Source organism: Xiphophorus maculatus, chromosome 1 (assembly GCF_002775205.1).
Source record: "Xiphophorus maculatus strain JP 163 A chromosome 1, X_maculatus-5.0-male, whole genome shotgun sequence".
NCBI lineage: Eukaryota > Metazoa > Chordata > Actinopteri > Cyprinodontiformes > Poeciliidae > Xiphophorus > Xiphophorus maculatus.
The window spans coordinates 13193621-13474301 of NC_036443.1; the positions used below are offsets into that span (position 1 = coordinate 13193621).

The 280681-nt window shown below is 40.8% G+C and overlaps 6 protein-coding genes and 1 long non-coding RNA gene across 11 annotated transcripts; 2 read left to right on the forward strand and 5 right to left on the reverse strand.

Moving 5' to 3' along the window:
• Positions 1 to 408: 408 nt before the first annotated feature.
• rere (arginine-glutamic acid dipeptide repeats) lies at positions 409 to 177666 on the reverse strand. 4 transcript variants are annotated; one of them, XM_023331958.1, is made up of 22 exons: positions 177360 to 177666; positions 97583 to 98087; positions 85735 to 85805; positions 53379 to 53484; positions 52052 to 52148; positions 50522 to 50626; positions 41440 to 41488; positions 39064 to 39188; positions 38260 to 38359; positions 36755 to 36853; positions 26744 to 26824; positions 14445 to 14607; positions 12957 to 13049; positions 12259 to 12458; positions 11076 to 11237; positions 10892 to 10999; positions 9128 to 10491; positions 7165 to 7381; positions 5353 to 6073; positions 2875 to 3048; positions 2592 to 2784; positions 409 to 2518 (listed from the first exon to the last, which is right to left on the reverse strand). In XM_023331958.1, the coding sequence occupies exons 2-22, from the start codon at positions 97941 to 97943 to the stop codon at positions 2485 to 2487; spliced, it is 4623 nt and encodes a 1540-aa protein (XP_023187726.1). In that variant the 5' UTR covers positions 97944 to 98087; positions 177360 to 177666; the 3' UTR covers positions 409 to 2484. The 4 variants fall into 4 exon arrangements, with proteins under 4 accessions (XP_023187726.1, XP_023187786.1, XP_023187679.1 ...); XM_023332018.1 differs by lacking the exon at positions 177360 to 177666 and adding an exon at positions 124556 to 125114 and having other exon boundaries at positions 2875 to 3018; XM_023331911.1 differs by lacking the exon at positions 177360 to 177666 and adding an exon at positions 124556 to 125113.
• A 3574-nt stretch (positions 177667 to 181240) lies between these two features.
• Positions 181241 to 191154, reverse strand: eno1 (enolase 1). 2 transcript variants are annotated; one of them, XM_005811253.2, is made up of 12 exons: positions 191052 to 191154; positions 188416 to 188510; positions 185371 to 185466; positions 184830 to 184888; positions 184456 to 184525; positions 184219 to 184352; positions 183905 to 184127; positions 183054 to 183251; positions 182754 to 182955; positions 182555 to 182663; positions 181825 to 181883; positions 181241 to 181742 (listed from the first exon to the last, which is right to left on the reverse strand). In XM_005811253.2, exons 2-12 carry the CDS (start codon positions 188498 to 188500, stop codon positions 181679 to 181681), a joined length of 1299 nt encoding a protein of 432 aa, XP_005811310.1. In that variant the 5' UTR covers positions 188501 to 188510; positions 191052 to 191154; the 3' UTR covers positions 181241 to 181678. The 2 variants fall into 2 exon arrangements, with proteins under 2 accessions (XP_005811310.1, XP_023192229.1); XM_023336461.1 differs by lacking the exon at positions 184830 to 184888 and adding an exon at positions 185165 to 185223.
• Positions 191155 to 203138: 11984 nt separating this feature from the next.
• ca6 (carbonic anhydrase 6) lies at positions 203139 to 208820 on the forward strand. Its single transcript, XM_023338604.1, has 10 exons — positions 203139 to 203275; positions 203902 to 204081; positions 204416 to 204564; positions 204662 to 204757; positions 205933 to 205999; positions 206085 to 206242; positions 206337 to 206463; positions 206596 to 206679; positions 206762 to 206794; positions 207804 to 208820. The coding sequence occupies exons 1-10, from the start codon at positions 203188 to 203190 to the stop codon at positions 208427 to 208429; spliced, it is 1608 nt and encodes a 535-aa protein (XP_023194372.1). The 5' UTR covers positions 203139 to 203187; the 3' UTR covers positions 208430 to 208820.
• Positions 208821 to 209113: 293 nt separating this feature from the next.
• Positions 209114 to 219701, reverse strand: slc2a5 (solute carrier family 2 member 5). Its single transcript, XM_023338614.1, has 14 exons — positions 219659 to 219701; positions 216993 to 217091; positions 216786 to 216884; positions 216544 to 216704; positions 216337 to 216461; positions 214572 to 214724; positions 214360 to 214485; positions 214083 to 214270; positions 213842 to 213952; positions 213636 to 213737; positions 211475 to 211550; positions 211117 to 211244; positions 209372 to 209536; positions 209114 to 209195 (listed from the first exon to the last, which is right to left on the reverse strand). Exons 2-14 carry the CDS (start codon positions 217047 to 217049, stop codon positions 209130 to 209132), a joined length of 1557 nt encoding a protein of 518 aa, XP_023194382.1. The 5' UTR covers positions 217050 to 217091; positions 219659 to 219701; the 3' UTR covers positions 209114 to 209129.
• Positions 219702 to 228722: 9021 nt separating this feature from the next.
• Positions 228723 to 234189, reverse strand: gpr157 (G protein-coupled receptor 157). Its single transcript, XM_005801383.2, has 4 exons — positions 233621 to 234189; positions 232322 to 232535; positions 231491 to 231685; positions 228723 to 229909 (listed from the first exon to the last, which is right to left on the reverse strand). Exons 1-4 carry the CDS (start codon positions 233995 to 233997, stop codon positions 229688 to 229690), a joined length of 1008 nt encoding a protein of 335 aa, XP_005801440.1. The 5' UTR covers positions 233998 to 234189; the 3' UTR covers positions 228723 to 229687.
• A 3843-nt stretch (positions 234190 to 238032) lies between these two features.
• LOC111606365 lies at positions 238033 to 248789 on the reverse strand. The gene is made up of 4 exons (XR_002752027.1): positions 248594 to 248789; positions 246291 to 246500; positions 244091 to 244304; positions 238033 to 238772 (listed from the first exon to the last, which is right to left on the reverse strand). It is a non-coding gene; the product is annotated as an uncharacterized LOC111606365 (long non-coding RNA).
• Positions 248790 to 265460: 16671 nt separating this feature from the next.
• LOC102233844 (SPRY domain-containing SOCS box protein 1) lies at positions 265461 to 276116 on the forward strand. Its single transcript, XM_005801323.2, has 3 exons — positions 265461 to 265672; positions 271418 to 272276; positions 274692 to 276116. Exons 2-3 carry the CDS (start codon positions 271583 to 271585, stop codon positions 274817 to 274819), a joined length of 822 nt encoding a protein of 273 aa, XP_005801380.1. The 5' UTR covers positions 265461 to 265672; positions 271418 to 271582; the 3' UTR covers positions 274820 to 276116.
• The last annotated feature ends 4565 nt before the right edge of the window (positions 276117 to 280681 follow it).

Genomic DNA, 280681 nt, shown 5'->3' on the forward strand with positions numbered 1-280681 from the left:
ATTTTATGGGACGAACCGACACACAGTTGAAAGCGGAGTAACAAGACACGGACACCTCTTTTCCCGCCAGACTCACTCACCGTCAGAGTTTAAATCAGAGGAAAGAATCAATGCTCACAGATGCTTCTCCATCAAATCCCACCCAGATTGAGATGTTTTGCAAAGACAAATTAGTAAAAAACAAAATTTTTAGATGGGAGACTGATTGAAGCATGCCAGAAATCACCTAGTTGTAACTGTAGAGGTGGTTGTAGAGAGGCTGAATCCGAACCCATGCCACACTTTTCAGATTTTCACCTATGGAAAATGTTGGAAGCAGCCCCTTTGTTCCGATTCGCCTCATAAAATCCCGACAAATCAGCACAAACAAATCCACGCCGGCGACTGAAGCAGGATGACGACGTGATCTGTGGTGTAACTCATTCGTTTATTTCATTCCACAAATTTTTCAAAAAAATTACAAAATACTCAAATGGAGAGAGAGAACACAGGACTCACAATTTTTCTTATTATTTCTACTTTTTGTTTTACATTGTGTCATCCCATGGCGACTACTCGTATATACAATAAGCTTCAAGATACCAGTATATATATAAATCTTAGCAGTCAGAATTTACATTCTGCTATTGCCGCTTTGAAACAAGAAGCTAAACCATTGACAACACTTAACATCAAAGGCTTCGGAGACACAAAAAAGAGGGAATCAAAAGGCGAGGCGAGAGGATGACGATGATGATGATGAGGAGAGAGAGAGAGAGAGAGAGAGAGACGAGGAGTGATGGGAAACGGTGAGATGAAGCGACAGGCAGTCTTCAGCGTCAAAGTCCTTTTTTGATAAGTTTGAATTTTGCCGCTGTTAAGATAAAAATATAGTGCTCCATGGGAAAATGGGGTGCAGTCTCTTCAACTGGCTAGACTAAAAAAAAAAAAAAAAAAAAAAAACATAAGAAAAAGCCACAGATGTTTTTTCGTTAACATGTCCATGACAAACAGTCTTAGTGCACGGGAAAATAGCAGAACGAACAAAAACATGGGCTTGTGCACCGATACGACAGGTAACAGTCAGTGGCACACAAACACACGACTCCCGAGCTGCAGGAAGCTGGGCGCGTCTTTAAAAAACATAAAAACAAGGCATACAATGAGAACGTGAACAGAACGGTCCCTTCGCCTCCTGCTGGTCAGCAGAAACCCAGGAGGCGGCACAAAGGGACTCCAGGCAGGTCCTGAACTTCTTCAGCTCATGTGTTGCTTTTTGACGTCTTTTGGCCTACTTCATGCTGTCAGACAGATCCTATGCAAGTGGTTTCCTCATATTCCGTGTGCAGCGGGTCTTGCGCTACTGTTTGAAGGTTAAAAAAGTCCTCCTAGGCTCTGAGATTGAGCAAAATTCAAATCCTGCTCGATTTGAAACAAAAAACTCAAACAAACAGAGAAGGCGCCTCTTTATTTGGCCTGAAATTGGTCCATGTGGTTGAAATTAAAACCGCTCCACTACACACGGCGATGGTGTACCGCTCCCTCCTGCTGATGACACAAATTAAAAAGGATGAGACCATCTTAGCCGAGCTCCAGGATGCTCACTCAGTGCAAAGTTCTCCTTTTCCCGTCCGTCGCCTCTTCAAGTGTTTCAGATCAGTAACTCAACACGCCAACTCTGACAACCCCGCTGCGCGTTACAGCCGATGGATGGATAGATGGATGGATGGATGGATGTGTGGGCGGGTGGATGCGGAGGCGTGCGTAACGGGGGTGGGGGGATTATGGTTTACATACAACAAGCGTATGTGGGACTAAATCTAACACAGTGAGGTCACAACCGAACCGCAACTCTCAGAAACTGCTCGTATAATGCCATGGTGCTCCCCTCTGAAACAAGGGATAATGCTTCAAAACAAGTTATATTGGAGGCTGAAACGACTTGGAGTCCACACCTAGTAATAATAATAATTATAATTATATGTTTATATATACTATTTACAGACTGAAAAACGCCATGCTGTAGCTTTTCTTAAAATTATGAAAAACCTCCAACAATGTATTAAAATAAAGGTTGAATTTAAGATAGCACTTGTTATTTTTTCATAAATGGTCTGACAGGTCTTTATTTTTTTTTCTCCGTTCTTTTTTCTTGATAAGCACAGTGTCTTGTTCTAGCACCTACAAAACATCAGGGAAGCTTGTCATGCAGGAGTCTTGAGGATGTTGTCACTACTGGTTATATACCAAAGAAAGTCAATGTCTTGAAAAATAAAATAATAATAATAATAATAATAATAATAATAATAATAATAATAAAAAAAAAAGAAAATCAAAGGTCCTCAACGGGAACAGAAACTGAAGAAACTCAAAAGATCAGCTCGGCCTGTTCCTGTTCTTCAAGACTGAAGGTGTTCCGAGGTTCGTAAGGAGCCTCCAAGACCGCTGCTTTTGTGACAACTTCCTGTGTCCTGCACTCGTCAGTCGCCGCCTCCCTCCGGTTGGTTACAGCTGCTTGTCGCTCTCCTTCTTCAGTCGGCTGAAACAGAGAGAGGAGTTTTAAAAACGTGGAACGCCTGGTTTACGTTCCAGGCGTTTGGCGCTCATCTGACCTGTAGTAGTCCTCCTGACCAGGAAGTGGCCCGCCGTGCATGTGATGGTGGCCGTGGAGCCACTGCTGCTCCATCGCCAGCCGCTGCAGCTCTGCATGGCCGCTACTCTGCATGGCGTGCATGGCCTGCAGCTGGTGGGCTGCGGACATCTGCGGCGGAAGACCCCCTGGTAGGTCCCGTGGGTACGGAGCACCTGGAGGGACAGCATGCGGTCAGGAGGAGCGCCGGAACACAGGGGTGATGGATTATGGGTAGCCGGCGTCGACAGGGAGGGAGCGCTTACCGAAGACCGGGTGGCGCAGCATCTCGTGTTCGTGCGGCGGCTGGCCCAGGAGAGGGTTGGGGATGGCGCCGGGCGGGTAGGGGAAGCGCGCCAGGTGAGGTCCGGCTGCCAGCGGGTCGACGGCCAGAGGGTGGGCCCCCGAGCCTGGAGGACAGACAAGACATTCACCACCACCTTCTGGGTGTCAGAGTCTTAGGGTCAAGGTACACTCATCACATCATAGTGCATCAGCAGCAGGTCATGCTCTGCTGGTGATGCACGGTTTCATACAGTGGCTCTCCTCTCATGGAGCAAAGCAGCAGCTGCTCTCGCTTGCAATCGTTTAGGTTAATGCGAATATTTGAACATTTTGGCGGTACGGACTTTTATCGCGGTATTTTCTGGTACTATTGTGATCATGATAGAAGTGACAATAACTATTCGTCACTTCTTTTTAGGTAACCGTAGCTGTGAGTGCATGACAGCAAACAGATCTCCACAAACACAAATACTGCTCTCAAGGAAAGTACTATCTGTAACACTTCTTTAGGAAACCAGTCACACAAAGAAGTGTGATTTTTGTCACCAACTGCATATAATTACATTTTCAAACTTATTTATATTTATTGATACTCTCATTGAACAAACTGGAGAAAATAGTAAACCTAACAATCAAAACAATACTGACAGTTTTAGGGGTTTGAAGATTAATTGGACTTTACTGCGACAATAAATCAAAATTCTAATCGCGATATGAAATTTATTATGGTAGATGGTAAATGATATGATAAACGCCCGCCCAGTTTGGGGTAAATTGTTAAAGGTTGAACAGTAAAATTTCCCGGTTAGTCACTGCTTACTGCGATGAGAGGAGTAAAACAAGAATTCACAAAACATCACAACTTCAATACAGAAAATATGACAAATTAATTATCTACTAATAAGGCCTGTAACTCCAGGCCTCCACTGTCCTGCATCTTTTACATGCATCCCTGCTCCAACATGGCTGAATCAAAAGGCTGAATTTGCAGCCGTCCGTTTGGTTCAGGTGTTGGAGCAGAGGTGGATAGTGGCAGTGGAGGCCTGGAGTTGCAGATTCACGTCTTCAGAGCCTTGCAGAAGTATTGCCTCCCCTTAATCTTCTTCACATTTTGTCACATTAGACAACCACAAGCTCCAATAGATTTCATTTGGGGTTTTAGAGGATTGATTTTCAAACCTTTTCATGAATAAATAATAAACCCATAAAATCACATTTTACTGCAAATACAGCAGCATGGCTGCATCTCTATCAGTTTTGCACAATCTACTCAAGTTCAGCTGAGCTGGATGTCTGATAACGACACTTTGCTGGTCTTTCCACAGACTCTCAGTAAGATTTAGGCTTGGACTTTGACTAGGCTAACTCTTCTAATGCATAAAAAAAGCAAAATTAACTATTCAGTTGCGGCTTTGGCTATGTAATAGTTTATCTTCCTTGAATGTAAACCTCAGCCAGAATAGCTGGCAAACTATAATTACCAATTAGGGCAAAGAATGAACAATATGCTTCTCAGATTTTTAATTGTGAGATATTCTGTAAACTACATTTATGTTTCTTCTGCTTCACAGTAAAAAAGCCTAAAATAAATTAAAGCTTGTGGTCATGATGTTACAAAAGGTTTAAGGAGTTTGCAAGGCACTGTAAACTTATCACTGAATATAAATTGACCAAATAACACTGACAAGTTCAATAACTACAAGTACAAGGCATCTTATAAAACATTGCATATTTTATCTAATTATTTTAATAAATCTTATAGATCAAACAGTTTTAACTTCATGGCAAATCATAAAAATCTTTGAGCTAAAACTACAGTATGCAACTTTAAAAAAAAAAAAATACATATTTGTTAAAACCGTCACTGCATCGTAAGAGTACGATATGAGAAACAATCTGTGGAAAAATTGAGTTCTTCTGCCTTTTCCATATAATTCTACTGTCATCTACAAAAATACACTGCTGTCAGAAACAACCAATCAGAGCCAAGGGGAGGGTCTTAGTGCTGTCAATCATCCTTGTGTATGCGCTGCTGCTTGCTCTCTGCTATGCTACAGCTGGTCCACCACAACAGAGGCGAACTACTCAAGCTAGTTAGCATGACCATGACCATGATGGCACATAAAAAGTTTTCCTGCAATGGTAAGTTGTTTCTTCACCATTAACACACTGAGCAGCGCGTACATGGTGTTGATTGACAGCGCTAAGATCCTCCTCCTGGCTCTGATTGGTAGTTTTTGACAGGGAGAAGATCGATCTTTCCACAGATTATCTGTCTCATAGTAAACTGTCACGACATGCTGACAGTTTTAACAAATAACATATTTTTTTACTAAAGCTACATGCTGTAGCTTTAAGCTACCACAGCATGTTAAAATATCAAGTTACCTAAACTTTCCTGATAACATGCTGTAACTATTACAGTAACATTGTTAAATATAAGCAGGGCTTTCGTTCACCTTGGTGGAGAGGGTCCTGCTGATGGAGGTGGAGGTGGGAGTGGATGTGCGAGTGCTGGTGGTGGTGCGGCGTGACGTTGAACATCTGCAGGCGGGCGATGGGGTCGTTGGCCACCGTGGCCATCCGCTCCGCATGAAGCCTCTCTGCTGCCAGCCTCTCTGGGTAAGTCATGTCCGGCCGCAGCTGGGGCCCCGGGAGGCCGAGCCGCTCACGCTCCAACGGGTTCAGGCCCGGATGGAAGGAGGCGAACGGGTGAGGGCCGGCCATGGGGGGCAGGGTGAGGGCCCCGTGCCGGGCGAAGTGCTCCATGGGGTTTGTGGAAGGGTGCAGCGAGTCCATTTCCGGGGGTTTGACTTCGAAGCCCGGTTTCATCCTTTCCCTCAGCTCGCGCTCGCGGATCTCCCTCTCCCGCATTTCCCGCTCCCGCAGCTCCCGCTCCCGCATGGCGGGGTCGGCGTTGTACAGGCCGGGCATGTGGTAGGCCAGCAGCGGGTCGGCGGGGTTGAGCGAGACGAAGAATGGGTGGTTTCTGTTGGTGGGCGACATGACGTGGGGTCTGGCGTACTCGCTGAGGGTGCGCAGCGCAGGAGTGTCGGGGCCGATGTATGGAGGCACCGCTGCGATCGTAGTCGGGGGGCCGTCGAACGGTGGCCGCATGTGGGTGGGGCCGGCCATCTGGGGCTCCCCCATTCTGCTCTCATGAGCAGAACTGGAAGCTTTCTGTGGGGAGAAACAAAACATCTAGGCTAAATGTTTTGTCTAACCTGACGAATAGGATATTTTTCTGTTCATTTAGGAGAAGGGCTCTTCTTCTACGGCTCCTTTGACTTGCAGCGTCCCTCAGGGCTCTAGTCTAGGTACGCTACTTTTTAACCTTTACATTTTGCCTCTGGGGTCCTTTTTTGTAGAAAACATAATATTCCCTTCCTTTGTTTTTGGAGCTTATATTCAAATTTATCAGCCAATTAAACAAGATAGTGTGAGTTATCTTAAACCACTCTTCAAACTGCCTGACTGCCATTAAACTCTGGTTGAAAGTCAGTTTCTTGAATTTAAATGAAAATAAGATTGATGTTTTCAGCTTTGGAAAATGTATAATCCTCCTTTGCTTCTTTCCTGCAGTCAGAAATTTGTGTCTTATCTTTGATAGTGTTTTTAAACTAGACTAAGAGATAAATGTTGTTGTAAAGTCCAGTTTTTTTCCAACTAGACGAATTGCCAAGGTGAAGTCATACGTCCCAGCCAAAGACCTTGAAAAATGGTGATTATTGTAACACTTTCTATGTTGGGCTATATAAATCATGTCTGCATCGCCTACAAACGTCCACAGTGCAGCAGGTCATCATTTAACAACTCTAAAAAACGACAACACATATTTTCGGTTCTGGCTTCTCTTCATTCACTTCCCATTTATTTTAGGATTGATTTTAAGACTATCTTGATATTTTTAAAAGGTAAAAAGCCCCTCATATCTTTGGTCGACCAACCAGTTTCTCGTACATGTTCATAGATCCTGGTTAAAATTCAGAGGTGATTTTGCAATTTGTACTCCTAAACTTCAAAAGGGTCAAAACTATTGAGACTTTTAAACTCTGCTCACTATCTATTTTTATTATTTGGCATTTGATTCAAACAGAGTTTGAGTTTCTTTTATAATAACATTTATGAATTATTTTTGGGTTTAGTTTTAACCTGACTTTTTTCTATTTCTTGCTTCGTTTTATTGGGTTCTGCAGCACTTTGGTCAACATCTGTTGTCTTTACATACTTTTTCAATAAATTGACATTGACAAATAAGATTAAGTACTCACCGCTGCACGCTCCACCTCCTTCTCCCGCTCACGCTCTCTCTCTCGTTCTTTTTCCTTTTCCCTTTCCTTCTCTTCCCTCGCTTTCTGCTCCGCTTCTCGCTTCGCTTTCTCCAGAGCTTCCTCTCTCTTCTTGGCCAGCTTAGACGAGGCCAGCGGAGTGAAGTAGAAATCTGTCCGAGCGCACGAGTTATAACCTCGGTCCAGGTACTTGTAGAACCTGTCGGAAACACAGAACATTTCCGGCTCGTCAATTCGGACCAATCAGAGGCGAGCTACATCTCAATTTTACACTCTGAATGTGACTCTAATGCCCTGTCGTGCATTACAACAGTCCATTATTCAATGAGGAAATAAACTCCCACTGCGGCCACTTTTGCTGCTACGCTGACTCTGAATTAAAATCCTCATTGCTATTCATTGGCAGCCTGAGAGTCACTTAAGCACAAGACAACCACAGATAGTCATATTCAGAAGCCCGAGGTTTGCTCACGTCTCTCTGTAATTAATCTGCCCCAGCTCCATCCTCTGTAATTCTAAACTATCTGCCACCTCCAGGCTAATTGCGGCCTTGGACCGACGTTCTGCTGACCACATCCAATCTGCTGCCTCAAAACGCGGAGCAAGCATTTTTGATTTTGGAGCAAAGCAAACCTGTAACCACATAGGTAAATATTAGCTTATGTACTGGCTGCACCATATTGACTAAACACACATGTGCTGTATTTCAACTGTAAAGATTAACCCACATTTCCTCACGCTGCTCTCTCATCATCGTGATGTCTCCAAAGCTCTGCATCGGTTTTAGGATTTGGGTCACTATAATCTGTCAGCTTTAGGAATCAAGGGCAGTTAAACTTTGTCTGACAAGTCAAATATATGGTGGACAAGCAAAGCATAAATGGGATTGAAAGTGACTGGCCTCTCCCAGCAGCCTCTGCAGTTCTGATATTGTACATTTTGATTGTGATTCTATTGTGGAGCTCAGGATTGTAGGTTGTTTTCTTCCTCTGCAGCTCCGAGTCAACTAACCAGTTCATTTCATAGAGTCATGAATTCCCTAAACAATTTAAAATTTCTTTCCACTAAAGTATTTTCAAGAATAATGAGAGGAAAATAGTCATAAAAATCCCCAGTATAATTTCATATAAATGTGCAATTTTTCCTGATGATTATATTAGATCTTAATTTATATCGATTCTGATCTCCATTTGAGCCGGTTGAGTTTCATTAGATCACTCTTGAGAAACCTCCAGTTATACTAGTTAGCATACATGGGATGGCTACTGGTGTCAAGGCACGCGAGTGTTCATTAGTTTAGGTTTTTAAAACAGCTAACGTATTCCAGCAGAGACAATAGACACATCTCTGCTCTCACACATATATTTTCTAGGCACATAGTGCCATTTTATAGCTCAATAAAGTAATTACAATACCTTCGGTTGTTTTTCAGGAGTTTGCTAATGCTTTATATACCTAACATAACAAAAGAAATTCTGACTTTGTAATTTGAAGCCTTGAAATTGAGCGCCTGTCTCTTTAAGACGCTCCGGCTCTTTCAGATCCTCTGCCTTCAGCATTTAATTACAACAATGATCCTGCAGGAGTTTGCTAATTGCTGCTGCCACTAGTCTGCAGGAGCTCGGCTGGTGAAGGAGCTTTAGCTTTAGATAAATAGGCGGCGCTTTGTGAGGCACCCCAATGGTTGCTATGGAGATTCAAGGATTTCTCAAACATGCATGAATGAATCAAATAAACACTCCATATAAGTTTTTGGTGTTAGAATAATGTTATAACAGGTGATAAAGCAGAAAAAAGTTGATTTTACGTAATACCTCCCTTTATCATACCGGCCTGAAGCTAATTTTTGGTTGTCGAAGTGGTATCAAACGAATCACTGCCAATATGAAACAACAATAACTGCAGAGGTATGAAATGAACACCATTCTCATTCCTCCAAACGTACCGTGCTGACTGGCTGGCGTGGCTGGGCGTATTGACAACAGTGGGCTCTGGGGAGGGGCTTCTCTGCGGGGGAGGCGGGCTCTCTGGCTCCTCAGACTCATCCGGCGGCTCCTCTTTGATGTGTACAGGCGGGACCGCCTGGGAGGGCGGAGCGCAGCTGACCGAGGCAGGGAGTGGCATGGAGATGGAAGAGGTCGGGGCGGAAGAAGAAGAGGGCGGCTGTAAGCCAGGCATAGAGTTCGATGAGGAAGGTGGTGGGCCGCTTGGAGGTAGAGCTGTGCTGAAAGGATGTGAGGAGAACGGGGGCTGTTGTGGCGCCCCGCCGGGATGTGAAGCCACTGACGGAGGGGGCAGAGGCGGCGGCGGGGGAGGCTGGTGGCTGGCTGACGGCGGTAGACTCTGGGACTGGGTGAGAACCGGAGGCTGGGCTGGTGGAGGCTGGAGCTGCTGCCCCCCAGACATCAGCTGGAGGGGCGGGGGGTGTGCTGATGGAGGGTGGTGGTTGGATAAAGAGCTGAGGGGCTTCAGGGCAGGAGGAGGGGGCAGGTTTGAAGGCATCTGAGGGAACGGAGGGACAGAGCCGTGAGGGGGGTGTTTGTGAGACTGTGGGGTGGGCATCTGGGGGATGGGGGTAGTGGGAGGGGGCTTGATGTGAGGCATGGGCATGGATGCAGGGGGCAGAGGTTGCTCTCTGGGAGGCTGGCCTCCGCTCTGAGAGGAAGGCTGAGGACTGTGAGACCTCTGCTGTGATTGGCCAGAAATGGGCGGGGGCGGGACCTGAGAGGCAGCCACAGGGAATCCCTGAGGGGTCATGGCGTGAGGATGTGGCAGAAGAGGAGGTCCTGGCTGTAGTGGATGTGGCATGGGGGGCATGGGGCCATGATGGGGGCTGGGTAATGAAGGAGGCGGGCCAGGGGGCGGAGCCTGAGTCAGAGGCGAATGAGGAGAAGGTAGCCTCTGAGGGTGAAGCGACGCCCCGGCCTGGATGAGAGACATCGGGTTGGTCTGGGGCAGCGGCTGAGGAGGTAGAGAGGTGGAGGCGGCAGTAGGCGCCACCTGCGGAGGCAGAGAGGGGGCTGAGGCGGTGGGAGGAACAGGTGCTGAGGAGGCAACTGAGGAGCCCGGTTGACACTGGATGACCGGCGGATGCTGGCTCTGCAGGAGCTGCTGCTGCTGGGCCGAGGAGTCCGAGTCGCTCTCATTGTCACGGGGACTGGGGATGCTGGGGGAGGAGCTCCGGTTGTCCTGGTCAATGTCTTTCGGATCGCTGCTGAGCTCCTCGTTGATGCTCCGCCCATCGGAGCTCTCGCCCTCCCCTTCTCCCTCCCCGTCACATTCAGAGGGCGAATCCGGCCGGGTGAGCTCCTGTGAGACACAGAGGAGCATCGGATGAAGCTCATCGTAAGAAACCTCAAGAAGCTTCAAAAAGAAACAAATATGGAAGATCGAACAACAGAATTTATGGCGGCAAAGCTCTGATGTGAAACTCAGATCCCATTTTATTTTTAGAGAACAGGCTTGATAAATCCACTCCTGTAATAGATACACGTTATTATTTTAGATCAAGTTTTAATTTTGTGTATTTTTATATATTTCTTTGTATTTCTTACTATTTAATTCTTGTTTATCATGATGCACATGTGTATGGTTTATGATGTTGTGACTAAAAGTTTTGTAAAATAGGAATCAATTAAGACAAAATTTAAAAAAAAAACAAGCTAACCGCTACAGCACCAGACTTAGAACAACACAAACCCAGACTCACCTGTGTCTTGGACTTTTTGGCCCTTTCAGGTTCCTCTGTGTCCGAAGCTCCCTTCTCTCGTTGCCGTTTGGCGCTCTTAATAGGTGACGGCGCTTCCTCTTTAATCTTCTGCAAAGCAGCGGCGCCATTAGCGGACACAGTTGCAGAGCAAAAATGCTTTTTGATGCATTTATGTGATGTTTACCTTGCTCGTCTTTTTCATGGAGTCTGTCTTGCTGTCGGTGCTGTCAGTACTTGCTGCGCTAGGCGAAGTGCGGCCGCTGGAGCGCAGATCCTCGTTGGTAGGCGAGGCTCGGCCATCAGGACTGACTGTCTGCTTCTTACGACCACTGCGTAGCGTTGACATCTGTGATCAGAGTCGAGACAAAGGGTGTTAGGCCTCCACGTAAAACGACATTAAAAGTTGACTTCTTACAGATTTTTATGTCCCAAACTCAAAATCACTCCAGACTCACTAGCAAAGATAAACACTATAGTTCACTAGCAACATACAGATTTGTGTAAATTTCTACATAGAATGGACCTGTAAAACCCCAAGACTGTAAGGCTGAATGAATAAAAGAATGACGGATGCATGAATGGGTAGAAAATTACAACTCTCAAACAGTGGAAAATGGAATGAAGTCTGAAAATACAAAAAATTGCCCAAGCTTGCATTATTTTTTCATATTTACCTAATATAATTCCTTGAACAGGTTAGGCTATGTGCTATACAAAACATGTTCATTACATTTTTCACTTCAAATTAAAATGCTGTTAGCCGTTTACACTTGAAAATGGCTGCAAACAGATGCACAGTTATACAACTGTACATCTTTGAAAAGCAGAAGTGGAGCCTCCTGTGCAACCAACAAGAATGCAGCAAGTGGTTTCTGGATGGTAAGTCATCATCAAAACTGTTCTTTTCTAGCAGCCATTGTACAGAGAAAACAATGGTAAAAGTGGTTGCTAGGTGATGGGCAGGGCTCGGCAGGTGTTGCTAGGTAACAGCACAGTGCCTGTCGTTTGTGATTCAACAACAGAGGTTTCTATAACACCTAATTTTCCAGACACCAAAAAAGCATAAACTTATTGTCAAAATCAGCTGGATTGTTTTTTAAGCACTTGGGCTGCTTTTACAATCAGCTAAAGTACATAAATGGGCAAAAAGTGAATTTTGCATAATAAGTCCCCTCCAAATTAATGTCCATACATTTCCAGAATGCACAGAACTCTGAATATAATAAAAAGCTATTTTCCTGTACTATTTATTTATTGTCAACAGGTCCTGTAGTCTAGCTGCTCATTTCTCCAGGGAAACAGTCAGAAGATTTGTTTTGTGAAGGTGAGAATAGGTGGATGGGTGTGGGGAGCGAGTGTTGGCGCACCGAGCCTCGGTTCCGTCGAGTCCTCATGCTATGCTTCCCGCCGAGGCCATCCTCTTCCTCTTTGACGGGTTTGAACATAAATGGTGGCGGGTCCACGGGCTTCTCGATGGGGGGCAGCTCCCCGTACTTCTTGAAGTGGATGCGGCAGTCGGTGCACAGCAAGATGTTCTCCCGGCCCCCGTGGTGCCAGTCCTTGGAGGCTGAGGAAACCCATTTACAGTTGTGAAATAAGACACTCTCATGGGGAGGGGGGGACGCGAAAGGAATAAACAACACACCGCAATAAACAGACAACTACAGAACACAAGGAAGCGCCTTGAGCAACGTCTGACTTTACATTTCCAGTGCTATAGCCTGCACCTAAATTGTCAGTGATTTATTATTCTGTGTTAACAAGGTGAGGCGAGACGTATTAGCCACCCGTGTGATGGCAACCTTAGACTGTTCAGCTGGCAGCCCGGTTCTGGGAGCCAGCTGTGTGGAAAAAAAGAGAGGGAAGGATAATGAGGTGGAGAGAGTGAACGAGCTGTGGGCTCATGTCTGATTTGATCAAATTAGTCCTGACATCCTCTGATGCCCATCTGTCACACGGCTCTGTGTTGGGGTGGGATCACACGGATCCCGGGACAGAGCAGGAATAGCAAACCGAGTCCAAATGATGAGCAGTGTGCTGAAGTGGTTTCATGTGGTTTGCTTACTGGTGGTGAAGCAGTGGCGGCAGGCGTAGCCCTTCAGCTCCTGTTCGCTGTCTTCACTGTCAAAGTCATCTTCGCTGGCGGAGCTCAGGTCCACTGGAAGAGAGACAAATGCATCACATTTTCACACTGGAAGATCCAGGATACGCGTTCGTCTCAATGTAATCTGCCACATTCAAAAGTATTCACACGCCTCGACAACCACAATACTTCAGCGTACACAACTGTTGGTTTATGCAACACAGAAACAACAAGTAGGGCATAATCGTGAAGTGAAAGGAAGAGGATGCTGTGGTGTACGTTTGCATTTACCATGTAGATCCACCTCTAGTTGCCATTTCAGCTGCAAGTCGTTTGGGGTTTGTCTCTACAAGCTTTGCATGTTTACAGACTGGAATATTTTGCCGTTCTTCCTTGTAAGAGTTCCAGATTGCTTGGCGGCATCAGTGAATAGTAATTTTCATAGATTCTTTACAAAGATTCTCAGGTGAATTTAGTGATTAGTTTAAGTCTAAACTAATCACAACACAGGAATATAGTTAGATATAAAAACCACAACACGCCTGTTACTGCTAAACCAACAGCTTCCCCACAGCTGGACTGTGCCACCATCAGAGTTGGGCATTAACTTGTTACATTTACTCAGTAACATGTATAAATATATATTATATAATACATAATATATAAATATATTCCTAAAAATACTTTTAGGAATATATTTACTCTGCTAAACTTTACTAATAGTTTCAACATATTCTTCCACCCAAGCTGTGAATCTCTGCACTTCCTCTAGAGTTTTAAAGTTGTAATTGCTTCGATTTAGTAGTTTTAAATACATTGTTCTATATCTCTTTTTGATCATTTTATTGTATTTACTGTTGACCTCAACCTTTCATTTAAATCACCTGTTAACTATTCTTCTATGGAGGTTGTTGTTTATTAGCCTTGGCTATAAAAACTATGATGAAGGTATAAGATCGTGTTGATATACATTTCTTGTCTGTACCAAATAAGCAATCTTTTTTTTTTTTTTTTATAAAGTGCGTCCTGACTGCTGCTCTGATTATTTCTCCACCTCCTGACTTGTCACTTTAGGTGGGCAGCCATGTCTTGACAGGTTTGCAGTCGTTTCATACCATTTTCATTTTTTTTATTATGATAGGGCAGAGTTCTGATTTGTACCGATAATAAATTACACGGGTTATCTCTGTTTACTAATTGGTGACTCATGAAGGCAATGGGCTTAAAATTTTATTTATGCGTTAGTAAAGGGTTAAGAGTAAAATAAGAATCTGAACATAAACTCAGATTCTTAGTTGTGGAAAATAATTTTCTTCCTTCCACTTTGGTCCACCCTTTTGCACTTTGCCTGTCACATAAAATCCTATTGAAATATCTTGAAGACTGTGGCTGTGACCTGACAAACGAACAAGATTTCAAGGGGGTGTGAATACTTTTGAGAGGGAGAGTAACTGGGGTGTGTATACGCACAGAACTCGCTTGAGGGTGGGCGTGAGGGGGTGTTGACAGGAGTTGAAGCAGTTCGTGTTTTGATGCGGCGGAAGACAGGCTGGCGGCGGTGTCTCCTGTGGGCTCGGCAGCTGGCTGCCTCCGGTGTCTTCTTCCAATAATAGTAGAAAGTAATCAAGTCCCCCTGAAAGAGAGCAGTTAACACCATCAAAAGAGTCGCTCAGGCATTCTGTGTTTTGGCTGCATAAAGGTGTCTGGATCAAAAACGTTTTGAGTCGACTTGCTAAAGAATCTGCGTTAACTAAAACTGGAGTAAATACAGCGTTTGGGAGCGAAGGGCTGCGGCGCAGGTCAGTCCATGTCGGGATTTGTAGGTGCCTGAGGCATGTTTGTGCTGCAGCCCTGTCTGTCCCTGGATTAAGCAAGGAGGCTCGCTGAATGCGGGGATATTAGGATCAGTGCTTTGGTGGCTGCCTGGGTGGCAGGAGGTTGAATGGGAACAAAAGAACATGTCAGGCAGCGCTTTGGCGCTACAAATAGGGAGTGAAATGGCTCCTCGCCCCTTCGCTGGAAGAGTCAATTGAACTTTAATCAAACATTCGGTGGGGTGCACTTGCCAGCGAGCCGGGCGGATAAATCCCACGCACAAAAGGCCGCCAGGAAATCAATACCCGACTGAAACATTTACACATGCAATCATGGATCAGAAAGCACTTTGCTGCATATTAACATCTGTTTTGCAATATCGCAATAACGCATAACAAAGCTTTGGAAAGTGCTGAGTGAAGTAGTTAAAACAACCTTTCTTACCAACCATAAACTAACTAGTGGAATATCAGGATGGCAAATTCATGAAGTCATGGTATGTGATTGTTTAGTGAGCAGTAAGTCACCTGTAATCTTTAAAGCCCAGAGGGCAGCCATCTACAGGCGGCGGTCTGTTAAACTGCTGTTCGACAAAGCTCCCCGGGTTTAATGGCTATTGACTGTTTTCCTTCCCGCTTCAGCTGCAAAACTTGACATAAATTAGTCAGCCCGTTGCTCTCTGAAATGCATTAACGGCTTTTCAGCAGTAGCGCCACGTCGTCTGTAAAAATTTGCCAAAAACAAAGAGGTGGGAAAACCAATTTGGTAAAAATTTATGTTTATAAAAGTATTTAACTGACACAAAGCCAGCTGTTCAAAAGCATCGCATGTTGGACTAAAAGGAAACAAAAGGTCTGCAGTTGCTTTAATTTCTTATCGTCAAAGAAGTCTGCTTGAGGCTTGTAGCTGTTGGCTGTTAAAATACAAGAAAGAAGCTTTTTTATTTCAACAAGTCATTTAGGTTCAACATTAAGGAGCAAGCTTGGTTTTACTGAATTGCTGCTTTGATTGGTAGTTGTGGGAAACTCAGTGGGATTTAGGCCAGTTAATGAGATCTCTCTTCATGTGGTTCTTAGGGGAAATTCATATCTACCAGAAACAGTAGGGACTCCCATTTTATCAGGCAAAGCAGCACTGGAAAGTATTTACTGAAGAGTGTTGGGCTCTAGCGGAACCTGCTAGAATTTCAGAGGAAATCAAGGTGCTGCAAAACACATGCAAGAGTTTCCTTCACATCTTCACTAAACTCCAGTCTGGTTCTCTATGCTGATGACAAATAAAGATGCTCTAGCAGATATTTTAACAGTGGCAGGACTAAGGCTGGTGCAATAAACAATAAATTAATCAATCAATTAATAGCATGATAAATTAAAACGAGGTTGATAATTTCCATTTCCATGGAAGATTGTTATTTTCATGTCTCTCTTTTTCTACCAAAGACTTGATGAAAAAGGCTTCAGTGTAGTGCATTGGTCTCTACTAGCCCCTTTTGTGAAAAGCAATTTTGTTTCCAGAGTCTTTAGTATACATTTTATTTGTCTTTTTTTTATTTTGTTTATTTATTTTGGATATTTAAAATGTCTTCCAGTTCCAATGTGAAATTACTGATCTTTGAGAGTGTGTGTTTGCATTATTAGGCCTCTACCACTACATCACTTGAAAATGGTGTCAAAACACCAATATCATCCTTTATCAAAATAACTTCTGGGGCAATTTATTGTTCAGCAAAATTTGATATCTTGACAGGCCTAAGAAGGACTATAAATTTGAAATCTACAAAGATGACACTGGATGGTTGGACGGACGGATGCTTATGATGGATGGACAACCATATGTTTTAATAAATAACTGGTTGAATGCCTGGACACATGATGAACAAAATGATGTATGTATTGCTGAATAATGGACAGATGGAGGGACGGTTGTGGACAAACGCAAGGATAACAAATAAATCGATAGACAGATGGATGGACAGACTGACAATGACAGATGGATGGACAAGTGGCTGAAGAAACGGATTAAACTTTCAGAAAATTGGATAAGGAATAAGGCCTGGAAACACAAATATTTGTCCATCTTCGAGGTTCTGTCTCAATAGTTGGATCAAATTCCACATTAGCTTGTGTACGAAACCAGCTGAAGGGGAGGCCATCTTGAAAAGTTGGGCCAATTCCACTCGCAAAATTTGCATGAATAAAAAGAAGCTGTCTTGGATAAATAAAATGAACGGCCAACTCAAAACAACATGGATTTCCTTCTCTCACTCCATAAAAGCAGGAAGCTAACGATAATTCCTGTCCGCTCCCTGAAAGCCGTGCTGTTTGTGCAACCATTTCAGGCGGTTACGGGGCGCGCCGGTCGTTTCCTGTGCGCCTCCCTCCTCAACCTGGCCGGGGCCAGCTGGAAAGGCAGGCCGCAGGTGCGAACTGAGGGAAAGCAGGCGTCCTGATGTGAAATCTAATTGAAATGTGCAGATCAAAAGTGTGGAGCGGTGCCGTGCGCTGGCTTTGCTCTGTGCTTAATGACTGTTCTCAGCGGTGCGCCGCTGCCTCCTCGCTGCGGGCTGACAACCACACGGCCTCAGCACCGGCTTGGCAGACACAGAGAAAGGTCACCCTGCCTCTCCATCACTTGCACTGTGTCAAGTACCATTACATTAGGGCGAGCCTAATGAAAACATTAACTCAGGCTTTTGAACGAGAATTAACAGGTGCACTGATGAGCCGCTGCAGCCGGATGGAAATGAAAACAGAGCTACAAAGGAGGCGGATTAATAACGTCTTGATGAATTTAAGCAACCGAGAGCCGGTTTTGATGAGGTAGGACGGCTAAAGTGGAGTAAAAGCCAGAGAGATAATCCTCTCTGTGCGGTTCTAAAACAACCACTTTCAATGAGTCATTGTAAACAAAGGATATTGATCGTGAGACATAACAGGTTCAACATGCAGCCAAGTTCTACAATATGCGAGATAAAAGCAGCTGAAGATGAACACAACATTACTGCAGCTGAGGGAAGCTTTGCGCTGTAAATTAGTGTCAAAGGGAGACAGACAGATTACCTCTCAGGCTGCCTGCATGTCAAATTTAGGCCCTCTGAAGCTTCAGTCGCGTCTCTCACGCCGACTGTGTGCTTTTCTCCATCAAAGACACTTTGTCATGCTGCCGTAGGCAGCACTTTAACTTTCATTACCTTCTGTTTCTACCCCCATGATCGGACGTCTGGGCTGCCAGTTAGGCGCTTAAAAGTGAAATTAATACCAAAAAAGCTGAAAACTCCATAAATTACATTCACGTGAATCTACTAACCAAAATTATGAAGGTATTTGAGCAAAACCTCGACAGGTCGTGGCTTTCGCTTAATAATTTTCTCAGACTCTGCCGAGTCGCTGTACAACGGCACAGACCTTGCTGTTGCTGCTCTGCAGAACATGAGATAGTGACAACATAAGCTCAGCATTATAAGGCCTTTTAGACCGCTTCCATCGGCAGGAGCTTTCTGGCTGCTGGATTATCCGACAAGCAAAGGGCTTACCCCTCTTATCACGACACTCAGAGCTTCCAGGGCAGTTATTGCCACTTAAAATAGGAAGCTGCACACAAATACAAGAGTGTGAAATAGATTTAAAGTTGGAGACCATGTGCTAAAACATTTTATCAAAGTTCTGGGATGGCCAGGAAGCAGGTCTGGGCTTTCAAATTATACATTACATTAGCGAGGAAAATGTTTTCTTGAATTCAGGAATGGCCATCTATGACTTTTTCTAAAACATTTTGAACATGAACTACTTTCATTTCAAACTTGGAAACAATTATTCATTCTTCCTAATGGACCTGCTGGCTTAAAAGTGAATCTCTGCAGCTCACACGCCTCTCTTGTTGCACTCGGTCAGCTGCTATCTTTCAACTTGCCGACCCGGACATTTCCGGTCCCTCTCAGTGGCAACAGCACAGATTTCCAAAAGAGCTTTAGCATGTTCCATGAGAGGTAGAGGCTGAAAATGTAATAGTATGTAACAGAACAGATACACAAAACATCTGATATTTCAGTATTTGTATTATAATACATCAGACATTTTCTTTCAGGTACTCCACAACTCTACCAGGAATCAATTTCTGACTTCTCCTAATATATTTCTCAACACATTCTTCAAATTAAGGATTTTCACATGTAGATTTTTCTTTGTTGTCTATGCAAAATTCAAGTCATTGGTCAGAGTAACAGGCAAAACAGAGCGCCAAACAGCTCTAATTATTTATTCAAACAGTAACTCTGAATAATTGTTGTGTACAGGCATTAAATGGTGCCGTTTAGTTCCATAAAACACAGATTTCAACCCTGGGATTTGCAGTAAAACAAAAACCTGCCATTGTGTCTCAGTCTCCACCAGTTGGACCATATTTCACTGGTTTTATATTCCTGACGAGTTAACACATGTTGAATTCATGTGCTGCCATCTATGACAGCTGACATAATTAATCTAGACGCAGCAGCTCTGAAATGGCTTCAGTAATGCACAGATGTACTGATATGCTAATTAGCCATGTGCTGCGGCTATAACCGATATAAAACAGATCAGGAGCCGTCGTCAATAAACCACATGAACCAAAACTACCTTCCTTGATTAAACATTAGGATTTTTTATTTTTATGTCAAATATCTGTCCTTGTAAGGGTGCAAACATGTTTTATAGATAAAAAACATGTTTTATAGATGAAACATACAGACTAAGTTTATTATAAATGCACAAAACAGCTTTTAACAACTAGCATTACGATATGTGTCGTGATGCAGAAACTGAGGTCAACAAGTTATAATGGATGATTTAGAAACAAAATATAATTAACTATTGCAGTAATTTCGGCTGCAGCCTAATTGCTGGTAGGACTTGTGGAGGAGCTGGAGTCCGTGATCCTGCGCTGCTGGTCTAGGTGGTCCAGTATGAGCTGGCAGGGCAGAGGGCGAGGGCTAAACTCGTGTGTTTACACCCTCATCCGCGCTCAGGCCCAGGCCCGGACAGATGGTTTCTGTTTTTCCTGGCAGATTTGTGACAGAGCCACAAAAGGCCCCTGCTTTGACATGAAGCCAAACGGTTAAGGCTGTTGCTGGCAGGGAAAGGAGAAGTGTTTGGGGGAAGAGGCGACGAGGGGGAGTTGCCGAGTCCGAAGCCGGGAAGAGACAAGAAGGAGGAACGAGCCAGCAGTGGATTACAATAGACGATCAAGGCCGAAACCGAGCGGTTTTACTTACTGAAGCTAATTCAGCAAGTAAAAATGCGTGATAAATATTTCAGGCGGTATGAGGGAACGGAGAGCACTGGGATGTTGTTTCTGGGCTCTGCTGGATGACGGTGAGTTGTGTAAACATCCATTAGAGCAGCGTGAAGCTGAGCTCCTCCCGTTTCCTCCTCAGCCTTCACATGGAGGAGGGCAGATTGCTTCCTGATTCATTTCAGGCAGGTTAGGGGGAAGTATTTCTAAACTAAATCAAACCGCGGTTTATTATATATGCGCTTGACCCATGGACCTTGAATTCCTCAACAGCCGTACAGCGTTTCGTTTGGCGGGCGCGCTGACTTCCATCACCTTTGAGCTGACTGCTAATGTAGGAGGAACCGTGCTGCGTGCTTACAGAGTTGAGGAGGCAAGAATTTAACTCCGAGGCCATTACAGAAACATTTTAGTGGAGAGAAACCGATCAGCCTTTTCATGGCTTACACCAATGTCTGGTTCTCTAAACGTCTAACCTGCTGATTCTAGTTTTTGTTTATCCTTAGGACAATGCACAAAAAAGAAAAAGAAGATGAACAGGTTTTCTCAGTTTTGACTACAACAAAGAGTTCAGTTATTCCCTTTTTATGCCCAAACCTTCATTTCTGTTAATCTTAAGAAAATAAAGTCAAATAAGTAAAAAAACATTAGGTTACCTGTATTTAATTAAAGCCCAAAAAAAACAAAAACAATCAGACGTGAAATTTTACCTGGCAATCAAACAGATTCCATTAAGGGAAGCTGAAAATGTGTATGTATCTCCTATGTGAAAAATGTTTCAATATGTCGCAGATGGAAACCAAAAAAAATAGGTTAACACTAAAGACTTTACTACCACTGTTGGTCTATGAAAGCACCAACCGGCAGCATGTACTTTGAGGCACTTTTCTTCATTAGATAAATGAAAAAATAATGGAGGATAATCTTGTGATTATTTAGTTTTCTATACAATTCAAAGCTTATTCAAAGCCAATTCTGGCTTGAGGCACTTAATATCAGGATAAACTAGTAGCCATTTGGGGCTCTAGATTTTAAATAAAGCAGAAAAACATTAACATCATAGACTTACTGGAATATGTTCACTTATATTTATTTAGATGAAATATGTATACAGACTCAACTCACTATTCGGCAGGAACCTGGTCAGTTTTCTCTTTCTCAAAGTATCCAAGCTATTTTTCAGTCATTTACAAGAGGAACCTTACTGTACAGATGTCCCAGACATGTTAACAATTTAACTCTTACAAATTGGATTAGAATTTTCAATTTTAATAATTTAACTTAGCACACAAACTTGTTGAATCAACAAAAAATGATAAACACATTATAAAATGTGGCAGCTTTGGGTTAACTTTTGCAAAATTGTTTAACTGTTCTTTAAATTGTCTTTAATTCTTGGCAATAAAGAATTATTTTTAAAGAAATTCTTAATATTTAGAGGCTAATTATCTATAGAATCAGACACAAACAGCGTTTAGTCATTAAAATGTCTAAATAAAGCAAAGCGATGAGGTCGAGCATGGAGGAGGATCTCTGGAAACTGGTTAACCAGTTTCCACATGCAGCCCTGCGACGGCCGTGCTGCGCAGCGCCTTTCTGTAACGGGGCGACTGGATGAGCTCGGCTTTCACAGGTCAGGGATGCACAGGATGAAGAATCAGCACTCGTGTTTTTCCTGCTGTAAGCTCTTTTCCCAGTGAAAGCAGAGTGGAAGGCAACAGCGCCTTTGCACTGGCAGCTCAGTCCGGTGTGTTCTGCTGATAAGCCAGTCTGCAGAACCCACACAACACGTAGCCTACCAAAGACTCAATTACACACCGAGCGTCATCTATTAATCTGCCTACATTCAGCTGTGCCGAGCTGCCTGCCGCCTTTTAAAAGAACATCAATATGTGCTGGTTGGGTTTATCTCAGCTGACAGCAATATTACTACCTAAACACGCTAACCCATTTACCAAACACCGATCCTGTTCTCTCATCTGCTGTCAAACCCACCAGGCCACCGTAATTTTGCAGCAGCTTTAATTAATGTTTTAACCTAAATATTTATAATCACACCTATTCCCCCGAGGTTGGGACTGCTGGGCTAAGGACAATGCAATTTAATCAATTTGACGTTTGTACAGATTGTACCAGGGCAAACATCTGCTGTGAGGTTGTGTTGAGAGCAGTGCTCTCCTGTTGGCCGTCTAGAAGATGACAGCAGCTGGAGGGGACAGAGCGCCGCTTTTACACACAGACACAGGAGGAAACGAGAGAGGCTCGGCACGTCACCTTCTGGTTGATCCGAGCGCTAAAAATCAGGATGAGGTAAAAAATAAATAAATAAAGATCACAAGCACAGACGAGGTCGTTCATGGCCCTGAAAACCATAACGCCAACGCTTCTGAATGCTAATAATCCACGCTGAAAGATGTAAAGACAAACTAGCGGATGCTAATTCAATCCCCTTCCTGTGCTGTAGGAACCAAAAGGGCTTTTTAGTTGCTTTTAATCTGATTGTGGCTTTACTAGTTACCGGTTTGCACAGCTTTATGGGTTTTTTTTTAACCTGGTAGGTGATAAAGCAAGAAACACAATCCTTCATTGTGAAATTAACAGATTTATTATAGTTTTACTCCCTTTAAAATAAAAATAATTATGTTAGGTTAATAATTTTGCATTTTTGTAAAACTAGAGAGAAAAAAACAATGGTAAGAGTAAGAAAATGCGTTGGTTTATATAACTTTCAGATTTAATATTTATTATCACGTTACTTAAAATATGTGTGGGTTTGTGGTTTATATCAAATAAACACTAACAACATATATAAAACAAAAACTTTTAAGTTGGACATTTAATTTGTTTCTGCTGTGGAAGCATTTTATTTAAGTAGCAAGCTAGCGCTAACTTGCGTCTCTCGGTTTTGATAGGTCTTGTTGATTCAATTTGTGGGGGAGCTAATGTTCACCTCCTGCTGCCACTGGGTGACAAACCGAACAAATGGACTAATCCAAATGTTTGTGTTTGACTCCTGATTCTAGTTTCTTGTAAAGCTTTGACCTCCTTCTCTTGGCTCTGATTTACCTTTGAGAACCCAAATATAGAAAATATAGAATATATAAACAGGATTGAAAATATTTTCCAACCGTCCTGCTTTGAGCAGACATTGGTCATCTTCAACGTTGAGTCCTCCTTCCTCAGCAGCACCAAGCACACACAGCAGAAATAATAATATAAAAGAACTAGTTGATAAAAATACAAACATACAGCTTTTGCTCTAAGCTTGTAAACATTTTATGCTACTTCACTGGGTTTATTAGATTATAGTTGCTCTCTGTTCTCTTGCTCATCAGGTTTACGGTCTATAAATAAACATTATAATACACTTCTGCGTATATCAAGTTAATAAATTACTTGGGCTTTCATGCCGTTTAAAATCTCTCGGGACACAAAGAAAAACTGAGCACAGAGTCAAGCATGAGATGTTATTGCAATAGTATTTTTGTTCACTGAAGCGTATTTAATTTTCCAATTTCTGTGAGATGAAAAGAAACCAGTGACTGAGCACTGAAAATTGTTTTATCTGTCATAAAGTAGTAAGGTTAGAGATGCGTTTTTGTGTCCTAAAAGTCTAAATAACAATTAATTTATATGTTTTTGTGCGTATGATTTATAGGATGTTGGTTTTTTTTCCTCTTTAATCTCTGGAAGCTTTGGCCTGTCCATTTCTGTGTTGAGCTGCACTGCAAACAAAGCTGAAGCTGATACAGCTCTGTTTAGCAAATACAGTCTGTTGACCCCCCTCCCTCCCTCCATCCCCAAACAACATTTTTCCTGAAAACCTCTCCAGTAAAAAAATAACAGCCGCAGAGTTTATCTCTAATCTGCCATTTTAGCATATTTGAGCTGTTCAAACAGTGGACTCAGCGAGCGCGTGCTCCATGACGTCCTCTCAGGAGTGAAGGAAATGGTGGCAGCACAGCTAGCTGCAGACGGTCAGACGGCACACCCACTTCCCCCCGCTGGGCCTTGCTGTGACTTTATATAAGGCATTCCTCACTGCTAGTCAGGCCTGGTGTGTTTACACAGAGCTGGGCGCTTACCCCTGGCACTGGCTGTTCGAGCTGTGCTGCTTCAGGGGCAGATCGTCTAATACGAGCGAGGAGGAGCAGCGAGGGGCAGACACTCTGTACCGGACCTCTGTAGTCCTGGATATCCGCCCGAGGGCTTTAAGCTCCGCGCTACGCGCCAGGATTTAGAGCAGGAGTAAGCAGGCATGTGAGACATACTGCTCTATTTATGAAACAAAATATGAGTAAAAACACGAGATCAGCCCAACAGAAATCCATATCATCCTTCTGCAGTGACAGGCAGATATTAAACGCAGCGTTCCTTGAGGAATTGGCGCACAATAACTGGAATCATGTAATGTTTTAAATCCTCCATGTAGCAAGCCAGGCATTTTTAGCATCTAAAACAAGCTATATCCATTCTTCACATGTCACGACAGCCGTCCCTTCAAGTGTTTACAGGCCAGTTTATTTTTCATATGCAGGAGGAAAATTTTCTCTCTCTCTCTCTCTGCTTTGTGGTGGCAGGCAAGAGGTACGGTCTATTACCTGCCAAGTAAACTCCCCCTCCAGGTTCGACTGCGTTAATACCGCCTTTATAGCCAATCAACCAGCCACATATTAAAAAATAAAACTAAGAATAACTGGAATGACTATTAAAGAATAAAAGGATTCAGCTTAAGACTTTTATGCCAGAATAACCAAGTGAAAATATCACCAATATATTTTATGTTAACACAAGTAATCAAACTACTTATAGAGTAATGTTACATAAATTACTAGAGATTTTAAAAAGCTAAATAGATTTTGACCAGAAATTTAGTAATATTTAAGTGTGTATTGTGCAGAATATTTTTCCTTTTTGCCGTTCTGGTTTTATAAACCAAAACCAGAACGGCAAGTACAACAAGCTGATATAAGCTGGTCAGCTAGGCAGGCTATCTGCTCAGGTAGCAAGCCTGCAATCGGCTGCGTAACTGTAATTTTCTCTTGAAAGAAGCTCCATCTGTTGGAGTTTCTCTCCTAGATGTATTTTTAAACAACACAATCTTCCTTGTAAGCTCCTGAAAAGATCTAGGATGCCTCCTTTAGCCAGCCAGAGCAAACTCGTCGCGCCAGAATTTCTCATTCATGGGATTCAGGCTTGAGGACACAGAGCTGCTAATATTCTTCAACGCAAAATTGTTGTTAAAACGAAAACGCCATCATGACTGGAGCTTTCTTTGCAACACAGTGCTGCCCCTTCCCCACCTGTTGCTGCTCACTGCCAGTCAGCTGGCTGAAAGGAGGCTTATACACTTGCTACCAAAAAAAAATACAAATCTGATTGGAAATATTTTCGATATAAAGAAAAGTTCTCATGAATGCAAAGCACAACTTCTTACTAGAAACTGGTCCATGAATAAATCAGATGTCATTTTTTCAAAAGGTCTGAATCGGTTTTCAGAAATAAAAAGAAACTGTGACACAGAAGCACCGAGGAGTTCCTGAGTGTGTGAAAGTCTGCGTGTTTGACAGAGAGGTCTGCTGTACCCCCGCCCTGCAGCAGACGAGGAAATGAAGCAGATGAGAAGCATGACAAACAATTTAGGTTTTTTCGCTTTGATGTCTGTGTCAGCATTGTGCCGACACACTTCCAGCGGGAGCAGCCGCACAAAACAACAAGGTCTGCAAGGTTCTCTGAATCGAGGCTTCTCAGAGAGAGTAATCCAGCAGCCAACTCAAAGGTGTGAAGCTTTCTGTTGTAGGAAAATGCAGAATGCTGCTCTAAATTTCTCCTGTAGTAGAGCGGAAACTTTGCATTTTGTTGGCGGTGGGTTGCTTTGTAGTCGATATTAAATTTCAGCAAACAGGAGCAAAGTCAGAACCGTGTTTTGCTTTTGTTACAATTTCCAGTCAATAAAAGTTAGCAGTCGTTAATCATTACCTGGGCCGGGATTTGAGCTTTTTTTTGCACTTTGACAGAGGTCATACACAGTTGTTCAGCGACAATTACCGCAGCGACGTTTGCATTCACTCAAACGCAGCGGAGGGAAATATTGCAACAGCAACACCCCACGTTGCTAGGGCATGCAAATAACACAATTACAGAGTGTGAGAAGGATTAAATAACTGCCTCCACAAATCAAAAGCGCTGGCAGTGACAGGATAAAACGGCCGCCTCCACTGAGCCTCAAGTGTTTGGAAAGTTAAAAAAAAATCTCATTTATTCATGTTTCAGGATCTTGTAGCCCTTTTTTTGCAACTTTGACACACAAGCATTCCATAAAACAATGGAAGCATTAGACAACTGATAACTGCTGTAAAGGTCGACACTAAACTGTTACAGTTTACAGCACACATGCAGGACAATCGGGCGATGGTGTGCTGCAACTTTACAAGCAGCAATCATGTCTAGTCTTTGAAGCAGATTTAAAATTTTATGTTTCCTGTTCCACGGAGTCTGTTAATGCAGGTCTTAGTAATTACAAAACAAGGCCTGTAGTTGGAAAGCGGCAGCGCTCAAAACATCCCCCTCAAGAGGTTCCCAAGAACGGCACCTTGTTTTTCTGTGCATCTGTATTTAAAACGAGCAAACTCTGGAAAAGTTCAAGCTGCACAAAAAACAAAACAAACAAAAGAAAAACATCTTACCGTTTCTTTGTTGGGCAGCAGCTCTTTTCGGATCCTGAAGAAGTTTTTGCCAAACTGTCTCAGCCCTTTAATGAAGCGCTTCTGCAATTTTTCACAGAGGAAGAAAGAAAGAGAGAGAGAGAGAAAAAAGACAAGTTAGTATATGTGAAGTCAGCTAAACTGCGGCTGCAAGAAGTTACTGCTGAGTACCACAACAACAAGGAAGAAAAAAAAGAGAAGGTTTTTCGTTTCTCTAGTCTGTGGTCGCAGAGGTTTGATGTGTGTTTGAGAAACCTCCGTCGCTCCGTTTAAACTCCGGAGCAAACACAGCCATGTCAGGGCAAAAAACGAGAGAGGAAATGACTGGCAAGGCAGGGAGAGACTCTGAGATTAACCAAGTCGTTTCATGTGCTGTGAAAACACAGTTATCCAAACACTGCTGGATATAGAAACATTCACAACGTGCGTGGCTGTTAATCTCAAAAGGGAAAGTTCAATGTCAAAACCTGAACTTGGGAGTTGACAAATCAAGAAAACGTCACTAATTTTAGAATCAACACAAACAATCCGGTCGGAGTCAGAAGAAATCAAGTTACCAACACAGCGGTTGCCACTTCATGACATCGGCTCTAATCTGAAATAATGAAGAAGGAAAAAAAAAAAAAAAAAAAAAAAGCAAACGTGAACATGCCGCCTCACTTCACCGAGAGCAGAAGCACAACCAGAAATCCAAACTACCTAAAACGCATTCGTTCTCCTTTAAGAGCCACAGACTGCGAGCCATAAAAAAAACGGTGGCCGAAAAACATTCACAACCAGCGAAGCAGACGACCGACAGATTTACTTTCTTGCTCCAGAGGCAAGCCCCGTTCTTCAGTGATCTCAGCCAACCGTTTCCAACCAAGTAACTCCGGCAAAAAGCGGGGAAAAGTCCACAGGGAGCGCCACACGAACCTCCGCGTCCAGCCGCAGGTAAAAGAAGGGGAAAACAAATAAATCAGGGGACAAATCCACAAGGTCTCCGACAGCACGGCGATTCTTTTTCTTAACAAGAAAGAAATAGCTTGTCACTCTGTGCTCCTCCACTACAAAGGGGAAGGCTTTACATGTGATCTTTCTGCAAGAGAGCCGCTGGTTTGCGGCAGGCTGGAAAACCTGAAGTGGACTCTGGGTGGGCGCAGCGCTCATTTCAGCTCGTTTCTGCCCCATCTAAATCAGCAGGCGCATGATCTTTACCCACCAGAGAAAACACAGACAACTGTCTGCTAACAACAAATCAATAAAACTGCCTCTTTAACAGGAACCTACGCCGCTCCTTTAAATGGATTTACAGCTTAGGGTGAGCATACACGGAGGTAAAACTAGCTGCGAGCCTGAGTGGGGAGGAAAAGCAGGCAAGGCTGACACAATTTGGGAGGAAAAAGCTTCTGGACATGATGGAGGGGAAAATGAGTGGGAAGTAAAACCAGACACGGAGCCTCTAATGAAGTTCACTTTCCAGCACAGTGAGTTATGTAACCGCAGATTGTTTACATATCCAGCTTTGGTGTGGAACAAAGGCCAAATTTACTGAAGTAAAAACAGCCAGCTGCAAAACACAACCGTTTCCCAGGGGGGTGAAAATACAGACATGCACAGGAGAAGAGCTCAGTGTAACCAGGAGGTGCAAAACTCTTGCATTTGAAGTCAGATATTAGCCCAAACGCGCTCTCAGTGTTAGGGTGCAACTAAATTACTACTCAACAAAAACTGCGCCAGTCTAAACAATCAAAAGCTAAAAGGACTGATTAGAAGCAACACGTGTTCTGCTGACATCTAAAACAAAAAAGGCCTGTCGCATCAGCCTCTTGGGACATCAGGTAATTTCCATTCATCACCCTGATGACAGAGGAGTTGATCAGCCAGTAGATGGAGCAATCCATAACAAAGCGTCTCCAGCCATTTAAGAGGTCAAAGTGCATATTACCATTTGGATCGTCACTAACTCCACCCAGTCACAACAAAGAGAGATCAAGAGGATCAATATTAAAGAATTTGTGATAATAAAGCCTAAAATATTTAAACATTTGCTTTATAATTAAGATTAAAATGCCACAGCATTTTCTGAACACACCACCTTGCAAAGTTTTATCTATATTTAAGATAGAAAGTAGTTCTTACATTTCCCCTATCTGCTAATAGCCAGACCTATTGAATTCAATAACAACAACAACAAAAAACAATCAGGTTGACTGAAAACACTAAACACAAGTTAAAAAGAAACGGGATGAACCAATCGACTGCAAGTACGTCAGGAAAACCTCAACAAGCTAACCGTTAGCCACTAGCGACACCAAAGTTAGCATCTGTTTTTAGCTTCCCAAAGCTAACAAACTATTTCTGTTTCCTAATAGGCCTTGACTGCACTTAATCATTTCTACATGAAAATTAACAAACACTGGAAAACTGTGACTGGTTAGGTGTTAGCCGCCAATGATGAATATGTTAGCATTTGATTCATTGCTTATTATTCATAGTAAACTAAAGGGTTAAATTCATAGTTTTTTAATGAGCATAGGAAACCTTTGATCCTATTAGGGCGTTTTAAAGTCAATTATGTCACAACTATGCAGCGGTTTTAAGATTGATGCTGATCAGCTGCCGAGTTCCTCAAATGGTGAAGGCTCTGAATTTGGACACACCTGATGTCAACACAAACACATAAACTACAACTTGCTAAGAGCTAGGAGCTAGCCACTACCGACGCTAACGTTAGCATCTGCTTAGTAGCTTTCTACTGGTGATAAAATATGATGCCATTTCACATACCTTAAAAATCCATCTAGATAGTAACTATCTGTATATCAAAATGTAGAATACTTACAGTGATCAAACAGTGTGAGGCTATTGCTTATAGGCCTTCTGTTGCTGCTAAATTACATACTAAGAACACTACACATTACTAAATGTTAGTCACTAACCACCCTATTGGTATCTATTTTGTCATTTCCTTTCAGTACTTAAATTAAAGGCTTCTACTTTTATTTAGTCTAGGTTGCAATTCATCATCTCTTCTTCACAATGTAAAATACGTCAGACTGTTCAAGCCCTGAGGATACACTGACTGGTTTTAGTTAGAAATATTAAATTTCACATCTAATTTATAGCCTTCCATCAATGATAAAATAAGGGGTCACTTTATTTCTTTAATGAGCCTAGATTGCAAATTATCATCTGTAGCTAAAAATCTAAACCAGTGATAGTACCTTGACTACTAAACCACCAGTTACAAACCAGGTGACTTTAACAAGCTCCTGACAAGCCCAAATGGAAAGAGCTGTTTGAGATATATTTTTAATAAGCCAAGACTGCATTTGATCATTTTTATGCCAACATTTAGTTTGCTTTGAAAAAATATGAACTGCATTTGTCGACACTAAAAACACTTAAAAAACCCAACAAAAAACAAGTGGTTCTAATGCGTTTCTGACATTTGGGCCTTAAAATCAGACAAGAATGAAAAATGCAATATTTGGACTAATTAAACTGTAACTACAGTGGCAGTTTTACACCAAATTTCCCAAATGAAACAAAACCAGGGTAATAGTTCATTGTTTAATATATTAAGTCTAAGAGCTACTTCTGTCTCCAGAACTGCAGGTTATAAATACCTGATCTAGCCAACAAAAACGGTGACTTTATCTTAAAATGGCAGAAGCAAAAAGTGCATCACAGTAAAACTGTGGCTGTAAAAAATTAACTGTTCCAAGGGACCAAATAGTTACAATTTATGTCCCATAAGAGACCATAAGAACTTGATTTAGCTTTATTTCTTCAGTACAGGTAACGGGACCAATTCTACAGGGGTCCTGGCCCCTGTTTTGCCTGTCTAGAACCGCCCACGCTGCACCGGACTATTCTACAAATATTACAAAGCCTTGGAAAAACAGTTGTGGTATGTGAAACCTTAACTTGATTTGCAAAAATAAAAAGTGTGTATTGTAAAATTGTTAAAAGATATTGCTAAAAACACATCGTTTCATTCTAGGTAATCCGATTTGGTGTTAAGCAAAACATTCAGGTCATGAGTGGAGACGACACACAAAACCTTAAAATATTATTAGATTTTTTTTTTTTTGTGCAAGGATTAGACATTTCCATGTCTCTTTCAATACATCTTTACACGAGCCAGTGAAGCTTTTATACTGAAAATCAATTAGACCTGCTCATGTAGTCTGACCTAATCAGGTCATCTTAATTATGTCCCATAACTGTACTTTTTACCCAGTTGAACCAATCATATCTTAATAGCTGGGCTTCATGCGTGCTCCCCCCTCCCGCCTCCCTTCAGTTTTCTTTTTCTTGCTGGCTCCCTCCCTCCTCTCTACATGTCAGCTCCAGTTTAAGGCTCCATTTCAGCTGCCTAGGCTCACTGCTCTCCAGCCCAGCTAATAAATCATCCGCCAATCTGCTCCCTGAATCGTTCTGCCCCTGCTCCGACTGCTCCAGCCCTTGGTTGCTAGGGAACAAAGGCAGAGGAGGGGCTCCGAGAGACGGAGAAACGAGGGTGGGAGGCGAGGGGGTTTTAGCTGGGTGGAAGTGCTACCAAATGGCCATCCGCTGTGCAGAAACAACAGGCTTCTCTCTCTGAGCGTGTTCCAGAGAGCTGGCGCTTTTTACCCTCCCCGAGTTTCCCCTCAGAGCCGAACAGTGCACCATTGTGAGGCCTGAGAGGAGACGTATGAAAGGAGGACGAAAAGCAGAAAAAAAAGGGGGAATATTTCAATGGCCCATTGTGTAAGCGTATGTCCTGCTCGAAGGCCGATTGTTTGGAGTTGTAAAACTGGTTAAGATAATGTAGACACAGGCACACAGATGGTATCGTGATGACGACAAACAGAGGGCAGGCTCACACATGGAACATAATTCCCACTAAATGTCATTCCCCGAAAACAGTGACGCAGGGCCGTCGGACGAAAAACAAAGCTACATTCACTCAATATGGAGTCATTATACTTGACTTGTTGTTAAAAGATGACCTTTACCGAGCCTGCTGTGTGCAAACCCAAAAGGCTGACACTCAGTAAAAGAGCCAAAAATAAAGAGAAAAAAAAAACACTTTCTTCCATCAAGAGTCAAGCTTGTAGTAAGATTAGCCACGTTGTAAAAGGGAGGAAATCACAACACACTTGAACAGGAATAACCACACTGACAGACACTTTACTAGCCACATCCTCTTTGCAGAGACACACAAAAAGATCTATGTTTAGATCTTTAAAAAGCTGTGCAGATGTTTAGGGAGGAATGGCCTTTTAGTACGAGTCTAAAAGAAAGATGGCTCTCTGTAGACCCAAGGTTCGTCCAGCAGACCAAGTGTAAACGGTTTATATTTACCCCATTACAAATGTGGCAGCCCTCACAACACGACCTTTGGAAAGTGAAGTAACAACCTCTGCTTTTCTCTAGCATGTACTGACACAAAAGGTGACAGGAAATTCCAGTACACACCCATCCTGCCCGCTACTTAGTTACAAAACACCCAAAAAAACTTTGCTGGCACTGTACTGTGAATGCAATAGAATACACTGATCTGAACAGAGATGCCAGACAGGTTTTTTGCTGTGTGTTTTTGCTGCTGTGTGAATGCTCGTTTTCTACCACTGGGGGGCTGCTGGTCCATCCTCTCTGTTTTTTTTTTTCCTTTTTAATACCCACCCTCCTCCCTCCACCTCTGCACCTCAGTGCAGTCATCCATCAACCACGGACACAGCCGGAGATAAGCCGCGGCACAGTGCAGCTGGCTGAGAAATAGACCTCCTGCCCTGCAGCAGTCATAGATCAGCTTGTGTCTCCGACGCGGTGGCACACAGCGAGACTGCGGCTGCTGCCGCTTGCTTCTGATTGTTTGTATGGCACCTCCTGTTGGCCGATGCAAGGTTAGCACCACTTGGTAACAAGTGCTAGAGACGGCTGCCACAGGTGATGAGCCTTGTGTTGGTTTCCAGGAGCAAAAAGACTAGGTTTGAAAATACTTTGTGTCTTGCAGACAGTGTTAGTGTCAAGTTTTGATCACAACTTTCAACGTGCTTTAGTGGGATTTAAGGACAAAGGAGAGAGAGTGGGATTAATGTTTTGAAAAAATAATATAAAGACAAATCATTTGTATTCAGCTTCCCTGAATCGACTTGCAGAACTCTGTTCAGCTAGAATTACAGCTGCAAGTGTTTTGGGATGCGTTTTTAACCAGTTTAGTACAAAACAGTTCTTTAACATAGTTTCTACACAAACCTTTCCAGAGCACGATGCAGTTACCACCATCATTAAATATGAGGAAGCTGTGTTCAGGCATGAATGCATTGTTAGTTTTTTGTAACACATTCCCTGCTTTGCATATAGGTCAAAAAGTTTCATTTGGTCTCATCTGGACCAGAGCAGCTGGTTCTAGGAAACCTTAAATGATACTTTCATGGTTCTTCTTTCAACAGTTGTTCTTATTCTCACTAAAAGACGAGACATATGGAGGGCATGGCTATTATTGATTCTGTAAATGTAAAAAAAAAAAAAGGTGTGAAAACCTTTTATGTTTTATACCAATTAAAAAAGTAGGGTGTCTATGGCAAAACAAAGAACTCTCACACTGGTCACATCTCTATGCATAATTTTAGAGAAAAATCTGTTATATATATCCCTTTCAAAGTGATATTTGTTAAGGATTAAAGTTTTCATTAATCAAAATAAATGTCAGCAGAACTGGATTTTCCACTTTATGTGATGCTTACACTCTAATATGGGTTGAGGCTAGCTATAAACTGGAACTGAAATGGATTTCATTACAGTTCTTTTCCTTTTAAAGACTAAAAACAAAATCAGAAGTTGTGCAGAGTGACATGGTAACCAGCTGTGGTTTCATGCATACTGAGCACAGATGAGCAGATAGAACTTTGTTTGGAGGTAAAACATCATTTCCTTTTTGCAACATTGCTGCAAGGATGTAATAGCAACATATAACCAGAGACAACCTGTTTGTCTTTTATTTAATGTGCTCTCTGCTCCTGGGTTGGACTTGTTGGGTTCTGCAGATGAACCCAGGCTATAATAAATAGGATGAGGTCTGAGGTAACGTCTTAAAAACAGACGACTGGCTTCATGTCTGACCATCAGAAGCAGCTTCCATCCAACCACAACAACAGATTACATTGTCTGCTCTTTCACTGTGGCTAAATAAAACGACACTCTGACTTTAACAGCCCACTGCGGAAACGCAACAAGGAGGGTTAGGCTACACACTTGATGTTTCTGATGAATTATTCATAGTTTTATATGTTACCTATTTTATAATGCATGAGAGTTTTGTCTGGTGTAATCTACAAGTCGTCGCTGAACCCGTGAGAAGGCAACGTGACGAGTTTCCGGCTCATCAAAAGGTGCTCCAATAACATCAGAGTAACAAACTGCTGAGGGGATGACTGTCTAAAATGTTTCCTTCCCAACCAGGATACCAATAAAGTGCCTCCTAGTGGTGTTTGTCTCTGCGGAGCAGTCTGAAAAGGACTTTTAAATGAGCTATTTTTATTTGTGCGGTGAGATTAAATACATTAACGGTGAATTCAGAGTTTAGATCAGGTTGAAACGCTACACTGCAGGAAAGGGAAGCTCGCAGACGTAGGTTAGGAGAAGGAAAAGACGTAAGAAGGGAGGGTGACAAGTGGCCCTGCAGACAGGCTGATTCTGTCATTTCAGTGGCCCCGCTGTCACTTTTATTCACATCTGAAACCATCTGATGGGGTGAAAAAGCACAGGCAGAAATAATTACGCCAGTCCTGGAGGACAGAGAGGAGGGGGGAAAGGAGCAGAGGAGAGGCAGAGCGAGGCTTGATAAATAAATGAAGAGCAGCAGGACTTGGCTTCTGTCGGTGCGTCAAGGTTGGGGCTACATTTACACCTGTCCTTCAAGGCTGCGGTGCTGAAAAGGGTCAAGTGGTGATCAGATCGCTGCGAGCCTCGTCCTCGACGGGTCGGTGTCGAGATACTGCGTCCGCAGGCAGGTGGAGCGCCAACAGCAGGCTGAGTGCCTCCAGAAACAGACGCAAACACACTCGGGCTCTGAACGGGAACCAAAATACTCTGGACACACTGACGACTCCTCGGCTACCCTTACGTAACAGAGCAGACACACGAATACGTAAACAGGAATTAATAGACGAGTCTCAACATGCGTGATTCAGCGTGTATCCACACAGAAATGGAGCGTTATTATTCCAATGCGTCTCTGTTTGATCTTTTAGTAGGGGGGGGGAAATGTTTCCTGGCTTACTTCCACTGAATAATTAACAGAAAGTGGAAAAAAAAAGTTCACTGCATTTTAAATCGGATCAGGAATTTTTTTTTTCTTACAGGCAACTTTGTAAAGATTATTACAGCACCATGATTATTATAAGAATCTCCAGTTAAGATGTGCAAAAGGAGGTAATGATGCCAAGCAGTACTCCAAGGAGCTACAGGTTTTCACCGCACTTTAAATGTGACATACTGACCCTTTTTTATAAATGCTAAACTCAGAAAGTGCAATCTTAGTCGTACCTGACTAAAGCCTAAGATTTTGGTAAACATCTTAGGGGTAAATTGAAAACTCCATCCTAGGGATGCACTGATTGCAGTTTTCTGGTGGATCACTGATCTTTAAAAAGACCGACCCGCGATTCTTTTTCTTTTCTTTTATTTTTTTTTTTACAGCTGATCCCTTCAGGTGTCATGAGGTCACGATACACCTTCAATGTTCCAATCTTAATTTATTTAAAAAGAAACATTGAATAAAACCATAATAATGCAAACATATTTTACCTGCGCAATCTAGTGCTCTCAAATATAAATGAGAAACTTAAACTTGATCTGTCAGTCAGCCCTATGTCACGGAAGAGCAAAACAGGACAGTGGCTGATCTTCAGACCTTTGCAGTAGGTAGATAAGATCTGTGGATAAGACTGCATCGACCGATCACACAAAATTAAAGAAATCAGGGCCAACCAATCAGTCGACTGATTGGTCTGCGCAACGCTGTTACACCAGTCTATACATGTGACGGCAGGACGGATAAGACTTTTTAAACTGCTGTTTTTTCTCTTCTCATGTGATAAATATAGACATATCTGCCATAAGTGAACGGCTTGTCCCCCTGTCTTTCCCATGTTGACTAGAGGCCAAGACATCTTGCTCAGATCACCTTCATCAGCTTTTAAAGCCAGGTGTCAGGTGTTACTCATAAGTAACACACAAGAACAGCAGAGGTGATTTAATGTTGTTGGACCATAATCTGATTATGGTCCAACAAAGAGCTCCTGCTTTACCAAAATGTTCCAGTCATGTGTGATTGAGACGTATGTGCTCATTACCAGTATTTGTGAGCACGCGAGGGAGAACAAAAATGCAACAAGAAAACATCTGAATTCAACAAAAACACACCAAAATGGAAAATGAACGAACTGCTTAAAAGAAGAATAAACTTAGAGACTGAGCCGTCTGAGATCTACAGTCAGATCAGGCAGCGGTGTTATCTTTAAAAAGCAGTGGGTATACAAACACGCAGCCCAGTGTGTCAAAACGCATGAAAGCCATAGCCGCAGTGCTCATTCGGTTTGACATGCTGTAATTCAGAGCTTTCATTTCCCCCCTTCCCACCCATGAAGTGGTGTTTGATCAGCCATTTTCTGATTCCAGCCCTCCGGCAGCTGCGGTGAAACTCACTTCTAAATACAAATGGAGGCTAACATTACCAGCCCCCAATCTTTTCCCTTTCCAGACTTCCGTGCAAAAAGATTTATTTTGTGGGTGATAAACAGGACGCAGCTGCTCTTAAGCAGCGGAGGGGCTGGAAAACTAAAGAGCGTTTTTATGAAGCCGCGTGAGGCCGGGCCAAGAGCTCCGTTACCTCTCAACAGCTCCCTCTAAAGACAAACACTGCAGTGACCTGAAGATACTATTAGTGGATAGATAAAGAAAACAGTGGCATTTGATGGATCTGCATTCTTTTTTAAATACAAAAACAGCTTCTCTTACCACTTCATCCTCAGACCAGCACTTCTCTATCAGTTTAGGTACCGGCTTCTTCACCAGACGCTGCAGAGCCTTGCCTGCATCGTAGCTGCTCTCGTGAAGCTGAAAGCAACCACCACAAAAAACAAAAAGCATACAGTTATATCAACAAGGCAACAAAATACACAAAAATAAAGAAAAATATTTTTATACGTTGTCACACTACAATTAATGTTTCAAATAGTGCATAATTGAAGTGGAAGCAAAAGGGTGCATTGATGTCTTTTTACTAAATCTGAAAACGATTAGCCTCTTTGAGTTGTAGAAAACTTTGTAGAACCAGATGGACATTTTTGCCCTTTCTTCTTCACATAACAGGTCAGAAAGTCTTCATTAAAAGTTTTGGATGGAGACTTTCTGCAAACATTTTAAAGTTAAGTAGTCCCTCTCGACTGGTTTTGCGCCTAGACTTTGACTAGGCTATGTTAGCACAAAATACGCCGTTTTGGACTTAGAACAAAAAGTTCAATTCTGGTTTAATTTGATCAAAGCACCCTTTGCATCTCCTTGTGGCTTGTGGCAAAATGCAAACAGGACTTGAAGGTTGTCTTCCTATAGTGAGCTGTGGATCTCTGCAGCTCCTCCAGAGTTACCATGAGCCTAACAGCTGTTCTCCTGAGTACATCATTTGCACTGGATTTCAGAAGTGTCAGGGTGAAGGAGAACCGATTACAAATGTATGCAATACTTTTCAGTTTTATTTAAAAAAAAAAAAAAAATTAAAAAGTGTGTATCATGTTTCTTCACTTCACAAGCATTCGCTACTTTGTTAGTCACGGAAACCCAGCTAATAGATGGTAATTGCAGGGCTCTAAAATGTGTCAAGGTTCCAGGAAACCTGCAGATGGATTTTTGAGCTGTAACCAAATCACATGCGAACTTGATATGCAAGATAAGAAGAAAAAAAATATTCCACATCTAGGTGTGACTGGACTTGTCAGTACAAATCCTCCAGCATCAGAGGAAATGCCTGCCAAGACCTGAAAACCAGTCTGGGGATGAGGAGCAACAGTGAAAAGAGGCGATAGCTGTGGAGCTTTAAGCACTCTGTCACATTCAATTGGGTGAAACAGGCAGCGCCGGAGCTCTCCCTCTGAGAACAAACAAGCATTACTCATTGGAATTGCAAATACAGCAGAAGGTCAAGAGACAATGACCCGTTCGCTATGCTAATTTTCTAGTTTATAGAGTCGGCATATAAATCCCCTGTTTATGATGATTCTAATCTCTTTGTTGTGCTTGATTCCCCTGCATTCATTGTCAATGTGATGGACAAATCTCTCATTATGCGCAATATATTGTTAGGTTCTGAGGTTGGGTTCACAGGCAGGGAAACGGGGAGCGTGTCCGCTGTCTCAGAGGCCTCTTCACTGCACAGATAAAACTGTAGCTAAAACTGCAAAAACACTTTCAGCAACTAAGGGATTTTTATTGTGCAACCATTTAGTTGCCGCTGCATGACGACTTACAGTGTTAAGTGCGTTTAAGGTAGTGTCGTCTCGAGAGGCGGCTAGACAGCCATCTTCTGTCGATCCTCCGTCACACATCCCTGCAAAGGCAGCCATGCTCCTGCAGACAAACAAATAACACATAGTTTTAACATTAAAATAGCAAAAAATAATATAAAAAAAATTAGGTTGAGTAAAAAAAAATTATAATTCTTTAACATGACATTACAGGTAATGTTGGTACATAATAATCTTTCTGCCTTCGATGACATTATTTGATATAGATGCTGAAGTTTAGGAAGAGTGGAGGTTAAATCATGAAGATGAGAAAGAAGTGTCATAAATGCCTGTTAACCGCAATCCTCATGACTGAAATACTGTTAGTGAATGCTTCCCTAGTGTTGTGAAGACTTGATGAACCGAATAAAAAAATTTAAGTATTAAGAGACATCTTTACAGCTTTGTCTTGATGGTGGCAAACTGGATATACTGCAGTTCAACACCAGAAACATGTGAAGCTACATCACCCCCATGATGACGTACTAATGAACTCCAACATCAATAAGTGGCATTACAATGTCAATTATGAACTATAACAAATCACAGATGTTGTACTTTCACGGATATTTAGGTCAGGCAGACATGTTTTAACATAAAATTATGCAAATGCTCTCAGATGTCAGCTTTGCAATGGCAGGATGACGTGGAATGACACTTTTAATCCATCTTAAAACCCCGCAGCGGATGTCTTTAGTGAGCTAGACCTAGAAGCTTAGATGCTCCAGACTTGTGCATTAGAATGGATTTCTGTTTCGGGGCGCTCACCTTGCAGCTCTGAGGTACATAAGAAGGTCACAGTCGTTGACCCCTGGCATCCAGACCAGCTCCTCATTCTCGGTCACGGCCTGGCCACCAGGGGAGGGGAAAGGCTGCAGCTCTGGGAGCTTGGCCTAATTAGGTCCACAGAGAAGGAGAGAGACAGATGGTATCACACTACAAATAGCACACACAGGCTTGGAAAAGAAAAAAAAAAAAAGAAAAGAAATATCAGCTTACAACCCCTTGTCATCAACTTTTCACTTTGAGCCTGAGTGGTGGCAGTGGGGACGAGTTAGAGTCACAACGATTCAACATCACAACAGAGAAAGTCATTACCGAAACACAACAACTCTGAACTTCTGCTGTTAAAACAAAGATGTGAGTTTGCATAAATCCTCCAAATGAGGTAGTGGTGTTAAAAACTTGCTATTTCAAACGGGATATTTAACAATTTTTTTTTTTACATGAAAACACTGGCTTCATCGAAGCACCAAATGCTTTTTGAAACTATGGAAACAAGGTGAAATTAATTTTTAGTTCCTGTCTACAGCGTTTTAATCAGGAACTAATTAATGAACGAGGAGTTTGGAAATCAATCTGCAGAATAATCCTTTTTACAATGCTTCTGTAATTGAACTTACATTGACTTGCATATATGTGGGTATATAAGTAAAACTAAATTACAACTACACAGCAACAGTTCCTAGCAATACTGATCAACATGCTCTAATATTCTTATTGGTAAACATTTGGCAACAAATGGTTTGAGTAAAAGAAACATCCATTCTCATGTCAATCATGGAATCAATAAAAAATTATTTAACATTGTCATACTGTTTATACTTGAAAGACCAGAAACTACTCTTTTTGTTACTAAAATTGTATTTTGATCATTGCAGTTATAATGATGTTACCAATGGTGCTCATTTATTATGATGATTTTGATCAACTTCAGCAAAAGTTTAGAATAGTGGTAATTTCCCCAATGATAGTTAGACAGAATATTATAACCTTTTGCTGTTCTGAGTTTTATAGAACAACAAAAGCATATCATACTGCTATTAACTGGCAGGTCCGTTTACTCCTGGATGGAGAAACAGACATGCCCGTCTTAAAATAACATTAGCTTAACAACAGAAATGGGAGATGCTGTTTGAGCTTTGGCACCAATACTTAAGTGGGGGAAAGGTGTGCCAATCTGTTTTCAGGCAGCTGACTTGAAGTGAGCAGCAACAGGTGGGGGTTACACCGAAATGCTCCATAGGGCCAGAAAATCTCCAGCAACAAATTAAAAGGACTTTAAATCATAGCAACAATACAACGGAGAGTTTGCTATACCTTGATACTCATAACTAGCCCAAGCAAGAATTAAATGTTTTACTGTGTGATGTTTACAAATGCTGAAAGAGCTGAAGTAAAGAAGGTCTCACAGCACTATGAGATAGTTGTGCATTTAATTAATAAAACTAAATTAGAAAAATACTATGGTCAGGAAAAAAATGAATTTTTTCCACCCATTACCTAAAAATTATACAATAATTATTATGGGAGCCTTACATTTATAAAATTAGGGTCTCATGGATAAATTCAGACTCCACTTTCCAGAGTACTCAGGCCTTTACTTTCATTTCATAATCTAAAAAAATAAAGTTGCCTTGGAAGAAAGGGAGGAGGGATTAAATGATAAGGAAAGAAATAAGGAAGGAAACAGGAAAGGAAGGGACATCAAAGAGAAGGAGAGAAGACATGTAGGACACGAGGAGGAAAGGACATAGGACACATGCAAAGAAAAAAGGAAGGACTCAAAGAAGGAAAGAAATAAAGAAAAATGAAAGGAAGAGCAAGAGCTAACAAGAAAGAACAGAAAGAATTAAAGCAGGACACAAAAAAGGAAGGAGAGAAAGAGAAAAAGTAGTAAGAGCACATGAAAAAAGGAAGAGAAGACAGAATAAAGACTACGAGGGACATGAGGAAGAAAAGAAGGACAGAAGAAAGGATGCAAGAAAGAACTTAAAACAGAGAGGAGGGGAGAAAGGACAGAAAAAAGGAAAGACAAAAGGAAGGACAAACTGTAGGCAGAAAAATAGAGAATAAAGTAAAATTTATCAATATTTTTGAGATCAAACTCCAAACCTTTCCAGGCTGAGAAGAACAGTTATTCAGAGAGGACAGAGCTGTTTTGCTCTTAACTAGTAAATGTTGCCAGTTTGTTACACATCCTCCGAAAAGGTAAAAAAACCAAACAATCACACATGCGTCACATTCAGTTTGGATCTGAATTTTCCACATGAATGATAAGAGTGGCCTCCTCTCAGCGTGATAACTGTGCAGTGAGCGGCAGCATCTCATTTCCATGCTGATGTGTGTTGTGCAATGACTTACCTGGTGACTCGGTCCCACTCGGATTTCCCCCTGTGTGCTGTTCAGTCGCCTGGGAAGAGACAAGCGGAGGAGATCGCAGCTAAATATTTATCCACTGACATTTATGTCATGTAAAATGTTTAGCTAATTAACTAAGGCTGGCACAACCCAACAAAAAGACAAAAAGGAGGTAGAAACTATAAATACCTAAAGCTAAAGGGGAGGATAAAAAGTGGTAATATGAATTAATGACAAGGAGGAAACTTGCAACAAAGAAGATAAAGAAAAGTGTGCCAAAAGTGCAACAAGTACACCGTGTTTTATTCTGAGGAGCAAACACAGATTTCAGGAGAATATTCTCGACTCTGCTGCTCAGAGAAAATGTGCAGGCCTCGTATTATGGATGCAGCAATAAAAAAAAAAAGCAGAAGGAGGAGGGGAGGATGTGGAGTAGCTGGCTGTGGATGTGCAGAGCGAGGAGCCTCTGGAAGCGGCTGCCGGTGCAAACGCTGGTAGCCATAGAAACTGCTGTTTAATAATAGTGTTCGGATTCTCCAGCTGCAGTGGATTAAAGAAAATGACAAGATGTTCCTTTTGAAAAGCCTTTCCCCCCCTGTTGCCAAGGCAACGGCTCTGATTTTCATACAAGCGAATGCGAGGCGGCCCAGAATCTGTCAGCGTGATTTGCACCCGGAGAAGCTTGCACTCCATCACCCGGACCTGGAGGAAACTCAAGAGGCCGAAACCCTCTGGTTCTCTTTACGATCCCCGCATCCACACAAAACCCTGTGGTACTCAGGCTCGCTTTCCCCCTTTCCGACACGTCTCCTCCTACACAGTTTCTGTGTCAGGACCGGGTGATTAAAGGTGTAATGTGAGCTATGGCTGACAGGAGTGCTGGCACAGACGTGGATACAAGCGCAGCACAAAAAATAAAAGCACAAATACGTTCAGCTGCAGTGAGAGACCCTCGCCTTAACAGTCCGCCGCTCCAGAGAATGTTGAAATGATCCGTTTAATTTTACAACATTAGCAGCAGTTATGAAAAAACAAATGTAATGCAATGAAATAAGCATTTAAAAAAAAGAAGGATGAACATTGCAGATAAAACTACCTTAAGTGCACCAATTATTCGATATGAGATCGTTAACCGTGGTCGCCTCTAATCGCTGATCAATTGGTCTCAAACAAATAATTTTATTTTCCTATTTATTAAATCGATTAAGTCAAAATAACTCTTTTACCTCCTCCTTTTTTTCCTCAATAAAACACACCAACCTACAGGAAGTATTTTAATTTTTAGTGAAACTTCGATAAAGGATAAGCGCATATGCTTTGATGCACAAATTGGGCTAATCTGTTCACGTTTTGTAAGATTCAAAGCTGTTAACTGTACTGACCTTAGAAAAAGAACAGAAACGTCTAAATTGGTCAGCATCAGAATCTGCTAAACCCCACTAAAAGAAAACCAAAAATATGTATCAGGATGAAAAGCCTGATTGGTGCATCTCTCTATTTTCAAACATTCAGAGCTAATGACGCAGAAAACCATCAGAGAAGCACTAAGCAGGGTTTTTTTCTGGTTGACAGATGTTTTTTGGTTTTCTGTGAATTAATGACCCTCCAAATTACAGTCAGAATATTTTTTTAACTCTCACTAATCTGAAAGAAAAATAGTGTTATTGAGTTTTTTACACTTGTTTCTTGTATGCAGTCATCAGGCTTTTCTTGGACTATCCCACTTATTGTGTTTCTCTGACATCTGACCTGATCATTTTGACTTCTGTCATTTTTTAGGGACTATAACACATAAAATAGAAAACTGCAACTTCTTTTGTATAGGTGGTATAATTTGAATCCATCAGAAAATAAAGAAATTACAAAACTACTCCTACTTATGCAACACAGCAAATGCTCCAGACCTTTATCTGGCTTTTAAAAAAAACAGCATGGAGGTGGTTGATTAACTTATAAATTAAAATAGTGGCAGTTATTTATTTTTATGGTTTGAATAAATAGGAAGAAAATCAGTTTCCTAACAGTATTTAACCAGCTAGGGCCAAAAAAGGATAAAATTGGCAGATTCCCATCTGAATGTTTTAAAACACGGTATGCGAGGAAAAATGTGAAACCCGTTTGCTTGGACTTAAATTTAAGAGAACAATATATACAAGCATTAAATTATATCTGTTTGGGGTTTGCAGAGTAAAAACATAAACCAAGCATACTCTAGACTAACACGGCCTGCATTTCTTGACAACCAAAGTTGTGCAAATGCGTTTCTGACGATGTGCAGTTGGTCAGGTCAACAGTACGTTTGGCAGGAAGTTGTAAGGATGACAAATGAGGACGTATGCTCCAGGACAAAAACAGTATGTCTGAGGAAAACCGTGCTTTAATGCTGCAGACTGCAGCAGTAAGATCTGAGGAGTTTCCTTAAAGATAGAGATGCACCTAATTATTTATTTGATCAGCAGGTCAGATACAAAACAAATCCTCTCCTAATCCTTTTGATGCACTGAAAGCAACAATTTTTCAGCCAATCATATAAAGGTAAGGGACGTAAGCTATGAAGTTTAATGGAGATAATGTTTAAACTTAATTTTATGCTGCGTTCAAAACAAATACCTCTATCCAGAATGAAGCAGATTTTTCTCTTTTATGCATTACAATGCTCAGGGCAAAAAATAAAAAATAAAAAAAGAACATCAGAAAGAAAATCAGCAAAAGTAGAAACGTGATCGGTGCAGCTCTAAACTAAAATAAGCAGTTTGATCAATGTAATACAACTAGTACTTTGTAAGTTAATATGCCATATCAAAAAAAAATAATAATTTTTTTTAATATTAATATTATTTTTTATATATGGAGGGAAAGTTGTAATTAATTTTCTGCACCAACTAATGGTGTTTATGTACGTTTCACCCCAATAATCCCCTAAAAGCCTGTTGCCGAATGCAATAAACAATGTTAAACCTGTCCCTTTATTCCTCACAAGTTCAGCTTAAAGTCAGCATTAGCACACAATCTTGTCAAGTAATTATAGGCTTATTTATAAAACCCAAACAACGTGACAGTCAGGGCAACTTAGCGTGCGTGTAATCAAGGAAAACCCCTCCCACTCCATCAATTTCAGCCAATCAGAGCGCCAGACTTGTGGCACACTGACATAATTGCAGCAGTCCAGCTAAGACAGACCAACTTCAACGTATTAGTATTGGTAAGCAGAGTCGGCAGAGTTTTGACTGCTCCTCAGCGGAGCTTTAAAACGCCATGTCAGCCGGGTAGTAAACAGGAGCTGCAAAATGGAGCCTGTCTCATTCCGTTGCAATCACCCAGCTGGGAGCACATTTATCGGCTTGTTTGTCGAGGCAAGCCCCGCTGCAAAACACACCGCGCATTCATCGGGACGATATTGGACATGGATTTAAGATGCAGCGGTGCATTTTCTCCGCTGCTGGCAGCGCAGACGGAATGCAAAGCTGCGGTGACACTCTTTTCTTCTCCCCGACACAAACACTGCCGCTCCGACGCAATGACAGCGATGCGGGCAGCTCGCACACATCCCGGCTCAAATCAGACAGCCCCGAGAAAATATGACGAGCCGACCCTGACGCTGCAGCTCTTACCCCGGCGGAGCGGAGAGGAGAAGAGGAGCGCAGACCTACCTCCGGGGGCTGAACAGGTCGTCCATTTCTGACATGGAGCCCCGAGGCTGGGTGGTGACACGGTGTGGTGTGTGTGCGCCGCTCGCCGGATTGAACTCCCCCCGCCCCTTCTCACACCTATTCCTAGGCGCTCAAAATGGAGAAGCACGCATTCGCCTGCCTGCCACGGAGAGGTGCTCACTGAGCTTGTGCTGTGACCTCAGCCTGCACGCACAGCGTCAAGAGCTCCACTCGCTCCTCCGTGGGCTCTACTGAGCATGTGCCGCGACCTCACACACACACACACAAAGCACGTAAACACACACACACGGAGCCACATGTGGGATGTGGGATTCATCTCTGCGCCCGTGATCATGCTGCAGACACCGCGCTCTGAATACCCAACGAGGAGAGGAGAGGGAGGGAGGAAGGATGATGATGATGAGGGGGGTCTTTACAGTCACAGGCAACCCGGTGGCAATAACAAGGACTGCTTTCAGTGCAACATGAAAGATGCTCCCCCCACCAGCAGCAGCAGACAGCTGCCAGTGGTTCTCCCATCCCATTGTGCACAAATACACATCATCATCATCATCATCTAAAGTGAATTCCTTTACAGCCACACGACTTCTTCACTGCTGCCTGGGTAGATATTGTATGGACACACAACTATAGAGCCTCTAACCAGAGCATCTTAACACTGACTGTTCCAAAATACAGCTAAATTGTAATATATATATATGTGTGCTAGCAACATTTTTATGAGTTGCATGAGTCAATAAAATAATGTTTACATGAAGAACATTTCCAGGATTAAAGAGTTAATGTCCAAACAGGATTTTGAGAAACTTGTGAGCTGAATTGATCACAACATAGTCTTCACAAGTTTGCCAAACGGACAACTACATCCAGAACGCCCACGTTCTCACTAAAACTAGCTAAATGGTTAAAGTCCCTATACACTAATTTACCTGTAGCTCAAAGAATAGACTTTAAAATACTTTTGCTACTTCATAAATCACCAAATGGACTAACATTTGCTCCAAAACACATTATAAAACTGTTTTTGTATTATTCCAGACCATTCAGGCATTCTGGTTCTAAGTCTGCTCTCAATCTCCAGAACCAAACATGGAGAAGCAGCGTCTGCAATAATGTGGAACAAACTTCCAAAACACTGGAAAACAGCCGAAACCATCTTTAAATCTAGGATCAAAACCCACTTGTTAAGAGTTTCCTTCAAATAATAAAGATGATGAACATCACTAATTGTAATCTGTCTTTCCACTTTACTTTGCCACTGCAATGTAATGTTTTTGTTTGATGTTTTTAAATCAAGTAAAGAACTTTGAACAGTCCTGTTGCTGAAATGGACTTTACCAATACACCAGCCTTGCCTTCAAATTGTACAAATTATAAACAATTATACCATGCACAATCGGGTGATAAAAAATGCTGGATACCCCATTAAATTATTGTTTTCTTAAAAAGTGCTCACATATCAACGTCCAATGTATTTTATCTCTGAGAAAGAAAATAATTTAAATAGAAAATGATTTAAATTAAAAGGCAAAAGTTTAGGACAATTACACTTTCTACTTAACATAACGGCACAGACTATTTTGTCAGTTTTTGTTATAAAATTGGCCAATACAATCAACCCATACAGCACCATTCCTGGGCCTCCTCTGGTTGTAGGTCCATAGTACCGTGGTACAGTATAGTTAGGACAGCGTTACAGGTGTCACGCAACATAATCCATTGATTGGAGGACAGAAAAATGAGACCAATTAATGCAGTGGTGCCCAAAGTTGGTCCTCCAGGGCCAACATCCTGCACGTTTTAGTTCTCTCCCTGGTGGTAGTAACAACCTTTTCAGCATGTCAGTGTTCTTCTTAGGCCTTCTAGCGAGCCATCATTGGATCCAGGTGCGTTAAACCAGGGAGAGAACTAAAACATGCAGGATGCCGGCCCTCGAGGACCGACTTTGGGCACCACTGAATTAATGCATTAGGTGTTTGGGTTAACTATTCCTGCCCAGAGAAAATCCAAGTGGAGACGCTCTCCTGAATAAGATGGGGTACTATCTTAAAGTATGCTAAATCTTATCTCTGCAGCGACCTGCTCCATACCACTTGGTGGAAATACAGTATACTTGTTAGTTCTTCAGGTCAAATACTTCAGATGGAACGCTTCTCATCTCTGACATCAATCTCAGAAAAGTTTGCTTCACTCCTTAACTTTAGCTGTGTGACATATGAGCAGTTTCTTCCATATTCAGCCCTTTTCAAGCCACCCACAGCATCTCAAACAGATTGAGATTTAGGGCTTTGATTCACCTCAGGACTTTCCGTGTCATAATTCTCAGCCAGTTTCTCGGTGGATTTACTAGTACCTTTTGGGTCATTGTCATGTTGAAGAGTCCAGTTCCAGTTTAACTTCCAATTTATTTACAGATGGTCTCAGATTTTCCTCATGCACCATCTGATACACATCAGCTGCAAATTTAAAAAAGAGAGCAGCATACGTAGCAAAAGCCTGGATTTTACCACCCATGTCTGAAAAGGTTGGGCTGCTATTCAAACCACTCAGTAAATTTGATCTGCAGCTAGACACCACATGTTTGGCAACAAGACTGCATAGGCCTTGTTGCCAAACAATATAAGAATATTGTGCCATGGAAAAGTATCTGTTCCACTACTAATTACTTTTTATGATTCACTAAAATGTTTCATATCGAACAAATTCTTAATATCAGACAAAGATAATTACTGCGGATGATTTTTTTGCGCACTCTTAAATCATTTCAATTCAGTCACACAGGAGGGTTTTTGAGCCCTGAATGCCGTGCTACAGTACCTCAATTGTGTTTAAGTCCAGGCTTTGACTAGACCACTCCAAACCTTTTTGTTTTTTAAGGCTTTCAGAGATGGATTTGCTGGTGTGGTTTGGATTATCGTCCTGCTGCATAAACCAACTGCGCCTGAGTTTAAGGTCACAAACTGAGGGGTCAATCATTCTCTTTCAGATTTGTTTTTTGTTATAAAGCAGAATTCAGGGTTAAGTCAATTACAGTGGGACATTCAGGGCCCAAAGCAGCCCTAGGTCATCTCTCTGAAGATACATTAAAAAAAAATTCTATTTTACACCAAAGGTTTCTTTTTTTTCCTCATCACACCACAGATTATTTTCCAAAAAGTCTTGGGAATCATCCACATGTTTTTTTCCCCCTTTTTTTTCTTTTTGGCAAATGCGAGATGGACCTTTTATCCATTGTTGTTGTTTTTTTTCCCCATGAATCTGTCCTGTGGAAGCAGATTTTTACCAGGTTGCTTTATGACATCCTGGATGAATTGCTGAAGAGCTTTCAGAGTAATTTTGGGAGACTGAACTTGAATTCAACATCAAATGAGCTCCTTTTTCCAGTCCCAGCAAGCAGCATGTTGGAAGTAGTTAAACTAATTTCTATACTTAAAAAATACAGCCCCACTTTAACGAAAAAGAGAAGATAAACAAGAGGAAACGCTTAAGAAAATAAAATCCAAAAAAATCAGTGTTTTCACTGCACGAAACCTGATGTAGAGAACGAATATGCAAAAAACAAAGATCCCAACAGTAAAGAAGACAATCCATCAGCATTTTATCTATTTGCACATTTTTTCTTTCTTTTTTCTTTTTTGTTGTATTTTCTTGCAGTAATGTAACACAATGTGCTTTGAAAACCGAAGAAAAAGATTGGTGATTAAAACCTGGTGCATAATTTAACTAATCTAATCAATGCCAAAACAATTTAGAAGCCACGGGGGTTTCCCCAGATCATTTCCCATAATTACACTGCATGAGGATCAGTCTTTGTTTACTGATAAGATTATCAACGTAATGAGCAGAGGGTATCGTTGGAGTATGTAACCACAGACGAATAAAGCGGAAGGATGTAAAATAAAAATGACCTTTAATGACCTGAATGTGTTGGCGGATTAGTAGCAGACAAACAATTTGTCCAACAGTACGCAATCTGGTTTTTTAATAAATACTGGAAACATCAGCAACTCTGCTTTCATTTTAGCTGAAGTCCATCAACTATTAGCATATAGGAAGTTATTTACACAAATGTAAAACTAAAGACGTAGTTTAGCAAAAACCTCAATGTTTAAAATTTTTTTTTTAACTTAATTTCTGAAATTCGATTTTTATGTTAATTAAACTAAATCTTATTGTTCTTGATTTACTTTCCCTTATTATCTTATAGAGACTTTCAAGTTTCATTTTTTTACCATTTTAGCTTCAAAATAGTATAAAATACCTCAGTTGGCCAAGTAGAACCATTGAATGATTTTGTATGAGAAAATTATTTGTGACAATGTAAAAATAAACTCATTATTTTACATTTCTTTATTGTTTTGACATTTATTTTAAGAAGAAACATAAAACAGTTAAGAAGGAAAACTTTCAGCTGATGTTGTCCTGATTTATTTGTTGTTTTTTTTAAGACAGAGTAAAATCTACCCAGTGCCTTACAAAGGTCCTTATACCTCTTAAACTTTTTCCCACATTTTGTCACATCATTACCACAAAGTTCAGCCTGGAATTATACCAACACAAAGCAATGCATACATCTAAAGTGGAAAGAAAAGCACAAGTGGTATTTAAGATGTTTTACAAATAAAAAAAAATGTTTAAAAAAGCACTCTCTGCACATCTGGAGTCTTAAAGTCTTGTTCATTCCTCTTTGCAAAAATAACCCAAACTCAGTCAGCAAAGACACAGAGCGACTTTTCCAGTTCAGCCACACATTTTCAAATGGATTTAGGTCTGAGCTTTGAGTGGCTCATTCTAACAAGAACATGCTTTGATCCACAGCGTTCTGTTCCAGTTATGGATCTATTTTTATTGTAGCCGCCGGAGGGTGAAAGTCTGCCTCAGTCTAAAGTCTTTTGTGGCCTCTAAGAGGTTTTTCTTCCAGGACCGTTGTGTAATTTAGCTACATCAATCTTCACTAAAACTCAGCAGCTTCTCTGTCCCTTCTGAAGAAAAAGCATCCCGCACAGCATAATGCAGCCACCACCATACGTCATTGCGAAAACAGTGTGTTCAGAAAAAGGTGCAGTGTATGTTTACAGTCGCATGTTTTTACAGGTTGGCCAACCAGGACGCTTTTTTCCCCACGAATGCCGTGTCTCCTACACTGCAAACAGGACTTAATAGTATTTTCTTCCACTAACGGGTTTCTTCTTTGATCAGATTTGTCAAAATCCTCCACAGTTACAATTTCATAACCTTACATGCTACTTTTTGTCCATCTGTTAAGCAAAATCTTATTAAAGAGCTTGAAAGTTAGCTTGGAGTTATAACATGACAGCATTTGAAATGGTTCAAGGGGCTTTTCAAGGTACTGGATGAGGAATCGATTCCAGCTTATCAGTCGGGGTAAACAGACAGCACCAGCAGCAGCTCACCTGGTCTCTGGGTTGTATCCCAGGATGTAGAAAAAGGAGTCGATCCGGGCTTTGAACTCCCGGGCAGCAAAAATGTCAGAGAAATGGGAAATGTTGCATTTCCCCCTGCAGGACAGAAGACAGACTCTTAAGACACAAACAATGACATGACAACAACAAGCCTGAGCAGAGGAATCTGGAATTAAAAGCTTTTTGGGTGTTTATTTATTTGAGGGGAAAATAAAAAAAATCCAGGCAGCAGGTTTCTATTGTCAGTTAGTGACTGCTGACTTGTGATGAGGCATCAGGCTGTGCGCTGAAGACGTAAACATCAGCTCAACATTCCTGCTTTAACTCAATGCCTGCTGCTGAGGTGTTGGAGACAGACGCCACAGAGATCTAGAGAGGTTTTCAACCTGCCTGCGCCCCCCGCCCCCACCTTCCACAACGAGCAGGAGGAGCAGGAGGGGGTGAGGCTCTGACCACATCTTGATACCATTTCCCATTTCCAGCACCCTGGTGTCTGACTCTATCAAAATAACAGACATCACACGCATGCGGGGCTCTGCTGCCAAGCACAGAAACAGCATCTTCCTCTCCCTGAAAAGATTAAAGGGCGCTAAGGCGAGCCGACTTCGGAGAGCTGCGGCATTACAGCATCCCGCTGGAATTCCCTCCCGTTTATCTAAAGCCTGGAGAATAAGTCAAATCAAAGGGAGCTCTGTGTAGGAGAGGTTGCAGCTAATTTTCCCTGAAATCAGTGGTTTCTGGAAGACATGGCTTTACTGCTCACACATGGTTCTGGTTGAAGAGGAAAAGGGGGGGAGCGGGTACAGGAAAGGAGGGGTAAAGAGACAGAGGCGGAGACAAAGAGTGTTTGTTTTTTTCTTTTTGACTGTGCCTGCATGCGGTGCTGCTAATGTTAAGGAGAGATGGCCAATGCTGCGCCGCAGAGCAGCAGACAGGTCTCTCTGTGAGTTTGATGCTGAGGCACATTAAAAGGAGGAGTTTTTGTGTCTATCTTTACACATCTTGTGAATTTAATAACCCCTTAAGTGGTAATTACATGGATTTTACCTGCTCAGTGTTGCAAACCAGCAGCAGGATCATTTTACTTCTTGCAAGTAAAATGATCAGTCCTTGCAGTCCTATTTATTACAGGACTGTGAACTGGAGAGGCCAAGGTAGTTTAGCTCTATTCATAAAGTGTTTTTTATTTTTTGATGCAAGTAGTTTTTCTCCCAAGATTATAATACATGTGTGTGAAAATCTACCAAATGTATAAGAATCACAGTATATTAACAAAAAGAAGGAAAGCAAGTCAACCTAATGGACACCAGAGGGCGCTATTAAAAAGTGCCTCAAATGTTTCTGTAAAACTGGCACAAGACAAAACAAGGGAGCTAAATTATCCAACATTTAAGATCATATATTTAGAGTATCCCACATCTGTTATTTAAAAGTCAGGCAGACGGCTGAGATTAAACACATCTCATACAGTTTAAACAAATCCAGAGAGCAGTGATTACAAAGCACTGCACTGTTTTGTACCTGAGAGCAGCAGCATGATATGTGTCCACGTAGTCGGAGATGAAGAGCTCTCGACTCCTGACCACCGGGTCTGTGATGACCAGCTCGCGACCAGAATCTGCAGGAAGGGAGACAAGAATAAGCTCCACGGCATGTTTAACTTCAATAAACCCATCGTTTTACCACAAAAGAGCAACAAACACCGACTACTTCCATCCCTTTCGTCTCATTCATCAGGTCATTAGCACAGGTTTCATGTAGGTAGCTCCAAAATTCACTGCCTCGATAGAGTCGACCTTCACGCTTGCTGAAGTGACCTTGGTGCAAGTTGACACAGATCTGGTCGAGAGCCTTGGCTTGGTGGGGCCACCCCGCTCCGGCCTTGTGACCACAACTCTGAAAATCCAGCGTTCCTGGCTGCAGGAACAGACTGATAACAACAGCCATGCTGAGCTGAACTGAAGCAAAAGCAGAGACGCAACTTTCAGGCTTTTTAATGGTCGATGTTGATTTCAGGATTTCTTTAAGGTCGGATTCTTAGTCAAGCTCTATTTTCTAAGGACTAACTACTGATTATATGGTCATATTACAGGTTCTTTGATAGTAACATTTTTTCATTCTGTTTTTATTACTGGTTGTTTTCTAGTTTATTGCAATTTTAAGTAAATGCACATTTTTACTGCTTTACCGGGTATGACTGCTTTGCCAAGTTTTAAAATGAGTTATTTTGTAATTTATTTTATCCTAAAGAAACCTTTAACAACAAAAAATATATTACATTGTCATACTTGCAATGTATTATCATTTTGGGACAGTGACAATAAAATGGGGATGGTTTACAGTAACATAATAATGTTTAACTTAGTTGTGATCTTTAAACACTGTTTAGCAATGTAAATGTGTTATTAAGGTTTATGCACATAACCATGTTTCCTTTCAGTCCTCAGATTTGATACCGAGCAGCAAACTGTCCTTGACACGGCCCGTGTTCCTGTGGATGTGTATGTGTGAGAGCATGATGAGTCCTCTGGTGCTGACGGTGTCGAGAGTGCGTGTGCTCAAGGGCCACATGACACCGCGGGTTATTAACACTTGACAGTGCCGCTGTCTGGCCTGAGGGAGTGTTACCCGGGGAACAGCACGGATCCACGGCATCGGCTTGGCTGCCTGGGATAGTGTCATCTGGTTTCTGTTTGAGATGCAATTCACAGCCAGCTCTCATATCACCCAACAGACCGGGGGGAGCACAGACAAGCATGTGTGTGTGAGGCTGGCGATGCACGGAGATAAGGGTATCTATTTTTGTGCATGGTGTGGATGTGTCAAAGAGCCTGCGCCCCGCTCTCACCGTTCTCATTGTTGCGATCCTGCACCAGGTGCTGGTACACGGAGTCGGGCACCTCCGACTGGCGGTAGTACCATTTCACATTCATCAGCAGATGGTCCCGTTTACTCTGAAACACAGAGAGAGCGAGAGAGGGAGTGAGCAGGAGACACGGAAAGCTTCCACAGCAAGATAAACAGACATCATTTTGTTTGATTACAACGTCACAGGCTGGCCTTTTTGGCAAGCGGTGACTCTGTGCAGATGCATTGTTCATGACTAACAGAGAGACGCCAAGAAGCCTGCAGAGACACAGAGTCAATTAAAAAGGGATTGCGGGGCATTTAGAGATTTAATTAGGTAAACAGTGGTGGAGAGAGGAAAAGGGCGGATCACTAATTTTTTTTTCTTTCACCTTATGATAAAAAAATATTTTTTTAACAATCTTTTGAGCTTATTCTTATAGCGTATGCTTTCTATAGTCTCCACTTCATTTTCTTATTGCTGCCACCAACTGGGCATTTTATTAAGTGCAAGTCAGAAAGTTACTGTAATATATTATTTGGCCAGCAAGTGGCAGCACTAAGGCAGTAAAGAGCCTTTTCAAGCCAAAGGGAATACAAAAAACAGACATGGTAAAGGAAAGAGAAGGGAGGGGGGAAGAGTTTGCACAGAAATCATAAAACCCGAGGCCCATGCTGAGGTGAAGGATGAAAAGGGCAAAACACTGTTTTCATTTCATGAAATGAAACATTTATTGTGCCTTCATATTAAGCCTAAAAGAGCGTCACAGTTGCTTAAGAGAGCACCAGGAGAGGCTGCTCTCGACTGGGTGCAGGAATGCGACACAGTCCTATTGGCCCGAACCATCTTTATTACAGATTCGACTGCGGCGCGTCGAGCAAACACACCGAGACACCTGCACTACCTGCAGACAGAGGAGGGAAATATGCAGCGGGGTAAAAGGTTACGGTAATCAAAGCCAGACGCTTAACATCCGCCCTCTCCACGTCCAAGTATGTGAGTGTGAGGTCAGAGCAAAGATATTTAAAGCCTACATTGTTATGCTCTGTCACCGAGGGAGGAGATGGAGCGCACATGCAGCCAAGCAAATCATCACCTCCCTGAAACCTCGAGCCCACCTCTGCTTTATCCATCCTCTCCTTTACTTCTCACTACAACCTCCAACACATCTTCATTTTATTTCCTCCTGTTTTTCTCCCACTCTCTGCAGTTCTTGAGCGGGGAGGGGAGCGAATAAGTGAGCCTGGACGTGTTAAACAGCAGCTGGCATGCAGTCAGTCAGCTGCATTTACTGCTCTGGATGATTACAGGAGAATGCACGCCACATTGTGCAGCCACACACAGACTCTTCTTGTGATTCAACAGAGACCCAAACTGATGGAGTGAGACAAGAAGCTCCCCCACCTCCCCACTCCACACCCCCCGAAGCACACAGGCACACTGTGTGTGAAGAAATCTGTGCAGTGACGTCATCTCCCAGCAGTCAGCCAGCCTCGTCTTATCCACACGGTTTTCGCCTTCTAGGACTAACAGCAGAACGAGTCGTTATCTGGAGCTTATGCATATTTAATGACTTAAAGAGACTGTAAATGCTACCTGAGCAACGTTCTCTGCTACGGAAATCAAAGCGCAAAGGCAGACTTCTTCTGTTTATGCTTTTTTTTTTGTCATCAAAGAACACACATTAAAAAAAAAGTCAGACTAAAGACAACCTGGGGTGAAAAAACAAAAACAGCTTCCCAGTGATTTATAAAGAATTGCGCTCTTCTCAGACTATCCAAACCAATCTGATTGAACAGAAAAAGTAATAGCCCATTAAATGTAATAACTAACGACAACAACTTCCATTAAGGGTTTGGACTAAACAGCAAGATGTCTTTTTTTGTTTTTGAGAAGATGTGGCGCGCTCTCCTTTGCAGAGTTGTTTGAGTTGAGCCATATAAGAGGACTTTGAGAACGAGTGGATGATTTAATGTCTAGACTTTGAGACTAGGCAAGTAGTCCCAGTCTTTGTTGTTCTAGCCCTGTACCTCTAATTTAGATGCCATTTTAATCTGGATACTTTTTTCTTGTCTAACCATGAACGCTGACCTTTATTGAGGTCAGTCAAGCCTTTCGCGCCCTCCTGGATGAGTCGTCTATGTGATCTTGGAGTCATTTTGGTAGCAAGGTTCACCACCGTTTCCTGTTTTTTCTGTTGTGGAAAATGGCTCTCCTTGCTCATCAGTCTTGAAGTATTAGAAATAGCTTTGCAACCCTTTATAGTTTTTCTGAGCAAAAGAGGATATTTCTTTGGATTTGGACATGATATGTTGCTTTTTGAGGGTTTTTTTAACCCTACTTGGTTCTCTAAAAGGTTCTATTTAAGGGATTTCTTCATTATGTATGTCAGTCAGTAATCAGGTCTGGATGTAGGCAGTGAAGTTATGATTAATTACACTCAATCCATCATTTTACAAGGGAGGTAATTATATTTTCACATAGGGTCAGGTTGGCTAGGGGTTTTCCCCTTAAAAAAAAACGAGATTATCTTTGATGTTGAATGTTTGACATCTGAGTGTGACAAAAAAAGCAAAAAAAACATGAGAACACCCTTTTTCGTGCCACTGTACAACAAGTAGAAACATGCAAGCACATTCACAGGGTTAATCTAAACTTACAAAAAGCAGATACCAAATGTTACTTCCACTATAATCAGCGTCTTTGTCACTGCAGAGTAGCTGCCACTCAGCAGAGCAGATTGCTGCTATGAAGCAGCGTTAAGCCCTCTCAGGCAAAAAAAAAAGAGGGAGGGGGTGGAAGCAGAAAGAAAGACAGATAGTGCGCAACATATGGAGCACGTAGTGGGAGTCGAGCACAGTGTTCAATTATCGCAATTCTATAAACACACTGGTTGGAAAAAATGAGTAGATAATGCAAGGAGAAAATGAAGTGAGATGACAGACAGCTCGGGGCCCGGTGAACAGAACTACTAGTTGCATTGTCTGGGTTTTTGCTAAGCCTGCCACGGAAAATGACAGAGCGAGAACATACGAGAACCACAATGCTGAATTGATTAGAGACATTCCACGCTGCCCCGTAGAGAGTTGAGGATGGCTGAGCCTCGCACAATGTCAGACATCTTTGTCTGTCCTGCCAGAGGCTAAACACAGCGCTGCCCTCCCTCCACACAGGCCATAAACCCTGGGAATGCTTCTGCACAAGGGCCAGAAACCTTCCTAGCTCACTATCGAGAGGAAGAAATAAAACAAAAAGAGAGAATGTGGAAACAACTAGAGGTGATAAAAAAAGGGGCAAAGTAAGGAAAGACAAAGTAGCTGGATTAGGATAGGAGTAGTATGACCATCTCATTTCCTTCAGATGTTAAATGAAAGCCGTCCTCCTACTGCTTTACTGAAACCCCCCAGGGTACAAAGCTACCCCTTTATTCACTGAGGTGATATAAATCTGACAGTCATGCTTTGGGGGATGAATACAATGGCAACCCCTCCCTCCAGTGGCTCAGACTGGCCTGTGGCGTTCTTCGGCTTACTCATCAGACAGGGATTACAGCACAGGAGAGCCATTCCTCAGAGAGTAAACATGACGAGGTTTAAATATATACTCAGTCTGTCAAAATTTCTTCTATAGACAAACAAACAAACAATGCATTCACCTCGGTGTTCCCAGTAGCCAAGACAAACCCGAGACGTGTGTGAGCCAGTTAATTCTGCCTCTGACTGGCTAAAGGTGGCTGGCCCCTTAGGTCCATAATGGCTGTGCAGTGTTCTTTGTGTGGCCGCATGTGTGTGCAGTCAACTCTGGAGCCGGGGCCCCTGAATGCAGCCACAATACTACAAAGATAGGGAGTAAAAGGGGGTGTACAAGGGTCAGCCTTTATAAGTGCTGTCTCTAAATGTGAAAAGAACCAGCTAGGTCATTTGATGGGGGGGAGGGGGGTACAGATGTATACACTTAAAAAGACAGACTGAGAGAAGGATGGATTCGGGTTTAAAGAACAAGTGAATGATGGTGATTTTTTTTTCATAGCAAAACACATTCCAGTTAGTGTTTTTATTTTTATAGCGCCAACGAAGCAGCTGGAGCTACAGATTTATGGGCAAAATTATTAGCACAGATCAAAACTGTTGGTGAAAATAAATCGCTTATTCTAGTGGAAATTTCATTTAATCACATCCATTGAATTTCTGCACCTTTCTTCATTAAAATAAAGCTGTATTTGGGCTTTTAAAAGCTAAATTAAGACTGAATATGGCTGTGCAGATGAATGAATTGAGTGTATAGACTATGGACCAATGGTTAGATAAATGATTTTATGGATGGATGCAAATCCTGTACAACAGATAATACAGTTTGGAAGTACAAGTATTATGCCATGTCTCTTAGAAAATGCAGATCCTTCCCTCAGCTCTGAGATCCTGAAATAGCTTCCAACATTTGCAAATCCTGGAAGCTCCATGACAGCTTAAAGCTCAAACAAGAATTACAACGCAGCAACTTTGCTTTAATAGGTTCAGTCTACCTGCTGTCTGCTGAAAAACTGAGCTCAAAAGTGGCAGCTTGAATGAACAGCCTACGTAGAAAATACTGATTCCTTTAAAAGTGGTTTCTATATCTGTGAGCTTCCTCTGACTTTATTTCTAAATACCAAATGATGCTGAAGATGGCTAACTCGAAGTATTCATACTAAAGAGTGTTTCAACCTTTGTTTTCTTAAACACTGAACTGATACTGAAAATTGCTAACCTTAAGTGTTCTTCAATCAGCAACATCCATAAGACCAAACTAAGAATGTTGCATTGACAGATGTGTGATTTTGGCTATTCACCGGCGAAACACTACTCTTAATTTCTGTTTAATGAATGATTATTTTTAGGGATGCACCGATACCCGATATTTATATTGCCGTTATGGCTGAAATTTACCAATATTATCAAAAATATTATCAAATATATTTAACTACCCTTTTAACACCATTAAAAACAGCTACACAGCTGACATTTTCCCTACAATCACACACTGCATCACTATAATATCACCAAACAAATACCACATGATCAACCTCCTCCCCTCTTGAAAAACACACACAGTTTGTTAAACATTGGTTGTTAAGGTCAGCACAGTTTTATGCATCGGGCTGATACCAACATGTTAAAATATGACTAACATACCAACGTCCTTGCTATTGTAACATGCATCCCCTTTTTTTTTTTTAACATTCTGGTTTTAACATGGAGACAATGAAAAACAGTGGAATCCAGAGTTGGCCACATGTAAACCAAATGTAGCAACTAAAAAGTTACCGAGTTCAGGTTCATTGTGGACAGTTATTACCCAAATTCTGGGATGGATCACATATTGAGGATCCCATTATCTCATGACACTCTCTGGGTGAGCGGAGGAATCAAAGGTTGCGTTGGTATTTGTCATGCTGGTTGCTGTCATAATATTGTGCCAAGTCCAAATTCCTGCAAGTTTCTCTCAAATTTGCTGAAACTGGCATTCATTTTACTGCCATCCTGTCAATTACAAGCCATAAGCTTAAACTCTAATGCCAGATTCCTCCTGCTCTCAGCACCTTACTAATGGGGCTTTGCTTTAAACAAAACCAGATCCCCCTGCTTCCACACGACAGCCTCAGCAGTGCACCTTGTTAACAGGAAACCTCTGTTTATTTTCTGCGCTTTCCAAACACTCTCCTCTTCCTCTGCCAAGTCTTTTAGTGACCCACCACCTCCACCGTCAGCGCACACACTTCCCGTAACATTGGTGACAACGGCAGCCAGGATCTATGGCTTCCTTCAAGAGGAGGCAACCAGGAGTGAAGAAGCCGAGATAGATCTCAAACTTGCAGACAAATGAGATGGCGCAGAGCGAGGCGAGGCGGGAGGAAAGAAGGGGGAGGAGGTCAAACAGACAAGAGCAGCAGCAGAGACTCGATGTTAGGAAGGAATGCCAAGCAGTTCGACTCTGCTAGGAGGCTGCAGAGCTAACAGCTTAGTTAGCTAATGTCTCAGAGGTAGGGGAGCATTTGGTATGTTAGATCAGGGCTGGTGGCTGTGTGACACCGACACAGGGCTCAAAATGGCTGGGAGGGCGGCATGGGGAAATGTTCACCTTGCCTGTCGCTAGAGAAGAGCAGGCACGACCGAAGAACAAAAGGCTGATTGAGGCATTTGGAGGCAGAGATGAGATCTGGGAGGACTAATCTGCTGCTCCGACATGATAAGATTAGAGAAGGGAGGGCAGGAAAAGCTGGCTGGGAAGATCACACATATACTTGTATAAACACGCACACAGTAAGATGATGGATCTGATTGGAAAGGTTTTCCACCCCTCCCTCATTTTCTCCTGCTCTCACTGAGACGAAGCAATGTGCCAGCACACCAGCACTCAATAAGCACTTCCATCTGGACGACAGAACACCAGCACACGCTCCAAAAACCTGTGTATGTGTGGCAATGTATACTGGCAGGATACAAAGGATCTGCTGTGGTCATACAATCTCCAACATCTCAGTGACTGACAAGGGAGATTGTTTTTAAGGACAGATCACAAACTAACAGTGTGAAGACGTCCTTAAAGATTTCTTCAGGTTTTGCTTTCTTGTCACTTTTAGTTGTTTTAGATCCAACTAATCCTAATATTGAACAAATCTTTGCAGACTTTTTTTAAATTCAGCTACAGTGAAGGGTTCTCAGCATCTGCTGAATTTAAGCTTCTGGTTGTTTAGCCGTTTTAGAGGATTGTGGATTTTACATGTTTGTCCTGCTCAATGACTCAAGTTTACTTAATGAGCAGAGATTTCCCCTCAGAACTGTTTGTTAGAGAGCAAAATTTAGTAAGTCATCTAGATCTTGAAGCAGCAAAGCAATCCCAGACCATCTCACCACCACCCTCACCACCTCTAGGTTTGAATTGTTTCACTTATGTCTCATCTAGGTACAGACTATTTTCTCAAAAGTCTTGGGGATCATCAGGACGATTTTTGGCCTTGCCTAGGAACTCTCTATAGACACCGTTTTTGCCCAGTATCTCTCTTTCTTATTGCTGAAATACAAAAACTGACCATAACAGAGGCCTACGGTGCTTTAGATGATTCTTCTGTAACATCCTGCATCAGTCACCAACTCACTCTTGCGGTAATTCTGGAAGGCTAACCACTCCTGGGAAGGTTCACCACTGTCCTATGGTTCTCATTGTGGTTTGCTGGAGTCCCAAAGCCTTAGAAATTGCTTCTAACCCTTTCCAGACTGGTAGTTGTCAGTGACTTTATTCTCATCTGTTCATGAATTTCTTCAGATCAAAACATGATGTGTTTTTTAAAAGTTTTTCTAAAGCCTACTTTTTGTCAGGCAGGTTCTATTTAAGTAAATCTACAGTTGACAAAATGAAAATTCAAAATAAATCTGTAATTGGGGAAACATTGTTTGTATGGTGTATGTGTGTATATGCAAACCAAGAACATCAGAGAAAGTATCATTCATTTCCTGACACTGCAGTGGAGTGGTGCCTGTTGGGTGTAAGCAGTAAACTAAACCATCGCAGGATCAGTTTGTCAGAGCCAGCGGCAGCACAATCTAACTCCTATCCTCACTGGGTTTAAATCTACACTCTTTGCTACCTATTGTCTCCTGGACCTCCTTCTTTGAGGCATGAATAATAACACTAAACAAATGCTGATTACAATGTTTGAGAGGGAGGACTGTGCACAAACTGCTTCCCTGCCTGGCAGCAAGAACAAATGGAGAGAGTGTGGGAGGAGGAGGCAGTGAGGAGGTGAGGTGAGACCCAGCTGTGGTGGCGCTGCTGGCAGGACTTCTGCGCCGCGTCTACACAGGGGTCTCTCTCTCTCTCTCCGCATTTTTTTTTTTTTTGGCTTGACCTGTTTGGATATTAAATCGGCACCCTCTGCTTTGAACACACTGAGCCCATCTGTCAGCCCAGGTCCATATTGGATTGGATGAGCATTAGCTGAGTCAAACCGGGCAGATTTACTCGTGTCTCTTTGTGTATGTTGGGTGAGTGCTTTCTAGGCGTGAGCACCCATCCCTGACTTAAATCCAACCTCCCCCAGTCCTGGACCCCAGAAGACAAACATAAAATACTTTGACTGAATCACTAGCTGCTTTACTGTGCAAATTAATGACAGGCAGCAACACATCGGAGAACATTAACAGGTCCTGGTCTCATCCAGACAAAAGACAGATAGAGGAGAGGAGTAGAGGGGAAAAATATGAGGGGGGTTGAGTCACATGAAATTCACAGATGACACTAATTAAGACTTCAGGGCTGAGGGCCACTAATGGTAGATCATACAGGCAACAACAGGCCCCCTTTACACAGTGGAGAGTCACAAGCACAGCACATGACTACTCCATCTGAGGTCTAACACATTGCTCCACTCCATTTTAGGAACAAAGAGGGCTAATTGGAGCCGTATTTGTTTAATCTCCCCTTTTATATAAATGCTTCCCAAAGGCAGAGGCAGCATGACAAATCCATCAAGCTGACCATGGTGCTCTCCCTTCCAGACACCGTGAACAGCAGTGAGAATTGAGAACACTAATGTTGACTACTTGCTTCATGAAAAAGCTACGCTGCGTCCAACTCAAATATTTGTCTTTGCCTCCAACACACTTCTGCCGCAGGGCAGTTTTTAGCCAAGAAACTCAAGAAGAGCTAAGTGGTGGTAAAGAGAGCAGCACTGTTTCAGGCAGAAGGAGAGATCTTATGAAGAATATACTCTGGAGTTATTACCTTTCCTGACAAAACATTTGTTGTGATTTAGACTAAATTTGAATGCCGTACTTACAAAGGTTTGTGCTACAGCTACAAACTTTAATGTCTTTTTACTGGGATTTTATGTAATAGACCAACACCAAATAGCATAGAACAGTCAAGTTTGTTTAACATGCAAGGCTAATTTTCACTGCATGAACCACATCCAGTCTTTTCAGTGCCTATATCGGCTTTGCACTGAGAATTGCATTGAGAATTTTGAGAGACTAAGAATTTTATCCATTCATTTTGGCAAAACAGGTCAGATTAGATGGAGAGCAAATGTTCAGATGAATTTAAAAGTTTTGCCACAGATTCTCAGTTGGATTTAGGTCTGGACTTTGACATTCTTTGATGCAGACCATGTCATTATATTCCTGGCGGTCTATTTAGGGTTACTGTCCTGTCGGAAATTGTACCTCACATTTTTTGCGACTAACAAGTTTTTCTGTAAAAATTATCCTCCGTTTCGCTTCATCTATCCTCCTATAATCTCTGATCAGCTTCCATGCGTCCCTACTGAACAGTCCCACCACCTTGTTTCACAGTAGGCATGAAATGGTGTGCACTGTTAGCTGTCTCAAACAAAGCATTTTGGCAAGAGGTCAATAAGTTCAATTGGATTATTTGAAACTTCAAAGACATTTTCTTATGCCTTTTGTTCAACAAAGGCTTTCTTTCTGTAAGTCTTCTATAAAAGGTCAGATTTGTGGAGGGCATAACTACTATTTGCAGATTAACTTAATCTCTCATCCAAGCTGCATATCATCTCAGCTTGTTCAAAGTTACAATAAAGTATTAGCTCCCTACCCAGCATGTATTGGTAGAGTTGCACTTATGATAGAAGCTGGAATGATATCGAAGTCATGTTGGAGTTTCCATTGTCTTCACAATTATTGTGTTGGTCTTTCCCTTAAATTCCCAAGAAAACAAGTAAGAAGTCTGTGGTTTTAATGTGACAAAAAGTGGAAGGATTAAGGTTTTCTTACGCCATAGTGCATTTGTCAGTGTAGATGTTCATGTGTATGACCTAAGACTAGTCCGGTCCAAGGATAATACTGATGAGTCAGAACTGCAGCCTAAAATGTGGTTTAATGCTAACATTAAAATATTGATGTTCTTTGTGCTGCTCAGCTGTTAAACCACTTGGCGTTTTATGATCATAGAGTGAGAAGGTAATGAGAATTCCTTTGAACACTATCTGGTCCACTGCAGAAAAGCAAAGCTCACAGGGAAGGGTGTGCAGGAAGGATATCAGCTTGTGTGTGTGCGAGTCTGTGTGGATTTACCATATTGGATGTCTGCCCAGGCAGATAATCCAAAACCCTCTTGTGTGTACGACCACCAGTGGCAGTCCTGAGAAAGCTGAAGCAAAGATAGAGCTGTGTGCTGATTGAATGCTGTGAAGAATGGCTGGAAATGAGAAGGTTTGCTTTAGGCTATGCTAATCAATGTCTCACCTTAGTGTAATTGACACGAACACACGCATACACACAGACCTTTTTAACTGGCGGGCTTAAGGGTAGGTTTTCGGAGCGATGTGTGTGAAGGGCGGAAAGGTTGAGTGTGCAAAGGAATGAGTCAGAAAAGGCTTTCGTGGTTTGAGAGAGATGATAAAACCTGGTGGCAAAGGAGTATGTGTGCATGTTTATGTGAGCAGGAAAGCATTGGTATGCATTATCTTAGTGCAGGTGTGAGGCCATCAGAGGACTGTCTGCAGGGAGCAGACTGGCTACTGGTAACATGTTATCTCAAGGTCTGAAATAGTTACAGTTTCAAAACCTCTAAAACTTTCAGGAATGTCCCTGATAAGACCTGGTGTTAGAGCTGCACCTATCAAACAGAGATCAGAATCAGCAGATTTTCTGTCGATCTGCACGATTGACGGTTGATAGGGCTGGATGACATCGCTGCAAAATATGTCACGATATAGAAGGGTTTTATATCAGTATATATCCACAATTATTGAGTATTTTTTTATTTTAAGTATCTGAAATAATGCCATACAAGTGACCTGATATTTCATGCATTCTCCAGTTTTATCTCAGGTTGTTGTACTTATTTTCTACTTTCACTCAACACTACATGGTGAAACTGAAACTGATGCATATGTTACTCAACAGACTGTTGCTAGGTAACCAAAGTGTGAGTTAGCTAGTTAATATGATGCCACCAACCTTGCTTAGCAGCTAATGTCTTTTTTCTGCCAACATCCCCCAGAATGCTATGCGATTCTGGATCGGAGTACAGTGGCATTATTGAATATTCTGTCTGACGTACTTATTATTGCTATTGCAATATATGTTGTTAGTGATTTATTGCTCAACATCAACAAATACTAACAAATTTGTTCTGTCATCCCAATTCATTCAACGCATCAAAATCATCTTTGTCACTCAATTAATTCATCTAAAAAAAACACATCTGATGCACTTTTTTGAGTTTGTTAGGGCAAAATACTTGACACAGAAACAGGGATCTTGTAATTCCTTCATTTTCTGTTAGATTCAAAACTACATCTATCATCAATCTCCGATGTTGCTCTCTTTTGTGTTATTTACCTTTAAAAAAAAATATTCAACGCCAAAGTCAACAACCCAAACCTAAAAGAAAACTGGAGATCAGCCTTGGATTATATTTATGATTCCCCCTAACAACACAGATGCCAAAGCTAATTTCTGCAAACATGCACGCAAATACAAACACGGACACCCAGGAGGAAGAGGAGTGGAGATAACCAGCTTCAGACAGAGAAAAATAAAAAGGAGAAGGGGGTGTCCAGAAGGGGTTTGCATGCTTGGGTAGTGCAAGCATGCAAACACAGATCTTAACAGCACGTGTGAAACTGGACAGACGACATTACACACAGCCTTGAAGAAAACGCAAGCTTGAACATATGTGATTGTACTGTTTTTATCTGCTTCTAAAGATATCCATCTCTCAGTCCGTCTCACCCTTCCTCTATCCGTGTCTGAAGGTGACCTCGCCTGTCTGTCAGTCTCCAGTGATGACACTGGCTGTATCAGTAATACATCATGTAAGCTGTGTATCAGCCAGATGCTGCTTGAGCTGAGCAGTGGGTGGTCTGTCAAGCACGCTCGGGTTGTACAATATGCAAATAATCACATGCAAATTACCTGCCTCAGTGTGTGACAGTATATCAGCAAAAGATACAAATGAAACACGCTAGTCGATGCTCGTCTGAAGATTTAAAGAGGTTGCGGGGCCTTTTTAAACTAAACAGTTAAAATGGCACTCAGAGAAGCTGCGGTATGAACTCTGGAAAAGAACTAGACTGTGCACACCCATACAAACACACACAGGCCAGAAGCTTAGAGCAGCCTCCTGCTGTGCAGCAACAAGAGGTGTATTGTAGACGACACAGCTGCAATAACAAGGCTGGCTCAGTTCTGGAGCGAGATGGGCTGCGCGACCCTCAGACTACAGCGCCGATGATTAAGGACGAGGTTAAGCGTGTGTCAGGAAACCACGTTTGTAAAATGTGTAAACTGATAATAAATTTTAAGTCACAGTGATAAAACATTTTACTTCCCTAAATGTGGAGCAAGTATAAAACCGGTGTAAATTCTCACTCTGCAAGGTCATGGTATTTCTAAGTGCGTCAATAAAAGAAAATGGACTCCCGTCCTCGTTTCTCAGAAATCTTTTATCCCTTCATCGAAAGGCCTCTCCGGTTCGAATTATGGACTGAGAGTTATTGACAGGACACGTTAACAATGCAGCTAATGGGTGATTAAAACCATAGAAATCTTTAAGATGAAAGCTAAAAAAAAAACACGAGGGGAGAAGAGGTGTCCAGTTTCTTTTCAAACAGGTGTAGTTGAGTTTCCATATGTACAAAAGACTCAACGTCGTTTATTTTAAAAGAGGAAATAAATTAAGAGATACAGTGTCCTGAAAGCATTCATGCCCCTTGAACCTTTTCACGTTTTGTCATATTATAACCACTATTTTATGTGGTAGGCATACAAAGTAGTAAGTAAGTGGAGGGAAAATGTTTCCCGAATAATCTGTAAAAGTGCAGGCATTTAATAGCTTTCAAATTTTCATCCCATCAGCCCTCTTTACACCGACACCCATGAATAAAATACATGTTCCAGAAGTCGCCTAATCAGGGAATACAGTTACAGATATGTTTAAACCACGGTCGGGTTTCATTTAAACATCTCATTGGGCACTTCTTCATCCTGCAGTGAGCGAGAAAATATGGTGTAATTGTGGGAAAAGCTGGTTCTGCCAAGTATTAACTCAAACTATGAGTTACATTCCTTCCATGTTACACAAACCAGCACTTTGAGTTGGTTTATCACATAACATCCCAATTAAGTACAGTACATTAAGGTTTGTGGCTCTAACATGACAAAATGGAGAAAAGTCATATTTGTTTATTATAAACAAGTATGTGAACAGCTATAAGAATATGAAAATATTACAATAAAAAGCTTAGATAAAAATCACTTCAAGATAAGCTGATGTATTTAATTAGGGTAAAAACTGGTTGTACAAGAGGAAGGCCATACCAATGTATAAATTATTAAAATTAGCGCAGGCGAAGCAACAGACGAATCCTTCTGTATTTATTGAGCAGATACGCTGTGAATACTACACAAGAAGCTGCAGACAGCTTCTTGTATCTGCAGCTGTATTGTATTAAAAATGCATCTGCCGAGCTCAATGCTTTTGTAGTATATTCAGCCAGATAAGGTTGTGTATTTTGTTAAAAAAAAAAAAAGTCTACATGTTGCATTGAAACAGTGAACGCATGTTTTTAGCCGGGCCAATCTAAACGCAACCCCTCAATGCAGACTTCCCAAACTGTAAAACCATAAAAACACAAATGGTTAAGTAAACAATTCCTCACTAATTGCGAACAAGAGGAAAACAGTGGAGCAGTGATGAACAGTGTGTGTAAAACACGGTGGTTATCGTTCACACACACACGCGCACCCCCACGCGCACGCACACAAGGCAGGGAGCACCCACAGAGACGAGAGAGCGAGACAAAGAGGTTGAACAGCACACAAACATCTCGACTCGGTGCAACCAGTGCACATCAAAGCCTTCTCCGCCCATTTATCTGTGCCTGCCTGTAAATCAAAAAGCGTTCTTTCAACATGCAAACACATGCACGCACTTGCAAACTGACTGCATTTGCTTTGTGCAGCAGCAGCAGCATTGTTCAGGATGGGGTAGGTAAGGTAAAGATTTTCCTGCAGACAAAGACATTTAGTGCTTTCTTTAAAAAGCTTCAATAGGAGATGAGAAGTCAGTTTATAATTAAGATCAGATGAAAAGAAAAAAAACATCAGTATGTTCAAAGGAATGCACACACACACACTTATATAATCTGCGCATCCCAGTGTGACCATATGGTTTGGCGGGGACTTCCTACCCACCACAGAGGAAGTGTCCATTTACAACGCACAGCTCAGTTGTCCGCCATTACATCCTGTCTCCCAGCTCTAAACAGCCCCGCTCAGGCGCAGCCCAGCCTTGGCTTTGAAGTGAAATCAAGCAGAAGGGAGACACAGTTCGCTACGCCGTGCAATCAGCATGGGCAGGAGATCTGTTGAAGGGCACGCAACCCGGGGTTTGTGAATGAAGTTGCTTCACGTTAAAACAGTTGTTTTTATGTCATTCTTTCTCTTTTCTGAATCTCATCGTTTGGTGTCGCTGTGATTGACGTCCACCTGTCCTGGTGTGGAGGGTTGCGTGGGGCCCCCTTACAGCCGGCTCTCTGGAAGAGTGGATGAGCGTAATGGATTGCATGTGAAGAACGATATGATCGGCTGATGATTGAATGATCCGGCAGACACAGACTAACAGTGTGTGGTACCCAACAGGGCGTGGTTATTGATGACTCTCTGGCACAGTGGGTATCATTGCCATGGCAGCCCATACATTACCATCGGAAAGCCACGCCCCCCCACCAACGTCTTGAACCAATGGGCAGGCGTCGTGGTGGTTGAGGGAAAGAGGAGAATGCTGAATGTGCGACTTGATTGACACGGAGCCTCTTGTTTACCGGCGCCTGGGAGATTTGCATCTTTTTACAGCCGCCCCTCCTTCCTCTACCCTCTCTTTCTCATTTCTTTCTCCTCTTCCGCCCTCCACCCCACCTCCACAGAGCCTTGCTGCCACAGTCCTCGCTGTTTTTGGCGTCTCTGCGTGAAGTGGATATTACCCCACCCTGCTGGTGAGATATTGATCAGCCTTCTCCTCCACCTTCTTCTCCTTTCTCTCCACTCTTCACAGGCCACTGCATTGATTCTCCGTCTCTCCCCCCCAGAGCCCGCCAGCTAGGAGTGATTACACAGGCTGCTCACATACAGTGCAGCAAACACAAGCATTAGAGCCTTTTGGAAGGGGATGCGGGGAAATGTAGCCGGGCTGTACTTTAAAAGGCTATAAAGTTCAGCGGCTGCAGCACCAGCCTTGTGAAAACACTGCTTCTTTTCATTCTTTAAAGAGGAAAAAGAAAAGAAAAAAGAAAGCGAGCTTAGCGTGACATATTACCACAATAAATACGGCTGTTACAGCATGTTAGCATAACACATAAGCCATCTGGCATCAAGCTGAATCTGCTATGGTGGTTTGTCTTTTTCTTTTTTTTCTCCCCATGGCTCATGTTAAAGAGGGCTGTGGTAGAGGTTGACAGGTGGACTCCAGACACCTGGTGATTCTGTGCAGAGGCACACAGCGCTAATACAACCTCCTTATAAGGAGCTGTGGTGCAGCGCCCACCAGATAGAGACTATAAGCCTGTCCGCTTGAGTCAACATGGCTCATTTAAATAGCTAGGAATGAGTGTCGAAACTATACAAATACTTTAAAAGAGCAAATATCAACCAGGTACGGCTGCAGAACCGGGAGGTTAAATATTAATTCAATTCCGTGCCACTAGGGGCGCACTGGTAATCAAATTTGTATTTCGATCTCAGCTCTGAATGACTACAAAAACAATGCAGTGAAAAAAAAAGTGAAACAGAGCGTCAGTCATTGTGTGCTATCTGCAATTCATAAGGAACTGGAATAAATCTAGGCTAATAATTTAGATGCTATGCATTCAGGCGCTCTATGCCTGGAATATATGCGGTGACACATGTTTGATACAGCCTCAAAAAAGTTTGAAAGGTTAAGAGTTGGAAAAGTAATTTACAAACTAAATAAATTGTTTCACTGTCAAAAAATAACCAAAGGGAACGTTTTCCATAAAGTCTGGTGATGTTTTTATTTTCCAGTAGTTTTTTAGACTACTTTACATTTTGATACAAAACCAATTAATACATTTTTAATTTATTTATCTCAAGACAAACTGTTATTGCAACATTTGCCACTATCAATATGGAACATTTAATCATCTACTTAGTGGCCAGTGTGATAAACGCTGCATACAGTTTAGTTTATTGAGGGAATCGAATCACACTGGGACAACACCATTTAAGGTTTAACACAATAAACACGATAGAAGACCGTGGGAAGAACAACGCTTTCTGAGCAGAGTAAACAAAGTTGGGTGTATTACCATGTAATAAAACTGTTATCAGCTGAACTTTATTCCTAAGCATGAAATATAACAGCAAAGATCTGGTTCATTAACATTGTTAGCTTCAAACAACAAGAATGGCCCAATTTACACAGTGTCTTTTTGTAGAAGGAACTGCCAGCACTTATTAAAGAGATGCACCATTTCACTGTGAAATATTCTAACCACCAATCCTCAAAATGAAATAAGACCCTGTAAGCTTACAGGTTTCCCTTGTAAATTTTGAAAACCCTCTGCATGTCCACAGCCAAAGTATGGCTCGTCTAAACCGTGCAAACATCAGGAGCTGTTGCCTCATCTGTCCAGACCGGGATAATAATTAGCAGACCAGCCCTCTGCTGCTGTTTACCATATGCCAGCACAGCTAACAATAGCCTACAAAGTATGAAAGGTTTTGGAGGAGAAGTCTGTTAAGCGAACAAAGGCCAGTGTGGGCTGATTCAGCGAGTGCGGGCACTTCTCTTATTGTAACCTCTCTCTGGCACCAGCAACAACCCAGCCGGGAGTCTAAAGCAACCGGGCCACAGGTCTCATATATTGTACACGCCCTCGCTGCCATTTGGCATTTAGATGGCATTTTCGCATGGCGACAAACTGTTTGCACCTAATTATGGTCAGTTGCTGCTGTGCAAAGGCGATCCTCGCATGAGCACGGTTGTTAAGACATGCTCTCACGAGAATAACCGCCGCTGCCACTTTTATATGTATTACAGGATCTGGATGGAAGATGATGGTCAAGATGGAGGGCCCACAGTAAAATGTTAACAGGTGCAAATAAAGGAGGGAGTAAGGGCAGTGTGTACTTTCTCTTTCATATTTCTCTCCGTTTCGATTACCGGCAGTAGTCCTGTTATTTGGACTAAACGTCGTCAACAGGTCCAAAGCTAATTAAGTTGGTTTCTGTCCAGAAAAAGGGGCTCACTTATTTTTTAAAAGTCCCGATTAGAGCTGGGGTAAGCATGATGCTCCCATAAAAGCCAAGAGAAATCAGCCTTATGACTGGAAGGAGACTATTTTCAGCGCGATACTCTGGGAACCAGTCAGCCTTCTTTAAATGGAAACTTTCTTCCGTCCCCCTCTAGACCCTGTCACCAGCCGGCCGATAGAAAAGTGTAAATACAAGCCCCGCTTCACTGTGCATGCTCATGAAATGAAGTAAGCGTTTTGAGTAAATGTTTGCACAACTCGGCTCTACAGGAAGGAGAGGAAGAGAGTCTCGATCACCTTCGTCGCTCCTCCTCACTCTCCGCCTCGTGATGGACAGAGTCTCTGCACTCGTACGCCGACTCCATTAGCCGCTCTGACAGGGTTGCACATTAAATCATCACATTTCACCTGACAAGGAGTGTGAAGAAAGAACCAGAAGTGTGAATGTTATTTTCTTTTTCTGCGTAGCCCTCTGTCGCCAGAGTAAAAATATTTTGTGATGCCCACAGCAAGGAAGAGACATAAAAGCAGAGCGACATTAAGAGAGCGAGAATGATAGAGATCTCACAAGAACAATCGAAGCAGCCAGATCAAACAGGTTTCTGAACTCTGTTTCGTAAAGCTTAGATCTGCAGCTATAATTCAGTTAATATTGAAATAAAACAAGGCAAAATGATCAACAGGCTCCAAAAGGAATGTTTTATTCTAGGGAATGTAATGACTGTCTTTTTGTAAAGATGTTTATCTGAACATAATTTGCGGGTGAATATTTCAAAAACTTCAATATCACATTTTATTTAATAAAAGCAAGTGCAAAAAATATGTTTATAAAATGTAGATCTACATTCTGTAGAGAATGTAGATGATCCATTCTCTGACATTTCCAAAAAGTTACCAACATTCTCAAATCCTCAAAACAACTAAGCAAAGAAACTGTCCTATACTCCATTCAGCCTTCCTGCTCCCTGTTACAAGTCTTGCTCTCTCTCACTCTCTAGCAGCCTAAAGGAAATGCAAACATATTTCACCATTCTTTTTATCATTACATCTTCTTCTGACTTTATTTTTACACTTTGTGCTAAGCCCAGCGTTTGGGGGGCCTCGGCAGTCATTCATCCTGCAGTCCACCGAGTTTTTGAGTTTAAAAAATGTTTAAAGCTGACAGTAGACTTGAAAATATCACTTAATAATTATGCGTTATTAAAAGATTAATACCTGAAAACCAACTATAAAGCCTTAAAAATACAAACATTTTAAAAAGAAATAAAATAAATAAGCAATGCTTAGCCTGGTGGGGGCACAAGTAAAACCTGGTGGCCCGCCAGGCTTATAAAACACTGGGGGAAACTGAACCCTGCCTCTCCTGAAAATAGCTGAGTTTTCTTCACTCAGTAACAACTTCCACACATTAGGAGTGTTCATGTCAGTGGTCAGGAAAATATCTGACACAATTTTCCAACTACATGGACATATAAGAACGAATTTTGAGCTCAACAAGCTCAAATTCACAGTCAGATCAAAACGCACCGCGTCCCGTTAATGCGCTTTAAAGTGAGGCAGTGGAGGTCGAGCATAACAATAAATAATGCTTTTTAATGTAGCGCTTGACGAAGTACTTTTCCACAAAGCGCATCTGACACAACAAACTTGTTTTGCTGCTGCTTCAAAAAGAATTTAAAACCCACTCAGTTTGTTTTAGCAGCTAAATGGATCAAAACATTAAAAAAAAAAAAAAATTGAGCTCCAAACAGAGTGAAATGCAGCAGCTTGTCTTTACAACTGCTCAGGGAGAGAAAGAAGCCTTTACATTCTGCTAAAGACAGAAGAGATTTGAGCAGAGAGAGAAAGAGTCTTAAGGGAGGTCTGCATATTTTAAATCTTTTCATTAAAACAGTGGTTCAGCTAATTTAACTGAGCTTAATAATGCAGACTTTCCCCCCTTTTGCTCTGTATACAAGTGTTAACCGCCTGCTGGAACAAAGGCGGCTCTGTTCGCAAACACAACACAGTCGAACTGTTAAGTACATTCCTATAAAGAGAGGAACAAAGAGCATTTGAGCGTGGCGGGAGCAGAAATGAATACAGCTACTGAGGGGGATAGCTCAGCTCGGCCCTTTGATGGCAGGAAATGTCTTTACCATCACGGATGTGTTTATGCTGCTTTGTAGCACACTTTTAGGACTGAGGCAAAAAATAAAACAAGCAGGCTTTACTGGGGAATCTCAGTAGGAATCGTGCTTGGAAGAAATTGAAAAGAGAAGAGAGAGTCAGAGGTGTGTTCTCGCAAAGAGCAGAGCGCGATGGAGGAGAATTTAGAGGTTAGGGTGGTTCAGAGCGACAATGAAGGAATAATAAAGTGTGCAATCTCTTCTGTCTGGGAAGAAAAAAAAACAAAAAAAACACCTATCCGCAGACTAAATAAAGAGTGTGCACAAGTGTGGTGAAGCGCCCCCCTCCAGCACTGGCAGCTGTGGTTCACTCAGTCCATCCACTGGCAGTGACAGACAGGCAAAAACAATTTAGACTCGCCCATCAAAGCGCATGCTACGCCAACCACAGCGGGCGGAAACGTGACGCACCGCATGGAAAATACATAATCCTCCTCCTGTGTGTCTGGGGGTGGGAAAAAAAACACTGTACATTTTGCTTTTCACAAAAACTGGAAAACATATATTTGGCTGTGATTTTCTACTTTCTTTTGAAGCAGCCAGGTATGATCTGACATTACAGCATAAATTAAAACCGTTGAAACTGTTTTGTGTGGAGTGTTAAAAAAGCAACGGAGAGGATTTTTTTGTTTATTTTTACTTTTAATTTTTTTTTAAATCAGTCGGAAACCACAAGCCACATTAGTAAAGGTTTTTCTTTTATTCTCAGTCCAGGACATGACAATCTCTGAAAAGAGTTTAGTTAGTTTTTTGTTGTTTTGCCCTTTTTTCTTAAGGTACGTACACAACTCTGGAGTCCACTAAAAAAAACAAAAAAAATAGATCTCTAAAATCAAGGAATTAGTCAATGTTATTTTTGCACATAGATAACATAGGCAGGAATGCATTTTAAGTCAACTTAAACATGTTTTATTGAGGTTTTATGACCAAAATTATTAGCTGAAAAAAAACTATGTGGCAATTTAAAATTTGAAGTAGATTTTTCAGTAAAGTTTCAGTAAAGCTTGCTTTCTTCTTTTTTGGAACAGAACAAAGAAACAAGGAATTAATTTCACTCCACTTCACCATTAAGCGCTCTACATTGCATTCTGTTGGTTGTGCACAGCCCCACTTTACTGCGACACCTCTAAATAAATTCCAGTGAAACTACTGGCCTTCAGAAAGAGTCTGTGTGTGATTTAGTCTCAGTATAAATCCAGCTGTTCTGCGAAGGCCAGAGGTTTGTTAGGTAGCATTGGGAAATAAATAGCATCGTGAAAACCAAGAAACTCTGCAGAAAGGTCAGGAACAAAGATGTGTGGAGAAGACTAAAGCGGGTTATAAAACAATATCTCAAGCTCTAAACTTCTCAAAACCCATTATCTGTAAATAAAAAAAAGAGCACCGCAACAAACCCAATACAGACACAGCTACCAGTGTTTTTAGATCATCTTTCCAAAAGCGTTTTGAAAACAAAAAAAAGGAAAGGAGAGAAGTCGACATCCAGCAGATGGTCGAACCGAGGCGAGCAGAAAGAGATTGAAAGTGGCTTCACAGTTTTTTGCACAGTAGTGTGCATCCTGGCTGCCTTTGCTTTGAGAAACCGTATATGAGTGAACCTTGGACACACAGAGATCCTTCTTTTCGCGATCAAAGCTCGAGCACATGTGCGCCAGTTGTATTGCATTAGATCAACAAGCATCCAGAGATGGAGGATAGATGGGGTGAGCTGGGAGTCAAGCTGCAACACATGTACAAAATGTCAGCGGGTCTGTGTGAGATTGTGGAGGTGCTGCAGGGGAGCCGCGGCGGATCGCAGCCTGTGGGGATGTTGCTGTTGTTTTAAAGGCTGCGGGTTCAAGGTACAGAGTTTGGACATTCCTGAGACCTCACAGCAATCCTTGAAATTTCCTCTTCTCCCGTCTGCTCCTCTCTTTGACCGATGCCCTTCCTCCCTCTTTCCTTCCCTTTACCCTCCCTGCTGGCAAGAGTTAATTTGCACCATGTGTTCCTTAATGGAGAAAGAGAAGGGGGGGAAATAGGACCCTAGTGGAAGCGTGTGAACTCGATACCACTGTAAATCTCCACTTCCACAGCGTTGCAGCCGCCGCCCCTCCTTCCCTTTCTCCTCTCCTGTTCTCTCTCATTCGTATTTTATTGGCATGTCACACATTGGACAAGCTGGAAATTACACCGAGCTGAGCTGGGAACCAGCGGCGAAGCACGCCAGATATCTACTTCAACTGAGAGAGAGAGGAAGAAAGGGGGAGGGGGGAGGAAAAGGTGTAGACGCAGAAAAAGGAGGAGGTAAAAATGAGGGGGACAGAAGAAAGCGGTAATGTGGAAGAAGACTGGGAGGAGGGATAAAATTAGCCTTCCATTTCCAGAGCAGAGGGCAATCCAATTAAAGCTTCACCGGTCCACACAAATGTGTTTAGTGTCTGCTTACTCAGTGCTGGGTGACCAAGAAAGAGACAGGAGCAATGTTCAATGCAGCTACTGAGACACTGAAAACAAAAACGCTGAAAGAACAAAGTGAGGAGAGGCGGGGGGGGGGGAGAAAAAAAGAAGATTTGTCTACAATTCAAGCCCCAGTTCCAACTACAGCACCTTGCAAATAGGTTTTATTGGGATTCTGGGAGATAAAATGACAACAAGGGGCTCATAAATGTGAAGAGAAAGGAAAAATGATTCATGGTTTTCAATCATTTTTTTACCAATGTGTGGCTTGTATTTGTATTTAACCTCCTTTACTCTGATACCTTCAAATGTAACCCAGTGAAACAACTTGATGTTTATCAACAAAGGCTGATTCAGGGAAAAGCTCCTCCTTTTACTCTATGGATTTTTATAGTTTTAAGATTTTAATTCATAAAAAACAAAGGTTTGAGAGCCATGTATTCTTTACATCCTACAAATGTTAATATTTTTAGGACAAAACATTTTTGGTTGTAATTTAGTGTTTTTTATTTTCATCCGTTATGTTATTGCTTGTAATTTTAAAATTAATTACTACCACAAACATCCAGTGGTCTTTACTAAAGAAAAAACCTGAGCGAAATAAAGCAAGCGTGAACCATATCATATTTTAGTTGCTGAAAAGAAACAAATTCTAGAACAAAATTACCACCCCGAAAAATAGACGATCTATTTTAGGATATACAGTAATTTTGCTTTTCTGCAGAAATCAAACTGCTTTGCCTGTCATTAAAATACTGTTTAGTTCAATGTTGACCAAGTACAAATAAAAACTGAAATCATTTCTGCAATTTTTATAAAATACATAAAATCTTTTATCCATCCACGGTTTACGTTCCTGCAGGAAAACTGTCGCAGCCGATTTAACAAGACAACATCAATTTTACAAGATCAGCGCGTCTGTGTGATCTTTTAGCTGCTTAGAGTAACACAAATGACTATCTCAGTGCTGCGTCTCCCACTTCTAGGCTGAATCTTTGCAAAAATAAATAAAACTAAACCGCATTTCACAAAACGGAGCTGGGACGCGTGATCAATGTCTGAGAGGTGGGCATAATTTACAACCTCAGAGGCGTCTTTGTTGTGGAGGATCAGGGAAAGAAAGAAAAGCGAGTTTTGTTTAGTGTTTCTGGTGATTTCAGACAATCCAGGATGCGGTTTAGTTCTGCTGAACATTTCTCTGGTCGTTTAAAATAATGAACCAAAAAAAAAAAGAAAAAAAGAACACAGACAAGATGGAGGAGTTGCACTCATGAGATAAAAGAAATTGAAATTCAGACACTCCTAGATGACTGAGAGGTTGATATCTCGTTGTGTAAAGCCTGTAAGATAAAACGCAACGATGCATCACATTGCATTAAGAGTGTTTGGTGAATTTACTTTAGGAGTGAAACTTTGATGATTATTTCCCCCCGAAGAAAAACTCTTATGTAGTGTCTTCTGCATAACACAAATGAATCTTTGTGAAGCTTGCAACTGCTAATCGAATGAAAGTAAAAGAAGAAGCCTTTTGAGATGAATAATTTAGTAACCAAGAAGGAGGTGGCCATTGATTGAGCTTTTAAATAGCCTCTGACCACTGGCCCCTCCAACAAGGCAACCCCCCCCCATTGTCTGCAGGCTGCACCCACTCCCCATCTGGGAAAGTGATCATCACACCAACACCTAAAACTGTGTTCTGATTTCTCCTCTGGTAGTCTATCTGAGGGAGAGAAAAAGATGATTGAACAGCTGGTTTCCATAGCAGCATTTAGGTAAAGCTAAAATGGGGGAGAAAGAAGAGAGCTTTCGACCCAAGAAGATAAAAAGAGGCGGCAGGAAGCCACAGTGAGGACTGAGTGCAGTGCTCAAGCCCACCAGGAGGGCTGGATGCAGCTCTATCCAGGTCTGAACTGGGCTAGCTTAACTTTGGCTGCTGTTTTAATTTATCACCGTGCACATGTGGACAATCAATCTCACCTGCCTCCCTAAAGACACCAAGTTCTGGCGCTGTCTGAGAGATGCATGCCTGTCTCAGTTTAAACTGAGTGACGATCCAAGCATGCAAACTGACACCAGAGTAGGACTAATACTTTACGGCGTTGCAGGCCGTGACCGCCTAAGAGCGTGTTTGCACAGAAACAGCAGCTGCTGCAGCCTGTGACCCCGCCACCTCGGCTAAATGACCTAATGTTATTACAAAGAATGGATTAAAGGCTTCACCTCGGTGAAAATTCAAGTGTGCAGAGACAGAAGAGGAGAGAATGGAAAAAAGGCAGGATTAGTAGAGTGTCATGCCTCATAGACGAGTAATAATCGAATGTAACATTGTAAGCGACATCACCTTAAGATAAAAAAAGCCTTACCAGTAGACTCAAGTTAATTATTAGTCAAATGGAGTGCCTCAAGAAAGTATTCCATACACTTTGTGCTTTTTCACATGGTCACGTCTCAAATACTGGTTTATTTTAATATGCCAGAGAGAATATGCCGTGTTCCCTTGTCTTCATGGTAATGTCTTTTTTTTTTTCTGTAGTTTTTGCCAACAGTAGTTTTTTGTCAGCTGGGTTTATACCGAGAATAAATCAGATTATTACTTACAGGTGACTTCTAAAGTCAACTGGTTGATCTTAATTTGACTTCGGGGGTATTGAAGTAAAGCTTCTCCCACCTTACATAACCTTACAGTTATATGCTACTTAGCGTTTTTTATTTTAAAATGACATGATGTGCCAGATAATAGGGTGTTTTCACACAATAGTCTATTAGACTTGGTTCAATTGAGGACCAAAATTGGGACAATTGTTTAATTTTCAGCTGGTGCTGTTCGCTTTCACACTGCAATGTGTCAAACTGAAGACACCCTTTGAGCTGTTTACCTCCGTCCCTGTGGGGGGCACTGCACCAAGATCGAAACAACATGAAAACCTCTGAAGAAGAAACTGAAAGCAACTTCCTTCTTCAATAAATGTAAACAAAAATGGAGTGGGGTTAGATTTTAGTTACTGTAGGACTTATCTTTGGACAGCCTTGCACTTTAGTCCACTTCCTGGTTTGTAGCTTTGTTTGGTCCGCTTGTATTGAACTGAGCCAGAGCTCACTTCAACCGAACCGAGACTAAACAGACTAAACAGGTATGTGTAAATGCACCCTTAAATAATTATTATTAATTTCAGAAGGCTTTGTACACCTTAAATCTGTTTTTCAAGCTGTAAATAGATTTGTATCCATTTGGCAGATAAGGAGACAAAAACATGGCATCAGTTTTCTGTCCTCAACTCAATTTGAATATAGGTGACAGTGAAAGGATGTTCAGGTTTTAGCAGCTGCTGTGCTTTGGTTCCTGTTGCTTTAAGGCTGCTATTCAGAGGTAAACATGACAGGAAGAATGCTTCAATCAAGCAGTTTGCAGCCAGCTTGCCTGGCTGGCCCCGTCTACAGACAGCTAGATGCCCTTGTCAAAGCTGCTTCCTCACACAGAGCACAAAGACAAGCACACACTTAGGACAGCAACACACACATGCAACACACACTGTAAATGCCCACATGTTAATGCTTGCAAAATGTACTAGCTTGCTCACAGCAGCTGAGTGGACTGTGGAATGGAGCGAACACAAATACACACACACACACACAGAGAGAGAAAATAGCCTCTAATGACTGTAGCGCCCCTCTCTCAGGAGATGGCAGCGGCTGCTGCTCTCCTTGATAAATATTAACAAGAAGTGCGACTGATGGTGGTGCTCACTGATCCATAATTGCATTTCAAATGTTCAGCGGGGGCTTGGGTGGGGGGTGGTCACGAGGGGGAGAAATGGGAAGATAAAGAGGGGGAAACTCCAGCTTCTAGGGAGTGACAAGAGAGAAGCCAACAACTGTCTAGTCATCCAGCGCCCATCCTCTCAGCGCCTCGGCACCAAATAGAGACTTTTTTAGTCTGTACAGAAGCTGAGCGTTACAGTCCAGGATTGTCACTTTCACTGACTTCCCGCAGCACGCATCATCACAGACCACTGACGCCGCTACTGTGAATAACGGGAGAAATCAGAGCACAGAAAGATGGAAGGAAAGTAGTTTTTTCTTCTTTTTTTTTTGACAGCAAATGTACATCGAGTGGAATGTTTTCATTGATCTGAATGTGTGATGGATAGAAGTTAATTAGCCTGTGGATTTCATTGTTAAGCTAATTCAGAGCACTTTGGATTCCATTAGGCCTGGAAGTCAAGGTCTGCAGAAAAACTAATAGCTGCTCATGTTAAAAATGCATATTTATGCACATATATTTGCATCTCTCTCAAACATTTTTAATTATGGGGTTTGAATAGGTGGCTTTTTTCCAAGGCGGTATGATGAGCTTTCGGCTCATAACAATCAGTGGTGAAAAGTGAGATAAACATCCAGTTGATGCACAAAACAAAACAACACAAGTTGTCCCATGTCAACATACAAGAACATTTACAATCACTGCAGACAGCGAAGATATGTCCTGGTGAGGCATTGGCTAGTGTGACATTCCCACTGACTGATAAATTTGAGTAAAAATATTATATGTGTTTATTGTGCAGAATTAATTCTTCTAGAGTTACATAAGTATAACAAGCAGGAATTAGCTGGTAAACTACTGGGGACATCTGCCCTGGAAGCCAGTGTGCATTCAGCTGCTAACATACACACTGCCTGTAGCTTATCAACCATGGACGTACAAAACAAAAACAACATTAGCTTAAAAAGAGTGATGAGTGGACTGACGCCATGTCAGTGGTCATCTGACAGGAAGTGTGCAGCAACAGATGAAAAATGTTTAAAAGCACCGCAGCCTGATATCTTTATTCAGCTCTTACAACAGAACCATTACTCAAAGTCTTGATAAGTTTATTTGCAAAACAGCCAGCTACCAGTCCAGGTCAAGAAAAAAATCATTTTATTTTGAAATATATATATTATAGTAAATCTACAGGGAAAAAAGCTTCACACAAATTACAAAAGTTCTGAGTTTTACATTTAAGGAAACCCTCAGAATAGCAAATTTATTGGAATGTTTTAGGTTTTAGTAAGAGTAAATATCATAGAAAGGACGACTTTTCCCCTAAGTGGCTCCAGTTGACAGCAACTAACTTTTCAAAGGTTGGTTTTATTATTATTATTCATCTTATTTGGCCATAAAAAATAGTCTTGGGCAAACGCAAGTGGTCAGAAAGCAGCACAGTGATACACAACCTGGGCTAATTTGCCTCAGACACTCGAAACTACAATTTCTATTAAAAAACCTGCAGAACATTTAGCATCTTAAGCGCTTTACTCCTTAGACAAAAAAGTAAAAAGGGAAAAAAGAAAATCATAAAAATAGCTAGTGGTCAGAAAAAACATGTTTGTTGGATTGCTAGTAAATCAAGTAACAAATCAAAGCATCAGAAACAAAAGCTGGCGCACGTTAAAAAAACCCCACATTAGACATTTAGAGGACAGCCAAATCCACTTCCACGAAATCTTGTCTGTAAGATAAACGGCCAAACTATCAGCATGAATAGTGATTTATAAGCACCAGTTTAGTTTTGACACATCTGATAAATTAGACTGACACCAATAAATTAGCTAAAACCATAGACGAGTTAGTTTCCGCAGAGAGCTAAAAAAAAAAAAAAGCAGTGCATTTCACACATTCGCTTAAACATATTTGATAGAGGAGAGAAAGCCCAAGCATATTTCTGATAATTATAGACATACCGCCTGATTAAACGGGAAAAGAATGTGTAAATACAACGTGCACAAATGTTCCTCATTGGTAACATGACTGGGAAAATCCTCTGTCTCCTTAAGCTGCTCAGACCTACAACATGCAAGATGGACTTGTGGCAAGATAATTGCATTGTGCGTGGCACTAATTAAATGTCCAGAAGCAGGAAGATCCTTGGGTGGAGATTTGTGTGTGCGAGGCTAACAGTAGGAGAGCGAACGTGTGTGTGTGTGTGTGTGTGTGTGTGTGTGTGTGTGTGTGTGTGTGTGTGTGTGTGTGTGTGTGTGTGAGATGGTGTACTAGTCTCCTCAATCCCCTCGTTCCCAGAGGGAGAAATGCTGCAATCACTCCATTAGTGAAAGAGGAAGGGGGAACAGAGAACCTGGGAGGAAACGGAGAGAGAAAGATGTGGGGAAGAGAAGAGGGGAGGGAGGACAGGACACGACACAGCTGACTTGGCCAATAACAGCAAATGAGGTTAGAAACAAGCAGAGAGAGAGGTAGGAGGGTCAATGAGCGTCGAGGACATGGACACAATGACTCCAACGTGGGATGAGAGGAGGAGGAGGAGGAAGAGGAAGTGGGAGTGAGTGACAACAGATGAGGAGGAGGGGAGAGGGGATGAGATGTAGAGACAGATGGATGAAAGAGAGAGGAATGGAGACAGAGGAGATGGTTAAGGTAAGGGAAGGAAGATTGATCTGTGACGTCAGGGTTGGAGGAAAGATGTGCTGATGGTGTCGCTGCCTCATTGTCTAAAGACTCGGCGCTCACTACAAGCGGTTCGCACGTTGCCGTGTGTGACCGTGTTGCACTGAACCAGATAGTCAAGCAACAATCTGGAGAATCACAACCAGTACGGAGATCTATCAGACAGTCATGACACCAACGTTCACCTCAATAATGTTCCTCCATTAAGCAGAGAAGGTAAACTAATTACAAAATCACAACAGTAATCAAAACCAGGCATCGAGGACTGAAGGGCCCCAATTAACCTCTAGCATGAGAGAGAATGAAATCATCACAATGAGTCTTTGTGTGTTTAAGGAAGCAAAAACGTTACAAATCAAGTGCTTATTATAAAAATGTCCTACTTTACAGTTTCCATATACAAATAATTCATATACTAGGTAGGGAAGTCCTGATTCAGACCTTGCTGTTGTTGTACTGTCTGTGATTTAGTCAGCCAATCCCCTCAGTGACTTGTTGGGGCACATTAGTGTGGTAAATTTAAAAACAACAGCTTGTTTTTACATCCACAGTTAGAAAAATTTGATTTTAAACCATGCACCCAATTTTGCTGATCTAGTATAGGGTTTTCCTTTCAGTCACTATGTTTTTCAGTCTTTACAATGTTTCAGGGAGAAAGGGAGACTGTGTTGGCTGCTGCATCTATCCATATGTGTCTGTGTGATTTCTAGTCAACTTTCAGAATAGAGAGCTGCTGAAACACCGGTCATCAAATGTTATGATGTTCAAAGCAAAACACTGCATCTATAAATCAGGAGTTGCTTTTTAGTAAATTTAGTCAGCTCATGAATAGTTAACACTGTAAGTTATGACCTGAATTATCAATGAGTCATATGAGAGCAAAGAGCAAACATGCTAACATTAGTGTCTACAGGAGCGGGATACAAAAATAAAGACACTCTAAAAATGCTTTTAAACTATTTTAATAGTTTAAACACCAAATATGCCTTAATACGTACTAATACTCAGCAGAAAGCAACATCCACTCTTTATTATTTCTGTTCTCAGGGTACAGCCAAACAGCACCAAGGACAATAAATGTGTTTATATATATATATATATATATATATATATATATATATATATTGAATACGCTCTACAAAAAGATTGATACATGGCTTTTCCAAAAATAATTAGGAGTTACGTTTCGCAAAAAAAATGCACAAATGGTTAAATACACAAGTAGGAAGTGTATACACACACGACACTGATTTGTTCATTTTAATGAAATTTAGTCAATTTGGCAAATGCCCGGTAACTTGGATCGGTATCACGGACAAAAAGAAAACAATCCGAACAACTGATATTTGGTATGTTTATAATAATAAATGTTTGGCTGTTGTCATTAAAACTTAAATATAGGCTGAGATTTAGTAGAAGGTTAAACATTTTGTTGAAATGACTATAATGGCTTCCCAGTGGTCATCTTTGTAGCCGGCCAGGCATGTTGGGAGGAAGGCAGGAGGCTGAAATCTATATAACTGGATCAATAAGTCACAGAGGTCGCAGTGGTCACCGCAGCTGCCACTGTTGAGTAAACAAGCGGAGGAAAATGATTGTCCTCCAAGTCAAGAATGACCCCAATCATGATCTAAGCATTGATTCTGTTCCTCCCCTCTTATTTGTTTTTTTATTATTTTTTTTGCATGCATTATTGCCGACAGTCCAAGTGTCTGTACAGAAGATCAAATCTGGGTATGAAGACAAGTCTGCGGATTTCTCACACAACATGTGAAGAGAAAAAGAGTCAGCCAGTTCATTGCTCCCATCCCCACACAACACAGTGATGGTTTATACACAGCAATAATTGGATTCACAGGTCATTAGATAGAGAACACAAGTGACACTCTCTCAGCTTAAAGAATGGATCAGATAGGCGAGAAAATGGAGATGGCTGCAAGAATATTGATGGGGTTGTTTGGTACAGGACCAATAAAATGTCGTTTCCCTGTGCTGTGCCTCTGAAGCCCAGTTACACCATGAATGGCAGGGGGTTAATCAATAATTTGTGAGGCAAGAAATAAACGGTGGGGGAAGGACGGAGAAGAAGTAGAAGGGGGAGACGAGGGAAAAGAGAATAATGGTTGCTGCTGTTGCTCCTTTTTTAATGTATCATTACAAGGACGAGTGCAATGACACTGCTCATTATGCTGCACTAAACAGTACAGTGGTCAAACATTTCTTTTATTCCAACAAGGCCCATATAAAACAATCTGGGAGTTTTCCGCTGCACTAGCACAGCAGCAGCAGCAGCAGCAGCCGGCCCTTTTTTTGTGATTTGTCGCCGTGTGACAAAGTGAAGTAACTGAAAAACACTGTAGTTGTTTAAAAAGCCAGCAGGGCTTGTTGTTTTAACATAGGAGAACAAGAGTGTAGTCTGCTCATACACATTCAAGCATGCAGATGGCTGGTCATTAATTACAGATGGACTAGGGGAGGGAGTCACAGAGAGACGGATACAGAGAGTTGAAGGGAGAGGTCAGCTAAAGCAGCCAGTTTTCTGTCTCTCTCTCTCCCTGGACAATTACCTCTAACTGCCCCTGTACCTCCCCGGACCCTGTTAATCAAGGAGCAGGTTTGTAGTTTTTTCATGCTAAACTCTGCGTGCAAGAGAAAGGGGAACTTGCGGTACTCAGCACTTTACAGGTACAATCCGATTAAAGTCACACTGCTGTGGGGAGCTGGCTGCAAGTCCTACGGCTCAGCTTAGAACCTCCTGTCCACACAACAACTGACCTTCATTCATTTAAAACATGCTTTAACCAGAAAGATCCACTGGACTTTTTAACATTTTGGTCAAGACACAACCAAAAATATTTCTGTATTTTATTGGTACTTCATGAGATGGACACCATCTCCAAGTATGCTTTGGCTGCTATGTTTTTAGCTCAATTTATTCTCCCCGTCGCACAGTTACTACACAACTAATGCTATTCCCACAGCATGGCGCTAACACCGCCACGTTTTATATTGAGGATTCTTCCTGTGGTGCTCAGACATGACACCACATTTCAGTGGGATGAAAATGCAAACAGCACTGATATTTTTGGCCTTAAAAATACCAATTCATAGCCACAAAACGTGACCACAGCAAAACCACAAGACAGAGAGAAATTTAAAAAACTAACAAAACTGCTTGTGTGGTTTCAGGTTCAGTCAAACATACATTTTGTGCAATTTTCATCTGTCAAGAAGAAACAAGCAGTTGGCATCAAGAAATCCTTTATTACAGATGGCGATAAAACACAGAGGGACAGGAAAGCTAACTGAGATCATGCTGCGCGCTACTTGAAAGAGTTTCTGCATGATCGGCATGTGGCCCTGAAATATTCATGATTCATGTGTGTCAGTGAAGCAAAGTATGTGAATCTCTCCAAAAATAATGCACCGTCTTTCATCTGCAACAACAAAGAGCAATCTGTTGTGGTGAACTAACATGCAGCGTTCCTTTCAGAAGACGGAGAATGCAGTGCGAGACAACAAACTACAGGGATGTGCACGTGTGAGAGTGTGTACAAATGTCCTATTGCTTAGAAAACAAGCCCCTCTTTGCTAAACTGACTGAGCTTGATGAATCAGCCATTCTTGCAGCAAATTAAAAACTAATTTCTTTCTTTATGCAGGGAAAGAGGTAATTTGGTCACATTAGGTTGTAGAAAAAAATCAATTTAAAACCGGTGAGGGTTTCCTCCATTAAATCAATTAAGTGCATCTACAAACATCTATATTCTCATTACGAGCATTATTACACACTACATGCAGTGGACTGCAAATGTGGTAAATATTCAAAGCAGACTCCCAGAGGGCCTTCCGACTTGTCCGGGCAACAAAACCCGACACGAAAAGTCGTTTTTGAAATCAGCGCAGATGTAAGCCACATGCACAAGCAACGCAAAGCAATTTTCCAGCATTAAACACCAGCTTGATTGGTCTGTGCTGCATCTCAGGTTAGGAGAAGAAAAAAGAAAAGAATAGACATAAATTTCTACTCACCAGCTTGAAATCCTGAATGCTACAAATAAAGTACGGAGTATTGGGTCGCCGACTCTCGATGTACACACAATCTGCAAGTGAGAAATGGAAAGAAAAAGGGGTTTTAGAGATGATTTTCATACTTATCAGAGCTTTCATGATGTTAAGCAGTCAGACTCGGCAATACATTATTTCTTGTGCCGTTACCTCTGCTGAAAAGACATTTTTCTCCTCGAGTCAAATTCAATTGGAATGCGAGTAATAGGATTAAAGACTTTTGGAGCGCTACAAGGTTGCCTTTCCAAAGCAAACATTACGCTCAAGGGGAATTATGTTATTGTTCCACTCCGTTTATACACCAGTGAGCAACACTGACTTTAACCTCATCCCACCCAACCCCCACCACCCCCACCGAGTCATCGCCACATGGCTGTAACCATGGAGGCAACCTTGGAGGGGACCAAACCTGCAACTCATTGTCTGACATTTGACGATTTTCCTCGCATTTTAAATCAACTTTTGAGTACATTTTCTGGGATAATTTTCAAAGTGCCACCCACATTTACTGAGAATCCTAGTAAAGATGTGTCAAAGGTCTTAAAATCATCTTTCACTTCATGATGTAGTTATATTAATAGTTATACAAATCCAGTCTATTCAGTGTATTCATCCCATTATAAAGTAATTGCTTAAGAAAATCACCAGTGACAATTATTGGAGATCCTGTGATCAATATTTACAACAACCGTGACAGGACAGCATCAAGTTTTCTTCTGCACCATTTGACAATGTTGAAGCAGACAAACACAAGGATCTTTGACTGTTTCTCAGAGCCCAAACTTTCTGTATCAGTGGTGTCAAAACTTTTTCCACTTGGGCCAAAAACGTCAAGCTATACCCATTCATCCTTGCAGGGTCGCAAGGGAGACTGGTGCCTATCTTCAGTATTCATTGTTTTTCACAATGAAAAATATAAAATGTTTCTGTTTCTTTCAACCACTTGCACCCAGGCAGGCAAAACTTTGGACACCCCTCTCTGGTTGTCCTCTTTTATACTCACCCACAGGTTTGCTATAGGTCAGTGGATCATGGTGGAGACTAAATTAGGTTGAGTCGGTGTCTGGAGAACCATTTCTGTGTTGTTTTGGTCATCTGTTTTGCATCATTATCCTGCTAAAAGGCCCACTGATAACATCTGCAGTTTCCTAGCAGAGGCCACCAGAGTTATGTTTGATGTCTCCTGCTATTTTCAAAAAGTTTATAACCCCAACAAGTTCTCCACGTTTCCACGGCTTCAAAGGCCCTAACACATTATCAAAGACTATGATGTACTTTTCCTTATGTGCAACCTTTGTTTCACCCCAGATCCACATGGAGTGTTTCTGCCTCCAGATTTTAGTTTAATCCCATATTCCAACAAGAAAACAATTGCTGCTCAACTTAAAACAGTGAGATATACACTATTTTTTTATTTTATTGATATTAAAGGCATTTTAATTGTATCATTTTTGACACCTTGTGATTTTTTTCTCTGCTCAAAAGATTTTAGTTCAATGCAGTTTTCAATGTCAGATCATGTTCCTGCAATAAAATATGAATTTCTTTTTGTCCATTTTTACAACACCGTTTTGTCTTTCAGATTCTCTTGCTCTCTTGATTCTCTCCCATGGTCACATAAAATGGGATGCATTAATTGCATGGTAACCACCAGAGACGTCCCACTCAAATGATGCTATAGCATAACATGTTTAAATTAGAGGATATGTAATCCCCAAACACACTATATGTCTAACTACTGTAGCTTCGGATTAGATTGAGAAAAAAGAAAAAGCAATCCACCCTCTGTCTCTTATCCATTTTTAAAACGGTGGTTAGTGATGTCAGTCCTGGAGCACCGAGTGAGAGGAGCTGGCTGTGTTGTTGAATGAAATGTGACTGGTGGTATGGTCGGGTCGTGAACTTTCATCTCCTTAACAAAAACATTCACACTGCCGAGGACGGAAACACAAGGCCACCTATGCTGAGAAGAAAATAAGAGGAAAAGGAAACAACTAAGCACCGATGCGACACTCTCCAGACACAACCGCATATTATTAAACTATAAAAATAAGATTTCAAACCGCTAATGTCACATGTATTATAGTGTGTGAAACCAAACTGTAAAGAAAAGACAAATCTTCCTGCTCCATCTGATACAAAAATATAAAACACAGCTCTATATTGCTTTCTATTGATTTAAAAACAACCAAACAAGCTCCCGGTTTTTGCTACGACAGCTCACATTTTTGTGAGCTCTCTGCTTCAAAGGAAGCCAACAGAGGTAAGATTTACACTGACAAACACAAACTGCTGGCGCTCATCTCACCAAAAAACACATGCTGAGCGGGTCTGATGCTGAAGAATTAACAAAAGATCTGCAGCTACCTTTTTCTCCCCCCGCCCACTTCTCTCAGTGACTGACACTGCCATCATCTGTTATTTATTTGTTTGTGTCAACACAGCTATCGATCCGACTGTGGTTTATCTTACCGCTGGCAGAGGAGACGGAGGCAGGGGGAGATATTAAATGGCCCTGACACCCAAGATACCGTTTTGTAGAGGTGCTGGTGTGTACGAGAGCATCCCTGACATCATTTGCTTTGTTTTTTTTTTTTTTTTCTAAGTGTGTCTGCATGTGTGTGAGACCCCAGGGTGGGCTTGTTATCTGCTGTGAGCTGAATGAGCTGTTCTAACGGAGGGAGGGGGAGCGGTTATCGCCCACGCTCGGTCTGAGTAACGCATTATATCTCTTTCTTACTACTAGCCTCTTCCTGTCCCCCTTTTACAGCATCCCTGGAAGTCATTTACAAGATAACATGAATGAAAACGTCCATCAGTCCTATTGTGTGATCTGTGAGCAACACAGGCAGCGTGAGAGACGGAGAGGAGTTGGCGAGGGAGCGGAGGGATGGTAGGGGGTCGGAGAACAAAAGAGACTAATCTGAAGGAGATGACATGTTTCGGAGGAGTCAAATCAGGGGAATTAGGGTTTAGTGTCCCCTCACCTTGGCGGCAAATTCATTTAGAGGAGCCAAATCTCCATGTCTGTGCCCATGAGCACATCAACAGGCACAAAGGAGAGAGAGCGAGAATGAAAAAGATAGTGTGGGGGTGGTGGCGGTGGGGGACGAGGGCGGGGGACAGGGATCTACTTTAATCACTTACAGACAGCGTGGCAGTCCATTCTTCTAACGTCAAAAGCACAGTTTGAATTCATTTTGGATAGTGAAGAGTATACTGCCCTTTGTGGCATTTCTCTGAAAGCGACTACAAGGCAAAACTCTATGAATTTCAAAAGTTAAAGCAAAGTTAGCACCTCAAAATTTGCCTTTAGAATGAAAAAGGGCAAGGAATTGGCGCCAGGGGAGACACTATGAGGAGGAAACATGGTGGAAACGGGCCTCCTGGTTCCTCGACGGTCGTCGGCGATTGCTAAACATTCCTGCCATTTTGTGCTTTTGGAAGTGGGTCTCCTCGCTCAAGTGGAGAGGTGAAGAGGGGAGGGAGGAGAGAGGTTTAGCTGTGGAGTGGGTGTACGTGTGGGGGATGGTTTTTTTTTAAAGACTGAAGTGCATGCTGGGTGTGTAGATGTAGCCTTCACCATAGGAGGAGGGAGACCACAGCAGGACTGTAGCAAGAGGAGTGCTCCCATTCCTTCAGCAGCAATAAGTTCAGCTTCCACCGCACCAAACCAGACACGGAGCAAAGGCTCCACACTGGGCGCCGGAGCATTTTAATGCTCAATTTACAGAGTTTTACAGAACCAAATCTTTTAATCCTTACCATTATGTAGTCCTACAGCAGGCTACATAATAAAACAAAGGAAAAAAGGTAAAATGAAGTAAAAAAAAAAAGGAAGGAAAAAAGTTAAAGGGGAGAAGGAAGAAAAGTAAAAACTATAAAAGAGGAAAATTGTAAAAGGAAAGAAGGAATGAAAGAACAAATGAAGAAAGAAAAAAGAGAAAAGGAAGGAAGGAACAAATGAAGAAATAAGGTAAAAAGAATTAAAGAAAGAAGGAATAAATGAAGGACTGAAAGAAGGAAGAAACAAATGAAGAAACAGGTAAAAAAAGAAAGAAAGAAAGAAAGAAGTAAATAAAAAAGAAGAAAAAAGAAAGAAAGACAGAACACATGAAGGAATGAAAAAAGGTAAATGGAAGAAAGGAAGGAGGGAGGGAGGTAAAGAAGGAAAAAATGTAAAAGGAAGGAAATAAAGGAGAAAGGGACTTAAATTAGCAAAATTATGAAATGGGGATGGAAGAGGAAAAATATGGAAGATGTCACACAAGGAAGGAAGAGAGCAGGAGTCAAGTAAAAAAGAAATAGAAATAGGGCACCAGGAAGAAAGGAAACAAGTAAGAAAAGGACAATGTTGGAGACGAGGAATAAAGGAAGGATGCAAAAAACAAAGCTAGAACACAAGGAGGCTGGAAAACTAAAAACAACAAGAAAGAAGGAGAAAACATAAGTAGAATGAAGGAAGGGAAAAGAATAGGAACCATTGAAGAGGGAGAGACCTGAGGCACAAAAAGTGAGGGAGGACAAGGAAGGAACACGATGGAAGAAAGAAGGAAGGACAGGAGGAATGGAGGCAGGAGACAAGGTGGAAAGGAAAGAACAAAGGAACAGAGGTCACACTGTCACCGCCGACTCCAAAGAGCAACGCCATATTGAATATTATGACCTACACACACACTCACACACACTCCGACTCTTTGTTCAGGCTGCTGTTCTCTTAAGGCTGCCAAGCATGTCTGATCTAAAACACACCTCTGCAAAAAGAGTCGTGCATTACTTCGAAACAAATATGATGGCGTTTAATTTGCTGCTGCATCCCAGCAGCGGGGAGGGGAGGGGCGAGTTCCTGATAACATCAGCCAGGCTTCTACTTCTCTGAGCCAAAAACAATGAGCGAGTCGCACCGTGAACACAGACATATACAGACAGTGTTTTGTAAACACAGCAGCGGAGGGTGGCGAGGGGGGAGATGAATATTTTAGGATGAGAGACAGGCTTATTAAAATCAAAGGGAGTGTTTGTTTAAGTCATACTAGCAGGTGGTGAGAGTTGGGCATGAGGCAGGATGCACCTGCATTGTTAAAAGTGGAGCTGGGCTCAAACTAAAAAAAAAAACAAAAAAAAAACAAAGCACACATGCATCAACATGCAGGCATGCAACAAAGCTCCACTGTTATAATGGTCCTACAATTGATCTGCACATTTACAATAATGTAAACGCAGACGGTGAAAGGGCTCGGAGGTAAAACTAATAACTGTCTTGTCAACAGGGTCAGATTGTAATTTGTAGATTTATTTTGAAAAGTATGTCCATCTTTCTGATGGTTTATCAGTGATCTTTACGATCTTCAGTCATTTTTACCCTGGCATGTTATGTTTAATGCGTCTACACCAGCAAAACGTACAGCACCATTTCTAAATCTTTATATAAAAACAGGCTAGGATTCTACAAAAGATGAGAAAATGTCTCTCTTGCGAATAATGTGGAAAAATTACAATAAGGTCACACCTTAAAAGTCGACCTTCTTGTCCGTATCGCGTTGGACTATAAAACTAAAACTACATGAACAAGTAATCCACTATTGTTGTTAGAACATAGGATGTGTTTGGGGTCATAGGTCAGGTTACACTTTATGCTAATACATCAAAACTTTAACAAGAAAGTTGTCGTCGCTATCCATAAGTATGAGTGGGGACAGTTTCAAAAAACAAAACAGTTTCGGGTCCTCAAAGACCCGAAACTGCGGGGGGGGATAACTTTAGAGAAAAAAAAACGTTACCGTGTGGTGGGCGGAGCCTAGTAGACAGTAGCTGTAACTAATAAACCCACTGAAATACATTTCCTCTGTGTTGAAACAGTACGAAATGTTGAAAAGTTTAAACACCACGAAGAGGCAGTTTGTGCATTTTGCTTAACCAAACACTGCAGATCAAAGTTTACACAAAGTGTCAAATTCCCTTCATTTCTACAGCTTACAGTTTATCAGCAGAACAATGGATGTATTAATGAAAGTACACAGGGTGTGACGGCACGGAAGAGCTAATACAGACAAGGGAAGAATAATAAAGGTGTTTCATCTGATCCAACACAGACTCCAGCAGCTTGTAGAGACACACCAGCTGATGTCCAAGGCTGTCTGTTCGCTGCTTCCTGCTGGCTCGCTCCCACTAGGGTGGTGTTACATGTAGACAAGGCCTGGAGGTGCAAGGGCACTCGATTCCTCCACAGCTTTCCTTCCTGTTTTCCCCTCCGCCGACCCAACAAGTCCTACTTCTCGCTAGAAAAGCAAAGGGAAATACCTGGCAAGCGATACCATCAGCTCTCTACAATAGGGGCAGGTCTACAGCTGACTTAGTTCCTCGGGGGGGAAAACAGAGGCTCTTTGACAGTAACCCCCCTCCGTCTACCCCGCTCCTCTCCTTCTCGCCTAGCCCACGCTTTCTCATTTAGCAGTCGGCAGGTGGTTGGATTTCACTAAAAAGCTCTTTTCCCAGAGTCTCTAGCGTAAAGGAAGAGAGAGCAGAGCAGAGAGAGGCTCTTTTAAAAATAGATCTGCTCAGTTAACGGCGGGCTACAGATTCACACTGCCGTGTTTCAACAGGAAATGATTCCCAGGGCTTGTCCCTTATGTTTGCCTGACTAGAAGCAGCTAAGTGATTGACGGCTAGCCTTTGCAGCTCACAGGATATGTTTTGCTAATGTGCAGTGGCAGTTGTCCAACGCTGAATGAGTAACATTTTACTGGCTTTTTCACAGACTACATTCTCACAACAAACCAACCTCTTCAAAGCTTCAGGAGAAAGAAATGATCTTGGAATGAGAAATCGCAGAAGCTAATATTTTTGTTATGCAAATAATAATAATAAAAAACGGCTCGAACGTAGCAATCAGAAAGTCAGAAAAGTTTCCACACTTTTCCGCCACTCTGTTTTTATAAAAGGGTCAATTCTACTCCTTTAAAATCATGTTAAAATGTGGATCTGGTTTAGTTGATTAAAATGAACAAATTGCCCAACAAAAATACTCATCATATCTAAATCACTTTTGTTCAAAATAATAATTTTTTTTTTAATTCCCAATTAAAAAAAGCATACAAAATACTTATTAAAACTCAGTTTTTGTTGCAATTACACTGGAGCTTTTTGAGGGACATTATATTTAATGAGACTTTACACAAAGGTCACATTGTTCAAAATATATATTAAAAATTCCCTTTAAAATGATGCACTGCTATCAAGTGCCATCCCAATAGGTTCACACATCTAAATTAAATTTAACCATAAGTTGTCATGTTTTCACTTAACAGGCCATGTGAGAATAAAAACAAATATGTGGAGAAAAAAGCTATACATAACTTCTAACAGACCATCCCTACCATACAATATGGCAGTGGAAGAATCATGCTTTGTTATGCTCTTCTTCAGCAGGAAAGAAGACGGGGAGAAGGGTGGAGCTAATTACAGGTAACCCTGAAACAAACCCAAAAGGCCCTGCTTCTGTTAAAACAAAATTCTCACGATTATGCAAATTTGTAAGAATAACATTGATCTTGTGTGAATTCCCACATTGGGAATAAAATATATTGATGTCAACGTAATGTGAAAAAGTCTTAAAAGACAACATTTAATGCAACATAATGTGGAAACTTGAAGTTCTGATAATCACTGAGAAAATAAAATGTTTATACGACTACAATCAGTGAGGCTGAAAGTTAAGGGAAAGCCTGGTTATTGAGCTTTGTGTGTGTTTCTGTGTTATATAGCTTACTGCTCTGCAGCTTGCTTTAAATGGACAAAATCTGATCCTGCAAGAGCAGAGAAGACTGGAGCCAGAATCACTGGCTGTCCCCATTAACGATGGAACGCAAAAGGACTAAGTCTGTAATTTGTTTCTGTATGCTGCAACAAACAAATCATTACCGTCTCACATCTAAAATGACCTAAATCACTTCTCTCTACAGCTGATGAGGCAACCAGGCTGTAGGACACATGCTGAGGTTCCATTTTGATGGATAGAAAGGTACTAAGGAGACGTGCGAGAGCCAATAAGTATTTAGGAGACTGGTGTGTAGATGAGAAAAATCACATTTTAAATGTGTGTTTTTAACGTGGCTGCATTTGTTTAACAGTTGCAGATGTTGTTTTGCATAAGGAGTAGCTATCAGAGTGCTTTGCATGCATGTGTACAGGCAACTTTTGTGTCCGTCTCCTATTGATCCCCCCCTGGCGATGTGCATACTCTCTAAGGAGAGGATCTTCAATATGGAGTGGGGGTGGATGAGAGGAGAGAACAGGCTTGGAGAAGTCTATCCGGGCCTGGAGAAGTGGTGTGAGCTCAGCCACAGGGCTCACATCGATCTGGCATGTCTGCTCGCCCTGTGTAGGGCTGCTTGCCCCACACAAATGGCCTGGGACACAGTCCCCAGGCCGCCACCGCAGACACTCTCCTCTCTGCGTTTTAAGCAGCAGCGGGGCTTTAGTTAGCTGCAGGCCCACCTACTGGCTGCTCACACTTCCCTTTGCACCAAGTCCCCGTCCAATCGATGTGCACTAAGCCGCCTGAAACCATCTTCAAGGGATAGAAAGGCTAAGCAGAGAGATTGGAGAGTGGTTGGAGACCGGGAGGGTTCAATACTAGATTACCTGTTATGTTGTATGTGATGACACAGGGCCTGCATGCTTCTAAAGCTCCCTGTGACAAAAAGCAATCAAAACCCACAACCGGTGCAGATTCTGTCCTGCTTTTGGCGACCGCTCTCCATCACAGTCCCATCACTCTCCATACATCTGGGGTGGCGCAAATCCCCCTCTGAGGGTGGTCAGTTTTACATATTGTATGTCACTAGACGGGTATAAAGGGATTTAACATTTAGTAAAGCATAATCCATCGGAGGCTTTGTGCCTGCCTAAGCTGCACACATCAAATCTGATTGCAGGAAGGCTGCTACCAACGGCTAGCTGGGAGGGGGGAAGAGAACACACACACACGCAGATAGACACACACGCATGGTTTGTCACTCGAACAATGAGGATAGGAGACAGCAGGAAGTCTGCCGGGGAGGTGGAGGACCTTCCATGATGACACCGGGAGGTAAATTACAAACGAGCATGTAGGTGCTGAGGCTGTAGTACCAAGTCGAGAGCCGTTCTTAATATAAACCAATCTAACAACCCTCATCGTCATGGTGGGGGTGGGCTGTGACATTTCAGCCCCTCTAAACCTGTCAATCTAACTGGAGGAGAAGACAGGAAACATAAATATTCCCCCCACACTGGCTACGCTGCGCGCTCGGATGTGGAAATATAAATATTGGATAGAGCTAGCCCTCTGAGATGGTTGGTTGTGTTTATATGCCTTTTGAATGTTTCATTGATGTGATTGGCTGTTTACATTATTCTTCCCCCGTTTTTTTTACATTGAGCTCTACGCCGAGTCAATGCAGCGCAGACTGACTGCACTTTTATTGGTTAACCTTTGGTGTCGGGGTATGAATGGGGGATAAAAGTGACAATTACATTTATAACCCGGCCTTTTAGCTAGAAGTCTACCACCACATTCAGTAGAGCTGCACAGTATTAATATTGTAAAACCCTGTAAGTGGGACATCGTTTGTTAATATTTCAGCCATGATATCAGTTGTAATAAATCTTTTTTCCAAGCTTGTCTCTTTCATTGCCAACAATCTGTGGTCTTAAGCATCCACCCAACAGAATGAACATATTATATTCACGCAAAGTGACAATTTCTGACATTATCATAAACAATATATATATATATATAATAGTCAGAAATGTTTATTGTTATTACATCACACAAGATACTGCATATTTGCGATACGTTATGTAGCCCTAGCATAACATTAGCGATAAAATAATGCTATGCTTGTAAGAAAGCAAACTATTTATTACTAAACAGAATTAACAACACATCTTCACTCCATAAGTACGTTATCACTCAGGCTACTTCAGTTACAGTAAGTAGCCCAGAGATGTTGGGAAATCAGCACACAATAACTCTGAACAAAGAATAATTAAAAACACTGTCAACAGCAAAAGTAACAATCTCAAACATAATGTCAATTTTTTGTGATTTCTAACAACTTGATCTAACACATTAAGTCCAAATAGTTTTTCAAGTAATTAGCCACTCAGAGTGGAAAAAATGATCAAACAGCAAAAAAAAAATCAATTAATGCAAACCTCCGATGTATTAAACAAGGTGGTTAAAAGAAAACCTTCAATGTTTCCTAATGAAGCACTTGTGCCACGTGAGCATCCCTCCACTACCTGACCTTTCACCAGCTCCTACATAAACGAAGAGATGTAACAACGATTTAGTTGTAAGGCGCACAGCACTGAGCAGCAGGAGAGCAGAGAGCAGCCAGCTTGGCCTCCATCTCAGTCTGCTGACATGCTCACCTGCAATACAAACGGTTTATAAACAACACGTGAAAAATAAGCCAATATTACAGCTCAGGATGAGCTCGGCTCTGTTTCCATATCCTTATGTCCGACTTGACGAAGACGTCGTGCTGCAGCTCAAACATCTCTCCAGGACACTGGGGAACCCTTTGGCCCCAGAAATGATGGCAGACTTTCAGAGAGTCAGATGGTGTTAGGAAGAAATCGTTATCGCGGCTGTCGTCACAATCACATCATCTAGTGGAGCACCACTTTGCTTTATTGACTCAGCTCAAGACAAAGCTCAGAGTGGGTCACAGGATTGATTGCATGATGCATCGGCCTTTAGCCTTAGGGAGTGTTTCTGCTGTTGGAGAGTTGATTCTTTGAAGAATCCGCAATCCCTCCGCAGCTCATCGCAACTGAGATGACTGCTTCTTTAAGGGAAATCAATTATTGATCAATTAGGTTTTGTTTCCTCGCATCTCCTAAAGCTAGTTTCATCAGGGTACAGGCACAGTTTTACAAGAAAGTAGATACTTTTCCAAACTGAACTTTTCAGACTTCTTAGTGGCTTTTTTTACCTTCACTTTGAACAGAAATACTAAGGTTTGTATAGAAGACATGTTCATTTTAGGAAGGAAGGAGCGGAAGGCATGAAATGAGAGAGAGAAAGAAAGAGCTGAGCCGCTACCTTTTTCATAAAGGAAAAAAAGAAAGACAGAATAAAAAAAAGAAAGATACTGAAGACACCAGGAAGGACCTAAAGAATGTGAGACAAAAATGAATGGAAAGACAGATAGGTAGGACACAAGAAAGGGAAGAAAGACATTTAGGACACATGTGAATAAGCAAAGAAGAGTAGAAAAAAAAACAAAGAGGAACTAAGGGAGAAAAACAAGTAGGATATCAGGTAAGAGAAAAAGACAGGTTGCACATGTGGAAAGAACAAAAAATACAATTAACAGAAAGACTAATATGAGAACAACAGGAAGAACCAAAAGAAAGAAGGGAAAAAAATGAAAAATACTAGTTTTGGAAATGCGTATAAAACACACCAAAAGAGATAGGAAACAAGACACAATAAAGGAAGGAAAGAAATGAAAAATGAAAAGCCAAGTAGAAGTACACCTTTTAGAAAGGACAGAAGGAACAGGTATGTGAGGAAGTAAAGAAGAACAGAAGAATGGAAGGACATTATAAAATTGTATTCATTGCTTTCACAGACATGAAAAGCACTGATATGAAATTACAGACTCTACCTGACAGCGTATCAGTCCTGTCTTATAAACAATAAAGTGGTGATTGTTTGACTTTTGGCTATGAAACGTAGATGGCAGAAGTTCATGAACTGAACCCAGTGACGGTGAAACAACACAAACCACAGGTCAACTCCGCTGAAGGAACTCACCTCCGGGTCTGTAAACAACGTCGTCTTCTGTAATGAAGGACGTAATCTCTCCATTTTCTGTGCGCTCGTAGCGCGACTTCTTCTTGGGCATCTTCTTCTTGCCCTTCTTGCCGGCCTCCTCGGCCGTGCCACTTCCGCCGCCGGTGCTGCCGTTGTCGTTGTCCTCGTCTTCGCTGTGCTCGCTTTCTGCATAGTTCTTGGCCCCGCCCTCCAGCGTGCAGCTGCGGCGCGGCCTGGAGCTCTCGCTCTCGCCCCGGTCTCCGTCCTGCCGGCGAGATTTCCCGGCCTCTCTTTTGTCCCGGTCCCTGTCTCTGTCTCTGTCCCTCTCTTTCTCCCGTTCCTTCTCTTTGTCGGCCGTCATGATCCGCCACGTGCCTTCCTCAGTCCTCTCACGGCTGGGCCTCCGTGAAAGGTAGACTGTGAGCCTGGGCTTCAGAATTCTGAATTTACCAGTCAAATCCAGGGAAAATTCGGCCACTCCAACAACCCCAGTGTTTCAGGAAACCTGCAGATAAAACAACAACGATTAACACAGGTTTGTTCCTGTACAACTGTTAGCTGGTACATGCACCATTTGCATCTTTAGTGATAAAATACAACCACCTCCACCAGGAGCAAGGGCGGTTGTTCTTAAAGGACGTAATTTTATTTGGAAATTTCTTTAAAAACAATGTATGCGCCAGAGAAACACAAGCAGTGTTAACAGTTGCAGTTTTAATAATTTCCACTTGATAAAAGATACAGAAGTAGATTTATTTAAGTGTGAAATGGAGAAGAAAGACAAGAACCTGAAGGAAAATCAAACCTTTTTGTAGCTACAAGAAGCTTAAACAAAGCCTTAGAAAGATTTTATGTGTTGAACTTTGTCACATAATGACATATTTCCACCACAAACTTCTATGTATTTCGTCGTAATTATATATTATAGACCAAAACATTAATTTTGAAGTTTAAAAAAAAAAAACGAACAATATTTTTTCAAACTTTTCACAAATTGGAATCTGAAAAGTGTGTCTCGTTTTTAGCTGCATCTATCTTCTCCTCAACTATAATCAACTTCCCTGTCCCTCCTGAAGATAGATATTCCCACCACGTCTTATCTCATGTTTTCTGAAACACATACTATTTTGCATGTAAAAGTTGATTTTCTATTTATTTTACCAGGTAACAGTTTGCCTGCAGACAGTCTCAAACATGAGCTGTGGATTTCTCCACTCTTCCTGAGTCTTCATGATTGAGTCAAATTTCCATTTAATATATTGATCAGTTCTTGATGCTGATTGTTCACTAATGTTCTCCAAAAAAAAACCTTTGTGTGCGTCCCTGAACAGCTGGATTTATACCGAGTTTAAATTACACACAGGGAGATCTGGTTACCAAGTAACTGACCTCTAAAGAAGAAGAAAAAAAGCCAAGTTGGCATAGTAATTTTTCACTCAACATCACAATTATGCATTATTTTGTGTTGGTCTACCACAATAAAACACACTGAAGTTTGTGGTGGTAACATGATCAGAGCTGTAACGCTGTTTTTTTATTTCAGCAGTAAAAGTAGTAATCTACTTGGTTTAAATGGAGCTCAATCCTCAATGACAAAGTTAGCAGACTACCGTCTTCGCAGGCCACTGGTGACATTTCTGCCCATCCATCCATGTGTGCTTGTACTCCTAGACTGCTCCCCACCCCAACCCAATCCAGCGCTTAGCTGACAGTCACTGCTGTGATAATGTGAAGTGACAGCTCCGAGGACGAGGACGGGGGGGGAGAGAATACAGCAATCCGCTGGGTGAGGGAGGGGAGAGGAAAAGAGCCAGAGTCAGTCATTTGCCATGCTTAGTTCGCTGCCACTTACAGCTATCTTCACCGAGCCGCCACTTTTTTCATAAAACCCTCCATAAACACTGGAGCACGGCAAAGCTGAAGCAGCGCACTGTCTGCGCCACACTGCTCCTACACACAGCACAGCACCCACAAAGGAGGCTACTCATTTACTGCCAATGTTCACCTCCACCTCCGCCCCCACGGCAACAATTTAACTAGAAATGGTTATTATAGCCCCTGGAGGGCTAAGGCTGGGCAGTCGGTACTGGTGTTACCATGGCCATGGTGGCAGAGAGGAAGAGGGGAGGCTGAAAGAGACAAAACCACCGCTGAGGGAAAATTAAAGAGCGTATCTTCAGGCCAGCGAGCGTTTATTTGAAGAGCCACAAAGACGGAAAGGTGAGGAGTGGGGAGAAGGTGGAAGGTGAGAGGGAGGGGAGGAGAAAAATGCTTTTGGCTCAAACTAACACACAGTGATACACACTGAAACCTACTTGACAATGGCACTCCTTAGCAGCGGGCGCTGTCATCTCGTGAGCAGACACCAACTGACAGGGCAGCTGCTCTTGTCGTCGGTTTCAACACAAACACAGAGTCTGATTAAACCGCAGCCTCGTCACAGCCCCATTAATCACCTAATGATGAGTTACCAGGCGACCACTGGGCTGCTGGCACACACACACATTAGCGAACAGAGGGAAGATGAAAGGGCTCTGGAGCTTTCTGACGGGCATGTTCGTGCAAGGATACACAGCCAAAACCAACACATACAGATAGTGTGAAGAGACACTGTGTGTCCTCCTGCTGTGTGCCGGGTCCAAAATTAACTTTCTGACACAATAGCTAAGAGTTCAAGGGGAAAACACTTGATGGATAAGCATTTTATGGAGTTAAATATCAGCTTCATCTAAGAGTTTGAGAGACAAGTTTTGCCTCATCTACAAGGTCGGAAATAAAGTCAAAAATCATCTTTAGGTGTTAAAATGTGTTTCATATTAAATCCATGTTATATGAGACATGAAAACTGTTTGTAAATGCATCACATGCTTAATTAGAGGAATCTGACGCCTCACTGCTTGTGCTGTCTGCAGTTACATTTAAACCACTGATATTTAAAAGGTTTACCTAAATGTAGGCATTAAATCCAATCAGAGCATTCACATTTATTCCTGGAAGCTGGAACTCGGACCGGGAAGTGACGTTGCCAAACCCAAGCAGGCTCGAACTGCAATTTGAAATCCAGTTAGATTTGGTAATTGTTGTGCTCAGTAACCAGAATGACCACTATTAGCTATACAGGCCAATATAAATTGATTTTGTTTTCTCCAGCATTTAAATGCATGCAACAACAGCAGCTACATATTGCCTGACAGAGGCAGTACTGCTGATTTATTGGAATACAATCCAACAAAAGAGGAAATAAATAGTCTATTGCAGCTACTGCTTCTTAGTTCATAGAGAAGCAGCAGCTTACCAACAGATTTGGAGGTGAAAGACTAACAACGTTAAAGCAAACATAAATACTGGTGAAAACATGTTTAAATACATCAAGAAAATGAGGAAATTGACCTTTACATAAAAAGTTTAAGACAGCAAAAAACACTACGCGGCAGCAACTTGGAGAAGTGGCATTCTGTACTGTTTGTTATATAGCTGTAATTACAGCATCTCCGTGCCTGTATGTGGGTAATATATTCTTAAAACCGTGATAGGTGAAGAAATCTCCTGCAGTGAGATGACATCAAACAGGTTGAACATTTTATAGAGATCCAGGATATACAGACAATTTTTGCTCAGCTGCTACGGGTTTTAAAAACGGCAGAGTAAACACAGAGGTGTAAAAACAACATATGGAAACATTTCTACAGCTCCTTCTAGCTGCAGGAGAGCGAGTGAGAGCAAATCTTTCAGCAGAGAACGAAGGCCTTTGTAGTTCTTAAAGAGCAAAGCAATTAGTTAAAACGGGGTATTAGCAGTTCAAAGCTTTCCAGGTACCAAAAATCCATCCACAACACTCCTATCGGTGCCTCTCTACATACCGCTTTCCCAGCAATGAAGTAAATATTCACTTGCATTTTACAGCTGTTTATTCCAAACGTTTGGCTCTACCGGCAAGTCTAGAAGGTGCTAGGAACACGAAGACCTTCACAACGGCACCATTTGATAGCTGGGCTCAAATCCCAAAGGCTGCCAGAATCTCTGTATACGCTAAGCACCTCCTCGCTCCTCTAATCAGTAACATAAGCCTCTTCCAATGAAACCAACAAGGACTCTAAACTGCTGCAAATGGAGGGCTGACCCCCTCTCCTTTGATGTCAGAGGCAGATGTAAGCCCCTGCACGGATCTTTACAACTTAGGTACGATTAGTTTGCATCTGGAGACGCTTTACGCAGCTGCTTTGCTACAAATTCTTTAACTTTGACTATTTCACCAGAAATACACACACGCACACGCTTGTGTTTGTTAACCCTAGAAGGGTAAAAAGACAGAAAGGAAAATCTTAGAAACTTCGGTGGGGTAATTTTACGCAAGCAATGGAAGATGAACAAGCAGGGAAATGTAGAAGTAGTCAGTGACTCTGTACCAACAGGGAGAACAGGAATGAGAAAGTAAGATATATGTAGAGAGAGAAAGAGCCATTTCTTCCTCCAGTACTCAGAAAAGAAACACAAAGTGCTCAGTGGAAAGCGGCACTGGCCGATGAATAATACTGTGAGGGGGCAGGTGAGGCCAGGAGCTATTACACATCAATCACTGGGCCAGGACCCTTTGAAAGATACCAGCTGTCTTAATGGAAAAGCAGAGGAGGGGGAAGTGGCTGAAGAGGGGTTGAGGAGGTCCCAGCTAACGACACCTAATCCACCATTTACATTACTGCAATGAAGTCGAGGGCTAACAGCCAGGGGGGCCTCAGCTGAAATACATTTTTCTTTTGCGTGCCTTTCACAATGAGACCTCTGGCCTGAAAAAACCCCACATAGTTTGTGGCTCGATTAACACATCATTCCCCCACCGGCGGCCGCACAGCAGGTTTGTGTTTCTAAACGCAGCTTTTTCCTTCACTCTCAAAAGAAGGTATGTTTTATTCATTCCAGTCACTCCCACGTCTAACTACATCCAAGATCTGTCAAAGAATAAACAATGAAATCATCTTGCAGTGTGATAAATCAGTAGGGTCAATGTTTAACCGTGCTAAATCTAAGTATTTGATAACAAATATTGCTCAAGTTGCACATCCTTCTCCTTCAATAATCCACTAAACACAACAATAATAAAAATTTAAGTGGGAAAATATAATGAAGGCACAATATGACCAGCACACTGATTCACTCAGATTAGGGAGAGAGCCTGAGAAGTCATTCATGGCATATTCAATCGCAGAATTATGGAGTAGCAAAATGTGATTGGCAAGGATTTAGGGCCAGCTTTGCTTGGGGATTGAATGAAATACTCGCATGAATACAGATTAGAGGAGAACAATGTTAGCATGAATATACACAGGGTTATTAACAATGAGGGCGCCTCAAATTGATCCGAATAAACCAGCCAGATTCTCGGTAGAGCGGGGATCCTGGCCGTGGCGGTGAGGAGCTGCAGCGGGTTTTCGTCAGCTCCAATCCATTACTCAGAGTGATCTAATCTAAGCTGCCATCCAAGCTCCCTAGAAACAACAGCACAATGAAAGGCTCAGCTGGAGGCTGGGGTAGGCCACTTCATAAGGGATTCTTTGTGGTCTCTGCACCCTTCCTGCTTTGTCTTACCTGCTGCAATCATGCCTCGCTTTGCTCTCCAAGGCCTGCTCTGTTTTAGTGCGCACAAGATTTGTTTTTCAATTTACAGATAACCACTTTTTTTTTTCCCTTTTCCGCTAAACTTGCTTTTGCAAAGACTATTTTTAGTCAACATCCGGGGTTACTTTAGCAGGTAAAAACCACACTTGAGAGAGAGAGAGAAAAAAAAGGGCAGAATGGGGGTTTCCAATGAAAACACTCCACCCTGACTTGGAATTGAAATGGTTTAAAGCAAATCAGTGCTGCACCAGATCAAATTTTAAAGCAAAAGACAGATAATAGTGAAATATCGCAGACAGAAATTATGAACAAACTATATCCTATAGATCACAATAAAAACAGATGCTTTCTTTCAGCAGTACAATCTTATCCTCAGGGCAACAAAGATGGATGGATGTACAAATTGGTAGACAGACTGTGGAAAAGGTAGAGGGACAGATGGATGTATGAATGGGTAAAGATTAGATGAACCTAGCTTAATTGAAGGTTCGATGAAAGGATGCATCAATGGATGAATGTGTAAATGGATGAAGGGATAGATGTACTGACTGTATGGATGAAAGGAGGACTGTTGATTCTACTGAAGGTTGGAAGATGGATATGGACAGAATGACTAAGAACAGAACAATAGATGGATGTGTAGGTGACGAATGAATGGATGGATGCAACTTTCAGAGAGCAGGACAGTGAATAAATCTGGAAAAATAATTTTTTTTCTATATCAATTTCTTCTTTCTACATTCCTCCAGCACAGCAATCGACTTAAATCAAATTCCAGACTTTTCCAGACTGTGCAGAGATCCTGTAATCAAACATATTTCTCACAGTCACACAGAAGCACCTTGTATTGCTCCTCACAGCCTAAACCTGTACTCTATCTCCAGAAGAAGACTAAATCCCCCTCCACTCCATTTGTGGGCTTCTCCACAAGAGCCTGAATTGACCCTGAGGCGGCTGCGCCGCAATTCAACACGTCCATTACCTCCAATGTTTGTAAGCTAGTGCTTCACTTTGCGGCCTAATACCGGCTGCTTGGAGACACACGGCACCTACTGGTTTCTGCAGCCCGAGCAAAGCTGCTATTTCATCGTCACATTTTGACATAACTCCAAGGAGGGGAAATGCCAGGGCTGTCCACCTTCAGCCCTTTTGCCTTTCCGCTAAATGAGGCACTTTTAAGAATGTAATGGCGAGAGAACCAGTGAAGGACCTCTCCCAATGTGCCATTGATAACAGAGGCTGGAGAATGTGAGGTATGCGCTGGCAGACAGAGCTATCATGAACGTGGCTCATAATTGAGTTACCCTGTAGCTCTGTGAGAGGCTGTGTGAAAAAGAGAAGATTTCTAGTGTCTCATACATTCACCAAGCCTCTGACAATTCAATTTTTTGGCATATTATGCTGTTGAAACGGAAATTTAGCCACTGGTGAAGCTGGGGTCAGGAGGAGTATAAATACCCACCGGGGAGACATCCAACGATGATTTGTACCAGAGAAGATTTGTATCATGTTTGTGTCTCCAAATGTTTATCATCATGAAACAGAGCAGAGCGAAGGAGTGGGGGGCTTACACGACATTTTGTCAATCAGATGCATGCCGGAAAAAGATTTACTAGTGTAAAGAAGAGATAGAAAAAAATCAACAGTGATTTTTGCCTGCTGTTGAAAAGACTCTTGAGATTTTAATATCTGAGCACTCAATCATGTAGCACTTCCACTGATATTCTGCAATCAAATATCCCCACTCTTCCTCTGCAATCTGCCTATCAGCTTAACAAGCCTATCCATCAGTTCAACTTCAACTGGAAGTCTAAATGAGCGTGAGAGGGGAGGAAATGTATTCATACAGCTGCCCTACATCCTCCAGCTACACTAATCACTATGCCACACAGAGAAATGTGCCAACGCAAAGGAGGAAAAAAACTAAAAAAAAAAAAAACAAAAATAAATTGGAGTGACAGATAAGACAGCCAGGAGGTTTCAGAGTGACGGCGCGGGCCAGCAGGAGCCATGAAGGATGCCGTCAAGAACAGTGATGCGGTGAAAGCAAAAACAAAGCCACCGAGGTCAGCACACAAAACGATTTCTACGCCTAAATTATTAAGCGACGTAACGGCAAATTCTGCTCAATCCTCGAGCAGATGGTCGGGGCGGTGGAGGACAATCCCCTCCTTTCAATGCCTTTTACTGATAGGGGGTAAAGAAGAAGGGGGTGGAGAACCTCCACCTCAATATGCCACAGGATGATATTACCGCTAATTAAGTAGGTATTTTATTTCATATGCAAACACCTCTGCTCTAACCACCAACCGCCACGACACAGCCGTCTACACTGATTTCTAGAGGGAGACGAGTTAAACAAAGCGTTCCTTATTTCTCTGTAGTTTTCCACCGTGGCGTAGTTTTTAATGTGTAACCCAGTGCTTTCTATCAGGGCGATGTATGAACATTGCCACTACAGGCTGCGAGTTAAAAATCTGCATTTTGAGTGCTTTTGTTAAAGGAAAGGGCCATGAGCAGGGCGGTGACCGGGTGAAGAGCAAGATTCAACCTCATCACCTCTAAAGCCTCGTACACGTGTAGCCGGGTCTTTATAAAACTAATCTCTCCAGCACATCGTTTAAGAAAATAATATCGTACACATGGACAGATATATAGACAAGCTGAACTACTCTTAAATAGCGTATTATGATTTAAAGTTAATAAAACATGAGATGATGTTGATTAGGAATCATGTCAAAGCAGGTAGGTGGATGTACTGGTGCATTATTTGTCGCAGACTGTAATACATAGGACACCAAATTTAAGTTTTTCCAGTTTTCTCACATCTCCATGTTGGTCTGAGTTTTCATAAATAATCGTCTTAGTGGTATGAAACTGAGACTTCATATGGAAAGGCCAACAAGCATAAAAATGTATTTGTTCTCCTAGATATCTAGCTATGTGTGGACTAGATCTAAGTCTGTTTCAAAGTTGGTGATTGTTGAAGAGAAAACACTCAACAGGATGCAAAATCTGTGAGAGGACTAATGGAGGGTATGATGTTAGGAATACAAAGTGTTGAGATGACCTTGAACACTGTACTGATTATATTGGTTAAGGCTACTACTCCTGCTTTTCCTTCATCATGACAAACCTCCACTCTCATAAAGCAGGTTGGTCACAAAGATCCACATCAGGCATGTAAGACATCTGGAATTCTATATTATACCAAATATCGCATCAAAGCAGTTCTTTGCAACAGCAGCTATTTTTCTATCCAATTGTCATGTGGATTTTGAGCAAACTTTTGAAAATGTCGCATAAAAGAAAATGTGAATTAGGCATGTTTTCTATACACTGCCTTGGAGCAAATCTACCAGAATATGCAGAACGTGATTTCGTCAGATGTTGATGCCGTAATAAACAAGATGTAAAGGTTACAAACTAACATGGACCAAACATCTCGGAAAAATGAAGAGTTTCCCCCTCCATGCTGGAGGCTTGAACTTTGAAACTATTCCAACTTTTGTGTCTCTAGTACGGTGCAGGCTCACTAGCGGGTGGAAAAGTTTGCTACGTCAGAACTTATTCGGCAAATGTGTTCCCATCTCCCCTTTAGAGCATTCTGTATTTTTCAGAAAAGCCAAAAACCAGCCCAAGCAAGCATAAATTTTTTTTTTGTAGAATTGAGGAAGTTATTTCAAATTTTGCAGTTTTTAATCAATCTTTTCTCATGCGACACTTCAAAAATGCGGATAAGAAAAACATTGATGGAAACACGGCTTGTGATACAGCACACATAATATTTCTGGACAATTACATTCCTATCTCCGAAAAAAGACATCATGCTGACATTGTGTAAAAAACCCACCGTCTAAGCTCTGTGCATTTCTTTACAATTTCCTGGAGTAGAAATTATGAGCTAATGAAGGCAGTGTGACACTCACCAGACTGTAGCCTTTACTTCAAGGTGTCTTACTTTAGTAAATGACGGAGACAGAAAAACAAGCATTTAAAGTACAGTCAGGCAGAAGCTGCTGCAATAAGGCTATGAAATAAGTAATACTTTTCTGTTCTTGTTATATACAGAAGATGTGCTGCACATTAATGTACCGTCAACACTGAAAATTGACTGAAATGACTGTAGGAGAGACAAGAGATGGTTTTACTAGCCAATAGCAATTTCCAGTTTTCTTTCAAGTTTGACCACGCCGAAAGATGTGCTTTGTGTTCCTCATTAGAGGTAGAGGTTTTACATTGCATGTAAAATGAGGAAATCACAAGATCACTTTCATTTATGCAACAAACATGTTCTTCACATTTAATTTGATTTCTATTAGAAAACATATAATTATGAACATGCTGTTGAATCATGTGTAAATGATGAGCGTTCTAGTCCTGAGACCTTTGACGAACAGAGACAGGTGTGTAATTGACTTGCCAATCAGAGATCAGACCCAGTTATGGGAAAATTGACTAATTCTAAACTGTGGTTGATTTGTTGATTGATTGGTTGATCTCCATATGTTAACATGTTTGTTCTGAGTAAAGGTGTCTAAGTGAGAAATTGACAAAAATCTGCAAAGTTTCATATTCCTTTGCTGAAGCCTAAAAAAATCATCTCTGTTTACATAAAGCTGAGAGTGTGCTGAACATTTTGATGCCTAACACATGGGTATCATGATGAACACAAGTGCTGCAGATAATGAAAATACCCTGAGGGTTAAGCTTGCATGCTGCTAAAACTGCAATCAAATCCAGGGTGGCATTGTAAATATTACCACATTCTGGATGAGTTTGCTTTCAGTCATTCCTCCTTAACGAAATAAAAATAAAAGGAGGAAAAGGGGGCAGATGTGATGAAAAGGCTGCTAGGGCGAGCAGCATCTCAGAGCTCAGCTCATAAAAACAGAGTACCTGGGATTTAAGCCTCTTACAGCAGTCGAGGTTTTTAGGTTCTGCACACACACGGTTCGACCACAAATACACACAATTAATTTCTAAAAGCGTGAAAGGGCCAGACCTGCGTGGCTTAGTGCTTTGACTAGAAGTGAATGTTTAGATCCTCTTCTATGTTTAGACGCCGACGACAAAGGGAACTATTTTCTGAAAATATTAACAGCAGGGGATTGCTGGTAGAATAATGGGCTTTTGGGGAAGGAATTTAAGAACAGAGTATTGAGTATTATACAGTGTACTGTGGTGATCCGGAGATTAACTCTGTCTGTTCATGTGTGAAATGGAGACTTGATCCCCGACTGATAGCGTCCTGTGGCTCCAGTAAACACAAGTTGCATTATACTCACCTTCCCCCCCCCCACACACCTTAAAACTGCAAAACACTGATTTAGAAGTTGCACCCTTAGCAATGAAACAACAAAAGGCATGTTATAAACACAGCCCGACACCTACATAACTCACACTGCCTTCAGTTTGATTGTCTCCTTGATACAGGAGGTGAACAAAGCTGGCTGTGTATCTGAGCTGCTGAGTAAGCCTCAGATATTCTTGGAATGTTAATGTTAGGCTTTGACCATGGCAGTCTCACTGACTTCTCCTCTTGTTACAACTCCATTAATGACAAGGAGAGCACTGCTCTGCTCTGCTCGTGTAGTGTGATTTTCTGATGGTGCTAGGAGAATAACTGTTAAACTGCCACTGTGTTATGAAACATAACTGTGAGCTAATCCTGTGCTTACGTTGTGTTTAAGCACGACATATGCTGCGTTCATGCACAGAGAATCAGCCTCAAATACGTCTGCTATTGGTAGGGCTGTCACTAAAAAACATGTCTTTATTTGATTTATTTTTGGACTCATTTTTAAAGTAACCGAATAAAGTGTGTCGTCTCCTCTTTGTGGATTATTTTTCATAGAGTATATCTATAAAATTCAAAAGAAAAATGCAGCTTTGGAAGCTGTAATACCTATCTGAAAGGCTACTTCACATCCTATTGGCTGGTGTTTGCAAAGCAACCAATCCAGGAGCACCATGCATTCTGCTTGGATCTGATTGGCTGTACCTCCTGGAGCGGAAATAAGGAAAATTGTAAAATTAAGATTCTGCAGTAGTGCCAGAACAGTTTCCACTGTGCTTATTAAAGCATATTAAAAAATACTGCGGGTCCAATCTAAATGACCAATTTTATTTTTATATTATTTTTTTAAACCAGCCAATGAATATGAAGAAAGCACCAAATCCCTAATGGTCTATCTGAAATAAAAATTAAAATTTAAACTTTGAATATGCATGTTGCATAGCTCAAATATGACAACCCGAAGTGAAAATGAACAAAAAAGGACTCGTTACAGTAATGAGAGCAACACTGTTACTATTTTAAAAGACATAACATGAATATTCAATATGAATATCAACTGTATTTCTGAACTGTGAGTATTATTTATCATTTTGCCTGGTCTAAATGTCATTCATTGAGGTAGTAGCATTATCTACACAGTTAAATGTCTTCACTTAATGTGGTTGGCTGCATTAAGCCTGACCACACATGGACAAAGCCAGGGCTCCTAAGATATTATTACTCTTTTTTTATGACATCATGGAGATGTGACTATAAAACCATATTCGGGTCAAGAAGCTGGGCTTCGGTTTTAAACCCCGGCGGTGTAAATAGATATAGAGCCCCGACCCCCAAAACAAACAGTGAACTTGCTCTTTTTGCTTTTAGAAGGAGTGTTTCTGTTTTATTCATTATTGGCTGAAAATTGTGATCAGAGAGTTGGAGAGAAACTCATGCTGTGACGAGGCAAAATTAAGAATAAGGGTGGTCATCTAAATATAAAATAAATAGATAGTATTTATTTTTCACAAAAACTTAGATTATTAGATAAAGGAACGATGCTAAAGTAAATTCTGCACAACCAGAAGGTCCTCAGTTTGAATCCGGAAGCAGTCTTTCTTCATGTGTGTCCCACAGTCCAGTTACATTAATCCATCTCTCTATATTGTCGTTAGCAGTGAGTGTGTTTGCATGGATCTTTGTCCTGTGTGTATCTCGTGCATCATGTTGTGTTAAACTACCAAACCAAGCAACGTGCTCAAACCTTCTACTAAACATCATCTAACTTAAAAAACTGTCAAACTTCAGTCGGTACGCACACATCTATCTGAAATCTTTCGATTATTGCCAAAACAATGGCGATAACCAAAAGTGGGTTTGTTTATATACACAACCCACTGCTGCAGCTGAGCAACTGTATTAGCAGTGCTGGTCAGACTGTGTTCCCCACCAATAAATGGCTGGAGTGTAATGTGCCTTGACCTTCTAGCTTTCTTTCAGCAGCTCTTTACGTATATTGCTGTCTCTCCTCGTATATCACTTGGGCAAATGGCGTCCTTCACCCCGCTGCCTCCTGTCCCCTCCCTTAAAGGCTGAGGGGACATCTTTGCCTCTGCTGTACTCAATTGACAGCCGTGGCAGCTCCCTCACATGAAGGGAGGGAGAGGGGGGAACAAGGCTCACAGAGGGGGAAATGATACAATGAATAATTGTCTTTCATAACATGCCCCACCCCTCTTTTATTAGCATCAAACAATAATTAACAGGGAACAAGGGGCAATGGAAAGTCTGCTTTCCGTTTTCTGGAACAAGGGGGTCAATATGCCCCTCAACCCTTCCCCCGTCCTCACTGTCAAGCAGAAGACACCTCATCGCTCTAAAAACACACTCTTAGCTTATTTATGACGCTCGGCAGGAGAAAAAGCGGCATTCGTGCTGGACTCAGCAAAAACTGGCCAGGCCACTTTACGCAGCATTTCACTACTTTCTATCCCCACGTCTCCCCCCGACATTTCAATAATGAAGACAAAAAATATATAAATAAATTGTTGTCATCGGGAGTGGGAGCTGGTGAAAATGTCCTTGTTTAACAGAGAAGTTTTTTTAAAAATAGCCCCAGACTGACAGTAACAAAGCCATTTGTGATCAAATTAGCTTTGCACTAAGAGCTTCATTGATCTCACAGCTCATCTGTGCGGATGAGTCCTGGAAAGGCAGCTGGTAATCCAATAGCAGGGATGGGGAAGTGCTTCAAGGACTCCGCTGTGTTTACCAACCTATTCCCCCGCACAGACGGCCCGACAAGTCAGCGAACGGCACTCTCCGGACTGATTGGAAGCCTCGGGGCCTTGGGAGCGACGGTGAAATGAATAAGAGCCGCAGTGTGACTGAAACCAAGGTACTTGAAAGGCGAAAGTAATTGCTTTCACCGCAGCTATCATGTAATGAGTAAACAGGATGATTCAAGCAGAGTCTAAACAAGCGCTTAAATGTACTGAGCAGTAACACTGGCCCCCTAATGGAGGCTTCCCTTCTTAATCCACATGTAAACTCTACCACAAAATAATGACTATCAATTTAAAGGATCTGGTCTCTCAAGTGTTAGCGCATCTTTAGCGCTTCAAAACGGCATCATCTTCCAATATACTCTTCCTGCAGTTTAAAATTATCCTCACCAGATGACAGAAGACATGCTCAAGTAGTTGGTTTTTTTTTTCCAAGCTGGACAGAGATCATTGAACACATGAGTGCCCCTCCCCCACGTGTAGCTGCACAGCCCAAGTAAGCTACCTAAAATAAGGCTAGTTCTTATGCTTGCAATACATACTGAATTTGGCAATCTGGAAATGCCCTGTTAGAAGAAAAACATATTTTATTATAGGTATAACATTTCATTGGGCCGCCTTTAGATTTGATTATAGCATCCATTTTCTGCAGCTTTGTTTCAATAAGTTTCCACAATGTCACAAGATTTATTTCCATCCAGTGTTGCATTCATTTTCACCAAGATCTTGTATTAACCACAGCTTTTAAAAAATATCCCATGGCCCATGGAAGAGGGTAAATCTAGACCAATCAGATCACATGACATTTTTACATCACTCTAGAGTCTAATTTGTATGCTCCCTTTCAAACTAAAGCCCTTTTTTCCAGTTAGCTCCACTGATTAGTGGCTATCTATGGCTCCACAGCTGTTCAGTCCCAATCCTTTGATTTCCCTTTGCATAGAGGTATAGAAAGGCTCTTACTTTCAACATTAAACAGCCCTGAGCGTTATGGTTATTTTACTTCAGTTTGATTACAAAGTGATGGGCAACTATGATCATTCAAGATTTCTATCCAACCACATTTCATCTCAAAGTTGCTTTTTAACAATGGGTTGGACAGTTCTTAACCTGATTTTAGTAGTTTTTGCAATATTTTCAGATATTTTCAGATGTTTTCTCTGCTTGATGCAAATTATTTGACCATTCTTAAACAAACCGACATCTTTTCCATGACCACAGGATGCAACTTTCTTCATGGCTGTTTAAAAAATTAGATGCTACTTATTGAATCATTGGGAATTAAATAATTTGTTGCCATCTGAAAGGTTATCACCCAAGACGTGCCTATGCAATTGGAGACTTGTAGCTATCTGCTTAGTTAAATATAGATGGCAATTCAGTGGCAAAAAACCCACCAAAAGTCATGGCATAGAAACTAAAGGAGCACGACTTATTGTCTTGGTAAGGTCACACCATTTTAAATTACAGTTGGGATGCTACATGCTAGTAAGGGGAGGACTGTCTTTTTTCAAAGATTTGTGAATATAAAAGAGCTGGCTTCTTTGTTTCCCAAATGTATATTCATCTGGCACATTTCAGAGCTTTCAATTATTATAATTATATGTCTTAAGCAGAACCAGAAATACTTGATTTTCTGTTAACAGCAATTAAATCGTGTGTTTACATTTTTGTCTACCTACCATAAAATTGCGTTTTTACTCCAAGTTATAATGAATGAGATGTTCGTACCAACCTGCCTATGGCTACAAAACACAAAGTGTAATGTGGGGAGAATCATTGAGGGAACATCTGTCTTTACACTGTAATAGCTTCTCTGCAGCCAGGACAGACACTAACCTTAGCAATCAATTTTGCATGATGTGAGTGACATGCAACAAGCAGCCAGAGGCCAGAGATCCCATGACATGAAACAAAGCAAAAGGGCAACTCGTAGTGCCGTTTCCCTCTGCCTCGACGATAATGCTGTTGTGCATTAAGTGTAATGCTGCAACTACAACAGTGTCGTTTCTCACACACGCATGGACGCACGGCTGTAATACATCAAGGATTCATGAGTGAATGCTCAACAACGGACTGAGAGAGTGCATTTCTCTCTCCTTCGTATCGCTGCAGCAAGGAAAAGCATTGAGGGCTCTTGAGCAGCCCCCCGACACACCACGAACACGCACTCCTCTCATACCACACTAATAACCTTGGGCTGTCTACCAATGACTTTATGAAAGCGTATGGGCTCTAAATAGAAGCTCAATTTCTCACCAGCACTCTGTAACGGCTCTATTTCAGCCACCCTGTCATTAAATATTTATCTTAGCAGAGTGGCGGATATCAAGGTGATAACCATTAAAAAAAAAAACAAATATAGTTGTTTTTTTTTAAACCACATTTTACAACCCATAGCTCTCTCCAACACTGTTGTAACATAAACCTATTTTTGAAAAGGATTATCTACAAGTGTTCCTTTAATCAATGCGAAGCAGAACCGAAGAAATCCCTGAACAACAGTCCCAGAGGAACACCTTCCTCTGAAGCCCTATCAAGAGGAGGATCTCCTTCACCGACAGCAGACTGTCTGAGTGGGAGTGAGTGTGTTTGAGGATGAAAAGATGTGCTGCTACCTCGCTATGATGTCTTCTCCAACAATCTCAGAACAAAGGCCTGAATTTTGAAGTGGAGTTATGATGGCACGGGGGCTCTTAAGGTCTTCTGTTGCTGTGTGTCCTATTGGTTTCAATCCTTTCTTGTAGGCCGGCTGCTTGTTATGCTCGTGAGATAAGTCACGGCTGTGGGTGGTTGGGTTTACTACAGCAACCGGTGTGCAGCTCTGGTGCCAAAGCCGACAGTCTGTGGGAGGGATTGTGGGCGTTATGGATCACTAGGAGACAGATGTCCAGTTTTGCCCAAAAGCTGACTCAAGCACTAACCCCTCCCCACCAAGTATCTGGATGTTTGCAGACTGGACTGCTTTCTGTTGGGAAGATCTTTTCTCAGACTTCAGCAGACAAGCCAATCTTATCAGCAAATGACTGAGCAGCGTAGTTATTTATGACACAGTGAAGGGGTGCTGGTCAAGTAGAGAATCAAGGAGCAAATCATGCCGAGCCAATAGCGACTTCCAGTTTCCGTCAGACCTGCTGACCCCAATTTAATAAACAAGAAAAAATATGCTGCAAGTCCTTTCGTGGAGGTAGTAATTGTGAATTCAGAAGAAAATGCAAGAACAGGGAATATTACATATTTGTTAAACTCTAAACACTGCATCAATGTACAAAGAGTTTTGCTGATGCATTTACTGGCCAGAAATGGTGGATTCTTTTAGTTACGATGCCTTTCTAGTTTGCGAAAACAGACAAGGGAAAACTGGCTGATTTTAATCTCTGCCAGGATGAGATTGCTAGCACTAACCCTAAATAGGATAAAGTGGATAGCTTTCTAATAGATTTGCGTTTCTCAAAATTTATGATACCAGCAGGAGTGCAACATAACAACCAGCTATAAAAGACAATGCACAATATGTGGGCAGTGATGGAAAAGATTTAACATTTTGGGTTTTTCATGGTTTCAGAATCAAAAGCAATATTAAAGAATATGAAACTCAATCTAGCCTGCAGTGCTTTTGTCAGTTTTTAGAAATCATGTCTTGACCAAAATGCTGCCACATGTCACGTTGTTAGTCAGTTTGACAAGCAGCGTTTATTAGCAGACACGGTCAACAAGACGGGGCAACCTAAGAACTACATACTTCAAAATAAGAGTTTTACTCCAACACCGATATACTCTTTCAAGTTTAAAAGTATGTACAGTGGAACCCTGTCGAGTTGTGGTGCAGTATTTGTAAATTCAACTATTCAAGAATTATTATGTGGAATGTGGCTCCAAATTGGTCCATTCTCAGATTTCTTTTATAGAGCATACCTAAGATATTCCAAAGAAAATGCAGCTTGGGAAGCTGAAATTCCTAGCTGCAATGCAATTCAACAAACTGTTGGCTGGTGTTTGCAAAGCACTGGCCAGCATTCATTTTCTTTGGCACTGATTGGCTGTACCATCAAGAGCAGAAACAAGACAGACAGTGGATGTCAGCTTCTGCAGTAACGTGAAGATGGTTTCTAATGTGCATATTAAGGTATATTTAGTGTTTAAACCATTAAAATAGGGGGGGTCACAAGTATCTGCCGATGGTTGATTTTGGCAGTTAGTTGTGGTCTGTCACCCTCACCAATACTGGAGGTCTTCTGTAGCTTAATATTCAGGATCAATAATTATTCTTTACACTCAATAGACCAGACAAAATTTCATGGTAACCACAACAAGATGGCGCTTCAAAAGGGAATATCTATCTTGATGAAAAATATTGTTTAATCTTGGAATTACACACAATGGGCAGATACATAAGAAACATTCTTACATGCTCCAGAGTACGAAGCTTTCATTTTTATGAAGAAAAAAAAGTGGAAAACAGATCTGTTGCCAGAAGCCATCTAGTGGAAATATTAGCCAGACTTTACGGGGCAAAAAAAAGAAAAAAGAAACCAGGCGTGACCACACAATGAAATGCAACTCTGATTAAGTATCAAATCAATTCTGCAATTACCCCTTAAGAGCAGATGACTGGCAGGGGAATGGTGCGACTGTCTTCCATGAACACAATGAGGTCTTCTGCTGCGCTCCAGTAAGCAGAATCAAGCCCTTTGAGCATCTGTTGTCTTTACCTCACCCCCTCTTTGTTTTAACGTATGCTGTCACAGTTAATGATTTCCTCAAGATTTCCATTTACCGCGAAGCATTTGCATGCGTGGACCGTGCCGTGGAGCAGGTACGCGAAACAACACGCTTACATCCAAGGCGTAGTCAAAGAGCGATTTGGGCAGCGCTTAGAAATTTCAGTATCAGCATACCGCCTTACAGTTTCTGCTTGTTTACATATCTGGATTGTGCAGTCATCCCTTCCAGAGAGAATCACCGCCAGCAAATACAATTACACCTCCTCCTCCCCCTGCCCCCTTCTCTTTTACAAGCGCAAGCCTCTCGCTGACTGCTTCGCCTCAGCTTGACAATCAAGCCCATTAGATCTTTCTGAGAATTAATGCTGGTTAACTTAAAGCACTGACACAAATCAAGAATAGTCATTAGGCTGTCTTTTTAGCATAAAAAAACAGGAATGATTTGCCGGTTCAGAGAGATCATCTCCCTACATGGAGCCCGGGGCAGCTTTTGCTGTCTACCTCATTATTTTTCAGAAGAACAAGGGCGCTGATGAATCCTGTTGGATTAAATGAAAGGTTGTCTTATTATGACCTGCCTTACACGCAGCAGCAGCCGCCGACTCCTGTAAGCCTGCTCTCCTCGGCAGACAAAAGAAAACGAAGCAACTCGCCAGCACAATAAATTATATAGATAAATCACACTCAGCTGAGCTGCGAAAATCAAAGTGAAATAACTGGAGTACATCACTCCCACACTGCTGTACATTCTTGCTGTGAGAAAAGCTGTCAAGCTTTTTGTGGATACTAACTGAGTAGACGAGTGCCAACCGTACAGCATAAGTGATAAAAAAAAGAGCCATTCATTTCTGCTTGGAGAACATTTTTCCAGATGTTTGCCTCTGTGTTGCTTCATTACAGAATAAGACGAGGTGGATTGCTGTGTTGTTTTTTTCCTCTCCCCCATTTAGGTTGCCAGGGCGACAAATAAAACGCAGAATCACCCACACAACTAATCAAATGACAGGGTGGCAACAAGTCAATATTGTCTCATTGTGGGGACAAGCAATGCTTGTGGATGGTTACAACTGGCGCTTCAAGGCTTTTGACTCGGGTGGGTCATAATGTGCCAATCTGCGTGCGGCTGTTGAGACCGAATGAAGACGCGGCAATTTAAGGGAGAGCCTCCATCAGGCAGGGTCTCATTTACCAGCTCAACTGACTGTGTCTCGAAGAGCATGCGCCGCTTGTTGTGAAACAGCTGCAGGTCGTCAAAGACAAAAATGTAATTGCACCTTGATCTGTTGAGGTTTGAGGATAAACAACTCGCTCCGAGAGCAGCGAGGAGAGTGTATTAGCAGAGAAACCTGAGTTATTAGGAGAAATTAGAGAAGCACCAAATGCCATCCGCTCAAGAAATCCAGGCTGGATCCATTTTGAGCCAATTCCTTTGGGCTCACTTCTCATCTTTAAAGGAGTTTTTTTTTTTTTTTTTAAATAAGGAAACCTGACAATTAGCTTTGCTATTCAGTACATCTTGTAAAACAAAGACAAGGGGGTTGGGGGGAGAAATACTTGAAACAAAATGGAGCACACATCATCTCTGCAAGCCTGGTTACACACAAGTGAGATCAATGGGCAAATTTATCAGCAAATATTACCATTCGCTGCTTGGCAAGTAATCATTAAGGAATGGCACTGATGAATTATTCATCGGCTAATGTATAATTCAGACTTAACAGCAGATTCTATGCATAAATAAAGCGGTGGTACATTTAAACACATTAAATGTTTACTTGATAAAATAGGATGTGAACGCGCAGTGTGAATACTTCCCCCGGTGATGTCGTTTGATTGCCACTCTCCCGTGGATGCGGGGCTGAAAGGTTGACACCTGAATACAGGTTATGGAGACAGGATGTGTGATCTGAACCAAAACTGACATCTGGGTGGGGTTCACAGAGGGAGGGGAAACAAATATAGCCCACCCTGCATGGTTTTAAGTAAGTAAGGACCAGGAGTGGTGAATACAACTAAATATGACAGCCGTGCAGTAATTTAATTTTCTGGCACATGATGATTTATGTTCTGTCACAATCTCCCTCAGACATCAGCAGTGTTTAACCCTCATATCGAGAACGCGAGGCTAAAAGGAGAGTCAATGGGGAGGAGAAAAAGTAGAGAAGCACCAATTAGGATTTTATAGATACCTTTTCTTTTTTTCTCTTTAAACCAGGAATATTTACACATGTAAAAAAATTAATCAAATCAAACGCGTTTCAGGCTCTATAACACCAATAGCAGTTTGACAGAAGATCAAGAAATTGCAAGATGTCCCGAACCTTTATCCATTTCTTATTAAACTTACAAAAATGACTTTTAAAGTTCATATGGCCGGCTGATGCATTGTTGATGCATCGACGTAAAATGGTTAATCTTCTTGGTTTGAATAAGCTCTGCATCACAGTCCTCTCAATGTTGAACCAACACATGTTCTTCGTTCATCTAACTTTCCATATATTCTTTTAAATATATTAGTCTTGCTGTCATTTTCCTGGTTTCCCACACGTTGTGAGTTTTGTTCTCCCTCTTGATTTTTTCTATCCTTTACAATTCTGACAGCCCGTCTGCTTTGCTGTCTGAACTAGATGCTATCAGACCTTTAATTTAATAAAATTAATAGCATAGTAAGGGGAAGATCCCATACCCTACTATGAAGCGTGCCTGCTCTTATTAAGATTAAAATATCAAAATGCAGAACAAGTCGAAAGAAGACAAAAATAAGTCCTGTTGCACATAATAAACAAGAAAAAACATCCGATTTTTCAGTATTTCAAATGTCAATCACTGCTCCGGTCAGATTAAGGGACTGGCTGCTTCACAGGTACATTTCTATAAGAAGAAAAAAAAAACCATCCAGGGATCTGATGGTGCTTAGAGCAGGGCGGATCCACAGAGAACACTATTTATGACTGAATTAACAAGGACAGACACCCCTCACCCAACCCCCAACCTAACATGTGAGAAAACGGCCCTCTGATGGGCTCAGCTGCTTTATACGTGTACAGACACAGATGATTGGAGAGGTGGTTTTCAATTACCCCAATTCCTAACTCTCCGCTTGTTCCTGAGGTTTATTTTAATTAAAGATATGGTCCCCCTCCTGCAAAACGGTCTGATTTTTCTATGAACACCGAAAGCTCCATTTCTGTAGTCACCCACCAGAGGGTACTGCCTCCTTAGCAGTTGCTACAATTGTTACCATGTCCATCTGTGGCCAAAGTGCTCAAAATGCCTCGATGGACTATTTGCAAGGACAATAGGTCACAAAGTGCAGAGAGAGCTTGTTCCATTTAGAAATGAAACCTGTCTACAGTCTCAAAAAAAAAAAGCAAAACAAAAAAAAACTGAAGAGTTTTCAAAACCAGGGGTGAGTTTCTAGAAAAGGGGGATGGATGGAAGTGGTGGAGACAATAGAGTCTCCTCAATGATTCCCCACCTGGCTTTTTGACAAAAAACGATCAATCTGGTTTTCTGTTTATGATCTAAAAATAGATTTTTAATGAGTCTATATGCTTTCATTTATGTTGGAGCGTCGAGCCGTTGTAATTACGACGGACGACAACAGAGACATCCAGTCTATTACCCCAAATGGAAACGATAAAGACCCCGGCAGACTTTCTCATTAGGGAGAAAATGAGAAGAAGCCTGGCGACGCTGCATCAAATGCAACTCAGCGTTCTGCGATTCCTCACACGTTAGATCATTCTGTTTAAAACAACAACAACAAACTCGAAATGTTACTCTGCCACCCAGCCACTGCCTTCATCCTGACATGGGGGAGAGGAAAGGGGGGAACGGTGCAATCCCAGCGAGGGCCATCATGCGAGCAGATTAAATAATGTTTTTTCAATGCCCTGTCAAACATCGAGCCAACCTCTGCAGAGCCAGACAGCCGTTGCACGGCGTCACACACACTATGAAGCGTCTCTTCCCCTCCGCATGGTCAGAAACAGCCTCTTTGATCCTGATATCTCCTCTCTGATTCCTCAGAGGTGACACTCGTACGTGCGCCCCGTATGTGAGCTGCATGTTTACTAGCGCTCCGTACCTTGTCGGCGGCGAGGCTCGTGTTTGTGAAGCAGGGGTGACTCACGCCGCTGCTATGTTTCTCTCACTCCCCACCCCCCCATTTGTTTACATGAATCAACAACGCAGACTGAGGACTTGGACCCCACCGATCAAATTCCACACTGGATTTAATTTCCCGCAAAACGCTGGAGCGAAGCTCTGCAAATAGAGATGATTGAAATGATACAGACAGGGGGGAGAGATGTGTGCGTGTAAATTAAGATTTAGGCCGCCGTATTCTCCTCTGAAAGCCGCTCCACTGCGAAACGCTCGGCACTCTCAGGCCATACAAATCCCACAGTGCAAAACAACTCAAACTCCTGTATACAACTCCATTAAGAGGGCTGACCACTTCCTCTTTCATTCAGTCCACAAGTAGTGAAACTAAATGGATATCCTAACCTCTGGGGGGGAGCGGAGGAACAGGATGCCATTTCTAAAATGAGTTCAGAAGGACGAGCTATGCAAGTTTTCCCAAGTGGCAGGGCAGCCCGAGATTATGATTACATGTTATCCAGATGAAGCTGAAGCCGGAATGATTTCTGTCACACTGTTGAAAGTGTTTAAAGATAGCAGAGATTAAGTCTTTAAAAAAAAAACAAAAAAACACTCATGCAGAAGCCAGGAGCTGACAATAACGGCAGAAAATACATGCATTGATTTTATTTCACTTTAAAAAAAAAAAAAAAAACAAAAGAAACTTTATAAGTGCCCTCCAAATGCAGAAAACACCCAATGTTGATGTGGAAACTTAAAAAAAAAAAAAAAAAAAAAAAAAAACACGTCGTCATTGTGCTGCTTTCACACAGTCATTCAGCAAACATCATTCAAAACTACATCTGGAAAGCGGCTAGCAGCATGTGTGTTAAATAAACTGCAATCCAAACCGACCTGGCTAAATGAATGTAATATATGACGCTATTGTTACCGTGATTAATCAGTGTTATTTCATATTACAGGCAGGCGCAATAATTATTGCTTTTCGGTTGTATATAAAAGCGATTACATCATTTACGTTACTTTTACTTTTTGTGTTTTAAAAAGCATTATGAGTAACCAGGCTCTTTTCACTCAAGCTCATCATCCAGTGAGAATCATGTTCTGGCCGATGCCTGCTCCAAACATTAAAACCAGCTGAACGCATCATACATTACACACAATTTCCATTTATTTTGTTTTTTCTCTCTTGGGCCCGTCCAGTCCTATGATAGATGACTGATTAGTATCACTCATCACACCAACACAATTATAATCAAAACCTAGCAAACAGATAACATTAATTGGAGTGCTATAACTTTTCCTTACACAAAATTTTGAGTAGGACTTGAAATAACTTCAAAATTGTCAAATCTAAAAGACCTTATATAAATCTCCCCATATTATATGGTGCTAAGTTTCTCCATTCTGTGCCTGAAAAAGTCATTTACAGAACGCACCAGACAAATTCACATCTATATGAATTTTAACGCCGTGTGAGCGCTCGCACGTTTAAACTGTGTGAGAAGTAGATGATCTTCTATTAACCTTTCATAGCCTGCAATGTAACATTTATTAATGAAGAGGTATTCCCCCAGAAACCGAGGGATCGTCCAATCAGAGGCAAATAAAACAAACATATACAGTAGATGGGAGGGAGATATTAGTTCCCCCTGTTAGTAAAGCAACATCTAAGTTCATTAAACAGCAGGGATTATTTGTTATCTGCCCCAATGTCCACACACCACGTGGATTTAGTGGGTGATGACAATTTTGATCGGTTATTTGTTACATTTTTAATGGTTTCTTTCTTTTTCAATAAACATTTCAATATAATAAATTAGGTTGACACCATTTTTGTCAACCAAGGATTTAGTCATTTCCTGTAATCCACCCATCGTCAAGACTCCAATACATAATTAATACCAGCAGGAGATGAATTTTGAGTTATTTTGGTTTGATCAAAAGTCACAATCTGTCATAGTTCATAATAGTCTGAATACTGAACTACAGAGAGGAGTAAAATGATACACAATGGTCCCAGAAAAAGGGTACGGAACAGTTTTTATGGTAACTGAAGAAGGCCGAGGTTGAAACGGTAAAGCCTGAGTACGCAGTAGCACAGGTGCAAATTGATCTGGAGCCATCACAGGCACAACGAGAAAAGCAAACGATGCCTTTTCCTACTCGGAAGCTCAGCTCATCAACACAGTGTGACGTGTTCGCATCCACATGACTCCGAAAAGGTGTGTAAACTATGGCGACGAGGAACGGCAGAGAATCCCAGCCTCTCATTGTCTTTATTGCAACATTCATTCCACTCAACCTGGATTACTCACATCTGAATCATCAAAAGCAGAGGTCAACTCTCGGCTAATAAAGGAGCATTAAAAAACAGAGAGAAAGAGACAATAAAGTAGGAACGGAGGAGATTAGCTCCTCAATTAGCAGAGCAATATTCTAGACTATTTAATAGTGAGGCAAGAATTTAGGAAGCAGCCGTTTTATTTGAAAGAGTTAACCACTTCCTCTTGTCTTCATTTGAATCTCTGTCAGGTGGAAAGCTGTCTTTGTGCTTATGACTCCATACACAACATGGATCTGTTTACAGTTATTTAGGTAAACAAGCCCACCTCCCTCTTCCCAGCGACTTGAAAACACCACATAAGCCCTCTTTTAGACAAATAACTGTAGACTGCGCCTAAATCCTAAGCTCCTAAAACACACACCCAAACACATACATACATCTATATCCCTCCAGCCAACCGTCCCTTCCTCCCTCCTGCTCTGTTCAACAACAGACTAGGACCCCCACCATCACCAAGCACACACAAACAGAACGAGAGCTGCATGTGCTTATGCCAGAGTTCATAGCCTCTGGGGTTCAGGAAGGGAGGGAGGGGGGGTTCAAGTTAATTTGGCCCTTCAACAGTTTGGATCTTTTTGAAGCTGATCTCACACCCACACTTCCCTAGCCACATTAAAAAGAAAGAAACCGAGCTATTTTCCATCTTTACAGTGTTATGGCACCAGAAAACTCAAATTGATAGTCCCATTCATTAAGAGGGGCCTCAGCCTGTGTGGGGGATGAACAGACAGCACTGTTACTGTTACCCTCCTTATTTTTCTTCCATCCCTATTTTATTTACCTGAATGTGACTTAGAGACTTTCTTAAATCAACCACATGTAGGCCAAAAAAAAAAACAACAACAACAAGAGAATAATTCATTCAATATGCGAGAACATGCGTGCCCAATTAAATTTCAGGATCTGACCGAAAAGTTTTATTTCAAAAGGGAATGAGAGACGAGTGACTTTTAGTTCACTGTAAAGAAATGTGGTTATATGACTCTAACAAATATTTACTAGCACAATCACTTTAATGGTGAGTTAATGGTTTCTTTATAGTTACAAAAGTAGAGTCAGAAGGGATTATATAACTATGCATAGATGAAAATGAGCAGCGTTTAGATTTGGACGTTTTGTGTCAATGTTTTGTTTTGGTTGTTTTGTTTGTTTGTTTTGAGGAGGGTGATTTGGAGTCCAAAATTACTCATACTCCTTACAGATTTAGGTTTAAAATGATTTTTATGAAATAAAATACGTTGTTTCTGATTAGAAATGAGGCAGAGTCACCCATCATCAAAACATAATAGTTGAATTTAAAGTGTCAGTTTTGGTTTTTATTAACACTGCAATAAAAAAAAGTAATATTTATACCCTTCTCAATTAGAAAAAGGAAAACTGTTAGTGCCAATTAAACCCAGAGTTGTGCATGTTCCCGCTGGTGTTTTAATTATTTAGCCTTAGCAAAGAGCTCCAAGTCTTTGAGGTTGGAATGTCTCCTTGCCATCACCCTAATCTTTAGCTCCCCACAGATTCTCTTTGATTCAAGTCTCCTGAGTAGCTCAAAAAACGTTAACATTACACCCAGTCAGGATAAACATTTTGGTTAAGTAAAAAAAAAAACAACAAACGACTAAACCTAAATCTGGCAGTGTGGGACTAATTCAATTAGTCTTTTTAACCTGCATGCACGACCCCAAGTTTAATTTAACAGACTTTTAATACTTTGGTGAGACTTGTTTTGACAACACTTTCTGCAAACATGCCTCCTTAACGCCCTGTTTAGCAGTCCTCAGGGCAGAGAGGTCGTCATGCTTACCTCATTCCCCACACAGAACAACCTATCAGTTATTAAAACGCTATTACAGAGCAGCCAGGTCAGTGAGGGAGCTCCACAGTCTACAGCCAAGTTTTACAACAATGCGGCCAACTTTCAGCTCCCCAGAGCACTCAAAACATTTGACTCCAGGTCACTCACGCTTCCTCCTCCGGGTATAAACAAATTTAGGAAACTTCTGACTGAAACTACAAGTGTTAACCCGGCTATCACCCACACATTGCTCCACCTTCCTCAAACAAAACTATCCTGCAATCTTTTCTCTCTCTTTTTTTTTTTTTTTTTTTTTTTTTGTAACTCACCCGCCAGTCTGCTGATTCTTGGGAGTCCCAAAGACCGCTGCAAACAAGTTGAAAAAAAACAAACAAACAAAAAAACAACAACAACAACAAACAAGCACGATCCTTGACGCGCGGAATGTGGTAAAAATCCAAGAACCGGCGAGAGGAGACCAGGGGAAGCTGGACACTTTGTGTGTTTTTAAAAATCCCGTGTTTAAAAAAAAAAAAAAAAGAAAAAAAAAGAAAAACGCAGCCCGCACGGGGGACGAGGGGGGCTCACGCAGGCGAGTAGTACTACTTGCTTCAACAAAAGACGGCTTCACTTCACTGATAGACTGCTCACGTCCGAAATAACCGAGGAAACGGGCGCCGCAACGCTCGCTCGGCCGCCCTCGGAGCCGCTCCTGCCGCCTTCGGCCGCGCTGTTGTCGCCGTCGATGATAGCGTCCACATGAAAAAAGTAGCACGGCGCTTGTTCCGAGCGGTAGGAAACCAGCGAGTTCTCCGTTAACAGGCTCTGCTTCCTTTTTTCCACACACACACACACACACACTCTCACACCACACACACACAGCTCCCCCCCGTCTGTTCTCCCTCTTTCCTACACACACACACACACACACACACACACACACACACACACACACACACACACACTCTCTCTCCCTATCGCTCCCTTCGTCTCTGTATGCCCTCCTCCTCCTCCTCCTCCGCCACCACCACCTCCTCTTCAGCTGTTCAACAGACGCATCCACATGGCTGACCTAGTCTTTCTTTATCCACACACTAGTGAAGGAGAATTACACCGAATGCACTTTTGGTTTTGTTTTTAAAAAAAAAAAAAAAAAAGCAGAAAAAGCGGAAAAGAAGCAGAGTGAAACAAAAACATGGAGTGGATTTAAAATAATCGTCGGGGACAAAAGGGTGGTGGAGGTGGAGGTGGGGGCGCCAATGGGGCTGTTGATTGATGAGGAAGAAGAGCTGTGCGCAACTGCATGAGGCAAAGTGGCCTGGTCGACCATCATCATCATCCTCATCAGCGGATCAATGATAACGCTTATGGGAATGTGACTGGAACACAAGGGCGAGACAAAGAGAGCCGTGAAAGCCTTAATAGACTATAATATGTTCCCTCCCCCCAAGCCCCCCTGCACGGAAATGACGCGTTTTAATGTATAAATAACGGCATATCAGAGCAGGTCGCTGGTTTAAATCTGAAAACATTATTATATGCACCTCTGGGGGAAACGCACTGAGAAGGAGGCGAGTGGATCAGGCTTGTGCATCTCATTTGCATTTTTGTACAATGAATTAATTAGTCACCCCACCCATTAAAAAGGCAGGAACAAGCAGGGATGATGATGTGACTATAGTTCATTAGCCATATTTGGGAGGCTGATTTTAACAGCCTGCACTTCGATCACACTTATTTTCCAGCCTTTGTGCTGCTTTTGTTTTAGGGCAGCCAGCCAGCAGTGGTTCTGGGTGAGAACCTTCTACCACGCCCTAAAAATAATAACCTGTTAGACATTAGGTGTTATGCTTTACGATACAGATAGCTAGACTAGTCTACCGCTTTAGATTCCATCTGTAGTGTCAACAGCAAGTCAAGGTATATTATCTTTTCTTACAGTTATGACAATATTTACAGCGTGTGACATAGAGAGGAGCACCCACTCTAAATTGATTGGACAAGCCATAAAAGGAAGTGACCATTTTTTTTGTTGTTGCTGTTGCTGCTGAGTGTCTGTGGCGCCCCCCAGGCCATGGCACCCTGGGACGTGAGCTACGTCGTCCAACATAAAGAGATAAAACTGTTCAAATCTCACATAATATTCAATATATCTGTATTGTTTTCTGAAAACTTGGATTAGACCCAACAAGCAGTTATTTTAGGTCTGATCTCTCCATTTGGTACAGTTGACTAATGAAATGTACAGGATTATGGCAAATCATCAAACTGTAATAATTTGGGGGGGGGGGAGATATCAAGTAGTTATTAGATTCACAACATTGTCTTACAGTAAAGAAAGAAATGTTATAATCCTATGTTTAACTCACAGGTTGTCAAAGTGGGTATGAAGTAACACATGCTAAACATAAAATCTAAATGGAATGAGTTTAAGGGGGCAAAATGATCAGAATCGGCTCAACTTTCCTCTCAATTTTGTACTACATCATGATATTAATGTTTTAAAAAAAACCATAACTTTGGTAACTTAATAGATTTTAACTGTTGGTCGTTGTGTGAAAACTGTTGCAACCTATTTATTTTGTTTGGGTCAGACACCTGTAATGAAATGAAAGATTAGGACACCTGCTCGCACTATTAGCAACTCTAAGCAACCTTGTTATGGTAGATGTTATTTGTCGGAGTCATTCAACAATATTTTCTGATATGGTTTAATGTTGAAATTGCTTTTAAGTCAAACCTCGTACCAATGATCCCAAGGCGGACAGCTCCATTTAAAGTAGTCCACTGCAAAACTACTAAATGGTGAAGGGGCAAAAAGATCCGAACGGCAGGCCATCAACAACTCCAGATTGTTTCGTCTTTGTCTACAGAGATAATAAGAACTCTCGCCACACATGTAGAAGTGAGGGCGGCAAAACAAAGACGGCCTCTCTTAACTTATAAATTAAAAGGATCATTTTCATTAAACCAAGCTAGTAGCTTGACACATTTTCATCGTCTTAAACGTGATATTGGATCGCTGTCAGAATCCAATTAACTAAAGCAAATAGTCTGGTGCTGTGGGCTCTTTTTTGCACTAAGCCAAACAGGGGCAGCAGGAGAGATGGGCAGTGAGGATCAATAGAAATTGAGTTGAGGACGGGATGGAGAGAGGGGGGGGGGCTTCATTGTGCTACAAACCACGTTGGTCGTCTTTGCTTTAGCAGCGCTGGGGGTGGTAAGGCTTCTGCTGTGTGCTGCTAAAACCTCCCTCCAGCTCTACGGGCAAATTGTCCAGAGAAGTCGTACTTCCCCGCCCCCCTTCACACAGTAACCCAACACCACAGCAGCCGTTGCACCTCCCTTATCACAGTATGTATACATTTCACAAGGTCAACGTTTATGATATTTACTCCCACCCACACACAGTTTGGACACCGTTCCTCGGCTACACAACTATTCAAAGGCCTCGGGGCTGATAAGGAGGTGCAAATGCACATCTATCTCGATTTCTAATGCACAATTTGACAGTTTACCACCAAATGTTTAAAGAAGAAGAGTCAAACGGCAGCGTTTGCAGGACAACGCGAGACACTCGCCGGGCTCAGTGCAGCAGCGAAGCGCGCCGAGTGCTGTGAGTCCTCTCTGAGGGCTGTGCACGCCAAAGCTGGATTGGCTGGAGGGGGAGGCTTCCCTTCCCTGGCAGATGAGATCCCATTATCAGGCAGACGAGAACTCCACCTCCAGGATTTCACAGCTCCTCTGTTTATCACATGGCTCTGTCAAGTTGGGCACCATTAACCGATAATGAAAGAAGACAACCGGTGCAGTTACAAGCAAAGCACTCCACATTCTACAGGCCTAAGCATGTATCTGGGAAGCTGACTGTGTCTATTCAATTCTGCTCTGCATTCAAACAGGCCATCACAATACCTTTTTTTTCTCCCCTGAGCACCTTCTTCTACAGCTATTGTGCTTCAGATCCTGACAGAATAAAAATGCTACTAACCTGCTCTCTGTTCTGAATTCAAGGGAAATTAAATCCAACAGGGCTGTGAGCTCTTTGGAGAAAGAAAAAGACCTTTCTCATCAATTTAAAAGAACGCTTCCCTTTAAGAGGAAATAACTGCACGGGTAGATGCATCATTAAAAGCACAGGTAAATTAATCCACAGTTCTGTCAAAAAGTATTTGCCCATTTACATATGTATTTTACTATTTGTTTCAGCTCAGCTCATGAAATGCGTTTCAATGTCAGAGAAAGTTAACATGAATGTACACAAAACTGTAATTTGTAGACCTGACCTGTAGACTTGAGAAACCAGAACTTGTTTGACCAAATGAAGTATGTTAAAAAAAAAAAAAAGATTCACAAAGAAGCACACCATGCATCGATCTAAAGACATGATGACAAACACAGTCATTGGGATCCATTAGTCTGGAAATGGTTACAAGTCCAGAGAACCACATGGAGAGTCATTATTCACTCACAAAGAAAACCTGGAACCTCACAAAGAGTACACAAAATAATTTTAAGAGTGAATTAGCGACTGCGGGCCTAAATTATCTCAGATAAAGTTTACTATTGAACAATAAGGCAAATAGATTTGGCAAAAATGTCCTCTATGAAAGAGTTTAAAGATCAAATCTACCGCGGAACATATAGGCTCATCTTAAATTTACAGAAAAACATATTGATAACTAAGACTTTTGGGGAAATAATCTGCAAATTGGCTGACAGTGATGGCAGTGTCATGATCTTCTTGAAGAGGCTGATTTGCTTCTTCAAGATGTGGATAAATTGTTGTAATTCAATTGTTAGGTTTAGGGAGAAACTGCTTGTCACATAGGTACAAGCTGGTTAAATAGCTTTTTCCCCTTCATAAGTGAAATAATCATTTGGAAAACCACTTGTTGAATTTACTCAGTTATCACTGTCTAATAGTACAATGAAAAATGTAATCAAGGCAAAGAAAACAACAAAATAAAACCCCAACTATCCCCATTCCTTGCCTGTCTAATCCTTCCACACCTTATATGCCTTTATAGACACGTAAACACATTAAAAATGGATACTTGGCTGACACAAACGATTTGCTATCGTCTGATTTCTTTACAGTGGAGGAAGAAGGAAAAAAAACAAACACAAAAAAACCCCACACATGCCACTTAGAGGAGGCAAATGGAGCCAGCATGGGAGCTAACAGTAAAAGTGCTCAGCAATACAAATAAGTCAGCCAGTAGCTTAAACAACAGGGGAAAAAAACAAGTGACACGGATGACTGAGCCAAAGCTGAGAGGAGAGAGACTTGGCAAGCCTCAGAGGCCTCGGCCTCTTAAGCACTCATATCTAGTAAGTTAATTTAATACATTCACCAGCGTGAGTGGACGAGTAATGTGAAGAGGGGCTTGGGAGAGGAAAACAGACTTGTAAACCAAAAAGCGGGTTAGGTTTGATGGTGGTGCTGGTAGTAGGTGAGGGAGATTGTGAGTCAGTAGCTCAAGTTTAACACATGACTAAATCTCTAAAGTCTAACACGCTCACCTCCCTGGTGCAGAAATATCATAAAAAGTGGGAAAAAATGACTGTGCTAGATTGGACTTCATGCAGGCATTATCTGAAGCAACCTCTCTTCTTGTATTAGGAGTAGGAACAGTGGTTTTCCAGATGGGGGCTTTAAAGCAGCCACACGTACTATATCCATAAAGAACAAAGACTCTGTGTGAGCACTGTTAGAAGTTACTGTTCCTCATACGTCGTCCCTCCCCTTTCTCTTGCTGGCAGGCAAGACTGACTTCAAATCATTCGTTGCCCTTTTTAGCCTTCACAGAACCTTAAAGGGAGCACTTTACAAGTTAGAGGAAATCTGAGGGAAAAATAGGCCTCAACACGACTAATTAAAACAAGACAGTTTGCCTGGAGGGGGTCGGGAGTAAGGGGAAACTATAAAACAATCCTATTCAATTCCTCAGAAAGTTACTCAAGGAAAACACTCAAGGAAGTGTTTGCTTAATTTATTCTTTAAGGTCTTTTCATAAATCTGCCGAAATGTTTTTCACGATTCACAAACACGAACCTTAATTTCACTGGGGTTTTATTTGATAAGATTCATGCAAAGAAGCACATAATTGTGAAGTGGAATGACAAAAACACACGCTGTTTTTTTTTTTTTTCAGATAAACATCTAAAGGATATGATCTGTGTGTGGGTTAAGCCCTCTATGAGTCTGTACAGATCACATTTTACTGTAATTGCAGCTGCGAGGGATACATATTCAAGGTTTCCCCCAGAAAACTTGCTAAGTCGTGTGGTTGGGTGCTAGGGCAGACATTAATCCAGCAGCCCGTCGTGTTTTTGAGTCAAAATATGTTTAAAATTGACAAGAAAATTGAAAATATCACAATTACGAGTTGTTGAAATATTGGAAAATTAACACCTGAACATCAACTATAAAGTCTTAAAAAATGCAAACATTTTAAAAAGACTTAAATAAATAAGCAATGCTTAGCCGGGTGGGGGCACAAGTAAAGCCTGGTGGCCCGCCAGGCTTACAATACCCAGGGGGAAACCCTGATATTTCTACCAGTTTTGCACATCTAGACAGTGAAATCTTTCAAACATTTTATTTTTTTTTTTGCAAAATATTTGAAACTCAGTCAAATTGGAAGATGACGTGTTTCCAAATCCCTGGTAACAAAATCATCCCCACAGCATGAGTCAGCCAACATTATGTGTCATCATGTACAAGTTGTGTTTGGCGTTTCACAGCTCATTCTCATCTTACCAACCCACCTTCTTTCACCTGTTTGCTCGTGCATTTTGCAAACTTCACATTGGACTTCTTAAACGCTTTCTTCTAGCAGCATGGAGGGCTCAAGATCGGTCTCAAGTTGATTTGTCCTGGTCTTGGTCTCAAAAGAACCAGTAGGGACAAATCTTGATTACTCTTAAAGTTATCATGCAACTACCGTGCAATGTAACTTGATGAATTTGGTTTTGAGAATGTGTATTGATGTGGTGGCTGCATTTAATAACTTAAATATTAGTTTATTATAAAAAATTACTTGTTTAATAGCAAAAGGTAGTTCTGGCTGAGTAATTAAAGGTTTTATCAATTAATTTGTGCATTTAGTGGTGTGCAAAAAACAAACAAACCCCAATGTCCTGAAATATTAGATGACCTCTAAACATTCGGTCTTGGTTTTCGGAAATACCAGCCTTGAGTCCATGCCTGTCTTCTTGCCCCTCTTCCATATAAACCCAGACTTATGGACTGAATGACTAATGCATGTACTTTAAACAGATTCTTCCTCCTGAATTGTGTTTTTCTGTAGCTTCACCAAAGTTAGCATGGACCTCTTGTGGTGTCAGAATCTGTCTATCAGATTAACAGGAGTTCAACATGGACGTCATGTTTTTTTTTTAATTATTTGTTAAAGAAACAGAAACTAATTCCTTCCATTTAACTATTATGGATTAAACATTGTGTTGGTTTACCAAATAAAATCCCAACAACGTACAATGAAGTCCCCGGCTGTAACATGAAAATGTGAAAAGGTTCAAAGGGTATAAATACATTTGCAAGACCTTGTTATCACTTAAACACAAATTTAAAGAAAGCATAGGAATATTGTCTCATCAAAGACCCAACCTATGAGAACAAAAACATGCTATCCAAACATAATCTGAGCGAGCTGCTACCGAGCAAGCCTTTATTTGCCGTCATTAACACAGGAGTAAGAATGCAAGCGAAGCTGAGGAATAGTGTTTCACTTTAAGCAATCAGTGCAAGGTCTACCATCACATAGCTATCTTGTTTACATAGCTATTCACAGTCACATTTGGCAGCTTCGCAACGCTGAAAACCAAGACACTTGTAGGCTACATATGTCTAATCTCTTTGCCAAGCTACACAAGCTACTCCGGAGAGTAAAACTCAAACGCAGCTGCCATTTTGTCATCTAGATTTTTTAAAGTAAACCTTACTCCAGATGGATGCAGCTGCCACCGGGAGAAAAATTGATCAAAACCCTTTTCTTCCAAAACACAACAAAGCCTTAATGGAATATAATGAGACTATGATACCTATATAGGGAACAAGATTTTCCTAAAGCCCTACAGTTTTAAAAAGATCTGGCTTGCGAGATAGGAGCTCTAAAAAGCTTAAAAGAAATGAGCAGAATGAGTTGCAAACAAATGCACACATGGATTACTTCAGATAGTGTTTCCCTAAAGCCCCTGATTTTCCACAGACATTCTCTCACATGGACTGTCTGTGTCTGATTCTCCGGGCCAAACAGGGCCTCATTCATCAGAATAAAAGAGCAGTTCAGCTTGCTGTAGCTGCACAGAGAGAACAGGCTCTGAGGAATGAGACTGTATGTACTTCCAGGAGGCCCAAACGAAGAGAGACAGACGGGGCGCTGCGGTGCAAAGGAGGAAGTTTACATTTCGGGCAAGTCCTTTTTGTGAACAAAGACACGAGCAGGATAAACAAACAGTACATGTGTCTGAGTCCGGCGAAGGAAGAAAAAAAAAAATCCTCTGCTTGTACAGAAGCACAGTGATTAAGCGTGGTCAGGCGTTATCTAAGCATATGAGGGCCTGAAAGCATGAGGCAGAGTGGCAGTTGGGGTGTGTAAGTATTGTGTGGTTACTGTCTCCGGGCTAATGCACTCAGATAACCACTGACTGCTCCATTTCACACAAGGCACATAGTGGTCTCACCTCCACACGCTGCCACCCTGTGGACAGTGGGCAGGGGTGCAGCTTTGTTCAATTTGGGGGGAGAACTGAGGCTGAAAGACACAACATTACCTCCACACACAACGATCCTTGACATGTGTAGGTTCAGTGTTGTGTCCTTTGTCTGTTTTACCGCTGATTTTTGTTCAGCAATCACTTCCTCTCTGCTTACACTGCTAACAAAGTAGAAATATAATTCACAGATAGACGGTGATAATGAACGAGTCGCGAGTGATTCAAGACAAAATTTTACATCTTGAAATATTTGCCACCTCACATTATTCACCCTTCTTCCCTTTCTACGATTTGTATTCCAGCGGTCTAACGACGAATGCGAGGGTGAATGAGTGTGATATCGTGTGTTTCCGGACGCAGTAAAAGGCTCTTTTTCCTTTTTCCAACGGCACTGGACAATTGAATCCAATGAATGGTAAATCACCAGGTCCTTTGCAGAACCTGCTGACATGCCAAAGACGTAATTCAGGCTTTTGGTTCAGGTGTGTTGGAAAGCGGGGATGAATCCAAAAGCTGCAGGACGGCGGCACTAGAGGACTGGAGTTGGAGACCGCTGCTCTGGACGTTCCCAGGCTCTCCAGAGCGCTTCACTCGCTACAGCCAAAAGCTGAATACAAAAACTGCCATGGATTTATGGTAAATATTTTTACAGTAGTTTAGATAAAAAAAACCTGAAGGAAAAAAGGGAGCAACTTAGTAAGGAAAGAGAGAAGTAAGTGACGAAGGAAAGAAAGAAACAGGCCCAACTGGGGCATAAAAGAAGGAGCAAAGGACAGAAAAAAGGAAATTTTGTAGGCTGGAAGCAGTGAAATAAAGAATGAAGTGAGGCCAGAAGTAATAAAGGAAGGGTGAAAGGAAGAAACTAAAGACAGATGAAAGGAATAAAGAAATTACCTAATGAAGTAAACACACAAAAGAAGGAAGGGGCAAAGAGAGGATTAAAACAAGGATGAAAGGAAAAGTTGGAAGAAAAAAAAGAGGAAGCCAAGGAAGGGTATGAAGGAGTGAGGAAGAAAAGGTTAAAACAAGGATGAGGAAGTAGGTTATTGTTATCAATAAAATTAAATGCGTGAAATTACTCTTTTTTTATATACTTGGTGTCCTGAAGAATCCCATTACAAAGCAAGTAATGGATCAGTGTTTGTGTGGCTATGCTAATGTGCCGTGCAGTCATAGCCAATCCAGTTACCTAAAAATGAACGGAAAGCTCTGAAAATCCTAACTTTAAACGTCATCACAATAAATACTGCACAACAGAAGTATGTAGTAGAAAGAAGGAATGAAGCAGGAAATGAAGGCATAGCATTTAAACAATCAGCCAGGGAGTCAATTTCCAGAGTTTTCCAGACTGCATTTGAACCCTGGTGAATAAGAGCGGAGTAATCTGAAAGGCAGACGTACGGCTCAGCGTGTCAGCACTGGATGCAGCGAGAAACTGAGCAAAAGGATGTGGAGGCAGCAGACAGTCACACTGCTGAGGCTGCATCACAAGATTAGACTGTTTTTTTGCAGGTCCGAATGGCTAAACTGCAAGTCTGTGTGCAGTCAGAGCAGACAGTTTGGAGATCAGTGCTGGGGTCAAGAGGAGCCACTTAGCTGTGCTTTGGCCTTCCAACCCCGGCAGCGTTCAGAATCAACTATTACACTGAGGGAGTAGATGGGGGGGGAAGCTTGGCAGCCGTATGGCAGCAGGAGGCAACTACATTTTGTAATTCATGATGGCTTTACTTACAACTTTGCAGACTTCAAAGCAGGACTAATAGGATCAGCAAGAAGGTGGTAAGATCACTCTTTAGCCAGAATCGTCCTTATATTAGTGAGCCGCACTGGCACTGATCCCAGTTAAACATCCTCTAAAAAAAACCTGTCAGACTGAAGAAGAAACTTTATTTGAGCCACAACCAATCCAACTCCTGACCGCCTCATTAATTAGCACATTAAGTCATTATGAGATTAAATGGAATTTGCAAATAAGGCCACCCAGACACTTGGATATGACTGAAAAAAGACAATCTTGAAATCAAAGGACTAGTTTTTTTTTTTTTGGATTAGATAATGATGACATGGCAAACTGACGCCTACACGGCTGCTAGCTCTTGTCTTTTATTGTCTAGACAGAAATAAACTAAGAGAAAAATCTACTATGACCACACAGACTTACTACTCAAGAGTAACTGAACGGAAGCTTTCTGTGAAGTCCACGCAATTATGTCCATACCAAGTGTCCAACGCGAAAGACGGCCTGTGTTTGCAGAGGGAGTGTTTTTTAAAGAGAAAGCAGCCCGGTGAAGTGAGTGGGTGAGAAACAGAAGAGCGTTGTTTATTTTACATATTGTGTGGGAAAAGCTGCATAGTAGCTGCCTCTAGAACATAAACAGTGTGTTATTTCCACAGGAGGCTTGGTGCGGCATTAGCTCCCTCTCATGAAACACGGAAGGTGGGACGAAGGGATGGGTTGAGGAAGGAAATGGAAAGAAAAGGAATGAATGTCTCTCTGTTCCTGCACACATCAGCAGCAGGAGGGCAGGGATGCGCGGAGGCCACAGCGAGCCAATTACCGAACTCATTAAGTAAGCTGCTAGCCGGCTTTGAAACTCAGCCTCATCTGCATTGTGACTGGATCCTCAGCTGCTGCTGCAGAAATTTCAGATATGTGCTGGTGTTATTAAAGCACTTTCCTGCCTTTAAAATACAAACCGGGAAGGGAAATAATCAAACGGGAAGTCAGCAAGTAATAAATAAAACTGTAGCAAAAAGAGGCCGGTGTGGAAGAGTGTGCATTTCATTTGGATTTTGTGACTCAACAACACAAAGTGGGACCATATTGTGTGTTGAAGCGGAAGCAAAATACAAAATACTATAAGGCTTTCAGACAAACAATCTTTAGCAATATCAATCGAATTGGATGGAGAGAATCTCCAAAGTCTGAACTAGGTCAGACTTTAACTGGGCCACCCTATAAAGCAAACTGAATGTGTGCCTTTAATTTAGCTTCTTCCATCTTCTTCCTTGTCAGAGTTCTTCCAGCAACTCTGACAAGCTTCCCTGAAGAAAAGCATCCCCAAAGCATGGTGCTACCAACACCATGTTTCACATTAGGGATGGTGTATTCTGTATGCCAGTGGAGGATTATGAGTGTTGGACAAAAACTTCTCATCTGACTGGGTAAAGAGGACTTCTCATGGATTTATTCCACTTTCGACTTTTTTTTTTTTTTTTTTTTTTACGCCACTATTCTATCAACACCAGATTTGCAGATCAAACAGCTGCCTCCCTCTTCACATTACGTCGGACGTATATCAAAAAGTTCTGTCTTAAACTCGTCTGATCTTCCTCCACATGTTCACCGTGTCCAGTACATGACTTGTGGCAAACTCCAAATAGGTCTGCTTATGGCCTTTATTTTTTTTTTCTTTCCACCACACAATGCACTGCTCTGTGTGCGTCGAGCCCCGGGGGGTCCAAAGTGCAGCTCGGGGGCCATTTGCGGCTTTTGGAATGGTTTTCTGTGGTCCCTGGACGCAGCTTAGGAATGGTACAAATGGTACTGCAGCAAATGGAGCTCATCCAGATGGAAACTTTTTGTCTGAGATTTCCAATCACAAATTTACAGTTTCGTAAATGGAAAATGTTATGTAGAAGACAAAGTGTTTTGTTTTTTTTTTTGCTTTTATTTTAACGGCACAGTAAGTAGGGCATCAACCTAAAGTGACTTTTTATTAAAAACAGACATAGGCGCACCCAACAACTAAGGTAGGCTAAATAGATACCATAAGTGTTTTCAAAGATAGTTCTCTATTTTGTTGCTAGGAGCAGACGAACAAAAACAGTATCTACATGAACATAATAGAAAATATTCCAAAATATTAGGACACTGTACAACTTTCTTTTACTTTTTCTACTTTCTAAGGTTTGAGAACATTTTTCTTTTCTTCTTTGTGTCAATTAAATGTTGCATGCCAATTTGTTGCTGAGCAGGCAAAAAAAAAAAGGAAAAAAAAAGATTCACAACAAAAATGTTAAAGGAATAAAACAAAAAGAATGATAGCCTCCAAGTGCTTTCAACGTGCCAAATCAATGTGGAGGCCACTGGCTCATTAAAAATGAAAATGGTAGTTGTACCATGACAAAATGTTCAAACAGTGCAAATACTTTTACAAGGTATCGTCATTAATAGATGCATAATCATAAAGAGGACCAGATAAAAATCTTTTTAAAAAAAAAGAAAACGCAAATTAGCATGTACATGAAAATTTGCACATAATAATTTTTCCATGACTGAAAAATTAGCATGTGCAATTTTTGCATTCCAAAGGAGTGTTTGGGAATAAATATGCAGCATTCAACAATAACATTTTAAGTGGCATCCTATCCTGTTATTGTGCAGCCCTGGTTTGGACAGAGCAAAAATGCCTCACATCAGTCATTGCCTCTGCATCAAGAGCCATTGTTCACCAATCCTGACTGCATTCAGGTCCTACCTCTCTGTCAGGCTGCATCCAAACGACTATTGACACAATGACAGCCTGCGAGAGAAATACTGGAGCAGAAAAAGAAAAAAAGAAAAAAAAAAACCTCAGACGCATCGGAAGGACAGAAAAAAAAAACAAAACCATGAACGATGTGCAAATGGAACAAGCAAGGTGAGAACAGATTGACAGTAGAGGTGTATGGCTGGGTGAAGACGGCTGGCATATTCTGCAAAGACTGTAGCAGCGGAACGTCACCAAGATGCACCAAAAAAACACATATATCACAACACAGCCACATTCACAGTGTCATTTTCAATAAGGAAACTGCGAGCTTCTATTCGGAGCCTGAACTCTTCTACCTGCTCTCAATAAACGTCTGGATACACACAGATACAGGCACCTGCAACACACACTGTAACACACACACACACACTCACTTTCCCCCACCCCTGTACCTCCCCCATTATCCCATGAGCTCTCTCTTCTCTGCCTCGCTCTACAAGAGCTTGGAAATAAAAACATCACAGCTCTGCCTCGGAGCACTTGTTCAATAACATTGACATTTCACATTTCACATTCAGCATCCGCACACGGAGAGATTCCCTGCATTTACTCTCTTTAACTGGCAGAAACAAAGAGCACACGCTCACGCACGCACGCACAACCGGTACGTGTTACTGTAAGCAATTTCAGACATGGCAAAGATGAGGATGTCAATGTTTGTGCAATTCGGTCCTTTATGTGAGCCATTGTAACAATGCAATAATTGAACTGGAAAAAACTCAAAGCTTGATTTTAGCAAATATTTACAAGTCAGGTTCGTTTGATCATCATCTGAAGTCCCAGAAATGCATTTCCAAACAGCAGCAGAGAGATTCAGTCTCATCTGTATCACCGCCATACATCAATGTCTTCAGCTAATGTTTTCCCACGTTATCGAAAAGACAGACAGCAACACTAGTAATACACCCATCATGAATTTTGTGGTTCCCATTTTATAAAGCTCTCACCTGCCTATGCCAAATTTCTCTTAAAAAAAAATTCTGTCCTACTTTCAAGATAAATTGATTTTTTTTTTTTGTTTACAGTCCAATAAAACATCAAACTCTCAAAAACAGCCTAAAGTTAGAACCATTTTTCTCTGCAAAATTGAAAATCTTCAAATGCAGAAAAATCCTCCAGGTTATGAGACGACGGTATAACCACAACTAAAGAGTCCTTCATTCCTGTAATAGACAGGCCACGCTGATGTCTTTTGGCACGCTTGAAAATATAATGTGCACCATTTCACTAAGTTTTTTTGTTTCTTTTCCCCACAGGACAAAAACATAAATAACTGTTCGCCAAGTAATATTTGAGAGGAAAATCCCTGATGACTTTAGGTCTTTAGGTCACCCAATGACTGCAGGAGATAGATACCAGTCCTGCAGAGGGACAGGGGATTGCTGAGTCTTTAAAAGCTCCAAAAATCAACTAAAGCTCATACTGTGATTTTAAGAAATAATCTGGTCATCTACAAAAAATTTTTATTTTTTTGCAAACCTTGCCTTTTTGCTGGCAGATACTTCTTACTTCTCTTCACATTTTTTCTCTGGAGCGTGGAGAAGACAACGCAGTGGCTGGCTTTGGATTTGTAGGGTCAGCAGTTAGTAAGGCTCCTCTTCTGCTTTTTTTTTTCTTTTAAACTGCTGTACATTGATGGAGCCTTTGTAGGCTTAGTTAACTCTTTGTATCCATCCAGCTGATCAAGGTTTAATTAAACTGGTTAGCCATATAGAGTAGGCAGCCTTTCTAATAATTAAGCAGCTAAAAATTCTAAAAGTAAAAATAACTTGTCACAACATTAATGTTCCAGAATCTGTGCACGGAGCTAAAGATTAGGGTGATGACAGTGAGGCCTTCCGAGTTCAAAGAGATTTCCACTCATTGTTGACAACGGTATAGAATGGATTTCAAAAGGCCATTTTAATTACAAATTAAACAATTAAAAGTTACTAAATGTTGCTGCTAGGTGCATCTTAAGCGTCAGTCTACACATTAATTCAAAACAACAAACAAACACATCATTGTTATAGATAACACGTCTTTATCCCAGCATTGGTAGAAATAATTGTTGCTATTCTTTTCCAAAAACAAAAAAAAAAACATTTGATCCTGTTTTAAATTCTAGTAATTTATTTTGTGTAAACAATGTGAAGCTGCTGCATTTTGCTCAAGGCCATCACACCCCGAGGATCTTATGCCAACTTTCAAGCAGTCAACAAAGTGCTTCGCTGCGCTACAGCAAGCGGGTTATACAATACTGTTGTCTAACATTTAAAGGAAATAAATAGAACAACCGCCCAGATACACCATGAACACCTTATCCAACTGGTGTCTTTAGATGTAACCGTGGTCTGTCAAGAGTTTTTACATAACAGTGGCCATCTGAGTGCAATATGTAACCTGCTGTGGGCCACCTACTGTCAGGGCTGAAAGGAGTCACCAGGTGCAGCCTAACCTGGGTGACTGCGCAGGGACATCTGTTTGACAGCATTAGCGCCATAAGAGCTCAGCCATAACCACAGATTAAATGGCAGCAAATCTGAGGATTAGACCCATGCATGAATAGCCAACATCGATTTTCCGATCTCTTCAGCAACTCTGGGATTTCCACAGTGATGGACAATGCGGCCAGAAAGGAAAACTCGGCAACAACACGCTAGGTGTCATCTTTCTCCCAGTTTTTTTTTTTTTTTTTTTTAGACCTAACCATCTCTGCTATAATCTGCTCATGTCTCAGTCTACTGGCTGTATCCAAACAACACGAGACATACAACATCATTGCTGTAGGTAATGCCCATCCAGCTTCTCCCACAAGCCACAACAAGAGCCACTAAAGCAAACTCAAGAGGCCTAGAAACGTCTGCTCTGATCTTATGGTACGGGTGCTCATGTGAGAGGGAGATATTACTGCTGTGCTCCGTAAGTTGAGGTTTATTATTTGTGAACGGTTTGGGCAGATGTGGATGATGACACAGACAAACTGGCCTTTCCTTCTTTAGCTGCCTCATCTCTGCCTAAACAGATGAATATGCCCTCCCAGCCCCTCCCGACTGTAGTTTACTCATTTCCCCACTGTGACCTTTTTTGGCTCGGCAATCGTCCAAATCCTTTCGCTCCAACCCTAATTCACTTTGACCGCCCCAGCCCCTCGATGCTGGCCGATATCAAAGGGGAAGCGTTTTGCTGTCATGACGTCAGTCCAACCCCTTAGTGTCTCTGGTTGGCTGCCACATGTTTGGTGCTAATGCTGCCATTTGAAACACAAGCTTAACAATGTGCAAGCCCTCTACAGCCAGATGTGGAAAGAAAAAGAATTAGATCTAGTTGTAAGTACACTCGCATTAGAAGATCCAAGGCGTGTTTGAATATGACTCATGATTCATATTACTTTTCCACAGAGAACGTTGTTAGACTAAACAGTGGATATGAAACTGTACACACCCCTGATAAAGTAGGCCATTAAAAAAAGTTTTACAACCTTTTTCCACTGTCGCTTAATGTGATATATCCTGTACAAACAAAACTGAAAAAAACGATTAAGGAGAAAAATGTAGATAAATGACAAAAAGCTAGTGCACACCCCTAAACGGATGTTTTATATGAAGCAGCTTTTGATCCAATAAACGATTAAAAAAAGTTTATCAGCATCACTCATCTTGATCTAACAATATACTGTTATTACTGTTAGGATACCATAGATTTTCTACCTGATCTATTTCGCCATAGCATGGCAGGGCTTTTACAAAACTTTAATCTTGTTGTAATAGAGCCATTTTTTGTTGACTTGGACTTGTAACGCTGAAATGTAACCTTTCTTTTAATCTTTCCAGCGGACATTTTTTATACATATTGGGTACAGTGGGTTTCTTTTTTTTAACCAAATGTACATAGGTTTTCTGTTTTGCAACCATACTTCTTAGTCCAAACGTAGGCAAGAAAAGAGGCTGACAACAACTACTATATGCCAGACTTTTCTTCTCCAGGAGCGCTGCTACCAAAGACTTGGCCTCCCCAACCAATTTCTTTTTTGCCTTTGCACAAGTTATGGTGAAACATCCAGTTTTCATATTTTCTCCAATTATTGATGACTGTTTTTACTGCATCTTGGCAATGCCAAATAATCTCTTTTGCATTCTTCTCTCAACTCATACCATTGCAAAAGGAGACCATCTTATACTTAATAACATCTCTTTATACTACGGCTTCAGTTAAACAATGAAAAATAAGTGAACAATGTAAAAATTCAAGTTTATTTCTGGTTAATCAGATTGAATAGAACTTATGGCAAGGGTGAACTTCGATCAAAAGCTGAAATGTGAGAAGTTGCTTTTTTTACATTTATCCAGAAACAGATATGCATGTCTTTAGTTTACTTGTACAGAACACACCACAATAAAAGGTGTGTATGTTTTGAAATGATGTGCCATCGTCTCGTTTTGACACATCACAGCTGGCATTTTATTAGGGGTGTGTAAACTTGTGAGCTCCGTCGTATTTTGTCAACAAAATACAGCTAGAGGTACACTTTACTCCTCGCTTCAGCCTGGCATTGTGCATTTACACACAAGCAGCCACTTTTCAAAATGGCTGCCCCGGTCATATTGAGCCCAACAAAAGCAACTGGCTAATGATTACAGTGTCTTACGAGATAACTCCATTAACCTTTAAAAAGATGTGTGGTTAAGGGGAACAGATGAGGAAAAATACAGGAGCGAGAGTTAGGTGAGAGACGAGGAAACTCGGTGTGACAGTAGAGCTGCTCCAATTAGGTAAGCACATTGAGCCGTCAGGCCGGCGCATTCATCAACATGCAGAACGCCAGTCAGCAGCACCAGAAGGCTCGCCTCCCTTTTCCTACTACACTACTGTTCGTGTGCGAGAGAGAAAGAGAAGTGGAGAATGACTGGGAGGCATTTGCAGAGCAGATTTGAACCATTCTCCACAGCATTTGGCAGTGCAAATGTTTCTATGCATGGTTTGGGTGGGTTTTACTGGCATTTACCCTACATGATAAATTGACCGTGAGCCGCTGATGATATCATTATCATACATGCAGCGTAATTATCTGGAGCCACAGAGTGCCAAGATCAATGGATGGCAAAATCTGATTTCATTGATTAGTCTGCCGCTGTTAAGCTGCAAAAACATATTTTGCACACAGTCGATGTGTTGCTGGATGGGGAGTGAATGAATTGGTTCCCTGCCTGTTTACAGACTGCAGCAGGCAGACATGGGGTTAGGCAAGTCAACCGACTTGGCTGGGGCCGGCGCACTTCCCCAATTCCTCATGCTGTCAACCACAGCAACAAATGGTAAACAATTACACAGTCACATAAAAAAAAAAATTATTTGGGCTGAACATTTTACTATTCGACATGACTAAGCTAAAGCTGTTGATGGCAAATTAAATGCAACAATTCTAGAAAACTGGGTCTCGGTTTATGTGTTTCAGTCATGGACAGATTCTGTCATGTTAAATATCGCATGAACAAAACCGAGAAAAAAAAGGTACTTTTGCTCTTAAAAATTAAGGTAAATTTAGAATCTTAAAGCATTGAGCAACCTGGCTTTATTATAAAACATTACAGATACAAAACCGCTCAAATTTCCCCTTCCATGGTTTTCAAAGTCTAGGTTCATTTGGATAAAGTTAAGGAGAACATGTCAGGAGACCAGACAGTCTGCAGCTCTATGGAGCATAAAACCCCATCTGTAGTCTCAGTCAGCTGGTGGAAAAAACCACCAGCCTGCACTGATATTTTTTAATCTTGAATAACTGATTTAAATAAAATTAGGTCAGCTTCTTAGTCTTGTGTTAGTGTATAATGAGCAGACTGATTTTATATTGCATTTTTTTTTAATAACTTGTTATAAATTGTTGCTGCTCTTCCTCGTAATGTGTCTAGAGAGGACATTTGTGATTAATGGGAACTATAGAAACTGAATTGGACAAAAACGATTTCTGTGCAAAACATTCTTTAAAAAAAACGTAAGAAATTCCACAAGAAATTATGTATTTTGTTTTAGTCACTTTAACAAAAGTAGCACAGTAGGTTGTGGCTACATCATTTAGCAAAATGAATATTCAAAGAGCTATTGGAGTTCAATATTTATTGGCTAAACCATTCCAAGAGTCACAATTACACATTCTGCCTGCCAATAAGACGTTCAGCCTGGTGGACAGATCACTGTGTCCAATGTGTCAAAAGGTCACAGAGACCTTTGTTGTAATGTCATAAAGTTTGATGCAGTTATTGGTAGGACATATTTCAACTGTGAAGCTTTAACGCTAACGCTTAAGGCAACATCTCTTCAAGACCGTTAATGTTTTTTCATTTGCTGAACATTTTTCAACTTTATGACTCACTGAAAGAATCAAGAACACAATTAGTAAGACTAATTGATTTAGAAAACTAATTTATTTAAAAAGAAATAATAATTAACACGGTCCAAGCATCAAGGCGACGCAACAGAATACAAAACAACACGAATAACAGAAGAAGAAATATGTACCCAACTTTCACTGCTGTTTGTAAATCCATCTCCCGAGCATCAAAAAGTACCATTTATATCAGAGCTATTCGATTGCTTCATCGTCTAGAAACATTTAATCACCAGGTCCCTCTTCTAAACAGTGCTCTCGCGTGAATCATAAACCACTCGCATATTCCTGCTGCTGACTTGCCCTCAATCCTGACTGTAATTTGAGAGCCGGCTGGCTTTGTTAGGATGCGTCTGATTGCACTGATGAGCAAAGAGGCACTGCAGAAAAGAAAAGTGGGACATGTACGATGAACAAATACTGATTAATAACATGATACCAGCAGGCATGTGAGAGTGATATAAGGTTGCCAAACAGAGTGCATCTGTGCTGAAGCACTCTTCTGTTGTCAAACAACAGTAAAAGAAAAAGATGCACCCATCAGGCTTTTCCTGGTCGGTACGGATTTCCATGTTCCACCGAGGTCTGACCTCCAGATTCTGATTTTTGTTTTTCCCCCAAGGATTATAACACATGGGAAAGGGGAAAAAAATCTTTTCAGGTTCAATGATGAAGGCCATAGTTTGGCATCCATCAGTAAATTACAGAGCTACATTATTCCCATTTTTACGTAGAGTGACATTCAGTTGGAAACTAAATCTGTTGAAGGAAAACCATTAAAGCCAGATGATAGTCTGGTTGCTCTCTACCTTTAAACTATTTTCCAACTCTAACAGAGAGGAAATCTGTTTACTGTATGCAGCCCTGGTCAGGTATTTTTCTGTTAAATTTAGCTTTGTACTCTTTCTGTGCTTTTCCTTATCAAGTTTATGTGAATGCATATTTAAAACTCACTATGATGCTAACAAATAATTCATCTTCAAATGCCTGAAGGTTTTGGATAAAACTACCTGAGGGCATATCTTCATCCAACTTAACACAAACCTCAGCTTCATGCAAAAAGAAGAACTCAGACCATGATGGTGTCACCACCTTCTTTTTCTGCGAGTGTTTCTGTGGTGTTCTTTTGGTGAAACACCGAGGACTTTCTTTGCTAAACATGCCTCTAAAACTGCGGCCCAATAGTTGCAGTTTGGTTTCGCTAGTTTGGTTTCGCTATTCATTTGCCCACTAAGTTTTAAGATCTTTTTAAGATGCTTTCTTTGGGAGATTCTGTCTGGCAACTGCATTCCTCAGTCCAGACATAATGACGAGTTAAGACGATTGTGGTCATATATTGAAAATCAGTCCTAATGAGACATTCCTGCAGCTTCCTCTGTGGGTTTTATTTTTGTACCTTTCTCCTGACACTTACCTCTGTACAATGAAATTCAACTTTTCTCTAAATAAACAGCAAATATAGGGTAAATCCCAGCCTGGTAAAAACCAGTGCCTCGTTTTACACTTTGGAAATGATCATAAAACAATTGCTTGCTGGAGGAGTGGACTCTGTTGAGGTTTTAAATGACTGAATCTAATTTTACGCAGTCGCTCAGGTTAGGTCATGAAGTACATAATGTGACAGCTACATTATGAAACTTACTGGAAATTGTGTGAATTGAAAATAACTCCATGAGATCTTTGCCAACTATAAAATGTCTTAAACATTTGTCGTATTCCGACTTTAACTGCTCAATACGTGGAAGTGTGATAAACACGGACTGGATGGCTTTGTTTACTTCCTCTACTGCTGTTGCCACACAATAGCCATAGGCAGACTACAATTTTAAAACAGCACATTCATAACTCCGCCTTCTGTTTGCTGATAGGTCTGGTTGAAATTCAACCAGAGAAATTGAGCTCATTGGGAGGAGTTTCAGGCAAACCACTGTAGGCAGATGAGAATCATGGGGAATTGCATAGGAAGGCAATGACCAAGCTAGGTGGATCCTACCAGGACAGCTGAAAAGTATTTACAGTTTCGGCATCTTTGTGATTGATGGCGAAGGAGAAATCAAGAAGAACAAACGCTGCAGTGAAAATGTTCTTCAACAAAGTTTTACAAGAATGTGAACATTTAAGCATCTAAGTTAATGCAACATTTTATTGCCTGTATTTCCATTTCAATTGTAAAGGATGTATGATGCATTTTATGATTCATTCAAATCCAATTCAAATCCCCAAAATCCAGCAATATAAGGACTCTAGATTATCATTTATGCATTCTGCAACAAAGTGAATGGTGCTGCTAAATGAGGCATTTAATTTGCAGGAGTGGAGAAAGTTTCTCAGCATTCTATCTGCAAATTTCAGATCAGAGCCAATCAAAGTGATATGATATGATCTGGTTAAGGTTAGAGTCACGAGAAATGGACAACAAATCAACTATAAAAGACGTGCAAGGCCACAACAAGTAAACCACCTTTTGACAAATCAAATCCATCTAGAGGGTTGACTCCATTCTTGGGATTGCCGACACGATGCAACTTATTTCAGTACACAAAGTCTAATGCAGGTAAATAGCGCCGAGCGGACTCCGAATGCTTGACACTAAGCTTCCCGGCACACTAGCCGGCTCGAGTGGGCGAGAAATGAACCTTGTTATGTGTCCTGACACCGGGCCCTGCTCCCCGGCAAATAAAAACATGCCTCTCACTTACTGGCTGCCTGCGCTCACAGCCCCATACATCAGCATTATAAAGGAGCTCGGCAGCCTCAAGGTCAGCTCAATTTCCTCCTGCCGTTATGAAGTATCAGAATCACAGCAAGAGGGGGCACCCACACGCATGTAAAGAAATGATTTAGGGAGGGAGAGGGGGGTGAAAGGAGAGAAGGAGACGAAGGAGGAAAGAGGGAGAAAAAAAGGGAGGAGGGGATCTGGAGTGTGAAGGAGAGGTGGTGTGTAATACAATAGGGAACTGTGACAAATCACCAAGAGAGAACCAGCCTCTTCAACAGCAAGGATGTGTGAGTGTGGACATTGGTGAGAAAATGTAGAGCGCATTAAGCCTACTTGTTCATTCCACGCACTAAGAATATAGTAGCCTGCAGTAGAAGTAATAGGATTGAGCAGATTCTGTTTAACAACCTGATTCCACTTGTGTAATCGCTCAAGTGTAAGTCTGCGAAAGTACTCGGCAATTAGGCCCGCTGAAATATTGTTAAAGAAAATGTGAATGCGATGTTTACCGTTGACTGTAATTAAATTCGGAGCTGTTACATGGGAGGAACAGCACCCTAATGCAAACCTAATGCCTTTTTTTTTACCCTTTTGAGATCTGAGCCCATTCATCACATGCCCAAGCAATTTGATAAATTACACAGAAGCATGAAAGCTGATCATAAGCGTAGCAGAGTGGTGGTGCCTGCATGCATGTGTGCGTGTGTGTGTGTGTGTTTGCCTCTGCCTGAGTAGGCAGTCATCCTTGGCTGCCTCACTGGCTGAGGTTTGACATCTTCAGCAAAGAGCCTGGGGAAATAACAGCAAATTCACTTAATGGCACCACCTCATCATACAGAGAGAGCAGACAGAGAGGGAGAGTTTCTTGAGGTGCTACAAAATGGCTGTATGCTCTCAGCGGCACGGCAGCGCCGTCTCCCCTTGGTGGGGGGTGCAGGTGTGTGGGTAAACACAGAGTGCATTGAGATCCATCACGGGCCCCCGGTCGGCCAACAGCTGTAATTTGCACTCAACTCTGACCCGTTGCAAAAAGCCAGCATTGCCTCTGCAGAGCTTTTTGTGGTGACAGCACAATCTGGCTTCATGTGTGTGTGGCCACATGCGTGTGTGACGATCGGAGTGTGCATAGTCAAACACACACAGGGCTTTTTTCTTTTTTTTTATTAAAAAAAAAAAAATCAGCCAAAATGTGGAGTGCGTCTGTTGGTGCAGGTGTACGCAAGCGTGTGTGTTTGTGTCTGCAGGGAGTGTTATAGAGCCAGAGGTATAATGGCCCCACTCCATCTTTGTGTGAGGTATTGCAGAACAATCCAGAGCAGAGCTCAGCAGCAGCTGGGAGGAAGCCTGGATTGGGTAACGTTTCAGGGTAACACAGCAGGTATGCTATCAGCGCAGCCCCCAATCACCTTTGGGTTATTTTCAGAGCCTCCGACCCCAGCATGACTGGTTGGATGACACCTCCGTGCCAGCAACAGGGGGAAAAAAAAACCAAAAACACTTCCTCACAGCCACGTTTCATTACAGCAGCCCCAAACGGCCGCGCCATTCTGGAGCTCTTTCATTAGAAAGGGCTCAATCAATAACCGCACATGCCTTTTTTTTTGATAATTTACCCAACACAGATAATTCTCTGAGTAATAAACTGCCATGTAAACACTGGATTCAATTACCTCAATCCAACTGGGCATAGTCACAGGAAACGTTACAAGGTGTGTTTCAAATCTCTTTCGGCAGAGCTTTGGATGTGGACTTTAATGAAATGACGACTCACAGCTGAAAGTGGCAGTAATGAAAGTACAAGAGAGATTAGATCATAGATTTAGTCTCCATTAAGTTTCCATGCAGCTGCAAGATGAAAAACACAAATCAAGTTTTTATCCCAGGATAAAAAAGATAAACCTGAAGTTATACAACAAAATCCCTCGAGTATGTAAAAATGATCCAACATATTGTAATAATTCCAGCATTATTTATCAATATTAGGGGTTTAAGGATTCATTTATATTTATATATAATATTCTTTTATCACACAAGATGAGACTGTACAGTACACCAGAGCAAGGAAAGGGTTTAGCAGTGTTTTGGGAAAACTGAGGGCGTAATCAGAGCAGAACATTTCAGTCCAGGTTTGACTGCTCCACATGCCACAGTATTCTTCTTAGTATTTTCACACACACACAAAAATTAAAGTTTCATTAATTTAAGAATTTCAAGCTGATTCAATCAGTTCAGGATTGTTCGGAACATTTTTGAAATAATTTTGAACCAATGATCAAAAGAAAATTTCCGACCAGCTTGTTGTGGTATTCTTAAGGTTATTCAGATCTTCTGGATCTTTTCTGTCACTCTCTTCAATTTGTCTTTTTTTCTAACAACTACTCAAAATGCTGCCTTAATAGACAATTTAAAAGCTGCAGGAGCTTCTTCAAAGCTTCGGTGGTCAAACAACAAGCTGGAAAAGCTGCCTTGAACAGTTGATTCTGTCAACCCAACAGGAAAGCAACCAAAATCACTTCCTGTACATTTCAAAATAATTGTCAATTTTGGTCCCCAACTGAATTGAATGTACCAGGATTATCAGGTGTGAAAACACTAATAGATACACCTATATTAGTTATCTGTATTGTATAACTACATAATTAATCTATAATGCACAAAACCTATAGCCTTTTATCCCGCCGTTATAAAAGATTATAGATTATACATAGATGAAAGCAATATTGAGTTAAAGCCAACCCTGCAAACAAGCAATGGCATTAGATAATGACTTTTTTTTTTTTTTTATTATTTGCTGATTATTCAGGAAAAATACTGACAAATATTCCAGAGTATGTTTTGGATAAATCAGATTCCTTTTACTCCTCCATGTGTTGGTTCTGCAGAATAAAACTAACTTGAGCTGATTATTTCCTGCGTCAGTGAGCTGATGATTTCTGTTGATACTTTCACATGTAAAGAGAAGGAAACGTTCACTGTTTAACATCAAGCCATCACAAATCATCCTAGGTTCACATCACACAGTGGTCTCTTCCTAACTTTCTATTCTAGCTGTGGTGACCGTTAATAGACCAGCTGATAACAGGTGGGTAATCTGTACCAGTGCTGCAGAAGGAAGATGGATGCCTCCTGGAGCGTCCCTCTTATATAAAGCCATTTCCACTCCCCTGTTACTGCACGCCTTCCCACTATTTGGCTCCCCGCTGTTAGCTTGTCAGCCCCCCTCTCCATCTCTTCCCTCTACACCTGCAAATGACACTTCGACTGTTCTGTCACCCACCTCCCCTCGGTTCCCCCTGAGGAAAACCCTCAGCCCCCGCCCTGCTAGCTCCCAGCGCCCCCTGGGGCGCGGGACAATTAAAACGGGGCAAGTTCTCAGTCGATCTGTCGAGTCTCGAGTCTCAGATGGGACCTTGCCCGTTTGGCTGCAGATGTGACTGAATTGGGTCTTGCGCGTCCTTCTTCCCTCCCAAAATAATAATGTGCAGTGTCTGTTGTACTTGAGATCAACATTCGCTGAAGTGCAAGGTGATGGCAGCACATCAACATCCCGAATGCTATGCAGCCCGGTTGGAGCGATATATTTGGTCTTACTGCATTCAGACATTGCCCAAGTGCACCAACGCACGCATCCACAAATCCACTGCTATATCCCAGTGTCAGCCAATTACAGGCCTGCCCTCACTGCCCTTGACTACTCTCCCCAGCCTCGCTCCACAATCCATGTCAACCCCTCAGTACAGACTCTTTTTTTGCCCTCCTTGCTCCCTTCTTTGCCTCTTCCTCTTTTACTCTGAATATCTGTCTTTAGGGTGTGAAATATTAAGCAAACCTATCTAGCTACACCTTCAGGCACAGAATCGGAGTTGTCTCCTGAGTCAGGTAGGAGGCGATAAAAAAAAAGAAAGAAAAAGCAAGGGGGAGAGAACGCAGGAAGGGCTGGTGTAATATGCCTTCAACATTATTAAATAATTTCCTCCCTCGGCGGTCCCAGGGTGGTCCCAGGTTCTGTTATTCTTCAGTCAGGGTTCAGCAGGCTCAGCTCCTAGGGTTGAGTCTGGCTGCTCTCCTTACCCTGTGCCGCACTAAGCAGGTGTCAGGGGAGTTTCCCCTCAATTAGGCAGAGGTAAAGTAATGCCTCTCACTGTGGCAGCGCCATGAATACATTAGTCTAGCTGTCACCAAAAGCTGCAGCACGGAGATGTGTGGAGACGACAGACAGCTGTAGATTATGCAAACTACTGCAAGCACTGGAACATTTCAAAGTAATACTCTACTACCATGGATATATGATAGCCTCAAGGAGGTTATTTAAAACCCTTTACCTCAAGTGGAAAAATACTAAAATAAACCAACTCCTCAATGTTTTTCTCAGTAAATATATCTCCAAAGGCACTACTGACAAGAAATTCACACCACATCTTGGTAATAACCTGGTAATCCACACATACTGAAAAATCAGAACAAATAAGGCAGTAAATTATGGGGAAAGGACACAGGAAATAAAGTCTGAACACATAATAGAAGGTGTTCTGCTCCCTATCATTGAACATAAATATCAGCTGGTTTAGCCCTAATCAATGTCCTATGACACCGGACAGTAGCATTCGGAGCCACGCCCAGGTGTTCCTCACAAGACGTCTGGTAGACAATTAAAAACAATAATCAGAAGAGTTGTCTGAGAGGAAGGGATCACTTACAGACAGCTATAGAAAGACCTGGCATTAGAAGGCACTGTTGTTTCCAGGAAACTAACAAGTACAGGATTTCTGTGTATTATAAGCCTGGCGGGCCACATGTGCTCCCACCAGACTTAGCATTGCTTATTTATTTAAGTTTTTTTTTTATATCTTTATATTTTAAGACTTTATAGTTTGTGTTCAGATATGAATCTTCCAGTAACGCATAATTATCAAGTGATATTTTCAAATTTCCTGTCAATTTTAAATATTTTTTAACTCAAAAACACAGCGGGCCACTGGATGAATGACTGCCAAGCCCCCCCAACCACTGGGCTTAGCCAGTTTTCTGGGGGAAACTTTATAAGTAATGAGCTCAGCTGCAATAGCCTCAATGCACAAGACTCCACCGCTGAAGAAAAATACAAATAGAAGCTTGTTCAATGTGTTGCTGTAGAACAGAATAAAGTCTGTTCAGATTAAACCAAACTACAACACTAAACCAACAAGAAAGGCACACATGTTCCAGTCAATCTCCAGACTTTAATCCATTTTTAAAATCTATAGAAACACCTGAAGATTAGAGTATAGATGCCCCACCAGTACACCTTCAGGATGTGTAGACTGTTTGCAAAGGACAGGACAAAAAAACCCCCCATCTAAGTCAATGGTTGGGACTACTTTCACCAAATATGGGGATATCTTGAAGCCCTCATTACCAAAAGAATGCTTTTCTACTTGGTTTCAAATAAATGTGAGTAAGCATATTCAATCTTTCTTTGTCATTCCACTGTACAATACATTCCTTTATTTCTGGACTTAAATGTTTTAATCTATTTGAACAGGTGTATTACTTGGGTTAATATTCTTCTCAGCAATTCCTTTATTGATAAATTCACAAAGGAAAACCTGGAGATGTTCGATACTTTTTTCTGCCGCAGTAAGTGTACACAAACCAAGCCATATATTTCAAGACTTAAGGGACTTAAAACTTTAAAAACAAATGGTTATTTAGAATATTTTGGGTCGCAAAAAGCGGACACCGTGTGGATACCCAAAACTCCAAGCTGTCCCTGAGTAGATAGCCTGAAGAACAACCCATCCAATCACCTTTGGCTATTTACTAGCTTAAGTCTACAAACAAAATTACAAGGTTTTAATGATCGTACTATACATCTTTGTTTTTAAATTTGATGTAAACACTAAAGTACTGTGAACCTGTTTCGTGATATGAAGATAAGAATTTATACTGTGATACTGATCCACGTTTCTTCTACGCTTTTTGCAAATTCATAAAACATTTTACTGTGACAGGAAGCCATCTCCAAACCTGCCATATAAATGTTTTAAAAAAGAACCAATCATTCCTTCTCTCTATGAGCCCTCTGCTGTATTACACAGCAGCAGAAGTGTATCGAAAAGGGCTGACTGATGACTTCAAGCTGTCCCCTCCTCGTCCTTATGAGACACGTCAATGTAAAGACACATGAATGCAGCAGCCCGTCCTCCATTTTCCCCTCTTCCTCCTCCTTCCTTGTCAGAGACTGTGGATGAGGAGGTGGGGGAGCGAGGGGGATGACGCAGTAAATACAGATGCAGTGTGAACCATAATTCTGGGGCCCACTGTCTTTTATCTGCCATGACAGCCTCTGCTGCTGTCAAAATCAAAAAGCCGGGTGTGAGAAGGCGAGAGAGAAAAAAAAGGCTAGTATTCCCTTTAATAAACTGCCAGGCAAAGCAGAGTAGAAAAGGAGGCACTCAGCTCTGTTCTCCACCGGCCAGGCTTGGCTAGGAAGAAGCTGAGGGAAGTGTTGAAATAGAAATGAAGAGAGCGAGCGCTCCTTCAGGCTTTAGGAGGTATTATGCTGCTCACGCAGGCTCAGGCATCCAGCATCATTGCACTTACCAAGAACCGTCTGAGCCAATCGGTCAGCGGGGAGTGCTGGGTACTCGCGGTGATATGCACACTGAGATGAGGACTGGAGTAAGAGACGGAGGACAGGGAGGGGGGACGGCGCCCACTCAGCACCTGCTCCCCAGCTCTGCTACAGCCCCTTTGAGCTGCCAGGGTCAATTAATTACGTCCCTCCCTTAATGCTCTCCATTAGGATAAACAGAAGTAAGTGAAGGGCAGTCTGACAATAAGCAGAGCTCTGTGCCATCACCCAGCACGACAAAAGATTAGCTCCCATTAATGTGCAAAAAAAAATAAAAATAAAAAATCTGTAGCAGTCAGTCAGGGAAAGAGTTTTGATTTTTCTCACAAAACAAAACTTTGACCTTCATATCAAAATTACAGTATCTGAAATGTGAGCATTTAATTACAATAACCCAAAAGGGTGGGCATTTATCGTATTAATTATCATTTATCGTGATAAGTTTCTTATCACAGTAACATATTGATTTATCTTCGTCGTGACAAATTCCAGTTAATGTTGAAAAACTATAAAACTGTCCATATTGTCCGGATTATTTTTACTACTTTTATCCACTGTTTGTACAATAAAGGGGTAGCAGTAAATATTAATGCATTTCAAATTATGATTAAATACAGTCATTGTGTGTGTTTCAGTGCTAAAAATCCAGGGTTTCTTCCAGTGTATTATAAGCTTGGCGGGTCACCAGGCTTTACTTGAGCCCCCAACTTGACAAGCATTGCTTATTTATTCAAGTCTTTTTAAAATGTTTGCATTTTAAGACTTTAAAGTAGGTGTTCATGTATTATTATTCAATTTTTCAATAACATATTATAATCAAGTGATATTTTCAAATTTCCTGTCAACTTTAAACATTTTTTAACTCAAAAACACGACGGGCTGCTGGATGGATGAATGACTGCCTTGACACCCAACCACCGGGCTTAACAGGTTTTCTGGGGGAAACATGACATCACACTTCTTTATGCGACTGTCATCCTACAGAAGCATATTAAAAATAGTATGCTTTTCAAGAGCAGTATTTGTGCTTGTGGGGCTATTAATGCTGCGTCATGCAGTCACAGCCGTACAGTAAAGTAATAAATAGTTCTTAGTCACTTTTATCGTTATCACAATAGAATGACAAAGTATCGTGATAAAACTTTACATTCACATTGCCCAAATTAATAAATAACTGAATAATAAATCATAACAATACAAGTGTTCTCCAAATGGTCCTAGTAACTCCTTGTCTTTTAAAGCATTTGTGTTTATTGAAAAAGAGAGGATAAAGAGAGCTGTTGCTTGGGAAATAGGCAGCTTTTTGTTCCGACCTCACAGCTGTCACTAGCACAAGAGGGTCAGTCACTGGCAGCACACACAGGCATTTTCCTTAGACGCACAAACACACCTTTGTGCAGCAGCCCAGGGACAAGAATGTAAGGGCTTTAAGGAGCCAAAACCCTCAGAAGGGTATTCTGCTGAACTGTTTTAGGAGGATGGACGAGTAAAAACCGCAAAATACCTGGCCTAATGTTGGTAAATCACGGCGCACGTAAACGGCATTAATGCGCTTCCTTATAATCCAATTACGAGTCATGTGTGTCCACATAAATCAGCCGTTTTCATTTGAGCTCGAGGTGTTCTTTATCACCGCTACCGCTGCAGTAATTGAGGCGGCGCTGTGGAGAGGCTGCGCAGTTTTACCTCCACCCGAGAGGTCAAGAGGAAAGCAATTGGTTGACAATGATTATGCCTTGGCTGATTAGGCTATGGTCTACTGCTGAATATTTAGCACTGATTAGGCTAAAGCCTGCACAGAGCCATGCGGCTCGCTAACAAAAGGGACAAGCCAGAGGGCAGGGAGAAAAGGCCACTAATCAGCAGAGGCTCGCTGAACTCGGCTATCTCACAATTAATGGCTGGCTCAATCGTATTTTTACATTTTTAAGTTACAGATAGTGATACTCTGTGGTAATGTTATCTAGAAAAAGTAACTGTGGATCAACAGGATTACTTGTAACCAATACGGATCTATGACATTCAGTGCTTTGCTTAAGTATTCGTGATTTCTAACATGAAGTGGACTTACAGAGACAAACGTAAATGCATGTTTTTGAGGATTTTATTACGTGGACCAACATAAAGTAGCACATAATTATAACGTAAAGGAAAAATAACATGATTATGTAAATATTTGACAAACATCTGAAAAATGTGGGGTAAACTTTGCATCAGCCATCCTCACTCAATATTTTCTAGAACCAACTACGCGTCTACTGACTAAATGTTTGCCTGTTCTTAGCAAAATATGAATTTAAACCTTCTCACCAGTTTCAAGTTTTTTTTGAGCCTCGAGCCTGTTTTCCTTTAGCATTACCCTCTTTTTACCTCTGCGTGATGCTACCGACTTTCAGACACACATTCTTTGCTTTCTAGGCTGAAAAGGTTCTCGTGGTCACATCTTACCAAAGTTATAATCTATGTTCACAATGCAGGTCTTGATGCTACGATTTTTTGCGCGTGGTTGCGTTCATACAAATTAAATGTGACCGCAATCAGAATTGTGTGTGAACGATCCAAAAGCGGCTTGCAATCGCAGAAGAAGAACGTTGACATCATATCAGATTTAGTAACCCTGATGGAAGTGGCACAGACCAGATTTTTTTTGGAGTGAACAAATCGTTATTGGGCCGTTCACTGCCGATAAAAAGCCGGATAGGAGTCACACTGTAGAGATGGAGCAATGTGTAAAACCTCAATCCATTTTAAATCAACACCAAGACATTCATTTTTTTGTCGCATCTCATGTGTTTGCTTCACCCTCTATAAGAAAAAACCACTTCTTTAGTCTTTTTAGATTGTTTGAGTGGCCAACTATTAGTCGAAATGTCAATAGATTCTCCTGTCAAAATGTGAAAAAGTTCAAGAGAAATGAACACTTTTGTGAAGCATCAACAAAATTGATGGAGAAAATAGAGTATAAACATTCGTGCATTTAGACAAAATTATAGAGGTAACCTCCATGAGACGAACTGTGTCTGACTGTTAATCAGGAAAACCCAGCAATTTCACCATATTAATCACTGACACACAAAATGGCTTCTGGAGCCCACTTACGGAGCACTTTTTCCTCCATCAGTTATTCAGATATTAAAACTGAAGTGCACTACTGATCAAAATTGAGAAGAGTGTTGATGAAGAAGACACTTTGACAGCGAGGGGGATGCGGGGCAGACTAGACTAGTGAAAACAAGACCAGAAAAGAGAAATGACTGCAAGGTAGAGAGATGAGAGGGGCGGAGGGGAAACAAGCAGATGGTTGGAGAAATAGACTTATTTGCAGATTTAACAATCTTGATCCTCATTGAAGAGGTGAAACTGATTAAGTTTATATCAAACGGCTGCATGCAACACAGAGTGCAAATCACAGTCAAGTCAGGTTCTTTTTTTTTTAAACAGCCTCTCTTCTCACTTGTCTCTCTTTTACTCAACACCGCTTGTGCTCCTTTAGCGTCAGCTTGTCAGAGTGACAGATGCAGAAACAACCACTGACCTAAATCACTCTTTTCCAGCACATTAACCTCTGTGTCCCTCCTCCTTTTAAAGGGGCGGTATTATATATTCTCCAGGCACATAGTGCCATTTTATAGCCCTATCAAGTAACTATGTTACCTTAAGTTGTTTAAAAAAAGGCTGAATATATCAAACATGACTTAAAAGAAATTTGACTTTGAAATTTAATGCCGTGAAATTAGCTAGACACTTCGTCCTCAGAAAGTCATCACAATAGTGCTCCTCTGTTATACCAGGATTGAGAAATAATTTGAGATTCAAGACTTTCTCAAACAAGCTTGAAAGAATCAAAGTTGCACTCCAGGTATGTTTTTGATGAGGGAACAACGTTATAAAGCGATATAAAGCTCAAAAAAGTCAATTTAACACAACAACCCCCTTTTAAGTCAATCCCAAAACACCAACATAAGGAAACTCTTTGACAAAATCCTCAAGGAAAACTATACAATGAGAACAAAAACCACAAAATCCTGCCTTAACTGCGAGTATCACACCCAGATCTGAATACTGGCAGGCTGAACCAGAAAACATCAACGATCTGTTCCAGAAGGTTTTTCTCTCCTTCACTCCAAGATTGAAGCACAAACAACCGTGCAAAGTGCAAGGGGGGGGACAAAAACGTTATTGAATGGCTGAGAGCAAACATGGAAAGGATCAATAATACTTTAATTACTCTAGCCCATGTTTATGAAATGCAATAATCATTCATTAAAGATGCAGACAGAGGCAAGCAGGCGGCCTGGCCGGGCGTCACTGCTGCGTGCGACTGTAGGAGGAGGGAGGGGGAGAGGAGGGCTGGCGTAAATGATTCATGGTTTGATATCTCCCCTGTATGATGGGCTCCTCCGGGGAGCTGCTGGGGCTTCACTGCAGCGACTGCCTGCCTGCCGGCTCGGCTCGGCTCGATTCAGTTCTGCCCAGGCTGCTTCTGCTGCCACTGCCTGCTCCTCAAGATTAAAAAAAAGCACTGCCTAAACCATGAAGAGCTGCTCGCTGAAAACAGAAAGCAGGAATATGAACATGCGCGCATAAAAGGAGCAGGCTTGATTCAATATTGTACGGCAAAGAATCTGTGCACAAACAGGGAGAGTGAAGGACTGAAAAAGATTATTCTGGAGGGAAACACATTTGCTGCAAAAATACTGGGGATATATGTTATATCTCGTGGGAATATGGTAAAGTTTCTTGAAAAATGGAGACACCATCGTGCTCTCCGTCCCAGCACAGACACTTTTTTCCCCGACAGAACTAGTGTTAAGAGATGGGTGATAAAATGGAGAGGCCTTACATCCTGAGAGAAGAAAAAAAGTCTCCTAAGAGGCTCCAGCAGAACCAGGAAGACAAGCTAAAACAGATTTAATTCAAGGCTATGTTTAGTTGCAAAGATTGCACTTTGATTCATTCTAAACATCAAAATTTCAAATAAAACAAGATTTTTTTTCAACCATCAACATATGATGTCTCATAAGAGCAATGCTTAAAGGTATATTTAAATTATATGTACAAAGCTCATGCAAACAAACATTCTTTGGGCTACTTATTTAGCAATATATATTTCCTATTTTAATGTGATTTTGTATTATTAACATCTTTTCTGTTTGATTTTAATGTGAATCTGTCTGTTGAACAAGTGATAATACACCAGTATTTTTGAGCTATTTTGTTTACACACGTTCTAATAACCCCTGATATTTATTCAATATGCACACAGCAGCCTATTTATACGAATTTTAACTCTCAGCCTCCTACTTCAACTCAATGGAATTAAATTCAACTCAAAAATACTTTATTGATCCTAAGAGGAAATGAAATGTTGTTGTAACTTATATTAATCTTCAAAATGTTGGTGTCGATGCTGATGGTTGTAGGGAGGAAGGATCTCCTGTAGAGGTCTGTGTTACAGCTAATTGAAGAAGTCTCTGACTAAACACACTCTGTTGTTGTATTACACTCAAAGAGGATGATCAGGGTTGTCCATAATTTTCTTGATTTGATAAAGAATCACCGTTCTCTCCAGTGGTTTCAGCGTTGCCCCCAGAGCAGGTTGTTCTTTATCAGGTTGTTGAACATTTTTAAGCACCTCATTTTGATGTTGCTACCCCAACAGAAGATGGCAGGAAATAAGATCTAAAGTGGTCCTAAATCTAAAGATAACAGTGTTTCAAAAGCCAAAATACGGCATTTTAACAACAAAAAAAAAGTGTTCAAAAAATCATCAATTGTGCTTAATCAGTGGATAATAATTCAGCTCACTTTTAACCAGTAAACAAAATATTACAATATTACAACAGCGACATGAACGCTTCAAATCAGGTATTGACTTCAGTGTCATTGTCCAGGATTTAATAATCTCATTCCACTCAAAGCATCTAAAATTTTCTGTGTCAACATTGCAAATGAAGAGCACTTGAAAGGGTCAATTTAAGAAGTTATACAACCAACAAACACAGAATTTCATTTATTCCTCAAACAATCATGATAAAAGTATAAGAGTCAATTTATTGGCAAGCTAAATGCACAGGAAAAAACAAGCACACAATTGCAAATCATATCCTTTGATTTTTGAGGATTACATTTTTCATTTTGATGTCAAAATATTGCATATCTGCCTTTTATTTCAACAGAACAAAACCAAATCCAGGCTGTCATGAATTTCTCTCAGATTAGATTTACATCGGACATGTGCCACTTTTACAGTCCTAAACCTGCATATAGCAAAAGTGCCCACATAATAATATTTACTCTAATTTTACACCATGATGGTTCACTCACCTCAGCCTCTGAAATGCTTAAAACTGTAAGTAAAACTGATAGCATGACCTACCTTCTGACTAATTTGGCTAACAATCATCTGACCACCTCAACATGAAAAAAAAATTAAAGCCAGAAGATTAATCACAGCAAAGGTAACATACCCCATTTCACTAGAGCACGATCTATACAAATATGCAGTACCTAGAACAGGAGTGCTTCCACAAAGTTCCCTTTATGTGCTCACATTTGGAGCTACGTTAACATATGCTGCTCAATATGCAAACATAATATGACAAGATAGCAAAGATAGAGTAGAGAGTGTGGCAGGTGTAGCCCTAAACACCTGGAGGGGAGGCATGGAGACACGATCGCCTGATGAATGTTTCAGCTTCAAATTGCTTGTTTTTTTTTTTAAATCAGTAAAACCTACTGACTAGGTTTAGCCTCAGTTACAAACTACAGCATGATGTGCATTTTAACACTGAATGTGTGCTTTGCAGTGCACATCTTATTGCATAATAAGATAGCAAAATAACTCAGGATCAGAGTGAAAAATAGGAATTGTTACAGAAAACTAGACCTATTGTCAGTACAGTTTTAAAAATAGTTTTAGGGGGCGGGGGGGGCGATATCTTGAACATATCATCTCAGCCTCCGCCCTTCCCACCCCCTACTTTTGGACCTTCTCTTCACCGACCCAAATCTGGTAGAAAAAAAAAAGAAAAAGAAAAAATGAAGAGATTAAGGTTGTAACGTGTTGGGCTAATCATAACATAGACAGTTTAGTGCCATCTTGCATAATTAAATGCTTTGCACTAACCACCTAATGCATACTAATTTGGAACAATCCACTCCCCGAGTTGGCAGACCATGAAGCTCCCTGCAAAGGAGGAGCCCGTCTCTTTCTCCCCTCTGTGTGTTCACGCGAGACGCGCACACACACACACACACGCACACACACACACACACACACACAAACGTTGATTTGCAGGAGCAGCAAGGTGCTAAAGGTCAGGCCGTGCACTTGAAAGAAAAGGTCAAGCATTATTACAACATGACTAAATAAACAGGCTGTGCACATCGCACAGTCCAGCCGCTGTGGATGCAGGAAGCCTCCCACTACAAGCTGTACTACCTGCCTGCCTGGCCGGCTGGGATTCAGCTTCATCCCTTGTCTTTATCCACATATCCCTCAAGCTCAACGACAGCTGACATGAGGACTGTCATATCCTGGCTAGATTCTTATCCACCCGCTGGCTTTATTGCCCTCTTCCTTCTGAGTCACACACACACACACACACACCCACGCACACACACACACACACACACACACACCAAAACACACAAAGCGATAGGAGCAAAAAGGGAAGAAAAAAAAGGGAGGCGTTGGTGCTGGAGCGTGCTTTAAAGCGCATTAATATTAATTGCAGCAGTAGCTGGAATGATAACACAGACAAGATGCCCCTGTGAGGGAGACGGGCGCAGTCAGCTCCTGCTTTTTGTTCGCAGCCCTACTCATCTGTAGGACGGGCACAGACAGACGATCGCCTGACGAGTATTTCATCTTCAAATTGCTTGTATTATATTAGAAGGGGGTCTACCCTCACCGGAGAAGGGGAAATTTGTGTTTGCAGATATAGCCACGCTGTGTGTGGGCGCGTGCGTGTGTGCGTGCGCAGCGATAAAAACTAGCAAGATGAATTATTAGACTACTGACATCAACGGCAATTGAAATGTGCTTCAAATAACAGAGTGCTTAAGTGATTCTGCTTTTATCTCGCGTGCAACTCCTGGCAGGGCTACCTTTTATGTCCTTGACGTTGAACTCTTGATTCACCGAACAGTGAGCTCAGTTTTAGATGTTTAAAAAAAGAAGTAAATCTACTGTTCTGGTAAGGAGGAAAAACAGAAATTGAGTTGAAGGTTGGATGTCGAAGGCTATTTTCACCTCCTGCCTTATTTTCCTCCCCTCATGTAGAAACAGCAAGACGCTGCAGGTATCAACAGATGACAGCTGCTGTGTGTGCTGTAGTTCTACATTTTTCAGAAGCCTTTAACACTTACGTTGTGTTGCAGAAGTATTCATACCCTATATTGGGATTTTATGCGACCAAAACAACGTAGTGCTTAGCTGTGAATTGGTAGGTAAAGAATACATAGATTTAAGAAAAAACAAAACCTTTAAGTCTCTTTTGAAGTACACCTCTACCAGTTGTACAATTACTGAGACTTGACTGTTTTGCCCTTTCTTCTTGGAAAAGCAGCTCATGCTCAATCAGGCCGAATAAAGAACATCACTCTTTCATCCCATTCTCAGTTGTATTTTGGCCCGCACTTTGACCAAGCCATTCTTGACACATCAATATAATGTTATATGATAACATTTCCTCGTAGTTCTGACTGCATACTTAGGGCTGCTGCTGGAAGGAGAAAGTCCAAAGTTTCACAACCTTGGATCTTCTATCAGGTTTTCTCCCAGGATCATTATTCGCTCTGTCCATCTTTGTTTTGGATCGGTCAGTTTTTGGGGCTGTGTAAAGGGACCAGAGTTATATTTCTCAGATATGTAGCCCACTCCATTTAGGTAGGAGCGAAAGCTCTTCCAAACTACGGCAAGCGAGAAGATGTCTGTATCTTTTCGCTCACAAATGAAACCTAGTACGGTTTTCTTTCAAGGCTGCTGCATTTTTTTCATTTATACAAAGCAACATGCAGGATAGGTTGTTGGGCAACTTCTGATGAAAAAGCAAATAATCAAATACGTCATCCTTTAACGCATCAGCATCAAATTAGCAGAGCTTTGAAATGACTGAGTCTATTTCATGTCAGAGAACTCTGACGAAGCTTTTACAACTTTTCTCTCCTAATTTTCAGTCGTTCTGGTAAGACTATGTTTACTATGTTATCCTGCTAATATTGCTACTATAATCTTGGAATTAAACAAAACATTTTGTATCTTTTCCCTAATACTTAGCCCAAGCCACTTTTTGGACATTGTTTCTGTCATTTGCGATTAAATTTGGAAATCACATCTGGTACGGAAAAAAAAAAAAAATCTGACTTTTAGGCGAAATCACCCAGCCCTACAAATGATTTAGATAACCATGCATAGTTTTTCTTTCCACTTGTACTGCTTTGTATTTTACCTTTCACATAAAATCCTAAAAGAAAATACACACAATTTTAAGGATTTAATATGACGAAATGTGAAAAATGTCCAAGGGTATGCTTTTTTTTTCTCTTTTCCTTTTTGTCAAACTGCGCTTGAGAATCAACACACATCCTTTATTACCGCCTCACAGCGGCAGCTTCGTTGCCTGCACGGTTTCGTGCTCCTTTTCCGATTTCCCCCAAGACTCATCAATGCCCCATTACCAAGTCAAATCAGGTGGTGCTGCAGATATTTGCCGAGAACCAAGGCTGCAAGGCGCGACACAGACATTAGAGGATTCACTCAAGAAGCCTGGGAGGTTTTCCACCAGCAGCACTGCTGGATAACAAACAGGGCGAGGGGGTGAACAGAGAGCGAGAAATAAATATATATATATATAGAAAAAAATCACTGCTTGCTAAATGTGTTTGAGTGGTTTATGGCTCAAAGGGCAGCGAGGGAAAAAGAGACGTGCAATTGCATCTCACTGACTCTCCTTTAAGCAGCCCACCAGATTGTAATCTCCTGGGCTCCCTAGAAGTCGCACATTATTGTTTCTCATTTCATGTGTCACAAACAATTAAAACCAGCCACCAGATTCCTCTGCCCCACAAGCTCCATTTGGAAAATAAAAAATAAAAAAAAAGCATTCTGCATTCACAGTCACATCTTCCAGAGCTGATTTTCTAGAAAATGTCACACGTATTTCTCACTTTCATCGTCTTTATCTCGCGGCAACAGTAGCTACATGGTGGACGAGCCCTGGGTAACGTGAGCGGCTACGTGATGAAGAGAAAGGCAAAAAGAGATAGGTTGGGAATGGGGGGGGGTGGGTGAAGAGAAAGTGTCCTTTTAGTTTCCAGAGCCTGCTGTCAGCATGTTCATAGCTGCAGCAACACGAGGAAGACAAATCAAACTCCTGGCAGCAGAAAGGGAAATAAGGAAACAAAGCAAGGCAGTAGTTTTTTTCTTCTCTTCCCCATGCCACTGATTAGAGGAAACATAAGAGGAGGAGTTGAACACTGCAGGTTCTCCAAGAAAGGTTCTTCTAGGGACTGTAGTGAGTCTCTCCCCTGTGACAAAGCTGTCGCACTTAGGAGTGAAATTTAACCTCTTATTGGTGCACATTTTTTAAGCTGTGCGCACGATGCCACCTTCTTCATCTGGTGTTTTGCAGCGAGCTTTGTGCCGAGGACATCCGTTTGCTTTATGCCAAGAATAAAGAGAGAGACAGTGAGTCTGACAGAGCTCTGCTCGCCCTCAATCATCCTCGAGAAATGTGTGCGAGCAAACAGAACATCCGCCACCTTGGTGAGAGATTTGCACAATAGAGCCTGCCGAAGCGTCCTGCCTGACGCTCTCGTTAAAATTAACCACGGCAAATCAAGATGGGAGCGCAGCTGACTGGACGCGTCCAGCGGGAATTTTCTGAGATGTGACAAGCACTTAATTTAGCTGTCATCGGTAGCACCGTGCTAATGTTGAAATGTTTAAAAAAAAAAAAAGGAGGCGTGGATTCCTGCCGAGGATATGTATACGTGGAAAGAGGCTTTTAGCACCGCCACGCCACATAGCTGTGGCTTTATTTGAGAAGATGGTGAAATAAGGAGGAGGAGGATATGGCCTTTAAGAGAGAGCTGCTAGGCCCCGGGTCGGCTAAGTGACAATGAATCCTACAGTGAGTCGATTTGCTGCTTTTGAGAGCCTAGAAACTTGTCTGGTCGAGTGCTCACAGGGGAGACGTGGAGATGGAAGGATGGAGGGACAGAGCCTCACCTGTCGCTGTCCTCTATTTGTCTGAGCCTCCCTGGAGGCTTTTGAGCTGCTCGCTACAACAAAGGGGGAACTTGTGGGGGGTGTGGGCAGAGGGAAAGCGCTCCACAGACAGCAGAGGAAAAAATGGACAAGTTTACAGGTAAACAAGGGGAAGAAACCGAGAGCAGAAGCAGGCTCTGTTTCAAACGACAGATTATAGCACAGATCTAAATAACATAAGAGCCTTGTTTTCGTTTTAGTACTCAAGCTTCTTTAGAGGCTTTTAATCCCACTACAGTTGCTTGCTAGTTTCTTCCTTGCCTTATGGAAGACAAGGAAGATTTAAATGCCTCTGAGTACCTCTTGATTTAAATCAGAGGTCTTTCTCCCTGTTAGTTGAATATCACAAAAGATGTCAATGAAAGTTCTGTAATCAGGCCAATATTTTTAATAATTTAATAAGACAGAAAGTTACTGATGTATCTCTACCTTTATGCCAATTACTTAATAATTAACTATTATCTGCAGGTTTAATTTAACATTTTTCAGGTCCCCGTCCACACCGAAACAATCATTTTTTTCTTAAACTAGAAATTTCTTAAACATTTTTGCCCCCTGATCACACGAAAACAGTCTTTTTGGGGGACACAAAGCAATTTCCAGAGTGAAAATTAATGCGCATAGCAAGAACACTGAATGCATTGGCCCAACCTCTGATTTAACCTGTATCTAGGGATGCACGATATTATCGGCATGGTCCGTCAAAATAATTCACCTATATAAAAACCGGTGATTTTATATGACAAACCAGTGACAATGATGCCTGCAGCACAATGACTGTGCTGCAGGCGCCGTAAGACGTCATAAGAAACTGTTAAGTACTGACGCACGACTGATGTGCTTTTCACTTGCTGCTTGTGAACACGTTGAGTTTAGTTTTGTGAAGATTTAAAAATTTGCACTGTTTGACTGTTGTCATTGGCTTAGAGCGAGTCGATAAATTTTACATTAAACATAATCCAAGTTGAAAGTATTACATCATTTACAGCCTCCTTTTTGGCATTTGCATTTGGTAGCATGCTAAATTGACAAAGATAATGAAGTATTTTAATGGCACAGTTGAGAAAGTCGTATAGTTTCAGTAATTAGGAAAAGGAAAAAAAATATTGATATTGGTATCGGTTATCGGCCAAATGAGTTTTAGTATATTGGCATTTTGGATATCGACTAATAATCCAAACTCGTGCATCCCTGCCTGTAACCCCAAAGGCATCATACATAACAATAGCAGATTAAATGCTTGTGGTTGTGCCAAAACTACTATAGAACCTCATTGAAGGTTACAGCTGCAAAATAAAAGGTTCTACTTAAGACTCCACAAATGTTTTTCGGCATTCTTGTTTTCTTGTTGTGTTCACAGCTAATCTTGTGTGAAGGCTTTATGCTAATGTCCCATACTCCATGAAATGTAATCAAATGAAAAATATATCAACATCAACGTCAGTATTGGCCGATAATAATGTCAATATCGAGTTTTAGAAAAATATGCCTCGAGTTATTTTTCCTTTGTAGAGAGGGGAAAATAACTTAGTATTTTTGACCTATAAGTACATCGGCAAAATGTAATCAAATAATTGTCATGCTTTAATTGAGCAGGCATTATTTTACTAGTTTACTATCACTGAATCTCAGAGACTAAAGCAACATAACTACAGCCTGCACTCACAGTCTGTTACATTTAATATCCCTTCAGTAAGTCCAGGATTAGGGTAACAGGCAATACATCTTCCACTAGGAACTACGCACAACAGAACCTGAAGTTGTGCAGATTAATTCAATGTGACGATTTAAACACATTCTAGGGCAATCAAGAAAGCAAGTTCTCAGTAAGATTTCTCTATAAAAATGAAAGGCAAAAGAAATATTCATCAGCAACACATCAAAACTTTACAGTCGACTTCAAAGACGGCGCCGCACAGGCAAACAGACATCAGATGTGCACAGCAAGATTTAACCTGACTTTCAAGTCCACAAAGGATGACACAATGTTGTTTGAGTATGGGCAGCAGATGACAGGAGTAATTTGCCACATCGCTGATTTGAAAAGGAGCCCTTGAAGATGACACAGAAAGACAACTGTATTGTCATCCTAAAGAGGATCTATGAAATCAATGGGACGAGATCAATGCTGTCTCTCCCTCTCTTTCACAGCACTTTACATAAAATATAATAACCATTACAGAGGCCACCGTCTAGCTCACCAATTTTCTGTGCGGGGTGTGCAGACGTCTACACGGCTCATTTTGCCCCATCGGTTCAGAGGTTACTAGCACAACTTCACACGCAAGGAAGGACGAATGAGGAGGCAGAAAGTGAGAGGAGAAAAAAAAATCCCTAGGCAAGTCAGAGCCGAAACTAAAGGCAGCGGGAGAAAAAAAGGGTTTGGGAGAGACTAGCGCAGGGTCTTCATTAGAGTAGAGAAGCTAGCCAAGCACTGTGGTAAGAGCTCCTCATCCTCTCAGTTAATTAGGATTTCTGCTGCTTCATTTTAGGGCGAGGGACAGGATGTTGGAGGCTTGATTGCTTTTTATTTCTCAGCCTAACGGCTCGGCTGCTGCTGCCGCTTTATTAACAGAAGATCTTGCAGATTTACAGCTTTGCAGCAAACATCAATTTCAATAATTACAAGAAAACTGTTGGCAAGTACACAATAAAAACACACGCTCCCTTTTTCTTCCCCTCCCTCGACTCGGTCGCCATTCAGAAAATATCCACACACCCCCCACCCCTCCTTTGCGCGATCTAATTTCCATAGATGTGCCCTTTTCAGGACTGAATATTATAAACACACACTGATTTGCCTCAGTCGCACTTTAGCACTTCAAATATTTTACAATCGTTTCCCGGTCAGGAGGTGGGAGCAAATGGTGAATGCCACATTTACATTAAACATCCAAACCTGAGCATTTCTGCTGTCACCAAACCAAACAGATGCAAGAAAGAAAAGCTGGTTTTATGCACTACACATTATGCTAGAGGTGTTAGTCAAACAGCCAGACAACAGGATCTGCATTTTCTTCCCTCTTGATTGGTCACAATCAGGTCCAATAATAAAAATAAACAAATAACTAGTACTACTTTTCCCTATTTATTAAATGCATCTAAACAATAAGCTCAAAATAAATGCATCAACCAAACTTTGGTTTGAGAGAATCAAATAGAGATTAGAGACATCTGCCTATGGATAAACAATAAAAAATTAAATCATTTTAAGAGTAAAGTTTTCCCTCTTTTTCTGTCCTTTATTTATTCTAAATATAAATACAAGAAACTATATAAATAGAACTATTAATAATTATTAATTAACTAAAATCGTAGCTGGAAAATTGGAAAAAAATTACTTGTTTTGTTTGATTCAAACCTATTACTGCCATAAAAGGGTACATTTTTCTTTTATCTTCTACAGTGCTTACAAATAAAAATTATATATATACATACATATATATAAAAGAAAATGTGCACAGGCCATCCTCAGTGCATCTCATACTTTTTGCAAAAACACCACGTCACCCACTGGGTAAATAATCCTCATCACTAGAGGCAAGGTATTTGGCATTGCCCTTTATTGTAATGGTAATGTAAGGCTAATACTGCATGTATGAGAACAAACCGAACCCAGACAATAGGTGCAAGAAATCACACTTTAAAGACAACAGTTAACAGCTCCAGCGCAGAGAGCCACAGTTTTCATTTGAATAAAATCAATAATTGTGTTGCCTTGCAGTATATTGCCTTCCTGTCATCTCATCTTGCTTACTAATGTTTCTTTCATGAGCCAGCCCACTGCTGGTGACATTATAGCTACAGCGCTCGCACAACTCCCAGATGGATCAGTGAAAATGGTTGGCGTAAAACACAATTAGTACGGTCCATATGGCTGCTAGTGGAGGAGGAGCAGGAGGGCTCCCTTGTGGTTTTGATTGAAGGCTGCTTCTCTGCTACCTTAAAGATCAAACCGCTGTCATAATAATTGGACCATTTGAATTCTGCCACTTGCCTTGGAAAAGAAAAGCAGCACCACTTCAACTGATTACCAAGAAGCAGGAGGATTCTTGGTGAAATAAATTCACCAACCTTGACTGATCGCTCAATCAATTGCTCTTTCATCATGATTAATGGTTCATATTGGATAATGGAGGAAATTTAATGTGAGGGGAGCATTACTTCCTGATTTCAGCGTTCAGTCGTATCGATTGGTCCGCAGCCCTCGTTTTTGACCAATGGAATGTGCTGATAAGAGAGCGATGTGTTCGACCTATGTAAACCGAGCTCAGAGTAAACGATTTACTGTGCTTTGGGCGCGTCTCATTCACTGATAGGTCTGTATGCCCAGCCTGACAAGCATTTTCTTGCCTGAGAAACGCAGACACCTTTTAGTGAGTAGAAGCGAACAACAACAGCTTGAGGCAACAGATTTATTACAAATTGATCTATTAGATAGCACTGCTGTGCTTCACTGTTTTCTCTCTCCTCCTCCTCCACTCTCTCTTTGTCTCTGACAACCTTTCCCTGATGGTAGCTGGAGTGTATCAGAGAGGAAGTGCTACAGTGGCAAATCTAAACCCAATTCTCAGAACTCATTTTCTCTGCGCCGACTCCTGGCACCGAGGTGCAAAAGACAAGATGTCCATCTTTAAACCCAGTCGATCTGACGCAACAACCTAGCGCCCAACCTGAAGCCTCAGCACTCGATAGGGTCGTCTAGCCTCCAAGGACGATCAAGGACGCGCCTCACCGGAAGTGCCTTATGAACAGGTCTTTTTCTTCTGCCTACATAAACACTGAGCCCTCGCTGTCTTTCCTGACACCTCCACCAAAACGTTGGACACAAAACAAAACCTGGTGTATAGAGTCACAACATCAGCACGACGCCCGTACTCGTCACAGAGACGCCAAAGCTCAACCAGCCCCTTATCAAAGGATCTACATAATATTTAGCAGCCAGGAAACACAAACACACAACAATGGGAGTCCTAACGGACACTTTAATTAATGACCGAGCCACGCTGGTCAAAACAATAGACTGCTGCTATTGATAAACCACTCCATAAAACAATCAATTGAATCAATGGTATTGTTTAGACTCGATAATGAAGGTTAACTTTCATCACCACGACAGAAGTCAAATATTTTAAAGAGGGCTGGAGGGGTTGTGTATTTTCTAGGCACATAGTGTAATTTTATAGCACAATCAAGGAACTTTGTTGCCTTCAGTTGTCATGAAAATGCTGTTTTTTTATGTCAAAAACAACTTAAAGAACTCTGACTTCACATTGTAGTCATATCTGACGTCTTGAAATTAGCCTCTGTCCCTTTAAGAAGCCCTGCCATTTATGACACTCTAAGCTCATCATCAAAAAAATGCTTCTCCATGCTGTCCACTGATGCCATTTACAACCATTAGTAAGAGCACTGTTTGTATAATAAGCTCATCAGATGCCCATTTCCACCAGGTTTTTGCTAACTGCTGCTAGTCTGAAGGAGCTTAGTGAGCTCTAGTCTGTACAGGGCCACATAAAAATAACCTTAAAAGAACAGTTGTGTGCTTACATATTATGCTATCAATGAAATCAAAGCAGTTTTCATCCGTATGCTGTGAATTACATCAATGTGAAAAGATGGTGAATATTGTTTAATTTCAACAGGTTTTCTAAATACATTCTGGCACAACTGGGCCTTTTAGGACACTCATGATCTTGATATGGCCCAAAATGAAAATGAGTTCAACCCTGGTGGTTTAGATCAAAGCACATTCATGTGTTTAATTGGTCAAGTCAAAGTCTACACCTAAATACTTGCAACTGTTGCAGCAAAATTATGGTTCTTGTTAGCAAGTCAAAGAAGATTTTTGTGTGCAGCAGGTCAGAAACTAGGATAAAAACAGGTCCAAATAGGAACAAAATATCACATGTTCCTGCTGAAAGCTTAAGGTTAAACTAACGGCAGGAGGTTATGTAGTCCATTCAGCCACATATATTTGCTGAAAAATAGTAACAATGAGTGCTGATAGAAAAGTACCCAGTCTATTGTGCTCCTTCCCTTTAATCACCTCCACCTTTTATCTGTGCTACACAGGAAGAGAGAGCACAGAAAAGGGCTTTGGGCAGGATAACTGTGTATCTGTGTGTCCCCTGGAAAACTTCGACATGTTGAAATATTCCAGGGATAGTGTACATGTCTACATAAACATCTTGAGGCACGCAGCTGCAGGGTGTGTGCAGTGCAACACTGGTATGCATTGTTTGTGTTTCTGCACCACGAGCACCATGCAGTGTCATTACATGAGGCAATCTCTTACCTAATCAGTACTGACACACACACACACACACAGCGCAGTCCTCCTCCTCCTCACAGTCGCCCACCCCACAACTCTTCTCTCCTTCTCCTCGGGGGCCAGCCAGCTGATTTCATTTCATTTTTCTCTCTTACTGAAATGGCGAAAGGCTGGCTGTTAGTTTTGACTTACAATTTTTGCTTTTTTGCCATGTCAGTGACAAAGAGCTATTAATAGGATCCCTTGCACTGAAAAACGGGGTTATGACCTGAATCTTATGCTGCCTTTTTAAACTGTCAGCATTTGAAAAAAAAAAAAAAAAATAGTGAATGTTTCACTCACTGCCTGAAATCTTCCTATAATAAACTGTTACCATTTTAGTTCGGCTGAGATTTTCAAAGTGATTTGTTGAAATGCAGATATATTGAGTGACATGTTTGTTTACTTCTTTCTTTAAATTCAGGAGTTCTCATTAAGATTAAGCCTATAAACAGTTTTGACACAACAGCTCCAGCATTAATAGAGGCAGAATGGTCATTCAGCAAGGAGTAAAGCGATGCTCAATAGTCCATTTAGGGACAAAACCTTTAATTTTTAATTAATCATTTTTTTATCCAGATAGACGGTAACACACACCTATGCTCTGACAAAACAGAAATCAAATTGTTTGTCCATAATTAGTAAACCAGCACGACACATCACAGATATGTTGCAATATTACTATTGTTGTGTTCCCAGTGTCTCAAATTCCTATTTTGGAAGTCAATAGGATATTCCTCCTGCTGGATGCCGTTTAATTGAGGTGTGGATACTCACATTTGATATACGTATTAATTCCCAAGATGCTAACAGGTCATGAAGAGTGTTTGAAGTATTACTACCAGCATTTTGATTGGTCTAGGCACCAGAAGCATTAAGGAAGCTATTTGTCTCTTTCAAACGTGAGGAAAGAATACTTTCTTAATATTTCTGAATATTTTCAGATCTCTACCCATTTCTTGATAATTCCAAATAAATTTATCATAATCAGGTATTTTCTGATCATTTCTGACATATTATGGTAGCCAATGACATTTATCTGAGCAGAGTGATTGTCCAACCCTTATATTAGAAAGTGTTTTTACATTTTACAGTGTTATCGCCTACCAACATATTGTTTTTTCTCCAAATTATTCCAGCAGATTATTGCAGCATTATTTTTTATTCTTACTTCCTTCTTCACAAAATGTAAACAAAAATGGAGTAGTGCCACACTTTAGCGGTTGTAGGATTTTTTTTTGTCTTTGGTAAAAGACCACGAGCCATTTCTCCCTCTAGAGTTAGACTCTTGCGTTTGTTTTGGTTGTACGACCCAGAATTCCCTGCGCCATAGACCACTTCCTGCTTTAGGAGCGCTCTCCGGTCATTTATCCATTCAAACCAGAGTTCGCTTTAATCAAACCAAGGCCTAGGTTTGATGGCAGACCAGAGTTAGATTACACGCTCACACCTCCCCAAACGAACCTGACCTTCTAGACAAATGAACTAGAGTTTGATTAAAGTGGACTAAACAGGGCTGGTGTGAAAGCAGCATGAAGGGAGGGAGACACCAAAGTTTCTAAGCCATCTAGGGGTGTCACCCTCTTCTTCATGCGTTTGTTTTGCTGTTGCGTCACATCTTGAACGTTAGCCAAGCCTCCACTTCCAGTTTCCACACTCTCCATTCCACAACCACTTAGGTACACAGAGCAGAAAGGACATCAGAATGTGGCCAGTTTCAACATCCTAAATCCAACACAGAAAACATGCAGACAGCCGCGGCAACGGTAGAACAAGCTGTGCCTTCTTAGTTACGATACATGCATGCAAGTCAAGCCAACCACAACGATCCAGGCGGCATTTGTGAGATGAAGATGAGGCCGACTCGCGCAGAAAACAGATTTGATCACATCTAGTACATCAAACACCACCGGCGGCATGCGGCAAGACAGTTCACAATTGTTAACACGAGCGGCGCTTGCCGATACCATCTCCTTGGCACAATTGTTAGAGCTGCAGAGCTAGGCCCGAATCAAACAAAGATGAGAGAAGATGCGGCGTGCTTGGATCTCCTCTTATGAGAGGTGAAGGGAAGCTGTCACACAACACAAAACGCATCTAGTCTTTCCTTTCTCTGACATGCTGAGGGACTGAAGGGGGGGAGAAAGAAAGGCGAGAAAGAGGCAGGGGAGGGGGTTGCTCGCCTCATTTCTGCCAGTGTGCCCTGTGCGTGTCAGTCCAATATCTTAAAACAACACATGCACGGCTTTGCTACAGCCAATTACCCTGCTCTTGGCACGGGAACTGAAAAACATCTTCGGAGAACAATAAAGAGAGCTTGGCTTGTTGTGCGTGCTGTCAGTAAGTGCTGACAGATTGTTATTTTTAATGAATATACAGCACTTGAATTGCCCATCAAGAGGTCTTTGAGCGAACATTGCTCCTTTGTTAAGGGCATTAATTTTCTGTGTAACCGCCAGATATCTAGCAATGAAACAGATACTGAACACTACAAAGGAAAGTCTACTTGCCTCCCCCTTTTTTTTGCCCGTTGCCTTGCATTTGCTACAAGTACGCCTCATCATTCGAGCTTTATTTCTTAGCAGGCGCTTGACAACATCCGTTTCCCTGCTTACCTACATCTCTCAGCAACCAAACAGTGTTGAATAAAACAACAAATCAGCTCTAATCACCTCCTCTTTGAAACGAAACAGTAGCCTCTACAGTTCAAGCTTATCTCGACATCATGCGCCATAAAGCAATGCCACAAGCCTTGAATGGAACAGGACGAGGCAGTCAGAGAGAGCAGGAGGATTTTAAGGTGAAACAATTTCTCATAACAAAAGGTGAAAAAACAGCAAGCTGCCATTTGTGTGCAACATGGTAATAATGAACACCAGACCGTGTGCATTGACGCGTCATCCAACAAAGAGGTGTCGGAGCACAGGGGAAAAAGGATTTTCCTCATCATTGTCTGGCCTTTGCCACATATTACTCACAGCCAGCTGCCATTACTCAAACACATACTAGTGATTAAAGGGAAATAGCAGGTTTATTACACTTCACTTATCGTGACTCCGCTGCTACAGCAACCGCACCGGATTACCCTCCCGTAGGCAGGGTGTGTCGTCGGATGTGCGATTTTGCAGACCACTCAAAGAAGCAACACGTACCACCTGACAGAACCGCGAGCGCCACGGTGTGCAGAAGCAAAACAGAAGGCCGCAAAAGTTCTGCTTTAAGCCATTCTAAATTATCCTCCACACAAACCCAGAGGAATTTCAGCTGAACAAGAACCACCCATTAAGGTGGTTTTCAGTCAGAGCGGTGGTGAAGCAGTAATCAACGTACAGCCGGTAATGGGAGATCTCTGTACTACAACACAGCAAGTCTATATTTTAAATGGTGAGTAAAGAAAACCTAAGTCACAACCACTGGAGATTGCCAGAATGAATGTGAAGCTAATCTCCTACTTTATGCAAATATTAACTTGTCGTTTTACACCACTCACATAGTCCAATCATTATCAGCTAGTAGTAGAAAGAATATAGTGGGATTGGTTGTTGATAACCACGAGCCATGCTACCAGAATTATGGTAAACAGAGGGGTTAAAAACAGGGTTTCCTCCGGGGTATTAAAAGCCTGGCGGGCCACCAGGCTTTACTTGTGCCCCCACCAGGCTAAGCATTACTTATTTATTCAAGTCTTTGTAAAATGTCTGCATTTTTTAAGACTTTATAGTTGGTGTTCAGGTATTAATCTTCCAATTTTTCAATAACACATGATTATCAAGTGATATTTTCAAATTTCAAAAACATTTTTAACTCAAAAACATGACGGGCTGCTGAATGAATGACTGCCCCAGCACCCCGCCATCGGGCTAAGCAAGTTTCCAGGGGGAAACCTTGAAAAAGTTATGGTTTCACAACTGCTCTGTTTTTTTTCATCATATCGATCCAACAAGAACAACACAATCTATCAAACCCCAACTGTCATAATGATATCAGTGTGAAACATGGGAATCAAAAGGGACTGCTTGGATCAGCCAATACATGATGGAATCGGATTTCAGCTGTAGATTACGTAGATTCTCTGTGTTACCGCTCTCTATGGCCACACTAGATGTATATTTTTGACAGGTTAAAGCTCACAAAAAATCGTGAGAACGCTGTGATTACGGAAAAAGAAATATCCTAATCGATACTGTCACTGCAAAACTCAGCAAAAAAAAAAAACACAACCAATTTTATTCCAGATGTTGCGCAGCCCCCGCTGTTCTAACAGTTATTTTAATTTAATCTCAGGAAAATGGCCAGAGAAACCTGAATGTTCCCCATCTGTGTACAGCATCAACTGCATCAGTGTCCCTGCTTCACCTGTTGTAGTGCACTTATAGTCAGCTGACTGAAAGAACGGTCCAACGCTTTTCTTTCTCCTGCTAACAAGAAAGACAAAACTCTGGAATATGTCTGGTCACAAGAAACGCATAGTTATGTTACTAAGATATTGTTGTTTTTTTTAAAACTACAGCTCATAATCCACATGTCTCTTTGACTGTTTGCTCTATCTAAGCTGAGTCAAACTTAATAACCTGCTAATGCTAGCCTGTGATACTAATTACTCTATAAAACTCACAGCACTTATTATATTTCTGTGCAAAATACCTGAAATAGTACCTGAAAATTACTACTAACTTAAATGGGTGTTTAATATGCAATTCTGTTTCAATACTAGGCATCAAAATCCAAAATTAACAGCAGTTAGAGATGGAATTATTATGTCTATAATAATTAATGCTACTTTTTTTTCTTCAGTGGGAATCATTTTTGATTTTCTATTTTAAATTTAGAAAATCATCCTGGTTTTACCTTGCACAGGCCGAGCTGACGATACAAATACTTGTATTCTTACTTTAACGTACCGCCTTTGATAAGTTCATGTTGTTGGCACTTCCTTTTTTTAGTTTGACTTTTCGTTAAAAAATTTCTGTGCTACTAAACACATACCTTTGACAGAAGCATGAACATTTTTTATATTTACTACCTCAATTAAAAGAGCATAGGAGCAAGTGTAATACACAAACGTCGTGAAAAGTCAAGCCTTAAGCAGACTAGGCTAAGCAATATAAAGATAAGATTCAAAATAAAAACAAACATGACTTTTTGTCTGTTTGATGCGGCTTTTACCAGTTTATCAAAGTTACTGGACATGATTCAGCTGGAGTCAGCACAACTACATTCCTTCAAATGATTATGTAACAACTGTGACAAACCGAGCGACCAAACAACAACACATTACAAACCACATGTCTGTATGAAGTTTCATTTTCTGCAGTGTCTCCTCTATCCAGCATGCCATTACTCACAGATCTGAGCAGTTGCCAGGGATTATTTAGATGCTTAGAGAGGTGCAGCGGCTCAGAACAAAACCTCTCCTTTCTAGGCTACTCAATAAGATGTAGCAGTGAGTTTGTTCTTAAGCCAAATGTTGTCAGGATATCTATGAAGGATTTCCCTGCACTCAGCCTAATGGTTACAAGTGAGAAAATGCAGATGCTGTCAACATTGAAATCTGTTTCTTTCGGCACACTGAAAGGAAAACAAATGTTTCTCTCTCCTTTGATCTGCTTGCATATTCATTAGCGGCAGTGAAATTCAGTTTATCAAGCAAACAGCCTGGAAAAATATCAAAACACTGCCACAAATTTTACAATAAAAATGTGCAGATTTTGTCAGAAGTGTTCAACTGAGATTTTCATTATCCAATGCAGTAAAAAAAAAAAAGATGTTTGTTTACTATTATTAAACTTGCATTGCATCACTTATCCTTTAATTATGCAACTCGTTGTTAGATCAAAATGCAAATCTTGCAAACATAACTACCGGACAGTGCATCTTTAGTTTTGCAGTTATTGCTTTTAACAGTTTAGAGTTAATTCTGCATTTGTTGTCAAATTTCAGCCACATAGACATTTTTGCAAGTTTCTCCTTTATGTTTCCACAACTCAGCAAGACTGTGCAGTCACCTCAGCTTTAGTGTGGTCTAAAACCAGGCCATGTTGTCATCTCAAGTAACCACAAACTACGAGCAGCACAACAATTAAGGTAAACACACAAAACCTTGCAAGTTAGCTCAGCAAGCTAACGTTTCCTGGAGCTAATGACAATAGCTCCTTGGGCTCCGTCCACTTCCTGGAATAAAGGCGCTACACTAGGTGAGTTTAAATTACGAAAACACCTCTAATGCTGTATATGAATAGCACTACAGCATTATACAAAAAGGCAATAGATAAAACAATGTAAAGTTGCGTGCTTTGCACGTACTCTAAGCTAACCGGTGTAAACGAGCCGTTTGTTTCCAGGCATTAGACGGCACCTCTGTGGCATTCCCAATCAGTGCTAGTCACTAGCCGCTAACATTTGGCTCACCGTAACCAGCAACAGTGAGGGGCAAACAGCAGCTACCAAACAAGGATGTGCGTTAACAGCACAGCGTTCCCAAACTACTTCCCCACGCTTGTCATTTTTATTATTTTTTACTGCCGTATATCAAAGGTGAAAAGAAGAAGCTGATTGCAGCTCACCGTACTTACCTTAAAGAGCTTGCTCTACAACATCTGTGATTTGTTTGATGAGAGACTGCCACAACAAACAATAGCAGCAGCAGCAGCAGCAGCAGCAGGGGCAATTAGCCAACGTTAGTTAGCCAAGTGTCGCCACTACAACAGTAGTAGTACAACAGCTGCAGTGCCACCTGTGTGTCTTTTTCTTATGTAGCTGGAACTAAGCGAGCGGCTTTTGGTATAATGCTGTCATAAATGATGGACTATGAGAATACAGAGGGAGTAATCGTTGCCGGGATGCTCAGACTGGTGTGTATGAGAGGTACTCAGCATGACAGCATCCTTCTTCATCTTGGGGTGAAAGCAGTTAAAGGAGGAGGAGGGGGGCGGGGGGGAGTTCTCAAAGTTCAACCGGTGAAATACCGCCACCCACTGGTCAAAGCTGGCAACACCACGCTCAACTGGGAGTCCTGGAGGCTTTAACGCTATCTTCTTCATCTGGGGGAAAACCAGCGCTGTGACTCACAGTAGAATAGAATAGAATAGAATAGAATAGAATAGAATAGAATAGAATAGAATAGAATAGAATAGAATAGAATAGAATAGAATAGAATGCAGTATGGCAATTATTATTTGGTATGGCAAAGGCACAAAGGTCAAGTAAAAGAGATTAGAGAATAAACTGATTTTTATTTTACATAGTGGCAAGAAAGAAAAAATAATTACAGAAAGTATCATATGTAACATATAAAACACCCGTGTTTAACTTTTTGTGATAAGTTCATAAAATATATCCATATATCTCTTCTATTTATTTTAGATTACATTGTTTTTATTTAAATATTTATTACCGTGTGCATTTTACTGGTGGTTAAATATATCCATAACCAACGTTAGTTAGCCACTGTTTTAGTTTTTTTATGTTTTTTGAAAGCAATGTTTGTTTGTTTTTTTTGTTTGTTTTTTTTAAAGCGCTATTCCATGCAAAAATGTTCATGGTTTTTATACACTTTTAATAATTTATTTTTATTATTATTATCATTTGAATTTTTTTTTATTGATTTTCTACTTCTGAAGAGAGCAGACACAAACAAAAATGGAAATATAAACCTATGTGGTTGGCACAGAGTAATTTACATTGGATTTAGTACATTGTACATATTACAATAACAGTATAGCATTGCTATACAATTTAGGAGCATGACATAATTGAAACCTGACAATATTTTGACTTTCAAGTTCTAGCTTTTATTTATTTATTTTTATTGTGGATATTAGGCAATATAACAATAGAAAATAGTGTTTGGTCATGTGCACATTTACATAAGACTTTTTCTTTAAGGTGCAGGTAGAGGACATCAAACATTCTGTAAAACAGAAACATGACAACCCAGTTTGGGTTTTTCTGGTGCCTTGGTGGTATGAAAATCCATCCACAATCTGCTTGAAGGAACAGGATTCCTTTAATCTTTAAGCTCGTCAATACAGTGAAGTTGAACATTCAGCAGGAAGACCATTCTGATGGGTATTCATATTTCTTTCATTTCCTTCTTGGACTTGGAGCCCATTCCATCATTGTGCCGTCTTCTACGGAGCCATTCAGACGTTTACTCGCAGTCATTTTGTACATCACATCAGGGTTTCTCGTGGTTACATGAATATAAAACATTTAACTGAAACTTTTTTTTTACTGCTCCCACAAAATTTGAAAACTTCTTAAAAGTAGGGCTGGTGCTAGAAGATCAACTAACTCAAAGGAGCTCTGCCATTTCTGAAAAGTACTGAAACATTTAAAGTGTCACTAGAAGCTTGTTGATAAGTTCCTAAAGGGGTTTATAGCATGTATGTTGTAAGGTACGTTCTTCACCCAAATATGGATTTGTATTGTGTAGATGCGCAGTTTTAACACAATTTAGAGAAAATCTACCCTTATTTAACACATTTCCTTGCCGACATTGTGAGATGTATTATCAGGCCTCACCCAGGCTAAGTCATGTAGCAATGAGCAGAGGTTGGTAGCAGCTAGCAACATTTACTTTAGTAATTTTTTGTGCTTGTAGGAGTAGTTTTATTCTACTATACCCTTTACTTTTATTTGAATAACATTAATTATTGCTTCTGTTACTTCTTGATGCTTATTTTCTGTTGCGTCCCCCGGCTGCTCTGGAGTTTATAAGGGACTAAGATGGCATCTAAGTTGTCTAGTTTCTGATGCATTTTAGCTCTTTTCTGTACCGGCTGCCATTTTCCTTCAAGAAAAGCTCATGCCAACATAAATAAAACAACCCTAAAAGAAAATTAAATTACCTTACCTAATTGCAAGGGGGGGAAAAAACCCTTTAAAATTAACCTACTTAACAATCACATAAACAAGGGAAAACAGAAAGGTAGCTCTCGCCTACAGACACAGTCTGTCCAAAAAGTTACATTACTTCCAGAGTACAAAAGGCCTTTCAAGCCTGCACAACAAATGAGGTTGTTTGGCTGCAGTCAGTATTTAGGGAACTGCTATTGATGATTTACTTGAATCCTGGGAAGCAGGAACAATATTTCTTCTCTTCACAAAGAGGATGTAGTAATGCTCTCCCTAGTAACTTCACTGAATGATGGTCAAACTTGTTTTACTTTATCTAGTGAAACAAGTTGTGTTTTTTTTTTTACTTGACCTTAAACACCAACATCTATGAGCAATAAGATAATAGTACTATTGTGTACTATTAAACACAATAGTTTGTGTTTAATAGTTTTAAACACAAACTATTGTTTAATTTAAACACCAAATGAAACTTATGGTTTGTCTTTAGTTTTTTTATTTTCCATCAGCTGCAGTTGATGTCAAGTAAATAAAAAGTAGACAGTACACAAAGACCCTGCAAGCACTTTGACATTTATACAGTATTACTGTAGGTTTATGTTAAAATAAATTTGGAATAAGTGCTCAATCTGCCATTAATGTTATTTTGTAATTGTCATGTTTTAGTTTTAAATGACCTAAAGTTGCAGCGCATTGTCTGATTACGCAATTTCTAATATATCAAATGTCATTCTACTTTAGCTTTATTTGGAAGTATTTTTTTATTAGAGTAAATTCTTGGAGTACTTTAGTAAAAAAAAACAATTAAAAAAAAAACACCAAACTGTTAGACTATCGATTAAGGCATGACGAGCGGTACTCTAAATTAACGATTTCTCAATTCAAATTTATAAACATTACCAAACGCCATCTCTAGACATTTTTATAAGACGAACCCCTGTCCGATTCACGTTTCATTTACGCTACAACTGCTACGTCCCGCAGTTTTCTGACGTTAGACCGTCAGTGAACCGTGGCTGCATTTTAACACTATGACCACAAGATGGCACCAAAAACTTAAAGGACGTTGAAGTTTTAACTCCTTCGTTAAATTCCTCATGCACCCAGGCTCGTTGAATAATTTAGCATTACAGTTGGTCTATAAACTTTGCCTTTTATTATAATGTAAAAAAATAATAAAAAAACAACTTATGGACTATCCGTTTTGTTAACATATTTAGGGCAAGAAAAAAAATGTCCTTGATGGTTAAACAATGTAGAACAGCTTCAGGAAGGCCTCAAACAAATTAAATTGGTGTGGCACAAACCCAGCAGACCGATGCCACTAGTGAATAGAGCCTCATTTATCTTTGCAATGCTCAGTAGAAAGAGCTCACACCGAGCCTTCAGATTCCTGCACCCAGGGGACGGACAGAAATGGAGTCTCACAGGCCTGAGCTCAAGTTTCAACCCCTCACAGCTCACAGACTTGCAGCACTTAGGAAATGGTTTATACAGGAAAGCTTTAGTTTCTGGGTAAATGCTCCCTTAGTGAATAATATTTTAATCATGATGCAGAATGTTTGGGCACAGGATGAAAGGAATAAGAACCAGACACTTTTGAAACTATATTATTTATTACATATTTCTGTAGGGGCTTACAGCAACACAAGACCTTGTCAGAGGCGGAACATTGAACACACAGAGCTCTTACCACTGCTTCAGGATGATCCTTACTAGAGTTACATTTGCTCAAATAATCAGAGGACCACAACCACTACAACTCACAGGAGGCTTAAAGAAATCACACAGCAATGGACACCAACAAGGACCAACACTATTCAGGAGCTAAAGCATATTTTGCAGATGAGCTGAGCCACATGGATGTACTGGGACATAGCACCGCTTTTCCACGCCGCAGTCTTGGACCTTGAATAATAGAGGCGTCTTTTCCATCTTCACTCTATACAGGGCAGGCAAACCTAGCGTGGCGAACAGGTGTGGGGGATTATCTATGAGCAATGAACACGCAGTGGCCCAAGGAAGCTGACCCGGTTCAGATGGGGCGCCTGAAGTTCTTGCCGGCAAAACGGGCCTTGTCACCAAGCTCCTCCTCGATCCTGAAAGAAAATTACGACCATTTCAGACTCACAAATCGAGGAATTCATTTAGGATTTGTGGAAGATTTTGGGAAAGCCTCACCTCAGGAGCTGGTTGTACTTGGCCAAACGCTCGGATCGGCAAGGAGCGCCAGTCTTGATCTGCAAGAAGTTTAGCAATACATTACCCAGGGTTCATACATTTCACACAGTAAAGTTCAAGCATTTACGGTAAATTTTCCACTTTGAGATAAAAATATAATTTTAAAAATGACAGTTGGATATATTTTGTTACCGTTAGTTCCTTGTGATCATATTCTACATCCTACAGCAGGGACAAAGTAAACTATAATATAGCAAAATCAGACATCTCAATTTTATGTTTTGAGATGTCACTAAAAAAAAAATACCCATAGTTTCAATAATGTTTAAAGTATAGATACAAGAACTTTTATTTCAGTTACACTGATCAGCAAGTCACTGAGCCATTAGGAATAAAAATTCATCACATTAAAAACAATCCAAACAAATCATGCTAAGGTAAATTAACTTTCTGCTCAAAATAAATGCTTAAAGTTACTTTAGAGATTTTATTTCCTAAGTTTTCTGGTCTAAAACAAGAACACTTAGTCCAATTTAATTTCAGCCTGAAAAGTTAAATCTCAGTCCTAATACAGCTTTGCCATGTGTATGAAAACATCTGGTTTCAACAGTACGTAACATTTTCCAAATTTATGTTTTTAATCAAACATTGCACTTTATCACAAACCCTGATTGGATCTCGACGTGAACAAAGACAGTTTTGTTTGCATCGTCAGCGTTAAATCGATTACCTGTCCAGTGCAGAGGCCCACTACAAGGTCAGCGATGAAGGTGTCCTCGGTCTCTCCGGAGCGGTGGCTCACCATCACCCCCCAGCCGTTGCTCTGGGCCAGCTTGCAGCTAAAACAAAGGGTGAATGTTTCAATCTGCTCAAAGTGCATTTACTGCTTTGAATTTCGTCAACAGGACCGCCGTGTTGTGGACACTCACGCCTGCAGGGACTCTGTGACAGAGCCGATCTGGTTGACCTTGAGCAGCAGGCAGTTGCAGGCTTTGTCGGCGACGCCCTTGGCGATACGTTTGGGGTTGGTGACGGTGAGGTCGTCTCCCACCACCTGGATGCTGGTGCTGGCTGTGAATTTGGTCCATGCCTCCCAGTCGTCCTGGTCAAAGGGGTCCTCGATGGAAACGACTGAGAGAGAACGGTGGATGTTTGGTATTTTGATGTAAAGTCACTGCTGCCATTTTTATTCTCCAATAAAAAAAAAGGAGCAGGTGTTATAAACTCACCTGGGTAATCCTTAACGAAGCTCTTGTAGAGGTCAGCCAGCTTGTCAGGGGTGATGTAGCGGCTGGGGTCATCTGGAGACTTGAAGTCCAGGTCATACTTGCCCCCCTTGAAGAATTCGGAGGCAGCCACATCCATGCCGATGACGATCTTGTCGGTGTAGCCGGCCTTGGCGATGGCGTTCTTCAGCAGCTCCAGAGCTACAGACGAGCAAAACATTTAAAAAGGATTTTAACCTCTAATTGAGAGATTTGCCACAGAAGCTCACCGCTAAAGTCAGAAACTAGCAACGCTCAAGTCAAATTAATGCTTTTATTTTGGAATACGCAAACTTAAGTAGGATTACAGCTAATGACTATTTTAATAATCAATTTTGACAATTAAGTTGATTTATACATTATACAAATCTTTCATTTAACCACTTAAGCTTATTCTGTAAAATATTAGAAGTGCACAAAAAAAGCAATTACAAAATCCAATACAGCACTCCTTTGGTTATTGCATGCAACAAAATGAAACGTTAAATGCTGAGCTTTCTGCTTAACTTATCAGTACAATACAAGGCTAATATGGAAATTCTTTCTAATTAACAAATTAAGTAGAAAGCTAATGGTGCTTAATAATGGATCTTTAAAAAAAATCTGCACCAAGTGAGTTTTAGGTAGGACATATTTACAGACACTTAAATCCAAAACGTAAGTTTTTGAACAGTTCTGGCTTAATTACAGCTTTTATGGAGTCCATGTTAATAAAGTGACTACTAAATTAGTCGATCATTCAATTATCGATTCATCATTTTAATTAAGCTGATTAATCGTTTCAGCACTAGTATTAATTTCTGTGTTTTTGGCACCTTCTTTGTTTTCCAGGATGTTGGGAGCGAAGCCGCCCTCATCTCCCACATTGGTGGCGTCTTTGCCATATTTCTCCTTGATGACGTTCTTCAGGTTGTGGTAGACCTCGGCACCGATGCGCATGGCGTCCTTGAAGCTGCTGGCGCCGACAGGCAAGATCATGAACTCCTGCATGGCCAGCTTGTTGCCTGCATGGGAGCCGCCGTTGATGACATTGAAAGCCTAAAGCGAAGCAGAAACGGATCAGCTTTTGAGAGCAATGACTTTTTGGATCGGACGATTGTTTGGGGATGAATCCTCTCAGGATACTGACAGGCACAGGGAGGATGACATCGGGGTTGCCAGCCAGGTCAGCAATGTGGCGGTAGAGCGGAACGCCCTTCTCTGCTGCACCAGCCTTGCACACAGCCAGGGAGACGCCCAGGATGGCATTAGCACCAAACTTAGCTGAGGGAAGGAAGGCAACCATTTTAATGTGATGTAGAAGTATCAAAACTTTTAAAACTCACGAGAGTGTAGTGACAAGATTTGTAAGCAGTGAGCATCTTACACTTGTTTTCTGTGCCATCCATGTCCAACATCAGCTTGTCGATCTTCTCCTGCTCCACAACGCTTACATCCTGGATTCAGACACAACAGGACAAGTTCAACTGGAGCAACTAAAATTAAACTGGTTTGACTTGTTGGTTAGGAGCACACACCAGTAGTTACCTGGTGTAACTACTGGTAGCAATAAAGTTCACTTTCTGAGAACTTTACTGCTCTAACTGTACTAATGCACGTTATTTTTAGACACAAGAGGTGAAAGTTATTGGTAACAAAGGATCATTTTACATGGGAAAACTGTAAAGTTAGTCATCTGGTTAAAATATGTTCTGTTAAACTGGTTTTCAAACAAATTATCCAAACAATGAATGGTCCTACCTTGCTGACCAGTGCAGGTGCAATAGTTTTATTGATATGCTCAACAGCTTTAGAGACACCTGCAAGGGACAAGCAGACCATGACTGACAGACAGGAGAAGACCATGCAACGCAGGCCACACAGATGAACACAGAGCATCCGATTTATGTCGATGTATGAGTAAATTATTAAAATATTGTCCACTAATTCAGCAGTTTATGCCACCATTTACTTTGTTTTTTTAAATCTGTGAACATCTGTTAGTGCCTGACGGACATTAGTCTCCAGAAGCAAACTCATTCTCCATGCTGCTGTGCAGTGCAAAGAGAGTCACCCTTATTTTCCACTTTATTTACCTGGTTACATAATGCAGGCGCCAAGAACTCATTTATATATTTAACAGCTCTTTTGACTCCTAACAGGAGGAACAGAAATGGGGAAATTGAAAAGAAAACATGAAGAAAGAGAGCAATAGTTTATAGGAGTGTTGAAATGAGCTGAAAGGTTGCAAAAGGATAGAAGTGACCAGAGTTTAGAGAGAGAACAAACAGAGATAAGTTACCTTTGCCCATGTAGCGTGTTTTGTCATTGTCGCGGAGCTCTAGAGCCTCATAGATACCTGTGGAAGCACCGCTGGGGACTGCAGCCCTGAAGAGACCTTAAACAAGACATTTGGGCTTACAAATTCTGCCTCATGGATAAAGAAAGCAGCATTTAAATACAACTTCACCAAGACAGCCTGCTTCCTAAATTATAATTCTCTGGTGCACAATCTGAAACATCTGAACCCTGTGGTCAAGACCACAGTGAGTAAAAGGCACAAATATTCGTGCCCTCCAGTCAGAGGGGAATAAAACACGCAGGGAGGAAGTCGTGCTGCAGATGGCGGTAATGTAATAAGTGAATAAAAAAAACCCAAACCCACCAACTGAGCATGTGCAGAAAATCTGTGGCAGGATATCAAGTCCTGCCTACACAAGCTTAAACCCACTTCAGTCAAAACCTAGAAAAAAAAAGAAAAGAAAAAAAAAGCACTATTCGTTTTAGTCAGTGGAGCAGCAGAGATTGTATTCTGAGGGGATTTAGTGCTAAGGCCAAGGGGGCACAGTCGCTGTCGAGGCCCTAAGGTAATGCTTAACAAATCATCTGCAGCTAGAAATCGGCACGCAGCAGCAGGGGGCTGCAGGCTGCAACCAATCAGACCATAAATAAGGGGCTTTGCCTCTTCATCTGCCAAATGCAGAAAGAGTAAAAGCTGGCTGAATAAAACGCAGGCTGTTTACACAGTTCTACGGGTTAGCAAAAAAGATGGTGGAAATGTCCAGCAGGACATGAAAAGGCACAATAATGATGGCCTGACTGGATGCAGCAGACGCTCTAATGGGGTTTAGCTGCTGTCAAAACACAGCTGCTGACTTAAAAGGTTGTCTTTATAAAAAAAAGAAAAAAAGAAGTAAAAACAGACAAGTTTTACAGTTCACAGAACATGTCAGCCACCCTAAGCTGAGGAAAAGATGGCTGTAGAGTAGCTCTGCAGGGTTTTCAGGCCAGTCCAACTCTTCCATGTCAGTGGTCATTCAGGTTGCTTCATTAACATTCTCTGGACATTTCAGGGGGTTGAGCAACTTCCTTTGTTTGAACCCAAAGAACAGAAACGACCCCAATCCGATACAAAAAAAATAAAAAATTAATAGATGGTGGGGAGGCCATTAGTTAATTAAATGAACAAATCTAAACCTCAGCCAAATGTGTCACAGGTTGAATAATTTACAGCTCAACTGAGCAAAGCAATTTAATTCAAAGATTTTAAACAGATTACTTTTCTGGGCCAAAACAGGTTTATCATTTTATTTGAGGTTCAACTTCCCAGTTCAACTTTAGAGGGTAAAGAAAAAAAAAAAAAAAAGACAAATTTATGGGGTAAAACATATGCCATTTCATTTTAATGTTCATGAAAAAAAGAAGCAAAAAACAGCTTGTTGGTGCATTTATAGACATGTTTTCTTCATGCCAATCAGAGCCAATCAAAGAGAAAACATGTAACATCCTTTTTGACAGATTGTCCCACCTCTAATCCCAAATAAATTCAGAGTCTTGGTAAAAATGCTGCATGGTGTTGTGATCCAGGGCCGTTACAGTAACAGTGCGCTGCGGAGGCCGTGTGAAGTTACAGGAGCTATTTTCAAACATTTGGTTTACCTGATCTACTCTGCAGCTGCAGCTGGCAGCAGCACCAGGTCAACAACCAGCTGAACTGTCCTCAGCTTAAGTGATACTTTCCAGGAAGACATCTTCATTACAAGATAAAGAATTAAAAAAAAACTATTTTAAGGTTTTCGGTTTTCTTCTAAACGTGGCTGGCAGCTAGTCGTTTTCCTTCAAACAAAAATCTGCAGCAGCTTCTTTGATGGAAGTGGTTTTGAATTCAATGAAAAGTGAAGAATTACTAGTTTATTACCATTTATGAAACAAAGAATATGGTCCCCAAACTTTATCAAATACCAACTTTGAGGGGGGGGGGAAACATTTTTTTATTTTTCAGTATTTTAATGTTTCGAGTGACTTAACCCTTGTATTTCTATGTTTCTGGTCCAACCATAAATCTGATGCATAACCGACAATTGCAAACAGTAATGGACGACATTTTTTGCTTCAAAAAAATATTCTGATGCAACTCTGGAAAAGACTATTGCTCTGAGCAAAAAGGAGTTGGGCCATCACTGAAGCTAAGCAAGCCTAAAATAGAATCTCAACACAAAATATATTGCAGAAAGCACAGACATTCTCAACTCTAATGATTAATATATTAACTGATTAATAAATGACAGACCTGGCAATTAAGATTTTAATCGAATCCATAACTAAAAACAATTAGGTTTAGATCATCAGGGCTCATCTTCTCTACATCGAGGAAAAAAAGCTAAACTCTCTGCAGACCCCACACATCCTGAACATAAATCATTTAAACTTTTACCTTCAGGTTGGTGGTACAGAGCGCCATTTGTAAAAACAAGCTACCACAGACGGTTTCCTTCCCCAGACCGTCACATTCCTACATATTCAGATTTGTCTCTTCCCTGAAAATAGTTTGATATATTTACAACAGTTTTTATTTCCTTTTTGTTGTATTCTAAAAGTCTGAGAGCAAAGCAGAACTTAAGTCAAATTCCTTGTTTTTGTGGGAAAACAGAATAAATCTGGTATCAATTCTGAAATACAGTCATTTAACATGTAGTTATATTGGTCCACTTCTATTTCAGAGCCTTGGACACTTTAATCTTGTCAAACATGGACTGGATTATAGTGTGCCTGGTTGGAGATCATTAAAAGAATACCATGTGTGATTTAAAGAAAAGTGTTGATGTGTGGGCATTTAGATCTACACGGCCTAGAAATAAGAAACTTCCAAAACATCTCTAAAATATTGGAATATGGAATAAAGAGCTGGATTAAAATTTTGCAGACATTTCCAAGCTTGGTAAATGGTAAAACCCCAAATTTCTAACCAGCAAGACTGAAATGTTAGAATGTAAATTATCAGGAGGCAAACATCAGCAATATGTAGGGATTATAGATGAGCCTTTCAGAAAGACAGAGACAGGAATACCTTTCTTGGTGTACAGGTCAACTTCCACAGTGGGATTACCACGGGAGTCAAAAATCTCACGAGCGTGGATCTTGAGGATAGACATCGTTCTTTATCTGTTTGAGAGCAAAAAAGTAAATACTCATTAATTTAATGCAGCTCTGCAGAAGAGCAGGCAGCCACACTGCAGAGCAAACAATGACTTGGCAAAAAGTAACCAGACAATACACTGCGGATCAATGTTCTTGTTATGTCTTCAGCTGTACATGCCACCCGACTGATGCAGTCTGACCAGAACGGACGTTATGTTGAAGTCAGAGAGGTGTGGCTTCCTGCAGCAGAATAATCTCTGCAGGTTCATTCAGTTTATTTGACATGCTGGATTACACATAGAAAAGTGTTTCAAAATTCTTGCACAAATGTCCTCTACTGCCAATAATTACGCAACCATTTTAAACTGCAGTATTTAAAAGTAAACGTAGCAGACAATGGGAGTGTGACCAGGCAGAAAAGAATTGTTTGGCCTCTTTTTATTAAAATGATATGGACTGCAGAGCTGAGTGGTGCCCTAATCTCTGGCCGTTGCAGAAGCAGAGGTCAGAGAGGGTTTTCAGACGGGATGTCTGGCCATGACGCCTGGAGCGGTTTATTGATTAGCACTCAGTCCATGCAAACCGTTCCAAATCCAGGCTCTGCAGCCGGATCAGAACCAATGGAAAGCGCTGCCCATAAAAGCCTGATTGGAAATTTGCAAACAGTGCACACTCAAATACACAAATGGAAAGGCTAAAGTAACCTGAGGCTAAACATCACCATCGATTCTTTTAATTACTTTTAGCCAGCTACCATAAAATTAACCAAATTTGACCATTATGATTATGGTAAAATCTGATTCTACTGTGGTCTGAATGTAGATCGAGTTGCATATCTATCAATTATCTATTAGACTGCACATGAAGGGATCCTAGATTTGAGCAATTAAACTGCATTTAGGTATTGAAAATAGAGGTGCAGTCAATCAGGCAAAAATTGGAAAAATATTCATTTCTTATTTCTTAAAAGCATCTTAACCAGGAACACTGATTAAATAGGAGATTTATTTGCAATATAGACACAGAGTGGAATGAGTCTCTTCTGCTCTGACTGCTGGTGATGGTACGGTGTTGAACAGATAACTGTCAGACTGACTGCAGTGCTTGCAGGACGCAGCAGAGGCTCACGGCTCACTAGCTGAGCGCTGTCACCAATAAAGTCTCCAATGACAAAAGGAAAGTTGCTAGATTTAATACCAGTTTGAAAAAAAAAGGGTAAAAATCTGAAAAGTCAAGTAAAGCAACAAATTGTTTAGGCTAAGAGTGTCTGCGTTTCCATTACAAATGTGCGCAAAACTTTGTTGATATTCTGCTAATGGCCAAAAAATAAAAACATCCCCAAATACCGGTGGTTCAATTAAATGAGAAAACATAGAATAAAATAAAATCGCACTGTCTAGTATAATCTTGGCTCCACCCACTTTGGTGGATTCTTTCAAAATTTGTCAGGAAATTTAGCTTTCAGGGCTAGTTACACTAAAAAAAAACCTGTGGGATCATTTTACAATTTAGATTTTCTGTTTGATTCAAACTACCCCAATTAAGAAAGCTGAAGTCCATTTCACGAGGTTTATAATGAAGCCAAGTTAGGATTGGTTACAGTTAGCATAGGAAAACAAAACCTTTAATCAGCATCAGCCGGGAAAAAAACTCATCAGTCCATCTGTTGAGAAGAAGTGTTTCAAATTTAAATAACTACCACCTCCACTTTCCATAATTGACATGTGTGATACTGAAGTCATCCACGCCTTTAAACACTTTTTAAAAACTTTACGGAATAAGCAGGAGAGCTACCTGAGGGTAACAAAATGGCATCCATGGATAAATAAATAATTAAACACACCTGATACTTTCTGAAGAACTGAAGGGTTGAAATAGCTTGATGAAACTCATTAAAGACCAGATAAAGTTCATTACTGAGCTGGATGAGTTAATAGTAATGTTGGAACCCTATAGATGTCCATTTGCTGGAAACTGACACTGCCTGAAACAAACCCTGGACTATGTACCGACTTGCTGCGCAGTAATTTTCCTTTTCGTGTAGCAGACACGCCTCCGCCCCTGCTGCATTCAACTAGTAGTCCAACTAGTGTGGCACCACCGTGTTCTCCAAACAACAGACGAACAACAGCCTCTTAATAATGGTTTTAAAGCAAAATGGAGGGGCGCGTCCACTGCAAGGTGGACCCGCAACTCGACACCTCCTGTTCCCCTCCACACACTGCGGCTCTAAATGGAGCGAGACATCCATACAGCTGACGGCCTGGTTTAAAAATAGACGACGTGCTACAGGCTGCTGCATCCTGAAGATACCAAACCCCGAGCAGGAGCGGAGGAAAGCTGCCCGAGCTGGGAAATCATCAGCTAACCGTTTAGGTGTCGGCTAACCCAAGGACAAGCGTCCGAGGATGCAGTCGACGACAAAAACCATAATGTAGATTTTGAGAAGAGAATAAAGTGACAATATTAACATATGACAAGTACTAGTCATGCATAAGAGTTGGTAAGTAATAAGAGCTTGGCCAAAGTGGAAAGAAAAAGCAGCAAAAGCGCAGTTAAAGTTACCTTTCCGGCCTAACTGTGTGCAAGGACGGCGCTGTCTCTCTCTCTCGTGCGGGCAGGCAGAGAAGGCGCTCGTGACGCCGAGTGCCGGATGATAAGTGGACGGAATCAGGAATGACGCGACCTGATTGGCTGAGACTGAGTCACCACGCAGAGGCGCAGGAGTGAGGAAGCACGTTCACAGTCAGGCGGCTAAGGCAGGCCGTTATAGCATATAATCAAACCGCACTTTGGTTGGTGAGTATTTCAAGGAAAATGCCATATTGGTACCGAGAAAAGTTATGAAACCACCACGAAAAAGGGGCAGGGAATCATTTTATTACATAGTATGACATTTATATTCAGTTACATTTATTTGTATTTATCAATCCATAATACTCTGCCTCGAGGCACTTAACAAAAAATGACATACATTCAATCCAGTCAGAGAGATGTATTCAAAGTCAAATACATTCCAGTTCATTATATTAATCAAACAACTTAGTAAAGTGCAGTTTATTTTTTAAATTGGTGAAAAGGTTTTGTAACTAAACCCAGCAAATTGCTTTGAGTTAAGCATTCCCTCCTCCTGGACGAGCCTGTAGCAACACTAGACATTTGACTGCATTGTATCTTTGAGTTTGGAGCAATCCCTCATACTGAGCATGCACTTAGCAACCGTGGAGAGGAAAAACTCCCATTTAACTGGAAGAAAACTCCAGCAGAACCAGAACTTGGCTCATTGTGTATGGCCATCTGCCATAATTATCTGGGGGTTTGAGAAGACAGAACATACAACAAATAAACAGAAGCACTGATCCAGGAGTACTTTCTATATTAACGAAAAATAAGTAGTTAATGGAAGTAGTTGATCAATTAGTAGAGAAACAGATCATGAGCTTTGAGTCGATTTTAAATGCTACAGGATTAAATAGAGCACATGCAGTTAGTCACAACAAAAGCTCAGCTAATAGCCGTGTCTAGGAGAAAGAGAGGGTTTAACACTGAAAGACAGGGCCATGTGTTGGCAGCAGTGACTCAGCAATCTAATATGATTAATTATTGAACATGGATATCTAGAATACAAGTTTTCCCAAGTTAGTTTCTTTCCTTTCCATTTTTTAAACTACATCTGCTATCCGAAAGCCAAAGACTCACAACAATAAAACAGTATATTCTAGCTTGGAATAAGGATGGTTAAACATGTGGCAAACGTGTTTGGCTGAAGCCAGCGTATTATATGGTGCAATAGCTTGCCATACATCCTACTTGACCGAGAAGAAGATGCGGATTTTCTTAATTGAAGCATCATCTAAATGGACAACACAGACAAACACAGTACAGGTCGGCTTTTAAATTAAACGAATGCTGAGAAATGCATGGGTTTTACTTGTTTTAAGTCATATAAACTCAATGATGGAGAATGCGGAAAGAAAGGTGACTCAGAAGTGAGTACGTGCAGAGGAGCAGGCAGGGATCTCCCGAGTCAGTGTTTCGTTGTTGGTCACATGTTAGTTGTGGCCTCGTTTCCCGGCAGTGGCTCCCCCTTTTGCTCATTAAAAAAACCCACGAAATGAATGGAAATGCGGAAATGAATCACTTCACCCAGCGTGAGACGTGCACTTCAAGTAACACGTTTTCTGTTGATTTACAACATACTAACAACGGGCGAGTATAAAAATAAAGTTCTTAACCTTCAGATTCAATCGCAGTTTTAAAAATTTCAGCCAAGCTTTGATTTTTCTTTTTCACAAACTGCACTCAGGAAATTATATGAATTAGTCATAACGAATAATTTGCGGGTTTCCCCCTCTACCACGCTGCCAGCTAGTCTCTTTATGACACGGTAACTCTGCAGCTGCGCAGTCCGCAACGTGCAGCATCAATAGCAGGAACAACAGAGGGTGAATGACTGCTGCAGTGACCTTGAGACTGCAACGTTTTAAAATCAGTTGCGCCCCCTGGTGCTCACAAAAAGTCACACACCAAACTAATTTCACACACATAGTTAGACGCGAGTATTCCCTCAAGACTTATTTGTAGATTAATTCAGAAATTTCTTGTCTAAATTAGAACATCTGGCGTTTGAAACGTCCAGATTAACCAAACACTTAGATTAAAATACATAATTTCAACCTGAAAAATAACCAAGTTGTCACAAGCCTGGCATGATGATGCCATGGAGGAAAGAGAGGGTAATCAGATAATATGATCAGACGTATTGAATAGAAAGAAACAGGTGAGCAGCAGGTTGCTGACTGGAGACTTAAACTCTAGAGACCCCTGGTGGATCATTGAAGACATGACAGATAAAACCCAGAAGGCTCTTATAATATTTTTGTGCTGCTATCTTCTTTGCTCTTGGCCCTGGTAGGAAAACTAAAAATGTGCAACAGATATAAGAATTTGGACGTCGTGCAATATTCATTTCCACACAGTTCTAAATAAGTTTTTTTTTTTTTTTTTTTTTTTTTTTACACAGTTGTTGGTGAGAATGTTGAAAATGAAGAGGAATTTTAGTTTTCAACAGAAAGCCCAATAACATATCCAATTTTGCAAAACAAAAGTGGAACATTCCAGTTTGGAAAGTCTTGAGCCAGAGTTAAAAATTTGATGACACACTGGAGAAGACTGTGAACAGGACAGGTTGTCACAATCTGATAGATCTGGACAAGCTTAGCAAAGGAGAGCAGACTAATATTACAAACTCCATATGAGATATGCTAGTATATGTGAGGATTTGTTTTTTCCTGTGTGTCAATTGAAGTTTCTGTGTTCTGTTGAGTTCATCCCGGCTACCCTTGATTGATCCCAGCTGTGTCTCATTCCCCTGATTACCCTCTGTGTATTTAAATCCACCTGTGTCTCCTGTTTCCTTGTCAGGTCTTTGTATAATGCAATTGTCTCTAGCTGTGGTTCCTGTTGCTACCAGTTCTGAGCTCCTAGCCTTCTGCTCACCTGTGCTGCCTGGATTTTGTGCATTATTCTTCATTAAACCACAAATTTCTCTACTACCTGGGTCCACTGTGTCTACCTCACCACTCTACAACTGCAAAACATGACAGTATACTACTACCTCATCTAACAATAAGAATTAAAGTGTGCAATAAGGTGTCTTTTGTACCTTTTCCTCCCTAACACATTTCTATTTTTAGTTGCTATGCACAGAATAAATGCCAAATCGAATGTGGAAAAAGTTTTGAAATTATTAGTCATGGCGTCGTTTTTTTCCAACAGAAAAAGCTGGTACTTTTAAGAGACACTACGTATTACTCTATAATAGGTTTATGTCTTTGTGGGGTTTTCTCCATATTTAAAAATGCAACGTTTTTGCTGCTGCTTGTGTGAACGTAAGTACCATCAGTCACCACTAAGGGAGGCTGCAGCCCAGGAAGTCCCTTAGCTTGTGCAATAACATCCCTGGACTTGCAGCATAATAGTAGCAAAGCATGCCTCTCACAGCTGGGCCTTCTCTACCCAAACAACCCAACACCCCCAACCACATGCCACTGCCCCAGCAACACCACCGCTCACACAGAACATCTCAAGCCACTCTGTTGGAGCGGACCTGCGATAGACTTTCACCACAACCACACAGCCCAGCCCGCTGATGTTTTTATACTGATGATCACAAACAAACACACCCAAATAGAGTAACTAAAGTACCTAGTATGTACTTTAGTACCTCACTTTAGTAACACGCTCATTAGTTATTAAAGCCAAACAACTTGAACCACAAAACCAGCATGAAGAACAAACAAATGTGAACTTTTATAGTTAATAATGATAATGTAAGAACAGTAACGCAACATGCATTAAGGCAACAGCCTGAAAGTTGTAGGTTTTACACAAAACTCAAGCAAAATCAACCCTGTTACGGAAATACAAGTCTATGGCTGTCATGCAGACGTAGCAGCACTTGCGCTGGAACTTGCCAGTAAGCTAACCACTAACCGAAGAATAATTAGTTTATGGGTTTTGCATAATTTATCAATGCTTTCAAGATCAGTTGCAAAGTCAAGGCATCATCACCAGGAAACAAAACATGGCTGTTTAGTTCTTCCTGTAGCAATAAATCCCCAACCTGAGAAAGACTGCAAAGAATCTGGGAAAAACTTGTAAGCAACAGACAAGCCAGGTTAATCCAGGTGACACAAAAATGTAAGCAAAACTAACGTGGAGAAAACAAGTTTAATGTGGTTTTCAATCTGTTTGAATGAACACCTGTGTAGTTGAAATGGACACCTCTCTTTCAAAATGCTGATCTAGAGCAATCTTCATGTTGTAGGAGCAAAAGAGATTTGGGTTTCATTGGCATTTAAAGGTCAATTTAACTGGCAAACTAATAAATCCCAGAGGTTTGAACCAACTCATGATTTGTTGAAGTTAAAATGATTAATAAAAGAGTATTTTAATACAAAATGTTATCTAAAAAAAATATACCGATGGCAATACTAGTATCTTGACAGCTGTAGACAAGTTTTTTGAAATTATCAAGACAGTTCTTCTTAAAAACATTATTTACATATAAACAAATTAGTGTCATGAAGTGCAGTAGAGAGGTGGTGAGGCAGACTCTGAGGTTGGACTGAATGATGGTTGTTTAATGATGAAATAAATTACAAAAGCACAATAATCCAAAGTCCAGGCAGCACAGAATGAGTAGAAGGCTAAGGCTCAAATCTGGTAGCAATTGGAAAACAAGAGCCATCTGACAGCAGACTAGATAGATTAGATAAGGACCAGACGAGGAACAAGGAACACAGGTGGGACTAAATACACAGAGGTTAATCAGGGAAATGAGACACACCTGGGAACAATCGGCGACTCAATAGGCACAGAAACCTAAAATAAACACAAAGTAAATTCAAATCCTCACAATTAGTAAGTAAGAAGTCCAGATTCTCTAAAGTAATAAGTGATAACAAAGTGAGGAGCCAACTACAGTAGAAGCTAAAATCTGGTTCCGCACTTTGTTGAACCATTTTCTGTCTGTCAATTGAACCGTTCTATTAATCCATGTTTAAGTCTTCCCAGACCTCTGCTTTTACTGTCTCAAAGATTAAACTGGTCTGCACGTCTGGACTGGACCATCCTGAAGAAAGGTCACTCTGTTTTGTGTTCTCATGCTGGAACTGCTTTCACTGGTGGCTGCAGCAGACCAAGTTCGGTCTGAAGCATGAAACACCTGTGCTCAGAGAGATGAACTCTGGCTGGACCTCTGTGAAGGCCGGTTCAAAGACTTTAATGCCACCCACAGTGTCAATATGATGGGCTGAAGCCTTCTGCCAGCATGTGACCCCTGAGTGGAGGACAGACGGATGTCTTCAGGTGGTCATTTATCTTGCTGTGTCATTGAGGGTGAAAGAAACATATCCATGGAGAATGAAATGGTTCACTTCTTCATGCCCGCTGGTCTCCATTGTTTTGCTAGATACCAAATAAGAAGGGTAGGATGTTTTCTACACAGGTTCCTGGAAAGACTTGTACATATCGCTAACTCACAGCTTAACAAGTGGAAACAGGATGTTGTAGAAAAGTTGGTCAAATTCAAGCCAAATCACCTTTAATTCTGACCAATAGAAGTAGATTGTTGTTCATTCTTATGCTTTTTTGTGTTTGCTGCTCAAGGGTCTCTTCAGTGACTCCTGATGAGTTTTCTCATAATCCTTAGAGGACGATTTTATACCTTGGATGTAGACAGTGCTAACAAATAGACTTTGCCTAGTCTTTCTAAATTTATCGTAAATGGATTCATAGTTAATGTTGATTGATATTAACTTTGAGTGAGTTGAGAGAACATGAGATATGTTAACATATGTGACATGGCATTAATCTATGCTGCACATATCAATCATTTGGTTGTAGCATTGATCGTTCATAAAAAGTGTTTGCAAAAAAAAAAAACCCAGGGAGGTTTGCTGTAGTCAGCTGTGGTCACAGTTTCTGTCTCAGAAGGGAACTTGTGACATTGTGATGTAGAATGGATGTGTGAAAAGTGCTTAAGTGTGAAAAAGCGGTAAAGTGTAAACTTTGCTTATTCAGAGTCTTGTCTGGTCTTAGACGAAAAGAGCAACAGGGCTGCGTTGGATGCATGCAGCTGAGCTGTAGAGCTGAAACGAGCAGAAACAGACAATTTTCTACAAAGCCATAACACAAAAGGCAACTCAAAAGATAGACAATCTTCTTCACAGTTATGTCAATTTATTACAAAAGAGGATGTTTTGTTAAACAATGGTTGCAAGTGGCACGTTTCTTGATCTTTCCACTTTTATAAAAACAACCTACCAAGATGTATCAGCTAAAATGTACAGTGTCATGGCAGGTGTTGAAATCATTAAAGGTTTTTGTGACTCAAGTGTTGAGAAGCTTAAGCTTTTAAATAGAATAAATAGTTGAAATAATGCATTAATGGGATTCTTTAGAGGAATGCTTCATAAAGCATCGGCTTCCTTGCAGCACCAACAACAAAAGACATGTTTTCCAGAGAGGAGGAACTGAATTGCTGACAGACTGGCTGCACTGGGCAACTTTCAGGTGTGAACATGTGTTGCTTTGAGAGCAGGGCGTTGCTGGGAAAGAGCAATGGATCTTCACGCTCAGCGGACTTCTTTTAGAAATGGTAAACAAAGCTGAACTTCTCAACTCGTCAGCTCCTTCCCTCGATCCAGGATGCTGGATCGACAATGCATTCTGTGCAAACAACATGACTCTGGTCCCCCAGCGACCAGCTGATGTATTTGACACAGTAGTGTAAGCTTGGAGAAAGACAGCTTCCCTGACTGGCCTGGATGATTTTTGCTGTAGTTTCTGGAAGGAATATTTGCACTGAAACAATATAAAAGCCATTACAACATATGTTGGTGTTTATTGTCCCTGTAAACAACTTTAATGTACTTTATTCCGATTTTATGTGACCACACAACACAAGTAGTGCACAACTAAAGGAGGAAGGAGAAGTATTCATGGCTTCCAAATTGTTTTACAAATGAAAATCACTAGGCTTCAGTTGTTTTGAGTTTGTCTCTACCAGCTTTGCTCATCTGGAGAGAAATATTTGCCTATTTTTCTTTGCAAATAGAACAATAATGTGACTTTGTGGAAGAATTTTAAAGTTGTGTCTTGCGATGGATGGTATATTACTGCTGTGTTTGTCTCTATAAAGGAAACTACAAGTAAATTTAAAATTTTTTGTCATCATTGCATTTTATCTTTTCAGTCATGTGGTACAAATATTCATTTACAGCCTGACATACCTGATCAAAGTTACACAATTAAGTCTGGATGCCATTTGTCTAAAGCCCAGGAAAGATGGCACAGATTACCATAGACTAAATATGATGGATTTTAGCCGTCGCATTTAGAGCTACATCGTGTCAGGCTTTTACATTTCATAAGACTGATATGTTGACTATAGAACATTTATCCTGAAATACAGAAATTCATACTGGCAAATCTGCAGGAAAGAAAATATTTTATGATATGGGTGTACACAACGAGGACAAGGCCAGATGTGTTCAATCGTTGTGGAAAACTACAGTGCAGTGATCTTGCAAAAACAACAACAACAACAACAAAAGGTGACATTAGAACAGGAACTGGTTGAAAATGAAACGGTCGGGTAGTTTTCAGGCCAATTTCTTTAAAAAACTGCAGGACAGATCACTCACTGTAACTTAATGTTTTGGTAAGAAGCTCATGCTGACATGTTCGGATTTTACCTCCTGACCCACATGCAGAATCAACAAGTCCAAGTAAAGGAATTGGTTTTATTTCTCAAAAGAACAAGCAACAATTGACAGGTCTTCTTGATGTCTCCACCAAGATCCTCGCTGGAAAAGATGTATTACTCACACTCACACACACGCACACAGGAACCCTGACATTCTCCATTTCAGGATATATATATATATATTTATTGCTTAAGATAAATAAAGCCTTCTGACAAGAGAACTAAGCTGGTATTTTTTGTGTGTGCATCTCTTCTTTGCTGAAACATGTTGGCTTTAAATGAGCAGTTTGGTCCTGGCTTCTTACTGTGATCCTGATAATGTCCTCAAGATGTTAAGAACCATCATTGTGGTCATGGTGGGGATGAACCTGGTAATTTACTGGGGTAGACGACAGCCAAGGTTCTAGTTTAGTTAGACACTGAGGAGCATCATGTCTGTGGCTTCTTAATGTTCTCACTCTTTGTGCGTAGGACAGTCTTTCATGTCTCCTTTGCCCATAATGATCTGGTATACTGGTTCCCTTATCCCAGTTAATATAATTTAGTTTTTAGTTGTTTTTGACCCAATATTAAAGCAACTGCTGTTTAATGAACTGCAGATAGCACTTGAGAAAGGAACGATTTTAATCCAATTTGTCTATTAGGTGATTTAACAGATTTTTTCTTTTAAGTCTTTGCTTCTTGCTTCCTGTTGAGGAATTTGCACCACAGCTTTTGTCCAAGCTTTTGTACTGACATCAGGCAACTTTAAAGAAAAAGAAAAAAAAAAAAGAAGCAAGATTCCCTCAACACTGGATTTGTTTCTTGCTTGATTTGCATCTTTTTGTGCCTAAGAGCAATAATTTATGTGTTGGAGAGCGTTACAGCTTTTTCAAAAACAATTCATTTACAAGGATTCCACAAATCATTCAACGATGTTTGTTTTCCAGACTGTAAAAACATTTTAAACATTAATAAATCAATCGAGTTCTTGGCAGAGTCGGACTTTTTTGTTGTGAGACGACATTTACAGTGATGGGAAAATGTGTCGATAACTCCGTGTAAACCCCATGAAGGAAAGGGTTGTAAAAACAACTGGATCAGCAATAAGTAATTATTATTTTATTATATTTTGTATATATATTCATATCTGTTCCTTCTTTTTGTTAAGGTTTGCAGCACTTGCAGTCAGCTAGGTTGGGGTCAACTTGTTTAGTTGTTTCTGCCTTTCTGCAGTAGATTTGTTGCTGTGTTTGATCTCATTGTCCTGCTGCAGTACTCAGGTTGAATAAACCTCCAGCTGTAGGACTGAAAGTCTTATAGTCATACGATACTTTGGTACGAAGAGGAGTTGATGGACCATTTAGTAACAGAGAGGCTGGTAGGTCATGTGGCTGCAAAACAAGCCAATATCTTCAACCTCCCATCATGCCTGACAGTTAGTTGTTTTACTGTTTTTGGTTGCAAACATGGTGCAGTGCATTAAGACATGATAACATCTTCGTCTTATCTGTCCAAAGAAGACTGTTTGCAGAAGTCTTGAGTTTCTTTTTTTGAGAGGTTTGGCTTGCTTTTGCAATAGTGTCCAAGAAGACACACAGAAAACAATAACAGTGGCCTGTTGTCTGACATATAGAGATTATTTTTGTTTGTTTTTGCCATTTCTGTAAAGGTTGCATGGTCTGACATTGAAGTGAAGATCGGTAGCTGCTTAAAATGTTTACCAGTTTGGCAATGGCCTTTTAACCCTTCTTAGATTGAAGAGCAGTCACAAGAATTGATCCTTAAAGGTCATGGCTCGTCTCCTCCCTTCCTCTTTTTGACATAGGGTAAACTCACATTTGATTGGTCAGCAGCTTCGGGCTGCTACTTTCTCGTTTAAACTTTATAGAAGGAGCAGATAAATGTTTTTCCAAGACTCACCCGGAGTCATAGAAACGTACTTTTCACCATGACAACACCTATAACCATAACGACAGTCAAAAAACCCCGTAAAAACATAATAAGGGTGAAGTAAAGATGGCCCTCGCTCTTCCTCACTTCACTGAGGCAGACTCTGAGCTGACACAAAGCAAACTCGGGGTATCTTACCCTGCGGCGGATTAGGTTCCTTATTTATCTAGTCTGTGTGACAAAAGCTTTACTGTTCCTCCAGTTAATTGCACTCATTCATTCAAGTGCATCAGCTGTGCCAGGATGGCTGTAGGTAACAATCTTGCATGGCAGAGCTCATGGAAAGAAGAAGAGACCAGGAAGTATCTGCAGACAGAATCCAGAATGTTTTTTTTATTTAAAATGTTGTGTTTGTGTCACCAGACTAAGCAAAGTATGTTTTTTTCTCTGGTGATCTTCAAGCAGTATTCAGTTCAACCATCAGAAGTTCATATTTCAGATTTCCACTACGTCATTCGGTAGATTTACTTGCTAATAAAACCCACTAAAGCAGCATGAAACATCAATAATGCCCTACAGTGTGGGAACTTTGTTTGACTCACAGTTTTTGTCTGTTGCAATTTTGTGTTCAATGTACAAGTTTCCTTTGGAAAAAGCCATTACCAGGGGGCTAGTAGTGCTGAAACCAAATATAGTGAACCAAAGGCATCACTGCAAAAAATCTCACACCCACTTCCAGCTTCATATTAGAATTCATTCGGGATGTTTTAATGTTTTTATCTTATGCTTTTGAGTGTCTTCTCAATATTTTCTCTATTTTTTGTGTTAAAGTGAACCAAGTGCATCTTTAGACACCGTTTCCAGGCTGGTATAAAGATAAAACTCCATAACCAAAACAATCCAAAAACTGGCAGCAACACCAGAGGGTGAATACATTTAAACAGTGGTGGTAGCAAAAGCTGTCCAACAGGTAGTAAACCTACGTTTGTTGCTGTAAACCGACAAGGAGTTCCTGAAACTCTAATGGGAGCGGTGATTATGGAAAAGGAGACGAAGCAGGTGGGACTAACTGAGCTGTAAACGTTGTAAGAAAATGGAAAAGAACAATAAAACTGAGGCCTCAAGGGAAACTAACTAAACAGACAGAGATTGAAAAGCTGTCGGTGGGAAACTCAGAGTACAGAAACAGATATAAACTGGACTCTCCGAGACTAAAGAACCGTTGTTTGGGTATTCTGAGTTAGACACACTGGGCCTGAAAACGAAACATCATTTGGACACACACGTTGTTGTCCAGGCAGCCGTAGACTGGACAGGAGGTAGACGTCACAACCTAAAGAGAGGAGAATACATGCCAAGACCTTTGAGGAGGTTTCATCTGTATAACCTGACACTGAAAAGGAGATGTTGAGCAAAGGCCATCAGCCGAACCTGGGAACAAGAGAGGACGATGGACCAAACTGAAAAGGAAATGTTGGCTGAAGAAAATGGAGTGAGTCATATGAGATTAACTACATGGTTTTACTTAACTTTTATTTCACCAGGAAAATTCCATTGAGATTAAAATCCTCTTTTGCAAGAGAACGGAGTAAACTAAGATACTGGGGAAAAATAAAATGGAGGAACGATACATATATGCAACAATCGAAATAAGGAACAAAGCAGCCGAGTGTTATTTTTGGAACATGCAGCAGTGGAAAAGCATTTGTCAAACACACGTTCACCTTTTGGTTAGTCTCCAAGTAAAAAAAAAAAAAAAAAAAAAGTGACTGGGAATGAACGAATAATATATCGTTGAGCAATCCAGTAAAATTGCTGATTCATTTTTCCTATTACAACATCCGAGGGCTGCGCCCTCACACACTCGAGAAGGAAATCAAGTTGTCAACGGGACATCTGAAGTTACACATGTTGCAAATGATGCGCAAGGTGATGCTCTGTATAATTTAGTGTTACTTACTCAATCAGATCCCGTGATAATGGAATGGCTTTATCAACCTGGATCTGTCCTCTTTTGTTTTCTTTTTTTTTCCTAGGTCTGCACCAACACAGTGACATTGACATGACTCGGCTTGTTCAGCTTCCTTTGAAGTCTTATAGCATACTTCTGTTAGTCTGAGCACCTTTTCGCAGCTGTCAACAACTGGAGAGATACAAAAGAGACTCTTCCAGTAGAGAAAAGGTAATAAATGTAAAGATATGTTCATCCAATATATGATTCTTAAAAAACAAACAAACAACAAAACAAAACAAACAAAAAAACAATTAAAGAGACCAAATTTGTTCTCTGCACGAATTGCAAATGTTTTGACTAGAACGGTCACTTCATTTTCTTTCCCTTAATAATTCAATCCAAGCCTGAACTAAATTAGGAACACATTTCAGAGTCTGACTACGTAAGATTGCTGCCTTTTCCAGTCACTTTCGCGTTGCTGAGAAGCGCCCTGGGCGGTTTCAGCAGAGCGCAACACCTCCCCTCAACACATGTGGGTTAAATGCAGAGAGCAGCCCTCTGCGGGGTGTCAGTGTCCTGCGTGACGGATCCGGGGCGCAGTGATGGAGATCCTCTCCGCGTTTATCTCCGCCGCTCTTGTGTGCCTGGTTAATGCCGGAGCCCATAGTGATATACACTGGACATACAAAGGTGGGCTTCCTTTCCGCTTTTTGAATATAATTATTAAAGTCTCATTTTGACATGATTGAAGCTGACTGTCCTGGTGCGTAAAACGCGCGTAAAGTAGCGCTGCGCGGGTTAGACTTTACGTAGGATACAGAATAGATTTAAAAAAAAAAAAACCAACAAACTTTCGTTGTTAATGTTTTTTTTTTTGTAACTCGAGTGAGTTTATTACGATTTTTCCATTTTTACGTGAATCCTGGGTGTTGGATTGCTGTTTCCTTTCCATGCGCGTTACATCTGCCAAGTACATTTAGGAAAACTACCGCTGTGACATTTGGAGCTTGTTGGGACACATCCATCGGAACAAATTCTACTGGTAGTTGGACAGAGCAGCTGCTGTTAACATTTCTGTGGCGAATAGCCAACAATATCCAATATTCGCACCCCGGCAACATCCAGTTGAACAAGTTCTGTGCGCTCTCTTTTGTTTTTGTTTTTATCCTTCTACAAACAGTCATTACATAAACATAATGATCGATGCTAATATTTGGAGTCGTGGTATTCCAGTGGTGTGTACCTTTTTCTATTTAAAAAAAAATATATAAGATTATTTCTGACGCTGGATAAATGTCTGCCTGTTTTCAACACAGAGGGAGCTTTGGATCAGATGCACTGGGCAACCAAATACCCAGCATGTGGCGGCAAGAAGCAGTCGCCGATTGACATCCAGCGGCGCAACGTCAAGTTCAACCAAAACATGCTGCAGCTGGAGCTGAGCGGGTATGGCGCTCAGAAGGGAAATTTCCGCATGACCAACAACGGGCACACAGGTAAGAGTGATACAGAGCAGAAATGACTGAAAATTGAGCTGGAAGTTTTGGCTCATGTTTAGGTTCATTATTGTCCCTGATAGTGAGCCATATGATCCATTTAAAAAATAATCAACACTACTTAATTTCTTTAAAAATGTCTTTGATATAGAAATGTAAATAGATTACAAATAGTTCAAACAGAAAAAAAAAACATATATATAGATATAAATCAGACACATAGAAAGTCTGTCTTCTCGTTTGTTTCATGCCATCTGGTTGGAAACGTCTGAAACTCAACAGCTGTACTGTAAAGTATTCATGATCGGTGATGAAATCTTTATGCTGGCTTCAGTTCAGATCGACCTGCCTTCCACCATGACGATCACCAACGGTCTCCCGGGAAAGTTCACAGCCGTCCAGATGCACCTGCACTGGGGCGGCCTGGACCTGGAGGAGAGCGGGGCGGAGCACACCATAGACGGCAGCCGCTACATGGCGGAGGTGGGTGGACGTCGAAAGCAACAGTAAAACAGTTGTTGTTTTTTTCTTCCCCCAGTTCAAACCTAATGTGTTCTTTGTTTTCTCCTCCCCCCTGCAGCTCCACGTTGTTCATTATAATTCTGAAAAGTACAAGAGCTTCTCTGAGGCCAAGGATAAGTCGGACGGCTTGGCAGTGCTCGCCTTTGTCTATGATGTACGTGAGCCACCAACACTTCTTCCTCTGCTTGTCTGCTCTGTTCTGCACCTTATTCACCTCAGAAAAAAACAAAACAAAACAAAACAAAAAAAAACTTGAGAAGAAAAATGAGCGTTTGTTCTGTTGGAGGAAGTTTCAAAGACGTCTTTGTGCAAAAAAAAAAAAAAAATCTATATATAAATAGTAATCAGTAGTCTTTGAAGTTGATTGTTTTTGCCATAATGTATTGAAGGCTTTATTGAGTATTTGGCAGAGGACCGACTCGTTGAAAGAGAGTTTTATCCGGCAGTCTGCGACAAGTCTCACCTCTGAGACACTTCCTCCCCCAGTCCTTTGAGGTCGTTGCTGCGGCAACGACCTCAGCCGACATCCACTTTGACAGCAGCGCAGAGCAGTCTGTCCGTCTCTGTTGGACAATTAGATTTTGGAAGGAGAAACGCTGCTTTGGGGGGGAAATTTAATTTTAATTTGGCAACACATCGCTCCATGAAATGCTATTTGAGGTTTTATGGTGAAAGGTTAAAGCGGTAAATGGTGGAGATAAACCTTATTGTCTTGATTTCGTATTAACTCAGATTAGTTGGAGACTAAAGCTAACATCCCATCTAAAGAATAAAACATCACAAAGGCTTATGCTAGCTCAATTTTACGAACATTTAATCTGTTGCCACATTTGCATTTGATTGGTTTTTTTTCAAAGAATCTGAGAGGGAAGTTAATTTCTTAGCATGTTTCACACAGTAAAGACCTTAAACAACATGTTACAACCACATTCAATTTCCCTTTAAGATTAGTAAAGTGTCTTTGAATTCGATCCAATTTAAACCTCCTGGACCAGATAAGCTAGATTAAGATTAAAGGTCTCTAGTTCAGGTAACATATTAATTGCTTTCGACCTCTTGACTAAACCTCTCTAGTCCTGGAACTGGGATATATTTTAAATAATCCAAACTAAAACCAAAAACACCAAAAACAATAAATAAAACTGAAATATAAACCAGAAATAAAATGGATTATGAAGTCCTTCAAAAAAATATTACTGGTCAGAATGAAAATGATCATCCTCATTTTTATTTAACAGGCGATTAATTGATCAGCTGTTTATTGCAACAGATCAATTAATCGCCTGCATATAATCTAAAGTAAGCCAAGACTTTCTGCTTCATTTCCAGTATGGTCATTTTGAGAACACCTATTACAGCGACTTCATATCCAACCTGGAGAAAATCAAGTATGCAGGTGAGTTCTCCCCTGCATGCCCGGAGTCCTCTTCGTAGCTCGACCTCCTCAGAGCTCCTTTGACTCGACGCTGCGTCCCTGTCAGGTCAGAGCATGAACATATCCAGCATCGACGTGCTCTCCATGCTCCCCGAGAACCTCAGCCACTTCTTCAGGTACGAGGGCTCGCTCACCACGCCCCCCTGCTACGAGAGCATCATCTGGACCGTGTTTGACACGCCCATCTTTCTGTCACACAACCAGGTATGACGGTGAAAAACACGCGGAGAAAGCATGCCCTAACTGGAAGTGGTGTTACTGGTTTCATTTTCTCTTGCCCTCTTTGTGCTGCACCCAGATCAGGAAGCTGGAGGGCACGCTGATGGACCTGGACAACAAGACCCTGTGGAATGATTACCGCATCGCGCAGCCGCTCAACGACCGCGTGGTGGAGTCTTCCTTCCTGCCACGCTTTGGGAAAGGAAGTGCGTGATGACGTGACAATCACCGATTCCTCAGAAACCGAGTGAATCTGCAGAGCTAGTTTTTATTTTTTTCATTTCAGTCATCTTTCTTTGTTTTTTTTTTTTGTTGTTGTTGTTTTTTTGCCTCCGCAGCGTTTTGTCAGCAAGATGAAATCGAATCTAAGCTCCTGAAGATCGAGGATATGATAACTTCTCTTGGAAAGAATATATATTCAGGTGCTTGAAACTGTCGGATCTGAGCGCATGATGGAAAATCTCCCTTTGACCTTTGTAACCGTTTTTATTTATTCCTCTCTAGGAATAGGAGAACGCTCAAGGCCTTCCAAATATGGTACAGTTTTTTGCACATATCACCCAATATTGCATTATTTTATTTCAATAAAAAAATACACTCACAATAAACACACAGCTGAATATCAGAGTTCATCAGTGGATGACATAGGAATATTTAAAAATAACACACACACACACACACACGCACACACACCGGCCACTTCTGCTTTGTGTGTGTTTGGGTTGATGGCACCACACGAATCTTGAGGCTCAAGATTCAATCTGATTATCTGGGTAGAAAAAAAACATTTTGATGGATTGTGGAGCTGTTGGGTTGAACTGAGCTCAATGTTGACCAGTCACTACTAGGAACACCTGACGAGTGCCAGATTGGACCTGCTGATTTATTATTTGCCTTAATAAGTATCTTTAATAAATAAAAAAAAAGGTATCGAGTTTCAGTCTGTCTCGTGATCAGCTTTAGCAGAAGTAATATGATGAAGTAGTTCTGCAAGAAACATCCTTTTTCGTAACTTAAAAACCATCTTAATGGACTTTGTCAAAGAAGACTTGTATATTAGTTTTTAAAAGCATTAAGCTTAAAACTTACTCGTTGAAGATCTTTAATATTGAGATCTGGTTGTAACAGTCTGACATTGTCCTCTTTGCAAGCTGCTGTCATGTGTTTTATTGCTGATGCGTTTTCCTTAAATACGTCCAGAGCTCTCTTATATGGTTCAAATGAGAGGAATTTGTTTAAAACAAAAATAAAACCATGTAAATGAAGAAAAAAAAATCAACCAAAAACCTTTTATTCTCAGACAAGGTAAAGCTTTTTGAGGACAAAAACTAAGAAAAGATAGTAGCATTTGCCTTATGTGATGTCAGTAGAGGCAAGTATCTTTCGGGACTGGGGTAGACTTGAGTGTAACATCTCATAGCAAAACAAACAGAAAACCCGACTCTTTGTCTAAAGAGAATCCAAATTATTTCACCGTACTGTCTGCCCATCAGCTTTATAACCACACCACGCTTTAAAGATGTTTTTCGTTTTATTTCTTCACCAGAGCACGGGGAACTCTTTCCTCTGGTGCTCAACTTTGAAGACAGAAACTCCGTCAGCTATGCTCTGGCTCCCCTCCACCGCATGGATCTGGACGCCTTCACGGTCTGCATGCATGTTCTCCTCGGGGCCCCGGGGGTCCACACCGTCATCTCTTACTCCAGCGACGGCCGCGACAACGAGCTGATGGTCTCCATCGACACGAATGCGAGGGAGGTGGGCCTCTGGATCGGCGACGAGTATGTCAACATGCCGCACAGCTTCAATACCCAGGACTGGACCAACTACTGCGTCACCTGGTCGTCCCACTCGGGTGGGGTGGACCTGTGGATCAACGGCAAGGTGGGGGAGCAGAGGCACCTGCAGAGCAACCACAGAATCAACCTCGCCGGCGAGTTCGTGTTGGGCAAAGACCAGGACGGGGTGCTGGGGATCTCCGACTCGGACGCCTTCGTGGGTAAGATGACGGACGTGAACGTGTGGGACTACGTGCTGACCACCGCGGAGATCCGAGACCAGTTTTCGTGCGAGAGGAACAGCACCGTGGTGGGGAACGTGTTGAGCTGGGGCAGCAGCAGATTCAAGATGTACGGCGGCGTGCAGCTGGACAACCAGTACAGGTGCTCCTGATGTGGCTCAATAAATTCCAAGTAAAATATTCAAAATTTGACGCTCTCCGTGTGAATTTGAGGGGAATTAACTGGGATTTGGATTTAAACATCATACGCAAACATGAGTATTAAAACTTACTTTTATCATAAAGAGGAAAATATTTGCAAACGATAAACAACTCGTGCTTGACTTTCGGTGATCTGTGGGTTTGAATGTGTGGCTTCAATAGCCTGCGGTTGTGGAAATCATCTGTGGAGGAATGCAGAGTGCATGTGGGGCGGGGGTTGCCCTCAATCCCCTGGCAGTAAGCAGTATGCTACGTGAATGTGAGGAACAGTAAAAAGTGTACATGCATGAAAGCTGGTTGTTTTACTCCCAACAATGCAATAAATAATTTTTATAAGCTGTAGACTTGAGATTTATTCCCATTTGTTTCTTTGAATTCCAGTTAATTCCCATGGAAAGGTTCTAACTTTGAAATATGCCACCGTACTCCTGAAAACCCTCCTCTGCTGGTTTTAAAACGAGCTTACTACGCTGCGAACCCCCCACAACATCACAGCTGATGGTGTGAGCTGTTGAAATGTTTATGGTCATGAAGGATAAAATGCCCGTCAGGCTCTTGCAGATCAATATTTAAAATGTGTGTCACAGCTTCACCCATGTATTCATGTCTTTGCTTCATAAATAAAGACCAACATGAAAGGTTTTGGTTACTTTATTGACCCATGCACGAATACTCATCTTTGGCAGTGGAGTCGGGTCTGCTTGTCGTATCTATAACCTGCAGAAGAATGTTCAAAGACAAAAACAGTCTGAGTCTGAGTCCTTGCAAACACAAAGAATAGAGTCTAAATAAAACCACCTAAGTCTTTCGCTCCATCATGCAGCTAATATTCCCTCTCAGTGCTTTCATTTATGTCCTTAAAAGGGTAACATGTTCCATAGTTTCGCCAGTACCTCTATCGACTTGTCTACGTAGCCTACGTTGTTCATTTCGTCATATATCTTGGAAATCTCCAGTATGCTCTTCATCTTGGTTTCGGGCACCATGAAGAAGATGTAGATCAGCGTCAAAAAGCAGACGATGGCAAAAACGACGAAGCTGAAGGGACCTAGGTCTCTCTGAAAGAGAGAAGGACAGGGAAAGTAATCTGTTTGTCCTCAGGAGGAGAGATTGTAAATATGTCAGGGAGACAGAAGTCAAGTCGAGGTGAAGTGATTTTATGTAAATACTCTTCTAGTTTTTTGGTTTCTTCAACCTAAACATGTTCCGCACTTGTTTTCTTTTTCATTTGTAGTGTTTTTCTTCATCTTGTAGGTTTCACCACCATGTTTATCAAAAGAGAACGGCTTGAGTCAAAGCTAATGGGTGCATGATGTTTTCTTACTGGAAAGGCCCAGTACTGGTTTACAAACCTGTTACACATCCAGAACCGCTGGATATAAACCTTTTTTTTTTTTCTTTTGGCAAAAGAACATGAAAAGACTTCTAGCTACAAACTTTGGCCATATCTTCTAAAAGTTTAACACAACACCATCATGGCGGTTTCTGAGGAGTCTCAGATTCAGCGTGGATCAACTCAAAAATCTTGAGCTGTAAAATATTTTTGCTAAAACTCTTCATGGCCGCCAGACTTTTACTTTACGAGACTTTACAACCCCAACCTTATGTTATTGAGATTTTACTGTATGTGTGACAGACCAACAGAAAGTTACGCACAATTATGAAATATGATGAAAAATGTCTAAATGGTCTCATTTAACCGGAGCAACTTCTTCCACATGTTTGCCGTGTCCCTTTCATAACTTGAGGCCAACTGCAAACTTTTAATGTTTTTCTTTTCAAGCTGAAGTTGAGAGGATGGATTCAAAATATCTATAACATCGGTACCAAGTCGATATCAGCATTGGACTGATACTTGCAAGGTAAGATTGATACTTTAGATCCAGATTCCATCTTGAAATTTTATTCTATTTTTGTATTGTAGTGTCTCAACTCGACCATAAAAATAACAAATATTTTTGCTTTGAGTTGCTCTCAAATTGTAATATTTTGCACTTTGTTTATTTAGGAAAAAGTGCAAGTAAATTGTGTTAATGCTGTTAAAGTATTTTGCAGATACTTATAAACTACGTCCAAATTCGGTCCTAGGTTCGAACAGAATAATTCACACCTACAAAAAGACTTAAGATAAGACGTTTGATGATGTGTCAAACATAAACAATGAGCATTGGCATCATTATTTGTATCAGAGGTAAAAGCCCTGTACTTACTTGGCACCAGAGAAATACCAAAGTATGCAATATCGCATACATCTAATAAAATCAGATGTACACTCTTAACTAAAGAAATGGCTATTTAAGGAAACAGGTAATTAGTGAAGAAAATGTATGAAAGCCATGCGTCCTTTTGCTTTATTTGTGCCACTTTGTGTTGGTCTATGACACAAAATCCCAATAAAACAAAACATGAAAAAGTTCAAGGGGTAAATACTTTGGTTTGTCTATTACGTAAAATTCCCTTCACAGCAGAAAAGTAAATATATATGTTAAGTGGAGGAAACTAACTTTTTACTAGATATAAATACTATAATGGCGACTTGGCTTGCTGATTTCACATTGAACAAAAAAAAAACATTTGCACTTAAAAGCATATTTAAAAAATAAGCTTCAGCTGCTTTGGTGTCTCTTGTTTAACCAACCTCCATGAAGGGGAAAACGAGGCCCACAGTAAAGTTGGAAATCCAGTGGATGGCGCCACCAAGCGTGAAGGCCGCTGGCCGAGCCGAATGCATGAATATCTCAGTGGTCACCACGTTTGGAATGGGGCCTGCCGAACACACACACACACACACGCACACACACACATGGGGCTAACCACAACTGAAACACTGCAACACACACCAGTCCTCTCAAGCCAAAAGAGAGGAGGCTGCCAGGACAGAGCGCTGAATTTACAGAATCTGTGATTACATGTCTGGTTCAAGCAGCACTTCAGATAATGGAGCGGTCTGTTGTAAGCAGTGTGTAAGTAAATAACCACAGGTGGGTCAGACTTACTGGGTCCGATGGCATGTCCTATGACGTAGGTGATGACACAAAAGATACTGACGTAAGGCATCCATAATAATCTCGCCTATCAACAAACAGGCAATGTTTTCATTAATCCCCTCATTTGTTTGCAACAGAAATGATAAACAACCTACAAAACACACTTTGGCAAGAGAGTATTTTGACCATATCATCATTTTTAGGCACATTTTCTAACTCCAAGCTGAACAAACTTGAATGCTTATGGATTTAATCACTGTTGGTGATGTGTATCTGTGCAATGATGGAGGGCGTGGCCTAAGGAGGTCAACACTATATAACAAGATGCTTAAAATGATTAGTCGGGTTCTTTTCTTTAGGTAAAATGAGATTTAACTGACTCTGAAAAGCAGAAAATCATGTCTCTCAGAGAGATGCAGAACTCTTGAGATTAAAAAAATATTAGAGCTTGATCAAAGAGGGCGCTGCAGTTGGTGGTTAACAAAAATAATCCTCAAACACAAGACTTGCCTAATAATTGTCCACACAGCGTAAATGCCATAAAGTCTAATAGGAAGAAAAGCAATAAATACGATATGAATTAGCATTTTGTTCACAGTAGCCTACTGCGTGTACGTTCATTCATCATCATTGCGCGATGTCACTGCTATCAGTCCGAATTCAACGCTTTCAAGGACGGACTGTGCTCTGGGCTACGTCTCTCTGTTACTGAGAAGTTCTTGCTGGCATTTTGGTTTTTAGTGTCTCGGATTTTTAACAACCTCAGCAAACAGAGACGCGGGATCATCGTTTTATTCCTTGGAGCAGGTGCAAACTGCAGGTGTAAACTATCAAACCAAACAGAGCAGTTTTTTGTTATTTGGGCCTTGTACTTTACTTCTTTGCCTGATTAAAACGTCTAAATGAAATGGATTATATCTGTGATTGTCCCGTTGCTGGAATATTTATTTCTATATTTAATTCTTCCATTTACATTTCTCTGCAGTGGTGAATCTTGTCCATGTTACTTAGCAGGTTGTTATAATTGCAACCTGACATTCTCTGACATTATGTATCGTAAAAACGTAATGCTTTGTTATTTTTCTTCACTTTTTGTGATCGCCTGTGCTTCTTCAAACTGTTTGGGGCATTTCAAGCTGCTTTATCCAGACAGTTGATATATCATATAATAACAGCGGGATGTTTTCATAACCTTTATTGAAATAGAGGCAGTGAAAACAGCCAAGCAGGGGGAGGTTATGCATTAAATATACGCATCGCTGCAAGGTTTGGGCATTCTCTTATTGAACTACAGAAAGTAAAGGTTAAACTTTATTGCTTAAAACACTTTCACAGTCTTCAGAGTGTAATATGTTTTTTTTTTAATTTATGTGGGAACTTTACGCAGTTACAAAGCCTTATGTGTCCATCCCAAAAACAAAGGAGACAGAACGATCAGAAACACTTCTTTTCAAGAATTAAACAATTGTGACACAATGTTCTACAATACTTTAAATCATAGTAAGATAACACAGCTGAAATATTTCTGCTACACTTTTGTCAATTGATCGGAGTGACTGTGGACTTGTAATAGTAATTGATTACTTTCTCTTTCCTTGGGTGTATAAAGATGTTTTTACACATCCTCGTTTCCCTAAAGCTGCTTTATCGCGGGGTGATTTAACTGGTTGTTCCCCAGTCTGCTAGGCCAGATTCATTTTCTTTCTTGACATGTATCAGTCTGGAAATGGTTACAAGGTCACTTCAGGGGTTGAGACTCCAGGGAACAAGAATGAGATCCATTGTCCATAAATAAAAATGTCTGATGCTTTAAAACAGGGGTGTCAAACTCCAGTCCTCGAGGGCCGCTGTCCTGCAACTTTTAGATGTGCCTCTGCTGCACCACACCTGAATAGAATAATTAGGTCATTAAGGCTCTGGAGAACTGATCTACACAAGAAGGAGGTAATTAAGCCATTTCATTCCAGTGGTTTGTACCTGTGGCACATCTAAAAACTGCAGGACACCGGCCCTTAGGACTGGAGTTTGACACCTGTGCTTTAAAATGTCAAAGAGTGGCCAAAAACCTAACAAAAACCCTAAAACAGAGAACGCTATAAATAAAAAGGCCAGTAGAGGGCACCAGAGTGTCGTGTTAAATCTGAGTCACGCTGCAGCTTTCACAGTTTACCTGGAAGTTGAGCGCGAAAGTCAGCAGCGCACAAGACCCGCAGCAGATCCCGAATCCCAGAAGAAGAAGGAGCCTTCGACCTGAGAACTCCACGATGAAGACCTGTGAGAACAAGCTTCCTGTTCAGAGCTGAAGCTTCCAGCTGCCACAATAAGACTGCAGATTTGAGCTCTTCTACTTTATTTATTTATTTTCAGGATACTTACAGCAGCTATGGTCATGAAGAGATTCACTGCACCTGTTCCCACTGTAACATACTGGATGTCCTGCTCATTCACTCCGGCAGATGCATAAATACTATCTGCGTAGTAGTAGATCTGTAAAAGAAATGCATTGTTGACAGAGATGAGGACGGGGCTGGCAATAAATGGTGGTGCTTTGTAAAAGAAAATGTTTAAAGCAAAACAGATATTAGTGTGTTGAAGGTCAGAACGGATGATGCCTCACCGCATTGACCCCGGACAGCTGCTGGCCCATGTTCAAAACGATGGTGGTGAAGAGCTGCCAGCGGAGAAATTTCTGGGTTAGCAGGGACAACAGAGACCAGCGAGATTGTATTTCCTCCGCTATCGCCTCGAGAACGAGCTCATCTAACTCGCGCTCCACATCATTTTGGCCACGCAGAAGCTGCATCGCTGAGAGGGGCAAAACACACCAAAACTCAATTGCGTTTAGTTTTGAGGCGGCCATGTAAAGTGGTTTGTTTTCTGTCCTGGCCTCTTACCTTTCAAGCAGTTCACCTCGTCTTTCTTCTGGAAGAGGAGGTACCTGGGACTCTCTGGGAAGAGCGGCAGGAAAATCAACTGGAAAACAGCGGGAATGGCGGTCAAGCCGAACATGATGGTCCAGCCTGGATCAGAACACAGTCAGGTTTCATTTGAAGGCTGAGCGTGAGGAATAAATGAACAGCAAGCATCTACTTGGATTTATGAGCACCTGTTTTGTTGCCGAGCAAGCTCCTGATGCCAAACACTTGTGCAACGAGGATGCCAACAGTGATGAAGAGCTGTGGGAAGATTCCAATGGCTCCTCGCAAGTTTCTGGGTGCGATTTCGCCCAGATACATTGGCACCACGTTGGACGACAGACCTGCAAACGTGGATGGGGTAAAATAAGATATATACACCAGCCTGAACTATAATGCTTTGCAAAAGTATTTCAACCTTTGTAACATTTTCCCATTTCACCATGTTACAACCAAGAATATTTTGCTGACTGATTTTGTAACATAATGTGCTCAAACAGAATCAAGATGTTTGATTCAAGGGGGAAATGTTTATTATCTGACAGTAATTCAGTATTAATCTGTGTTTCTAACTGTGGAAGTTCAGAGGGCAAAGCAACAAACTCACGGCAAATCCTGTCTGGTTAAACGTGACTGCAATTACAAACTAATCTACATGAATTGATGTGCCAGATTTCATTATTACTTCCATGTGATAAAAGCATTGAAGTGTGTGAATGAGAGGAGTTTTTTTTTATTAAGTCAGTGACTTTAAAGCACAACTTATGTGAACAAAAATAACTGAATTTGGAACTAGTTCTTGTTGAAGATGAACCGATGTTAAACAAAATATAGTGACATGTTCTTTATCATCCTCAAGAGGTTATTATCGAGCTCATACCAGATAACAAAGCTTATGTATTGCAAATTTTTTGCTCAGGTCCCTCTTGAAAATGAGATCTAGATCTCAACAGGGTTTACCTGATTAAATAAAGGAATATATAAAGCGGTCATCAAGTTTTAAGCCTAATAACTTTGTCAATTTTTCAAAGTGAGTGAATTTACTTCCAGGTATTGATCCTAAACTGATTGGTGGTGTGCAGTGGTAAGGTGCGAACCAGAAGAGGTCAATGGAGGCAACAAAAAGAAAACACTTAAGGAAAGGAGAGGTGACCAGATTTGATTTTTTTTTTGCTAACTGGGGAACTTAAATGTTTACATTTTTAGGTCACCAAACTGCAAACATGTATCCTTCAAAGGTCAAAAACATTTATCTTCAAAGTGATAAGTGATAAAAAATGATGTTTCTTTATATTTTATGCAAATTGGCCGAATGTAGCATCAGTCAGATAAACTGACCAATCATAATTGTTGAATATTTTATCACAGCCTTTTCAGCAAGTTTCAGCCTTTCTGTTATAATTAGCTGACTAACTTTGAGTAAAATGAAAATGGGTTGCTACGGCTCCCAAGCATCCACACAAAAGTAAAAAAAAACAAAACAAATAAAATCATTCTCAAATTATTATATAATAATTGGGAACGTCCAAATTATTTTAACCAATAAGATGTTTCTTTTAAGAACTAACTACTCAAACAGCACAAACAAAATCTTTAGCAGCACAAATGTTTGTCATCCGTTTTGTTTGATTCTGGTATAATGTTAGTGCTGGTAGACCTTTCGCCTACATAAACCTTTAAACCGAAGCAGCCACGCAGAAGCCAAACATTTTTTGCTGCACGATACATAACAAAAGGTAGCAACTTTGATTTCTGTGATGTTGGGGTGCTGGTTGATCTTTGACTGCCTTTAGGAACATTTATTAATTATCGTAAAGAGGATGGCAGCACAAACATTTGACAATTCTTTTTTACGAGTTGAAGGAATTTGGGGGGACCAACTGCATCCAGGTGACAGACCATCAAAACGATGGAGTTGAATACTTTTGTTAAATGTTTTCAAATGAAATGTCCAACCTGCACATATTCCCACTATGACCCTGGCCGCAATTATGAGCTCATAGGACTTGGATATCTCACAGACTCCCATCATGATCGCCGGGACGATGGAGAAGATGTTGTTGAAGAGGAGGGTGCCCTTCCTGTTGCAGTTTTGAAACGAATTAAAGACACAACCTGCTCCTAGATGCAGAACTGTAAAGCTTGCTGTGGATGAGTGTTTACCTGCCGAGCCTCTTAACCAGAGGAGCCACCATCAGAGCTCCAAAGAGGCCTCCGAGTGGGAACATGGATACGGTCACTGACCACAACACAGTCAGGAAGCGCTCTGGTATCGGCTCATTATAACGTTCAATGTAGGTTTTGTTGTAAAAGTCTCGCATTAACTGCAGAGAACAGAACAAGGCTGAAAGTGTCTCCGATCCAAATCGTAGTATGAATGATTGTTAAAACAAGAAAATAGTTACTGGTGCTGGAGAGTTGATTACAGCAATGTTGTATCCATACTGGAAGGATGAACCAAACGCGGCCAAAAGACTGGCTAGTACCAAAACTGTTGTTAGTCTCTAATAGGGGGGGGGACATGAGGAAAAATCTTTCACAAACACAAATGTCATCCATAATAATTATTTAGACACAAGGACAGATCAGACAAAACAAACGCCGATACTCACCCCTTCCAGCGGGTTCGAGTCCTCCTCTATGGCTATGGCGAGGGCGTCTGAAAACATGGCTGCTTTGTGTTTTTGCTGCAGAGCTCACTCTGGCGTGCCCTTTGGACAAAAGATGGTAAAGGTTTATGATTCAACTTGCGATTATTACTCTCATGCTGCTGACTTTACTATCAGGTCTAGAAAGTTAATCTACCTTTATGTAATGAACATGAGACATATTAAATGACGGGCTGAAATTAGCGCAGATATACATGCAGTGCCTTGCAAAAGTGACCATCTCACATTATGTAGCATTACAACTAAAAACGTAAAGATATGTTGTTTGACTTTTTAAAGTGATTGAATAGGCCATAAATGTGAAGTGATAGGAAAAAGACTTATGGGTTACATATAGATTGCTGTGAACACCTCTTTTTAAAGACTTTCCACAATCTCAGTTTGGACTTTGCATGGGAATATGCATTGATCTAAACCCTTCTACTGCAGCTCTGCTTGCATGTTTGAGGTTGTAGGTTTCTCTCTTTTTTTTTTACCAAGTCCGTTGGTTAGCGGCACCAATATTTCCATCAATCCTGACCAGTGAACCTGTCCCTGTTGAAGAAAAGTATCCCCACAAAGTGATGCTGCCACCACCGGGTTTTTTTGTGTGTGTGTGTGTTTTTTTTTTTTCACTGTTGGATGGTGAGGTGAGGGTCAGTACTAGCTTTCTTCTGCAGATACGTTTTTCCATGTAGTCTAGAGAGCTGAGTTTTGGTCTCATCTTACTAAACACATTGTTTCTCAGGTTTGCTATACATTTAAAGTTTTACAATGCTCTTTCCACTTTTAGGTTGCTAACAGAACAGCATGAGATATTGTTCTATAACCTAGCCCCGTTTCAAATCTCTCTACAGTTTCCTTCCTGACTTGTCTGCTGTGCTCTTTGGTCATCATGAAGCCGAAGGGACATTTGAGGCCTTTAGAGAACAGATGCATTTATACTGAGATTAAAGTTTGCAGTTTCATTCAGTATTGTTATTAAAGCATGCAATTTCATTCAATATCATTCATAAATCACCTGACTTTTAGCCATAAAAACCTGAAACCCACCCGCAGTGTTCGCATTGTCCAATTACATTCTAATGAAATACACAAAAGATTGTTGTTGAAGTGTGACAAAGGCATTGCGTTCGTATCACACAACAGCTTTGTGATGTAATAGCTGCTTTCATCAATTTAGGCAAATTGATAAAAGCAGCTATTATATTAGGGCAATTACTGCAAATAAAAGATAAACAATGATAAGGCACCTTTACTGCTTTTAAAAGAATTACAACAGGACACTAAAGTGACAAACAGCTGCCAAAACTGCCACTCTTCATCCCTCTAGTTTATTGGATCTATCTGCTTTTATGGCACACCGAAGCTACATGAAAGAAGAAACTTCTGCAGGATCAATACTGTTGCACGTTTCTTCTTCTGCTTGCTCTATTTACAATGGTTATTATATGGTTCTTATCTCCAAAGTTAAGTCTATTTGCCTATAAAAGATCGCTAGTGTTGTTTGCTCATAAAGCTGGATGTCAGGTCCAGGGCGCCTCGGTGCAAAAGCAATCATCCCAAATATAGATTTCATATCGGAGTTAAACCAAAGATAAAGTGTTAACAAAATAAACACCTGTGAAGAAAAGTCGAAGGGCATATAAACTTAAGAATCATTTGCAAGATGAGTCCGGTGGGACTTTGAAATGATAAACCAACATGGGGGATTGTGTGTTAGGAATCTTATCAAAAATGTAATAAATAGTTTCCTGATTAAATTTGGCAAGGTGTTTCACTGGAAGCCCAGCTTAAAATGGATAGAGGCATGAGATTACCCACATAACATTTTGAGCAGCACTATTTCAACAGTAGCATTGAAAGAGTGAAACTTTAACTATCATTTACAATCTGTCACTGTAAAAAGGTGCAAAAATATCACAGCAGCCCAAAGACAAATTTTATTGTTGGTTTAATAAATTACTTCTTGGACTAACAAGGCTCACAAACCTTATAAACCATATAAGAGACATGCAAACATGGTCTGTTTGTGCTACTTTGAATTGCTCTATCAAATAAGACGCTAATAAAATCTGCTGCAGATTGTCTTTGTAACAGAACAAAAAACTAGGTTTACTGAGGATTTAATAACTCTGAGTCCCTGACATTTGTGTAAAAACAAATCCAATCTCTTGTTACATCTGGTAGAAGAGATGATAAACTGTTGAAGCGTTGGCAGTGTACCAGAGAATGAAAGCGGTGTTATTAAAATCACCAGATCTAGTCACAAATGCATTGGGGTGTTGTGTTCTCAGCAATGTAGCCAGTCATAGAGAAACATGTTCCAAAGTAAATATTTAATTCACCACCTAATTATTTAGTTTACAAATAAAATACTTTCAAATTGGATATGTACTTAGGACGCTAAATATTTACTTTCCAATCTACACATTTACATTTTATTAAAAGAGGATAATTTAATGTTAACTTTGGACAAAACGTTTGGCTCTTTCCTCCTTAAATCTTCCTAGTCCTCAGCGAGTGGCGTGCAGCGAGAGTGAAACAACAACACTGCGCGTTGACGTCACAATATCACAGAGTTTAATCCCATACAAAGCTACAGAGAAACAGAGATATTCATTCATTACCTTGAGACAGGAAAAATAAAGCAAGAAAAGAAACCAAGGGGAAAAAAAAGGCAAAGACGCGTCTTTGGAGATAGCTGCTGCAAAAAAGCAAAATAGTGGCAACTTTCTGAAAATTTAGTGGTGACACTAAATTTTATACTAAGTGGGTGTTTTTCTATTTAATATATGCACTCAAGGCGTTCCTCTAGTTGACCAACTGGAAACTCCCTTAAGCACTCAGAGAACTTCCCCTAATTTATGGCAAGATCAAAGGGCCATCTGTTCTCTGCAAGGGTGTAGGTATGGTCTAAGTTTTGGTGGGACCTTACAACTTACTGACAACCCCGCCCTCCCACACACACACACACACACACACCGACCATTTTTGACCAGTGGGGGGGCACCACATTGGCTTAATAACCCCCTCCCTATGTGAAAAAATATTACATAATTAACAGACCTATTCTACCTCACATTCAGTGCTGACCTTACTAAACACCGGACTTTACAACAAATGCGTTGCGTGATAGATATCTAACTTATGGGTCCACTCACTGTACTTACAGCCGAGGTAGCGAAATAACTTCTAATGTCTGTCGTCCTTTTCTTTTTTGGTGGCGACATGGTCTCGGAGACTCATAATAAATGTCAAACTCAGAAGGAGACGCGTTCACTGTCAGCACCATGGACCAAGCTTCCGTTCCGCGTGTGGCCAGCTGGCCGCCGCCTGGTGCAGCTAATCAAAGAACGTAGATCCAAGTTCTGTGAGCCAACAGCGGCATGGGTCGTCATAGTTCATAACAGCGAATTTTAAAATGAATGCTACCACTGCGTAGTATATTGAAATATTAAACTAATCAATGTAGATTTTCGTTTATTTATTTTGTTTTTGTTAAAAAAATACATATGTTTTTTTTTTTTAAATTAATATGGCAAAAATTGGTCGGGACTATTTTATATCCCTTGAATATTGGTCGTGTCATGTCACGACCGTCCATACCCAAACCTACGCCCATGGTTCTCTGGCACCACAAAAGGGCGTCCTGACCCCCTGTGGTCCCACGGCCATCCCTGGCACAGTAAAATCCTGAGATAAGACTTCACGGATAGCTGTGAAGTCTGAAGTCTCTTCCATTATCTCTCCTTAAATTCTTCAAAGAGACTTGCATCCAGTAATAGAGCAGGAAATGTTATTTTTACAAACCCCAGTTTTGCTTCTCTATAGTCAGCACCCCAAAAGATTGAGTCCTGCCAAAAGTCACACACAAAATCAACAGAACAAAATAAGGTATAATTCCTGAGCCATTTTCTAATAGTAAACAAAACATTTTCATTTAAACAATTTCCATTTGCTTCTGATATAGTCAGAGATAATACAGTTTTCAAATACATTCATCATTTAGTCGTTGCAAAATGAGATAATACAATCTTCAGTAAAAACATGGTATTAGTACTTAGAAATTAAATGTTAGCGGTTTCAATCGTCTATGTTGCATTAAATTTCACATCCTCCCAGATGTTGGTTTTCTTACAGGCTTTTATCTGCTGTGAACAGACCAGATGTCTCTCTCTCTCAATCTCCAGTGCTTCTGGCCTACAGAAATGCTAATTTTATGGCTCCGTGGTCCGGCCTCACAGCAGGGAGGGCCCATCGAGTGATCTGCATTTTGGCCCCTGTTTGTCTGGTTCAAAATAAGAGTGTTGAATGTACCTTCTACACATGCCGTAAGATTAACTGTATTAAGCACTAAAAATAATCATTTTTCCTTAACAATTTCAAACTAAATATTTATTTTCCAAACCAAATGTTTAGCTGTCCAACTAAATATTTGCTAACTAAATCAATAGTTAGGCTGCTAGCTAAAGATGTAGCTCTTTCCAAGCTAAATAATTAGCTAATATGTAAATGAGCTTGCCGGCAAGCGGAAGTAGAATAGCAAGTAAAAGCTTGGTTTTTGGTGACCTTTATACATAAACTCCGCTGCTGGCGGGACTGAAACGTCGCTCAAGTTTTTCTTTAACAATAAATTATCATGTCCAGCGTGTTTGTTGAAAACGTAGGACAAGTCGTTTTAATGGCTGTACGTAGAGATGTTTACTTATGGTTTTACAGACGCCGTTTTTGCATCAACATCCGCCACTTCGGGCAGGCCACTTCCGGTACATGTTAATTCACTCTTAAGCTGCTTTACAGCGCCTATCGAAGTTTAAGACTTAAAATTATTTATTATTATTTAATTGTTTTTATGAAAATAAAATACATTGTTCATTTGAATCTCTCTCTCTCTCATGTTTTCCGGCTCTGCAGCCACGACGCCTTCTTTTCAACTCCTCCAGGGTTTTCTGGTTCAAGTTGTATTATTTCAGCTTTTGCGTTGTCGCCATGGTTACACATAATAACAAATGAGCAAATATTAGCAGAAATCAATCCAGGAGAACAGCATCCTAAACTAGAAAGACGGTCCTAAAAAAACCCAAACAAACAAACAAAAAAAAAAAAAACAATTTTCCCGCCAGAAACGCAGGAATGAAAGTTTCCCCAAAAATAAATAAATAAATAAAATTAAAGCAACAACTTGCTGTCACTTTGAGCGGCGTAATTCTTCAAATGTTCATGGTCCATGCTTTCTTTAAAAGGTACATTGCTATCTTTCCGTTTTCCTTTGCTATAGAAATAAAAATACACTTACTTGCATCAACGGAGCTCCTTTGTTGTCCTTATTGTATGTACCCGATCCTCCAGCTGCTAAACACGAAGCAGCGCTGAAAATAAAGAATTCCTGTTTCCGCGGTGGCTGCTGTTGCTAAGCGAGGTCTCCGTGGACGAGCTGTCCTGTTACGATGATATGTGGAAGAGCCGAACATGAATCGTCTTGCAAATGATTCTTACGTTTATATGCCTTTCTTCTTTTCTTCAGAGGTGTTTATTTTGTTAACACTTTATCTTTGGTTTAATGAAATCTATATTGAGCCGAACATGGTGGTCTCCATTAGAGATACCGGGTGAGAAACTCAAACTAGAACCGCTGCTTCTTCACATCGAGAGGAGCCAGTTTAGCTATTGTGGAGAAATACAAAAAAAAAAATGTAATCAAGTATATTCATGCTTCGAGTGAGTTTTGTATATATTAAATATTAAATATAATGCTTTTCCTACACTGTGTTAAACCCAGTGTTGTATAGTAACGAAGTAAAAATACTTCACTGCTTTGCTTTACTTAAGTATATTTTGGAGTACTTCATACTTTCCTCGAGTATGAAAATTTTTGATGACTTTCACTTTTACTTCACTATATTTCCGAACTTAATTGCGTACTTTTACTCCGATACATTTTCAATGTGTGGTTTAGTTACTCCTTACAAAAAAGCGAGAGAGAGAGAAACGCAAGTGTTTTGATCCCACCTACTGATTAGCAAGTAGCAAGCAGGCTACCGAACAAAGTCCGTATCCTACTTGCCTGGGCTTGTTCACCTCCAATAGCATACACCTGTTTCGCTTCTCCCATTAAACACAAAGCAAGTCTCGCAATCAGCAGCAGCCACATGGAGGAGGAGACGGAGACCACAACGACTGCAACTACGTTGTACACGGCTCCAGGGGAACCACCAGCTGGTGATGAGAGCCCATAGCCTTATTTAAACACAATACACTCTTTCGTGGGTGTTAAAGATTCGTCGTACCGCATGCAGTTTATGTTATTCCTGCCCGAAGATGTGGAAATTCTATCTTACAAAAACTCCCCGTCCAACTTGAAGAAACACATCGAGGTAACGTCTTATGAAATGATTATAATCCTCCTGTTTCAGTAACTATAGCTTGGTCACTAGACACAACTGTATTGTGAAATCTTGACCATAAATGAACTTTGTTTGGTATTGTTTCAGTTCCACACGTGGTGTATTTAGCTGAGGCCTAATGTTGACTGTAGCAGGCTACCTAGACTCCTCTGTTCAAGGGGGACAGAAGCCATAGCGATAGCAATTTAGACTAAATTTAACGAATATAGGAAAGGCATGCAAGTTCAAAACCAGGTTTACAGAGATGCCAATAAGCTGCATTTCCCTCCCAATTCTTTTTTTCTTTTGCATAATGACCAGTTGTGTGCACCATCTACTGACTGTAGCATTGACTGATTCACTGATTTGTGAAGTAGAGTAATCGTAACAGATCTTTTTCTTCATGTTGGCCGCATTTTCTGTACTATTTATTTTTCTCATTTTCAGCACTGACCTTACTTGAAGGGAAAACTTAAGGCTTACAAAAACTTTGTATTTTCTGTCCTGGAGGGTTTACTAAGAAGCTGGTTCAGTTGTAAAGCAGGTTAAGTTAACCTTGTGCTATAGGTAAAGCACCTAATTTTCTTAACTAAATGATGCCTGCAGGTATATCTATTAGCAGGTTTAATTTTGCCTGCACTTGGTTGGGTACATTATTTTAAGTGTATTTGACAAGTTTACCAAAATATAAAAAATGTCATTCAAACTGCATTTGCTTTGTTTTACTTTCTACTTGTACTTTTCATTACATTACTTGAGTACATCCATTTTTACAGTAATTTCCATACTTAAGTACAAGAAGTTTCAGATACTTTAAGACTTTTACTCAAGTAACATTTCAGTCAGTGACTTGGACTTTTACCAAAGTCATATTTTGGAGAGGTACTTGTACTTTTACTTGACTCTGAGATTTCAGTACTTTATACAACACTGGTTAAACCCTTTACAAACTTGTAGTCTCATTATAGTTTGAAATGTTTCAGCTAAGGATAAGATGAATAACTCTGTTTGCACAGCAAATTGTGGCAGAACAGGAAGCAGCGGGTCAGAATGTTCTACCAGCAGAAGGAAAAGGTGAAACATCTAAGAAAGCGCAACTCCTTAAATGGTTAGCAGCCAAGAGTGGAGTATTTTATGCAGAAGGGGATAGGATAGTTTGTATGTCTGGGAATAGTTGGAGGGGTTTGCGATGTCTCGGGGTGCGAGGATGAGAGATAAAAGTGTGAAGTCCTCCTGCAGGGACTTATTGCTGTTCGTGTTTGTGGGTAGGTTGTGTCTCCATTTGGCCAAATGTATTGATTTAATAAATGTCTTGTGAGTGATTTTACATTCTGGTTTGTGGCTCATTTTTGTGTCTTGCCTGAAATATCTAAGACCCGGGTAGAGAGACGTGAGAGACATGTGTTATTGAAGCAATGGTTGTTTCTGTCTCTCAACACTGGCTTGACCACCTGGATAGGACGCCTCCCTAATGAGACCCAGGAGAAGGCCCAGGACACCCTGAGGGACTAGTTCTTGGCTGACCTGGGAATGACTTGGGATTTATTCAGTTATTTGAAAAACTAAAGTAATCTTCATTAGACCGTTAACCACGAGCTGATCAAAAGATAAAGCAGTGAAAGCCTTAACATCAGCACTGAGAAATATTCTGCAGTGGTGGCCATGACTGCAGTGAACAGGTGGTGGAGCTCATGTGCAGGGCAGCGTCACATGATCTGAAGAAGAGGCAGAGGATGTCACATGCTTACCACAAACTAGTTCTACTGGGACTTTATCTGCTCGCTTTCCTGAATGTCCAGATTCTGAAGTCATAATAAACAACAGTTGCTTTATTCTCTGTGTGTCCTTTCTTAAAGGTGTTTTCATGTTCTTGGTGAATGCTGCTCTTCTGTCAGGTTGATATTCAGTTGAAGTTGTTCCTTATGCAGTGAGTTGGACAGTGAATTTGAGAATTGGCTCTTGCAACAACAGAATCAGCTAAATGAACAGTTCGTGTTGAGTGTAAAAATGACTCCCCCTGACGAGTGGTCACCACAACTGAGAGGTACACTGAACATAATGAATTAACTGGGCAGGGAGCCAGCAGAGAGGAGAGGGAGCACAGACGTCTTCCTTAAGTGTTTTCATCAGCCAGAGGTGTTTCAATGTCAGCCAAATCACACAATGGCTTAAATACCGGAGGAAATACAGAGAGAGCGGCCATGTGTGTGCTTCCTGCTGTCTGCAAGGACAAAAACAAAAAAAAAGGTCCGCTAACCGATTTACTATACCTGCAAATATTCATACTACTTTCATTTTTATTGAACATTAAAGTAGTTCAATAAACTCCTTTATCAAACTCACAAAACAAAACATAAATGGTCAAATGGAAGACAATTTCCACAACTAAAAATACGAAATGTGTGACAGGCCTTTGTAGGAGATTCTCTGGTCACATGAGACTGAAACTGAACTATCTGACCTACATGCAAACTAGCCCTGATAATTTCCCTCAAACATCACCCCCGCAATGAAACAGTGTGGACAGGTCAATGAAAATGCGAGCAGCTATTAGAATTTCCTTCCCTCCAGAAAGTAACCTAGTCTCACAGGACTCAGCAGCAAGCAAGGGAAACTTACTCCACTGCACATGCATACAAATAGTAGCAAACCTGCTCAGGGGACAACAGGCAAATACGATATGTAGCTATATTTTTTTATAAACTTTTGGGCAATCTGTGCCAAAAATGAAGGGTCTGAAACCAAATGTATCCCACAATTTTTTCCTTTTTGTTAATAATTTTAAAACCACGTATCATTTTCTTGCCACTTTACAATTATGCTCAACTGTGTGTCGGTCTATCAAGTGAAATCCTTATAAAATACACCAAAGTTTGCACCGGTAACATCTGTTGTGAGACAGTGTAGACCCCCACATACACATAGTCTGTTTTCCCAGGCTTGCCACCCACTCTGTTGTCATTAGTCTTATATTCCCCGGCATGAGAGAACGAACTGTGCACTCTGTCCCATTACTCCAACTAAATGTTAAATTAAACCTGCTTATTTGAATAAGACCAGTGTAAACAGTGGGGATCAGACTAATGTATGGGAACCAGATGCTCTAAGAAGGATGCACACATTTTATCAGTCGATAAGTGTTTTCGTTTTGATGCTTTAAAGCTGATTAATCCACAGGTGCAGAAAATACTTCTCATAGTGTGTTTATGAGCTTAACTCAGCTGCTGCTTTTAAAAAAATCTTGTTAAACTGCACTGCTCCATTCTGTGTGGGCAGAATACTTCCCCTAACGCCTGCTTATCCTGCGTGTCCTTCCGCACAGCTGCATGTCATATATAGGTTATGCTCCTGTGCTATTTTTTTCCTCAAATGATGGCGTCAGGAGGAGTTATTCACAAGCTTCCAACTTAAAGAAAGCCAGGATCCACTGCACCAATCAGTCAAAGAGCCAGATTCTCAAAAAATAATCATTATAATTATAGGTTAGGTCGACGCCATGGTCTGTACGCGTTTATTCAAGTTTACAGCCTCCCCTCTGGGCATCTAGCAGCAGGGGTCAAGCGAGACGTTCAGGGTCACGAGAGCAGCTCAGGTTGCAAGGAGGAAGGATGACATGTGATGATTGTTCACGCTTCTCCTGAACACAGTGACAAGCAATGATGAAGGTGACACATCAAACTGATCTTTCGCAAACGCTGTCCTGAATTGTGTTGCAACTATGCTATTGCACAAGAGCTATGAGTTTTAAATAATAGAAAAGCAGCAAACTAGCCTGCCATGAGAGTAAAACAGGGTTTTGGCACTTATAGTGTTTTTGTTGCATTGAAACTGATTGAACAGGCACTGAAGACCTGGCATATTCTAACAAACGATCATATAGAAAAATGTTCAGCTAAAAATTGTAGATCAATTTTCCACAGTGTCTTGGTTTAAAACTCTAAATTAGTGTTCCTCAAATTCAGTCCTCAGAGACTCCTACCCTGCATATTTTAGACGCGTCTGCTCCAGAACACCTGATTCAAATGATTTCCTGACCCCCATCAAGTGCTGCAGAAACATGTTCATCACCCACTTATTCAAGCTAGTTGTGTGGTAGAAGGAAAACACCTAAAACACCCAGGGCAGAGGTGTCTGAGTGCTGCAGCAAGTTTGACTTCAGCGAGTGCAAACGGTGACCACCATAGCAACCACAACCACAGCATCAACTTCTGCTTCTACTAGTTTGCTTTCAAAATTATTTCTCCGTCCTTCAAAATTAGCAGCAAATTTGGTAAGAAAATCAAACAACGAAAAAAGAAAAGTGGGAGGAAAAGCCTTTAAAATAATTTCACATTTGATGCAACAGCACTAAAAATAAGGACTATAGACATATTTTAATAAAATATAAAAAAATTACTTGTCAAACATGTCAGCTACTCTATTAAAATGTTTTTAAATTTTAAAGAGTTTATGATGCCATACTCTCTATAAAGGTACCAGATTCACAGATCCTCATATCAGTAGGAATTAAGTGGTTTTGTTTTCAGATTCATGTCAAACCCATCTGGGCCATTTGTTTCTGAAAAGCTCAATCTTACCTAAGCACACAATTCCAGTTAAGTATCAGCAGTAGAAAAGTTTATTGTCCCCCATAAGGCAACTGGATTTGCTACAGCCACAATCACAGACACAGCAAAAATATCACAGACAGCAGACATAGCAAAAGATAACATAAGAACAGTCTAGTTACTCACACACATTATTTTTGGCATTATTTAACTATTGTGAGTTAAAACCGTGCATGTTTTATTTTCTGACTTGCATAAAACCCACTGACTTTCACATATTCTTTCCTCTTCTGGTATTAGTTTCTTCCCTTTAAATTAAAAATACTGAAATTAAAGATTAGATTATTGCAAACTGTTTACATATCTGAACCACGGACGCCAATAAGCACGAAAGGAACTGGAAATTTAAAGCATCTCTTTAGGAAGAAACTTCAAAAATTACTCAATTTATAATATAAGATGGAAGAAAACGTCACACCTCGACATTGAGTTTATGACTGAGATTTGATATGCTATGCAGCTATAATACATAGTTCAGTATTTGGAGGTTTTAATCATCTACAATATAAAAAAATATGCTGAGGAACAGTAGAAATGTATTACAATACAAATACAGTAGGCCAAGCCTCAAATTAAAGATTGTGCATAAGTTTGATCCAAAATAATTAATGCAATCACCTAAATATTTAGTGGCAGTCAATGAATGGGTGACCAGAGCTCATCAGTTTAAAACTATGAAAAAAAAAAGCACAGACAAGATCTAGAAATAAAGTTCTTTAAGGAAGATGTTATTTCGTTTTTCTACACTGCAAATTACACTGTACAAAGCAACAATAGGAGTGTAGATGTTAAACTGGCCAGAGAACATATCCGATTTGTCTCAGGGAAAAACAAAAAGTAAAAGCGGAGGAGACCCTAAAATATTCCACAGCTTAATTCTGAACAAAAGTTAGAAAACAGCACAGTTACAACATCATGAGTTGGACTTCAAAGTTTCTAAATCCTTACAATGAGTTATTAAACTAGGACATGTTGCAACATCTGCTGGCATCATGATAGCATCAGATACATCTGTATTATATTCAGTTCACCCATGCTAACCCACTATACTGATCTTAGTTTCATTTCACATTCCAACATAGTTTTTCTGGTTGCAGAAACATTTAGTTGAACATAGATTAAGCACACACCAGTATGGAAATACAGTACCGAACATCCTGCTGCAGGACTGGAATAAGACATTTTAAAATAAGAGGAAACAACATTTCAAGTCCAGCAGGCACATTTGGAGTAATGCGAAACCTTCTAATCAGTGACATCAACAGAGTAAAGATGTTTTGGCAGATTATCTTCTTTTATGTCATTTGGAAGCACAATCAGTTGGACAAAATATGAAGATTGCCCAACCGTTACTTCACAGTGGTAACTTTGTTACAGTACATGATAAACAGAGGTGCTACAGTAACTTGTCCTTCATTTGGTGTAACAGACTCAAGAGACATAGCAGAAGAACCATAAGTGACACATCATTTTAAGAAGTCATCAAGTGCTCAGGTAAGTATCAGTGTAATTCAGGTAGCATCAACCCAACACCCAGAGTGCAAGTATGTAACCTAGACAATGCATCTGCAGCATCTCCATCCCGCGCTCTCATAAGGCTTTCCTGCTCAACCGCTTCCTTCACCTCAGCGGTTCAGCCCGGTTTCACTGGTCACAGAGCGAGGCATCATCTCTCCCGCTGCACTCCACTGGCACCGTCCTTTTCTTCTTCTCCTCTCGAGTCCCGTCTCGCCTGGTGCCGCTGTGGGGTACCGTCCAAGTGCGGCGCCTCGGCTCGACAGTTGGAGCAGCAGCAACAGAGCGTAGTGCAGAGACGAGAGCGGATGGGCTGAGTAAAGAACACAAACATGACGCAGTTGGCTGCTCCCTGAGACGTGTTACCGATACCCTAAAGGGACGCAGAAAATAAGCAGAGAGACACTTAAATGACCAAGAAAACTGGAAAAATTATTTGTTTTATTTATTTATATTTTTACACAGTTTTAAAAATCCTATGATGGCTAAATGTAGAAATATAGTCCCTAAAAGGGCAATATTGTGTGTTTTCCAGTCAATCAAATAACCATGTTACTTTCAGTTGTTATAAAAATGCTGTACATATCAGACCGAACTTAAAAGAAATTCGACTTTCCAATTTAACGCCACTTTCTGACACTCCACCTTTACACATCATCACAACAACCATTCTTCATTAAGTCTTTAACAACTGAGAACTAGCTGTAGTGGTAAAATGTAACAAAATAGACCTTAAAAAGCCAAACAACTACAGTGACAGAGATGTTTACATACACTGAATTAATGTTGGGCTTACACAATAACACTCAGTCTTTTACAAGGGACAGAACCCATCACTCCATAAAGAAGCAAAATAAAATACAAGCCCGCTTTGTGCATTGCAAAATGTGCAGTTACCAACATGATCGAGTCAAATGGCTTGTAGAGAACGGCTTTATGATCAGAGGAGGCAAAGACAGGTCTTTAGATGCAAACGCAAGAAGTGCGGTTGGATGAGTTGAGATTATGATTAAACCCTAAGAACATTTTACCAACTGCCAACCATGGCGGTGGTTGCATCATGCTGAGGGTATGATGCAACCACCACAGCACCACAGGTATTATGCATGCATTCAGGCTCCATATGCTAGTAACACATTGGGAGATGCCTGTAGGGTACTGCCTGCAAAAGAAGATTTTTCCATCACCAGACGTCTTTGTAGACATTATTGCATGTTGAGTTATTTTGTGCAGCTTTGATGCCGAGGGCCTTTTCACAGCCAGTACACAAAGTTGTTGGAATGATGAAGGAGGACTTCATCCAAATTCTTCTTCTTCGCTACAAATTAGCAACTCATTTGGACCGAGCTGGATGTTCCACATCAGAACTGGCCGACATTAAGCTTCAGCAATGTTCTACCGTACTGAACATTTGTAAAAACGGTGGTCCAAAATGTAGCCAGAGTTATGCCAGAAGCTTGCTGATGGCTACAAAAGGTGCAAAAAATAAGGGACATCTGACCAAATATTAGAATATGTTTGAGCACATATGTATATTGTTGAGTCTATGTTGATTAGAGAAAATCCACAATAAATTCAGACTTATGCACTGGATTTTCGCTTTTTTTTTTCTTAAACATTGCTAATTTCACCCTAGAAAAAGAACGGCTCCGATGAATAATAATATTCAAGTTATTGATAAGTCTTCCTTTTACTGCACATGTTCTGTTGCAAGGAGTTTCAAACAGAAACCACTGGTCTATAGAGAGAAACTGCAGGATGATGGTGTGATGAGTGATGGGTTTAATCACATCCTATCTCACACTCAGGATAACAGCACATCAGCTAATGATCGCACACATACCCCCATGCTAATGTGCTGCTTGCCAAATACATCAGACAACAGAAGAAAATGACTAAATATGAAAGAACGTCATCTCCACTAAAAGCAGCTATTTTCAGACTTTAAACTCACGTGTAGTGTGACCAACACCGGGTTCTGTCTGACCGGAGAGTTAGCCAGCAGCAGCATGAAGCGCACCGTGCTCCAGATGCGCAGGACGATGAAGATGATGGGGATGAGAGTTAGCTTGACATCTGCCATGGAGGAGAAGGACTGCGACGGAGGTCTGGTGGCCAAGATGGGACGGTATTCTGACAGGGCCGCATGCTGCACCAAAGAGAGGCCACAGATCAGGGGACGATTTACAGAAGAACAGGAAAAAAAAAGAGAATGCAATGCATCATCAAGAACAACAGCTCAGATTTTCTGACAGATTGTTATTTACAGCCTGACATTGGGAGGGACACTGCAGATGCTGTAATAAAGCCAATTCATCATTCAGATGAAGTTAGGTCACTTAACTCTGGGTTTAGACTGGCTTGGTGCTTGAACTAAAAGTCCAAATTTACTTTGTGATCAATGTTTCTCCTTTAATCGGGGTTGCCAAACCTCTTTTTTTTTTATCAATTTCATATTTTCCACAATCAAAAGTTCCACATTTCTTGATTAATGGTTTGAATTGTTCAACTATAAATACAAATATTCATAAAGAAATTTGCACAGCCTTTAAATTGGGAATCAGAAAAATACTTACATTTTGTGATCTAATAAAAATGATGGTAGCTCAATTAATAAAAATTAATATGTTATAATAACTGCTTAAAGACAGCAGATCTTACTGTATATAGTCATGATGGACAAGGAAAACAGGTAACTCTTCCTCTTCAGGTTCAGAAGTTATTTAAATAAAATAGTTGTCAGTTAAATCAGAAAACATGTGCACACATTTGCAGACAGACTCACCGCTCTGTGGATATGCCTCTTAATCAAGATATAGAGCACAGGAAGAGTGAGGTAGGCCAGCAACTCCCAGATCTTTCCAGTCAGCAGCATCCACAAGACCCGATCCGGAGCCTCGATCCTGACCCAGCACCAGCCCACAGACACCTCCGATGCATCGTAGCCGATCTTGTTGAGGCACACAGCGGTGACAGTGATGACCAGAGGAACGCCCCAGCTGGAAAACAAAAGCAAAAGCAGAACTAGTTTGGAGAGTCAATGTTAGTTACCTCAAATGTTGTTGTTTTTTAACTTAAACTAAGTTTTCTATCTATCTATCTATCTATCTATCTATCTATCTATCTATCTATCTATCTATCTATCTATCTATCTATCTATCTATCTATAACTGTTTTGGTTTGTACATGGTAGAACCATGAAAGCTTTTGGAGAGGAGCTAAAAATAACGAATTTGGAAGATGAAAAAACTCAGAAGAGATACTGTAGTTATTGACCATTTTGAGCCTGAAGAAATCTGACTGGGACTGAACATGTGTCCTGATGTGTTCAGTTAAATAAAAATTTATAGGGTTGAAAGGTAAAAAGATTTGATAGGTTTCCTGTTTGCAGGTTTCTCTAATCTCTCTCCAATCTTTGTGGACGAGGTCGCCGAGGTGGTTAAAAAGCTCCTCGGTGGCAGGGCCCCGGGGATGGACGAGACCTGCCAGGGGTTCCTTAAGGCTCTGGATGTTGTCGGGTTGTGTTGGCTGACGCGACTGCGATTCGGCAGTTGGAAACTTTGGCTCGTTTTCGCTTTTTACGTCGCCATCGTAACTCGGAATCCTACTAAAAGTAACGGCTCCCTTCTCGGCATCGAGACGCACAGTTTTGATACCACTTTTGTGGGGGTGCACGCAGCGGTGCGAGCCGCGTTAACGGTGATGGAAGAAAAATAAATAAAGATATAAAACAAAGAGACGTTCCGTTGGGTGTAGGTGCCTGCCATGCAATGCATGGAGGCTGTGACTGACTTGCTCTCCCTAGCCTGGACTAACTTTCAAAGAGTTTCCATGGAAACCGCACGCGCTGGAGTAGCTCCACTTTACGCTAGTACAGTTAGTGATACTCCCATTCTTAATGCTAGCTAAAACCCTATATGACATTTGAAACGAAGGCATAAATCAAGCCAAAAGTCGTACTTCAGTATTTGCCAGTTTAACCGCTTTCCCGCAAAACTTCCCAACATGCCCCAGACTGCGCTCGGTTTCTCTGGGAAGCTACTTTTACAGCTAGCTTAGACTGGTTCCACGGCGATATCCATACCTGACCAGGTGGAAGAGCACTACCAGGCTGTCGGCGACCCTCTGGCTCGACCTGACGATGAAGACGTAGAGGTACACGGCGATGGACACGGTCCAGAAGAAACTGCTGGTGTTCGAGAAAGTGGATATGGCTCCCTGAGCGACGCACTCGGTCGAGTCGCTGCGGAAAACGCTCCAGACTCCGAAGGCGTAGGAGACGGCCGACAGCCAGTCGGTCACCGAGAGGAACACCAGCAGCCTCCGCGGGGTGGTCCTCAGGTCCGTCCAGATAATGTGTGTGAGGATGATGAGAGAGGAGCCCAGGACGGACAGCGCGCAGGTACACAGCACCACCACCCGCTCTGACAAATACACCTCTGTCTGGTTCCCGCTGGCCATAGTTTACAGCGAAAACTGGCTGCTAGATCAGACTTTGGCCAAACACTTCTGGGAGCAGCAGCAGCAGATTAGCGCTAGATGTGATCATGATTTCCCTCGAAGGCAGTGTAAGTTTAAAACTTCCAGTCCAGACGAGGCAAACAAAACTTTTTCGCCCAGCGTCTAAGCCCTCCCTCCCCGCACGCCTACTGTTTGCACCAACCGGAACCCAAAGCAGAAGTCAGTCAGCTGGTAAAGGGAAGAAACAAGTTTATTTTTGTCCGCAGATTTTTTTTTTTTTTTTTTACTTAGCTAGTTACAGCTCTTGTATCACCGTGTGACACATGACGTTTCGGATAAAACATCTGTTTTTTTAAAACGTGACCCACGAATCAAGAAAATTGTTTAGAAAAATTGTTTTCACATCTCAAAGTTTCACATTTTAGCAGTGGCGTCACCAAGTGGGGCCTACGGGGCAGTGGTCACCTTATATTTATGAAAATTATTTTTCTGTCAGTCATTACATGCTGCTTTTGAATCTCCTTCTCTCATTGGTTCACTTTCCCGGTGTTGACTTTTGTTTTCCAAGTTAATATTTAGTTCTGGTTGCATTTTTAGTTAGATTTCACTGAATCTCACCTAATTTTTGTCAGCAAGTCAGAAAAAGCTCATACAACTTTTAAATATATATATATATATATATATATATATATATATATATATATATATATATATATATATATATATATATATATATATATATATATATATATATATATATTTATATATATACAGTACAGACCAAAAGTTTGGACACACCTTTTAATTCAATGGGTTTCCTTTATTTTCATGACTATTGACATTGTAGATTTACACTGAAGGCATCAAAACTATGAATAACACATGTGGAAATATGCACTAAACAAAAAAGTGTAAAACAACAGAAAATAGCCCTTATATTCTAGTTTATTCAAAGTAGCAACATTTTGCTGTGATTACTGCTTTGCACACACTCTGCATTTTCTTGATGAGCTTCAAGAGGTCGTCACCTGAAATGGTTTTCACTTCATAGGTGTGCCCTGTCAGGTTAATAAGTGGGATTTCTTGCCTTATAAATAGTCATGAAAATAAAGAAAACCCATTGAATTAGAAGGTGTGTCCAAACTTTTGGTCTGTACTGTATATATATATATATTTTTAACCTACTAGTGAATCGAAATAAAATTGTAGTTTTAGTTTGGAAAACAGAAGAACACATAAACGTTTTGAAGCAAGCTTATTTCAGTTTTTGGACAAAACAGGACATTTTTGCTCCTATCTGATCTGCAAACTAAACTTGACTTAGTTACATGAAACTGAATTGATGAGGGATTATTCAAGGTTTTTCCTGAGTAAGCGCAGACCCTTTTAAAATAGCAGTAAGCCTCTTGACATATTGTATTTTATAAGGTAATAGCAGCAGGTGTTTACTTCAGATTCTGCTTGAGGTAAGCATTAGTGGATCATAAAAGTCAGAATCAATAGAATGATTAGGAAGGCTGCTTCTGGGCACTACAAAGAGAGAAAAGGGCTGCATTAAAAAGTGCTTTGTAACTTAAAGGTGCTTCATCACACATTGTTTTTAAGTGAAGTTTATTTACTTAGTGACTGGTGATGGCTTTGTGTTTTCTTTTTTTCTTTAAAGCTCAGAGGACAATGTGTCCCCTTGCACTGGTCAGACTCCTCATGAACTGATACACTGATGAACATTTTAACCAATAAATATATTTCTGTGAGGGCATTTGATATGAAATTCACACTAAGTGTGAACCTGTGATTCACACATTTGAAAAATGAAAACATATTCTTTCATAAATCAAGTTATATTTTATAAAGTGGAATACTATGCTTTGTTTCTACTGCGTCTTTTTCACAGAAGACTCGTCTTATAATTGGTAAAAACAAAGGGCTCTTTCAACAACTTTACAAACATATTGTCGCAAAATTGGTTAAAGAGATATTTATAAACTTGTGAATGTGCAAGTGAGCACTGGAAGTATTGGGCCACAAGACTTGCAGCAGAGGAATCAAAATGAGAAAAATTATTGAGCAGCCAACGAGCTCTCACGCAAAGTTTAAGAAAGACTTTTAATTACCAAGTACAGTTTTTCTATCAAAACAAGCAGTAATCCATGCAACCATCTTGGTCTCTATTAGCACTCATTGCACAAAACTCCACTGTTGAAGAAAAAGCAAATGCACGCTTGTTTAAAAGTTTAAAGACAGTAAAATATAGCAATGTCAGATGAAACCAAGTGTAAGTCTTTAAATGTGAAACAATGTTTTGTATCGGCTGACTTTATCTAGGTGTAGGAAAGAAGAATGGAGAAATTTACTGGGAGAGCCATGAAAACTACCAGAAGATACAATGAGTCCAATCACACATTCATGGAAACTGTCAACTTGTGTCAAGGAAAGAAAATAAATCATCTGGAAATCTGAAACTCACCTGACTAGAATATAACTGAATGTAAAAGAGGCTGCAGAGCCTTCACGATCTATTGTTTGGATCGCACCTGAGCGTTGCACACAGCTTGTTGGTGCTACCCAGAAAGTATTGAATATATTTTGGTTGGGGTGTGCAGAACTTAGTACAGTGTCCTTCTGTTCCACAACTTTAAGCTTTATTTAGACTGACTTGTTTTAATTTCTTTGGATTTGTGGATTTCTTGGGTTGGTGCCATGATCTGCTGCAAATTTCTCATCATTTGTCCTGTGAGAAATACCTTTAATGTGAAAAACTTTGATGTCAGTACTTCTTTCCCCCAAGATAAGGATGTCTTGTGTGTGTTTAAAGCACTTTGAACTGCTTTGTTGCTGAAATGTGCTATACAAACAAACATAATTGATTGATTGATTGATTGATTGATTGATTGAAAGTGCGTTGCAGGTCCAGAGTTATTTACGAATGGCTTTTTGGGCTTTAAATGTAGCTTCTTCAGACATGTTTTATTGTTAACAATCTGGATTTATAGCTCTTTTACTTGGTGGAAAACATGTTTCCTTGTTGAAGTTTAGTCATTTTTTTTAATCTAATAATTCAAACTGTATAAAGAAGGGTGTTAATGATATGTAGTAAACAATGTGCACGGCTCTTTTTATGTTATCTAATATACTTCCAGTGGTTTGAAATGTTTTTAATGCTGCACTTTGCATCCATTGAAAAATGTTCAACAATTGACTGGCCTGGAATTCCTTATCGTTTTAGTTTCATTAGCTACTTTAAAATGAAACCTTTCAATTTGTTATAATTTATCTGCAACATTAGCATTCCACCAATAAATCAAAAAGTACACGTGAACACAAGAACATAAACTGAATTAAAGGTGTGCCGCTCATGGGCATCCTCGGCTCTAGAGTAAAATTTTCTCTTATCAAGCAGCTTGCAGGGCCGCTGTAATAAGATGACGACTCGTAACCTCTGTGATTAATGAGCGACGTCTGCTGTTCTTTGTGTCCAGCAGATGTTAATTATTTCTTGGCCTTGAATTTGAGGGTTTCCATAGATCTAAAATGTGAGAAGGCTTAAAGGCAGCGTAGCAGTGACCTTGTGTGCGAGCCAGAGTTTACTGCTTCTGCATCACTGCAGCTCAGAAAAAAGCTGCAGCCCCCAATGGCCCCCCCCCCTGGGTTGCAGCAGTGCAGTGAAATAGCAGGCTCTTTTTTTTTTTTTTTTGCAGACTGCAGCAAGCGCAACATCTGCATTAGAGTCAGCATCGCATTACGAGCAGCAGTGACGTGTTCTCCATTCACGTTCCTCTGATTCTGTATGCCAAAAAACAAAACATCAGAGGAACAAGATAGATTCAGCTGTAATTACTGAGTGAGTCTTTGAATTGATGTGCACCTGGGTCATTTGCACTCATTAAGTCTGCTTTGTTATCCTGGCAGCATCAGCTTTTCAGATGCGTTGGTGCTTTTACACACGGCAGAGTGGTTCACACACAGTACAACATTTTTTTTTTTCCCCAAAACAAATGAGGCAGAATAATAAATAAGTTATTATGAAACATTTATTACAACCTTTTTACAATTAAAATATATAACATGGAGAAATGCCTTGGCTAATAAGTTTGATATATTCACATTAAGTTAAGCTTGGTTACAAAGAAGGATGCGCTTACAAAAAAAAGGGATCTAGTACTATTAAGACATGCAGATATTTTTTTGACGCTAAAAACAAAAAAAGATTGATGTAGGTTCAATAAATGGATGCGGACTTTAATCAACAAAAGCATGCAGAGAGGCTGCTTTCAGTCACAAGATGGCAGCAGAAGAACATGGAACTGCAGCTTAGAGTTCAGAGGTTCGATGCCTTCATCCCAATGTAAATGTTGGTAATAAAAAAAAGTCATGCTCTCTCTCTCTCTTTCTCCATCTGTCTTCAGATTATCCCGTTTCCATTTCGAGTTTACAGCTCGGGTCTGTTTCCACGTGAAAAACCTTTGTTCGGTCTCTGCACCTCGTGACGAGCATTGATCCCAGGGCGTCTTATTGCAAAGAATTTCTGCGGCAGTATACTTGCTGATTGCTTCGTTCTCACTCCTCACAACAACCAGCTAAGACACTGCCAGAGAAACACCCACAGCAGCCGCAGCCTACCGTCCGTCCACCCGTCTGTCCGCCTGCTTACTCTCAGCAGGAACTTGGCTGGTTTTAGCTGCACAGTTTGACCCCTTCAGTCTGGCACTGCTGACGTTTGCATCTCACTTTCCCGGGTTTTTGGTGTTGGGATGCTTCGCCAATCACTAGAAGACCTACGGAATGGAGGATGTGGGGAAGAAAAAGGATTGAGTATTATTTTGAATGGATGTATTTTCATATTGCATAAAAAATTCAAGCAGGTAGGAAGTCTTTGCTCCCTCCTTGTAACCCAGAGCTTGTTTCTGAACAGATACTTCATATCCCTCCAGCCTTTTTTCTGCAGCATCACTTGAAGTTTGCATAACTTGGGCAAACACAAACACCCGCGAACTAAGAATAGATCTGTCATGACTCATGATTTTGCAACAAAACCTTGGTCTGGTTTAGCTCTCACCTACTTGTGTTCACTCAAGTGAACCCGTTGTGTGTTGATGTACCTCAGGAACAACAAATAAGTCCCTCTTTTTCCACCTCCCCCCGCTCCTTGGTATCAGTAGCTTTCGCTCGCTGCAGAGCTATTTTAGGCCAGCTGACCGCTGCTGTCTCCGTGTGGGATCTGCTTCTCCGACAGGACAACGGGAATACTGGAGACCGGCGTTGCAGCTGCTAACGAATGGAAAAGAGGGACTTCTGATTTGGATTCTTCAGTAGGGTTATATTTGTCGTCCGTCCACTGCGTGTTTGTGAAATTTATGACACGTTAATGCTTGTGCAACTGGGGATTCCAGAGCTTGATTTGTGCCTGTAGGCGCTGGGTCTTGTCTGATGTAAAATAATTTAAGCGTTTTACTAAAGCGTTCTGCAACATTCACTTTTTAAATTTGTTTTTTATGAAGGATGAAGAACTCTTCTCCTGTCCGCAGAGAGGCACAGGGACTCCTCTTGACCTGCTTTCTGATGCCAAACAGCTGCATCCGCGTCCCTTTGTGTCTTTGTCTGGAGGCCTGCCGCCGCCTTCGCTGAGCACATGACGACAGGGATTCCTCCTTGCTCCGGCCTTGATGTAATCCCTAATACAGGGCTGAGGAATGCCAATGAAAACGCAGTTCTGCTCACTAAATGAATGAAAGGTTGCCGCTCTGCTTCAGACAGCGGCAACGGCACAGAGCCTCCGCTCATTAAGAAAAAGAGTTGTGAAGATTATGTTTATAAATGTTGTTGTGAGCAACTGAAACTGTCATTTGAAATGATTGCAATAGGTAAATGCATCTCAGCTAATTGACATTGGTTCATTCACAATGTTTTTCTTTAATAGAGGAATGTAAATGTGCTTGAAAGACAACGATGACCATCAGAGGTCTCGCTTTGTCCACAACACAACAAAATCTGTTCATCCATTCAGAGCACGTTCAAGGCTACGAAGGTGGAATTTAACTTTTAAATCTTTTAAATTTAAATCAACGGGGTATGAAAATACTCTATGCTTACTAATTTAATGAGTAATTATTTATTGAATGAATTAGGTTATGTTACATAAATAGGGGAGTGGGTAATCGCAACAATTTAAGATGGATTCCTGATTAAGTCATAGGATGAAATTGATTAAGTCATAGGATGAAATTGTCATGGTATTCAGTGCGTTTAAATTTAGTTCAAGATAAATTTACTAAGATTCAACACAAAGGACTATTTTGTATTTTGTTGCATTGATCTATTATATAGAGGCAGGACAAAACATTTTTATACTTCTTGCAGATTAGGATTACAACTATTTTTGTTCAACAATGAAGTTTGTTTCTAATAGGAAATGAAGTGTGCAACGTTTAAAAAATTATGAAGCAATGTAAAAGAAAAGCTTTTATTTGGATGAGAAATAAATGAAATGTCAAATAGCACTTATGCTATTGTCAATAATCAATGAAAAAATCTTTAATGGCATTACAGCATTCAAGCCCTTCCTGTAGATGCTGACCAGCTGACAATTTATCTTTGGCGATGAGGTCGTCTAAGGTTGAAAGATGTCTTTGTCATCAAAAATTTTTGTATAATGACAAAGATCCTTTATCATATTTTAGTCAGGACTCTGGCTGTGTTCCTCCAAAGCATTTATATCACTAACAGTGAGAGGAAACATGCTGTTAAAACTGAAAGATTCCCTTAAGCCTGTAAAAAGTAAACTTTTCTTTTATTAAAGAAAATATCGGCGACCCTACAGTAATTAGTTTTTTCCTCCATTGTTTCATTAAGATACTGCATGATTAACTTATTGCTTAGGAAGTAAACAGAAAGTAAGTCATTTGAAAATAATTTAGCATTTTTTATTTTTATTTTATTCTCCCCTCCAGGGTTTTTTTTGTGGGATCTAGTGTCCCTTATATGAAAGTAGGCTGACAGGAAAGGAGGGAAGACATGCGGCAAATATCGTCGGGTCCGGGAATCGAACCCGCGACGGCCGCGTTGAGGACTCAAGGCCTCCAAACGTGAGTCGCGCTATCCCCTATGCCACCACAGCACGCCCCTAATTTAGCATTTTTAATTGAAAAAATAAAATAAATTCTGTCAAGGCTATGAATTATGGACTTAACTGTGTATAGCTGTAAAAAGACATAACCATACATTTGGTGGTTTATCTTGAAATATGATAAACATAACATTCATTAATATTTAGAGTAATTGTGGGCAACTCTGGGATTTACTCCCACTGATGTAAAAGGAGTACGAAAGGACTTAAAGATATATTTTATTCTCAAGTAGGATAAAACATATTCTTCTTCTGATGATTACGATTATTTATAACATTTAGAAACGGTGACATTGTTTTTACTTTGTCACCTTCTAAAGTTAGCAGCAAATACTTTGGGGGATCTTTACCTTGTTTGACAATATCTCTTTTAATTATGCAAATTACAATTAAGCACATATTTATTTTTGTAGTTCTTTAATTTGGATAAAATAAAATATCATGTACTGAGTTATACTGTTAGTTTGACTCAGGATTTGGCCACAGCTGATGACAGTTTAAAGTTGGTTTAATTTATTAAAGATAAACCTGTTAATTAAATTTTTTGTGCTAGTGTCATAAGATGGAGTCATGTAGTTTTGTTTGTTTAAAATGGACCCGGTATTGTTTATTGTTCATTCTTTCTTATGATCACATAGCAAGGAAACGGGTCATCTCAATCATTCCAATTTTTTTTCTCTGTATAAATATTTTACAGATCATGGGGATTTTAAACATGTCGTAAAAATAATCAAATTTTAAAAGTTTTTGCAAATAAAGTGATCAGTGTTCAATGTAATAGTCGGGTGAGCGTTGGTTCAGGTAACCACGGGGCCTCAGCAGCAGCACTCTTCAATAAGTCTATAACTCTGTGACACATCCAACCTACACCCAACATTTCCTTTCAAGAGCAAAAAACACGTCTGCACTGACACGAACTAACACTCACACCCTAACCCGAACCAAGGCTCACCTACACTGGATCCCACTGCTGTCAGGCCTCAGAATGTGTCAGCTAGAAACACGGCTCCACCGTGGCAGCCAGCGGCGGCGTGCATTTCATTCCTCATCTCCAGCGCCGCTCTACGCTCCTCGGCTGCGCTAGTGTCGGCTCACGGCGCTCAGTAGTCATGTCTCTCTGGCTTGGTCCCTCTGCTCACATAATCATCTTATGGCTGACAAAGCTGTTAGTATTTATTGTATAGGGAGGTTTCCGAATAGCAGCGAAGCTTTTAATTTATAAATTAGAGGCTGGAGACCTTTTAATTCAGCGTAATCAGAAGCAATAAATAATAACTGCTTCTGTGCTTTGAAAAGCGTTTTGTTTGTGAGTAAGCGAGTCATGGGGCAGTGTGACCTCATATTAATATGTGAGCTTTTACTGGTATTATGTTAATAAAAAAATAATAAAATATTAGCTAATTGCCTTAACTCAAAACAAAAGTACACAAATATGATGATGGCTGCTAAATAAGCTCAAATATTGATTGATTATTTTTGTTATTTTGATTTTTATGTCTTTGATTTTAACAACAAAACCAGCTAAACTTGTTAGTAATTCTCTAGTGCTCATTATAGAGAATATTATCTTTTAGTTTCCATTCTGCTCTTTAAACAGGAATGTAAGTTTAATTTGTCAGGCTGTTTGGAAGACTCACCACTCTTAGCTTTTAAAAATAGTTTTAAAACAGTTACCCTATGATTTTTTTTTTGCAACCAGAAATATTTGCCAGCATCTGACTTTGTTTTTCTTTTCATAAGCTAGTGCAGAGGCCTGGGGGACAATGGAATAACTTTTTTTTTACGGCTCCCTATCTTTTATTAGAGCAAACATCCAAGACCCTATTGCAGACCTACAATAATTATTTATTTTCTACCTCGTTTCCTGGAAATTTTGCTGATTCATTTATTGCTTAGTAGGTAAAAAGAAAAATGATTCATTTTTAATATATTTGCCCTTTTCATTGACAAAATAAAATAAAATATCAGTCGAGTACTTTCAAGTTACCGATTCTGTTCTGTGGAGCAGAAGGTTTAGACTCCATAGCGCTACAGGGAAAAGTGTCGGGGGCTTTTTGCAGCCAGCTGACCTTCAGTTTGCAGCAGCTGGGAGAGAGGCATTGCTGTGTAACTCTATGCTTCGACAGCCGGACACTCAGACATTTCCTCTGACTTCACAAAAAAGGACTTGTAGCTGCATGATGGAAAATTAAAACCATTTGAAACCGAAGTTTAGATACAATCTTGCCATGATTTTGTACCGGTAACCAGTGTGAATAAACCCCTTCTGTTTCTACAGTGAGGAGTGGGTTAATGGCCCGTACACATGGTGAACAGAAAACACACAGTCGTCATGGTAGGCTCGTGTAAAACACATGGGTCATAGTGCGCTGGACGGTGAACAGTCACTCAGGGGTTTGTGTACTTTTCACTTTTCAGACGTTTCAATGTGATTTCTCTGTTGAGTTTATCAATAACATGTGATGAGAGTGACAACGTGGAAAGCCCGTCCTGGTTTTATCAGCGTTTCTGTGTACACTGTAGTGCAATCTTGCAGAAGTGCTGACGACACTTCTCTTTTGAGAGTGAGAACGCTTTGAGTGTATCATCACTCTTAAATAGAAGCTCCTCCAGGCTTTGAAGAGGGGATGTTGCTAATTCCACATTTCTCTTAGTTCAGAATTAACACAAATGTTATCATGGCACTTTGAAATTTGCCTGGCTGTCCTGTACATTCAGCAACCTCTTCTCTAGTTATGAAGACACTTTCACAACACCGAAAGCTGTCATTTTAAAATTAACCATTGATATCTAAATAACTCACAACCTTGATTTAGCCTATCTGAGGCCTTTGAGCCAGCTCTTTTTGACTTCCTTATGGTATAAAATATGAAATGCTCCACGATTAACTGGCTCTGTATACAGCAAAAGTGAACCATGTTATTGAAATAAGTTCTAACATTAAAGTCAGAGGCGATTATTCACACTCACCAGGGAATAAGGCGGCGGCAGAGCTCCTCCATCCACCCAAATCTGCAGGGCGCTGCAGGGTCACTTCACACAAGGTTCCAGTTGACCACCAGCCTCTTCTCTTTCTCTGTGCCTCCTCTCTCTCTCTCTCTTTCTCTGTGTGCTTCACCCAGACAGCACAACAAGTCAAGGCATGTTCCAACATGCCACCAGCGGTCGAACCCAGTTCATGAGCCTAGACCACAGAAGGGGAGGAGCGGAGGATCAGAGAAGGGGGAAGCCCAGAAAGGACCCAGCGTGACTCAGCCTCCTCAGTTAGCTTAGCTTTCACTTTGAGACACTTCAACGGATGATGGGGTTACTGCTCCAGCTGATGACGTGACACAGCTTTAATACACTGGACTGGCTTGTCTTATTATATTAATAGAAGTGGAAAAAACTTGTGTGTGCTTTTTGGAACAGCGTAGGTCTTAAGTTGTTTTTGACAATGTGGATTTTTTTTACTGGTTTTAGAAAGTTATAGTTTCAAAATGACTCAAATTTCTCATGCTGTTGGTTTGTCTGTGGTTCAAAGGGATTTTAATGAGATGGCAAAAGAAGCACTGGAGTGTTTTAAAGCAGAGTTACGCTGCACTACCCTTACTGCCCCTGTGGCTGAGCACTGCTAGTGAGCTGGCTGAAAATAGGCTAAAATATGAATCCTCTTGGCTATGAAAGTAATTTAGTTAGCTGTAAAACAGAGTGGCATGCCTATTGCATCAAACAGACACAATTAGGTCTGTCACAATAATGTTGTTTGGGACCTTTTTCAAATTATATATTGATAATTTCATAATAGTACATGTTTATTGGTCTTTCATAGACCAATAAACTTTAATTTTGTGAAGAACACCTAGCACTGGAACTGCAAGATATTTTAAATGAACACAACCAAAAACAATGAACAAAATAAAAAAAAAACAGACACTACACCAAAACCATTAATAAAACCAGCCACGAAGTTTCTGTAAACAAAATTGCCCTTCAAAAATTATTAATCATCAGAATGGAAATTATCGAGTCCGTTTTAATTTGCCATGGGATGAATTGATTAATTGCTTATTGCGCCAGACTTAGCCGTGACTCCTGCCGGATCACAAAAAGAATGTAATTTATTTTAAATATGCCCAGGGGTGTGAATAATATTCAGCTTACCTGTAGATAAGTTCATTATTAAGTCAACTTTAGCTATTTTTATTGCACACAGAGATCTTAATTTGACTTTCAGACACTCTGCCTCCTAATATGAGCTTTTCATTCTTACTTGTTATAATATAAAGAGCAGAAGTGTAAAACGATATAATACTCTGCACAAAAAAGCTAACAAAACTACTGGTTTTTATTTTTTAGCATGAATCTAATTATCAAAATTGTGATAAATATTATTGATAACATTACTATAACTGCAATAATCAATATTCTTATAACTTTGGCAACCATAGGAATCATTTCTCTGTTAGGTCTCGTTGCACTTTGACATTTTTTGCACCAAAAGCCACAATAAAACTGCAGCATTTTTACTGAAGGTTATCGTCCCATGAAAATGTCACACCGCCGCCAACATCTAATACTCAGCACCAAAATCGCTCTCTTCATTGGTTGAAGCTGAATAACATGAAGCGCATAACACATAAGACACAAAATCTGAAAGATCATAAATTTACCTTCAGTTCTGTCTGCAGTGGTTCGGGTTTTATCTCCACCAGAAGCTGTAACTGGGCACCAGCACAGCATACTAATGAAAGCTGCTGATTCATCAGATCATATTATACAGTAGGTCACATCAATTACAGATGAAGCCCATCAGCATGAATTATAAAACCGAAAATCAGAGGGAATGCATCAGCAAAGATTTGGAATCCATGTGAAATATTAATGCTTCCTTAGCGACATTTGATGTTTGATCTGAACTTAAAAGCAATTCGTTAACGTAGCGACGAAGGGATCTTCCGTCAGTCGGATCAGGGGGGCGAATTTGTTTGCGTCGCGCTCTGCTTAGCCACTCATACGTTGAGCCACGCTAAATGTGCCAGATCATCAGTATCCATGAGTGCTAATTACGTTGAGTAGCCGGGTTTTTATGTAGAGGAGGGGTGATGCCAGTTCATCACTGCCGTTAGTGAAAGTTGATCACTAGGCAGATTCTGGCTTCAGCAGCAGAAGCCAGCTCAGCAAAACTCACCTGCTACAATATGGCCTGAGTTTGGCTACCTGAGCGTCTCATAAAAGTGGCGTGCTGTACATCAGTGGCGTCGCCCTCCGCTGCGGCCCGTCAACAGGCCGATGACCTCATCAATGAGAGAGCAAAGTCACCAGGATGCCACACTCACGGAGCTTTGAGCTCTGCCTGGAGCTTCGTCTTTGTCCCGCTGCGGGCGACCAGACAGGAACTCTGTGAAGAGAGCAGGAGAGGGGAAATTGCCTGGATGTGGTGGCGTTAATTCACTGACAGCCATGATGCAGCACTGCACTCCCAGGGTGTTTTTTTCTTTTTCTTTTTCTTTTTTTTTTGTGAGTGTGTGAAAGTGCAAACTGACTTTTATAATTTATGCAAGAATTGACCTTCTATTTACACAAGAGTGAAATATGGACGTCCACTGAGCGAGGCCACTCAGAGGAAATAATTTTCTGTTGTGCAAAAGTCAAATCCATGCATAAAACCTGAATTTACTGCCTGTCTTACCTAGGACTGCAGTGAGGCCTCACTTTTATTTCTGTCAGTCAGAGTTGTTGGTGAAGGGGTGGGATGGGGGGCGTGCAGAGGAACCCCTAGCCCAGCAAGTTCAAAGCTTGCTGCATTGATTACATCATCGGAACAGGAGTGCTGGAATGGGACAATGCACCATCGGGGGTGAGGGAGGGGGGGAGCAGTTAAGGGTGGAGGGTGGTGGGGGGGATTCATCTGTTTCTGTTCTGTCTCTGAACTCGGACACGGATATGTCACGTGAGACGAGGACTCTGACGAGTAAATGATAGAGTTGATAGTGCATCTAAATATTCCTACGTCTGTGTATGTGAGAGTGTGTGTGTGTGTGCGTGTGTGTGTGAGCGTGCTGCTGTGGGCCAGCACTGCAGGAGTACATCTGCTGCAGGACACTGCAGGATCGGTGTTCTGCTGCCTCCTCACTGGCTCTTCCTCTCTTCTCTCTGTTCTCTGTCAGGCAATTTGCTCAAGGAGGATGGTGAAAGCATGTGCTGCATACTTTTCAGCAGGGGGGGGTTAAGTAGAAGAGAGAGAGGGAGTGCGGGGGGGATCACCGAGGTGCAATGCATGCCAGTGAGGCGCTTTGTTGGGCCAACTGTACCTGCAAGCAAGATTACAGTAGGAGAAACTGGAGAGCAGGAGAAAAGGAGGCGGAGGGTAGGAGAGGAGAGGAGACGGGTTGGGAGGTGGGGAGCAGGGCAAGAACAGAGGTGCAAGAAACATCAGGTGAGTGCGGCAGTTTCCTGTGCCGGCAGTGCAGCATTCAGCCCAGTGAGCCGGCGTGCAGGAGAACTGCAGATGTTCCTGTTTAATGTGAAGCTCACAGCGCAGAACCGTAGAGCCGTCCGCTGTGAGTTCTTCCACAGAGAGCCGTCTCAACGCCACGTCGTCTTAGCACCTTTACCTAAAGTGAACTCACTGCTGACCCAAACCCGGCTGCTCTCAAAACTTGTATTTTACACCGACTCACATTTTGAACATGCACCACCTCTATAAACTGTTTTTAAAATCTTGTTTTTAAAAGCTCTTAAAGTTTGGTATAGAACGAGTAACATTGACTTTTGAGTTCTGACAAACTGCTGCAGTGAAATTATGGCCTGCAAGAGTATTTGTGCACCCAGAAGCATCACTGTTTCTCTTCATCAGTGTGAAGTCTGTATAAAGCATCCTCATATAGGACATCTGAGGAGTCATATTAGCACAACTTCAAGACTGCACCACAGCTTCCCTGTCCCACACAGGCCACTGTGGCCTCATTTTCATTTTCCCACTCACCTATAGACTCAGTCATCGTTGTGTCCTTACTCACTTCAAGCATTTTAATCACAATAAACACACTGTGTGAAATGTAAACACAAAGCTAGCAGGGGGCAGAAAAAAAAAATCAGCAAAGTCAGCAAAGATGGAAGTCTCCAGTAGAGGAGGGAACTCTTTGCATCCCGGTTAAGTTTTCAGTGCCCTTGTGAGAAATGGAGTCCTGTCGAGTGGCCGCTATCTGACACGCCGGCCGCTATTTCCAGCCTGTACTATGTGTTAAACATGGATGAGGGAGCAGTGGAGCCTGACTGCTAGCCGAGTGGCTCTGTCTGTCTGGCCGCTGCCTGCAAGTGATGAGGGAGAGGCAGCCTGGAGCTTCAGCACTGCAGGCATTCACACCGACAGGCACATATCAACTCATCTAATGCAAATCCGAGGAGCATGCCATTCTTTAGAAACAGGTCAGTAGCTAAAGCAGATGAGCATGCGAGGTAAAGCGGACTAGAGGAGGACGGGATATTTACCTACAGAAGAGTCTGGCACTGCATCACAGCGAAGGAGGAGAGGACGAAAACTTCTCTTCACTCTCTGTGAGCCTCCTGGTCACTGGTGATGTGCTTTCATGGCGCGGCAAAGTTGACTGCAGCACTGCCTCCTGAACAGAATGACATTGTTTGCACTCTCTCTCCCGTTACTCCTCCTCCTTTCTCCGGTGCACGCTTGTTCCCCCCTCCTCTTCTTTGCACGCTCACTGGCAGCACAAACTGCACAGCTCAGCAGTGTTCCCCCACTGCCGCAGCAGATCCTGCATGAGCTCTGCGTATCTGAGAGGGATGGGACTTTTAAAGGGGAACGCAACCTCCAGGGTCAGTTGGTGTTGCACATCCTCTCCTCCCCTCTCTCCACATTCCTCAGCATCCTTCCTTCTCATCCTCTTTTTTTCCCTTCTTCCCAGAAGAATCATCGGTGTAAAGGACTCCTCTGAACAGAGAGACCCCCTCTGTGCAAACATAACTCACCATCCACTCATACTCATGTTATCACCAGGAGCTGTTCCTCATATATACATTCTGTTTCTTCTGTTTATTATCACTATTACTAATAATTCTCCAAAAGGTATGGAAATGTGTATTTTATTTAAATATTAAACAAAATATTCAATAAAGTAAAAAAAAAAACAACAACAACTGAGTGGTATGAAAGGTTAAATTAAACTTTCATACTTTCATACAATTTTTTTAAATTTCTTTTAAAAATTCTTGCGAGGATAGATGTTTCCCAACTCTTCACATGCAGTTTGCAATATTAGAAAGTGTGGCATTAGCCATATTATTTTATTTTACTCTTAAGGGTTGATTAAGTATATAAAAGACATAAATTGATGTCACAATTGCAGTCATGCAACCCTGCAAACTGTCTCCTAAAGTCCTGTTTCAAGTTTAATTGTTCTCTGAGGTGCAGTACGAAATTCCCCTCAGTGGAGCAAAATGTCCTTAATCTGCAACTACCTACCTTTCATTACCCATGATGCAATGTTCTACTGGTGCCATTCTGCAGTGCGCTAGAAACAGAAAAATCTTGACCAACTGAATTTGTCTCGTATAGATTACAGTGAGAGTGAGATCATCCATCATTTAGTCAGGCTTTAAGCGTCACTTTCTTTCCCCGTAACCCCCCACACCCCCGGATGATGTTTTACTATAAAAAGGACTTTTTTTTTTACAGGTTCAATTCCCAGCTTTCAAGTGATGATATTTGAACACTGTGCTGATAATGGTGTCTCCATTAGAAATCCTCTGTGTTTTACCCATTAGCGTCTTGGCTGTTTTCCTGCAGCAGTGCAGTGCTCTCTTCTTCTCACTGCAGGAGTCTTTTTTTTTCATGGCTTCGTAGCGCCTTGGCCCTCAGGTAAAAGCCGCGAGGCTCAATTTACTGGAAATAAAAAATAATAGCTTCATTTATCTCAGGTTAACCCTGATCCCATCTAGTCTAGGCTTATGCTCATCTCCTTCCAGCTCATTAGAGTTTGCATATTATGCGAAGGCTTTTCCCACAATTAGTTTCCAGCTTCACTCTTGTGAGATGCAGCATTGGTGGTGCAGATTATTGAATCAGCACAAGTCCCACAACGTATTGTTGGAGATTCAGCTATGTGAGGCTTTTCATATCAATAAATGCTCATATGAGTGATATCAGTAGTTATTGAGCTGTGATGTTATGAAAAATGTGACAATTTTGGATTATGGTTATGTGCAAATTCATCATCTATCAATATGATCTTGTTTGTTTTTAACTATATTCGAAATATTAAAAATGTTAACTGCATGCCCCAGCAGAGTCATGCTAGTAGGATTAATATTATTATTTTGATAGTTATTATTGTAGTTATAGTAGTCACAGTAACTGAGTAGGACCAGTAGTAGTTTTAGTGCTAGTAATAATAGCAATATGTTTAAGCATTTCACTCTGGCTTTCCCATATCTCACACAGGATGTATTCTCTCTTATATTTACCTATCTTAGTGGTCATAGAAAATATAATAATCTTGAAATCACCCTTTCCTTTTGTTTTAAAAGCAGAAAAGCCACAGCAAAATGCACTTTTTTTAAAATAAAAAATCATGGGGTGGATTGTTTACTCGACGAAAAAAATGAGAATATGTTGAATGTATGCATATATCCACTTTGTTATACGTAAAAACGTAGGGACGATTTTTTTGTGTTGTTTAAAACACTTTTTTGCTGAATATTTTCCCTGAATATTATCTTTAGTGTAAGGAAATCAACAACCCGAACAGGGACATTATTGTTGCATATTTAAACCCTCTGTAGTAAAACATGAACTGTTTATGTGGAGAAAAGTGAGACTTGCACAATGGCGTTCTGGTGACACAGCTACACATCTAAAAATCAGAGTAAGAAAACTGCAGTAGAAATTATGCCTACATTAATTTAGGCAGAAAGACAGTTTTGTCACAGGTTTTAGTTATAATTTATGTGGCAAAGAGTAATTCATCACTGTTTTCAATTAAAGTCAGATCATGCTCCTCACAGAGAACTTCTAAATCCAGGATGATTTCACTTTTCTCTTGACTTCCTCCACCTTGCTGATCAAACTATCATAAAAATCTTCACTTTGTGGGATCAAAGTTGAGCTGGAGACTTTGCTATCACTACTTGGGTGTGTTTGGCATTGATGCCCAAGTTTGGTGTTCCAAAATTAACGTCATAACTCTTTGGCAACTTTTGATTCAGATATATTAACTCAAACAAACTAAACCTAGACTCACCAGAAGAGAGATTTGTAAAGAAAATTATGTTTTCACAGAGTATTAACAAGGAGTCCAGCAGCTTGCATTAAAATAGCAAGTACATAGCTGCCTCATTTCAGTCTGCACATCATCACCTTGGTACTCCCCACAATTAGATTGTTTTTACCAGCCACGATTAACAAATCTGACATTGCCTTTTATTATATTGACTTACTGATGGACCAAATTCATGAATATGTCATTTGAGGTTCAAAGTAGGGAGTATATTTATCTTAGGCTAAAGAAAAGGGTTTCAGATAATCTACTATATTGATGCTTTATACAAAATAGACACTGTTTCTTTGCATAAAGCCTTGTATTTTTATAGTTACTGTCCTGTGTTCTACGCAAAATAATCAAGATTTTTCTGCAAATATCTTAGTACAGCTAAAATAAGACAAAACAAACTTATGAGAGACTTTTCAGCAAGAAACAGGAGCTTCCTTTAAGTCAGTCATTCTTGAATATTGATAAAAAAATGCCTTATTCCACAGGCAGATTATTTCACTTATAACAAAACATTTTTGCCATTTTATAAGTACTATTGTTTAATCAATATCAAGGAATTATTTGAACTAGAAACTAGGAACTAGTTCAAATAACTCCTTGCTAACCCTGGTAAATGTCTGTATGGCAACCATTAAAGCTGAGAACCGTTTCCTCCATGTCATGCAGTCAAGCTGATCTGCATGTACGATCAGCTGCTGCTGCTGCAGTCTTGCAGCCACCATGCTCTCCTCTGCACTCTGTGACTCCTGGTGAAAATGCCCCCACCAGCACATCCCTCCCATATCTCAAACCACGCTCAGTAATGACGTCCCTTGTAATGAATAAACCATGAGGAAGGGCCCTTTTACACATCCTATTGGATTACCTGGCTATGCTTTACCTGGCTAATCTCACTTCAACACCTCTGGTTCTTTCTGACTTACTGTTACCCATTGTTAGCTCTCCAGAGGCTGCCAGAGGAATAAGGGATAAGGATCATAGATCATAGGGAGCAGAGTCCTCTATGTGCACTTATACAGTCATATTCAATCTTGGAGCAGGTGTTAAACACAATTTTTGTATTAAATGTTTTTTTTTTATTGTTCTGAAATAATCAAGATTAACTGATTATTGAAATAACTGTCAATTAATTGAGTACGGTAATCGATTAATTGTTAAATAGAATATACAGACTGATAAAAGGCCATTTCCTGACAGAACAACACAGTCAGAGCAGTAATTAAGCCAAAAGTGTATAAAGTACATATATATTTTTAATTTAATATTTAAAAAAACAACACAACATAACTTCTCAAGTGGCATAGTTTTGGCTTCACCTGGATAACGTTCTGAAAAAGGTGCTTGCAATCCAATTATTGATTGGTTAATTCAAAATCTAGTCCACAGATCAGCTGTTCTCTGCATTGATGTGAAGTTCAGCAGAAAAAGCTGAGCTTTTCACTAGATCGTGTTAGAAACATATTTAGCTTCATCCTTAACTGCAGATCATCAAATGTTCACTGAAAAAAATTATAACACTTTATTTGAAGGGGTCTTCATAAGACTGAGATAAATATGAAATGACACCTGTCATGAATGTAAAGAAGTCTTTATTAATGTCTTTACATTCATGACAGGTGTTATTTCATGTTATTTAATGTTTATGACTGTTGTCATCACGTGTCACTCGGTAAAAAAAAAGACACTTTTAATGCAAAGTTGCTCTAAAGGCTGCAATAAAAGTCCATTAAAAGTGCCAACTTTGCATAAAAGTGTATACTTTTACCAAATAATGCAAAGTTGGCACTTTTAACGAACTTTTAATGCAAGATTTAGAGCAACTTTGCATTAAAAGTGTTATATTATTTTTGAACTTTTCTATGACATAAACGTTTTTTTTAGCACGGTTCCGTCCGATCCCTCTTTCGCATGATCTGAATAAACGCTTATAAACCCAAGTCAGTGATGAGAAAGGCTCAACTGAAGCAGGGAGCAGCATAAAGGCACCTGGTGCCGTGGCCTGAACTGTGACAGGATCCGTTTGAGGAAGTAAAGGTTATCTGTCATGTACGAACCTTCTTGACACATACAGATAATGGAGTTAAGCCCAACCCATTGGCTGGTGAGTTAGTGTATGTTCTTTTTCCCTCCCTCTCAGTGTTTCTCTCCTTTTTTCGTGATTCACAGCTCATTGCTCAGCTCTATTGATCTGTCCGGAAAAGATAATAGACACATTGATCCACAAGCTCAGCAGCTTGCTTGGTTTACACATCAGTTCGGACTAATTCTCAATAGTCCTCAGTCAAGATGGAAATTGCTTTGACTGACAATTGACTTCTTGGTTTTGAAAACCGTGGATTTAAAAGTTGTTTTGGGAAGATATTCAGTTTCTTCCCGCTCGGCAGAAGACATTTTTGTCAAAGTAAAGAATTAATTGTTCGGCGAATTTTTTTGTAATCTTGTCAATGGAAAAAAATATGATTAGTAAAAACAAAGTCCCACAAAAGATTACAATATTAGAAATATTTTAAAAATATAAATACAGAATTTAAATACTTCAAAGCAATTTCCGAACAGTTACAAAATGCATTAAAAGGTAAGACGATGTGAGATTAGCTGATTAAGCTTTTTTATTTGCTGGAAAGTTGTACAAATCCAACTTAATATGAAAATCAAATCAGAGTTTGATTCCTGATGTTGAGAGCCATGCCACATCTATCTCTGTTTACTGTCTTCAAATCCACAAAATCTTAAAAATAAAATGCTGAGAGGGCATTACAATATTCATTAATGTGAATATATACATTTTAAGTTTAAGAAGGAAAGAGCAAATTGTAAAAATACAGAATTTCAGTAACTAATTAGGCAGGTGGGTTGTTTCTAAGCATGTTTCGACGCCAGCTTTCAACAGTCGGATGTATTATCTATGCACAGTTTTAAATGAGCGCATTAAAGTGTTTTTATGTTCTGTGAAGGCCTCAAATCTTTGATAGAGAACATTAACAAAACAGCAACATAACGACCAAGGCACAAAGCAGGGTTAAGCTTTGGACATCTCAACGTGGAACAAAAAAACTAGAGCGAAGGTGGCACAAGTTCAGAACTGCTGTGACGTGGCTCTCCGAATGTTTTACTTTGAAAACATTGTATTGTACCACAATGTCCATAGGATTATTAGACATTTTGAACACTTTGCTTTTTCGGTTGTGAGACATGTATGAATGCTGCGCACTTTCCCAAAGTGTTTGTCCCTCAGTGCAATAAATATAACTTTACTAAATGAAAACACATAAATGAAAAAAAAAACACCATGTGTATTAACTGGCTTCATCAAACGGTAAGTGGAGAGTTTAGTTAAGGAAGACTAAAATACTTCTTCCTCATTTGTTTCTGTCTGAAACTAACTAATAAGATAAAATGTAGCCTTGTGACATTCATGTGAACGTAGGAATTTATTTCCCAAAGGGGCAAAGTGCATATTAAAAACCTGAACAGTTCATCTGGTTCATATCAACTAAAACTCTGTGTTAAATGGGATGTTCTTAATCGGTTGCTTTTTACATTTTTACAGGCTCGGCCCTGTAATGCACTGCACTGAGTTTTTTCAACCGGGAACTTTTCTGTTCTGATTTTATGAAGATCTAAGAGTTTAGGGTCGGGGCAGTGGAGGCTGCTGCCTCACAGCAACCTCCTACGTTCACATATGATCCTGTGTTTGCATGGGATTTCTGTGATGCAATGGGATTTCTCCAGAATACCAGAGTCCTCCTCCCACCCAGATACCTGGATTTTAGGTAGTTGATACCGTTTGACTTACTGTGTTGTTGCTGACTGGCATGGCGTCCCCCATTACACTGCTGTCCTTGGCTAACATAAGAATACATGAGATAAATGAGGTTTGTTTTCTGGTTCTTGCATGATAAATTATAAATAGCCTTGGTGGAAGCAGCGTTAATTTTCTCTCCTAAGTGTTCTTGAGCCGAAGCCGCGGTTTCCCCTACACAATCGAGCCCAGTTATGCTGCAGTGTTGCTGGAGGATCTGAAGATTACATCTGTTAAATATTGATTCCAGGCTGGTTTCTTCGGTGCAGGAATGCATTCAGATTATCTGAATCCTTTAATGATATTAACATTTTCGTAAAATCTCCACATTCCTTTTCATTTTTACGCGTTGAGTGTACTTAAAGGGTTCATCTATTTCACGACACATCAGAGTGGGGAACTCATCCCCAACCTTTTCTAGACGCTGCTTTTACAGTTGCGCCTAAAAATCTTCAACCCTCATTACTGCAGATTAGGTTTCTTGGTAAAACGTTTAATTGCTCAGATAACCGCAATTAACCAGTTGCACAGGATACGTTTAAATAGGTGCATACAACAAGTACTACATGAGTTTTATACAAGTTAAACACTAAATCCCTCTGTCATTGACTTCTACAGCCTCAACAACTGCTACTTTGTGTATTTTGACAATTAGCCTAATTTTAATGCAGCTGTGTAACTGTGACTGTTTCCTAATTTGCCATCTAAAACTCTTTCACACATTCTTAACACAATGCATCCAGAAAGTATTTGTAGCACTTCACTTTTCCACTTTTCATTATGTTACAGAATTATTACAAGCTTTGTTAGATTAATGTATTTCCTTAAATTTCCACACATAAATATCCCATTTTCTCGTGTGTAGAAATTTCAGGAAAGATATTAATTTCACACATTTAGGATTAACATAAGAAAATGTGGGTATAAAACTTTCATAATTGTGCTAATTGTTTGCCTACACTTTTATCTATGTTATTTCAGTGATTGTGTGAGTTCAGATAATTCTCATGTAATTTTGTCGTTTGTTTTCTTACGCATTTAGCACAATATAACTCTAGTTGGACTGGATGATGGGATTCTGACTTTGCAGATGAAGACCTCTATTTCTCTGGACCAATATTTCTTTGCTGCCCCCATTTTTATTACCCCCCTTCACCCCTCCCAAAAAAAGCGAACAGATTGCTCACAGGGTGAAGTGGAGCTACAAAGAGAGCCGTAACAACAAACCAGCTCTCTTTTGCTGCCAGAGGAACGACTGCACACACACACTCAGATTTTTACCTGGATGGAGAATCCCTTTTCTTTTTTTTTAAATTTCTTATTTTTGATTTCTTCAGAGTGATATTAAGCGCCCTGCTGTGAAGACACAAACAATATGAAGTGTGGCGTATCTTTGGGGTCTCCTTCGGCGTGAGATGGATGGTGGTGAAGGAGCGGTGATGGAGAATGTCTGACAGCTGGCAGCTCTGTTGTAGTGAGCGAGCAGATGCTTTGTCAGCCGGCCCGCTTCTACAGCAGCGCCTAACACACGCATCAGTCATGACACATCTCTGTGGATGTGGATCGAGCCATCGCAGAACTTCAGTTACATTTTTCCAGCACCCCTTCAGTAATTTCTTTAAGACTAAAACTATAATGCAGCCATAAAAGTTTTATGTTGTCTGTATTTACCCCCCCCCGACTCTTTATGTACTTGAGATTAACTTGTATATATGTTCCTGCTGCAGTCCACCAGCGTATAATTAAAAGAAACAAAGTAACTTTTAACAGAAAATCTTGGAGCCAGCTCTTTATTCTGTTATTTGTGCACTGAAAAGCTGCCGAGCTGCTTATTTTAATCCTTTTTTTTTACTGCTGCATTGTGTTCAGGTTGCTTCTTGGAGGAGTGCCGCATATCCTCGACAGCAGCAGTCATTTGTAGAAGTGCGCTGACTCCTGGCCTACATTCGCCGCTGCCGTCATGCTACAGTCAGAAACGTGTCGAGCACGCAGGGGCAAAGACAGATAATAAACCGTCTCCTCCAGAGGTGCTTTTTCAACGCCCGTGTCTTCGTATGAAGGTATTCAGCTGCTGCAGTGTCTCTACAGGGGGAGTCCTGACTCGTGCACTGCTTCCGATAAAAAAAACCTCACACACACACACTCAACCTGTGAAAGGGCTGAACTCTCTAAGAGCAGCTGTACACTGGGAGATTTACAAAGACACAGAGTAAAAAAGATGAAAACTTTGCTTTTTTGAAGACTTTCATCAAATGTGATGTTCTAATTAATAACTGTGTACAGTGCTAAAAGACAGATCTCCTCTTACAGGTTTCAATTTTTGATTTTTAGTCACATTAACAAATTTTAAAACTAGTCAGGAATATTTGAGTATTTACAAAATGCCTTTTTCGAACACCACCACACAAAGGTGAACACAAAAGCGTGTATTAGAGTATATTATATCTGCTGTAAAACTAACATGCATTTTATATATATATATAAAAAAAAAAAAAGCACTTCAAACATGAGGCGGCATTGCTGATCCAGGATATGGAAGATTTGTTTTCTACCAGAAAATCCTGAGGGAAAATGTCCAGCCATCAGATTGTGATGTTGAGCTCAGGCACACTGGGGTTGTACAGTATAACAATCATTCGACGCTGTCCAGCAAGACCACCTCTGAATAGAAAAAAATAAAGGTATTGGAGTATTGGAGTGGGCTGGTCAAAGTCTGTCTGAACTGGCTGCTCAGACTCAAAAATCCTCCTGTGTGGCTGAATTAGAGCAGTTCTGCAAAGAAATGTACAAAATTTCTAAAAAGCGATTCAAAAAATCTCACGACTCCTTACTGCCAAAGTTTGATGGCATTTGCCAAGAGTCGGGGGAGAAATTACTTTCTCACATGAGGTCATTTGGACAGCTTTTTTCCCCCTCTAAATAAATGTTATTATTATTTGGAAACTGCCTTTTCACTCTGCGTATTTCTGTTTCATTAAAGTTGTTTAATGATCTGAAACTTTTTGAGTTAAACCAGAAAAGTGTGGTTTTCAATTTGTAAGTCACGGCGCAAATCCAGGTGGTGCAGTTGGTAGCACTGTTGTTGCCTTGCAGCAAAAAGGTCCTGGGTTTGAATCCCAGCATTTGGGTCTTTCTGTGTGAAGTTTGCAAGTTCTCCCTGAGCATTCATGGATTCTTTCCAAGTACTCTGACTTTCTCTCACAGTCCAAAAACATGATCAGGTTTATTGGTTTCTCTAACTTGTCCTTTGGTGTGTGCATGTTCTGTGGACTGCTTATGCAACTCCTAAAAAAGGATGATATATATTGCCTTGTTTTTTTTTTTATAAGAACTCTCTGTAGCTAAAACGGAAATAACTAGGATCGCATAATCATGAATACTTCACACGAGGATTGCAAACTTGCACCCTCAGAGACGCACTAGAAAGGATTTCTGGCCAGAGACTGTACATACATACCTCCAGGTTTAAATAAACATCTCATCATGTGTGCTGTTTTGTACTGAGGAGACTGTGTGGCCCATGCTGTGTTTTAGAATGGAGGGAGGGAGGAATACAATATTTTTTTTCTCATATTAAGTCTGTTTTTCCCCCAAAGAAAAATATGTAATTTTACAAGACTAAATATCAAGTGAAATAATAATTCGTTGAGAACATTGTATTATTTAGCCAAGCATAAAAAAAAAACAAAACAAAAAAAAACAGGCTCTTCATAACTAAATTAGTCAACACAATGCAGAAATTGATACAGCAAATACATATTACCCAACAGAGAGGCACCATGAAATTGCCTGGTCAACAGAAATGACTGATTTTCAGCTTAATGTTTTTTTTTGTTTGCTTAGTGACGACCACCGGGTCAGAACCTCATTTTTTTTTCAAATCAGTGAATGTGCCACATCTAAGTGCTACAAGGTCATGCTAACACCACCCTTTTGCAGTAGATGTGGTTAGCTACACACTTCAAAACTGGGTTTGGAAAACATTTAATAAGCTTTCTAAAAAGCCTCCACAAAAAACCTTGACCTCAGCACCAGCCAGAGCCATAAGCCTTTTAAGGGCTGCAAAAAGCATCTGGTTTCGTTCAAACTTGTGAGGACAAAACCAAATATTAGCAGGAGTCGAAGTATATATATCTGAGATTGTGTGGATAATTTGGACCCTGTGTGGAGAGCAGAACTTGTGCACCAAACAGCTTCAAACACGTGCTGAATGTGTATTATCAGTCTACCCGGGACTAAGAAAGAATGACTCAAATAAATTCTGGAAATTTCCAAAGTGACGTTCCCCCGTGTGTTTAACCCTGCAGGTTTGAGGATGACCAATGGACTGGTCGACTCCTGCCACACCAACCAGCAGAAACGGTTCATTTTACCGCTGCGACGTTATTTAGAGCGTTAGGTTGTATTCAAATTAAAAGCCTTACCTTGTCACAGTAAAGACTGTTAAATGTAAGACAGTTCTAATCCGTTAGCATGTGTGTATGGAAAGACTGCTCTGCACATGGCCCAGCGAGGCGCCTCATCCACCTGGGAGCCATCCTGGTTGGATGAGGTGTGCTTGTTCCACTGCTGATTGCCTCTCCGTGTTACAGCAGCAATGCACCATTCAAGTATGCGGGCAACTTGACAAATGAGCAGCGATCTGAGCAGTGGGGGGATGCTTGTACTGCACCACATCCTGTCCCGTCCACATCCCCCTGCCCTGCAGTGGTTCACCTCCCTTAACAGATGCGCCTTTTACTCCAAACCGGCAAAAACACCAATAAAAGTCACATAGGAGGAATACGGGTTCACTACCTGCTGACACGTGTAGAGAGAGGGAAGGAAGCTGTAGTGTAATTTCATTTTTATTCATTTATTTTTTGCAAAATGTTACTTATTTTGCACGTTTCAGATTGATTGTATTGTGGAATTAATTATATTATTAAATATTCAAATTATATTCATGTTTAGGTATTTAAAATCATGTTAAGTGACATAATTTTAAAAAGTCTTTCTGGCTTTCAATATTATGGACACCGCTGTAAAAAAAAAAACCACTTTAAAATAATTTGTTTTTCATCTTTAATATGATATTTATTGTGTACAATATAAATGAAAAAACAACAACAAAAACAAATCTGTTTGTAGGAACGATATAAAAAAACCAAAACATTTTAAATTAATTTCAGCATTCAGTGTTCACACCTACCATGACCAACCTGAAATAAAATCCAGCTGTCCCAGTAGGATTTTCCTCATATTTGTTCTAGTCTATCCTTTAGCTAAAGCTTTAGTTTGCAGCTCAAAATGGTCACTTTGTACAAAGGTACAGTTGAAACCAGATGTTGTACTCTATAAAGTAAAACACCTTTTTACCCTTCAGTCAGACAGATTTTTACTGCAAAATGAGAAAATGTATTTTTGTGGCCAAATTTTGACATCCTGATATCTTGTGAAGCTCATTTAAAATTTCATCATTGTACTTTCCACTTTTTCCCATTTACTTTGAGATGTTGTCCCTCCTGCAGCACAACATAACACTGCCACCACGGTAAATCACAGTAATGGTGGTTTCTTTGGCTTGCAAGCTTCTGCTTTTTTCCTCCAAATGTAAGTGCATCTGTAAATTGTGTCTTTTTAGTGCAAGTTGCTTTTGGAATATTGGACTTTTTCCTCTCTGGGTGGCCTTTTGGCCAATGTCAATAGAGGATTTGTTCTCTCTCACCATGTTTTGCTTCTGTTCTGGGGTCGATTCACAAATTTTCACAAAACTCAATCATGTCTGGGACACAAAACCTGTCTTCTTGAAAGACACGATGGCTGGATATTCCCACTGTGTTTCCACTTGAGTATCATCATCATCTGAGCTCTCCCTTTTTTTGTTGTTTTGAAAGACAGTAATCTCGATGTCTGTAAATTTGAGGAAGGTAACAACATTTTTCAAAATGTCGGTCTCTGCATATCCAACAACAACATGTGCTCTGGAGTTACTGTCTTCACGTGGAACTGAGGTCAGCGGCCAACGTGTGTGAAATTGTGAGCAGTCTGAAATACAAGCAAGTTTCGACTGACTGCAAAGCTGCTTTGTGCAGAATATTTGTCACATTCAAGGGGACTAAAATTTTAAAATGAGGATTTGTCTCAATTTCAAAGTCTAAAAACCTGCTATTCCAACAGTAGCGTTTACACTTTTAGTGAGCTTCTGTATGATTTCATCTTGGACTATTACTGCAACAATTTGAGCTGGAACATGGGAAATATTTTGTTGTCTTGTGGCAATTTTTTACACTAACAGTCATCACTGCAATTTTTGCCATGCATTATACATTTAGATTATTATTTGTATTACTGGTTTATTAAAATGTATTAAGTTTTGCATGTTCAGTATTGTAGCAGCTGTTCTAAATCTGAAATTAAGTGTGTTGAAGTTAATTTGATCAAGTTTCTCAAACAATTGTAATCGTTCACCTTTTTTGTCTACATGTTGCTGACTAGAACAATAAAAATAAGATGCAATATAAAATAACCGTACTAAATGTTCTTTTTTTAAAAGTACAACACATTTAAATCCTTCCAGACAAAATAGAAATGAAAGATTTTTTCATTCCTGCCCGCTGTGCTAAGAAAAGACAACGATTATTGTTATCGCTGTGTAAGGACTTCTCCTTTGACCTGAACTCTGAAGGTCTTATATTGCAAGCGATACTTTGACATCTTGTGTGAAACACAAGATGTCTTCTCACCTAGAAGCATCAATCTATTTAAGTTCTCCAACTGAGTCGAAGGGTTGCAGAAAACCAAGGAAAGGCACTTGAAGATATTCACAAAAAGAAGCATCGGTTGGCGACTTTTGCATCAGCTGTGAAGCTGAAAGCCAGCTCCATCACCACGTTGGCTGCCACTGCATCCACCCACCGGCCTTCTTCAGAAACTGCAGTTGGGAGCAAGCGAGTGGCAGTGTCTGACGCAGCATGCGATCATTCACCTTGACTGCGTGCCGCCGCTCGAACTTGCCTCCGTTGCAGCTGTCAATGCATACCTCCACCCCAGGCCTCCATCCTCTCTGGAGGCAGCACACTCTGCCAGCCGTGGAGTGGGATGTACTATCGATCCTGCTGAAGTGATGGTTTCTAAAAGGGAGCCAGTAAGCATGTCTGCTTGCCCCTCCTCCACCGTGGAGCGGCCCTGAGATATCACCGAGCTCAGCACATTGCACCATCTCCGCATGGGAAAATGGGATTTTTACCGGGAGATGAGCTGAGTGGAAGGTAATTCAAGTCGTCGAGCTATGTTCCTCATGGAGGATGTAAAATGAGCCAAGTTACCTTCAGAAGCCTCACACGTTGGACAAATAAGGTCATATTCAAAGGTCTCTCCTATTCCGGTCCACGTCGTGGAGAATTCACACGACACGGGAAAAATTAAGCATGAGGATTGAGTAATTAGTCAGTGATTGGAGAAACTCATCAGTGAGGTTTTCAGTTTTTTGATCAGGATGAGTGTGTGTGCCAACTCTACGTTGGGTGGAATAAATATCCTGAATGTGTTCAGACTGATGGCCTTCAGACAGAAGGAGGTGTATGCTTCAGAGCAGCCGCTAGATGGCAACAGAGTACTCAGTTTTCACAAAACTCACCTGAATTCTGCTGCATTTACTTTGACTCTTTGAGCAGTCGTTTACAAATTTGCCTGAATCATTTACTTGAGCCACTGTTGCAGCTGGTGATTATAATCATCCTTGAAAGATTGGAAATGACTGGACTGGTCGTCCAGATCATGAAGGTTATGTGAAGAGTGGATCATTCTGTTCACTGATAGGTAATTGGGTTTCACAAGCTGTGGGAGATTGAGTTATTAAGATTTGGCAGAAAAAACAAACAAATCCTCTTTATGAAACAAAATGTTAGGTAACTGTTTGTATCACATCTTTTAGTCTTCCTTGCATTCTCATTGGGGCAAACAGCTGTTTATAGGAAGATGAGAGGTGAGGCAACATTGACACGGCATGGAAGGATATTTTCATCTAAAAAGCAAACTGGACTTCAGTAAATTTTTATAGAAAATCTCTGTTGGTTTCTGGAGTTTTAAGTGTGCTGATCTTATTGAAAATGAGGCCATTGCTGAAATCCATCTGACTGTGCTCTGGGAGGAAGGAGCTGAGGAAGTCAACGGGAGGCATGGAGATGGCTGCAGGTTTCAGTGCCTCCCGTAGAGCTGTGGGGAGAGAGGGGGGCCTCAGGGCCCAGAGGATGGCAAGAAAATTTGTAAGACGAGGTGTGGAATATTGTGGCAGTATTTTGAGTTGGCGTGCTCGTTAGTTTCTTGATGGGGGAAGGTCTGCATTCTTTTTTGGAGAAAATAGTATGACTTTGGATTTCTCTACGTTGGGTGGAATAAATATCCTGAATGTGTTCAGACTGATGGCCTTCAGACAGAAGGAGGTGTATGCTTCAGAGCAGCCGCTAGATGGCAACAGAGTACTCAGTTTTCACAAAACTCACCTGAATTCTGCTGCATTTACTTTGACTCTTTGAGCAGTCGTTTACAAATTTGCCTGAATCATTTACTTGAGCCACTGTTGCAGCTGGTGATTATAATCATCCTTGAAAGATTGGAAATGACTGGACTGGTCGTCCAGATCATGAAGGTTATGTGAAGAGTGGATCATTCTGTTCACTGATAGGTAATTGGGTTTCACAAGCTGTGGGAGATTGAGTTATTAAGATTTGGCAGAAAAAACAAACAAATCCTCTTTATGAAACAAAATGTTAGGTAACTGTTTGTATCACATCTTTTAGTCTTCCTTGCATTCTCATTGGGGCAAACAGCTGTTTATAGGAAGATGAGAGGTGAGGCAACATTGACACGGCATGGAAGGATATTTTCATCTAAAAAGCAAACTGGACTTCAGTAAATTTTTATAGAAAATCTCTGTTGGTTTCTGGAGTTTTAAGTGTGCTGATCTTATTGAAAATGAGGCCATTGCTGAAATCCATCTGACTGTGCTCTGGGAGGAAGGAGCTGAGGAAGTCAACGGGAGGCATGGAGATGGCTGCAGGTTTCAGTGCCTCCCGTAGAGCTGTGGGGAGAGAGGGGGGCCTCAGGGCCCAGAGGATGGCAAGAAAATTTGTAAGACGAGGTGTGGAATATTGTGGCAGTATTTTGAGTTGGCGTGCTCGTTAGTTTCTTGATGGGGGAAGGTCTGCATTCTTTTTTGGAGAAAATAGTATGACTTTGGATTTCTGTGAAGGAAAGAAATAAAAAGCAAGAACTACACAAAGAACTACTTCTGTTCGTCCCCACTCTCCTCCCCTCCCACACTCAACTCCACCAGACTAGTGGCAGCAGTAATTAGCAAACACCTGGCGGAACTGTGTCTACTGAGCTTATCAGACAACTTCCCAGTCCACAGTTCCTAAGAATGATCGTATACGGCATAACCAGGAGCACTGCTGTGATGCCTTGATGAATGTGGGGTATGAAAAAGTAGGAGCTTCTTAAACAGACAGAGGTCCAATTTTACGGTGTCAAATTATAAAGTCAAGTTTGTAATATGTGTACCATTTTTATAACAACTGTGAGCCTGGAAACTACATAAAGTGGTCCCTTTAAAGGGGCAGCATTATGCAAAATTGACGTTTTTGAGCTTTACGTCATGTTATAATGTTATTTCCTCAAAAATATACCTGGAGTGTTGTTTGATAAATCCTTTAATTTCCCATAGCAGCCATTCAGCGGTGCAAAATGCTTGGTGGGACAAAGCGCCATCTTCAAGGATAAAGCTCCTAATCGGAGCTGCATCATTCCATCTTCTGCCTCAGCTCCTTAAGACTAGTCAGCTGGTGGAATCTGCAGAACTCATTATACGAGTTACTTCCCAGCACAATGCTGGTAAAAAAAATTTGTTAAAGACTTAATAGAGGAGTGATGTTGTGATTATTTTCTGAATATGGAGTGTCAGAAAAAGCAGACGTTTCTTGAAGAGCAGCTCTTCAAGAAAATGGCCCTATCATGTAAATGATAGGTCCAATTTCAAGGTGTAAAATTACAAAGTCAAATCATCGTCATGATTTTAAGTCATATTTGATAGATGCGGCATTTTTAGAACAACTGAATGTAACTTGATTGTGCTATAAAATGGCATTATGTAGCTGGAAAACTCATAATACCGCACCTTTAATGAAAAGGAAATGCCACTCACAATATGGCGGAGATTAGTCGCTTCCGCCTGAATTTGAGCTCCACTGGTCTGAGTGTCTGCAGGCAGAACCTCTCGTCTTGCTGCAGATCGTCACGGGGAGGTCCTAATCTGCTGGTGCAGCTGGGAGCATTTTACCACGTGATTCGAGCGATGTCAGAGTAGTCATCACCATTTCACTTAATTCATGTCGGGGGCTCAAACGGTAAAAGGTGAAACAGCAAGGAAACCTGCTATGAAGTAGACGAAGATACCCGACCCCGGTTCCCTACTACTAATCGCCGCCTCGCAACTTAAACGAGGTCAGTTTTCTCTGTTCATTTAAGCGTCTGTTTTGCTTTCGGTGTTCCTCTCTTCACATCCTAAATACTAATTTGGTGTCGGGCAAGCAACGGCTGGCCGTTAAGGACTCCCGGTTCCCTAACGTCCAGTGTAGCTCCGTTCAACGTCCGTGTTTTGTCTGTGTAGCCTCTTGGCAGGATTAGCCGTGTTATGTTGCTATATTTATGCTAATCATAGCAGGTTTGTGTCGCTGTCTTTATCAATTTATTTAATACAGAACGCGACTCGATTTAAGGCAAACTGTTGAAAAGTAACAAGGCTTTAAACTAATGGTTTCCAATGTTGTGGTTTACTCGCTTGGAGTCCCGCCGAACAACGAGCGCTTGTGTGGCGATTAGCCTGCGTTAGCAACGGCTAACATGGCAAGCTCAGCAGTTAGTAGGCCCACCGATGGCTCACTTGCTCTCCTGTTTGAACGAATTACTCTTCAACAAAACAAGCCGGAACATTTAAAATTATATTTAACATTTCAAGGACTTGCTGTAGTCTTTATCAGCTGGTAGTACTGACGAAGAGTAACTAGCTTTTTTTTGTGAAGAGGTGAGTGTCTTCGCCTGTTTTAAACGGGAAGTGTGGTTATTTACAGAGTTGAAGTTAAGGGAGGGTGAAAGTGGCTAACCGGGAACCTTATGAACAGCTTTCAGAATGTCGTCTTGTTAAACACAATGTTCAGGTAGACATTAATAGTTCATAGCTGTGTTTCAGGTTTTGTAGAACCGTAAAGCACTGCTTTTGTGGGTCAGATGATAAAGGGTAACTCTTAACCTACAAGTAACGCATGTAGTTTTCTTTTTAAGATTAAACGCGTCTAAAAGTAACAGGGGAAAAAAAGTGACCTCATTCTGTTGAACCTGCATTGTCTTATCAGTATAATCAGTGCAGTCTTTGATGTAATCTGTCCTGAGGGCTTGGTATAAACATCCCTAAACTTGGACAATAGGGAACACAAAGGAAGTCGGTATATGCCAGAATAGGGTGATCTGGGAAATTAAAGTATCTTTCCAAAACGAATTGGGATAGGGGTATGGTACAGTTTAGAAGTAAAAAAGTATACTTTGAGTAAAATTCCTCCTTTTTTTTTCTTTAGCCTTATCAAGATAAAACATTGCGTGTCCTGAAAGCTAAATGGCGTGCAAGAGTTTTGCTCTTCTCACTGGTAAAAGGATAATGACTTTGGTAAACTTTTACCCAAATGTGCCAATTAACAATCTTCCTAATTTAAACTGGGCACAGTTTAAATTGAGCCTTACATGCAAAACAAGTGTTTCCTTGGCTCAGCAAATTCAATGAGCCCTTCCTCTGGCATTGTAATCAACTCAAACCAAACCAGGGGCCCAGGAGCCCCAGTCAGGCCAGGCTTTTAGCCTGCAAAACAAAGCGAGCCACAAGCCAGCTTTTACTACTTGCAGTGTTTATATTTGTAATAATTTACAACGTAAGAAGTGGAGAGATGTTTTATGTACTCTGTTTAGCGGTGAGAGGAATAATGGTAAAGTCCTTGCCCAAAGGTTGTGAAAATTAACATGTTTCTTTCTTTGTGAATGCTGGACAGCCAATGAAAAGAAGATAGTTTACATTGAAATGCAGGCCACCCGTTGCCTGCTTTTTCTTCCCTCCTGTTTTCCAATCAGTGAGAAGACATGACCCATTTAAATGGTTGTTTACTTGCATTAGAAGAAGAGCCAAGGCGGTGTTCAATGAACTCTTGTCTACAATTTAATTAGAGTGGCCTTCCCAGCAGCATAATTTTCCACATTACAAAACGCTCTGTGCCGTGGCACTGCTGTACAGTCAGGCACAGATTGACCTGCACCTGCATAAAAATCTCCTTTGAGATTCAAAATACAGCAAAAATACAAAAATAAAGCAAAATACAGTTAGTACTGTAAATTGAAATTTTGAACCAGAGTATGTTGCGTTATCTGTAATCTTTTTGTAAAATGAACGCATGATGTGTGTTAACACCTCAGTCATAAAATGGTGTCCTGTCACATCTGAGCTGCTCTTGGTATTTGGTGGGAAAATGAAAAGCCATATATTTGCCAGAGAATGGTTTTTTTTTTTTTTTTTTACTTTATCTAGATATGTTTATGAAGCCATTTCTTATTATTGGAGAATGTTTCACTTTTATTTTAGCAGAATATTGTTGCCTTATAAGGCAACATTTCTACTATTAATCTTTTTCAGTTTCACATATATTACATGTATTGGTCTTCTCTGTATTGTTGCATTCATATCCTTAAAGTCCTCGGGTTATGTTAAGTGTTGTGTCAGGGCTATTCGATTAGTTAGTAAAACTAACTTCATTATGTTGCCTTTTCTTATTTATTAAGAGAAGGTGGAAAACTCTGTGATATGAGACAACTAATCAAATTAGGTTTAGATGTTTCTCACCCATATCTGTGCAACCCAATTATATCTTTATTTACATAGAACAATTTAAAAATCGCATGCCTCCATAGACAATACTGTTCCTCATAGACATGTTTTGTTGTAAATTCACAAAAAAAAAATTATTTCTTCTTTCTAAAGTTGTATAAAAGCTATAGAGTTTAACAGTAGAACTCATAAATCTGGCTGTGAATCAAGTTCCAGCAATTACAATGTACACATTTTGTGATGTTTGCCTTTTTAAAATACACAATTTTATTAAGAATCATCTTAAATTTTTTATTTGTTTTTGTTGCAAGATCTGGTCTAGTCCCTCGGATTCGAAGAATAATGCTTCAACTCTGTCTGTTGTGGCATATGATTCAAATTGCCTTGACAACTCAAATTCTTTAAAAAACACACAAAGAAGTTGGCGTGTTGAGGCTTGTTGTGTACAATACATAGCTTCAGTCTCTTCTTTCTAAAGACTGCATTCACATCAGCTGAAAAACTCAATATTTAAAGTTTTAACGGCTTCCTCTATTTGGGTAATCAGTTCATTATAGTTAATCTCTGTCTAACAGACGTTAGACTGTTGAATAACAGAAACTTGTTGATCTTGTTCCTCTGGGTTGGCTTCATGTTGTGGTGAACTGATAAAAGGGGAAAAAAACAATGTCAAACAACCGAAGATATTAAGCGAAACCGAGAAAGTTATTCATAAATGCATTATGCCGACAGTTCTACAGTTTTCTAAAGGCTGCACGACAGCCGACGCAGGTTTTCTGGTTGTGTCTCAGGATTTCTTGGGACACTGTTGTCCTAACATGTTTTTCCCTCTCTCCAAGAATCACATGAGAACAAAGACACTTTTGAGGCTACTTGCAGCCCTGCAGCTTCTCGGTTTTTGCCCGCTTTTAACTAGATTCAGTTGAAACATACCGTTTCTTGGTAGATGTAAACATTAGATCTAATTCTTTGTTTTTGGAATTACATGACGGCTGCAAAAAGAAATCTGCTGGGGACCGGAGTCAGATGATTTTAGTTTCATCTGTCCTTTGTAGCCAGTAAACACCCTGTGTACTGGGTTTTGATGGCAACACTCTGCAGTGTAGAAGTTGCTAATGACAGAAGAAGACACGGTTAACTATTTTGAATATTCATGAGGTGTTTAAATGTAAAGTTGGAGGAAGCACAGAAGCTGTTGGCACCTTTACATTACAGAGGCATGTCAGAATGAGTTACCTGCTTTATATGGAAATAAACACACACCCATGTCACAGAGTAATCCATCACCTGAATGAGCTACATGTCTGCTAATTATGAAACATTCAGTCACTAGCACTACAGCGTAGGACTGGCACCAACTTGGCTGAGTGTCTCGGTTCACGTTTTCTGGGTTGTTTCATCTCCAAACTCTTGAAGCTTACTTTAGCAGACATAATTTGACTGAGACAACTAAACATAGATAATGTGGCGCTTCATAAAGCAGCAGCAGCAGACAGAAACTTTAACTCATTAAACAGCAGTAAAATAGTTCATGGCTTGCTTGCACACCTTTATTAATTTACTCACCCATTGCTTCATAAATGTGGCTGGATATTCCACATACAGAGATTTTGTACATTGTATGAAATATCTTTAAAAGAAAAGGCCTCAGCTGAAATGACCAGTACCAAAAATGAAATTCACTGATTGCATCCACTGATCCATATAATCCCGGCTTTCTAAGAAAATATCCTTTATTTACAGTATTCTAGCTAGTAAGTTTTATACCTTTTAGATAAGCTGACTGCAGTGACGATGCATCGCGATTTTCCCTTTTTCCATATGAAGTAGCTATTTAGTCATATTTATAAGTATGATTAAATATCTAAGGTCTCAAGGAATCAACAGTGGTGAAAATATTAAACTAGCATTACCAGGGTTTTCGACCTCCCCCATGAAGTCCCGAAAGAGGGTCAAAAGACCCTGAGTCCAAACTGATGACTCTGATGGCTCAAATTAGCATCCCTTCTTCAATTGTAAATGTGGCCATTGACCGTCAGGCCAGAAGGTAGGAGTGTGAGTAGTCCATGTTGGGGGTGGGTGCGATCTATGATGGAGGCAGCTCTACAGTAGACTCTCCTGTAGGTAGTGCTCTTCAGTTTAGTTTTGAAGCATACATGAAGTGTTTTGGAGAGATGTGACCTTTTGCAGCTGATCCATGATGTTGTGCTGCATTATCCAGGTCATTTTGCCAAATGTACATAGAGTTTGCAAAACATACAATCTGTTTCAAGAAATATGCAAAGGTTTTTCTAAAAGAAATTAGTAATGTTTTTCTTTTAAATAAAGCTAAGTGGGTTTAAAATGACAGTTTAGAAATAAACTAACCAAATTAATTGTGTTGATCCACCTCAAAAAAATCATGCAAAAAGTGTAAGCAAAAGAGATCTGGGAGACTTTGCACATGCAAATTTGCATGCAGCCTTTTGTGCTGTGGAGGATAAATAGGTGACTGCTTCACCCATTTAGTTCACAAGAAACAAAATGCAGAAGAGGTTCACCACTCAGAAGGCATTGGACATTATAAAATACAATATACTGAATAGAACTAACTAGACAGTTAGTTGGGAGTTAAGCTTTCCCCCTTCCTTTGGTGCGCCAGTAATGGCCTTATTTATAGAACAAAAGCGCCTGTTCACACCTGCTTATAGGGTGCTAGCTAAAATCCTTCAGGTCAGTCGACCCGTCTCTGGGCTCCAAAGGTAGAAATGTTAAATGACCCTTCTCTGGTAATGCTAAGTAAAAATTAACGGTCAATTTTGGGGTGTTTTTCAAACAATTACTAATCAAAATTTATCAGTCACTATAAATCTTATCACATTTTCCTGTTCACACTTAGCTATTTCAAGGTGTGAATGGGGCTTGTTTGAATCTTTTTAGCTTTGTCTGTTATGAAATTTGCTGGAATTGGAGTAACTTAATGTTTCCAAGAAACATCAGTTACTGCAAAGTTCTACAACCAAGCAAATACATTCAGACCGGTGTTTTTAAGTAATGTTAACCATGCTAATTGAGAAAATAATATGCTAAGGACGATTCAAATCTTAATTCCATAATCATTTTTACTGTTTTAAAATAATAGTGAACCCTTGTCCAAATGACCACTCACACTAAAAGGGTTAGAAAAATATTTAAATGTTTGTAGTCTTTAAAAACAGACATTCCAGTTTGGAAATTGGCCACAAAGTGTTCACCTCTCTACTCCTGATGTTCACATTTAAAGTCTACACACAAGAAAAACAAACTTCCTGACTTGTTTTCTGTGCTTTCATCTCTCAACTGTCCAGACTGGTCCTTAACGTCTCGTCTTGGTGGTCCACATCAGACGCATCCCAGGTTGCAGGAGCACGGCGGAGGAGAGGCTCTGAGGCTGAACACTCCCCCCATTAGTCTTTGAGGCGGGGGGAGGAGAAAAAGGTGGGGATCGAGGAGCTGCTATACCCACCTGGAGCATGGGGCAGAAAGTCCCAGGTGGCATTAAAACTATTGACATGCGGGATCCGGCATTCAGTCCCCTAACATTGGAGTTACAAGCCCTGAGTCACACCAAGCCATCTCGTCTAGACCTTCTGCTGGACATGCCGCCCGCCAGCCTGGACACTCAGATCCAGCATTCGTGGAACAGCGACGACCGCTCCCTCAATGTTTTTGTGAAGGACGACAACAAGCTGGTGTTCCATAGGCACCCTGTGGCGCAGAGCACGGACGCCATCCGGGGGCGTGTTGGCTACACAAGGGGACTTCACGTATGGGAGATCAACTGGGCCATGCGTCAGAGGGGCACGCACGCGGTGGTTGGCGTTGGGACGAGCGACGCCCCTCTGCATTCTGTGGGCTACACGGCTTTGGTGGGGAGCAACTCTGAATCCTGGGGCTGGGACCTGTGCAGAAGTAAACTCTACCACGATGGCAAGAACCTTCCAGGAAAAACCTACCCGGCCTTCCTAGAGCCAGACGACACCTTCATAATACCAGACTCGCTCCTGGTGGTTTTGGACATGGACGAGGGCACTCTGGGTTACATAGTGGATGGACATTATCTCGGAGTGGCTTTTAGAGGACTCAAAGGCAAGAAGCTGTACCCAATAGTGAGCGCCGTGTGGGGACACTGTGAAATACGAGTCCGGTACATAAATGGACTTGATCGTAAGTATGAATTGTAAATGTTTCAACGTATTATGTTGCCATGAGCGACTGTGTGGCTGTATATGGAGATTTTATAACCAGAGGATTTATTGATGCTGTAAACTAAGGTCAAACAGTCCATGCCTTGTCTTCACATCAAAACAGGCTTCCTTGAAAGCACAGCAGGACTTTTATTTGAAACCCTTCTTATGCACTGGTTATAGCTCAAAATTATCTGCAATGTGCTTTGCAGTTTGATCAGGTGAATTATTTATGTGATGCTTTCAGTGACTTGCTGTTTCATCATGTCAGGGATTTGTGTGTCCTTATGAAAAAGGACTTTTCACTGTAAAGATTGGTCTTCAGGGGATCTGCCCTACTTTGTCACAAACTGTACTTTGGCTCCAGTAGTTGGTTGGGAAGCCTCCTGAATAGATGTTAGTGAAACATCAAGAGGTTCCTGGTTGTTCAGGATCAAAAACTGATGCTACTCAGTATCACAGAGATTAAAGCAAGCACACTACAACTGGATTAATCCTATTTGCCCAGCTTTCTGGTCTGAAAACACTGGTGCACATTAGACCGTGTATTACCCATCTGTCCCAAGTGCTTTGTACTCATTAGATTTTTATGTTTGACTCAGATCCCTTGACCTAGTTTTGTGCCTATGCAAGAAAAGCACCACAGATAATCTCTTATTCACAAAACCAGTCTACAGTTTGAAGTGACAGTCTCTCTTTTAGCTGAAGAGCAGAGCTGATCCCACGCCTTAAGATGGAAACCATTTTCAGACTTGGCAATGCTCCCTATTCAGAGGTAGACTTGTAGCCGATGTGGCTCCAACACAGGCCTGCTTGAACTCTGATAAAAACCCACACCCTCTTAGCTGCAGTGAGTTTCTTCCTCCTCATCAGAACAATAGTTACCAAGTCTTTTATCTGACAGCTTGACTGATGCGTCCTACAGAAAGTTTGCAGCTGGAAAATCTACCTACTTCCTGGATAGATTTGGTAACTTGTGCCAAACATGGGGCACAATTTGCCTGTGTGGGCCCGACTCCTGCAGTGTGTACACACTGCATCCTTCCAATACTTTGTGTGTTTTGCCTCCTTGATGTTCATCTGACTGTATAAATCAAAGATTTTGCCCTTTTTTAAAAACTGTTTAGAACAAAGGAGATTCTCATTTCTAACCACTGGCTGCCATTTAAGCTTAGATTTCCTCTTTGGGTTTTTGTACATTTCTTACTCCCATCAATTTATAAGATAATTGTACTTCAAATAGTCTCGATTTTATTTGCAAGCAGGCATAGGGCAGGATAACAAGTATGATGTGATCTAATTTTATTTATAATTAAAACAATTATTCCCACATAAGCATATCAGTGTTCACAACTGGTGAGCGACTGATGCTGTGCAGGATTATTGTAAAACTAAAAGTATTGTACCAGGCTTTTATTTTATTTTTTAAGCTATTTTTAATCCATTTAACTGAGTATAAACAAATGGAATCAAAATTTCAACCATTTTGGACATGAGATCAAAATGTGTGGGGACCTTGTGTTTGTTTTAGTTGGATGCTGAATCTACATGCCGCTAATTCCAATTAAAACACTAGGAGTACTAGGTTTTCGATTTCTCCCCAGACTTACTGAAACAGTGCCAAAAGAACCAACGACTCTTGATGGCTCAAATTAGCATCCATTCTTCAATTATAAATGTGGTCGTTGACCGTCAGGCCAGAAGGTAGGAGTGTGAATAGTCCATGTTGGGGGTGGGTATCTATGATACCAACAGGAGATCAGATCTCCTGTAGGTAATGCTCTTCAGTCTAGTTTTGAAGCAAGTGTTTTTGGAGAGATGTGACCTTTTGCAGCTGATGTTGTGCTGCATTATCCAGTCTAAGTCGAAGTCTAAGTCTAAGGAACAATTGTGCAACTGTGAGTTGCGTTGAGGCCATTACCAGGGTACGTAAGGGTACTTACAGTCCTTCAGGTCATTTGGACTATCTCTAGACTGCATAGGAGTGTTGTCTACGTGGACTAACTCCAGCACTTCTAGTTTAAACAACCCAACTTTAACCAGAAGGATGGGTGACTGCCTTCATGTCATTATGGTTCCTGTTCTGGTTCAGCTGCTTCAAACCTGAACTATTTTGATCCGCTGAATTTAACTTGCTCATAAGGAATGAAACAATGCCTTTTTTTCCCAGCCAGCTGACAGTTTTGTATGTTTTTTTTTTTCTTCTTTTTTTTATTTGAAACCTTGATGTAGTGCTTACAAAGCCAAGCAGGTTTCCAGTTTATTGTTCATACTGTAACTATTCTCATTGATTCTTATGTAGGTCACAGAAGGTAACAGTTGCTGACCAATTAAACGACAGTCCCTGCAAGCCGATCCTTTTCCTCACCCATCTGCCTCTTTTGTCTTCCCCTAGCTGAACCTCTTTCGCTGATGGACCTATGCAGGCGTTCGGTGAGGGTGGCGTTAGGAAGAGACCGGCTGAGTGAAATCCACAGACTTCCCCTGCCAGCCTCTCTCAAGAACTACCTGCTCTACCAATGACGAAGTTGACTGACGAAACACATTCTGCACTCCCTTGTTTCTTTCTCTGGGATCGTCCTTGGGTTCAACCCGTTTGGCAGCATTACTGAAGCCTCCAGGACTGATGTAGGCACCTGCGTGAATCAGCAAGTACGCTTCTCTGTCGGTTGCAAAACTCCTCTCGAGTTTCTTATCCTGTTTTTATGACTCTTTTCAATTGTAATCTTTAACTTTGTAAAATCAGGAATCACTGAGTACTATGCACACACTGATCCAACTGATGCCCTGACAGTCACCGTGCTGGTGAACCACTTTTAGCTTGTAGGGTAATGTGGCATCTGCTGTGACCTCCAAGCTTGAGTTATGCATTCCTGTCTTTGTAGCCTTGGAAATCTGAATGAAATTGTGCTGAGACGACGCTGAGCCAAAAACACAGTAAACACAGTAGTGCACTGCTGTTATCTGGCCACAAGATGGCAGTACACTCGCATCAGTCTCAAATTAAGCATTATAAAATTCTGGGTTTTAGAGCTGGTTTTTAAATATATTTGCAGTTCACATGACACAGGAAAGAGTTGATGACCATTTTATAGAGTTACTGGTGCTCTGAGTGCGTTTAAGAGCAGCACAGGGCACTCACTGCCTGTGCTGCTCTTAAACGGTCTCTCTGTAACATGGATGTATCCGCTCAGCTGCTGCGGTGCAGAAACATCATCAGCAGTCTTCTACAGAAAGATAATGTCACTGTGATTCTTTGTAGCATGCACCTGCAGGAAACTCTTCTCAACAAACTACTTTTTATCATTTTTGTCACTCCTTGTTTTTATTAGTGCAGTAGTTCTTGACCATGTGCTGTTGAGGCCCAAGAGCATTTTTTTTTAAATTTATAATCTCCATGTTTGAGCACTGATTTGCACATATTAAAACAAAGAAAGGAGGAAAAAAGAACATGTAAATGTTTGCTGACTCTTGGGGCCCCACTGGCAGAAAACCATGAACCATGATGTCTTGTTTGTCTATGAAGTGTAAAGCTGGGGGCCAGGGGTTTTTGGAAGCTGGCTTTGTAGATGCCTGACTTGATAAACTTTGGTTTTAAAGCACCACATTAACAGAAAGCGACAATCTACAGAGTGCTGCACAAATGTAATGGAAGTAGGTCAGATTGCCAACAGTTTGTCAAATGCCATATCATAAACTTGTATGTTTTTAAATGTGTATAAGTGGTACACCCTACTTTTCCTTGCTTGCTTCCACTTGATTTGTATTACTTTGTGTAAATTTGTTTGTAAGTATCTATTAAAGATTATTTCACATTGTCTGTGGTGTTCATTTTCTTATTGGATCAGACTTGTTATTCTGCCTGCTCAGGCTGTTCTGTCGAATATAGCAAATTCTATCTAAAAGTGATTTCTAGTATTCGGCTACAGGCGACAGTGGTGCAGTTAGCAGCACTCTTCTTCCAGCCCATGTTTGTCCCACAGCCCAAAAACATGGCTGTGCTTTGTTCAAATTGTGTTGTTAGCCTTTATCTAGTGCAGGAGTGTCGAACTCCAATCCTCAAGGGCCACTGTCCTGCAACTTTTAGATGCGTCTCTGCTGCACCACACCTGAACAGAATAATTAGGTCATTAGCAAGGCTCTGGAGAACTGATCTACACAAGGAGGAGGTAATTAAGCCATTTCATTCCAGTGTTTTGTACCTGTGGCACATCTAAAAACTGCAGGACCCTTGAGGACTGGAGTTTGACACCTGTGGTCTAGTGGAATGTCAAAGTGGAAGAGCTGCAGTGTGATATCAATGGTGACGGTAAACTCAGGGTTATTTGTGTGTTCTGTTTTGCATCCATTGTGCTGTGTAAAAAGAATTGGCCCTCATTAATTTCTCCTACAGTTTTCATCTGAGTTGAATGGTGTTCTTATGAACAAACTGTCCTGCATCATCAGGCTCCTCCCGCACAAGGTGTGTTTTCAATCTTTCTGCCCCATTAGCTTGAGTCAACGTCATGCCGGTGGTTACTTCAGGTTCAGTTTTCTTTCTTTCTTCTAACCACTGAACAAAGAGATGGTAAATGGAGTAGCTAAATATAAATCTACCACATATGTTTCTGTTTAGCAGCTTTGGCTATAAAATTTTAGTTATAACCTTTCCTCAGAACTACAATGAATCTGAAAGTTGAAAAAAATCCCTGTGAAGATCTTTAGAAAAAAGGCCAATTTCTGAAACCAATTGTATGCTTCTGCCCTCTTTTGGCGGATTTAGATATTACAAGTTTCTGGTACTTTTAAAATGGTTGCAGGAAAAGTAGTTATGACACACAAAGGCCTTATTTGGGTCTTTTGTATTGAGTTCAATGTAAAAAAAACAAAACAATTCTGATTATTTTGTAAATGCATAACAATAAAATTGTCTTATATTGAAAACCCTACTGTGAAAATGTATGAATTGTTTTAATGGTTTTCTAGATTTAATCAGTACTATGTTGAAATAATAATTTATAAATGAAGACTTCCCCCCCATGTATTAAAAGTAAATATGAAATCCTGCCATGAAAAGAATTTGATTATTTATTTTGTCCATCCATATTACTAAGTATATTTCAAATAATTGTTAAAATGCACTGAAAATTACTTGTGAACATTTTTGTAATGCGTACCTCTTAAATAAGCCATATTTTATATATATATATTTTTAGTTGAGCAATAAACTTTTGTTAAAAGCGTCAACTTAACAGTTCAGTTTTAAACAGAAAAATGTTCTGACTTGTATTTCGTATCTGGCTTTAAACAAATAACTTGATTGATCTTGGATGTCTTGCATAAGACCAGTTTTTCTGAAATTGAAAAAGATAAATTAAATAATGTAGAAGGAAGTACATACAGATCACCAAAAAGTAGTTTTATTCAATTTTTTGTCACTACAAGTTGCCAGTTTTATGAGCCACAGTCTTGCTCTTCGTGATGACTCCACGCAGCGGCAGGTTTCAAATATACTTTTTGAAGGAGGCTGTGGGAAGGAAAAGAGTCTGACTTTAAAGTCTCCGTCTGTCTAACATCTGCCACAAAACATTCAATTTGGTTGGATGTGCATGCAAAAATGGTACACCATCTCTTGAGCTCCAGTAAGTGAAATCATTTCCCTGCGTAATTAGAACAACCAAACAATTCAGAGACTGTTGAGAAAATGAATCACTAGACGGCAAGCAATCTGTCCATAAATAGCGCGGAGCTGTGCGAGTGTCAGCGAGATGTGACGCCTCAGTTTATGGCAGAAGGGAGCTCTGCTGGGCACCAAAGCACGTCACTGGCCTGGAGACATAACCGTTACGTAATTACATGTGATTCACTATCTCTGCGGTGTGGTTTACTTTGTTTGCAGGTTCAAACACACAGAAAACTGCAGAATATCAAAACTGGGACAAGTTTAAACCCATAAAATTTTGATATTGATTGGTATGAGCACATTATTATGTTTTTTGTTTTATTTATTTGGTATATTTATTTTTGATATTTGGCTCATTAGATTTTTTTTTGTGTGTGTTTATAATGTAAAGCACTTTGAACTGCCTTGTTGATGAAATGTGCTATACAAATAATGTCCTGTTTGAAATAATCCAAGCATGAGATATGAGCTATCCTGGATACTAGCAGATGATACGATATTCTTCATAGAGGTGGTCGAGTTCAGGCTTATAAATGAGGAGGAATGTCATCAGTCAAGTCTGGATCAGAGTAGATCTGCAGCTCAAGTTGAAAGGAGTCAAGTTTGGGAATATGATCCTACGTCCCAGAAATGTTTGATCAGCATCTGGGTTTCTCTGCTCGATCAGTGACCCATGCAACCTGATCCCAGATAAGCGGAAGATGACGGATCAAGAAATCTGTGCCGATTTTGGAATAAAAGATGTATTATTCAATAAAAAGAGTATCCAGATATCCATTAAGTTGAATACATGGGTTAATAGGTATTATTGAAGGCGAGGAGCAGTCAGCTGTTCTCGGTTTCTGCTACATCATTGTGTCCCGTCTGTGACAGTTTTACACAGAGATTTTAATCCGTGCATTTGTTCATCTTTTTACATAAGGCTCAGGATTAGGAACAGCAGCTGGCAACCAAAAAATTAAAAGCAGGCAGATTTCGTGAAGCTGGATGTAACTGAAATGATCAACAGCAAAAGTTGTGACGCAAAACCGAAATAAAGTTAGGGTTTAACAGTTTAACGCAAAGTAAAGGCAGATGTGCATTGAGCGTCTGGTCACTTGGTGTCAGTATTTCCAAAACCTGAAAACCTTTAACAATAAAGGTTGTTGCTTGATTGGCATTTTATAATTGTATCTGATTTCAAGCACAGCAAATACTTGGCCTGGTTTCTGCTTTTGTTGACAGAAACTGGTCAAGCTTCTCAGTGTAAACACATGCAACAAACAGGAGGAAGAAGTCGCCTCCTCTGCTCGTCTCTGTCGAATCAGATCACAGTTTGAACACACACCCATAAACACACACCCCTATCACGTTTATTCTACAGAACGAGAGCTACGTGCTTCTTAAATGTAGCACATCAGCGACATAAATACCAAAATAGAGCAGCTGTACCTAATGTCAGAGGTGCAACAATTTACACAAGTTTAAATTAGACCTGATGGCACGACTGCAGGAAAGTGCACCTGTTGTTACATAATGTAAGTCGCTGCTCCTTATAAAAGAATATACAAACATAATCCAGCACTACTTTATTGAGCAAAATAAACCATGTTTTTCGCATCAACACCCTGTTATTGGCTGCCAACAAAAACACGGTCATAATTTTAAACAGCTGAACATGCAAGTGCGTCTTGTTTGACGAGATGTTTTGGAACAATAACACGGGTGCTGCTGGGACAAACGCTGAGGGTTTGTCACAGCAGGAATGAAGTCAAGGTGACTTCATTCCTTTCCTATCAGCAAATATCCTTCATTGTTTTAGTGGATACACTGTAGGAGAAAATGGACTATAATGTAAGATTTTACACATATAGATGCAACATTTCATGGTCTGTGTTCATATGCTGACCTTCTGTCATAATAGGGGAGTTTGTTTTGCCTTTTCTTCTTATCTCCCTACTAATTCCAGGTAAACAGGTTAATGGAAGATTTCTAGCAGCTATTATGTCAGCAGGAAGTAAGGGTACAAGATAAGCATATAGTTCAGCATGTCCTGCATGTTGTTGTTCTAGTAGCTTATTTTATGTCTCAGGATATTGCATATAAATTTACATTAGAGCACTATTTTTGCTGCACATCTTTCCATGTATTAATGGGAACAACCCAGAGTTAGGTTCAGTGCAGCAGCTTTCAACCTGGCATTGGTGATGGTTTGAGGGTACATTAGTGCACATAGCGTGGGTATCCCATCTGTGAATGTAACATCAGCCAGCTGTTGCTTTGCCTCAGCCTTCATTAGACACACATGTGATTATTGAAGTACAGTTATATACCATTTTTCTCACTTTATACACCAATTATTTACTTTTTTGTAAGCAATCACAGATTAATTCAAATTCAAAAATACTTTATTTATTTCAAAGGGAAATTAAATATTGTTGTAACTCATTAATAGAGATTATTCAAAGAGTTATTGTAGATGGTGATGGCTGTTGGCAGGAAAGATCTCTTTTAGCGGTCTGTAGTAAGAGCAGCATGGGTTTTATTGCAGCAAAGCACAGACCAAATATGAAGTTCAAAAACAATTTGTTGATTTATTATCAGGAATAATAAATATTCCTTATTTATTAAGAAATAATTAACTCCTTAACCCTCCTGTTATGTTGCGGGTCAAATTGACCCGTTTTAAAGTTTAAAAATACTTAGTGTTGGTTTCTCTGCTCGATCAGTGACCCATGCAACCT

Bases quoted from the DNA above. Each gene is read 5' to 3' on its own strand.
- rere (XM_023331958.1), bottom strand. From the start codon at position 97,943: ATGACGGCCGACAAAGAGAAGGAACGGGAGAAAGAGAGGGACAGAGAC. The intron at 36,854-38,259 runs GTAAGTCGTCAT...GGTTGCTTTCAG, and splicing joins CCTTAAACGCACTTAACACT to CTTCACGAGAGCAGCTACGA. The intron at 2,519-2,591 runs GTCAGATGAGCG...TCTCTGTTTCAG, and splicing joins GGTCAGGAGGACTACTACAG to CCGACTGAAGAAGGAGAGCG.
- eno1 (XM_005811253.2), bottom strand. From the start codon at position 188,500: ATGTCTATCCTCAAGATCCACGCTCGTGAGATTTTTGACTCCCGTGGT. The intron at 184,353-184,455 runs GTAAGATGCTCA...TCCTTCCCTCAG, and splicing joins GGATGGCACAGAAAACAAGT to CTAAGTTTGGTGCTAATGCC. The intron at 181,884-182,554 runs GTAATCGATTTA...AACTTCTTGCAG, and splicing joins TGGGCCTCTGCACTGGACAG to ATCAAGACTGGCGCTCCTTG.
- ca6 (XM_023338604.1), top strand. From the start codon at position 203,188: ATGGAGATCCTCTCCGCGTTTATCTCCGCCGCTCTTGTGTGCCTGGTT. The intron at 206,000-206,084 runs GTGAGTTCTCCC...CGTCCCTGTCAG, and splicing joins GGAGAAAATCAAGTATGCAG to GTCAGAGCATGAACATATCC. The intron at 206,680-206,761 runs GTGCTTGAAACT...ATTCCTCTCTAG, and splicing joins TGGAAAGAATATATATTCAG to GAATAGGAGAACGCTCAAGG.
- slc2a5 (XM_023338614.1), bottom strand. From the start codon at position 217,049: ATGTTTTCAGACGCCCTCGCCATAGCCATAGAGGAGGACTCGAACCCG. The intron at 214,725-216,336 runs GTTGGACATTTC...CCACGTTTGCAG, and splicing joins CATAGTGGGAATATGTGCAG to GTCTGTCGTCCAACGTGGTG. The intron at 211,245-211,474 runs GTAAGTCTGACC...TGTGTTCGGCAG, and splicing joins AGGACATGCCATCGGACCCA to GCCCCATTCCAAACGTGGTG.
- gpr157 (XM_005801383.2), bottom strand. From the start codon at position 233,997: ATGGCCAGCGGGAACCAGACAGAGGTGTATTTGTCAGAGCGGGTGGTG. The intron at 232,536-233,620 runs GTATGGATATCG...TTTGTTTTCCAG, and splicing joins GTGCTCTTCCACCTGGTCAG to CTGGGGCGTTCCTCTGGTCA. The intron at 231,686-232,321 runs GTGAGTCTGTCT...TCTTTGGTGCAG, and splicing joins AGAGGCATATCCACAGAGCG to CATGCGGCCCTGTCAGAATA.
- LOC102233844 (XM_005801323.2), top strand. From the start codon at position 271,583: ATGGGGCAGAAAGTCCCAGGTGGCATTAAAACTATTGACATGCGGGAT. The intron at 272,277-274,691 runs GTAAGTATGAAT...GTCTTCCCCTAG, and splicing joins GTACATAAATGGACTTGATC to CTGAACCTCTTTCGCTGATG.